The sequence below is a fragment of the Loxodonta africana genome, chromosome 12 (assembly GCF_030014295.1).
Source record: "Loxodonta africana isolate mLoxAfr1 chromosome 12, mLoxAfr1.hap2, whole genome shotgun sequence".
Lineage (NCBI taxonomy): Eukaryota > Metazoa > Chordata > Mammalia > Proboscidea > Elephantidae > Loxodonta > Loxodonta africana.
Window position 1 is genome coordinate 48,691,034 of NC_087353.1, and position 288,358 is coordinate 48,979,391.

At 38.2% G+C, this 288,358-nt stretch overlaps 1 protein-coding gene across 16 annotated transcripts; it reads right to left on the reverse strand.

Annotated features, from left to right (window-relative positions):
- Positions 1–633: 633 nt before the first annotated feature.
- On the reverse strand, positions 634–229,053 carry DMXL2 (Dmx like 2). Of its 16 annotated transcripts, XM_064295211.1 has the most exons (46): positions 228,581–228,625; positions 201,339–201,376; positions 162,345–162,470; positions 160,595–160,666; positions 157,656–157,734; positions 156,718–156,853; positions 155,900–155,966; positions 139,102–139,280; positions 136,814–136,997; positions 134,379–134,553; positions 129,838–130,077; positions 117,620–117,891; positions 116,319–117,003; positions 115,875–115,996; positions 113,193–113,312; positions 109,318–109,435; positions 100,956–101,075; positions 97,995–98,222; positions 94,592–96,268; positions 91,551–91,661; positions 86,096–86,265; positions 83,653–83,859; positions 62,762–62,859; positions 62,176–62,341; positions 60,633–60,897; positions 57,958–59,045; positions 57,352–57,543; positions 55,424–55,500; positions 51,229–51,359; positions 26,162–26,410; positions 22,706–22,884; positions 18,503–18,633; positions 16,744–16,829; positions 16,115–16,316; positions 15,241–15,358; positions 10,636–10,698; positions 9,546–9,632; positions 9,343–9,464; positions 7,987–8,125; positions 7,271–7,331; positions 7,014–7,141; positions 6,387–6,464; positions 4,816–4,907; positions 4,049–4,101; positions 2,858–3,075; positions 634–2,080 (listed from the first exon to the last, which is right to left on the reverse strand). In XM_064295211.1, the coding sequence occupies exons 2-46, from the start codon at positions 201,345–201,347 to the stop codon at positions 1,871–1,873; spliced, it is 9,330 nt and encodes a 3,109-aa protein (XP_064151281.1). In that variant the 5' UTR covers positions 201,348–201,376; positions 228,581–228,625; the 3' UTR covers positions 634–1,870. The 16 variants fall into 16 exon arrangements, 15 of the variants coding, with proteins under 15 accessions (XP_064151281.1, XP_064151279.1, XP_064151278.1 ...); XM_064295209.1 differs by lacking the exon at positions 201,339–201,376 and having other exon boundaries at positions 113,223–113,312; positions 228,581–229,053; XM_064295208.1 differs by lacking the exon at positions 201,339–201,376 and having other exon boundaries at positions 51,229–51,356; positions 228,581–229,053.
- Positions 229,054–288,358: the final 59,305 nt, after the last annotated feature.

A 288,358-nucleotide genomic window follows, 5' to 3' on the forward strand; every position in this document is an offset into this window, starting at 1 on the left:
CACACAAAGTAGTGTGATACATGGTAGATGACTGCAGAGCAAGAGCAGCTACCATAAAGACAGTCGATGAATTTCAGAACCTGCGAGAGAATTTTATGATCTCACAAATTCTTACTGAATCAGTGTTATTTCAGTATAACATATACAGATAAACAGAACGTAACATATGCAGGGTGCTCTTGACTAAACTGTGGTAAGTGTAGGTACATGTCTGCAATTTTTGACAAATCCGTGTACTTATGTATTTGGACATCCTCCCTCTTTCTCTTCCATTGCCACTCCACATAAGCACTATTCCCAGCTTAGCTCCTATACCATGTCAGCACCAAAAACAGCACTTCATTCAATAAACTTTAAATGTGTCAGGAGAAGACACAGTAAGGTTAGTGCTTACCCATCTAAATCTCAGCACTGAGTGCCTTCTTTGTCTTGGTCACTGTTGTATCCCCATTTCCTAAAATAGCTTCTGGCATACAGGATACGCAGTAAATATTTGTGGATGAGTAAACTGTCAAATAGCTAAAAAAAAAATCTCAAACAGTTAACGGTTTATCAAATTGGAAATAATCTCAACCATTAAAAAAAAGAATCAAAAAATGCCAGACCAATCTATTTAAACAGACCAAACTAAGGTAAAACTCTAACAAATAACATTTATTTTTCTTTTACATATGTATTTCACAGCCCGAACATCACGCCCCTTCAGAGAAAGGTATTTTTATGCCATCATACTTAACTACTACACAGGCATTAAACATTCTCATTAACATGATGAGACAATTTGCTGGTAAACATTTAAACACATGGGCATTGGTTTCAGTATTTCAAGAACATATTTTTGGTCAAAACCAAGAAATACATCAAAATATGACAACACTGGCTAATATTTTACAAGCAAATAATATTTAACTCTGCATAGTTTATACAATAGGCTGTGGTAATAAATAATAGCGCCAATCTCATCGTCTATTAACTGGCCACAAAAAGCCTAGTGTTCGCTTTAGTTATGATATGAGATGCCATATTGGTATAGTTTCAACACAGTCTTAAAATATCGTGGGTGTTTAATTGAATACATGAAAAGAAAAAGTACTAAACTGGACTAAGAAGGTATGTTTTTGTTACCTACAAATATGCATGTTCATGAATTACATTCCTAACATGAAGGCAAATATCTAAATAGAAAAACTAGCAGTCCAAAAAATGTGAATGTGCAAATCGTGAGGAAAACATTGCATTTAAATCTGCATTCATTTGCAAGCTACAGTATTAGCTCAGTAGAAACATTAACAGGAAAAATATTCAGCAGGAAAGAATGGAAATGACCTCTCAGAGCAGAAGGTTGGTCACTGTGCAGGGCTCCATAACTAAGAAGTTTCTCTGGTGGTCTAGACCTTGTAACACCTTATGACTATCCTTCATTCAACAAAGAAGGAAACTGCAGGCATGCTTCCATCAGTGGTACGAACAGAAAGAAAAACCTGAATCAGCAACATTTTCTTCCTTAATTTGATACAAAGTTCCCTCTTATTACCATAACTTACTAAAATGCTAGCCGCTAAACTCAAATGTTTTCTGAATGGGGTTTGCTAAATGCTGTAAAGAATAGCTAACCTCCATACAATACCTAGGTTTGACTTTAGAGTATGTCAGCATTATAACAAGGTACATGCACATTCTACCAACCTGTATAAGCAATGCTCAGCGTAACACTACTGCTTGGATCAGATTCAAATCTACACAGATTTGTATTGTTTTCAATGTGTTAACCGCATGGAAAGCAGAACTGGTTTTCTTCTTCAATGCCTAGTAATTACCGCAGTGTTTTTAAATTGCAATGTGTACGAAAATAAAGCCCCAATCTTTAAGGCTACAGAATGTCAAGAATTCTATTAGGGATGTTAAAAGCATTTGGTAAAACCCTTGTTTTGAGCGTGCCATCTGCACCACAGGAGAAGATCCGATTGCCCTGGATGATATCAATCTGCATGACTCCAGCCCCAATGTTTCTGAATATGGACTGTTTCGCATGTTCATTTTTAAATGAGTGAATCAGGCCATGGCCTGTCAATCTCCAAACCTAGTTTAAAAAAAAAACAGAGTGAAAACAAAAATTGTAAATCATTAAAAAAGAGAGACCCAAAGGAAAAACATGGCCCTCACTTTGGTTCCCTTGGCCCAGCAGATCTCATTAAATCCCAACTTTCCCATCCACTGCATCTGTCCTAACCACTCGTCTACTTGGGGAGTAACAATACCTTCCAGATGATTCAGTTTACTGTACTTATGCTTCACTGTCCTTCTTTCAAATTCTCCCTTCACTCCCTCTTCTAATTTCATACTAACCATATATACCCTATCTCGAATCCAATTATTCAATTAAATATGTTCCTAATACTAGCTAGGCCCTGTGGCAGCATAAAGAAGCCCAGTACTATCTTGCTATCTGGAAATCTCTCCTCAGCTATTCAAAACAGGGTCAAATACCAGGGGTGGGGGTTGGGGGAGAAGGTTCTGAGGAGCCAAACTGATGTCACCAGAAAACCCATGTATTAATTCAACTCGTGTACTTTACTCAACACAGAGTTCTTTAAGACTTTTTAACAACCGGAGAGTCTAATGAGCTTGATTATCTGGTTTTCTAGATGACAGCAGTTTAGAAGGAGCCACACACAGAAATAGGGGGTGGGGTAGGGGCAGGGTGTCAAGAGATGTTCAATATCTTCACAAAGCTCTGCTTCATGCTCTCATTTTAAAGAATGGGGTTTTTGTTGTGTTAGTTTTTTTTTTTTTTAACTCAGTATTGGCAGCACGTAAGATATTATTTAGCACATTCCAACCTCTTGTGCTGACTTACCTTTATGTTACCTTCTGCTGAACCTGTAGTAAAATACTCTTCACAGGGATCCAGAGCGAGGGCCTTAATAGCTGAGTCATGTGCCTGGAATGTGTGAATTAGCTGTCTCTGCCTGATGTCAAAAATGCAGACATAGCCTTTTCTGCCTCCAGAGACAAGGAGTTGCTGCTTTGGTGCATACTGAAGCACCGTGGCGCCATGATCATGGCATGTGAAACCTGAAGAAGAAAAACACCAAGTCTTTCTCAAAACAATTTCTTCCTTGGTAGTTCTGATAATGTTTAATCCACATTTAAATAATAAGTACTGAGCCATCTTTTTTATTTCTAAGGTACACTATTTTTTAAAGCCACTGAATTTCTGTAGCCACATAATTAAAAGATAAAGATGCTAAACAATGCCAGAAAAAAAAATTTTTATCCATAATCTCAAACTGAATACACACACACACAGACACACAGACACACACACACACACACAGAAAAAGGATGTTTAAACTTTAAGTTCAAGCGAAACTGTTCTGCCTTATAAGAAGCACAAGGAAGCAGACAAGCAGAGAAGACCATACTTCTCTATGACATATTCAGCCATCTCATTAACACCCACCAATGACTAGTATTTATTTTTTTTAGTACTGTCCCATACATATACCCTCATCAAAAGTACTTCTCAAGTAAGTATCTGACCCTCAACTACACTATGTGAAAATGGCCAGTTATAGTGTAAGCATCAAACACTTTTTTGGTAGCATTATGTGGAAGAGAGATCTTCAGGACACCAATGTGGCAAATAATTCTTCAGCAAAAGGAATAATACTTAAATGGTATTGTTCCTATTTCTAGCTCTTATTATAAGGCAAATCTTTGTTTTAGTTTATGGTTATGTTTAATTTTTAAAAAATACTATCTAACTTCTTGAGCTTGATGAATATCTTCCAACTAATTTCTTAAACACCCTTGTCAGTAGCACCACTCTCCACAACATAAAGGCTAGGTGGGTATCTATGACCGCACATATTTACCTCAGCAAGGGAGGCAGATATTCTAATTAACCTTTAGAATTTTCAGTCATTCATTCTAAATATTCCTCCATTTTCGACCCATGAATGAACACCTACTGGATTCACCAATTAAAATAAAACCAGGAAAGCATTCTTCCATATAGTACTAGAAATCACCGACTGGAACTCACCATGTATGAGGCTGTTTCCAGGTGATAGCAATGTGTCCCAGAGGCATACATTCCTTATAAAGGAAGAAATAATGGCAAAAATATACCATAAACAGCTGTTCTAAGTTACCACTAGGAGCAAATTTTGTATTCAAGTATTTTTATTTATTGAATGTTATCTTTTTTGTCCACTCACATTTACAGAGCAGTGATTCTTAATTTCTAGAAACTTGTCCTTTTCAAACTATATAGTTCTGTCTCACATGGTCCTGCCTGTCTCTCTATCCCCTACCCCCCGCCCCCCATCTCCTCCATTAGGACTCCGGGAAACTGTGATAGGATTTCCAGAGTAGAAGGGATGTTTCTGTGCTCTCTGGTGGTAACTACTGCAGGGAAATGAGAGGTGTTACTCAGGGCATGTGTTGCCCATAAAAACAGTGTAAATCAAAGAAATGCTGAGAATGATGGCTACAGAGTGTCAAAATGCTTACTATTCCTCAAGTATCTGATGGTAGTCACAGCAATTAAAAAAATGACTAAGCAGCTTTGAGATAAAAAAGTATATGTGCTACTGACAGACTACTTTAGACTCTAATAATTTTTGGCTTTGCTTTTTTTTTTTTTTGGTAAGGAAAACAACTCTGAGATAAGAACTATGTGCCAAAGCAAGTTTTTGTATTTCTGGAGGGTAGGAGGACCCCTACCACATAGAAATCCATACTTTCTGGCAAGAATACCTTTCCACCTAAAATTTTCTTGTTTCTTATTTTGCTTTTCTGTCAACCTACCTATTGTCATTGGACTGTCCAGATGTGGCAACTATACTTGAAGAGGTAATAAATGCAAAGTCACTCGCAGCTTTACTGTGGCATTGCCAACTCTATGGAAAACAAAATGCACCTGACATTATCTAAAAATCCAATAAGCTTAGGTACAGTACAAACACACAATTCTGCTAATAATACACTATAGGTATAAGCTAAGAACAATGCTTAAAAATTCAATCTAGAATAAAGAATTAATGATATTAAGATGACCAGATGTTATCTGCATATCATTTGGCTAATATCCAATAATTTTTTTTAAATGCAGAATTGGTAAAAACATGGAATGAAAGGTTTTTTTTTTTTTTTTAGATTATGTAAGAAATAGGACACCAAAGTACCTGAACTCACCCAAGCCATTTAATTACATTAAGAGCCCAATCACTCAAAGACATGTAATAAACTCTAAATGATACTATAAATCATAATGAACAATGACAACCCGAGGGGAAAAACTCTTACATGTTCATTTGATCTTAGGCTGTAGCGTGAATGATTTAAGTCAAAATAACTTCGTAACCTAAATATCAACATCTACTTTCCTCACCACCTCTGTGCTCCCTGCCCCAGCCAGAAGTGAAGAGCTACAGCAGTAATAGTCAAGTGTGACCTCCAAATAATCCACAGGTCCCAGTCTGCCCAAAATGGCTCCTGAGGATGTTCCAGCTGCAAGGGAAACCATCTGCTGAGCCAGGCACACCTTTCTTGCTGGAATAGGTGGATGAATAGAAATTGGGAGGCAAGAGCCTAGCAGGAAGATGTCAGGGTATTTTAAAATAAAATGGGAAATTTTTTTTTTTTTCTGTCTGAAACTATGCTATTGATCTGACTGAAGGCAAAAGAATAGATTCAAGGTCACTTCCATTTCTCAAAAGGCTCTATGATATAGTCCATAATACACTAATTTAAGAGAAATATCTTGTCTCATATATATCTAGATAATTAAGAACATGTATTTATATAGTCTAGAAAAGGAAGTAAGTCTAGAAAAGTATTTGGGTAATCTAGATCCTGAAGGTTCAGGATTTTCTGTGAAATTAAAATATATGAAGCCAGAGGCTCCACCCAGACAGCACCCCATCACCACCAAGTGAAAACATGTTTGTCAGCATCACCAAGTATGATTTGGATTAATGAGTGAAGTGGTTTATTGGGATTGGTGACTTTATAATCTAGTAAGTAAAATTTTTGAGCAAACTGGAATAGGTGGAACTTGATTCTTAAAAAAAAAAAAAAAACCAGAAATAAATCATTACAAAATTTCAGCACCTGGAATGAGTTAAAGAATTTTCAATATGGATGAAAGTGTAATAAAAATATATCCTAAGTAAGACCACACACAGGAAAGCCTTAGAAAATTTCCAGATATAACAGTCACCTGTCAAGCAATGAAAACTAAAGTTTTTTTAAGGTAAAAAACTAGGGAAAGTATGGGTGCCATGCTGCTGGGCATAGCTGCTGGACAGGATTTTTCTTTTCCAACAGGACCAACGAGATTCATGGTATGTGCCCTCGGAACACGGAGTGATACTTACCATGTAAGGTTTGGGATTTGATGCAGTTTGGTTTACTTGCCAGATACTCAGAAAACCCTCTCCATCTGCAACGCCACACTGGAAGAATGGCATAAAAATTAAACACAGCTTGTCAGTATTCCCATTAAAAGGTAAAAACATTTATGTATAGGAGATTCACTCAGACTCAATCAACATTTCCACTACAGCTACGTTTCCATTGCTATAGTTTCCAAGAAAATCTAAGTACAATAAATTCCCTATCATCTTTTAACTGCTTTTCTACACCCAGTTCATTGTTTTCCTCTAGCCTTCTGTAGTGGAATTTACGGAGACACCGGGAGGTTTCTCTCCAGGGCTGACAGCCTGTAGACACCACCAGCACACAAGATGGAGCAGAGTTCTTCACACTCACAGAGTATTCCAGTATCTTTAAGTGGCTGATTAATTAATCCACACTCAATTTTGTGGATTTATGCTTCTATTGAGAGAAATGGTGGTATATAAACAGAGATACCAACAAACTGCCTGCTTAGCTTAAATCCAGGGTTATCAAATTTGTTTTTAGATGTAGTTTTACTAATCATTTACTCATAAATACCCATAGTTATTTTCAGATGGATTTAGCACTATCCCCCCAGAACTAACCTTGTTGCCTTGTGAATTAAAATATAATCTGGTAACTCTCGCATTGCCTGCTTGGCGGAAGCATACAAGCTGCTGAGGCCGGGTCCATTCAAACATCCGTACACTGCCATCCTGAGCTCCTGTAAGATCTGAAATGCGAAAGGAGAGGAGAAAATAATAAATTAATATGCTAAAGAAAGAGCTCCAATATTTTCTACTGTATAAATCAAGAAGTCAGAAGCTACTTACTGCCTTTGGATCCTAAATAAAATACTTACAGTATTGATGGACTGGGTGTGAAGTCATTCTCTTAACATTGTGTAGATTCCTTTTCATAAGCTTTAAAAGAAGATAATAAAGAAGAGATGAGGAAGGATATGTTTCAGGTCAACTCTATTTATATACATTTATTCTCTTACAACTTGATTATTACTGAAGTAAACCCTGTTATGGATTTTCTGAACAACTTCATGTCAAACACTTGTCTGACAGGCTGAGGAAGCACAATCACTTACTGGTGCTGCCCTAGCCTGTGTGAACTGTGAAGTTACCAAGCAGCTTCCTCTACTGGTAAAGGGAACTCTCCTCCAAGTGCCCCTCCTCGGGGACAATCAGGAGTATCTCCAGATTCTTCAGAGCAGAGTATGAGAATGTACTCCTTCAACTATATTGACTATCAAGAATGTTACTGATGTACTTTTCAAACACTTGTAATAAACATGAATTCTTCTTTGACTTTGCTTTACCATTTTGTGTCTTAGTTTGCTCATCTATAGAATGGGAGATAACAGTAGCACCTACTATCTAGGGTTGTTGTGAGATAAAGCACATGCCTGGCACAAAGAAACTCACAATAAATGTTAGCAAGTGTTATCAGGGTGTATTCACTTGTCATTGCCCCTGATCTGTAGGATCATTCCTATGTCAGAGTGATTTCAACTCATTTTTAAGGGAGTCCACTCCCAGAAAGCATACCTAACAGTAAAGAACATACCACACTAGCTCCAGTGCTAGTCTGCCCACTGCCCAGCCATGGCAGAGATGACGGTGGATGCACCTGAGTTGCTGAATAGGATGTTGCACTGGGTTGGTAAAGGGTTGTAGTGGAACCGCGGTAATCAACATCATCTGAGCTGTGGGAAACATTGGTGTGTTACTGTGAAAGGCCCACAGTTTTCTAACACAAATTCCAGTTACAAAGCTTCTTTCCAGACTACCCATAAAAAAAACCCATAGGACATTCTTTATTTAAAAAACTGAATAACTACCCACGAGAAAAACATCTGTGCAGGTCCTAATCACAGATGATTTTAATGTTGCTTTCTAGGCCCATAGCTTTTTCCCTGTAGGCAAATTATAAATTTAGCCTAATGTTGCTCAGGGACAACTTTATTAATGTACAAGTTGGAACAAATTATTTTGTTGAAGTATGTATTATAGATTATATGAGTCAGGATTGACTTGACGGCACTGGGTTTTTTTATGGGTTTAATATAAATTTTCTTTTGATCCTATACAGGAAAAGATTATATGCTCTCTTCAAGTACAGATAACCCATGCACCAAATTAATATATTTTACAGAAATTCATGTTTAAAGATTCTTTAGAATAGAGTACTAATTAATATGCCATCACATAAAAATGTAAAAGTAATTTTTATAATGTAATATATCATATTACATGGTTACATCTACCCTGAAGCGTAATTTTGAAGCCTCATTGTATTAGATGCAAACAAAAAGGAGAATTCAATAATCTAAGAAGCTATCATGGCACTTTCCCAGGCACACAAAATTTCAAAAGAGTCTGGAGAAAAGCAAGAGGGAGGGCAAACATGGAGGAGAAACCCCCAAATATGAAAGTACTGCAAAGGACTCTTGGTGTACTGCCCATAGCTTTACTGAGAAGAAAAGAAGTATATACATTGTTATCTGTAAAAAAGATATGCTTATGAGCTGATAAGCAAGAGGAAACACTGTAAAATTACTCAACAAATGTGACTCACCTATCAGTTTAATTAATCTGTTTATATATACTACTTTTTGCTTTAATTATCTAGATGAGCTGAATTTACTGAATATTGTGTAATTCCTGACATTTCTTTGAGTCAAAGTAGCAGTTGTTAGCATTAGGCTTTGGTGTCGGGGATTATTCTGACTCAAACATAGTTCAGAGTCTAATGGGAGAAGAGTGAGTAATTTGTTCACCAATTATTTTTGTCTCCTACCCAGATGAAGGGAAAGAAATACATACATACTTCTCAAGATAATCTAATTTATGTGCATAACTATTTAATTGGTTCTTTTTTGAGAAAACTACATTTAAAATTGACTATATAAGAAAAACAAACCTTTTGGATTCTCTGTCATATTCTTCTCCAATCCATATATATGACTGACAGGCCAACAGAGAAGTAATGTCAAGTTCTTGAATATCATGTGTTGAAGCCAAGACAACTTCATTAGAGTTTGCCTGTAAAGCAAAGATAGAACCAACAATTTAACCAATTTCGCCAAAAAGAACAACATTCTTTATAATAACTAAAGCTTTTACCTTATTAACTGAAAATGCCATGATCATATCCGATTCCTTATGAATGATTTTTGCCTTTCCACCTGGATAGCCCAGGTCAGCTTCAACCTACAAAACATTTGTCAGAAGTTTTAGCTGCTGCAGTGTACCTCTATAAAGAAATATGCAATCCCACAAAATTTAAAATAACGTTAAGAAGAAAAAGTAGCAGCAACAGCAGCAAGAAAAAAGGTGCCAGTAAGTTTAGTGGGTTGAAAATTAGCTTTTGAAAATCTGTTTAAATTTTCTGATGCCATGTAAGCACCAAAAATCACAAGATTTCAAATTCTGATTAAAGGATAGCGATTACCACAAAAGACAGCTACAGTAGTTTTCATTAGTAATTTATAACAGCAATATGTCTCTTTTACTTCTTCCAAAAGTTAGCAAAGATACCGCAATAAGAATGTGTGTATACTAAAAGGCGCAGAGTGGAGCAAAACGATATAACCAAAAAGACAAAGGAGTCACACAAGAGATGAAACAAATTTAAATAAAGATGATACAATAAGGAATAAAGGAGAGGTTGGAAAGAAAAATAGTTAGAAAAGACTGAGAGAAACAGATGAGAGAAAGGTGCAATGACTTGGGACAGATGGGAAGGGAAAAGGAAGAATTAAGAAGGAGGGAAGATGAAACAACCATGTTTAAGAACAAACGGAAAAAATGAGAGTGAAGAGGAAACAAAAGAAAACAAACCGAACCCAATGCCATCGAGTTGATTCCGATTCATAGTGGCCCTATAGGACAGAGTAGAACTGCCCCATAGAGTTTCCAAGGAGCACCTGGTGGATTTGAACTGCCAACCTGTTGCTTAGCAGCAGTATCACTTAACCACTATGCTACCAGGGTTTCCAGAAGAGGGAACAAGGAGCAAGAAAAAGAGGAACAATAGCAAGAAGAGTGAGCCAGGCACAAGGGAGAATCTCCTACTCTGGCCACTGAGGTGCACGGGAGCAATGAGTACTCTGATCAGCCAGCCAGTGGGCAGGTCACAGTTAGTATTAGAGACGAGGGGGTTAGCTCCTTGAACTTTAAAGAATGAGCTAAACACAAGGTCTTGGTATACTACCTTGATGTGGGAATCTTCAGCTATGCAGATTTGTTTGACCTGCTCCACATGTTCTTCTACAGACTAAATAACACCACACAGTCACAAACACAAAACACATGCTTGAAATGAAATTATAAAGAAAATGGAAAATTTCAAGCTAAAATAGTCATGCTATCACTTAAAGATGGTACAAATTAATTTGTAAGCTTTCCTCTGAAAAGCATAAAATCAAAAAAGAAATTAAACTGAGTAATATGTAATGTCATTGATAAATACAACACAAATTGAAAAGGGCAAAATTAAAGTTGTGACGACTATTACATACAAAAACATAAAAGCTATTTCAAAATAAAATCAGTTATTTGTATGCTGGTTATATAACTTCAAGTTCTAACTTAAACTGTAATCTCTAAAATTAAAACCCTTTTGTATGAAGAGACACATTTCATACTACATATATTCCTGTCCTACAGGGACATATTTCAAATACAAATTAAAACTACCTATTTCTGAACATAGATTCAAAGAACTGATAATTATTTTACACTTGTATTCATAAAGAATATAATCCATGAAGAGAGTGTGTCAAGGATTAGAATTCATGTCAACCATTTACTATAATCATGTGATTATTACAGATAAATGACAGAATTAGGCATGGGGAAGAAATTATACAAATAACTTGTACCTGGTTGATAACAGGGTCATAAGGGGTGGCTACTGTCAGAATACAGTGAGAGAATGGTTAATGTACCAAATGGCTAATTAACAAAAGCCAAACTGCTGAAGAATCTATTTTCTTTAATCAATTAGCTAAGTCTGTCAATTTTATCAATCTCGCAAAATCTTGTTTTGTGAAGTATCCGTCAATATACTCAATGAGTAAAAATATCTTCTTATGAACAGATCCAGAATTTCAGCATTTCCCAGGGGAATTTTTTAAAAGTAATTTTTTAAAAACTAACCAACATTTTAGCATTTTAAGTATTCTTTTACCAATTAATCAATTCACAAAATTTACCAAATTTATTGATTACCAAATTTGTTTAACAATTCATAAAGATAAAGCACTATTATTGGATGGGGTAGTTTTAATTAATGCATTTTACATATTTACAAGCTTAGTGACCAGTTTTTATTTTGTCTTCACAGCTTTAAATATTTTTTTATAATTAATTTTTTCGTCTTAATGAAAACAATTTTTTTTTTTTTAACATATCAGCACGGTTCAATACAGTAGCTATTAACTATATGTGGCTATTTAAATTTAGGCTAATTAAATTTTTTTTTAATGAAAAATTCAGTTCCTCAGTCAGAACTAGCCACATTTCAACTGTTCACTTGCTTTATGTGGCTAGTGGGTACTGTACTGGGCAGCACAGGTACAGATTTACAGCATCACAGAAAGTTCTACTGGATAACACTGAACAAGAGAATAAACTCATTGAGCAATTAAAAATTCAGAAAGTACAAAAGGGTAAATGATAAAAATTCTTCCTATCTCAACCCCCAGCCATGTACTTCCCCTCCCTGGAGCCAACCAATACTTATATAGTATTTTAAGAAATGTTCAATTTATCTCCATATTCATGGAGACCCTCTGCTGGAAGAAAACAGAAGAGACTATACATCCTGAGCTACTAATCCCAAGGCACAGAGACTGAGGGGCATAAAGATGGGGATACTAAGCGGCAAAAGGAGGGAGAGATTGAGTTAAGGAAGAGAAGGGGAAACTAGAGAGGAGAGAGAAGATTCTGAAGGTCAAGACAAGAGTGTGAGGGCCTGAAGTACCTCCACACCCGGCTTCCCACAGCACTCTAAGGCTCCGACAGTACGACCAATGCAAACTGCTAAAAAATTTATTAATAGCTATTACATTTTTGATAAATCATTAAGTTTAATAATTTGAAGAACTAAACACTCAGCCTTCAAGGAACTGGCTTTCTATGAATAAATAAAGCCCTAACTGAGAAATATCTTTCATTTTAAGTACACTTCTTAGATTCCTATACCTTATCTCATGGAATTTGGACTCAGCTATCACCTTCAACATAAAGAAAAATATCCTCACAACTGGACCAATAAGTAATATCATGATAAACACAAAATATTAAAGTTGTCAAGTATTTAATTTTACTTGGATCCACAATCAACGCCCATGCAAGCAGAAGTTAATAAATCAAACGATGTATTGCATTGGGCGAATCTGCTGCAAAAGACTTCTTTAAAGTATTAAAGAGCAAAGATGTCACTTTAAGGACTAAGGGTGTGCCTGACCCAAGCCATGGTATTATCAATCACCTCATATGCATGCAAAAGCTGGACAATAAGACCGAAGAAGAACTGATGCCTTTGAATTATGGTGTTGGTGAAGAATACTGACTATACTATGGACTGCCAGAAGAACAAACAAATCTGTCTTGGAAGAAGTACAGCCAGAATGCTCCTTAGAAGCAAGGATGGCTAGACTTCGTCTCATGTTCTTTGAACATATTATCAGGAGGGACCAGTCCCTGGAAAAGGACATCATGCTTGGTAAAGTAGAAGGTCATTGAAAAAGAGGAAGACCCTCAACAAGATGGAATAACACAGCGGCTACAAAGATGGGCTCAAAAGCAGCAACGATTGTGAGGATGGAGCAAGACCAGGCAGTTTTGTTCTGTTGTACTTAGGGGTCGCTATGAGTTGGAACCAACTCGACAGCACCTACCAGTAACATTGCTATAGAAAATGCTGTAAACAGTTGCTTAAATGAAAGAGGAAAAGAATTTGGCTGGCCTATGATTTCCATAACGACTCCTACATCAATAATTTCAATACCATTGGGTCTTTTGTTTTTTACCAAAAAAGCTTATAATATAGGACACAAAAGAAGTTAGTCCATTCTCCTGCTTCCTCATTTAAGTATATAGTTTTTAAACCTATAGAGAAAATAAGTGATTGTTCATAGGGGTTGGCCACAATATCACGTTAAGTGGGTGACTAATGAAAAGACTGAGTATGATAGATTCTACTGCCCTAAAACAAACCCATTGCCATTGAGTTGATTCTGACTCACAGGAACCCCACCCATATGCCCTAGGTATGGGAAAAAACTGAGAAGCAGTTTTACAATTTTACCTTGGGAAATTGAGCCATAGGGATTATTCCTCCTAGTTTTCACTTCTCTAAGTGAAATAAAATTTATTTTTCTTTTCTCATTGATTTTGTTTGACAAATCTTTAATCGCATCTGATGCTCTCCTCTGTATGCTCTCTAAACTGCCCACTACTTAATTAAATGGCACCCAATGGACTGTAATTCTCACGCAAATCTGTGCAGCCCTCCTTTACACAAGAGACATCATTTTAAGTATCTAAAGTGCCTTCTCCCAAATTCCCAATTCTTCTCAAACCATGTGTGGCATTATATTTCTAATTTATATTCAGTGTAAAAATAACCATGCCATGTAGACCTTCTGCCTCCCTTTGTACAAACAAGCTTCTTTCATTTTATATTTGGTATTTCTGTAATTTATTCTCTCTCAAAAATTTATCCTGAATTTGTTGTTTCTAACATTTATCTTGTTCATTTCTAAATGCTAAATAAGTAAAATACTTTTAAAGGGCAATGTTGTATTTTTGATTAAATAGTACTCAGAGAATCATATTGTAGAGTACATTCATTCATACCTTAAAAATTCCCCAAACTACATCTAAGATGCATCAATTGGTCTCAACCCACCTGGAGCAAAGGAGAATGAAGAACACCAAGGCCACACGACAACTAAGAGCCCAAGAGACAGACAGGGCCACATGAACCAGAGACCTACATCATCCTGAGACCAGAAGAACTAGTTGGTGCCCGACCACAATCGATGACTGCCCTGACAGGGAGCACAACAGAGAACCCCTGAGGGAGGAGGAGATCAGTGGGATGCAGACCCCAAATTCTCATAAAAAGACCATACTTAATGGTCTGACTGAGACTAGAGGAATCCCAGCAGTCATGGTCCCCAAACCTTCTGTTGGCACAGGACAGGAACCATCCCCAAAGACAACTCATCAGACATGAAAGGGACTGGACAGTGGGTAGGAGAGAGATGCTGATGAAGAGTGAGCTAACTGTATCAGGTGGACACTTGAGACTGTGTTGGCATCTCATGTCTGGAGGGGGATGGGAGGATAGAGAGAGTTGGAAGCTGGCAAAATTGTCACGAAAGGAGAGACTGGAAGGGCTGACTCATTAGGGGGAGAGCAAGTGGGAGTATGGAGTAAGATGTATATAAACTTATATATGACAGACTGACTTGATTTGTAAACGTTCACTTGAAGCTCAATAAAAAAAAAAAAATTCCCCAAACTATCCATCACAATGTTTATTTAAATATTATAAAGTACTAACTTTCACTTGAGTATACATGATTTACCAAGTAACCTATGTTGTTTCATTACTATGAACTGAAAACTATAAGATTTTATCTCAAAAGAAGTTCACCGTTGCTCAGTAAACTCTATTACTCATCATGTATGAAAGATAGTAAGTTCCAAACAAAAAGGATATTACAAAATAAGTCAAGCAGTCACTTCATTAGAAATGTTAAAACTAAACAAAAATTACACTAAAATATTTTTCTCAGAATACCTCACTCTGCTTTCTTTTCTTAGTGAAAATGTATCTAATAAATGTATCTTGAAGGACTTCTTGTTTAACAAGGAAATGCCATAGTCGTTTGACCGGCAGTGCAGAAGAATCCCGGGATCTATTGAAAAAAAAATCACACTGTTTTAGTCTATAGAAAATGTGCTTCATATTTGCAGATACTTTTCTTTAAACCTTATATAATCTATTGCAGAGAAGATAAAGCATTAATAAGTGCAACAAAATTTTACAATTTATTTCATTTTTACTTTCTAGCTCTCCTAAAAATTCTTTCAACTAGCAATTAATTTTCTAATAACAGGCTCTCTGTTAATAATTGGTTAAGCCGAGAGTCAAATCTTATTATTCTCTTCTTAAATTATACCGTAGGTTGGCTCTGTTGGTTACAGAATATCACCAATGACTATAAATCATACATTTAATTTCTAAACAGTCTAAAAAGCCTTACTCTTTCAAGTTTATGAGCAATATTCTTAACCATGGCCACTGTCTCAAAAAAGGGGCTTAAATTTTAAAAACCTCAAAGTGTTTACTGCTAAGTTACTGACAAAAGGTCAGTAGCACCTTGTTTGCATATGTAGATTATCAAAAATAAAATCGGTAAGAGTTTTTAAAATAATAACAATACAGAAGTTAATAACAATAAAAGGGTGTTTTTTCCTGATTATAGGCAATACTGGGAAAAATAATTTTCAATCCATATTTCTGATGTTTTCCTCAGAGTATACTGCTAGAAAGAGTACCGTAGGTTCAAAAGTTATTAACGTTTTGAAGACTATCGACATTTTTGCCAAACTGCTTTCCATAAAGATTAAACTAAGCCACACTTTCATCAGCATTTTAAGAGTTTTCTTACTTAAATGGAGTATTTTCAGGTTCTAGCATTGCTTTATTTCGAAGAATAGCTGGTCCAGCTCCTACTGAAAGGTCAGTGGGATATGTATTGATGTAGTTAGGGGGTGGACCTTCAAATTGATCCATTTTCTCTTGTAGGATCTGTTCCCAGTTCTCCAAGTTTTTAACCACAGCAATACCTAATGGTGACGTTACAGGCAGCTCTAAAAGGTGATAAAATATATCATTTTATTTTGATTAAAAAATATTGATCATCATCCATATATTTACAAAAATCCAAAATCTGAGAGCCAAGACTTCTGAAAATACAAATAAACCTAAAAATGTTAATTTAGTACCATTTGGATTCTTAATGCTTTCAACAAACAGAAAGCTAGCTCTTTAAAGTGAGCTGAGAAAACGTCTAGGTTCCCCAGTCTAATTTCCTGCTCTTCCAACCTTGTAGGTAGACAGCGATTCCTGCTATAAATTAAAACCCCGGACTAAAGTCTAAAATGAACAAGACCTCATAAAATCTCCAAGGCAGTATTTTCTTGGTACCAAATGTCTTTTATATAAATTCTGTAAAGGGAAACTTGATGGTGATTCATTATATTTAAATAACATTAATTTTTCGAATTCCATACTCACCAGAAAATTCCAATCCAGCAATAGGAAAGAAATTCTTGAGATTGTGAAGTGCTAGCTTAACCAGTGTCAAATGTAGAAGAGCCCAGCTGTTCAGTAGGAACCAAAAAAAAAAATCTTTAATTGAAAAATAATGTTTTTTATTTATTCTTTAAAGAAGATGAAAGATAGAAATATTGTACTGAGAACAATAAAATTACCACGGAGCTAAACAAAAACCAGATGCTACAAACATATATTACATTCCATTGATACGGGTTATTTGCACTGTGCAAATCCAACTCTTTCCAGAGATATACCAAGTCTAAGGAAAGGAAGATGGATGTTGTAGAACAACAAAACACTGACTCTATCTACAATTCCTGAATGATTAACTATGGGAGAACAGGGAAGGAAAAAGGCCCAACCTAGAGGAAAAGGAAGTATCTACATATTATTATCCAAATGAATTGCTACACAAGAATCTGTGAGGGAGAAAATTTTAAGCAGAAGCATAGCAATGTTTCCCGTCAATTGTTTAAACCCATCTCCAATCCAGGAAAAAGCTGTTATTGATATTTCCTGTACAAAAAATGGCTCCTTTGTAGTTTATGAAAGAAAAGATATGCAATCATAGATCATACTTGCAATATCTGAAAATTACCTAGTGGAAAAATATTTACCACATAGTCACATGGAATCTAGTTAAGTTCTAATAGCTCATCAATAAATTATATATATATATAAAATTGTACTTTAGATGAAGGCTTACAGAGCAAACTAGCTTCTCATTAAACAATTAGTATACATATTGTTTTGTGATGCTGGTTACCAAACCCACAACATGTCAACACTCTCCCTTCTTGACCTTGGGTTCCCTATTACCAGCTTTCCTAACCCCTCCCGCCTTCTAGTCCTTGTCTCTGGGCTGGTGTGCCCCTTTAGTCTCCTTTTGTTTCATGGGCTTATCTAATCTTTGGCTGAAGGGTGAAACTGGGGAGTAACTTCATAACGGAGCTAAAAGGGTATCCAGGGGCCATACTCTCAGGGTTTCTCCAGTCTCTGTCAGGCCAGTAAGTCTGGTCTTTTTTTGTGAGATAGAATTTTGTTCTACATTTTTCTCCAGCTCTGTCCAGGACCCTCTATTGTGACCCTGTCAGAGCGGTCGGTGGTGGTAGCCAGGCACCATCTAGTTGTGCTGGACTCAGTCTGGTGGAGGCTCTGGTACCTGTAGTTCATTAGTCCTTTGGGCTAATCTTTCCCTTGTGTCTTTGGTTTTCTTCATTCTCCCTTGCTCCCAATGGGATGAGACCAGTGGAGTATCTTAGATGGCTGCCACAAGCTTTTAAGACCCCAGACTCTACTTACCAAAGTAGAATGTAGAACATTTTCTTTATAAACTATGTTATGCCAATTGAGCTAGATGTTCCCCGAGACCATGGTCCCCCTCCACAGCCTTCACCCCAGTAACTTGGTCCCTCAGGGTCTGTGGAGCTTCCATGACCTTGCCTTGGACAAGCTGGGCTGGCTTCCCCAGTTCATCAATAAATTATGTATTTTTTCTCTTTAAAAATGTTTTGTTTGCCCTTTGCATGAAAGCTATTCTTTGAAACTAGATGTGAAGGAAATACTCTACCCTCTAAAGATTTACCTGGAAGGTACAGCATTCCTGACCTGAAAACATAAGTTAGTTCTTGTATAAATTCATGTTAATAATGCTACTTAAAATTAATAGCAGTAGTATTTTCTAAAAAAACAGGGAAAAAAAAAAAGCCTTATTTACCTATAGGAATTTGGATCTTGGTGCTCTTGGATTTGTGTATCTGAAAAAAAAGCATCATCTTCTTCTTCATCACTATGAATGCTTTCATCTGAATCATATATAACACCACTCTCAGACAAAGGGAGAAATGGCTACAATAAAAGGTAAAGTCATTTTAAAAAAATATATAATTGGCTTATTTTGTCTTAATTCAAAATTAAACATTTTAAATAGTATCAATCTATGTAAAATTTTTCTTTCACAGATGATATTACAAGCATAGACAGATTAAAAAAAAAAAGCTAAAACTTAGATTCAATAAAATAACTCAGTACCTAGAAACAACATACTTTCTTAAAAGTTAATAGTTATCTTCTTACCTATCAGCAACAACCAGTTAGAAAGGTCTAAAAAGAAAAGACACAATGAAAAACATAAAATAGCAAAAGGAAAAACCTTATGAGAACTGTGAGAGCTAGGTGGGGCAAATGGCTCATGTGTTTGCTGCTAACTGAAAGGCTGGAGGTTTGAGTCCACCCAGAGGCACCTTGAAAGAATGGCCTGGCGATCTACTTCTGAAAAATCAGCCACTGAAAATCCTACAGAGCACAATTCTACTCTGACACACTTGGGGTTGCCAGGAGTCAGAATCAACTCACAGCAACTGGTTTGGTTTTTGGTTTTTGTGAGAGAGCTATAAAAACACTAGAAAAACCAAACCCACAGCCGTGGAGTCAATTCCGACTCATAGCGACCCTATAGGACAGAGTAGAACCACCCCATTGAGTACCTGGTAGATTCAAACTGCTGACCTCTTGATTAGCAGCCATAGTACTTAACCACTATGCCACTAGGGCTTCTGAGAGCTATAGTGAAGGAAATTGCAAACTTTTCTAAAATCTATATAAAAAGACTAAATGTGTAGAAACTGTAATTATTTACAAGTTAATTTATAGGTTTTAAATAATGGTAATTTTAAAAATCCCTGTGGGAACTTCTTTTTTTTTTTTGGAACTTAACTATTCTAAACTTCATAGGGAAAAAAAAATAGATGAGACTAGCTGAGAAATCTTTTTTTAAAAATGAAAGATAGCACTTCTGAGTGAATATTTGAAAACACATAATTAAAAGAAGAGTGGTCTAGCAACTGATAAATGGAAAAAGGAAGTCCAAAAATAAGATTGTATAAGAAATAATCTATGACACAGTTAACATCATAAATCAGTAGGTAGAAAGAACTATTTAATGAATGATGCTAGAACAACTAATTAGCTATTTGTGGGGACAGAAGATAAAGAGGGAAATGAAGTCTGACTTTTATTCTAGAAAAAGGAGGGAGTTTAGAGTTAAAAAAAAAAGGAGGAGGAGGAAAAGGAGAATAAAATAGTAAAAGTAAACATATTTATTAATGGAAAGGGCATTCTCTGCTTAAAAATAATATAATAAATCACAAAGAAAAGTCTGGATAGATATGATTAAATAAACAAAAACTTACATCAAAAAAATCATAAACGAAATTAAAAAGCAAATAATCTAGACAGAGTCACAAATAAGTTGATAATATCCTTAATAAAGGGTCTATAAAAGAAAGAAAAAACACTATAATCCCAATAGATAAATCAGTTAAGAACTTAACAGTCAATTCCTCAAAGTGGAAAATCAAATGGCAATAAACTTTTTAAAATTTCTGATGTCACTAATAGGAAATAAAAATTACCTAATCTATCAAACCAGCAAATATGAAAAAGGGATATTTAATGCTACTGAGGGTGGAGCCAAACGTGCACTGTCACAATTCTAAAGAGAGTATAAATTGGTAATCTGAAAAGTATTCTGTCAGTATGTATCAAAGCCTTATTTAGGTTTTTACCCTTTGACACCCCCCCCCCAAAAAAAACCAAACCCATTGCCATCGAGTCAATTCTGACTCATAGCGACCCTACAGGACAGAGCAGAACTGCCCCACAGGGTTTCCAAGGAGCCCCTGGTGGATTCGAACTGCTACCTTTTCGGTTAGCAGCTGTAGCACTTAACCACTACACCACCAGGGTTTCCCTCCCTTTGACCCAGTACTTATTAATGAAGTAATCAAAACATGAACCAGGTTTATCTAAAAATATATTAATCTCAGCAATATTTATAATAGTGAAAAAATAGATACTGTAGTCTCTGATAGGCATTAAGTAAACTATCATACATTCATCAAAATGAACAGTCATTAGAAATGATGCTTATCTAGAAACAATAACCAACCCAGTAACAACGATCACCACCAGCATCTGACTGCTGTTCCTAAATACAGTTTCCCACAAAAAGGAACCATATTCTTTTAAGAAGTGGTTGTATCCAGTCTAGGGCAGGAAATATGCAAGTTAGCCTGGCATAACTCATCATACTAGAAAGCAAAGAAACTATCAAAGACTACTGAAATAGTCTCAAAAAGACTCATGAACTTCAAGAGACTCTCACTGGCCCAAAATGGGATAACCTTCCTAAGTATAATAACTGCAACAGATAAAGACAAATATGTTTAAATAAAAAAGATCATAACAAAATGAAAACAAAACAAAATTCACTGGCCTTCTCTGTAGGATGCTAGAGAATCAACTCATCATTTTGGAAACTAGTACATAAAAGCAAAGAATCAAGCATTTACCCTGACTTTCCCATTCAAAATCTACTTCAGGGTAACCAAATCATTGATGAATGGAAGTATTCCAGGCAAACAAATGACGAATGAATGACAGGATTACAGTGTCATAATTTTAAAAGTCCCACTGAAATACAGTCATCAATTAACTTCACAAACGAGAGACCACCAGACATTATGTGCTTCCGGACTGAAATCACAGAACCACTTATGAAACAGTTCTGCATTCTCCCTCCCCAGCTGGATCAGATAAAGATGAAAAACCTAATAAAGCTTCTAGATTAACTTCCCTGTGCAGAAAATATAGGATTCAGACGAACACATTCAGAGGAACAAAATACGGAGGTGCCATCAGCAAGATCCATCAAGAAATTCTGCAAGACAAATTCTTACACTCTCCCCATAGGGTTTCCCAAAAGGGGGAAAGTTAAAAAAAAAAAAAAAAAGATGGAGGTAGAACCTGTAAATTAAAAGAGATTTAAGAACATATCAACTGCAATGTAAATTTTATTTTGAATCATAATCTGAACAAGGAAACCCTGGTGGTGTAGTGGTTAAGTGCTACGGCTGCTAACCAAAGGGTCAGCAGTTTGAATCCGCCAGGGGCTCCTTGGGAACTCTATGGGGCAGTTCTACTATGTCCTATAGGGTCACTATGAGTTGGGAATCAACTTGACGGCACTGGGTTTGGTGTGTTTAATATGAACAAACGAGCTGTACAAAAGTACTTAAGAGACAATCAGGAAAATGTGAGCACTGGATACTTGATGATAGTAAGGTTTGTTATTGTTGTTTCACATGATAAAGCTATTGTGGTTCTGTTCAAAATCCTTCTTTTCAAAAAACATATACTAAAATATTAATGAATAAAATTTTATGATGTCTGGGATTTGTTCCACGAACTCTAAAATGAGATATAATAAAAATTACAAAATAGGAGGAGGCCCAGTAGGAAATGTGTTCCCTTACATGCACAGGAATGTGACAGCAATGTCGACACAAGCAAAGAGAAAAGCATTTCAATAGAGGCAGTTTGATGATCTCAAACAAGTACAGAGAAGTGAATATTAGAATATATCCAGCTTGGTACAAAATGGGGTTATAATGGACCTAGTCACCATGAGTATTCTGATATCCAGAGAAGTTTTCTCTGCTTTAGGGAAACAAGAGATAAGTTATTAGACCTCACCATGGCCTGATAAAATCCCCAAATGTCCATCTACCCTCTTTTGCTCTAATTCCATGATGACCAATCTCCTGACAGTCAAAAGAGGGGTGCAAAGATGGTACACACAAGTATTCCAGTCACTAGAAAAGGATGACCCTAATGATATGTTAATAAACTGACTTCTGATTTATACATAAGTCCTACATGATTTTAATTTGCTTTATCCATCATCAAGTATCTGATTATCCCTGCATTTACCATGATGGTTCATTTTCTGGACGCGAGAGATTAAATGTCTAAATTGTGGTGTTTCAATCCAGAAGCAGCCCCATCATTGCCAGGTGATACATATACAAGAGTTAGTAAAACAGACATACTTAAAGCTTGCATTCCCCACACCCCTTACCTTTGCAACAAAATAATCCCACATACTAAGTTCTGGAGGAATGAATTTTTCTTTGTAAGATGGTCTTTCTGCAGGCACCGGTGGTGGGGTAGCATCCTTTACAGGCCTTCCAGGGACGAGCATTCGCATGTTAAATCGCCTACGATGTTTATCTATGTCTTCGGAAGGAACAGGTGGTGCTAAATAAAGACAGAAGAAAAAAATCAGCATTTATTTTCCCTTAATAATTCAAAAATTAACCTTTCCTTTCATTCTACTCTAAACCCAAACCAAACCCACTGCCATCAAGTTGATTCTGACTCTTAGAGACCCTATAGGACAGAAAGAACTGCCCTATAAGGTTCCAAGGCTGTTAATCTTTACAGAAGCAGACTGCCCCATCTTTCTCCTGCAGAGCAGGTGGTGTATTTGAACCACCAACCTTTCGGTTAGCAGTCGAATGCTTGACCCTGAGTCACCAGGGCTCCTTATCCTACTCTAGCTATGTTGTAGTTGAGACAAAATTACCTACACAGGTGCTTCTACACTTTTCTAGTTATAGAGTCAGTTTCCTAGCAGCCATGGCAGAGCTGCAGGTGAGGACAGAGCATAAAAGGATTATCTTGCCATGAGGCAGCCTATGTGCTAAACACAATAAGGATTAAAGTAATTCTATGTACAATGTACTGAATAAATGGCATATTCAGTAAGTATTAAAACCAAAACCATTGTACTGAATAAATGGCATATTCAGTAAGTATTAAAACCCAAACCATTGCCATCATAGCTACCCTATAGGACAGAGTAGAACTGCCCCATAGGGTTTCCAAGGAGCAGCTGGTGGATTCAAACTGCCGACCTGTTGGTTAGCAGCTGAACTCTTAACTACTGTGCTACCATGGCTCCAAATAAGTATTAAAGAGAGCGATTATTTCTAGTTATGTTGTTCAAGAAAGTTTTGTGAAATATGTAGGATGTAAAGCATGTCTTAAAGGAAGGGCAAAAACTCAATGGGAAAAGAGGAAGGAACAACAGAAACAAACGATCAAAAGATGCTTGAGTACATGAGGGAGGAGTAAGCTACTTGGCTAGACAGGAGCCAGGGAGAGGACTAATGATAATGACAAAGTCTAGAGGTAGCCTAGGACTAGCCAGGTGATAGGAAGCTGAGAGCTTATCCTACTAGCAATTCTCACGAAAGCTTCTTGAGCCAGTCACATGATGAGGTATACCCACTGCCGTGGATTTGATTCCAACTCATAGCAACCCTATAGGACAGAGTAGAACCGCCCCATACAGTTTCCAAGGAGCACCTGGTGGATTTGAACTGCCAACCTTTTGGTTAGCACCCGTAGCACTTAACCACTATGCCACCAAGGTTTCCCGATGAGGTATAGTTCGATGAAACACAGAGGAAGATTTATGAACATGACATAGAAGGTCCTCAGCTAGTACGGTGATGATAAAAACTGAGAGGAAGGATTAGATACTGTTTTGATCATCTAGTGCTGCTGTAACAGAAATATCAAAAGTGCATGGCTTTAACAAAGACAAGTTTAATCTGTCACAGTCCAGTATGCTAGAAGTCCCAATAGAGGGCGCCGGCTCCAGGGGAAGGCTTTCTCCCTCTGTCGGCTCTAGAGGAAGGTCCTTGTGATGCATCAGTCTTCCCTTGGTCGGGGAGCGTCTCAGCGCAGGAACCTCAGGTCCAAAGGACACGCTCTGCTCCCGGCACTGCTTTCTTGGTGGTATGAAGTCCCCCTGTCTCTCTGCTCGCTTCTCTCTTTTATATCTCAAAGGAGATTGGCTTAAGACACTATCTAGTCTTGTAGAGCTCATCAATACAACTGCCACTAATCCGTCCCATTACATCATAGTGATAGGATTTGCAACACATAGGGAAATCACATGCAATGACAAAATGGTAGACAATCATACAAACTGGGAATCATGACCTAGCCAAGTTGACAGATAATTTTGGGGGACACAATTCAATCCATGACAGATTAAAAAAAACACAAAGGAAATACCAAAAGAATTCAGAAACTAATTGGATATGGGAGGACCAGAAAGCAGACATGAACCTGCCCCTCTCCGAAATCTCCCCATCACAGAAAATAATTCTATCTCTACTCCTCTCTTTCTTATACCCCACACACAATTCATCAGAAAATACCATCAGCTATATCCTAAATTATATCCAGAATATGATCATTTTTCACTCTGTCCGTGACTACCAACCTCGTCTAAATGATCATAATCTTTTCATCTTTTTTTTTTTCAATCGAGGTGAAATTCAGATGACATAAAGTTAACCATTTTAAAGTGTACAACTCAGTGGAATATATTCAAAATGTTGTGTGTTTACCATGTCTACCAAGTTCCAAAGTATTTTCATCACTTCAATGGAAAACCCTGTACCCATTAAGCAGTCACTCCCCGTTCCCTCCTCCTGCAGTCCCTGGCAACCACCAATCTGTTCTCTCTCTCTATGGATTTACCTATCATGGGCTTTTCATATCAATGAATCACACAATATGTGGCCTTTTGAACCTGACTTCTTTCACGTAGCATAATGTTTTGAGGTTCATCCACATTGTAGCATTACTGGTACTTCTTTTCATGGCTAAGTAATATTCCATTGTATATATATATCACATTTTGTTTACAATCAGGTTGGAGGATAAAGATGAGTCATTCACATACGATGAAAGTGGAAGCAATGGAAGTTGGTTGGATCATCTCCTTTACTTTGACTTACACAGGAACTTAAGCATTGAGTTCACTGTGGGCAGTAAGGACACAGGTTAGAACCTGTGTCATGTAAACTCTGTGCAACTGATTGACTGCACATCTCTAATCTGACCATTTCTAAGGATGAATTAAGATGGTTTCTAAGATTTCAACACCAAGATGAAAAACTCTCCTGTGTCATCAATCTATACCCTACTATATCCTAACTTATTAAAAAGTGGGATGAAAAATATATTCTGGTCCATAGGGAAGAAAACATACACACACACAAAATGAAATAATTAAAAAAAAAAAAAAAAGCATGATTGAAATAGCTATCTTGTACGTGACCATAAATTAATCTGAAGTCAACTGCTGGCATACTCTGTAAAGATTTATTTAAATTTTCCTTCTCTAATTAAGAACTGTCCTTTCTCCATGGCCTCATTCCTTTACATTGTCTCTTCACTTATTTTTATTTCTCTATTTCTTTTAACCTCAAATATGTCCTAGTTTATCAACCTCAAAAATGTTACTTCTATAAAAACAAGTAACTGAAACTGTATTTTTCATTCTAACTTGGGTTTCATTATTTACTATCCTAGCAAATTGCATGAGACCACCAAAAAAATTAACTTTCCAGATAAAAAATTCTTAAAACATTAAAAAATATATTTTTATCTTAATATTAGAAATTATTTATGTTTACATACAAATCTGTTATTGGTATCAAACTCAGCTTACCTGAAATATTTTCTGATTGTCTTTGAGGCTTCACAACAAGTTTCGCACCCCCTCCAAAAACAGCAGCCCACATTCGATTATTTAGTGGGTGGGCTGCAAGTCGAAACAATTCATTGGAGGAATTTGTGGCAAGAGCATGTATCAATAAACTTAAGTAAACAGCAACAACAGCTTCACATAACAAAATGTTCAATTTTGGCTGATCTTCATCTTGGACTGAACTCAACAGATTAATAAGTGAGCTCACACCTGTAAAGGTATATAACATCATATGAAGTATATGAGCATAAAGCACCAAAAGGTAAAAAATCCAAATTTAAAATTTACCCAAAATGTATGAACCTATAATATACAAGATACGTATTTCTATAATTTGACCAACAAAACAAAAAATGATAGAAATGGGTTATAACTGATAGAGTAAAACAAGAATCCATTAGTCTATACTGACATGGTAAATGAGTGAAAAAACAAAAAGAGAACAGAAAGCTCTTTCTTATATTAAAATTTCAACTGACAAGTAGAAGGAATGATAGAAGTAGAAAACACCATCAAGTAACCCCCACAGTAATATCTGATTCAGGTAAGAATCATTAACGAATGTTAAAAGTATTGTTAAAATATTAAATTTCATTAAGTATACTGTAGTTATGTAACAGAATATCTGTTTTTAGGAAATGAATGCTGAAAAATCTGACTGTAAAACGGCATCACGTCTTAAACATGACTCACTCTTCAACATTTCAGAAAAAAAATCACACACACACACATATATATACACACACTACATACTTATATACACTTATATGCATATACACTAAGAGAGACAGAAAGAATGAACGATATAGCAAGCATGGTAAAATGTTAACATTTAGGGAATTTGAGATAAAACTATACAAAAATTCTTGTCAGTATTTTTGCAACTTTTTTCTAAGTCTTAATTATTTCAAAATAAAAACTTATATTATATATGGTATATTTCTAGAAACCTATACATAAATCAATTTTAACTACACACTGAGTTTGCTTCTTCTTTCTACTGCCACGCCATTTACATTTAAACTTTTGACTCAAAGAGTTATTAAGCAAGTATGGGAGAGTTCACTGACAGACAACGTAAGAAAGGGTATTGAGGAGAGTGGAAAAGCTTTGAATTGATGTGGAGAATGAGAAAGAGAGCTAACCAGAGGACAGAAGGATTGGCCAACCGTATGGAATAAAAAAAAAAAAAAAAAATTTTTTTTTTTTTTTTTTTTTGAATACGTGCTATAAAATGGTCCCCCCATCCTAAAATACGAATTTATACTTCTGGAATAACTGTACTTTCTCTGATGTATCTGTGAAATTATGTTTGTGTCACTGGTCTCTGGGACCCTAGATCAGAATTTCTAAGAATAAGAAAGATGGTGTGCTCACCATTATGAAGAATGTTAAGACCTTGCTTTTTTATGCTGGGCTACACTGCTGTGTGTGTTTGTTTTAAATTTTATTGTGCTTCTGGTGAAAGTTTACAGTGCAAACTAGTCTCTTATTCAAAAATTTACATACAAATTGTTTTGTGACATTGACTGCGATCCCCGCAATGTGCCAACACTCTCCCCTTTTCCATCCTGGGTTCTCCCTGTGCATTTGTCCAGTTTTCCTGTCCCTTCCTGCCTTCTCACTTCTGCTTTTAGGCAGGTGTTGCCCATTTGGTCTTGTAAACTTGACTAAACTAAGCAGTAAGTTCCTCACGTGTGTTTTATAGGTCTGTCTAATCTTTGGCTGAAAGGCAGACTTTGGGCTTGGCTTCAGTTCTGAGTGTCTGGGTGTCTGGGAGCCATAGTCTTGGAGGCTCCTCCAGTCTCTGTCAGACCAGTTAGTCTCGTCTTCTTTTGTGAATCTGAATTTTGTTCTACATTTTTCTCTAGCTCTCTCCTGGACTCTCTATTGTGACTCCTATCAGAGTGGTCAGTGGCGGTAGCCGGGCACCATCCAGGTCTTCAGGGTTCAGGGTGGTGGAGGCTGTGGGTCATGTGGTCCACTAGCCCTTTGGACTAATATTTTCCTTGTGTCTTTGGTTTCTTTAAATCTCGTTTGCTCTGGACAGGATGGGACCAATAAATGCATTTTAGATGGCCACTCGCAAGCTTTAAGGCCACAGACACTACTTACCTAAGTAAGATGTAGAACATTTTCTTTATGAACTATGTTATGCCAATTGACCTAGATGTCCCCGAAACTATGGTCCCCAGCCCCTCAGCCTCAGTAACTCGATCCCTCAAGGTAACTGGATGTGTCTAAGAAGCTTCTGTGACTTTGCCTGGTTCACGTTGTGCTGATTTCCCTAAACTGTGTGTTGTCTTTCCCTTTAGCAAAGTTAATACTCATCTATTATCTAGTCAGTGATTTCCCTTCCCACCCCTCCCCTCCATACTAGCAAAGGTTTTTTTTTCTGTGTGTAAAATTTTCTTCAGTTTTTTTAATAGTGGTCTCATAAAATATTTGTCCTTTTGTGATTGCCTTACCTCACTCAGCATAATGCCCTCCAGATTCATCCTTGTTGTGAGATGTTTTCCATATTCATCATTGTTCTTTATTGTTGCATATACCACTTTTTGTATATACCATAATTTGCTTATCTATTCATCTATTAAGGGGTACTTAAGTTGTTTCCATATTTTTGCTGTTGTGAATAATATTGCAGTGAACATGGGTATGCAAATGTCTGTTAGTTTGACGGCTCTTATTTCTCTAGGATATATTCTCAGGAATGGGATTGCTTGATCATATGGTATTTCCATTTTTAGCTTTTTAATGAGATGCCATATGGTTGTATCATTTTACATTTCCACCAACAGTGCATAAGAGTTCTAATCTCCCTGCAGCCTCTCCAACATTTGTTGTATTCTGTTTCTTTGATTCATGCCAACAGTGTTGGGGTGAGATGGTATCTCATTGTAGTTTTGATTTGCATTTCTGTAATGGCTAGTGAATGCGAGCATTTTCTCATGTGTCTGCAAGCCGCTTGAATGTCTTCTTTGGTGAAGTGTCTGTTCATATCCTTTGAACATTTTTTAATTCGGTTATTTGTCTTTTTGTTATTAAGGTGTTAAGTATTCTACAGGTTTTAGAGATTAAACCATTGCCAGATACATCATATTCAAAATTTTCTTCCCGGTCTGTAGCTTCTCTTTTTACTCTTTTGGTGAAGTCTTTTGATGAACATAAGTGTTTAATTTTTCAGAGCTCCCAGTTACCTAGTTTATCTTGTGTTTGTGCACTATTCGTTATGGTTTGAATTCTATTTATGCCATGTATTAGGGCCTAACATATCCCTATTTTTTATTTTCAATGATGTCTACCATTTTTGGCTTCGTATTTACGTCACCAACCATTTTGAGTTAGTTTTTTGTATGATGTGAGGTATGGGTTCTCTTTAATTTTTTTACAAACAGCATCCAGTTTTCCCAGCACCATTTGTTAAAAATGCTGTCTTTTCTTCATTTAATGGACTTTGGTGTTTTATCAAAGATCAGCTGGGAGGCGGAGCCAAGATGCCAGAATAGACAGACACTTCCAGTGAGCCCTCTTTACAACAAAGACCCGAAAAAAACAAGTGAAACGAGTATATTTGTGACAAGCTGGGAGCCTGAGCATCAACGGCAAGCTTAGACAACAAACTGAGGGGCAGGGGGAGGAAGAGACCATTCAGAAGTGGAGAGAAGTTACCGGATCTAAATCGCGGGGAGCGCTCAGGCACCATTCCCAGTGGGGTGGCAGCGGCTGTGGGCTGGTACCAGCGTTCAGCCGCAGTTTCCTCAGGGAGAAGCAGCCAGCTTCACAGCCTACTCATACTTCCGGAACGTGAGAAGAACGGCACTCTCAACAAAAGCTAAGTACTTGCATGTATTTTACCGCGCCTCCAGACCCTAATGCCAGCTTCAGCAGGTGAATCCCTGGGCCTGAGATAAGCCCTGTTCAGCACCTAGAGCCATCATCCCAGCCTTGGAGAAGGAAAAAATTTGCAAATGGGGGAAAAGATAATTTGCTAGCTCCATTAACCAGTGGAGCTCAGGACAAAAGTGGCTTCTGTCCAGAAATAAACTATCCGTGGACCTTGAGCACCTTTCCCTTCTGCATGGACCTGTGTGGGCCTATTTTGGGAGAATAGGCCCTTGTTGGCAAACTCCAACCATCTCAGTTGTGCAGTGGAGAGGTGGGTGTTTGACGTTTGACATTGCTTTGCCTATTAAACAAAGTCCTCACCTACCCAGAACAGGGACCTACGGACTGGTAGCTCCACTCAGGTAACCCAGCAACCCGCAACAGAGGTCCAAAAATAACTGATACCTCCCAGTCCTTACAACCAAAAACATTTGGTGCCCACGGTCTGTCTGCAGAAGCCACCCACCAGCACATTCTAGGGAACAGGGACACATTTTCTTCAGAGACATTTGGGGGTTGGTTCTCAGCCCCCTGCCTTGTTCAGAGCGTAACCCCCTGCTGCAATCAGATACGGGTATATACGCCAATCACCCCTGCCCCTCTAAGGCTGTAGAACAGAGCCTGTACCACACACTTGATGATCAGCTACCTGGAAACCTGAGCTGAAATCATACAAAAAACTGAATGGACTCCTAGACTAATATACCTGATAACAACGCTACACAGCTGGGGACAGGACATCAGAGCTCCAAAGGTGAAAATAATCAAACCAGCTCACTCAAGCAACCCATGGGGTATACCAAAACAAAACAAAGCAAGCAGCTACGACACAGTAAGCAAGCATAAACTAATACAATAGCTTCTAGATGGCTCAGAGACAAGAGTCAATATCAAGTCACATAAAGAAACAAACCTTGATCACCTCAACAGGCTCTCAAAACAAAAAATCCAGGGATCTTCCAGATGAAAGTGCATACCTGGAATTACCAGATGCAGAATACAAAAGTTTAATACACAGAACCCTTCAAGACATCAGGAAGGAAATGAGGCAATATGCAGGAACAAGCCAAGGAACACACAGATAAAGCAATTGAAGAAATTAGAAAGATTATTCAGGAACATAATGACAAGTTAAATAAGCTGGAAAAATTCATAGACAGACAGGCATCAGAAATTCAGAAGATTAACAATAAAGTCAGAGGAGCAGACTTGACCAAGTAGAAGCCAGAATTACTGAACTCGAAGATAAATCACTTGGCACTAATATATTTGAACAAAAATCAGATAAAAGAATTAAAAAAAATGAAGAAACCTTAAGAATCATGTGGGACTCTATCAAGAGAAATAACCTATGAGTGATTGGAGTACCAGAACAGGGAGGGATAAAAAAAAATACAGAGAAAATTGTTGAAGATTTGTTGCCAGGAAACTTCCCTCATATTGTAAAAGATGAGAAGATACCTATCTAAGAAGCTCATTGAACTCCACAGAAGGTATATTTTAAAAGAAAGTCACCAAAGCATATTATAATCAAACTTGCCAAAACCAAAGATAAAGAAAGAATTATAAGAGCAGCGAGGGATAAATAAAAAGTCATTTACAAAGGAGAGCCAATAAGAATAAACTCAGACTACTCGGCAGAAACCATGCAGGCAAGAAGGCAATGGGATGACATACTTAAAAAACTGAAGGAAAAAAATTGCCTGCCAAGAATAATGTATCCAGCAAAACTGTCTCTTAAAAATGAAGGTGAAATTAAGATATTTCCAGATAAACTCAACTTTAGGGAATTCATAAAAACCAAACCAAAACTATAAGAAATACTAAAGGGAGCTCTTTGGTTAGAAAACCAATAATATCAGGTATCAACCCAAGACTAGAACACTGGGCAGAGCAACCAGAAGTCAACCCAGATAGGAAAATCCAAAAACACAAAGCAAGACTATAACAACAACAAAAAGCCCAAAACAGGGTAACAGCGATGTTATTATATAAAAGAAGACAACATTAAAATAACAAAAAGGAAGTAAGAAATGTAATCATACACCTTCCATATGGAGAGGAAGATACAGCAATACGAAAGAAATAAATGTTAGTTTTAAATTTAGAAAAATAGGGGTAAATACTAAGGTAGCCACAAAGGAGGCAAACTATCCTACTCATCAAAATGAAATACAAGTGAAAAATACACACTCAGCAGAAACAATATCAACAACAACAAATATGAGGAAAGGACAATATCTAAAGAAAATCTACTCACCACATAAAATTAAGTGGGAAAAAGAAACTGTCAACAACACACAAAAAAAGACATCAAAATGACAGCACTAAATTCATACCTATCCATAATTACCCTGAATGTAAATGGACTAAATGTGCCAATAAAGAGACAGAGAGTTGCAGAATGAATTAAAAAACAAGATCTGTCTATATGTTGCCTACAAGAGACACACCTTAGAGACACAAACTAAAACTCAAAGGATGGAAAAAAATATATCAAGCAAACAACAATCAAAAAACAGCAGGAGTGGCAATATAAATTTCTGACAAAATAGACTTTAAAGTGAAATCTATCATAAAGGACAAGGAAGGACACTATATAATGATTAAAGGGACAGTACACCAAGAAGATATATCCATATTAAATATTTATGTACCCAATGACAGGGCTGCAAGATACATAAAACAAACTCTATCAGCATTGAAAAGTGAGATAGACAGCTTCACAATAATAGTAGGAGACTTCAACACACCACTTTCGGTGAAGGGCAGAACATCCAGAAACAAGCTCAATAAAGATATGGGAAGATCTAAATGCCACAATCAACCAACTTGATCTCACAGACATACACAGAACACTCCACCCAACAGCAGCCAAGTATACTTTCTTTTCTAGTGCACATGGAATATTCTCTAGAATAGACCACATATTAGGTCATAAAGCAAGCCTTAGCAGAATCCAAAACACTGAACTATTACAAAGCATCTTCTCTGACCATAAGGCCATAAAAGTGGAAATCAATAACAGAAAAAGCAGGGAAAAGAAATCAAACACTTGGAAACTGAACAATACCCTGCTCAAAAAAGACTGGATTCTGGAAGACATTAAGGATGGAATAAAGAAATTAAGAGAATCCAATGAGAATGAAAACACTTCCTATCAGAACCTTTGGGACACAGCAAAAGTGGTGCTCAGAGGCCAATTTATATCCATAAATGCACACATCCAAAAAGAAGAAAGGGCCAAATCAAAGAATTATCCATACAACTTGAACAAATAGAAAGAGAGACACAAAAGAAACCCACAGGCACCAGAAGAAAACAAACAATAAAAATTAGAGCTGAACTAAATGAAATAGAAAACAGAAAAACAACTGAAAGAACTAACAAGACCCAAAGCCATTCTTTTTTTTAAAAAATCAACAAAACTGATAAACCACTGCCCAAACTGACAAAAGAAAACCAGGAGAGGAAGCAAATAACCTGAATAAGAAGTGAGATGGGCGATATTACAACAGATGCAATTGAAATTAAAAGAATATAAGATTACTATGAAAAACTGTACTGTAACAAATTTGAAAACCTACAAGAAATGGATGAATTCCTAGAAACACACTACCTACCTAAACTAACACAAACAGAGGTAGAACAACTAAATAGACCCATAACAGAAGAAGAGATTGAAAACGTAATCAAACAACTCCCAACAAAAAAATAGCCCTGGCCAGGACAGCTTCACTGCAGAGTTCTACCAAACTTTCAGAGAAGAGTCAAAACCGCTACTACTAAAGGTATTTCAAAGCATAGAAAAGGACTGAATACTACTAAACTCATTCTATGAAGCCACCATATCCCTGATATCAAAACCAGGTAAAGACACCACAAGAAAAGAAAATTACAGACCTATATCCCTCATGAACATAGATGAAAAAATCCTCAACAAAATTCTAGCCAATAGAATTCAACAACATATCAAAAAAATAATTCACCATGACCAAGTGGGATTCGTACCCGGTGTGGAGGGATGGTTCAAAATTAGAAAAACAATTAATGTAACCTACCACATAAATAAAACAAAAGACAAGAATCACATGATTTTATCAACTGATGCAGAAAAGGCACTTGACAAATTTCAACACTCATTCATGACAAAAACTCTCAGCAAAATAGGAATAGAAGGACAACTCCTCAACATAATAAAGGGCATTTATACAAAGCCAACAGCCAACATCACCCGAAATGGAGAGAGCCTGAAAGCATTCCCACTGAGATCGGGAACCGACAACAAAGCCCTTTATCACCACTCTTATTCAACATTGTGCTGGAGGTCCTAGCCAGGGCAGTTAGCCTAGACAAAGAAATAAAGAGCATCCATATTGGAAAGGAAGAAGTCAAAGTATCTCTATTTGCAGATGACATGAACTTACACACAGAAAACCCTAAGAAATCCTCAAGGAAACTAATGAAACTAATAGAAGAGTTCAGCAGAGTATCGGGATATAAGATAAACATACAAAAATCAGTTAGATTCCTCTACACCAACAAAAAAAACATGAAAGAGGAGATCACCAAATCAATGTCATTTACAGTAGCCCCCAAGAAGATAAAATACTTAGGAATAAATCTTACCAAAGATGTAAAAGACTTATACAAAGAAAACTATAGTACACTTCTGCAAGAAACCAAAAAAGACTTACATAAGTGGAAAAACATACCTTGCTCCTGTGTAGGAAGAATTAACATAAAAATGTCTATGCTACCAAAAGCGATCAATACATTTAATGCAATTCCGATCCAAATCCCAATGACATTCTTTAATGAGATGGAGAAACAAATCACCAACTTCATATAGAAGGGAAAGAGGCCCCAGATAAATAAGGCATTACTGAAAAAGAACAACGAAGTCGGAAGCCTACTTTACCTGATTTTAGAACCTATCATACTGCCACAGTAGTCAAAACAGCCTGGTACTGGTACAACAACAAATACATGGACCAATGGAACAGAATTGAGAATCCAGACATAAATCTATCCATATACGAGCAGTTGATATTTGACAAGGGCTCCAAAACAGTTAAATGGGGAAAAGACAGCCTTTTTAACAAATGCTGCTGGCATAACTGGATATTCACCTGCAAAAAAAATGAAACAAGACCCATAACTCACTCCATGCACAAAAACAAGCTCAAAATGGATCAAAGACCTAAATATAAAATCTGAAACGATAAAGATCATGGAAGAAAAAATAGGGACAACATTAGGAGCCCTAATACATGGCATGAACAGTATACAAAACATTATTAACAATGCAGAAGAAAAACTAGATAACAGGGAGCTCCTAAAAATTGAACATCTATGCTCATGCAAGACTTCACCAAAAGAGTAAAAAGACTACCTACAGACTGGGAAAAAGTTTTTAGCTATGACATTTGCAATCAGCGCCTGATCTCTAAAATCTACGTGATACTGCAAAAACTCAACTACAAAAAGACAACCCAATTAAAAAATGGGAAAAAAAGATATGAATAGACACTTCACTAAAGAAGACACTCAGGTAGCTAACAGATATATGAGGAAACGTTCACGATCATTAGCCATTAGAGAAATGCAGATCAAAACTACAGTGAGATTTCATCTCACTCCAACAAGGCTGGCATTACTCCAAAAAACACAAAATAATAAATGTTGGAGAGGCTGTGGAGAGATTGGAACACTTCTACATTGCTGGTGGGAATGTCAAATGGTACAACCAGTTTGGAAATCAATTTGGTGCTTCCTTAAAAAGCTAGATATAAAACTACCATACGATCCAGCAATCCCACTCCTTGGAATATATCCTAGAGAAATAAGAGCCTTTACATGAACAGATATATGCACACCCATGTTTATTGCAGCACTGTTTAAAATAGCAAAAAGATGGAAGCAACCAAGGTGCCCATCAACGGGTGAGTGGATAAATAAATTACGGTATAGTCACACAATGGACTACTACGCATCGATAAAGAACAGTGAGGAATCTGTGAAACATTTCATAACATGGAGGAACCTGGAAGGCATTAGGCTGAGTGAAATTAGTCAGTTGCAAAAGGACAAATATTGTATAAGAACACTATTCTAAGAATTTGAGAAATAATTTAAACTGAGAAGAAAACATTCTTTTGTGGTTACAAAAGTGGAGGGGGAGGTAGGGTGGGAGGGGGCATTCACTAATTAGATAGTAGATAACTACTTTAGGTGAAGGGAAAGAGAGCACGCAATACAGGGGAGGTCAGCACAACTGGACTAAACCAAAAGCAAAGAAGTTTCCTGAATAAACTGAATGCTTTGAAGGCCAGCATAGCAGGGGCAGGGGTCTGGGGACCATGGTTTCAGGGGACATCTCAGTCAACTGGAATAATAAAATCTATTAAGAAAACATTCTGCATCCCACTTTGAAGAGTAGCGTCTGGGGTCTTAAACGCTAGCAAGCAGCCATCTAAGATGCATCAATTGGTCTCAACCCACCTGCAGCAAAGGAGAATGAAGAACACCAAGGACACAAGGTAATTACGAGCCCAAGAGACAGAAAGGGCCACATGAACCAGAGACTACATCAGCCTGAGACCAAAAGAACTAGATGGTGCCTGGCTACAACCGATGACTGCCCTGACAGGGAACACACCAGAGAACCCCTGAGGGAGCAGGAGAGCAGTGCGATGAAGACCCCAAATTCTCATAAGACCAGACTTAATGGTCTGACTGAGACTAGAAGAACCCTGGTGGTCGTGGCCCCCAGAACATCTGTTGTCCCAGGACAGGAACCATTCCCAAAGCCATCTCTTCAGACGTGAATTGGACTGGACAATGGGTTGGAGAGGGATGCTGGTGAGGAGTGAGCTTCTTGGATCAGGTGGACACTTGAGGCTATGTTGGCATCTCGTCTGGAGGAGAGATGAGAGGGTGGAGGGGGTTAGAAGCTGGTGAAATGGACAGGAAAAGAGAGAGTGGAGGGAGAGAGCGGGCCGTCTCATTAGGGGAAAGTAATTTTTTACCAAGGTGTATTTGTTTTTTTTTTTTACCAAGGTGTATATGGGTTTTTGTGTGAGAGACTGACTTGATTTGTAAACTTTCACTTAAAGCACAATAAAAAAAAAAAAAAAAATCAGCTGATCACAGGCGATGGATTTACATCTGAGTTCTGAATTCTATTCCACTGGTCAATGTATCTATCACCGTATCAGTACCAGGTTGTTTTGACTACTGTAGCTCTGACTACCGTTTCTGAGATCAGGCAGTGTAAGGCCTCCTACTTTGTTCTTTTTCTTCAGTAAGGCTTTGCTTACCCAGGGCCTCTTTCCTTCCGTATAAAACTGATGATCAGTTTCTCCACCTTGATAAAGAATACTGCTGGTATTTGGATCAGGGCTGCATTATATCTGTAGATTGCTTTGGGCAGAATTGACATTTTCACAATGTTGAGTTTTCCTATCTAAAAGCAAGGTGTTTTTCCATTTATGTAGGTCTGTTTCTTGCAGTTGTGTTTTGTAGTTTTCTTTGTATAGGTCTTTTATGTCCCATGTTAGATTTATTCCTAAGTATTTTATCTTTTTAGGGGCTATTATAAATGGTATTGTCCTGAATTCCTTTTCAAAGTTCTCTTTGTTGGTATATAGGAACCCAAATGATTTTTGTATGTTGATCTTGTATCCTGGTACTCTGCTGAAACTTTCTATTAGTTCCAGTAGTCTTCTAGTGAAATCTTTGGGGTTCTCTATGTATAGGACCCTATTATCTGTGATTAGGGATAGTTTTACTTCTTTTTTTTTCCAATTTGGATGCCCTTTATTTCTTTTTCTTACCTTATTGCAGTAGCTAGGGCTTCAAGCACAATGTTAAACAGGAGTGGTGATAAAGGACATCCTTTTCTTGTTTTCAGAGGGAATGCTTTCAGCCTCTCTCCTTCGAAAATGATGTTGGCTATTGGTTTTGCATAGATGCTCTTTATTATGTTGAATTTCCCTTCTATTCCTGTTTTATTGAGAGTTTTTATCAGGAATGGGTACTGGGCTTTATCAAACGATCATGTGATTCTTTCCTTTTGTCCTATTCAAGTGGTGGATTACGCTGATCGATTTCCTAATGTTGTATCATCCTTGCATTCCTGGTATGAATCCCACTTGGTCATGGTGTTTTATTTTATGAAATGATGCTGAATTCTATGGAAACCCTGGTGACGTAGTGGTTAAGTGCTACGGCTGCTAACCAAAGGGTCAGCAGTTCGAATCCACCAGGCACTCCTTGGAAATTCTGTGGGGCAGTTCTACTCTGTCCTATAGGGTTGCTATGAGTTGGAATCGACTCGATGGCATTGGGTTTGGTTTTTGGTTTTTGGCTGAATTCTATTGCTTAAAATTCTGTTGAGAATTGGGTTGCTATGAGTCAGAATCGACCTGATGGCAATGGGTATGGGTTATTCATGAGAGATATTGGTCTGTAATTTATTTTTTTATTGTGTCTTTACTTGGTTTTGGTATCAGAATTATGCTTGCTTCAAAGAATGGGTCTGGGAGTATTCCTTCCTTTTCTATGTTCTGAAATAGCTCGAGGAGTACTGGTGAGAGCTGTTCTCTGAATGTTTGGTAGAATTCACCAGTGAAGCTATTTGGGCTAGTTTTTATATTACTTCTTCAATCTTCTCTTTTTATGGGTCTGTTTAGATTTTCTCTCTCAGTTTGTGTTAGTTTAGGTAGATAGTGTGTTTCTAGAAACTTTCTATTTCCTCTAGGTTTTCAATTTTGTTGGAGTACAATTTTTCATAGTATTTTGTTAAGACATTTTTTATTTCAATTGAGTCTGTTGTAATGTCTTCCTTCTTTTTTGGGTTATTTGCTTCCTCCTCTGTTTTTCTGCCTTTTTTTTTTTTTTTTCAGTTTGGCCACTGGTTTGTCGATTTTATTGATCTTTTCAAAGAACCCACTTTTGGCCTTATTGATGCTTTCCATTGTTTTTCTGTTATTTATTTAATTACATCTGCCATAATTTTTATTATTTCCTTTCTTCTGCTGCCTGTGGGCTTCTTTTGCAGTTGTCTTTCTATTTGTTCGAGTTGTAAGGCTAAAATTTTGATTTTGGCCCATTCTTTTTTGATGAGTGTACTTATTGTTATAATTGACCTCTGAGCACTGCCTCTGCTATGTCCCAAAGGTTTTGGTATAATGTGTTTTCATTCTCATTTGATTGTAGGAATTTATTTTTATTCCCTTTTTTTTTTTTTATTCAGTTGTTTTTAAGCAAGTTGTTATTCACTTTCCACATATAGTATTTGATTTTTTTCCTTGCCGTTCCTGTTATTGATTTTTACTTTTATAGTGCTATGATCAGAGATATTATTTTGATGTTTTGGATTTTATTGAGGGTTCTTTTGTGGCCTAAAATGTGGTCTATTCTGGAGAATGTTCCATGTACATTGGAAAAGAATGTATATTTGCTGTCGTTGGGTTAAGTTCTATATATGTCTATGAGGTCAAGTTGGTTGATTCTGGCCTTTAGATCTTCTGTATATTTACTGAGTTTCTTTCTAGATGTTCTGTCCTTTACTAAGGGTGATGTGTTGAAGTCTCCTACTATTATTGTGGAGATGTCTAATTCTCTTTTCAGTGCAGTTAGAGTTTGTTTTATGTATTTTGGAGCCCTGTCTTTGGATGTATAGATATTTATTAAGGTTATGTCTTCTTGGTGGACTGCCCCTTTAACCACTATAAAATATCTTACCTTGTCTTTTACGGTATAGTTTGTCTTAAAGTCTGTTTTATTTGACATTAGAATTGCCACTCTTTCTCTTTTTTGGTTACGGTTTGCCTGATATATTTTTTCCATCCTTTGATTTTTAATATATTTATGTCTTTGTATCTAAACTGTGTCTCTTCTAGACAGCATATTGATGGGTGTGGTTTTATTTTTTTCATCCATTCCACCACTCTCTGTCTCTTTACAGCTGCATTTAAGCCATTTACATTCAGCATAATTATCAATAAGTATGAGTTCATTGCTGTCATATTGGTGTGGCTTTCTTTGTGTTGCTGACATTTTCTTTGTTCCTCTCACTTTCTCAGGCTGAGTTCCTTTTGTTTGTGGATTTTCTTTACATTTCTTTCATTATTATGAATTTTGTGTTTAAAAAAAACCCAGTGCAAGAGGGCGGAGCCAAGATGGCGGACTAGGCAGACGCTACCTCGGATCCCTCTTACAACAAAGACACAGAAAAACAAGTGAATCGATCACATACATAACAATCTATGAACCCTGAACAACAAACACAGATTTAGAGATGGAGAACGAACTAATACGGGGAAGCAGCAATTGTTTCCAGAGCCTGGAGCCAGCATACCAGTCAGGTATGGCACAAGCACAGAGACCTGCTCCACCCTCCTGAACTAACCCCGGGAGGGGGACCAGCCGGTTCCACGGGCGGCGTGGGACGCAGCTGGTAGGAGAAGTCCCTGGGAGGCAGTGACTGGTCTTGGAGCAGAAAGAGCAGCATCCGAGCCGGGGAACCGTCCCGCAGGGATTTGGACTGGACGCAGGTACACCATAAACACGGAGAGTTGCTCCACCCCCCTGAACTAACCCCGGGAAGGGGACCAGCCGGGTCGCGCGGGCGGCGTGGGACGCAGCCGGTAGGAGAAGTACCCGGGAGGCAGCGACTGGTATTGGAGCGGGGAGAACAGCGTCCCAGCCGGGACACTCGGTCACGGCACAAGCACGGGGACCTGCTCCACCCATCTGAACTAACCCCGGGAGGAGGCCCAACTGGTTCTCAGAGGCGGCACGGCCACGCGGATGGAGGGACGAGAAGTCCCCGGGAGGCAGCGACTGATTTTGGAGTCGAGAGTGCACCGTCCCAGTAGGGGAGCCTTGACACTGGGCGTGGGGCTGGAAGCGAAGGATCTGACCTTGACTCCAGTGGGCCAGACCCGCCGGGGGCAATCTCCACACAGCCAGCATACATAGGTGACGCGCCCCACGGGAATCTCAGGTATAATAGTCATTCCAAGCAAGACAAGCAACTCTGGCTATATTCTGAGGTGCTACTCTCCTATCTCTCTGTTCCCTCCCCCACCCTCCCCAGGCGGCTTCATTAACATCTGAATAGCCTGAGCCAGACGGAGAACTCTGATAGGGGTCTGACTGCATTTTTTTTTTTAGCGGATTTTCTGGAAAAACTAGTTTCCCAGTGATGGCTCGGAGACAACAATCCATATCAAACCACTTAAAGAAGCAGACCGTGACAGCTTCTCCAACCCCCCAAACAAAAGAATCAAAACCTTTCCCAAATGAAGATACAATCTTGGAATTATCAGATACAGAATATAAAAAACTAATTTACAGAATGCTTAATGATATCACAAATGAAATTAGGATAACTGCAGAAAAAGCCAAGGAACACACTGATAAAACTGTTGAAGAACTCAAAGAGATTATTCAAGAACATAGTGGAAAAATTAATAAGTTGCAAGAATCCATAGAGAGACAGCATGTAGAAATCCAAAAGATTAACAATAAAATAACAGAATTAGACAATGCACTAGGAAGTCAGAGGAGCAGACTCAAGCAATTAGAATGCAGACTGGGACATCTGGAGGACCAGGGAATCAACACCAACATAGCTGAAAAAAAATCAGATAAAAGAATTTAAAAAAATGAAGAAACCCTAAGAATTATGTGGGACTCTATAAAGAAGGATAACCTGCGGGTGATTGGAGTCCCAGAACAGGGAGGGGGGACAGAAAACACAGTGAAAATAGTTGAAGAACTCCTGACAGAAAACTTCCCTGACATCATGAAAGACGAAAGGATAGCTATCCAAGATGCTCATCGAACCCCATTTAAGATTGATACAAAAAGAAAAACACCAAGACATATTATCATCAAACTCGACAAAACCAAAGATAAACAGAAAATTTTAAAAGCAGCCAGGGAGAAAAGAAAGGTTTCCTTCAAGGGAGAAATCAATAAAAATATGTTCTGACTACTCAGCAGAAACCATGCAGGCAAGAAGGGAATGGGACGACATATACAGAACACTGAAGGAGAAAAACTGCCAGCCAAGGATCATATATCCAACAAAACTCTCTCTGAAATATGAAGGCGAAATTAAGATATTTACAGACAAACACAAGTTTAGAGAATTTGCAAAAACCAAACCAAAGCTACAAGAAATACTAAAGGATATTGTTTGGTCAGAGAACCAATAATATCAGATATCAGCACAACACAAGGTCACAAAACAGAACGTCCTGATATCAACTCAAATAGGGAAATCACAAAAACAAACAAATTAAGATTAATTAAAAAAAAAAATAAAAATACACATAACAGGGAATCATGGAAGTCAATAGGTAAAAGATCACAATAATCAAAAAGAGGGACTAAATACAGGAGACATTGAACTGCCATATGGAGAGTGATACAAGGCGATATAGAACAATACAAGTTAGGTTTTTACTTAGAAAAATAGGGGTAAATAATAAGGTAACCACAAAAAGGTATAACAACTCTATAACTCAAGATAAAAACCAAGAAAAACGTAACGACTCAACTAACATAAAGTCAAGCACTATGAAAATGAGGATCTCACAATTTACTAAGAAAAACGTCTCAGCACAAAAAAGTATGCGGAAAAATGAAATTGTCAACAACACACAAAAAAGGGCATCAAAATGACAGCACTAAAAACTTATTTATCTATAATTACCCTGAATGTAAATGGACTAAATGCACCAATAAAGAGACAGAGAGTCACAGACTGGATAAAGAAACACGATCCATCTATATGCTGTCTACAAGAGACACACCTTAGACTTAGAGACACAAACAAACTAAAACTCAAAGGATGGAAAAAAGTATATCAAGCAAACAATAAGCAAAAAAGAAGAGGAGTAGCAACATTAATTTCTGACAAAATAGACTTTAGACTTAAATCCACCACAAAGGATAAAGAAGCACACTATATAATGATAAAAGGGACAATTGATCAGGAAGACATAACCATATTAAATATTTACGCACCCAATGACAGGGCTGCAAGATACATAAATCAAATTTTAACAGAATTGAAAAGCGAGATAGATACCTCCACAATTATAGTAGGAGACTTCAACACACCACTTTCGGAGAAGGACAGGACATCCAGTAAGAAGCTCAACAGAGACACGGAAGATCTAATTACAACAATCAACCAACTTGACCTCATTGACTTATACAGACTCTCCACCCAACTGCTACAACATATACTTTTTTTTCTAGCGCACATGGAACATTCTCTAGAATAGACCACATATTAGGTCATAAAACAAACCTTTGCAGAGTCCAAAACATCGAAATATTACAAAGCATCTTCTCAGACCACAAGGCAATAAAACGAGAGATCAATAACAGAAAAACTAGGGAAAAGAAATCAAATACTTGGAAAATGAACAATACCCTCCTGAAAAAAGACTGGGTTATAGAAGACATCAAGGAGGGAATAAGGAAATTCATAGAAAGCAATGAGGATGAAAATACTTCCTATCAAAACCTCTGGGACACAGCAAAAGCAGTGCTCAGAGGCCAATTTATATCAATAAATGCACACATACAAAAAGAAGAAAGAGCCAAAATCAGAGAACTGTCCCTACAACTTGAACAAATAGAAAGTGAGCAACAAAAGAATCCATCAGGCACCAGAAGAAAAGAAATCATAAAAATTAGAGCTGAACTAAATGAATTAGAGAACAGAAAAACAATCGAAAGAATTAACAAAGCCAAAAGCTGGTTCTTTGAAAAAATTAACAAAATTGATAAACCATTGGCTAGACTGACTAAAGAAATACAGGAAAGGAAACAAATAACCCAAATAAGAAATGAGAAGGACCACATCACAACAGAACCAAATGAAATTAAAAGAATCATTTCAGATTATTATGAAAAATTGTACTCTAACAAATTTGAAAACCTAGAAGAAATGGATGAAGTCCTGAAAAAACACTACCTACCTAAACTAACACATTCAGAAGTAGAACAACTAAATAGACCCATAACAAAAAAAGAGATTGAAACGGTAATCAAAAAACTCCCAACAAAAAAAAGCCCTGGCCCGGACAGCTTCACTGCAGAGTTCTACCAAACTTTCAGAGAAGAGTTAACACCACTACTACTAAAGGTATTCCAAAGCATAGAAAATGATGGAATACTACCCAACTCATTCTATGAAGCCACCATCTCCCTGATACCAAAACCAGGTAAAGACATTACAAAAAAAGAAAATTATAGACCTATATCCCTCATGAACATTGATGCAAAAATCCTCAACAAAATTCTAGCCAATAGAATCCAACAACACATCAAAAAAATAATTCACCCTGATCAAGTGGGATTTATACCAGCTATGCAAGGCTGGTTTAATATCAGAAAAACCATTAATGTAATCCATCACATAAATAAAACAAAAGACAAAAACCACATGATCTTATCAATTGATGCAGAAAAGGCATTTGACAAAGTCCAACACCCATTCATGATAAAAACTCTTACCAAAATAGGAATTGAAGGAAAATTCCTCAGCATAATAAAGGGCATCTATGCAAAGCCAACAGCCAATATCACTCTAAATGGAGAGATCCTGAAAGCATTTCCCTTGAGAACGGGAACCAGACAAGGATGCCCTTTATCACCACTCTTATTCAACATCGTGTTGGAAGTCTTAGCCAGGGCAATTAGGCTAGACAAAGAAATAAAAGGTATCTGGATTGGAAAGGAAGAAGTAAAGTTATCACTATTTGCAGATGACATGATTATATACACAGAAAACCCTAAGGAATCCTCCAGAAAACTACTGAAACTAATAGAAGAGTTTGGCAGAGTCTCAGGTTATAAAATAAACATACAAAAATCACTTGGATTCCTCTACATCAACAAAAAGAACACCGAAGAGGAAATAACCAAATCAATACCATTCACAGTAGCCCCCAAGAAGATAAGATACTTAGGAATAAATCTTACCAAAGATGTAAAAGACCTATACAAAGAAAACTACAAAGCTCTACTACAAGAAATTCAAAAGGACATACTTAAGTGGAAAAACATACCTTGCTCATGGATAGGAAGACTTAACATAGTAAAAATGTCTATTCTACCAAAAGCCATCTATACATTTAACGCACTTCCGATCCAAATTCCAATGTCATATTTTAAGGGGATAGAGAAACAAATCACCAATTTCATATGGAAGGGAAAGAAGCCCCGGATAAGCAAAGCACTACTGAAAAAGAAGAAGAAAGTGGGAGACCTCACCTTACCTGACTTCAGAACCTATTATACAGCCACAGTAGTCAAAACAGCCTGGTATTGGTACAACAACAGACACATAGACCAATGGAACAGAATTGAGAACCCAGATATAGATCCATCCACGTATGAGCAGCTGATATTTGACAAAGGACCAGTGTCAATTAACTGGGGAAAAGATAGCCTTTTTAACAAATGGTGCTGGCATAACTGGATATCCATTTGCAAAAAAATGAAACAGGACCCATACCTCACACCATGCACAAAAACTAACTCCAAGTGGATCAAAGACCTAAACATAAAGACCAAAACGATAAAGATCATGGAAGAAAAAATTAGGACAACCCTAGGAGCCCTAATACAAGGTATAAACAGAACACAAAACATTACCAAAAATGATGAAGAGAAACCCGATAACTGGGAGCTCCTAAAAATCAAACACCTATGCTCATCTAAAGACTTCACCAAAAGAGTAAAAAGACCACCTACAGATTGGGAAAGAATTTTCAGCTATGACATCTCCGACCAGCGCCTGATCTCTAAAATCTACATGATTCTGTCAAAACTCAACCACAAAAAGACAAACAACCCAATCAAGAAGTGGGCAAAGGATATGAACACACATTTCACTAAAGAAGATATTCAGGCAGCCAACAGATACATGAGAAAATGCTCTCGATCATTAGCCATTAGAGAAATGCAAATTAAAACTACGATGAGATTCCATCTCACTCCAACAAGGCTGGCATTAATCCAAAAAACACAAAATAATAAATGTTGGAGAGGCTGCGGAGAGATTGGAACTCTCATACACTGCTGGTGGGAATGTAAAATGGTACAACCACTTTGGAAATCTATCTGGCGTTATCTTAAACAGTTAGAAATAGAACTACCATACAACCCAGAAATCCCACTCCTAGGAATATACCCTAGAGATACAAGAGCCTTCATACAAACAGATATATGCACACCCATGTTTATTGCAGCTCTGTTTACAAGAGCAAAAAGCTGGAAGCAACCAAGGTGTCCATCAACGGATGAATGGGTAAATAAATTGTGGTATATTCACACAATGGAATACTACGCATCGATAAAGAACAGTGACGAATCTCTGAGACATTTCATAACATGGAGGAACCTGGAAGGCATTATGCTGAGCGAAATTAGTCAGAGGCAAAAGGACAAATATTGTATAAGACCACTATTATAAGATCTTGAGAAATAGTAAACCTGAGAAGAACACATACTTTTGTGGTTATGAGGGGGGGGAGGGAGGGAGGGTGGGAAAGGGTTTTTTATTGATTAATTAGTAGATAAGAACTGCTTTAGGTGAAGGGAAAGACAACACTCAATACATGGAAGGTCAGCTCAATTGGACTGGACCAGAAGCAAAGAAGTTTCCGGGATAAAATGAATGCTTCAAAGGTCAGCGGAGCAAGCGTGGGGGTCTGGGGAACATGGTTAGCGGGGACTTCTAAGTCAATTGGCAAAATAATTCTATTATGAAATCATTCTGCATCCCACTTTGAAATGTGGCGTCTGGGGTCTTAAATGCTAACAAGCGACCATCTAAGATGCAGCAATTGGTCTCAACCCACCTGGAGCAAAGGAAAATGAAGAACACCAAGGCCACATGACAACTAAGAGCCCAAGAGACAGAAAGGGCCACATGAACCAGAGACCTACATCATCCTGAGACCAGAAGAACTAGTTGGTGCCCGGCCACAATCGATGACTGCCCTGACAGGGAGCACAGTAGAGGACCCCTGAGGGAGCAGGAGATCAGTGGGATGCAGACCCCAAATTCTCATAAAAAGACCAAACTTAATGGTCTGACTGAGACTGGAGGAATCCCGGCGGCCATGCTCCCCAGACCTTCTGTTGACACAGGACAGGAACCATCCCCGAAGACAACTCATCAGACATGAAAGGGACTGGTCAGCGGGTGGGAGAGAGATGCTGATGAAGAGTGAGCTAATTATATCAGGTGGACACTTGAGATTGTGTTGGCAACTCTTGTCTGGAGGGGGGATGGGAGGATAGAGAGAGAGGGAAGCAGGCAAAATTGTCAAGAAAGGAGAGACTGAAAGGGCTGACTCAAGAGGGGGAGAGTAAGTGGGAGTAGGGAGTGAGATGTATGTAAACTTATATGTGACAGACTGATTGGATTTGTAAACGTTCACTTGAAGTTTAATAAAAGTTATTAAAAAAAAAAAAAAAAACCCAGTGCTTACTCAGCCTGTATGTTTTTCTTATTTTTTATTCCGATGAGCAGGTTTGTTAACTTTCTTTGCGGTTACCTTGACGTCTACCCTTATCTTCCTGATTGTGAACCAGTCTTTTATTACTTGATAATCGCCTGGACTTCCTCTCCATTTGAAAGTTCTATACTTACACCATTTATTCCCCCTTTTATCATTTTGACATTGTTTTTTACATACTGACATCTCTGTTTCCCTGTTTTAAGTCTTTTAGCTTTGTTTTATTACTGAGAATTCTTTACCTAGGTTGCTATCTGGATGATGCTGTCCTGTGTCCTAGACTCTGGTTGTTGTTTGATGTTGTTTGTTCTCTAACTGAAGGGCTCCCTTTAATATTTCTTGTAAGTTTGGTTTGGTTTTTACAAATTCCCTTAATTTCTGTTTATCTGGAAATGTTCTAATTTTGTCATTTTTTTTTATTTGAGAGAGATTTACAGAATATACTATTCTTGGTTGACAGTTTTTTTCTTTCAAGGCTTTATAGATATGTCATCTCATTGCTTTCTTCCCTGCATAGTTTACACTGAGTAATCAGAGATTTGTGTTATTGTTCCCCTTTGTGACTTTTCGTTTTTCTCGAGCTGCTCTCAGGATTCTCTCTTTGTCTTTGTTTTTGGCAAATGTGACTTTCATAGGTCTTGGTGACTTTCTTTTGGGGTCTATCCTATAAGGGGTTCACTGAGCTTCTTGGATGGTCAGCTTTTGATCTTTCATGATATTTGGGAAGTTTTCTGACAGCAAATCTTCAACAATCTTCTCTGTGTTTTCCATTTTTTCCTGCTCTGGAATTCCAGTCATGCACAAGTTTTTGCTCTTGATTGTTTCCCAGATAATTCTTCATTTTTCACTCTGTTCTGATTTTTCCTCAAATGGCCTCCATTGATTTGTCTTCAATGTCACTGATTCTGTCTTCCATTGTCTCAAATTTGCTCCTAAGGCTTTCTATTGTGTTGTCTATTTCTGAAATTTTGTTGTTTACCTTTTGGGTTTCTAGTTGCTGTTTTTGTATGATTTTTAATGGTTTGTTTATTTTGACATTTGCTCTTGTATTTTTCCTGAATTTTTCTATGGCTTTATCTGTGTTTTCCTTGATTTTGGCCATGTTTTCATTGTGTTTGTTTGTGTTTTCCATGATTTCGTCTATTTTTTCCTTGGTTTTATCTGCATTTTCCCTGATTTCCTTCCTAATATCTTGGAGAACCCTAAACATTAGTCTTTTGAATCCCACGTCACATAGTTCCAGTGCTTTTTCTTCTGCTGCAAGGCTATCTGATTCTTTATCTTGGTCACTTGCTGTAGCCATCTTGTCCTGCTGTTTCCTATGCTCTGATATTGTCTGCTGTCTCCAAAACATTAAGGCATTACTTTCTTTATTCATTGATTGTATATTCATTTGTTTCATTCTGCTTTTTTGTTTTGTTTTGATATATAAGGGCTTGTGGGCTGGACGTGCTTTGCTGCTTGCTCATCTATGGGCATGATAGCTCTCATCACCTTACCTGGGTTGGCAGGGCAGCAGCAGGCAGGGCAAGCCTGCTTCACTGTATGTTGGTTTGGTGAGGTGGCTAAGGGTGGACTGAGTGGGCGCCGTCTGCTTCCTGATGTTGGTCCTGCAATGTGGGAGCATTCATAGCCCCTCACCAGATGGGCAGGGGTGTCAGATGGCGAGTAATACAGGCTCACTTCCCACCATTTAGCCACCATTCAAGTGGCTGGAGGGGAGGGTCAATGTAGGCTCAGTGTGGCGGCGGCCCTGAGTGCCAGGGTACTCAAGTTGTGGCCGCATGGCATAGGCAAGCAGAAAGTGGGGCGGGAGGGAGGAGGAGGTAGCATACAGGGTTAGGTGGGAGAAAGAAAAGAGAGAGAGAGAGACGGAAAAAAGGAAAAAAAGTGGTAGCACGGTGGGAGTCAGCAGGTGGTGGGGTAGACCTGTGGGCCTGTGGGAAACGAGGAGAGGTGGCATACGGGGCTAGGTAACAGGGTTAAAGAAAAGAAGAAAAAAGAAAGAAAAGGAAAAATAAATGCAGTGCATTGGGGGCTGGCAGGTAGAGACAGGGAGACCGGGGGTAGTGGCAGGACAGTGCTCCAGTGGCACTCCATCCTTGGCAGTGCTGCCGGGTTGGTGGGAAGGGGGGAAAGGTAGTATATGGGGCTAGGAGTGAGAAAGGAAAAAAATGGTAACACCATGAGGGTTGGTGAGTGAGGGCAGGACTGACCCATGGGCTGGTGGGAAGGGATGGGAGGTGGCTTATAGGGTTTGGTGGGAGGAATAAAGAAAAGAAAGACATAAAAAGAAAAAAAAAGGTGGCGCAGTGGGAGCCAGTAGGTGTAAGTGGGGCGAGGCAGGGATGGTGGAAGCCCAATGGGTCTCTAGCCACAGTGGTGAAGTAGGGCCAGCAGGAAAGGGGTGAGATCGTGTACAGGGCTAGGCATGAGATTAGAAAGGGAAAAAAGAAAAAAGAATTGGTGGTGAAATGGGGGCAGGGTGGACCCGGGGGCCAATGGTGAGAGGGAGAAGGAAAAGAAAAATAGCAGTGCTGTGGGGGCCAGCGGGTGGGTACAGGGTAGACCAGGGGTGGTGGAAGGCAAGTGGCTTTCTAGCCTCAGCAGCACAGCAGGGGCCTGGGGAAAGTGGCATATGAGACTAGATGGGAGGGACAAAGAAAAGGAAGAAAAAAAAATTGGGGGATGGTTGAAGCCAGCAAGTGAGGGCAGCATGGGCCCAGAGGCCGGTAGGGAGGGGAGGTGGCATATTGGGCAGGAAGAGAGAAAAGGGAAAAAGAAAGAAAAAAAAAAAGGTGGGGGGAAAAAAGCCACTAAAGCAGGCTTCTGTTGTGGACCCCGGCAGTGGAGGCAGCTGGGATGGGGCGGTTCTTGCTAATACTCACCAGAAGAGTGAGGGGTGGGAAAGCGTGTTTCTCTGGTTACCAGGTGCTCTGTCTCCTCTTGGGAGCTCCGTAAAGTTGCCTTCCCATAGTCCCTATCCAGGGTCGTTGGTGGCTATGTTTCAAGATGGTGATGCTGTGCCATATTAGTTGGCAGGGGACCTCCACACCGTATCTCTTCTTACTCTCTGTTTTCTGTCAGCTTCTTCTTCCGTTCGGTGTTTGTAGTAATTCTTTATCTCTTCATTTGATGCTCAGGTTTCCAGGACTGATGACTGTATCTGTTTTACTTAGTTTTTCAGGTTTTTGCTGCAGAGGAATAGCCTGGAGTATCTGTCTAGGGCGCCATGTTGGCTCTGCCTAACACAGCTCGTTTTTGAAGCCTTAACTTTCTGAGTCTTCAGAGAAAAACCAAACCCGTTGCCATCAATTTTGACTTGTAGCCAACCTATGGGCAGAGTAGAACTGTGCCATAGGGTTTCTAAGGTGCGGCTGGTGGATTTGAACTGCCAACTATTTGGTTAGCAGCCAGACAACATTATAGTACTTAAGAATTCCTAATCCACACCAGAAGACATCATCAAAAACAAACAAAAAACAAACACTATTCACCAAATCCACAAACAGTGACAATCCAGAAACTAAGTAGCTTTAAAAAAAGGAACTGTGAAAAAATATTTTAAATTCTTACCAGGCCATTGAGCAGGAGATGAATTCGGTGTTGCATGTTCTTCAATGCTTTCTGTTCTTAATCTTCGACGGTCACTTAAAAGAAGTCCTTGGTAAGCCATTCCTGTAAACTGATTTCCTTCAGTTTGACTGCTGAAACAAGTATGTTCTGTTATTTATTATCCTCATGGAAGTAGTAATTCACATGACATGCATCATTTATTTTAGATGATTTAGTAAAAAAAAGTTCTTAAAACTAAGTTCACTCTTCTAATGAGAATTTATTTTAGAAAGTTCTTGAAATGAGTTATAAATATTTATTAATAGTTTTATAAAACAAAATACCAAGATGATATGAATTTTATTTACTATGTTGGGCAGATGACATTTAGTTTTTTAAAGTCTTTTCCAGGGGCTACTTACTACTTTAAAATGTTTTCAGTTTTCTAAATGCTCCCATTTTTTTTTTAAATAATTTTATTGTGCTTTAAGTGAAAGTTTACAAATCAAGTCAGTCTGTCACATATAAGCTTAAGTACACCTTACTCCATACTCCCACTTACTCTCCCCCTGCGTCAGCCCGCTCCCTCCTTCCAGTCTCTCCTTTCGTGATGATTTTGCCAGTTTCTAACCCTCTCTACCCTCCTATCTCCCCTCCAGACAGGACATGCCATCACAGTCTCAAGTGTCCACCTGATACAAGTAGCTCACTCTTCATCACCATCTCTCTCCTACCCACTGTCCAGTCCCTTCCTTGTCTGATGAGTTGTCTTCAGGAATGGTTCCTGTCCTGGGCCAACAGAAGGTTTGGGGACACTGACTGCAGGGATTCTTCTAGTCTCAGTCAGACCATTAAGTCTGGTCTTTTTATGAGAATTTGGGGTCTGCATCCCACTGTTCTCCTGTTCCCTCAGGGGTTCTCTGTTGTACTCCCTGTCAGGGCAGTCATCGGTTGTGGCTGGGCACCATCTTGTTCTTCTGGTCTCAGGATGATCTAAGTCTCTGGTTCATGGGGCCCTTTCTGTCTCTTGGGCTCATAATTATCATGTGACCTTGGTATTCTTCATTCTCCTTTGATCCAGGTGGGTTGAGACCAATTGATGCATCTTAGATGACTGCTTGTTAACATTTAAGACCCCAGATGCCACACTTCAAAGTGGGATGCAGAATGTTTTCATAATAGAATTATTTTGCCAATTGACTTAGAAGTCCCCTTAAGCCATAGTCCCCAAACCCCCGCCCTTGCTCCGCTGACCTTTAAAGCATTCAGTTTATCCCGGAAACTTCTTTGCTTTTGGGCCAGTCCAGTTGAGCTGACCTTCCGTGTATTGAGTATTGTTCTTCCCTTCACCTAAAGTAGTTCTTATCTATTAACTAATCAGTAAATAACCCTCTACCACCCTCCCTCCCTCCACCCCTCTTAACCACAAAAGTATGTGTTCTCAGTTTATACTATTTCTCAAGGTCTTATACAATATTCGTCCTTTTGCATCTGACTAATTTCACTCAGCATAATACCTTCCAGGTTCCTCCATGTTATGAAATGTTTCACAGATTTGTCACTGCTCTTTATCGATGTGTAGTATTCCATTGTGTGAATATACCACAATTTATTTAACCATTCATCCGTTGATGGACACCTTGGTTGCTTCCAGCTTTTTGCTATTGTAAACAGTGCTGCAATAAACATGGGTGTGCATATATCTGTTCGTGTGAAGGCTCTTATTCCTCTAGGGTATATTCTGAGGAGTGGGATTTCTGGGCTGTATTGTAGTTCTACTTCTAACTTGTAAAGAAAACGCCAGATAGATTTCCAAAGTGGTTGTACCATTTTACATTCCCACCAGCAGTGTGTAAGAGTTCCAATCTCTCCGCAGCCTCTCCAACATTTATTATTTTGTGTTTTTTGGATTAACGCTGGCCTTGTTGGAGTGAGATAGAATCTCATCGTAGTTTTAATTTGCATTTCTCTAATGCCTAATGATCGAGAGCATTTTCTCATGTAGCTAAAACAATTCAGTCAGATCCCTTTGCATTATAATAGCCACCACGTTCCCTGTAGGGATGAAAGCCCAAGACAGTGGATCTCATATGCTTTGCTGGAGCTGGTTCTGTATTTTTAGTCCAATTAGGGAAGGATTTTTGGTCCCTGGGTTTTTTGTAGCTGCTTCTCTCAGGCCAGGAGAATAGATCAGGAAAAGACGAAAAAAAAAAAAAAAAGGAAAACCGCAGAGCACTTCACTCTCTGGCTCAGGAAATTCCAAGGTTAATGAAGCCGCCTGGGATGGGCAGGGGAGGGATCAGATAAATAGGAGAGAGTAGCACCCTGGAATATAGACAAAGCTACTTATCTTGTTTGGTGATGACTGTTTTATCTGAGATTCCCGAGGGGTGTGTAGCCTGTGTGTGTTGGCTGGGTCGAGATTGCCCCCGAGGGTCAGGCCCATGTCCTGTGCTTGTGCTGCCTCAGAAGCCTTGGTCAGTTCCTCCGCTCCCAGTCCAAAGCCCAGCACCAAGGCTTCCTGGCTGGGACGCCGTACTCCAGGCTCCAAAATCAGTCACTGCCTCCCGGTGACTTCTTGTCCTGTCAGCCGTGTCGCTGCGCTGCCTGAGTACACTGGCTGGGCTTCCCCCGAGGTCACTTCTGTGGGCTAGGGCTGCGACCCCTGTTTGCACTGTTTCAGGATGCCGTGCTCAGCTCCCCTGCGCACAGTCCAAAGCCCAGTGCCAAGGTTTTCTGACTGGGACGCTGGCTCCAAGCTCTGAAAGTAGTCGCTGCTTCCCCGTGGTTGTTCGTTCTCAGTCTCTGTCACTCAGGTCAACACTTTAGAACTGTGTTTGATGGTCAGGGTTCGTAGATTGTCACGTATGTGATCGATTCACTTGTTTTTCCGAGTCTTTGTTGCAAGAGGGATCCGAGGTAGCTTCTGCCTAGTCAGCCATCTTGGCCCCCTCCCCTCCCATTTTTATTAAAAAAAAAAAAAGTCAGAGATAACAAGACTACTGTTGGTATAAGCACATCTTAGGTAAAAAGTTTCAGGGTACTACTCTTTTGCATTTTTTACTCTGTGAAGTTGTGTAAGCTTAATCCTGAATTAAAATCTAATACGTCCTTGAGAACTATATTTTAGAAATACCTAATCCTAAAGCCAAATACCTAATCCTAAAGCCAAATGTGTCTCTAAATATTTACTTCCCTTTTCATAATGACTATTTTTGTGAAGCTGGGGAAAATACAAAAAAAAGAAAGTAAAGATGACTCATTGAGAGTCAATCATAGACTAAAGACTGGGAAATGCACATTTTTTTTTTTAAATATCCTTGGATTCTCAATTGGCACCATTTTAACCAGTGACAGTATCAAACAGCAAGTTGTTTTAGATTATTAAGATGACCACAGTCAACTGAATCAACTTTTTTAAACTTTAGATATCTAAATCTTTGAAGTTATTTATACCTGGCCTGATTGGAATCAAAACGCATACCATTTTGAGAGCGTAATTCTTCACATAGTATCAAATGTTCCAAAAAAGGCTGTTAAATTTACCAAAAAAAACCTAGACATATGTCTAATATATATTTAACATGTATCTATTTATAAACTTTTCATTTATTATCGTAAACAATTTAAACTGGATTATCTTTTGAAGTGATCAATTTCTTAGTCCTTTAATTGTCATTAAGATGCAAATTATACAATGATGAAAGCAATCTGTCATTTAGAGAAATTCAAACCATTACTTCTAACTGATATCATTTCCAAAGACTTTTACGTCATACATAAATGGATAAGTAAAATTGATTTTAATAATTCCATTTTAGGAATATACTTTCTCATATTTTACAAAGCATTTCCTCCTTCAATTGAAAATCAGTTAAACAAACAGAAGTTAATCCAATGGTAAAAAATAATTCCTAAGGGGGAAAAATTTAGAAAACTTCATATCATAAATTATTTTGGACAACGAACACCTTTTCTTGAGGAAAAAAAAAGATGGTGATGATGTTAATTTCCATTTGCTATCTATTATTTTCTATATTCCCTGTTGTTACTAGGTGACAACTAAATTAATATTATTCTTGTCTCTCTTCCTAAAGTACACATAGCAGTCATATTTGGGGATTTTTCAGTCCACAAGAAATAAAACCTTAATATAACTCTAGAACAGTTTATTGTTGTCACTATATTAGGACAGTTTCGGGTGATTTTTTCTTACCTGTAGCTGTGACTGTCACATAGCGCTTGGTAAATCGATGCAGAAAGTGATGCTGCTAGTGAATGAAGTGTGTGCACCTAAAACCAAAACAGCCAGAATTACATTTTATACTAACATTTTTACCCAACAATTACATCTTAAAAATTAGAAAACATTCATGAAATCACCAACGACCCGGACTGTACAAGATTACCACCTACTTTCAAACTTCTAAGATAACACTCACCCACCTTTATGTACATCCCTGCAAAAAAAGCCCACTGAGACACATCCACATCTTGATTGAATATTTACTTACTGTGAGTCTTTGATTTACCAGGCCGAGAATGAAATGCCAATGATCATACTAGTGGGACTTATTCTAGCCTACTGAAGATTAGCTTAAATAGTAATATTCCAAAAACACCAGAGTCAGAGTATGCATAGAATAGTCAGCACTTTTATTTAAGCTTGTCTTAGGAAACGCCTCTGGATAAATTTACTTGTTCTTTTCAAGAAGAATGAATTAAATCTGTTTAGTAAATACATCAATCACTGTGTGAAATGGCTGGTTTTCCAGAAAGCAAGTAACTTACTTAGTACTCATGAATGGGACATAGTCTTAGAATCTTAAATTTAGAAAATTTAAAAATTATCAATATAACATAAAAACCACATCCTAAAATGCCATACTGAATCAACACTGGACTCAGAAAATCTTAAAATCTGAAGAGAACTTAGAAACAGTTTCATACTCTGGAAGCCTTATCCAAATTTCTAAGAATTGGAAAAGTCTAATTAGAATTTATATGTATTTTATGCCTTCTCTATGTGCCCATATCCATTTGACAAATAATTTAAGTATTCTCCACTAAAATACTGATATAAATTAATTCGTGCTATAGTCTCTAATAGGTTAATATAATCAGTAAGTCTTGGGGTCTTCAGGAAAAACGTACTACCAGAGATTGAATGTGCCATTCAAACAAAAGAAATAAAAATTAAAATGTTAGGGCACCTGAGATAACATCAACAACTGGAGTTGGAAAACGCACAGCACAAGTAAGCTAGGCTATCACAGTGGAAGTCTGAACAACTCCCCAGGTCCTGCCTGCTCCCTGGTGTTCCTTGGAATGCATCAGTTTTTAAGTTCTCAGAGCAGAGCATAAGGTTTAATTTTGGGTACTAACCCTATCAAAACTCCAACTGCCCCTAACAATTACATACAAAAACCCAAAAAGAATTGTTGCCATTGAGTCAATTCCGACTCATAGCGACCCTATAGGATGGAGAAGAACTGCCCCCACAGGGTTTCCAAGGTTGAAAATCTTTATGCAAGCAGACTGCCACATCTTTCTGCCACAGAGCAGCTGGTGGGTTTGAACTGCCAACCTTTCAGTTAGCTGCCAAGCACTTAACCACTGCGCCACCAGGGCTCCTATTACATAAAAAAAAAAAAAAAAAAAATTACATAGCCCCCCAATAAATATAGTCACCAGGGAAACTATAACGAAGATACTCTGGGACCGTTTTTGATCACTCACGGTTCTCTCCCAGGTTCTCTCCCAACTTACATTTTTACAACATCTTGGCATATAAGCAAATAGGTATGTATATTTCTAACTTAATGGCTCATTTAAGGAAAATGGAGGATCAAAAGAAATACTGTGGCTAGGACACAGTCTAGAAAATGAGTTTTATTATGAAAAAGGATTTGCCTGTCTTAAAGGAAGGCAATAACTTTTCCAGAAGTAAGAAGAATGCTTACTTTTAAATTACATTTATTGGACAAATAATCTTGAATTAATAAAAAAAAATTAATAGGGAGAGAGAAATTAGCCCATAAAACCACTCTAAAATATTTCCTCTAAGTTCAAATTACAAGAAAAGTATAACATATTTATCTTCTCAGTGTGTATGATATCAAATGATCATAAACTTTACATTACCTTCACATCTTCAATATTGGGATGAGGTGGTGTTTTCATCTGAACGATGGTATAAAGTATATCATGGATGTGATTATTTAAGTACAATACAGGATTAGCTATGACTGTTTTTGTTGAAGCAATACTTGCTGAAAGCAGAGGGAGGGTAGTAGGCAATGGTAGTGGAGACTGGAGCTGCTTTACTGTAGTTTCCTAGGGAAGACAGTGGATTTTTTTTCAAAGTGGTTAAAATTAAGAAGAAAAAAAATTAATAATTATCTGATAAATACTGGTGATAAACATTTGAATAAAAGCAATATGTTCACTTACTTATTCATTCATCCCACCAGAATTTATTGAGTATCTGGTATGTACCAGGCACTATGCTAGATGTCAAAAGTACAAAGATGCATATAACATGTTGTGCTCTCAAGTTTCGAAGGCTACTCCTAATTACCCAATTTTAGTCTAAAAAGACCCATGGAGAGAGCAAATATCTGCCTCCTACAGACAGAGGAGCTAAACATATTTAGATTAGCTAGTGAAAGGAGCTTTATAGCTATAAATGGAAAAGCTAGTGAAATTATTAAAAATACACAAGATCGAAAATAAAAATGATGTTCATACCTGCTGGGATTCTTGTAGCAAAAATTTGAGTTCCATCCTTACTGAGGCCAGACCCCCACCTTGGGCCCCATGAAGGCTACAGTAACTAAGAAACACCCTTAGGAGATCTTGATTTTTCTGCAACCATAACTTCCGTCGTTCTGCATGCTCTCGTTTAGCCTGTAATCGTCGTCTTTCTATTTGGTGGCGCTCATAGGAACCAATATCTGGTTTGTCCACCATTTCTCCCTGATCCAGAAGATCACTTTCTTCTTTAGAATATGTTTTACCAGAATATTCTTTAATAACTGATTCATGATTACATATCTCATGCAAGGCAGCAATTTCCTTTTCAAGCCAGTTATAAAGTTGAAATCTGAGTTTCCCTCCATCTACTTCATAACCTGTAGCCAATGTTCTTAGTTCAGTCATGAGAATCTTTAAACAGGCTCTGAATTTTAGTTGTTCAGCAATCACATCAACTTCAGTGTCACCTTTAAGAGAATCCTCTTCCTGAGGAGTCAATAACATACTAGGGTCTGGGACTTTCTGATCTTCTTGTCTATCTTTTTCCCTGTCATCTGTACTTTTCATTACTAAACCAATGCCATCTTCTTCCTCTACTTCTAAGGCACTATCATTATCATGCTCTTCCCCCCAATCAAGATTAAGAGGTTCCTCATCAGCTTTTACTATTGGCTGACTCCAGTCAATCTGTGATGAAGCTGTATTTGACCAATCAGTACCAGAACTTCCATTGACATCTCTCAGAGTTTGTGATTCTGAAGGTATATCACCCATCTTCTTAGGAACGAAGTCAGGCTGATCGTTTTTTGCAGGTAAGGTAGATATTTTGGTTACTTTTGGAATTTTGGAGAGTACTTCCAAGGCTAAAACAGGGCATCCAACTTTAAAATGAGCATTTGCAGTGGTAAAGAATAATTTTCTTTCTATGAGGTTAATTTTATCAACAAAGTTTTTCTCAGTTTTGAGTCCTAAAGTTGCCAAAGTTCCTTCAGGGGAGGCAAGGTTTCTTCGAATAAGCAAAGGATGAGTTCGAAGATAGTTGTAAAAACTAAACACCATTGGGTTACAAGATTTGATGATAACTATAGAAACCAAACAGACACAACCACAAGGTATTATGTTAATCTGTACTTATATTTTAAAAGAATACAATTTGTCATCATTTATTCAAAATGGAAGACCCTTAAATATTAACCTAGGATAAGTTAAACTATGGTACATCCACACAATGTAGAACTATGCAATTAAAACAAAGAATCTCCTTATATGCTGCTATGGAGTGACACGAGGAGCTCTGGTGTTGTGGTGGTTAAGCACTCAGCTCCAAACCAAAAGGCCAGTGGTTCAAACCCACCAACCACCAACCACTCAGAAGAGATGACAGTCTGCTTCCATAAAGATTACAGCCTTGGAAACCCTATGGGGCAGTTCTACTCTGTCCTATAGGGTCGCCATGAGTCAGAATTGACTTGATGGCAGAGTTATTTATGGTGCGATGTCCAGGATATGCTAAGTAAAAGAAGCTATAGAAAAGTGTGTATAGTAAACTCCTTTTATATAACAAAGGGAAGAGGGAATATAAACACACACACACACTTGCTTGAAATTTCTAAACAGAAGCAAAAACAAATTTTAAAGATTGTTCCCATAAAAAGAAAGGGGGAAACAGAGTAGAGGGAGAAACAGAAGAAGAGGGGATGGGGAAAGATGCTAGATTTCTCTGAAAACATCTTGGTTTTATGTATTTATTTAACTGTTCTTCTGTTGGAAACCCTGGTGGCGTAGCGGTTAAGAGTTCGGCTGCTAACTAAAAATGATAGGCAGTTCAAATCCACCAGGTGCTCCTTGTAAACTCTATGGGGCAATTCTACTCTGTCCTACAGGGTCGTTATGAGTTGGAAATCACTGGACAGCCCCAGGTTTGGTTTTTGGTTTGTTCTTCTATTGATGACTCCTTAGAATGTTCCATTGTTTTGTTGTTGTTGTTATTGCAAACAATGCTGATAAATATTCTTCTGATGCTTTAAAAAAAACTCAATTATCTGGGCAACTAAGAGTAAAGGAAATTTACCACACAAGGACAAAGTTTTTTCAGGCTCATGCACTGAACTAACATGCGTAACTGCCCAGATTCCTACTTTCTTTTTAAAAGTTGGATATATGACCATGTGGAAAAAGCTGTATAACACGGTAAACAATCTGTAAGCTTCAGCTTAATATACGTGAAATTAGAATAACATGATATTCTTATCTTATGTATTTAATATATGGCTTTGACTGTAAAAATGTGTGTGGTCTTAACCAAAATCCAAACCAAACCCAGTGCTGTCAAGTCGACTCCGACTCATAGCAACCCTATAGGACAGAGTAGAACTGCCCTATGGAGTTTCCAAGGAGCACCTGGCAGATTCAAACTGCCAACCCTTTGGTTAGCAGCCGTAGCACTTAACCACTAAGCCACCAGGGTTTCCTGTGATGTCTTAGTACTACTTAAATTAGAACAACATGATAGATTCAATTATAAGTAGTAAGTGACTAATCCTTTAGCCACACAAAGTTTGATTTTTTTAATTGAAAAGTAAATCTGCTAATGACTGTTCTATATATCTGAGTACCAGTTCAGAAACTATCTTCCTTAAAAATATAGAGAAACTCACAAAATATCTTACCTTGAGGTTCATCCTCCTCCTTTGGTGTTTGTTCTAGTAATGTGTCCAAAGCTCGGGTGTAATCTTTCATTATCCAATAGGCAAGACTACGCAGAAAAGGATCAGGATGTAATCTTTTGCAATTGAATCCTGAGCCATCCTTCTGGCAACCCAAAATCTTCTGATTTAAGATGGCTATATAAGTTGATGAAGTCTCAAATTCAGATTCATACAAACGTGCAATAACCATGGCTAGCTGAATATCTTCCATTTTTTCAAGACATACCTGTAAGTTTAAATATTTAGAAAAACTTATTTAGAGAAACAAACTATTTCACCTATATCCTGAAATTTATCTACTATTTATATTCTCATGGTATGAGGGGGGGGCCCAGTGGTTGAGACAGTGAAAAGTAGTTAAATGACTGATAGGAGATTAAGAACAGCAACGATAAGAGACTAGAACTTAGTAGCTTTCAAACTAGAGAGATCATTAACGATAAGCATAAAACAAGGTATATCAACGTCATCTCCAAGTTAGGTCAATTTAAATTAATTACATTAGTTTTTAAATTAACTATCACTGTGACATTTGAATTTATGTACCAGTTCTTCTAAATTTTCAAAAATATTTTCATATCAAAATAATTATTACTATTTTAAAGGACCTTCTGTTTATACAGCAAATAGATATGCAACTTATAGAATAAAGCCACATATTCTATTCCTTCTCTCTGGGAGAGTATATTCTAATAAAATTTCTGACCTTGAGAATTTGAGGTCATTCAGGCAATATGAGGATTTCTCAATCAATCAATAGTTCTCTTCTTTGCCTGAGCATCTTCTAGGCTAAAACTCCCGTTTAAAAATTATAAGCATTTGTTGTTTTTAAAATCATATGCCTCAAATAGTTTTGAAAATTTAACTAATTCTAAATATAAAGTACTGACTTTATTGAATATTTAATATTTCTTCTATCATGTATTATTTCTATTCCTCTTTTTCCTTCACCTACTTGCATTGTTTATAGTGAGTGTACGTATACTATGAGGAAAACATAATAAACTGAAATGTGTAATTACTCTCATAATCAGCTGTCAGAATTATATATCAAAAAAAAAAAATGCTAGAGTTTTACCTCCTAACATTTTTCTTTTCCAATATCTAGGACAACTGTATTACAAGACAGTACAAATTACAATTTCAGGTCTTTATCTATGATATATTTCACTTGGAAGAAAAAGGTATTTGCCTTTCTGTAGCAGATAAAAAGGTTGTAGCCTATGAAGTTACATAGTTTGGAGTGACACGATGAACAAGAAGACAACATTCATAAACCATATTTTGCCATTTCTCATACATTTTACACATTGTCTGGAAATGTTTTCATTTCTGTTTATCCCTTGAGTTTCTTTACAGTTTTATTTACCACAGCACCACTGTTTAAGTTCAGCAGCCTCTGTAATTAGTCTCTGACCTTACAAATATATGACCAAAAAAAAATGACTTTTTTAGGTTTTCAATTTCTTAACAAGTATTTCAAAGCATGTTTTCTTATTTGTACCTCTATGGCATCTTTCAATGAACCAGCTAACAAGAAAAAAGCAGCAGATTGTTCAAAGCGCTGTTTTCCAAGTAAAGAAAAAGCATTTTTCAAAGCGGCTTTACGCCACCTATCTTCATTAAAGTTGTGGCTGAAAAATGTTGTCATTTTTTCATCATGCTGTGACCTGGGAATCAGAGCATAAAGATCAGTGGTTAAGCCAAATTTAAAATAAAATTACTCAAATATCCATCTAAAAGAAAAACAATAACTTCAGTGATAGGTATTCAACATCAAGCTTCTTTTCACTTCTTCCAATAAGGAAAGCTAGCATAACAATGCCCTACTGATACATAAATAGGAAGCATGAGCATTTTTTAGTTTACAAACTGCTTTCATCAACTTTTTTTCTACCCCACCCTTTAGGTTAAATTGAAAAGATATTTTGCTCATTTTTTACAGATAAAGCAACCAAGGCACAAAGAATTAAGCTGTTTTTTTTTTTTTTTTTACCAAGCTCATCTAACTAGTTTCAAAAGCACTAAGTTTCTAATTCTCAGCACAATCTTCACTTCATTAAACTGTGTTACGCGTTGATGCAGCTTACCTAAACAAACCCCATACTACTGCTTTCTTCTTCATTGAAAGATAGAACAATGCAGCATCCAAGGCATCATTGTTCCTTTGAAAAGAAGCTTTAGCAACCTAAACGGTAAATAAAATGTTACAGAAAATTAACTATTTGATATTACAATCAATTAATCAACAATTAATGATTTTCTGCTACTCCCAAGGCTGAAGGAAACTATGGAGATGGGAAAAAGTTGGTTCTATTCCACAACGTCTGCTATCTTACAATACATGGTCCTAGAGACAACCATTTGCATACTGGTAATTATAAAAAAAGTAATAGCAGCTAACATTTACTGACTACTTAATATGCACCAGACACCAGTCTAAGCACTTTTCACATTATCTTACTGAATCACTACACCCCATGAGGCACTAATATTAACCCTGTTTTACAGATGAGGAGAGTAAGACAGAGAGGAGTTAATTGCCTAAGGTCCCGAAGCAAGGGCTGAGAAGGGGTTGGAGCCCAGGTAGTAATAAGTCTAACACAGGAAATCATATGGAAGACAGAATATTCAATAGATGTCATCTTTTTTCTCAAAAATTAAACATATTACATTTCTTAATGTTTTCTAAAAGGTTAAAATGCTAATTTCTATCATATAAATGATTTTACAATTTAAGATTCTCAACTAATATTGATACAGATATCTGTGAATAGATTTCAATTACATACAGGTTTTTTTTTTTTTTAAAGAAGCACAGACAAAAATAAATGTTTTTTTTTTTTTTTGCTTATTTTTTCTTTCTTTAAAACTGTACTTTAGATGAGGGTTTACAGAACTACTTTCTCATCAAACAGTACACACATTGTTGTAGGACACTGGTTAACAACCCCGTAACATGCCATCACTCTCCCTTCTCAACCCTGAGTTCCCTATTACCAGCTTTCCTGTTGCCTCCTGCCTTCTAGTCCCTGCCCCAGAGCTGGTGTGCCCCTTTAGTCTTGTTTTGTTCCATAGGCCTGTTCAATCTTTGGCTGAAGGGTGACCCTCAAGAGGGACCTCATTACTGAGCTGAAAGGGTATCTGGGGGCCATACTTTCGGGGTTTCTCCGGTCTCTTTCAGGCCAGCAAGTCTGGTCTTTCTTTTTCAGTCACAATTTTGTTCTACATTTTTCTCCAGCTTTGTCCAGGACCTTCTATCATGACCCTGTCAGAGTAGTCAGTGTTCATAGACAGGTACCAACTAGTTTTACTGGACTCAGTCTGGTGGAGGCCATAGTAGATGTGGTCCATTAGTCCTTTGGGCTAATCTTTCCCTATATCTTCAGTTTTCTTCATTTTTCCTTGCATCCGAAGGGGTGAGACCAGTGTAATATCCTAGATGGCCGTTCACCGGCTTTTAAGACCCCACACGCTACTCACCAGAGTAGTTGTTGTTGTTAGTTGCCGTTGAGTCAGTCCCGAGTCATAGCGACCCTATGCAGAACAGAACGAAACACTGCCTGGTCCTGCACCATCTTTACAATCGTTGTTATGCTTGAGCTCATTGTTGCAGCCACTGTGTCAATCCACCTCGTTGAGGGTCTTCCTCTTTTCCACTGACCCTGTACTCTGCCAAGCATGATGTCCTTCTCCAGGGACTGATCCCTCCTGACAACATGTCCAAAGTATGTAAGATGCAGTCTCATCATCCTTGCTTCTAAGGAGCATTCTGGTCATAACTTCTTCCAAGACAGATTTGTTCGTTCTTTTCCCAGTCTATGGTATATTCAATATTCTTCACCAACACAATTCAATTCTTCTTCAGTCTTCCTTATTCATTGCCCAGCTTTCACATGCACATGATGCGATTGAAAATACCATGACTTGGGTCAGGCTCACCTTAGTCTTCAAGGTGACATCTTTGCTTTTCAACACTTTAAAAAGCGGTCCTTTGCAGATTTACCCAATGCAATGCATAGTTTGATTTCTTGACTGCTGCTTCCATGGCTGTTGATTGTGGATCCAAGTAAAATGAAATCCTTGACAACTTCAATCTTTTCTCCATTTATCATGATGTTGTTCATTGGTCCAGTTGTGAGGATTTTTGTTTTCTTTATGTTGAGGTGCAATCCAGACTGAAGGCTGTGGTCTTTGATTTTCATTAGTAAGTGCTTCAAGTCCTTTTCACTTTCAGCAAGCAAGATTGTGTCTACGTAACACAGGGTGTTAATGAGTCTTCTTCCAATTCTGCTACATTGTTCTTCTTCATATGGTCTGGCTTCTCAGATTATTTGCTCAGCATACAGATCCAATAGGTATGATGAAAGGATACAACCCTGAGGCACACCTTTCCTGACTTTAAATCAAACAGTATCCCCTTGCTCTGTCCAAACAAATTCCACTTGATCTACGTAAAGGTTCCTCATGAGCACAATTAAATGTTCTGGAATTCTCATTCTTCACAATGTTATCCACAATTTGTTATGATCCACACAGTTGAATGACTTTGCATATTCAATACAACACAGGTAAACACTCTTCTGGTATTCTCTGCTTTCAGCCAAGATCCATCTGACATCAGCAATGATATTCCTGGTTCCACAGCCTCTTCTGAAATGGGCCTGAATTTCTGGCAGTTCCCTGTCGATACACCGCTGCAGCCGTTTTTGAATGATCTTCAGCAAAATTTTGCTTGCGTATGATATTAGTGATATTGTTCTATAATTTCCACATTTGGTTGGATCACCTTTCTTGGGAATAGGCATAAATATGGATCTCTTCCAGTCAGTTGGCCAGGTAGCTGTCTTCCGTATTTCTTGGCATAGACAAGTGAGCACCTCCAGCACACTGCATCCATTTGTTGAAACATCTCAACTGATATTCCATCAATTCCTGGAGGCTTGTTTTTTGACAATGCCTTCAGAGCAGTTTGGAATTCTTCCTTCAGTACCATCAGTTCCTGATCATATGCTACCTTTTGAAATGGCTGAACATCGACTAATTCTTTTTGGTATAATGACTCTGTGTATTCCTTCCATCTTCTTTTGATGCTTCCTGAGTCATTTAATATTTTCCCCCATATAATCCTTCATTATTGCAACTCGAGGCTTGAATTTTTTCTTCAGTTCTTTCAGCTTGAGAAAGGCTGTGTGTTCTTCCCTTTTGGTTTTCTATCTCTAGCTCTTTGCACATGTCATTATAATTCTTTGTCTTTTCAAGCTGCCCTTTGAAATCTTCTGTTCAGTTCTTTTCCTTCATCATTTCTTCCTTTTGCTTTAGCTGCTTGACATTCATGAGCAAGTTTCAGAGTCTCCTGTGACATCCATCTTTGTCTTTTCTTTCTTTCCTTTCTTGAAAAGATGCCAGAGTAGAATGTAGAACAAATTCTTTATGAACTATATTATGCCAATTGAGCTAGATGTTCCCAGCGACCATGGTCCCCAAAGCCTTCGGCACAGCAATTCGGTCCCTCAGGGAGTTTGGATGTGTCTATGGAGCTACCATGACCTTGCCTTGTACAGGTTTGTGCTGGCTTCCCCAGTACTGTGTACAGCCTACACTTCACCAAAGTTTCCACTTATCGTCTATTAAGTGTTTTTCCATCCCCTTCCTCGTAACCAACAAAGATTGTTTCTTTTTGTACATAAACCTTTTCATGACTTTTTACAGTAGTGGTCTCATCCAATATTTATCATTTTGTGATTGACTTATTTCACTCAGCATAATGCCCTCTAGATTCATCCATGTTAGGAGTTGCTTCACAGATTCTTTATCATTACATAATACTCCACCGTGTGTAGGTACCACAGTTTATCCATTCATCTGTCAATGGACATCTAGGTTGTTTCCAACTTTTTTTTTTCTATTAGCATTTAGTGAACAAAAAATTTGTTGGACCAATGAAGACCCTCCTGACTGTTAAGAAAGGCAAGTGTAAATGTAGGATCACAGCTTCTAGCCAATCTGTGAAAAGGTGAAGCTTTCAATGGTCTTGCCCATTTCATAATGTTAATATACACTGATGATTCTGTAATGTCCTTTGGACTCAGGCAGACGTGGCTGTGGCAGCATGCTTGTCCGTTTTCCCATTATTGCTTATTCTGTAGTTTCCTTGGATTCAGACAGTCGTAGCTCTAGCAGCATGCTGGTCTGTTTGCCCACTTTCATCTGTTCTGTAGCATTTCCTCACATTCTGGTAGACATTAGCTCTGGCACCTTGCTTGTTTGCTTCCCACTTTTGTCTTTTTGAATATATGCTGAATAAAACTTTCTTTTTGCTTTACTAAACTTTGTGAATTTTTTTTTAACTCTGCAACAAGTGGTTAAGTGGTCCCTAGCTAAGTTTGATCTTTGCTCAACCATTGTCTGGCTGTGTAACTTTGAGCAAGTGTCATGGATTGAATTATATCCCCCCAAAAATGTGTGTATCAACTTAGTTAGGCCATGATTCCCAATATTCTGTGATTGTCCTCCATTTCATGATTGTAATTTTATGTTAAAGAGAATTAGGGTGGGATTGTAACTCCTGTATCGGGTCACACCCCAGATCCAAGGTAAAGGGATTTCCCTGGGGTATGGCCTACATCACCTTTTATCTCTCAAGAGATAAAAGGGAAGCTAGCAGAGAGAGGGATCTCATATGTTTCCAACTTTTTGCTATTGTGAACAATGTTGCAAAGAACATGGGTTGTGCCTGTGTCTGTGTGATGACTCTTATCTCTCTAGGATATAATCATACAAGTGGGAATGCTAGATCATATGGTATTTCTATTTCAAGCTTTCCAAGGAAGTGCCATATCATTTTCCAAAAAGGTTGTATCATTTTGCATTCCCACCATCAATGCATAAGAGCTCTCATCTCCCTGTAGCCCCTCCAATATTTGTTATTTCCTCTTATTGATTCATGCTGGTAATGCCGGGGTAAGATGGTATCTTGTTGTGGTTTGAATTTGCATTTCTCTAATGTCTAGAGATCATGAGCATTTTCTCATGTGTCTGTTGGCCACTTGAGTGTCTTCTTTGGTGAAGTATCTGTTCATTTCCTTTGCCCATCTTTCAACTGGATTGTCTTTTTGTTGTAGAAGTGTTGGATTTTCTTGTACATTTTAGAGATTAGACTTTCGTCTGATTTGTAATAGCCCAAAATTTTTTCCCAGTCTGCAGGTTCTCTTTTTACTCCTTTGGTGAAGTTTTTTGATGAGCATAACTGCTTAATTTTTAGAAGATCCCATTTATCTAGCTTATCCTCTAGAGCTTGTGTATTGTTGGCTGTGGTTTCTATCCTGTTAATGCTGTGTATTAGGGCCTCTTGCATTGATCTTATTTTTTCTTCTATGAACTTAATAGTTTTGGGCTTTATATTTATGTCTCTGATCCATTTTGATCTAGCTTTTGTATATGGTGTGAGGTATGGGTCCTTTTTCATTTTTTTTTTTGCAGATAAACAACCAGTTTTGCCAGCACCATTCGTTAAAAAGGTTCTTTTCTCCATTTGATAGACATTGGGCCCTTGTCGAAGATCAGGTGACCATAGGTGGATAGATGTAAATCTGCGTCCTCAATTCTGTTCCATTGGTCAGTGTATCTGCACTGTGCCAGTACCAACCTGTTTTGACAACTGTAGCTGTATAGGAGGTTCTGAGCTCTTGTAGTGTGAGTCCTCCTACTTTATTCTTCTTCAATATCACTTTACTTATGCAGGGCTTCTGCCATTTCCATATGAAGTTAATGATAAGTTTTTCCTTATTTTTAAAGAATGCTGTTGGTATTTAGATTGGTATTGCACTGTATTTGTAAATCGCTTTGAGGGGAATCGTCATTTTCAAAATATTGACTCTATCCAGCCATAAGCATGGTATGTTTTTCCATTTATATAGAACTCTTTTGGTTTCCTGCAGTAGAGTTTTGTAGTTTTCTTTGTATAGGTCTTTTACATCCCTGGCCAGATTTATTCCCAAGTATTTTACTATTTTAGGAGTTATTATAAATGGTATTGTTTTCCTGATTTCCTCTTCATTGTTCTCATTATCGGTATATAGGAATCCAACTGATTTTTCTATGTTTCTCTTATATCCTGCTATTCTGCTGAATGTTTTTTTTTTTATAATTTTCATTGTGCTTTAAGTGAAAGTTTACAAATCAAATCAGTCTCAAACACAAAAACTTATACACACCTTGCTACATATTCCCAATTATACTCTCCCTAATGAGACAGCCCACTCTCTCCCTCCACTCTCTTTTTGTGTCCACATCGCCAGCTTCTAACCCCCTCTACCCTCTCATCTCCCATCCAGCCAGGAGATGCCGACATAGTCTCAAGTGTCCACTTGATCCAAGAAGCTCACACTTCAACAGCATGCCTCTCCAATCCACTGTCCAGTCTAATCCACGTCTGAAGAGTTGGCTTCAGGAATGGTTCCTGCCCTGGGCCAACAGGTGGTCTGGGGGCGATGACCACAGGGGTCCTTCTACTCTTAGTTACACCATTAAGTCTAGTCTTTTTATGAGAATTTGGGGTTTGCATCCCACTGCTCTCCTGCTCCCTCAGGGGTTCTCTGTTGTGTTCCCTGTCAGGGCAGTCATCGGTTGTAGCCGGGCACCATCTAGTTCTTCTGGTCTCAGGATGATGTAGTCTCTGGTTCATGTGGCCCTTTCTGTCTCTTGGGCTCGTAATTACCTTGTATCCTCAGTGTTCTTCATTCTCCTTTGATCCAAGTGGGTTGAGACCAATTGATGCATCTTAGATGGCTCCTTTTTAGTGTTTAAGACCCCAGACGCCACTCTTCACAGTGGGACGCAGCATGTTTTCTAATAAATTTTATTATGCAAATTGACTTAGATGTCCCCTGAAACCATGGTCCCCAAACCCCTGCCCCTGCTACACTAGCCTTCAAAGCATTCAGTTTATTCAGGAAATTTTCATGCTTTTGGTTTAGTCCAGTTGTGCTAACCTCTCCTGTATCGTGTGTTGCCTTTCAGTTCACCTAAAGTAGTTCTTATCTACTATCTAATTAGTGAATGCCCCTCTTCGATCCTCCCTCCTTCCCCACCTCGTAACCACAAAGGAATGTTTTCTTCTCAGTTTAAAGTATTTCTCAAGTTCTTATAATAGTGGTCTTATACAATACTTGTCCTTTTGCAACTAATTTCACTCAGCATAATGCCTTCCAGGTTCCTCCATGTTATGAAATGTTTTACAGACTCCTCACTGTGAATATACCATAATTTATTTATCCATTCATCCATTGATGGGCACCTTGGTTCCTTCCATCTTTTTGCTATTGTACACAGTGCTGCAATAAACATGGATGTGCGTATATCTGTTCGTGTAAAGGCTCTTATTTCTCTAGGGTATATTCCAAGGAGTGGGATTGCTGGATCCTATGGTAGTTCTATTTCTAGCTTTTTAAGGAAGTGCCAAATCAATTTCCAAAGTGGTTGTACCATTTGACATTCCCACCAGCAGTGTATAAGTGTTCCAATCTCTCCACAGCCTCTCCAACATTTATTATTTTGTGTTTTTTGGATTAATGCCAGCCTTTTTGGAGTGAGATGACATCTCATTGTACTTTTGATCTTCAATTCTCTAATGGCTAATGATCGTGAACATTTCCTCATGTATCTCTTAGCTACCTGAATGTCTTCTTTAGTGATTTGTCTATTCATATCTTTTGCCATTTTTTAATTGGGTTGTCTTTTTCTAGTTGAATTTTTGCAGTATCACGTAGAATTTAGAGATCAGGCACTGATCAGAAATGTCATAGCTAAAAAATTTTCCCCGTCTGTAGGTAGTCTTTTTACTCTTTTGGTGAAGTCTTTGGATGAGCATAGATATTTGATTTTGAGGAACTCCCAGTTATCTAGTTTTTCTTCTGCATTCTTAATAATGTTTTGTATAATGTTTATGCTGTGTATTAGGGCTCCTAACGTTGTCCCTATTTTTTCTTCCATGATCTTTATCGTTTTAGACCTTATATTTAGGTCTTTGATCCATTTTGAGTTAGTTTTTGTGCATGGAGTAAGGTATGGGTCTTGTTTCATTTTTTTTGCAGATGGATATCCAGTTATGCCAGCACCATTTGTTAAAAAGACTGTCTTTTCCCCCATTTAACTGTTTTGGGACCTTTGTCAAACATCAACTGTTCATATGTGGATGGATTTATGTCTGAATTCTCAATTCTGTTCCATTGGTCCATGTATCTGTTGTTCTACCAGAACCAGGCTGTTTTGACTACTGTGGCAGTATAATCCGTTCTCAAATTAGGTAAAGTAAACCCTCCAACTTTGTTCTTTTTCAGTAATACTTTATTTATCTGGGGCCTCATTCCCTTCCATATGAAGTCGGTGATTTGTTTCTCCATCGCATTAAGGAATGTTGTTGGAATTTGGATGGAAATTGCATTAAATGTATTGATCGCTTTTGGTAGAATAGATATTTTTATGATGTTAAGTCTTCCTACCCATGAGCAAGGATGTTTTTCGACTTATGTAAGTCTCTTTTCGTTTCTTGCGAAAGTGTACTGTAGTTTTCTTTGCATAAGTCTTTTACATCTCTGATAAGATTTATTCCTAAGTATTTTAGTTTCTCATGGGCCACTGTAAATGGCATTGATTGGGTGATTTCCTCTTTGATGTTCTTGTTGCTGGTATAGAGGAATCCAACTGATTTTTGTATGTTTATCTTGTAACCTGATACTCTGCTGAACTCTTCTATTAGTTTCAGTAGTTTTCTTAAGGATTCCTTAGAGTTTTCCGTGCATAAGACCATGTCATCTGCAGACAGAGATACTTTGACTTCTTCCTTGCCAATCTGGATGCCCTTTATTTCTTTATCTAGCCTAATTGCTCTGGCTAGGACATCCAGCACAGCGTTGGATAACAGCGGTGATAAAGGGCATCCTTGTCTGGTTCCCGATCTCAAGGGGAATGCTTTCAGGCTCTCTCCATTTAGCATGAAGTTGGCTGTTGGCTTTGTATTAATGCCCTTTATTATGCTGAGGAATTTTCCCACTATTCCTTTTTGCTGAGAGTTTTTATCATGAAGGAGTGTTGACCTTTGTCAAATGCCTTTTTTGCATCAATTGATAAAATCATGTGATTCTTGCCTTTTGTTTTATTTATGTGGTGGATTACATTAATTGTTTTTCTAATACTAAACCATCCCTGCATACCTGGTATGAATCCCACTTGGTCATGGTGAAGTTTTTTTTTTTTTTTTTTTTTATGTGTTGCTGAATTCTATTGCCTAGAATTTTGTTGAGGATTTTTACGTCTGTTCAGGAGGGATCTCGGTCTATAATTTTTTTTCTTGTGGTGTCTTTACCTGGTTTCGGTATCAGGGATATGGCAGCTTTATAGAATGAGTTTGGTAGTACTCAGTTCTTTTCTATGCTCTGATATGCCTTTAGTAGTAGTGGTGTTAACTCTTCTCTGAAAGTTTGGTAGAACTCTGCAGTGAAGCCGTCTGGACCACGGCTTTTTTTTGTTGTTGTTGGGAATTTTTTGATTACCTTTTCAATCTCTTTTTTTGTTATGGGTCTATTTAACTGTTCTACCTCTGTCTTTGTTAGTTTAGGTAGGTAGTGTGTTTGTAGGAATTCATCCATTTCTTCTAGGTTTTCAAATTTCTTAGAGTACAAGTTCTCATAGTTATCTGATATGATTCTTTTAATTTCAGTTGGGTCTGTTGTAATATTGCCCATCTCATTTCTTATTCAGGTTATTTGCTTCCTTTCCTGTTTTTCTTTGGTCAGTTTGACCAGTGGTTTAACAATTTTGTTGGTTTTTTCAGAAAACCAGCTTTTGGTCTTGTTAACTCTTTCAATTGTTTTTCTGTTTTCTATTTCATGTAGTCCAGATCTAATTTTTATCCTTTTTCTTCTGGTGTCTGTGGGTTTCTTTTGTAGGTCTCCTTCTATTTGATCAACTTGTAGGGATAATTCTTTGATTCTGGCCCTTCCTTTTTTTTTGGATGTGTGCATTTATGGATATAAATTGGCCTCTCAGCACCACTTTTGCTGTGTCTCAAAGGTTCTGATAGGAAGTGTTTTCATTCTCACTGGATTCTATGAATTTCTTTATTCCATCCTTAATGTCTTCTATAATCCAGTCATTTTTGAGCAGAGTATTCTTCAGTTTCCAAGTGTTTGATTTCTTTTCCCTGCTTTTTCTGTTACTGATTTCTACTTTTATGTCCTTGTGGTCAGCGAAGATGCTTTGTAATATTTCAATGTTTTGGATTCTGCTAAGGCTTGCTTTATGACCTAATACGTGGTCTATTCTACAGAATGTTCCATGTGCACTAGAAAAGAAAGTATACTTGGCTGCTGATGGGTGGAGTGTTCTGTACATGTCTATGAGGTCAAGTTGGTTGACTGTGGCATTTAGATCTTCCCGTGTCTTTATTGAGCTTCTTTCTGGGTATCCTGCCCCTCACCAACAGTGGTGTGTTGAGGTCTCCTACTATTATTGTGGAGCTGTCTATCTCACTTTTCAATGCTGATTGTTTTATGTATCTTGCAGCCCTGTCATTTGGTGCATTAATATTTAATATGGTTATACCTTCTTGGTGTATTGTCCCTTTGATCATTACATAGTGTCCTTCCTTATCCTTTATGATAGATTTCACTCTGAAGTCTATTTTGTCAGAAATTAATATTGCCACTCCTGCTCTTCTTTTGATTTTTGTTTGCTTCATATATTTTTTTCCATCCTTTGAGTTTTAGTTTGTTTGTGTCTCTAAGTCTAAGGTGTGTCTCTTGTAGGCAGCATAAAGACGGATCTTGGTTTTTAATCTATTCTGCCACTCTCTGTCTCTTTATTGGTGCATTTAGTCAATTTACATTCAGGGTAATTATGGACAGGAATGAATTTAGTGCTATCATTTTGATGTCTTTTTTTGTGTGTTGACAGTGTCTTTTTCCCACTTGATTTTATGTGCTGAGTAGATTATATATTGTCCTTTCCTCATATTTGGTGTTGTTTTTGTTTCTGCTTAGTCTTTTTTTTTTTTTTTTTTTTTTTGATGAGTAGGATAGTTTGTCTCCTTTGCGCTTACTTTATTATTTATCCCTATTTTTCTAAATTTAAATGTAACTTTTATTTTTTTGTACTGCTGTATTTTCTTCTCCATATGGAATGTGAATGATTACATTTCTTAGTCCCTCTTGATTATTTTCATGTTGTGTTCTTTTATATAATAACATCGCTGTTACCCTGTTTTGAGCTTTAAAAAAATTTTTTTTCAATAATCTTGTTTGTTTCTTTGGATTTCCCTTTCTGGGTTAACTTCTGTTTGCTCTGCCCAGTGTTCTAGTCTTGGGTTGATACCTGATATTATTGATTTTCTAACCAAAGAACTCCCTTTAGTATTTCTTGTACTTTTGGTTTGGTTTTTATGAATTCCCTAAACTTTTGTTTATCTGGAAATGTCTTAATATCATCTTCATATTTAAGAGACAGTTTTGATGGATATAAGATTCTTGGCAGGCAATTTTTTTCCTTCAATTTTTTAAATATGTCATTCCATTGCCTTCTTGCATGCATGGTTTCTGCCAAGTAGTCCAAGCTTATTTTCCTTGACTGCCTTTTGTAGGTGACTTTTCATTTATCCCTCACTGCTCTTATAATTCTCTCTTTATCTTTGGTTTTGGCAAGTTTGACTATAATATGTCTTGGTGACTTTCTTTTAACATCTACCTTACATAGTGTTTGACGAGCATCTTGGATAGGTATCTTCTCATCTGTCACAATATCAGGGAAGTTTTCTGCCAACAAATCTTCAACAATTCTCTCTGTATTTTCTGTTACCCTTCCCTGTTCTGATACTCCAATCACTTGTAGGTTACTTCTCTTGATAGAGTCCCACATAATTCTTGAGTTTTCTTCTTTTTTTTTTAATTCTCTTATCTGATTTAAAATATATTACTGCCAAGTGATTTATCTTTGAGTACAGAAATTCTAGCTTCTATTTGCTCAATTCTGCTCCTCTGCCTTGCTATTGAGTTGTCTACTTGTGTAATTTTATTATTAATCTTTTGAATTTCTGATTGCTGTCTGTCTATGGATATTCCAGCTTATTAAACTTTTCACTATGTTCATGAATAATCTTTCTAATTTCTTCAATTGCTTTACCTGTGTGTTCTGCATATTGCCTCATTTCCTTCCTGAAGTCTTGAAGGGTTCTGTATATTAAACTTTTGTATTCTGCATCTGGTAATTCCAGGAATGCACTTTCATCTGGAAAATTCCTGGATTCTTTGTTTTGAGAGCTTGTTGAGGTGATCACGGTCTGTTTCTTTACGTGACTTGATATTGACTGTTGTCTTCGAGCCATCTATAAGTTGTTGTATTAGTTTATGCTTGCTTACTGTGTCACAGCTGCTTGCTTTGTTTTATTTTGGTATATCCCTATGGTTTGCTTGAGTGAGCTAACTTGATTATTTTCACCTTTGGAGCTCTGACGTCCTGTCCCCAAATGGGTAGAGCTGTTATAAGATATATCAGACTAGGAGTCGATTCAGTTTTCTTGTATGAATTCAGCTCAGGTTTCCAGGTAGCTGATCATCAAGTGTGTGGTACAGGCTTTGTCTTACAGTCTGAAGGGGGCAGGGGTGGTTGGCGTATATACCGGTATCTGGTTGCAGCAGGGGGTCATGCTCTTAACAAGACAGGGGGCTGAGAACCGACCCCCAAGTGTCTCTGAGGAAAGCACGTCGCTATTCCCTAGAGCGTGCAGGTGGGTGGGTTCTATAGACAGACCATGGGCACCCAAAGTTTTTGGTTGTAAGGACTGGGAGGTACTAGTTATCTTTGGACCCCTGTCACAGGTGGCTGGGTGACCTGAGTGGAGCTACCAGTCCTTAGGTCCCTGATGTGGGTAGGTAAGTACCTTGTTTAATAGGCAAAGCAATGTCAAACGTCAAACATCCATCTCTCTACTGCACAGCTGAAATGGTTGGAGTTTGCCAACAAGGGCCTGTTCTCCTGAAATAGGCCCACTCAGGTCCATGTAGAAGGGAAAGGTGCTCAAAGTCCACAGTTTATTCCTGGACAGGAGCTGCTTCTGTCCTGAGCACCCCTGGTTAGTGGAGCTAGCAAATTGTCTTTTTCCCCAATTGCAATTTTTTTCCTTTCCCAAGGCCAGGAGGATGGCTCTATGTGCTCAACAATGCCTATTTCAGGCCCAGAGAATTCAGCCACTGAAGCCAGCTTGGGGGTGGGGGGATGCAGTAAAATACACACAAGTACTTAGCTTTTGCCGAGAGTGCCGTTCTTCTCAGGTTCCAGAGGTGTGAATAGGCTGTGTGGCTGGCTGCTTCTCCCTGAGGAAACTGCAGTCGAACGCTAGTACCAGCCTGCCACTGCTGCCGCTCCGGGAATGGTGCCTGAGGGCTCCCTGTGATTCAGGTCCAGTAACTCCTCTCTGCTTCTGAATGGTCTCTTCCTCCCCGTGCTCCTCAGTTCATTTTCTAAGCTTGTCTTTGAAGCCCAGGGCTCTCAGCTTGTCACAAATATACTCATTTCACTTATTTTTTGGGGTCTTTTTTGTAAAGAGAGCTCACCGGAATCCTCTGTCTATTCCCCCATCTTGGCTCCGCCTCTTCCTGCTGAATCTATGAGTTCCAGTAGTTTTCTTGTGGAGTCTATTGGGTTTTCTATGTATAGTATCATATCATCCACAAATAGCGGCAGCTTAACTTCTTCGTTACCTATTTGGATGCCCTTTATTTTTGTTTCTTGCCTTACTGCTCTAGCTAGGACGTCCAACACAATGTTAAATAGGAGTGGTAATAAAGGGCATCCTTTTCTTGTTTCTGTTCTCAAGGGGAATGTTTTCAGGCTCTCTCCATTAAGAATGATGTTAGCTGTTGGTTTTGCATGTATGCTCTTTATTATGTTGAGAAAATTTCCTTCTATACCTATTTTGAGAGTTTTTATCAGGAATGGGTGTTGGACTATGTCGAATGCCTTTTCTGCATAGATTGATCTTTCCTTTTCTGTGGTGGATTATATTGACTGATTTTCTAATGTTGAACCACCCTGGTATGAATCCTGTTTGGTCATGGTGTATTATCTTTTTGATATGATGCTAAACTTTATTGGCTAGAATTTTTTTGAGAATTTTTGCATCTATATCCATGAGAGATATTGGCCTGTAATTTTCTTCTTTTGTGGTGTTTTTGCCTGGCTTTGGTATTAGGGTTATGCTGGCTTCATAGAATGAATTCGGAAGTATCGCCTCCTTTTCTACGTTCTGAAATAGTTTGAGTACTACTAGTGTAAGCTCTTCTCTGAACGTTTGGTTGAATTCTCCAGTAAAGCAATCTGGGCCAGGGCTTTTTCTGTTGTTGTTGTTGGGAGTTTTTTTTTACTACCTTTTGAATCTCTTCTCTTGTTTTGGGTCTGTTCAGATTTTCAATATCATTTCGTGTTAGTTTGGGTAGGGAGTGTGTTTCTAGAAATATGTCCATTTACTCTAGTTTTTCAAATTTGTTGGAGTACAGTTTTTCTTAATACTCTGTTATGATCTTTTTTATTTCAGTTGGGTCTGTTGTAATGTCCCTCATTTCATTTCTTATTTAGGTTATTTCCATTCTCTCCTGTTTTTCTTTTGTCAGTTTGGCCAGTGATTTGTCTATTTTGTTGATCCTTTCAAAGAACCAACTTTTGGCTTTGTTGATTCAATTGTTTTCCTATAATCTTTTTCAGTTTTTTCTGCTCTGATCTTTATTATTTCCTTTCTTCTGGTGGCTGTGGGCTTCTTTTGCTGTTCTCTGTATATTTGTTCAAGCTGTGTAGCGAATGTTTTGATTCTGTCCCCTTCTTCCTTTTGCTGCAAATTGACCTCTGAGGACTGCCTTTGCTATGTCCCAAAGGTTTTGATATGATGTGTTTTCATTCTCATTTGATTCTAGGACTTTTCTGATTCCATCTCTGATTTCTTCTATTGCCCAGTGGTTTTTAAGCAGGGTGTTATTCAGTTTCCATGTAATTGATTTTTTTTTTTCCTTACTCTTCCTCTTGTTAATTTCTACTTTGATGGCATTGTGGTCAGAGAAATACTTTGTATTATCTCAATGTTTTGGATTTTGTTGAGGGTTGCTCGGTGGCCTAAGATGTGGTCTTTTCTGGAGAATGTTCCATGTGCATTGGAAAAGAATGTGTACTTTGCAGCTCTTGGGTGGAGTGTTCTATACATGTCTATGAGGTCTAGTTGACTGATTGTGCTCTTTAACTCTTCTGTATCTTTGCTGAATTTCTTTCTAGATATTCTGTCCTTTACCAAGAGTGGTGTGTTGAAGTCTCCTACTACTACTGGGGGACTGTCAATTTGTTTTCAGTGCTGTTAGAGTTTGTTTTATGTATTTTGGAGCCCTGCCACTTGGTGTGTAGATGTTTATTAAGGTTAAGTCTTCGTGATGGGTCATCTCTTTAATCATTATGCAGCGCCCTTCTTTGTCTTTAATGGTGGGTTTTGTTTTAAAGTCTATTTTATCTGAGATTAGTATCACCATTTCTGCTCTTTTTTTGGTAGTTATTTGCTTGATATATTTTTTCCATCCTTTGATTTTTAATAAATTTACATCTTTGTTTCTAAGGTGTGTCTCTTGTAGAGAGCATAATGATGGATCTTGTTTTTTTTATTCATTCTGTCACTGTCTCTTGATGGGTGCGTTTAGTCCATTTACATTCAGTGCAAGTATTGATAGGTGTAAGTTTACTGCTATCATTTTGTAGTGATTTTTTTTTTTTTTTTTATGGTGCTAACATTTTATTTGTTCCTCTTAGTCTCCTGTGCTGAGTTCCTTTTGTTTGTGGATTTCTTTTTCATTTCTTTTTTTTTTTGTTGAGACTTTGTTTTTCTTCTTTATTTTGATGAGTGGGTTTGTTAATTTTCTATGTGGTTACTTTGAAATTTACCCTTATCTTCCTAGGTTTGAACCAGTCTATTATTACTTGGTATTGCCTTGCCTTCCTCTCCATTAGAAAGTTCTATGCCTATACTGTTTATTCCCCTCTTTTACTGTTCTCATTCTGTTGTCACTTACAGATTAACCTGTCTGGTTCCCTGTTGCAATTTCTTTTCTTTTTTTTTTTTTTTTTGAATAGTCCTTTAGAGTTTTTTTTTCCTAGGTTGGTATCTGGCTGGTACAATGTTGCATCCTACATTTAGGCTGTGGTCTGATGTTGTTTGTTCTCATATCGAAGGACTCCCTTTTAAAATTCTTGCAAGTCTGGTTTTTACATATTCCCTTAATTTCTGTTTATCTGGAAATGTTCTGATTTCAGCATCATATTTGAATGAAAGTTTTGCAGGATATATTATTCGTGGCTAGCAATTTTTTTTTCTTTCAAGGTTTTATATATGTCATTCCATTGCCTTCTTGCTTGCATGGTTTCTGCTGAATAATCAGAGCTTTATCTTATTGTTTCTCCTCTATTGTGTGACTTTTTGTTTTTTCGAGCTGCGCCCAGGATTTTTTCTTTGTCTTTGGTTTTAGCAAGTGTAATTATTATATGCCTTGGTGTTTTTCTTTTGGGGTCTATCCTATATGGAATTCGTTGAGCTTCTTGGATGGTCAGCTTTTCATTATTCATGATATAAGAGAAGTTTTCTGTCAGCAATTCTTCAATTATCTTCTCTGTGTTTTCCATTTTCTGTGTTCTGGAACACTGATCACTTGCAAAGTTTTGCTTTTGATTGTATCCCACATAATTCTCAGGGTTTCCTCATTTTTCTTCATTATTTTTTCTGATTTTTCCTCCAACAAAGTTGTACCCAAGTGTTTGTCTTCAATTTCACTGATCCTGTCTTCTGCCATATCAAACCTGCTCTTCAGCCCTTCTATGACACTATGCATTTCTGAAGTCTTGTTTATCTTTTGGATTTCTAACTGTTGTTTTTGTATAACTTCTAGTTGTGAATTTATTTTGGCACTTTGTTCCTAATTATTTTCCTGAAATCTTGCATTTTTTTGTCTGTATTTTCCATGAATTTGTCTGCCTTTTCCATAAATTTGTCAATTTTTTTGTCTGTTTTTTTTCCTTCAACTCTTGGATTGCTCTGAATATTAGAGATTTGAATTCCCTGTCAGGTAATTCTAGTGCCTTTTCTTCTACTGAAAAGTCATCTGGTGTTTTATTTTGGATGCCTACTGGAACCATCCTGTCCTGTTTTTTTATATGTTTTGATATTGTCTGCTACCTTCGGAACATTCAGTAGTTGTTTTCTTCATTTCTTGATTGTAGATTTCTTTGTTTCATCCTGCTTTTTTGTTTTATTTGGTTATGTCTGAGTAGGCAGGCTCTACGTTCTTTGTTGTTTGCTCGTCTGTAGTGATACTTTCCACCTCCTTGTCCAATGGGCGGGGCCGGTCACTCAGCTATGGTGCATCAGGAAAGTCCAATTGAAGGGGAGGGGCTGGGATGGGTTGTGGCATGCAGTAGGGCTGACGGGGTGGGCCAGGAATCAGTGCTGGGCAGGTTCTGGAAGGTTGTGCCTGTGCTGCTCGGGGGTGTAATGTTTAGCGCTCAGCGCAGGTAGGCAGGAAAGGGGGGGAGATTGTGATGTGTGGAGCTAATATGGTTATGGGAAAGAAGAGAGAGAAACAAGAGCCAAAAACAAACAAAGGAAGAAAACAAAAGAGTGCTAAGTAAGCTTGCCAGTGGAGTGGAGAGATGAGAAACCAAGAAATGGAGAAAAGCAAAAAGGAAAAAACAAAAAAGTGAGATAAAAATTTTGGGGAAAAAAAAGCCCCAGGGGTCCCACTGGTGCAGCCATGAAGACTGAGGAAGTGGCTCCCAGGCTGTACATTACAGCCTGGCTACAGGAGGCACAGACGTCACACAGCACCAGTTAACCAGGAGACAGGAAAAGAATTAAGTACAGACAGACGAAAACTAAGAACTGAAGGAAAACAGAAAGGGAAGAAAGAAAGAAAATAGCTCCAGAGATCCCACCTATGCAGTTGAGCAGATTGGGGGAGTAGCTCCTAAGCCATGCAGTGCAGCCTGGGTAGAAGGGCCTCCCAAGTGCAAAAAGTGAAAGAAAACAAACAAAATGAAACAGAACAAAGCAAGCAGGAAAAAAATCCCCAGGGATCCCACTAGCGTGGTGTTGCAGGCCAGGGGAGTGGTTCCCCAGTCGAGTGGCTTCATAGCCTTTCAAAAAGAAGCAAAGATGGCATACGGAACCAGGTGTTCAAGAGAAAGGAGGGGGAGGTGGTGGGAGGCATGGAAGAAACCAAAAGAAATGGAAAGTGGCAACACCAGCTCAGGGACCCAGCCAGTGTGGGCAGGCCGAATTCAAGCAGCCTGGGGTGGAAGCAGTTGCCTCCCAGCCAAGAGACTGCGGCTGGTGGGAAGCAGAGGAGGTCAAGGAGGGTCGGGGGGGAGGGGAGAAGAGTGGGGAATTGGGAAAGCGTATATCCCTCATTACAGGTTGCTCTGTCTCCTGCTGGGAACTTCGTGAAGCTGCTTTCCCGTGCTTCCTGTCCGAGGATCTGTGATGTGGGTGGGAAAAATCCAAGTAGGGCAGACACTGCACTTCCCAGCTGGCCGAGCTACTGCAGCCAGCCAGGAACCTTGGTGGTACAGCAGCGGAGAGAGGATGGGGGGTGGGAAAGCATGTATTACTGGTTACTGGGTGCTCCGCCTCCTGCTGGGTGCTCCATGAAGCTGCTTTCCTGTGTTCCCTGTCCACCGATCCCCGACAGGAGTCCAAGACAGCAAATCCGTGCTATGTTAGCTAATAAGGGATCTCCGCACTTATCTCTCCTCGCTCTCTGTCTTCTGTCAGTTTCTTAGTCCATTCAGTATTTGGCTGAATTCTTTATCTCTTCATTTGACACTTCGGATCCCAGGAATGACATCTGTCCCTGTTTTGTTTAGTTTTTTGGGTCTGTGCTGTGGAGGGGCACGTGGTGCTTCTGTCTATAGCGCCATGTTAGCCAGAAGTTCCCGGTATTTTTTTAAACATAATTTCTTTAATCATTCTTTTCTGGTACTTTTCAATCCACTTTTTACAATTCTGAAAGATTGACACATTCTTTCTGGCATGTAGTTAAAACACAGAAGACTGGATCTCCTTTATTTTGAAGTACTTAACAAATTTTAGGTCTCAAAAGCTGCATGAGAAAAAGTTTTAATGCACACATAGCTCTCCACGTATTATAACTGGAACATCCTTTCAGCCATGTAATCAAAATCGCTGAACTTGTGTAAATTTATATAAATTTTGTATAGAACCAATCAACTCAGTATGAGTTTAAAAATTATTAATTAGTAACATTATTGTATGTAATTGTATTGTTTTGAACAGAATATCATGCACACCATATCTTATTTCTTAAAGATGTTGAGATAGCCTCTACAAATCACTAAGTTGTCAGCCATACCAATTAAAAAAAAAAATGGACATTTTACTAGCTCATATTGAGTGATGGTGAAGCTAGAAGCTACAGAGGCATGGGAGACATGAGTAAGGACCCCTAAAATTGCATCAAAAAATAAAATTTGCCCTTTTGGACTTTAGTCTCAATTCACTTTTATCTCCCTTCCCCTCTGTTTCATATTTCTGGCCTCCATCATTTAACTTCACGCTCATGCTTAAGTACGTTCAGTTTCAGAGAAATTTTTATTCATAGTCAGCTAAGGACTTATAATACTTATAAATATTCACATATCCTTTTGGTTTGATTTTAAGAAACAAATTACCTGTGAAAATAAGTAATCTTTGACTAGAAATTAAGGAGATCTTCGTAAGAAAATATCTGGTATTTTGGGATATAAAAAATTTAATGTAGACACTATATTATTTACATGTTATAAAAATTAACTTTCTTTGCTTACCAGAAACTCTATTTCTTGGCTGGTGTTAAAACAAGTTCTTTCTTAGGCCTGTGCCCATTTTGAGACTAGAAATGCTTGTATCTAGTTGGCTGCCTTACGTGTAGCAGGAAATGACAATTTCATACTCACATTTCAAAGAGATCTGGGGGCCACATACACCAGAATTGCAGGATGCCAATTTAGGATGAAGATGCCAAAGCCCTAGTCCAGACCTAACAGATTAGAATCACTGGGAGTGAGACTGGAGGTTTGTTGTTGTTAGGGGCTGTCGAGTTGGTTCCGACTCACAGCAACCCTGTATACAACAGAATGAAACACTGGCTGGTCCTGCGCCATCCTTACAATCGTTGTTATGATTGAGCCCATTGTTGCAGCCACTGTGTTAATCCATCTTGTTCAGAGCTGTCATGGATTGAATTTTGTCCCCAAAAAACAGGTGTCAACTTGGTTAAGCCATGATTCCCAGTATTGTGTGGCTGTCCTCCATTTTACGATTGATATAATTTTCCTATATGTTGTAAATCCTAATCTCTCCGTGTGGTTAATAAGGCAAGGCTGGATTATGTTGAAGTTAGGATTAGGGTGGGATATAACATCCCTGGCTCAGGTCACATCACTGATCCAATGAAAAGGGAGTTTCCCTGGGATGTGGCCTGCACCACCTTTTATCTTACAAGAGATAAAAGGAAAGAGAAGCAAGAAAAGAGGGAGGACCTCCTACCACCAAGAAAGTAGTACCAGGAGTAGAGTGTACCCTTTGGACCTGAGGTTCCTGTACAGAGAAGCTCCTAGGCCAAGGGAAAATTCATGACAAAGACCTTCCTCCAGAACTAACAAAGAGAGAAAGCGTTCCCCTGGAGCTGGCACACTGAATTCAGACTTATAGCCTACCGGACTGTGAGAGAATAAACTTCTCTTTGGTAAGGACATCCACTTGTGGTATTTTGATTACAGCAGCACTAGATAACTAAGACAAGAAGGGTCTTCCTCTTTTTCGCTGACCCTCTGCTTTGCCAAGCATGATATCCTTTTCCAGGGACTGATTCTTCCTGACAACATGTCTAAAGTATGTGAGAAGCAGTCTCACCATCCTTGCTTCTAGGGAGCATTCCAGTTGTACTTCTTCCAAGACAGATTTATTCATTCTTTTGGCAGTCCACGATATATTCAATATCTTTGACCAAGACCACAATTCAAAGGCATCAAATCTTCTTCTGTCTTCCTTATTTATCATCCAGCTTTTGCACGCATATGAGGCAACTGAAAACACCATGCATGGGTCAGGCACACCTGCCTGGAGGGTACACATGCTAAATAAATTTGCCAGGTACTACTTCTGACACTAAAATTTGGGAACTACTCATTATTCTAGAGGAAGGAAATAGGGAAGGGTCTCTGCATCTGTGGGAGAAATAAATTCATATTTTACAAATGTAGTACCACTGACTCCATTTCACATAACTTCAATGGACTCCTAAAAGTAAAATATAAATGAGAATTCCACTTTCTTAACCCTTGTAGAGTGGAAAGGGCACAGACTACAGCTGTGGCATTTGGGCTGGTTACCCAACCTCCCTCAGTCTTCGTTCCTTCTGAAAATGGAGACAGCAACATGGAGTTGATGAGATTACATGAAATAATTTATGAAAAGCAACTAGCACCAAACCTGGTACACAGCAGGTGCTCAATAAATGTTAATTTCTGCAACACCAAAGGAACTTTCAGCTTCCACTGACAAAAAAATTGATTTTTTTTCTTAAAAGGAATCTTTATCAAGTAAAAACTACCAAAAACTGGTTCTGAAAAACTGTCTTAAAAAATAGCATGTTTTACCAAAAGAACTAGATGGTGCCCGGCTACCACCAAGGACCACCCTGGCAGGGAACACAACAAAAGTCCCTGACGGAGCAGGAGAAAAGTGGGATGCAGAACTCAAATTCTAGTAAAAATACCAAACTTAATGGTCTGAGACTGGAGGGACCCCAGAAGACATGGCCACCAGACTCTCTGTTAGCCCAAACCTAAAACCATTCCTGAAGTCAACTCTTCAGACAAAGATTAGACTGGACTGTAAGACAGAAATGATGCTCATGAGGAGTGAGCTTCTTAGCTCAAGTAGATACATAAGACTAAATGGGCAACTCCTGTCTAAAGGGGAGATAAGGCAAAAAGGCACAGGAGCTGGTTGAATGGACATGGGAAATCCAGAGTGGAAAGGAGGAGTGTGCTGTCACATTATAGGGAGAGCAACTAGGGTCAAATAACAATGTGTGTATACATTTTTGTATGAGAAACTAATATGAACTGTAAACTTTCACTTAAAGCATAACAAAAAAGAAGAAAAAAAAACTCTAGAAAAATTGGAAATGAATCCAAAAAAAGAAGTAGACTTGGGATACAGGAAATGGAACCAGTAATCCAAATATGTGATTGCAAGAAATCCTAGCCAGAAAGCCTATACTTACTTAAAATTAAACAGTAGGACAAAGAGCTTGGTGAAAAACATCTTCAGCAACAAAGAGGACAACATGACCAAACTGAATAATTAAGAATCAAGAAGTACACTACAGCATGCTGCGTAACTGCTGAGGATTTAAGTTTCTTCAAGTCAACCAGAGAAGAGAAAGACAATTAGAAACTCCAGATAAATATGCATAAAGGAAAATTATGGCCTAAATATGAAACAAACTAAAATACAGTATGGATTTAAACAATTAGTGGAATATAAAAAACACTAGTATCCGAAGTAAGCTTTACTAACTGAAAATAACTTGCAAATTTAGAAGTCACTAAGAAACAACTAATTTTTTAAAAATGTTCATCCCTAATCTCTTAACGTTTGAGTGATTTCCAATTTTTAATTGGAAATTTAATTTAGTTAGAAATCAATAATGCTTGCATTGCAGAAAACAGTTATCTGAAGTTCAAATTCTTTAGTTTCATTTCAAAGGTTTTTCTTCTGTTGAAGTAAAATGTACTTTTTAATTTTACAATATTAATAAAGGTTATCTCTAGGCAGTTAAAAAAATAGCATGTTTTATGTGCTGCCACAGGTATGTTCTTAAAGTGCACATAAATCAAAACTGTTTTTATTGAATGATATTTTAAGAGTGCTATTTATTAAATATTTATTAAAAATTTTTTATTTATTAAATAACCATGCAGAGAACGCTTCCTATAAAAATAATGATCTTTCTATGTAATGTAAATAACTGACATGAACTTGTTTATTTTCTAAATTTAGATTTTCATATTTTCTTAAACTAGGACACACCTCAACTGATTGCAAAAAACACTGCTGTTCCATAGGCATATATAGCAAAAGACAACTGCCATCAAACTGCATAGATGTTTCATAAAGGTCAAGTTTTTGGAATCTCTAAAAAATTTTATTTAAAAAATTCTCACAGTCTCAAGATACACAAACCAACTCCCCACTACAAGTATTTATTCTCCTTTTCTAGAAGATAATTTTTTTTCCTTTAAGAAAATGCTTTTTTTAACTTCATAATTCAATAAAGTCAAGTTACCTTTTCAATGCATCTTCGAAGAGTGTTAATATTCCTGACCCACCAACCTATTCCCATAGCTCTTAACTCAGGCCACTGAGGGTCCCCTCTCTGAATTGCAGGAATCATATTAATCAGTTCTTCCTCAGCCTCAGAATGAAAAGCCCAGGCGAAATGGCATGTAGACACACCTACATTGGAAATACGAAATAATAACCTTCAGAACAGTATCAAAAAACAGTTTTTCACAGTCATATATTTATTCATTCTGCAAAGAATTTTCAAGTAGAAAGAAAGAATAAAAGGAAATCTGCTATTATTCAGAATTTTAAACCACAAGCTTCTGAATACAAGAGCACAAAACCAAAACATCTTCTGCCCAAATGTATGTGCTTTTTTCCTACAAAAATAGAGACGCTAAAACTTAACCACTGGAAAAAAAAATATTTCAATATTGAACTGTTTAATACATTTACATCTAAGTACACCAAACTCATCAACAGCAAAAGCCTGGGTCAAATCAAAAGCACTTGGGCCACGTACCTTGGTGCTTTTTCAGCTTCACTTCCTTGAGGACCACATCCTTTAGTACTGAAGACTGAAAACTGTTCCATTCAAACCCTCTAGCCACGGAGCTAAATATCACATCAAAGAAAGCTCTAAACTTCACAAAAGTTGCAGGGACTATCAGAGGTAAGTCACAGTCACAAGGCCGTTAGTACCCTGGGCTAAAAGTTTAGCTGTTTAGCGTTGTCGTCTGTTGCCGCTGAGTTCATTCTGACTCATGGTAACCCCGTATGTGTAGAGTACAACTGCTCCATTGGGTTTTCAAGGGTGTGACCTTCCAGAAGCACACTGTCAGGCCATACTTCCAAGGCACCTCTAGACGGGTTTGAATCGTCAACCTTTCAGTTGGTAGTCTAGCGTTTAACCATTTGTGCCACCCGGGGACTCCTTAGCTGCCTAATACTGATGCTATATGGCAAATTCTTTTTTGCCCTAGTGGAATACTGACAGATGGATCTAAGCTGTACTGTTGTTGATAGGTGCTGTTGAGTCAGTTCCAACTCATAGCGACCCTATAGGACAGAGCAGAACTGCCCCATAGGGTTTCCAAGGAACAGCTGGTAGATTTGAACTGCTGACCTTTTCGTTAGCAGCCGAGCTCTTAACCACTAAGCCACCAGGGCTAGAGACAGTAAATGGGCTTAGTTATACCATCAGACTTGCAAGTACAAGTAGGTTTTTATCAATAGTTTAGCTACTGATAACAGATCAGGTGAAGAAGAACCATGAGGGAAGGGAACAACACAGAATGGGAACAAATAGTAGGAATGCTGGGAGAAATTCAGGGAGCCTTGGAAAGAAGTGAGACTAGTCCAAGTAGCCATATATACAAATCCATTTTAGAAGGAGAAATTTCCGAGGTCAGTGACAGTCATAACACAGGCCTCTCAATACTATAAGGCCATCAATATCACTGCATGTAATTTTTTTCAGAAACCACTATTACATAGATTTCACATGTACTTTTAAACTTTCCTAATAATTGCTGCTTCATAATAATTCCTTTTGAAATTATAAAAGGAAAAACTATTATGACCATTTTCAATATTAAATCTTTTAAATTTCCTATTGCTACCAACTATAGGTAACTGCTAGAAATTCAAGCTGGATTCAGAAGGGGACATGGAATGAGGAATATCATTACTGATGTCAGACAGATTTTGACTGAAGGCAAGGACTATGAGAAAGATGTTTACCTGTGTTTTATTGACTATGCAACAGAGAAGAATGAGAATCCCAGAACATTTAATTGTGCTCATGCAGAATCCGTACACAGACCAAGAGAGAGTCGTTCAAACAGAACAAGGGGATACTGCGTGGTTTAAAATCAGGAAAGGTGTGTGTCAGGCTCATATTCTTTCACCATACTTATTCAGTCTGTTTGCTGAGCAGATAATCCGAGAAGAAGAAGAATGCGGCATCAGGATTGGAGGAAAACTCATTAACAACCTGCGATATGCCGATGACACAACCTTGCTGTGGCAAGTGAAGAGGGCTTAAAGCACTTATTGATGAAGGTCAAAGACCACAGCCCTCAGTATGGATTACGCCTCGACATAAAGAAAACAAAAGTCTTCGTAACTGGACCGATAAGCAACATCATGATAAATGGTGAAAATAACGTTGCCATGGATTTCATTTTACTTGGATCCACGATCAACACCCATGGAAGCAGCAGTCAAGAAATAAACCAACATTTGATTTGCATTGGGCAAATCTGCTGCAAAAGACCTCTTAAAAGTGTTAAAAAGCAAAGATCTCACTTTGAGGACTAAGGTAAGCCTGACCCAAGCCATGCTATTTTCAATCGCCTCATATGCATACAAAAGCTGGACAATGAATAAGAAAGACTGAAGGAGAATTGATGCCTTTGAGTCATGGTGATGGTGAAGAATGCTGAATATGCCACGGACTGCCAGAAGAACAAACAAATCTGCCTTCAAATGAGTACAGCCAGAATGCTCCTTGGAAGTGAAGATGGCAAGACTACGTCTCACATACTTTGGACATGTTATCAGGAGGGACTAGTCCCTGGAGAAGGACATTATACCTGATAAAGTAGAGGGTCATTGAAAAAGAAGAAGACCCTCAATGAGATGGATTAACACAATGGCTACAACAATGGGCTCAAACCTAGCAACGATTGTGAGGATGGTACAGGACTGGGCAGTGTTTCATCCTTGTTGTATAACGGGTCGCTACGAGTCGGAACCGACTGGACGGCACTTAGTAACAACATTTATCGATAACTGTATTTGATATCATATCATAAAACTAATGAAACAAGCCTTGGCTGCCACTACAAATTCAGGGGAAAAGAATGGGAAAAATTTGATAGCATTAATTTGTGGTTTTTCAGAACTAAAAGACATTAATTTTCTCACTATTTAAATCTTAGTAAGGCTTAATAAATAATCATGCATCAAATAACTGACAATGTTCCAGAAACTTACTACGTGGCAATGCAAAATGCATACTTTTGCTGACTAAAATTTATAATTCAAAAGATTAACATAAAATATATTACATTCTATACCCTTAAATAAAATTTAATTAATTAAATTTTTGAAGAGTATGATTAAGAGAAAACAAAAATGTATAGAGGCATGTCAGAGGAATCAGGTTCAGAAAGCAAGATTAAGAGAGCAGTGAATGTATTTGGAAACCTAACTATTACAGGTGGAAAAAGTATCAACAAGAAAAGAAGAGGAATACCAGCAAGTACTTATTTTTACCTATCAATGGCAGGCCATTCTCTGCACTTCTTAGTTTTTTTTTTTTTAATCTATATACTGGCTACTTAACTTTTTCCCTGAAAAATGCTCCCAGGACCATCACCTACAACCTCTATCAGGTCTCATCTCTACTGCTTTAACTGTAGTCAAAGGGAAAACAGAACTTGACAAAGCTTTAGAAATTTAATGTTAGAATCACTCTAGGCAATGTACACAATTGTCATTTAACAATTCAGTACCATCTGACTACCACTTAAAACTAAAATGTAAAAGAATATTGAGATATCACTTTCCACACCTATCTAAATGGCATATGAAGGAGCACTGGTGATGCAGTGATTAAGACTCCAGCTATTAACTGAAAGATCGGTCATTGGAACCCACCAGCTGCTCTGTGGGAGAAAAATGTGCAGTCTGCTTCTGTAAAGATTACAGCCTTGGAAGCCCTACAGGGCAGTACTACTTTGTCCTGTAGAATCCCTATGAGTTGGGTTTGGGTTTTTTTGTTTAAAATGGTATATATTGTTTAAATGATAGTTATCAAATATTGGTTACCACCTACTCATCTGTCAGTCTGTCATACTGTAGTGGTTTACACGTTGCTGTGATGCTAGAAGCCATGACACCATTATTTCAAATACCAACAGGGTCACCTACAGTGGACAACTTTCAGCAGAATTTCCAGACTAAGACAGACTAGGAAGAAAGGCCTGGTGATCTATTTCCAAGAATTAATCAATGAAAATCTTATGGATCACAACAAAATACTGTCCGACTTGCTTGCTTTGGACACATCATCAGGAGGGGTCAATCGCTGGAGGCAGATACAATGTTTGGTGAAGAAGAGGGTCAGCAAGGGCAAGGGAGACCCCTCAGTGAAATGGACTGGCACAATAGCCTCAATGATGGACTTGAACATGCCAGTAATTGTGAGGATAACACAGGACTAGGCACCAGTTCATTCTGTTGTACATAAGATCACCATGTGTTGACTCAATTCAACGGCAGCTATTTATCTATCCGTCCATCCATTCATCCATCCATCCATCTATCTGTCCACTGAATGTTGGCAAACATTGAGTTTGGCATCATCAAACATCGCTTCTGGGAATGTAAATGAGCACAGTCTTTCTGAAGGGCATTTTGGTAATATTTATCAAGAGTTAAGAATTTTCACATACTTTGATTTAGCAATTTCATTCCTAAAAGACTAACATGAGAAAACAATCAGAAATATACACACATATTTTAAAGTCATTCAGTGTAGTGATAATTCAAATAGGAGGAAAAAAAAAAACCAGCAAAGTTGAAATGTTTCAAGAATAAAGGATTGAATAGATGAAATATAGTTTAGGCACATGACAGAATGCTAGACAACTGTTTAAAATGTTCAAAGAACATTTGCTGAGGGCAAGGTGTAAGTGCCATGTAAGAATAATAGTCTATTAAGCCTGGTATTCTAGGTCCTACAATACTAACGTATATTTTATGGAACTGTGTCCAAAATGTTGGTTTCTAAAGGGATATAATCTAATGAAAAGAGCACTGGATTGGGATTCTAATTCCAACCCCTCTAATAAATACCCCTATAACCTGGGTAGGCGACTTTAAGCTCTATATTCATTTTTTTAATCTATAAGTAAGAGGGCTGATACAAATCCTTGTCTCTAATCAAGGTGTATGGCTCTGTGCTGAAAGAATGCAAATCCACTGCAATAATATGGGAGATCTTACTGAAACATCAGCTTTACTTACTGGCAGATAAGGTAGAACATAATGCTTATATTAAAATAAACACAAATAATAACAAGTAGAGCAAAATTTACATAAATTTTAAAGATAAAACATTAGACACCGGAGAAATTCAGGGCCATTTTGTAAAGAGCCACTGTGGGTTACAACCTGACATGCCATATTTTCTCCCTAAGCTACTACGTATTTTTTTAGCAAGCAAAGTCTGAGAAATATTCAGCTAGATGAGCAAAAGTCACAGACTAGAGCTGCAGGACGTATAGGACAATGGTAAATGGCTACTCTGTGACCAGGAAGATCTTAAGGCCAGTGACAGATACGCATATAAGGATTTATCTTATGCTTATACACAAATACGAATACACCCATCACTCCAATACTAAATAAAAGTTGTGCAAAGTTTCAAACGAGAAGGGGAATACCTTGATGAAGTAGCTGCACTCGGTATAAAGGAGGGAGCGAAGTTAAAAGGCACGTGTGCAAGCGCATAGCTAACAAGTATCTCAACCCGCACTCGTCCAATGTGTCTCTGCCTGTGATTTAAACAGAAAATATTTAAGGAAAAAGGAATGCAACAGACCACAAACCTATGTAAGTTAGAAAATAAACTTAGCAATGATAATTTATCTCAAAATATAGGGATAATTTTTAGTGTACTCCTTTGTAAACCTTCAGTGTCTTTTCCCAAAAAACGTGAATTACAAGAATTCCTAAATGAAAAATGATTGGAGAAAATATAATTAACTCATTACAGATAATAGCATTTATACTTATAAGAAATGAAATCTTGAAATCTAATAAAAAACACATTGACAAGTTTTAAAATGTCTCCTACATGAATTCAGATGAGATTTAAAGACAGAAATTATGTAACTAAAGTGAAACATTTGTTATATAATTAAAAAGGTAACATTTTCTAGGCTGCTTAGCTCAACTGAAATGATACTACCAAAGGTTTGAGATTTTATTTTCCCAGGCTAGTCAGCATTACAAGGTTAAAGATACAACTTTGTATAACCTTGGCTCCACAATTGTACTTTTAGTCAAAAGCTGAACGAACATATATACAAGTGGGACACATTTAATGAAAACTTTAGCGATCGCTATGAGTCGGAATAGACTCGACGGCAGCAGGTTTTTTGGTTTCTATAGCCATTGCTGGATAGAAGCAGTGCAAAAGCATTGACAGCACCTAGACCAGCAAGAGCCACATAAAAAAAAAAAAAAAAAGTGTTGAATCAAATAATATTTTCTACAAGAAAATATTTTTAAATTTCCAAAGTTCAAGTCCCAACTTTGCTTTTTATTACCTACATATACCTATTTTTTTTTTTTATACCTATACGTTCAACAAATTAAGCATCTACTACATGGAAGGCACATTTTAGGTACAGGAAAAAGGGCAGTGAATAAGGAAAAACCCCCAGTCCATGGAGCTTACATTTTAGGAGGCAGAGACAAACAATAAACCAACATATAGTATATCTACTGGAAATTAATGCTATGGAGAGAAGTAAATCAGGATTAGGAGACAGGTTGTGCTGGAGTAGGAGGGTTCTATTTTATATAGGGTGGCCAGGGGAGAACTCTCCCATAAGGTAACATTTCAGAAGCAATCTGAGGAGGTATAAATGTGGAAGAAGAGGGAACTGTGAGTGTACAATTCTGAAGACAGGAGTGTGCTTAGTATGTTTGTGGGACAGCAAGGAGGCCAAAATAGTAGATCAGGAATGAGTACAGATCATGTAGGGTCTTATAAGGATTTTGGCTTTTATTCTACAGTGAGATAGAAGGTCCCCGGTGCATGTTGAGCAGAGGAAAGACTTAATATCATTTTGTTCTAAAAGGATCACTGGCTACTAGGCAAAGGACAGACTAGGGTAGCAAGAACAGAAGCAGTTAGGGGAAAGACGATAAATTAGGCAGCAGGTAACAATGACTTGGACTAGAGTAGTAGCAGCAGAAGTGATGAGAAATGACTGGACTCTGGATATAGTAGAACTGACAGCATTTGCCAATGGACTGGATATGTGGTGTAAGAGAAAGCAGAGTCAAGAATGTCTCCAAGCTGTCTCACCTGAACAACAGGAAGACTTCATTTTCTGAGATGTACAACTCACTTTATATTTGAGCTTCAATTTCCTGCCGTATCTACCTCATGAATGTCCACTGTGACCAGGATAAGCTATCTTTATATTACCTGGTCAATTACATAATTTTGTATCAGCATGTTTAACCCATTTTTCAGAAATTTTGTCATGCCTACTTTTTTTAATGACCCAGAGGAAAAAATTCTAATACATATTAACTATGCAACAAAGGTTTAAGGCTATTTTGGGGAGGATCCTGCTCTATTACGTACAACTTCACAATGATTAGGTTTTTTTTTTTTTTAATTAAGCTATTAGATCAGAGGCAAAACCCTCTAAGACCTCTAGTTATTTTAATCTACAGAAGAGAAAGCTTTGGGGATACAGCATAAGGGTGTAGACCTATAAGAAGATATACAATCCAGCTGGCTTTAAGGAACAGCCTTTTTTCCCAATTTGGAAATCTTGTGAAACAGTTAAAAGAGTACAAGCTTGAAGGCAAGGATTTGTCCACATACAAATCCCAGCTCTACCACTTGATACCTGTGTGATCTTAGATGAGGCACTTAAACTAAGGCTCAGTGTCTTCATCTATAAAGTTAGACATAATAATAGTTACCTACTTGTTGTGATAATTAAATATGATAAAGTACATGAAATGCCTGGCGCATAGCAATTTTTCCCTCCTCCACAATATTTATTGAATGAATGAATGATCAATAATTTTTGGTTTCCTTTGCTAATGCCATCCTTTATAATGAGCACCATTAACTTCAACTATCTGCATAAAAAAGAATGGAATCTAGTTATAGAAGGAAGCCAAAAATTTTCTGGTTACAGGATGAATTAGGCAAGACACATATTACATTAAAATGTATGAAAACCTCTTTCCCAAGAGACTTTTTAGAGAAAATTGGTTAACTGTAAAAAACAATTTATACCTAGAAATAGAAAGATGAACAAGTTGCGCCCATGAGGTCCCTGCGAGCCTCATGACTCTACACTAAAATTAATAAAAGAGGCCATCATTATTACTAAAAGGAAAAAACACACATACACACATAGAAATACGTCTGTTTGGGAAACAAGGGACTGTCTACCCAAAATCACACAAAGGTTTCAGTATAAAAACTCATGTGAGAATGCACACGATCATCACAAATTCATGAAGTTATATGCACAAGTCACAGCCTGCCCCAATTGCCTTTTCTTTTGCAACTAAGCATATTATGTAATAGTAATTGTCTATTAAGGAGGTCTTTTCCTCCCAACATTTGAAAGAAAGGCTGTAATTCAACATTTGAGTCATTATATAGACAATACAAATATTTCTTCTAATGATAACTTTACACATTTTTAGTGAGGATACTTACCTGAGTAACTCTTATCTCCATTTTCATCAAGCTCAGTACTGGTGGTTGCCACCGTATCAGCCAAAGCTACAAGGAACATCTGTTCTAAACGAGTAAGGCCCGGTAGACTTGAGTGCATAAGGTGACTTGAAAGTACCCTAGCATGCTCTTGGCCAAAGTAAGCTGGTCCATATTGGGAAAAATTTATTACTTTTGATTTGTTTTCTCTCTTTTCTGGCTCTAAATCAATATCATCTGTTGTTATATCCTGGATTTGGAAGAGCTCCGAATACTGATCCTCTGGTTGACTTTTGGTATGATCTTTGTAGCTCTGTGGTATTTTTGTACTTTCTTCTGAAATTCTGTAGGTTGCATCTTGATCTGCAGCAAGCAGTGCATGTAGTGGTAGTGGAGGAATAGAGTCTATCTCGGTATAATCTCGAGTACCATCTTTTCCTATGGTGACTGTATCCTTTGCTGTACTGCCACTCACACTGATGGTTCGAGAGAGATGTCGCTTAGTTCCTTCTCCAGCATCAGCATCTCTAACTATTGCAACTTCACCTGCAATACATTTTACTAAATGAGAGAGAATGGCTTTAGCCCTTCGAACTTTCCCTAAATCCATCAATTCTAACAGTTGAGTTGGATGATACTGTGGAAGAGTGGGGGAAAGTACATGTGCAGCCTCAAATAAGCCACCATCTTGAACTACAGTTGGTGAAAAACAAACATCATCAGCCACAGCTGTTCCTTCAACAATACTTTTTCTTGCCAACATATTAGACTTAAAGGCAGAATGATCTCGTATTGCTGTCTCTTCTGCATCAGGACTATCAGTTTCAACGTCTCCAAATTTGACAGCATGCTTCCACTGTGCATAGACATGCATCTCACAGTCCATTCCCACTACCAATATCCCATCTCTTACCCAAGAGAGAGAAACAGGCAGTGAAGGTGTACCATCAACGGAAGATACCAAGTCTATAGATCTAAGAAGAACCCATCTCGACTTAACTCCTTGCTTGATACTACCACCTAGTGGTAAAGTAATGACAGCTACTCCATCCTTATTGTTGGTTTGCTCAGTCACAATTCCTGAAAGCCGCCCATACATGAATATATTAGCACCAACCCCCACTGTGAGAATGTGGGAACCATCTTCTTTTGAGACCCAGTCCAAATGTACTAAATGCTTTATATTTGGAATAAGGTATCTATCCTTGCTCAAAAATGCATCTGATTTGCTATATACAAACAGGTTGCTGTCAACACTGACCCTTGAATCAAGTACACTCCCAACCTTAACCAAATCATCAAGATGAATTGTTTGTTCTAAAACCCATTCTGACCCTCCTGTAGATTCACATTCAAATATACAAACATGCATGGAAAATTCTCTAGAAACAAAACCATTGTGGTGGATAGGTTGTTTGTAAGCCACAGCAAGGCGACCTGTGTATGAACAGCTAACAGCAACTGGTCTTCCCACAATGCTCACTGTACTACTATTATCTTCTTCTTCATCATTCAACAAGGGCCATCTCCTCCAATGATAGGTTTCTTTCTCATCACTGAAACATTGTGAGTTGGTTTCCATGCAACATTTCCAGAAGCGTACTTTATTGTCAGAACAAGTTGTAACCACCAGATAAGGAGCAAGACACACTGGATAAATTGAAGAAGAACTCAGATGGCCTTAAAAAAGATAAAGCAGATAGTCATAAAAATGGAACCACAAAATAATATGATAAGCAATTCTCAGAATGTGATAAATTCAAGGCCGCTATCAGCTTCTCCAGGATAACTCTGCAATGCCCTCCTAGCTAGTGTCCCGCCATTTTTCCTGCATTAAACATCCATTGGCCAAGGCAGCTATAGAAGTCTTGAACAGCCCTTTGGTGAAATCAAAATACGCAGTAACAATACTGTAACTTGTTTTTAGGTAATTAAATTTAAATGAGGCAAACATTTAATTAAAATAAAATTCAAAAGCAATGAAACAATTCACCCTTAATCTGTTACCTGCCATAAATATATATGACTTCACCAGAACTGCCCCATGGTGTTTCCAACAGCGGCTAATAGATTTGAGCTGCCAGCTTTTTGGTTTGCAGCCCATCTCTTAACCACTGCACCACCAGGGCTCCTTACCACAACATGTTCACTGGATTTTCATTGTCTATTTTTATCACTTTCATCATAAAGGCTTAAGTAGTCATTTCAATGTGTCCTTCAAACACCCCTAACCTCTCCTTGAAAAATCCAGACCCCAGATCTACTCCTACCATCAAACTGTTTTCAGACAGCTAAACAGGCTATTAGAGCTCACCCATTTTGCAGAGTTTAATTTATTCTCCCTTCACACTGAAGAAGAACCCCCATATTTATTCCTGCCTGCCAAAGACTAACACTATTCTCCACTATAAAATGAGGGATAATGACGATTAAGGTTTGGGATCAGAACGTCTGGGCTCAAGTTCCAGTCCATCAATTCCTTCATAACAGGTATTGTTAGGTCACTTAAACATCTACAACTATTTTTCCAAATAATAGGGATCATGTTCCCATTTCCTTTGGAGTGTTACTAGAGTGTTTTTATAAAGTCCTATACAAAATATAATTTATTATTATCAGCTCCAATAAACTTATCTGAGTATCCCCCAAACTTCAAAATATTCTGAAAGATTAAAAAATTAGCCTACATCTGCACCTGGTACAAAAGCCCTGAGTAAATGCTTCTCAATGTGATCCTTCCAACTCTGAATTCAAACCTGTCTTGGGGATGAAAAGAGAATTTCCATACTCAAGACCATTCACTAAAAATTAGAATGGTCTTGAATTCCCAATTTTGGTTCCCCAAAAAAACTATTCTATGATCCCCAATGAGAATTCTACAAGTGACAGATCATTTAAAATACTGCCGCCAGTCCCTCCAAACTATCTTATCTACCTTGCTGAACTCAGCATCATTCCAGGTGAGCCAAGCTACCAGTATACTCTTTTATATTTTTCCCCAAAATATGTCAACCCTTGCAACACTTGTTCAAACACACTAAATGAAAGTGAGACATAATTAGCACAATGTTGATAAAAAGGCTTAATTTTAAAAAAGGTTCCATGATTCAAAGATAAGTATATTTGTTCTTTGCAATATTACCATCATAGTATTCCTATTTATAGGAAATGGAAGTTCAGGGAAGAAACCTCACATTAAAATATTTATACTATCTTCTGTCAAGATGACAGCATTTACCACAAGAAATTATTTCTAACAAAGAAATCTGTTTCTAAACAGATATATCATTGCTAGAAAATAAACCTTTATTTCAATGTCAACACAGTGCATATTTCAGAAGAGCTTGTCCACTTGATACACTGAAGATCACTGTCAGCTACAACTGGCTACTCTTAGTTACCTTACCTGCTGAAGGTGTTGCTCTTATTACTTCAACTCCTTCTGGGAGGTCAAGGGGCTGGCTATATACCACTCTAGAGTTCAGAATAAGTTTACTAGCAGTTTGAAGATTGGCAATTGATGAGGAATGTGGCATGTGGCTCACACTAGGAGAGGTTTCTGGAGAGAAGTCTACATCCTGCTGTCCAGGGACTGAAAGCAGACTGTCTGACGAAACACCTTCTGCAGTTTTGGCTTTGAAAATCAATTGTGAAATGTATTATTATAATCACTATACACATCAGCTAAATTATTTTATACATGGTCTCTTAAAAGTATTTTGGAGACAAAGTCAACCTTCAGACTTTCGCCTAGTTACCCTGATATACTTTTTTTTTTTTTTTTTAAGCTATTTTACTCTTTCTTAGCATCATCAACGCTGTCACAGGAATACTGTCAGAAAAAAACCACAATATACAACAGCTGGCAAAACCTTAAGTTATCTAGCCCAGTGTTCTCAATCTTGAGAAACTTGTTAACTAACATGCAGATCCCTGGGCCTAACCACAGAGATGCTGATTTAGCTGATTTGGGGTGGATCCCAGATATCTGTATTTTTTTAAAGTAGTACAGGTGATTCTGTAATAGATGGGTCATGAATCAAACTTTGAGAAATAACAATTTACTGCATCACTTAACAGGTGAAAAATTTTAAACTTGGAGACCTTCATGACTTCCCTAAAGTCATATAATTAGCTAGTGGCAGAGAAGACACTAGAATACCAGCCTCTTAACCATCAAATACTCAAAAAAGACAATGAACACAAAAAATAAAAGTTCCAAACAAATTATAGTATTAATTGACTGGCTTTGTAAGGCATATTGACTTTCATCTTCTTCCAACGAGTTACCAGCTTTCATATAAGAGTGTAATCTCTAAACAGATTCACTAATCTATGCTTCTGTGACACCTGAAAGATACACTGCATTAAATTTGTGTACTATCTCCCTCCATTAAACTACAAATTCATCAAGGCCATGGAGGATGTCTTACTGCTTTGTTCATCCTCACAGAACAACAGAATGCCTGAGAGGTGATAAAATATTGACCCCTTTTTGCTTCTGGTGAATGTCAGTCTATCATATAAATGGCAGCCCACTCGGTAAGAAACATGACAACATTTTTTTGTAAAATGGAATAACACTACAAACTTGAATCAGTGGTCAGAAGACAGCGATCCTAATCCTGGCACTGTCACTAACTAGGTGTGTTTCCTAAAGCAAGGCACGTCACTTATTTTCTCATCTGCAAAATAAGGTTGAGCTACATAATTTGTCTTCTTATAAACCAAGCAATTTTCTCATACATATCCCATCTTAAAAAGAAAACAAGAGCGAAAAAAGAAGTAAAGACCTTAAAGTCAGAAGACCTGAATGTGAAACTTGTTCCTGTGACAAACTAGTTGGGGACTTGGTCACGTTACTTAAATTTATTCCATTAGTAAAATGGAGATAATATCTATCTCACATGTATAGCACCTTTTTTAGGCATCAAGGAGGTAATGAACATGTATTAAGTTTCCTTCCCCATCTAAATTTAAGCCTATCATTTCATCCTCCACCAGGATATCCAACACAGTGACAAATTCATGTGTTCTTGGCTGTGTATGCTAGAATCAAAAGATACATGCTTTCTGTCATAGCTGAAGAGAGTATAAATTACATGTTTGCCTCTACTATAATCATGCTGTTTGTGGCCTTTACTGATGTCACAAACAGGGTAACCAAGCAACTCTATACTAGCCCTGCCTTTAGGGAAACAGCAGTAGGACACTTACCTTACAAGCAGTAGGGACAGAAGGTGTTGCCCCAGGGACCTGTTGCTACCTCTATAAATTTCTCCAGAGCCATTCCTGGCTCTGTGTCCAACTCTAGAAAATATTCTCTAGTGGTCTAAGCGTTCTCTTCCTGAAGTGCTAGTTTTAGATCCCTCTTCTCTCATACTGCTGTGAAACAATACATAACTCCAAGAATCACCCCAAAGACATTGAAAGAATTTTGGGATTCCTGTTCCTCAAGATTAGGCTCAACTAGGCATAGATAAAGTTTCTATCAGATCATTTGCCTTTTCTAATGCCAGTTCAAGGCCAAGTTAGAACTTCAGTTACTTACACAGTTAAGTAACAATGTGGATGGGATCCAAAGGAAACAGAAAAAATATTATTTGTTCACAATATTAAATGTTTAATGTGTATAAACTCTAACTACATAATTACCCAAAATAATAAAATCATTTTATAAATCTGTTAAACATTTTATGAATTAACTCGTTTAAACTAGATTCAGTTAGAGATGGCTATCTGTGCAATTCTTCATTTTGATAATTATCTCTTAAAAGTAAAATTTTGCTTAAAAAAAATCCATTATCAATTTCTTTACTTCATACAACAAATGTTCTAATTTACTAAGAGATTAATCTGAATGTGCAAAGCAAAAGTATGGCTAAAATCATTTTTGTCACTATTACATTTCTGAATGTTTTACAAAAAGAGTTGAGCTTATAAGCTTCAGATGCTCAATCCTATTTTACTGAACAGCAAATCAACTTCTCTTACTGGTGCTAAGGCTGATATACACTATTATCAACAGTATGTGTTAATCAACAGAAAATTACAATATTAATTCTATGGACTAACCTGATTTATACACCCACATCTAGAAGAGAGCCATGATAGGCAATCTATAAATATTAACTGAAAAAAGAAATCAATCAAACTTAAATATTTTTTCAAAATGCCTAATGTGCTCATACTGGTTTGTTTTTAGGATAAGCCTGTTTCATTAATGATTTGTGACCTAGTATTAAAAGTACAACATATACATATTTCACTGGATCTTCATTCTAAACAATTAACCAACCTAAAGCATATTCAGTGAAACAAATTTATTTCCTATCATTTAAGTGTAAATTGAAATATAATCACTTACCTAAACATGCCCGCACAGATTTAAGATGAAGGTGCCACATATGGAGAGTAGAGTAATTATTGCTGTCCTTTTCAATTACTACTAGAAAGAACTTTTCTGAAAATGGTGGTGGGCGATATCCTATTATTCAAAGGAAAAGGATGTTTAAGTTAATACGCTTCTATAGGGCTAAAAATGCTTTTTAAAAGCTAAAACGACCTTGTGATATGCATATAAATTAGAAGGAAGAAGGGAGCAAGAGACTGTTAGGAACACTTTCATACAATTTGTGCGCCAAAAATTAGGTAGCTATCAAAGACTAATAGAGCTATGTCAAAAGGACATGAAGAAATGTGTACTAGTTAAAGATGGGACAATTCATCAAAGAATAAAATTTATTAAAACACATACACTATATTAAAAAACAAGCACTTTATAAACATACCAAAAGACAAGAGACACACAAGAAAGAAAGGAAAAGGAACAGAAGAGAAAGAAGCAATGGAAAGAGAAAGAAGAGAGAGAGAGAGAACCTCATTACATACACATGAAAATGACTGGGACACTAAATGGGTATTTGGAAAACTGACTACAAAAGGAAAGAATGAAATAAACATTATCCTTTCTGCTTTTTCTGCATGAAAAGGGCATTAAAAATAAAATAAAATAGGGGGCGGGGCCAAGATGGCAGAATGGACAGATGCTTCCAGCAAGCCCGCATATGAAAAAGACCTGAAAAAACAATTGAAACAAGTATATTTATGACAATCTAGGAGCCCTGAACATCAAAGGCAAGGTTAGAAAACGAACTGAGGGGGAGGAAGAGACAGTTCAGAGGAAAAGAGGAGTTACCAGACCTGAATCGCTGGGAGCCTTCAGGCATCATTCCAGGTAGCGGCTGCAGCAGGTTGATACTAGCATTTGGCCGCAGTTTCCTCAGGGAGAAGCAGCCACCCACAAAGCCTACTCACACCTCCGAAACCAGAGAAGAACGGCACTCTCAGCAAAAGCTAAGTACTTGTGTATATTTTACTGTCCTCCCCCCAAGCCAACTTCAGCAGCTGATTTTCCTAGGCCTGAGATAGGCCCTGCTGATCGCCTAGAGCCGTCCTCCCGGCCTGGGAGAAGGAATAAATTTGCAACTGGGGGAAAAGATAATTTGCCAGTTCCACTAAACGGGGGAGCTCAAGACAGAAGCAGCCTCTGTTCAGGCATAAAAGGTCCACGGACTTTGAGTACCTTTCCCCTCTGCACAGACCTGTGTGGGCCTATTTCAGGAGAATAGGCCCTTGTTGGCAGACTACAACTGTTTAAGCTGTACGGTGGAGAGGTGGCTGTTTGATGTTTGACATTGCTTTGCCTATTAAACAGGGTCCTCACCTACCCACATCAGGAGCCTAAGGACTGGTGGCTCCACTCAGGTCACCCAGCCACCCACGACAGGGGTCCAAGGATAACTGGTACCTCCCAGTCCTTACAACCAAAAACACTGGATGCCCATGGTCTGTCTGCAGAACCCACCCACCTGTATGCTCTAGGGAACAGGGACACACTTTCCTCAGAGAAACTTGGCGGACAATTCTCAGCCCTCTGCCTTGTTCAGACCATGACACCCTGCTGCAACCAGATACCACTACCTACGCCAATCACCTCTGCACCTCTAAAACTGTAGGACAGAGCCTGTACCACACACTCCATGGTCAGCTACTTGAACACCTGAGCTGAATTCATACAAGAAAATGAAAGGACTCCTACACTGATATATGTGATAACACTCTAGCCATCTGGGGACAGGACGCCAGAGCTCCAAAGGAGAAAATAATCAAGCTAGCTCACTAAAGCAACCTATTTGGGCATATCAGAACAAAACAAAGGCAGAAGCTATGGCATACTAAGCAAACATAAAATAAATTAATACCATAACTTATAAATGACTCAGAGACAACAGTCAATATCAAGTCACATAAAGAAACAGACCATGATCGCCTCAATAACCTCTCAAAACAAAGACTAAAGGGACCTTCTAAATGAAAGTGCCTTCCTGGAATTACTGGAGTCAGAATACAAAAGATTAATATACAGAAACCTTCAAGACATCAGGGAGGAAATGAGGCAATACACAGAACAAGCCAAAAAACGCACAGATGAAGCAGTTGAAGAAATTAAAAAGATTATTGAGGAATGTAATGAAAAATTTAATAAACTGGAAAAATCCATAGACAGACCCAGTAAAAACCCAGCAATCAGAAATTCAGAACATTAACAATAAAATCACAGAAGTGGACAACTCAATAGGAAGTCAGAGGAGCAGAACTGAACAAGTGGAAGGCAGGATTTCTGAACTTGGAGATAAAAAAGTTGTCACCAATATATTTCAAGAAAAATCAGAAAAAAGAATTAAAAAAAATGAAGAAACCTTAAGAATCATGTGGGACTCTATCAAAAGAAATAACCTACAAGTGATTGGAGTACCAGAACACAGAGGGGTAAAAGAAAATACAGAGAGAGTGCTTGAAGATTTCCTGGCAGAAACCTTCCCAGATATCATGAAAGATGAGAAGATATCTATCCAAGATGCTCATCGAACTTCATATAAGGTAGACATTAAAAGAAAGTCACAAAGACATATTATATTCAAAATTGCCAAAACCAAAGATAAAGAATTTTAAGACCAGACAGGGATAAACAAAAAGTCACCTACAAAGGACACTCAAGAAGAATAAGCTCGGACTACTCAGCAGAAACCATGCATGCAAGAAGGCAATGGGATGACTTATATAAAGCACTGAAGGAAAAAAAAATTGCCAGCCAAGAATCATATATCCAGCAAAACTGTCTCTTGAATATGAAGGTGAAATTAGGACATTTCCAGATAAACAGAAATTTAGGGAATTCATAAAAACCAAAGCAAAACTACAAGAAATACTGAAGGGACTTCTCTGGTTAGAAAATCAATAATGTCAGGTATCAACCCAAGACTAGAACACTGGGCAGAGCAATCAGAAGTCAACCCAGACAGGGAAATCACAAGAATAAATCAAGATAAAAAAACGCTCAAAACAGGGAAACAGCGATGTTATCATGTAAAAGAAGACAACATTAAAACAATAAGGAGGAATCAAGAAATGTAGTCATAGATCTCGCACATGGAGAGGAAGACAAGGCGAGATAAAGAAATAAAAGTTAGGTTTAAATTTACAAAAATACGGGTAAATAATAAGGTAACCACAAAGGACACAAACTATCCTACACATAAAAAGAAAATACAAGAAAAAAATAGAAACTCAGCAGAAACAAATTGACAACAAAGAATATGAGGAAAGGACAATATATAAAGATAATCTAAGCACATAAAATTAAGTGGGAAAAGGAAATGGTCAACACACAAAAAAAGACATCAAAGTGATAGCACTAAATTCACACCTATCCATAATTATGGTGAATGTAAATGGACTAAATGCACCAATAAATAGACAAAGAGTGGCAGAATGCATTAAAAAACACAATCTGTCTATATGCCGCCTACAAGAAACACACTTTAGACTCAGAGACACAAAGAAACTATAAAACTCAAAGGATGGAAAAAAATGTATCAAGCAAACAAGAATCAAAAAGAGCAGGAGTGGCAATATTAATTTCTGACAAAATAGACTTTAAAGTTAAATCCATCAGAAAGGATAAGGAAGGACACTATTTAATGATCAAAGGGACAACATATTAGGAGGACATAACCGTATTAAATATTTATGCACCCAATGACAGGGCTGCAAGATACATAAAACAAACTTTAACAGCACTGAAAAGTGAGATAGAAAGCTCCACAATAATACTAGGAGACTTCAACACAGCATTTTTGGTGAAGGACAGGACATCCAGAAAGAGGCTCAATAAAGACATGGAAGATCTAAATGCCACAATCAACCAACTTGACCTCATAGACATATACAGAACACTATATCTTCTTTTATACAGCACATGGAACATGCTCTAGACTAAACCACATACTAAGTTATAAAGCAAGCCTTAGTAGAATACAACACATACAAATATTACAAAGCATCTTCTCTGACCATAAGGCCATAAAAGGAAAATCAATAACAGAAAAAGCAGGGAAAAGAAATCCAACACTTGGAAACTAAACAATACCCTGCTCAAAAAAGACTGGATTATAGAAGACATTAACGATGGAATAAATAAAATTCAGAGAATCCAATGAGAATGAAAACACCTCTTATCAGAACCTTGGGATACAGTTTGAAAGCAGTGCTCAGAGGTCAATTTATATAAATAAACGCACACATAGAAAAAGAAGAAAAGGCCAAAATCAACGAATTATCCTTACAACTTGGACAAATAGTAAGAGCAACAAAAGAAACCCTCAGGCACCAGAAGAAAACAAATACTAAAAATGAGAGCAGAACTAAAAAAAAAAAGAAAATAGAAAAACCACTGAAAGAATTAACAAGACCAAAAGCTGGTGCTTTGAAAAAACCAACAAAATTGATAAACCATTGGCCAAACTGACAAAAGAAAAACAGACGAGGATGCAAATAACACAAATAAGAAGTGAGATGGGTGATATTACAACACACCCAACTGAAATTAAAAGAATCATATCAGATTACTCTGAAAAATTATACTGTAACAAATTTGAAAACCTAGAAGAAATGGATGAATTCCTAGAAACACACTACCTACCTACACTAACACATACAGAGGTAGAACAAATAAATATACCCATAACAAAAAAAAGACATAAAACTCCCAACAAAAAAAAGTCCTGGCCCAGACAGCTTCACTGCAGAGTTCTATCGAACTTGCAGAGAAGAGTTAACACCACTACTACTAAGGGTATTTCAGAACACAGAAAAGGACAGAATACTCCCAAACCCATTCTATGAAGCCAGCATATCCCTGATACCAAAACCAGGTAAACACAATATAAAAAAAGAAAATTACAGACCTGTATCCCTCATGAATGTAGATGCAAAAATCCTCAACAAAATTCTAGCCAATACAATTCAACATATCAAAAAAGTAATTCACCATGACCAAATGGGATTCATACCAGTCATGCAGGGATGGTTCAACATTAGAAAAACAATTAATGTAATCCATCATATATAAAAAAAAAAAAAAAAAGACAAGAATCACATGATTTTATCAACTGACGCAGAAAAGGCATTTGACAAAGTTCAACACCGATTCATGATAAAAACTCTCAGCAAAATAGGAATAGAAGGAAAATTCCTCAACATAATAGAGGGCGTTTATACAAAGCCAACAGCCAACATCATTCTAAATGGAGAGAGCCTGAAAGCATTCCCCTTGAGAACGCGAACCGCACAAGTATGCCCTTTATCACCACTCTTATTCAACATTGTGCTACAGGTCCTAACCAGAGCAATTAGGCTAGATAAAGAAATAAAGAGCATCCAGATTGGCAAGGAACAAGTAAAAGTATCTCTATTTGGAGATGATAGGATCCTATACATAGAAAACCCTAAGGAATCCTCCAGAAAACTAGTGAAAGTAGTAGAAGAGTTCAGTAGAGTATCAGGATACAAGATGAACATTAAAAAAAAAATCAGTTGGATTCCTCTACATCAACAAAAACAACATCAAAGAGGAAATCACCAAATCAATACCATTTACATTAGCCCTCAAGTAGTTAAAATACTTAGGAATAAATCTTACCAGAGATGTAAAAGACTTATACAAAGAAAACTACAAAACACTTCTGCAAGAAACCAAAAGAGATCTACATAAGTCGAAAAACATACCTTGCTCCTGGATAGGAAGACTTAACCTTATAAAAATGTCTATTCTACCAAAAGCGATCTATACATTTATGCAATTCCGATCCAATTCCAATGACATTTTTTAACGAGACGGAGAAACAAATCACCAACTTGGCAGGCAAGCGAAAGAGGCCTCGGATAAGTAAACCACTACTGAAAAAGAAGAACAAAGTGGGAGGCCTCACTCTACCTGATTTAAGAACCTATTACACCACAGAAGTCAAAACAGCCTGGTACTGGTACAACAACAGATACATGGCCCAATGAAACAGAATTGAGAATCCAGACATAAATCCATCCACATACGAGCAGCTGATATTTCACAAAGGCCTAAAGTCAGTTAAATGGGGAAAAGACAGTCTTTTTAACAAATGGTGCTGGCATAACTGGATATTCATCTTCAAAAAAATGAAACAAGACCTATACCTCACTCCATGCACAAAAACTAACTCAAAATGGATCAAAGACCTAAATATAAAATCTAAAATGATAAAGATCATGGAAGAAAAAATAGGGACAATGTTAGGAGCCCTAATACATGGCATAAACAGTATAGTAAACATTATAAAGAATGTAGAAGAAAAACTAGATAACTGGGAGCTCCTAAAAATCAAACACCTATGCTCAGCCAAAGACTTCACCAAAAGAGTAAAAAGATTACCTACAGACTGGGAAAAAGTTTTCAGCTATGACACTTCTGATCAGCGCCTGATCTCTAAAATCTACACGATACTGCAAAAACTCAACTGCAAAAAGACAAATAACCCAATTAAAAAACGAGCAAAAGATATGAATAGACACTTCACTAAAGAAGACATTCAGGTAGCTAAGAGATACATGAGGAAATGTTCAGGATCATTAGCCATTAGAGAAATGCAGATCAAAACTATAGTGAGATTTCATCTCACTCTTACAAGGCTGGCATTAATCCAAAAAACACAAAATAATAAATGTCGGAGAGGTTGTGGAGAGATTGAACACTTCTACATTGCTGGTGGGAATGTCAAATGGCACAACCACTTTGGAAATCTATTTGGCGCTTCCTTAAAAAGCTAGAAATAGAACTACCATAGGATCCAGCAATCCCACTCCTTGGAATATATCCTAGAGAAATAAGAGCCTTTACACGAACAGATATATGCACACCCATGTTTCCTGCAGCACTGTTTACAATAGCAAAAAGATGGAAGCAACCAAGGTGCCCATCAATGGATGAATGGATAAATAAATTATGGTATATTCACACAATGGAATACTACACATCAATAAAGAACAGTGAGGAACCTTTGAAATATTTCATAACATGGAGGAACCTGGAAGGCATTATGCTGAGTGAAATGAGTCAGTTGCAAAAGGACAAATATTGCATAAGACCACTATTATAAGAACTTGAGAAATGGTTTAAACTGAGAAAAAAAAAACCTTCTTTTGTGGTTATAAGAGGGGGGAGGGAGGGAGGGTGGAAGAGGGGCATTCACTAATTAGACAGTAGATAAGAACTACTTTAGGTGAAGGGAAAGACAGCACACAATACAGGGGAGGTCAGCACAATTGGACTAAACCAAAAGCAAAGAAGTTTCCTGAATAAACTGAATGCTTCGAAGGCCAGCGTAGCAGGGGCAGGGGTCTGGGGACCATGGTTTCAGGGGACATCTAAGTCAACTGGAATAATAAAATCTATTAAGAAAACATTCTGCATCCCACTTTGAAGAGTGGCGTCTGGGGTCTTAAATGCTAGCAAGCAGCCATCTAAGATGCATCAACTGGTCTCAACCCACCTGGATCAAAGAAGAATGAAGAACACCAAGGACACAAGGTGATTATGAGCCCAAGAGACAGAAAGGGCCACATGAACCAGCAACTACATCATCTTGAGACCAGAAGAACTAGAGGGTGCCCAGCTATAACCAATGACTGCCCTGACAGGGAACAGAACAGAGAACCCCTGAGGGAGCAGGAAAGCAGTGGGATGCAGACCCCAAATTCTCATAAGACCAGACATAATGGTCTGACTGAGACTAGAAGGACCTCAGTGGTCATGGCCCCCAGACCTTCTGTTGGCCCAGGACAGGAGCCATTCCCGAAGCCAACTCTTCAGACATGGATTGGACTGGACAATGGGTTGGAGAGGGATGCTGGTGAGCAGTGAGCTTCTTGGATCAGGTAGGCACTTGAGACTATGTTGGCATCTCCTGCCTGGAGGGGAGATGAGAGGGTGGAGGGGGTTAGAAGCTGGCGAAATGGACACAAAAAGAGAGAGTGGAGGGAGAGAGCAGGCTGTTTCATTAGGCGGAGAGTAATTGGGAGTGTGTAGCAAGGTGTATACAGGTTTTTGTGTGCGAGACTGACTTGATTTGTAAACTTTCACTTAAAGCACAATAAAAATGATTTAAAAAAAAAACAAAATGTAATTTGCACCCAAATGCCTTCATCTACAAACAAGCAGTTCTGACAGAACTAGTGTGTCTGCCAAAAATTATGAAGGTAATGACTTATAAAAATCCATACTCAGTGAAAGTTTGGAGTTTTTTTTTTTTTTTTAAGATTAAGGTAAGCAAACTCAGACTGCTTTTTGAAAGTACCTTGTGATGGCTGAAAAAATATTTCTGTTTCCTTTTTCTCCAAATCTTCCTCATGTGGTTTATATCCTATAATGAAGTCTTCTTGAAACACATGAAGCAACTGTGTATTTGAGCCACACTACAAATATTAAAAAATGAAGAGTTTTTACTTTCGAAATCCCCTATCTCCTACCACTCACCTCCCCAAAAAAACAAATCTTTTGGAGCAATTTCTATCCTATATTAATTAATTATAAAGGAAAAACGAACAGAAAAAATTAAAGTTGTGAAAATAATTTTTTAATAAAAAATTATTAAAATTACCTTCAAAGATGCCACACTCAATAGCAGAACTGAGGCAATCTAGTAAAAGCAAACCAACAGGTTTACTTCTCCCAAAAAAGCTACAAAACATAGTTAAATGACCTACACCACTTTGAGCCCAAAAAGCATAACTGTCTGGGGAGAGCTATCCCAAAATAGCTAACTATGTAAGGCACATTAGTGCAAGATTCCTTTAACTTTTACAATTCCAGTTGAGAACCAAAAAAAGAAAGAAAGGTGCTCAAAGTACCCCAATGGGTCTATCTAGTGGGAACTGTGAGGAATTCTGTAATAGCCAGTGGGGTAACACATCCCTGGAGAAATGCATTTACAAGTAAGTAACTACAATTTCTAGGAAGATAGATGAACCATCACTGTCAGCTGCTATGCTACATGATCATGTCACTGGACCACACAGAGAAAAATAAAGACAACCACAAATGGCTACTGAAAACCACAAGGTTGAACTGAAATTCAAAGAAGGGCTAGATGAAAATAAAAGCTTATTATGGAAGGGCGTAAAGACAATTAGATGGGTACCCACAAGGTTTCAAGAAAGAGAAGCAGCTATGATTATCTCGGCACTGGACAGTGTGTGTCTGTGTTTCCCTCTGTATGTGTGTGTGTAACATCTTAGAGGATAAAGGAAAACCAGCCTCTTTACATAGTAGGAGAAAATATAAGAAGACTGTAATATTAGGTTGAACCATGGAATTTTTGTGAAAGTTATAGGGGATTTTTAAGTCTCCAGGTAGAAAAATAAAAAAATCTCTTCACATTCATAGTATATAAAGCCACCTCTTAAAGGGAAAAAGAATACATAAATGAACAAGGAAGGGTGACGTCTTAGTGGATACAGAAATCATACAATACCCAGAGAACAAACTAACGAGTGTTAAACTTTGTCCTTGGTAAGTCTAAGTCACTTATCAGTACTTGAAGTTTGCCAGCCCTGTGTTAAAGACAGCCACAAATGCTGTTGCTGTTATGTGCCCTCGAGTCAGTTCCAATTCATAGCAGCCCTATATACAACAGAATGAAACAATGCCATCCTAATGATCAGTGTTATACTGAGCCCATTGTTGCAGCCACTGTGCCAATCATCTTGTTGAAGGTCTTCCTCTTTTTCACTGACCCTCTACTCTATCAAGCATGATGTCTCCTTTGCATATTTCATGATAATACTTTACTCTGTCTTCTCAAGCCGCCCCATGAAATCTTCTGTTCAGCTCTTTTACTTCATCATTTCCTTTTGCTTTAGCTACTGTACATTCAAGAGCAAGCTTCAGAGTCTCTTCTGATATCCATGTTGGTCTTTTCATTCTTTCCTGTATTTTTAATGACCGCTTGCTTTCTTCATGTATGATGTCCTTGATGTCATTCCACAACTCGTCTGGTCTTCAGTCGTTAGTATTCAACGCATCAAATCTATTCTTGTGACAGTCTCTAAATTCAGGTGGGATATACTCAAGGTCATACTTTGGTTCTCGTTGCCTTGTTCTAATTTTCCTCCACTTCAACTTGCATATGAGCAATTGATGGTCCGTTCCACAGTCAGCAGCAGCCTTGTTCTGACCGATGATACTGAGCTTTTCCATCTTCTCTTTCCACAGATGTAGTCAATTTGATTCTTGTGTATTCCATCTGATGAGGTCCACATGTATAGTCACCATTTACGTTGGTGAAAAAGGTATTCCCAACGAAGAAGTAGTTGATCTTGCAAATTCTATCATGCAATCTCTGGCATCGTTTCTATCACCAAGGCCATATTTTCCAGTTACTGTTCCTTCTTCTTTGTTTCCAACTTTCACATTCCAATCACCAGTAATTATCAATGCATCTTGATTACATGTTTGATCAATTTCAGACTGTAGAAGTTGGTAATAATCTTCAATTTCTTCATCTTTGGCCTTACTGGCTGGTGTATAAATGTGAATAATAGTCTGTCAGTTTTTTGTACTGTGGGTGCTTTTGTGTTGCTGTGATGCTGGGAGCGATACCATTGGTATTCAAATACCAGCAGGTTCACCTATGGTGGACAGGTTTCAGCTGAGCTTCCAGATTTAGACGGATTAGGAAGAAGAAACTGGCAGTCTACTTCTGAAAAAATTAGCCAGTGAAAACCTTACCAACAGCAGTGGAACATTGTCTGATATAGAGCTGGAAGATGAGCCCCTTAGGTTGGAAGGCACTCAAAAGACAACTGGGGAAGAGCTGCCTCCTCAAGGTACAGCCAACCTTAATGACATCAAAGGAGGTAAGCTTTCAGGACTTTCACTTGTTGATGTGGCGTGATTCAAAATTAGAAGAAACAGCTGCAAACATCTGTTAATAATTGGAAGATGAAATGTACGAAGTATGAATCCAGAAAAATTGGAAGTTATCAAAAAAGAAATGGGATGGATAATTCCATTTGCCTACAGTAATAGGATAATATCCATATGCCTACAAGAAAGACCAGTCACAACTAGAGGGAAAAAATTCTTCAGCAAGTATGAAATAAAAAAAGAATGCTAGGTGAGAGTGGACAATATTAATATTTAATGGCAAAGAATAAAGAAAAGGCTAAATTGGAGGGGGTGAATTTAAAATTCAGTCCATTAAAAATTAAGATTGACCTATGGCAGAGATGGCAACCCACCCTTCTTATCATTTGGAGTAGAAAATGAAAATCATAGATTGAATCTGAAGCAAAGCCACGATGCTTAGGGATAAGAAAATTAAGGATTTCTCAGGAGGCATTAAAATTTGATAGAATTGTAAAAATTGGCAGGCCCAATTCTGTTGCCAAGAGCTGATGTGGTAATTTCTTCATATCAGTGAAAATGATTACATTTTCTCCAAAAGAATGTGTGAGGCACCATGGAAAAACTATAAGACATAATGCTACACTTGTTTTTAAATATGATTGACACTTTCTTCATTTCCTTGTTGAAAAATATTGGTAACTTCCTCACCAAGCTAATGTTTTGTTTTATGTTTTTTTTAATACCTGAATAAATCCATAATTCTAACCTGCAGCCCATAAACACTGTCCTGAAAAACAAATATTCTGGGGGCTAGAATGAGTTTTACAAGTTACCTGGAGGAAGGGTTCGCCTCCTTTCCCAGGCAGTAGCTAGGGAGGGATACCAACTATATAAAAGACCTGTGATGAGTAAGTAAACGTATACTTTGATCCTAACTTCATGTGCATTGTAACAGATCTATAAAAACACCTAATATGCAGAATAACAAGGCAAATACTCTAAGCCAAGGTCACCCTCTACTGAGTTGAGATGAGTAGTAATATAAAAAGAGAAACCACAACTGGAGCCTCTATGCAGCTGTACTGCATTTTCCTTCAGCAATTCAAGATCAGGGTCATGGCTTTCCTGATTGAATCAAACTTCCTTTAAACAAAAAATAAAGCTTATAGATATAGTTCAACTGGAGAAGAATAATTCCTAAATCATTAGAAGATTTTCACTATAGGAATCAACGTAAGTTGGCTGTATTTAGTAGCAAACAAGAGGATTATTCTGAGAATGAAATACATATATGTATATAAAGCACCCTGGGATAAAGCATACTAATGTCACCAATTCACAAGCGTGCTTTACTTGGTTGGTTATCGCATCAAGTTCAATAATGCAGCCAGGTCGAGCAGTAGACTGCTGGCTCACAATGTTAAACACCTCTCCAATAAGTTTCTGTAAATAAAAAACACAAAAGGTTAATGAACAACAATTTACGAATCTTTTTTTTTTCTGTCAATATGATATAGTATCTTAGACATTAAATCCCTTCTTTAAACATACCCTGATTAGCAAGAGCATTTAATACATTCCAAGAAATTTTCAACTTTCTACACTTATTTTTTTTTCCAGCATTTTTTTTTAAATTGTGCTTTAGATAAAAGTTTACAGAGTAAATTAGTTTCTCATTAAACAATACACATATTCTTTTGTGACACTGGTTGCCAACCCTGCAACATGCCACCACTCTCCCCATCTCGACCTTGGGTTCTCCATTTCCATTCATCCAGCCTTCTTGTCCTTGCTCCTGGACTGGTGTGCCCATTTAGTCTCATGCACATGGTTGAGCTACACGTATTATTGTTTGTTTTATGGGCCTGTCTGATCTTTGGCTGAAGGGTCAACCTCAGGAGTGACTTGAACACTGAGTTAAAAGTGTACCCAGGGGACATACTGTCAGGGTTTCTCTAGTCTCTGTCAGACCAGTAAGTCTGGTCTTTTTTTGTAAGCTTGAATTTTGTTCTACATTTTTCTCCAGCTCTGTCCAGGACCCTCTATTGTGATCCCTGTCAGAGCAGTCAGTGGTGGTAGCCGGGCACCATCTAGTTGTGCTGGATTCAGTCTAGCAGAGGCTATGGTAGCTGTGGTCCATTACTCCTTTGGACTAATCTTTCCCTTGTGTCTTTGATTTTCTTCATTCTCCCTTGTTATACTCATTCCAAGGAGCACTGGTGGCACAGTGCTTAAGTGCTCTGCTGCTAACCAAAAGGTTGGCAGTTCAAACCTACCAGCCACTCCACAGGAGAAAGATGTGGCAGTCTGCTTCCTTAAAGATTTATGACCTTGGAAACCCTATGGGGCAGTTCTACTCTGTCCTACAGGGTCGCTATGAGTCGGAATTGACGCAATGGCAGCGGGTTTTACGCTCATTCTAATTCTTATTTTTAAAATTAACTAGGCAGTTAGAAAAATCTACAGTGTCTACACAAGGACCATATAACTTCAATGCATCTAGTTCTTTTAACATGTCTTCTTCATTTTTACAAATTTCATAATAAACAAAGATAAGGAGCCATGGCAGGATTTGAGCAGATATCGAAACTGCTTGGTTTCTACTTTTTTCAGTGAGGGAGCCTTCAAGGTCTTTCCATGACCTCTGGAGACAGAAAAATGGGTTGCTTTTTTATGTACTAGGTGGAAACCCGGGTGGCATAGTGGATAAGTGCTGCGGCTGCAAACCAAAGGGTCAGCAGTTCAAATCCACCAGGCGCTCCTTGGAAACTCTATGGGGCAGTTCTAATCTGTCCTATAGAGTCGCTATGAGTCGGAATCAACTCAACGGCACTGGGTTTGGTTTTTTGGTTACGTACTAGGTATGTAATCCTGAGTGCATCACCTGACTTTCTGGAAATAGGGATAATACTATCAGCTGGAAAAAGGGATAATACTGTCATCACCAAAATTAAATTAAGTGACTTATAAGAAAGCGGTTGGCCATGGTGGTACTTCCTTACTTTCCTGAATTATTAAACATTCTTGTGCCATCTTTTTGGCAATTAATTACCACCCTCAAATACCTCTTCTTCTGTCTTAAATTGTTATTTAATTTTTTACTAATAATTTTTCTCAACTAAATTAGAAGTTCTTTAAAGGCAGAAGCTGAAATTTATACTTTGTATCTTCTACATCACTAACTAGAGGCATTATAGTAGACACTCAAAAATATTCTTTGGTTTCAATACTGAAAACATTTTTGTTAGCTGTTTTATGGAGTCATGTCATATTTTTATAGGTATATAAATGGAAAATTCAAATCTGTTCAAATTTAGATATTAACTAAAGTACATGATTTCTAATTCAGACGCAGAACCATCAGAATGAGGTACTGCCACCCACTGATAGCATATTCTAACAACAGTTGTATTTTAAATGGTGAATCAAACTCTGAAAAGTTCAAATTTTCCAACTTAAATATACAGTTTAGTAAAGTTGCCTTAAAATCTTTTTTGAACAATATAAGATTAAGAGATCTGAACTAGAGAGTGAAAAATGTCAAGAAAAAATTATGATATCTTGGGAAAAAAATATATTTCTTCGTATATAAAATGTATTAATGTGTGATATGTAAACTGCATTTTTAATTCATGTACCTTGGAACACAAATTAAGAAAAAATAAATTTGTTATAGGTATCCTAACTTCACACATATAACACACATTACATGTTTTTTTTTTCGCCAACTGCTTCCCCCCTCCCAGGTATTTTCGTAAGTTCACTGTTCTAAGGGTGCTATAGCATGCTTACAAAAATACCTCGTGGGGGGAGGGCACAGTTGGCAAAAAAAAAAAAAAAAAGTATAACATGTACGTTATTTGCATAAAAATACAGTATGTCCTATAGAGTGCAGAGTATATGCTCTTTTCCTAAATACCAACTAACAAATAAATATCCTAGACAATGTAAAAAGAGAATTCTTTAACAGCTTGGATATGTTAATAAAGATTAGTAAATACATACCGAAGACTCTGGGTCTGACAGCTCATCTAATAATTTCCTTGCATCTACCACAGCCTGATAGAGTCTCAGATTTTTGCCATCAGAAGCAACAAAGCAAGCACTTGCAGAATTGCAATATGTACCTGAGAAAGCAAAATAAAGGTTTTGCACTAAAATGGGTAGTTTATTATTAGTGGCTGAAACAAATATTCATACTTTTGTTTTTAGCTCATGGTCCAGTATCATAATTAAAACAGATAAAATTGATGTATATAAACTAATAAAAAATTCAACAGAAAAATAGATTGAGAGGGAAAGAATTAAGAACCAAGTTCTAAAAATTAGTGTCTACATTCTGAATACTTATTAAAAACCCTCATAATAATGACAAATGTAAACCATTTCACATGTAACAAATTTACTTTAAAAGTTTTTATTAATTTCACAATTAAAATGAACACTTACCAAGACAGTAGCTAGGAATAAGAGTCGGAAGCCAAGCCACATTAGAGAAAGCTGAGGTATGCAAAGAGTTAATTCGAGCCAATTCTGAAACTCCTCCAGTGTATGACAAAGGTCCTATTGGGTCTACACGCCACAGGATAAGTTCACTGTAGATTGCATTTGGGTCATGAAATGTACGCGTTGCTGCATTTCTGAGAGGTTGCTTCAATGAACCTTTTACATGTTTTATAGGATCCATTAATCTACTTAATTTATTCTCTGAATCTGATTCAGGAGTCAACAGAGCATTATGATGAGATGACGTCAATAACAGGGGTAAAACTGAGTGGCATGCCAAATCATTGAGATGAAATCGATGACCACAGTATCTGAATTTGTGAGATACAGTTAGAACAGTGGTGAAGGCAGACTTATCAGCAAAAGTGACTGCCCACTGATTTAAAGAACCATCTATGTGTTTAGAGATCATCATTACTGTCGGAGCTAAAATGTTCATATTTGGACTGTGTGCTCTAGAGTGTGGCTGTGACATGTGAGGGCTGCCTACAGCCATCATCTCTTGGTATAGCAGAGTGTGGTGAGAATCCTTCGTAGCATTTATGCAGGCATACATCATAATATTTTTACTAAGAGAGCTTGCATCACCAGAGGGAAATGCAACAGGAATCCGAGAAGAAAAGGAAACCTGAAAAAAACAGAATTACATGATTCAGTATAAGTAGCCTGCCTCCTCTCAAAAATACTTTTCCAAAACACTTCCATTTTCAAAATGTCAAATATCAGCTTCCTAGCAAAAGAAATCATTTTCAATCTCTTCAGGTCTAATTCCTCTATTCATGTAACATCATGTCTCTACTTATGGCCTTGCAGAAGACTAATGGGAAAAATTTTCAAGTGCCTTGCTTATATATCAAAATACACAGTTGTAGACAGAAATAAAGTTGAGAAAGATAAAGAAAGGCACCCTGATTAAGGTAATAAAACCAGGATATGGTAAGCTCTTTCTAAGTCACATTTTCAGGATGCTTTCTTATTTTCATTCATAAAATTGTGAATTCCCTTAAAAGTCAACACACACATACTTAAACATTCAGTATTACATTTCAAAGCCAAACGAGTTTTCTTTTAATTAACCAGGATTATAAAATTTATTGTCATTGATCTCCTATGTTAGCAAGTATTTTTTCTCAGTTGCCTATAAAAAACAAGTAACTTTAGTAATTCTGAAAACTGCCAAATTACATACATTAACATCTATTTTTTTTAAGAAATGTAATAACGGCTTCACCAATAATAGATACCTGAACTTGTCTAAATATTCCGGGATTGTATTCATCCAAATACTTTACATGCCACACTAGAAAGGTACCATCTACAGGGTGTATTGTAAAGAGCATGTCAGGATTCTTATTCCATTCAGCTAGCAGCATTTCAATCTTCCGATCAAGCAGGATCGTAGGCAGTGGCACTGGTATACTAGGTCGTGAGTAGGTTCTAGGACTCCCCTCTCTTTCTCCATCTTCATGGTCTGATGATCCTGTACCTCCCTCAGATTCTCTATCCAGGGATAATTCTGAATCAGAAAATAAACTTATCAACACATACTTAACAGTACTACACAATTTCATATATATTAGTAGTAGTAGACTACAATAAATGGCATAAAATACCTTTAGAAACAATAAATTCCTTTTCCCATTTATAGTAAAAAAAAAAAATAAGATAGAGGCAGAGCCAACATGGCACCCTAGAAAGACACACCACACTGACCCCTGCAGCAAAGACCTGACAACTAAATAAAACAGATACCATCATCAATCCTGGAAACTTGAGCATCAAATGAAGACATAAAGAACTATATCAAAGTGATGGAAAGATATGGATTGGAGGTCCCTTGCCAACTAACACAGCACAGCATCACCATGTTTGAACACAGCCAGCAATATCCCCAGACACGGAATATGGGAAGGCAACTTCATGGAGCTCCCAACAGTAAACAGAGCACCTGGTAATCAGAGAAAACATGCTTTTGCACCTGTCATCCTTTTGGTGAGTAGATCCAAGAACCCCCTCATCCCAGCAGCCCCCACCACCAGCATCTGCAATATGAGCCCTGCCTTGGGCCCGCCTTGTCCCCTCTCCTGCCACCCAGCTTTTTTGTCCTTTTTAAAATTTCTTTCTTCCTTTTCTTTCTCCCTCCCACCCAGCCCAATATGCCACACCTCCCTCCCTTCCTGCTGGCTCCCACAGTTCTGCCATATTTTTTCTTTCATTTTATCTTCTTTCTTTTCCTTCTCCCTCACACCTACCCAAGTATGCACCTCCCCACCCCATAGCCCCTCGGTCTGCTCCACCCTCATATGTCAGTCCCCACCATGCTATTATTTTCTCTTTTTTCCTTCCTTACTTTTATTTCTCCCTCCAACCCAGCCCTTATGCACCACCTCCATCCCCATCCCACCAGACCCTGCAGTGCCGCCACAGATAAAGTACCACCATTGCACTGGCCCACTGCTGCCCCGGGTCTGCCCTGCCCCCACCTGCCAGCCCCCAACATGCCACCATTTATTCTTTTTTTCCTCTTTCTTTTTTTTTTTTTTCTCTTTCTTTCCTTCTTTTCTTTATCCCTCTCACCTAGCCCTGTATACCACCTCCTCCCCCAGCCGGCACCCACCACCTCACCGTGGCTAGAGTGTCCCAGACTAGACACTTCACTGCACTGGACCTGCACTGACCCTCCCCTCCCACCACTCAACCAGCTGCTGAACGGTGGAAAACAAGCCCATACTACTCCTTGTCCGATACTCCTGCCCACCTGGGGAGGAACTGTGAACGCTCCCACACTGCTGGACCAACATCGAAAGGCAGACAATGCCTGCCCAGTCTGCCCTCAGCCACCTCATCAACACAGTTAGAGCAAAGGGAGTTCACCCTCCCTGCTGCTGCCCTGCCCACCCGGATAAGGTGGTGAGAGATATCGTGCCCATAGACAAGCAAGCAGCAAAGCATGCCCAGCTCGCCCATGCTGATATGCCAAAAAAAAAAAAAGCAGGACGAAATAAATGAACATAAACCAAAACCGAAAACCAAACCAGTGCTGTCGAATTGATTCTGACTCATAGCGACCCTATAGGACAGAGTACAAGTCCCCCACAGAATTTCCAAGGAGCACCTGGCGGATTCAAACTACCAACCCTTTGGTTAGCAGCCGTAGCACTTAACCACTATGCCACCAGGGTTTCCACAAATGAAGATACAATCAATAAATAAAGAAAATAATACATTAATACATACAAAAAAGGGAGACAAGATGGCTCCAGCAAGCGACCAAAATAAAGAATCAGACAACCTTCCAGAAAAAGAAAAGGCATTGGAACTACCTGATATGGAATTCAAAAGACTAATATTTAGGGCTCTCCAGATATTAGGAGAGAGATCAAGGAAAACACAGACAAAACCAAGAAAAAAATAGACAAAATCATGGAAAATATAGACCAAAAAGGAAAACACAGACAAAGCAATAGAAGAATTTAGGAAAACAATGCAACAACAAAGCATGAAAATAAATAAACAAATAGAAATCATACAAAAATAGCAATGAGAAATCCAAAAGATAAACAACAAATTTCAGAAATGAACAACTCAAAATAAAGTTTTAGGAGCAAATTTGAAACAATGGAAGACAGAATCATCGAGATTGAAGACAAATCCATAGCTGCCACTTTGAGGAAAAATCAGAGAAAAGAATGAAGAAAACCTAAGAATTATGTGGAACACAATCAAGAGCAAAAACTTGTGCATGGTCAGAGATCCAGAACAGAGAAAGAAAACGGAAAACAGAGGAAATTGTTGCACATATGCTGGCAGACAACTTCCCAAATATCATGAAAGATAAAAAGCTGACCATCAAAGAAGCTAAATGAACCGCACATAGAATAGACCCCAAAAGAAAGTCACCAAGACGTATCATAACCATACTCACCAAAACCAAAGACAAAGAAAGAATCTTGAAAGCAGCTCAGAAAAAAACAAAAAGTTACTGACAACAGACAAACAGTAAGACTAAACTCCAACTACTTGGCAGAAATTATGTGGGCAAGAAGGCAATGGTATGACATACCTAAAACCTTGGAAGAGAAAACTGCCAACCAAGAATAACATATCCTGTAAAACACTCTCTCAAATATGATGGCAAAATTGGGTCATTTCCAGATAAACAGAAATTAAGGGAATCTGTAAAAACCAAACCAAATTACAAGAAACGTTAAAGGAAATTCTTCGGCTAGAGAATCAACAACATTGGACAACAACCAGAGTCTAGGACATAGGACAGCATCAGCCAGACACCAACCTAGGTAAAAAATTCTCAATAATAAAACAACGCTAAAAGCCTTAAAACAGGTGAACAGAGATATCAATCTGTAATCGGCGACAATATCAAAACAGTAAAAGGTGGAATACACACTGTACATAAAGAACTGTCAAATGAAGAGGAAGTCAAGGCGATATCAAGTAATAAAAGACTGGTTCAAACTCAGGAAGATCAGGGTAGGTTTCAAGGTAAAACACAAAGAAAGTTAACAAACCTAATTGTTAAAATTAAAAAGTAAGGCTCAGTAAACACAAAATCTACAATAACAAAAAGAAATGTAAAAATCCACAAATGAAAGAACTCACCACAAGAAAATGAGAGGAACAAAGAAAATGTCAGCACCACAAAAAAAAAAAAAAAAAAAACAGAGGCGGAGCCAAGATGGCAGAATAAACAGACACTTCCGGTGGGCACTCTTTACAACAAAAACCCGAAAAAACAAGTGAAACAAGTATATTTGTGACAAGCTAGGAGCCTGCTCATTCAAAAGCAAGCTTAGAAAACGAACTGAGGGGCACGGGGAGGAAGAGAACATTTAGAAGGGAAGAGGAGTTACTGAACCTGAATGGCAGGGAGCCCTCAGGCGCCATTCCCGGAGCGGTGGTGGCAGGCTGCTACCACCATTCAGCCGCAGTTTCCTCAGAGAGAAGCAGCCAGCCACGCAGCCTACTCACACCTCAGGAACCTGAGGAGAACAGTGCTCTTGGCAAAAGCTAAATACTTGCATATATTTTAACATGTCCCCCCACCCGCAAACCGGCTTCAGCAGCTGAATTCCCTGGGCCTGAGATAGGCACTGTTGAGCACCTAGAGCCATCCTCCCAGTCTCGGCGAAGGAAAAAAATCTGCATTTGGGGGAAAGGATAATTTGCTAGCTCCACTAATTGGGGGAGCTCAGGACAGAAGCAGCTCCTACCCAGGCATAAATCGTCTGTGGACACTGAGCACCCTTTCCTTCCGCATGGCCCTGTGTCGGCCTATTTCAGGAGAATAGGCCCTTACTGGCAGACTCCAACCATTTCAGCTGTGCAGTGGAGAGGTGGGTGTTTGACGTTTGACATTGCTTTGCCTATTAAACAAGGTCCTCAACTAGCCACATCAGGGGCCTAATGACTGGTGGCTCCACCCAAGTCACCCAGCCATCAGCGACAAGGGTCCAAAGATAACTGGTACCTCCCAGACCTTATAATCAAAAACACTGGGTGCCCATGGACCATCTGCAAAACCCACTCACCTGCACGCTCTAGGGAACAGGGACGTGCTTTTCCTCAGAGACACTTGGGGATCGGTTCTCAGCCCTCTGCCTTGTTCAGAGCATGACCCCCTGCTGCAATCAGATACCGGTATATATGCCAACCACCCCTGCCCCTCTAAAACTGTAGGGCAGGGCCTGTACCACACACTTGATATCACCTACCTGGAAACATGAGCTGAATTCATACAAGAAAACTGAATGCACTCCTAGACTGATATACCTGATAACAGCTCTAGCCACGCGGACGGGACATCAGAGCTCCAAAGGCGAAAATAATCAGCTAGTTCCCTCAAGCAACCCATACGGGTATACCAAAACAATACCAAGCAAGAAGGTACGACACAGTAAGCAATCATAAACTAATATGATAACTTATAGATGGCTTGGAGACTACGGTCAATATCAAGTCACTTAAAGAAACAGACCATGATCACCTCAACAAGCTCTCAAAACAAAGAATCTAGGGATCTTCTAGATGAAAGTGCATTCCTGGAATTACCAGATGCAGAACACACAAGTTTAATATACAGAACCCTTCAAGACATCAGGAAGGAAATGAGACGATACACAGAACAAGCCAAGGAACACACAGATAAAGCAACTGAAGAAATTCAAAAGATTATGCAGGAACATAATGAAAAGTTTAATAAGACAGAAAAATCCACAGACAGAGAGCAATCAGAAATTCAGAAGATTAACAATAAAATTACAGAAGTAGACAACTCAATAGAAAGTCAGAGGAACAGAATGGAGCAAGTAGAACCTAGAATTTCTGAACTAGAACATAAATCACTTAGTACTAATATATTTCCAGAAAAATCAGATGAAAGAACTGAAAAAAATGAACAAACCTTAAAAATCATGTGGGACTCTATCAAGAGAAATAATCTAAGAGTGATTGGAGTACCAGAACAGGGAGGGATAACAGAAAATACAGACAGAATTGTTGAAGATTTGTTGGCAGAAAACTTCCCTGATACTGTGAAAGATGAGAAGATATCTATCCAAGATGCTCATCGAAGTCCACATAAGGTAGATCTTAAAAGAAAGTCACCAAGACATATTATCACCAAACTTACCAAAACCAAAAGTAAGAAGAGAATTATCAGAACAGCTAGAGATAAACGAAAAGTCACCTACAAAGGAAAGCCAATAAGAATAAGCTTGGACTACTCTGCAGAAACCATGAGGGCAAGAAGGCAATGGGATGACATATTTAAAAAATTAAAGGTAAAAAACTGCCTGCCAAAAATCATATATCCAGCAAAACTGTCTCTTAAAGATGAAGGTGAAATTAAGACATTTCCAGATAAACACATGTTTAGAGAATTCATAAAAACCAAACCGAAACTACAAGAAATACTAAAGGGAGTTCTTTGGTTAGAAAAGCAATAATATCTGGTATCAGCCCAAGACTAGAACACTGGGCAGAGCAACCAGAAGTCAACCCAGACAGCAAAATCAAAAAAAAAAAAAAAAAAGCTCAAAACAGGGTAACAGCAATGTTATTATTTAAAGAAGACAACATTAGAATAATAAACAGGGACTAAGAAATGTAATCATACACCTGCCATATGTAGAGGAAGATACGGCAATACAAAGAAATAAAAGTTACGTTTAAATTTAGGAAAACAAGGGTAAATAATAAGGTAGCCACAAAAGAGACAAACTATCCTACTCATCAAAACAAAATACAAGAAAGAGACTCAGCAGAAACAAACAACAAATATGAGGAACAACAACAATTACGAGGAAAGGACAATATATAATCTACACAGCACATAAAATCAAGTGGGAAAAAGAAACTGTCAAGAACACATAAAAAAAGACTTCAAAATGATAGCACTAAATTCATAAAAAAATTCACTAAATACACCAATAAAGAGACACAAAGTGGCAGAATGGATTAAAAACCAAGATCCGTCTGTATGCTGCCCACGAGAGACACACCTTAGACTTAGAGACACAAACAAACTAAAACTCAAAGGATGGAAAAAAATTTATCTAGCAAACAACAATCAAAAAGAGCAGGAGTGGCAATATTAATTTCTGACAAAATAGACTTTAAAGTGAAATCTATCATAAAGGATAAGGAAGGAGACTATATTACGATTAAAGGGACAATACACCAAGAAGATATAACCATATTAAATATTTATACACCCAATGAGAGGGCTGCAAGATATTAAAACCAACTCTATCAGCATTGAAAAGTGAGATAGACAGCTCGACAATAATACTAGGAGACTTCAACACACCACTTTCAGTGAAGGACAGGACATCCAGAAAGAAGCTCAATAAAGACACGGAAGATCTAAATGCCACAATCAACCAACTTGACCTCATAGACATATACAGCAACTCCACCCAACAGCTGCAAAGTATACTTTTTTTTCTAGTGCATATGGAACATTCTCTAGAATAGACCACATATTAGGTCATAAAGCAAGCCTTAGCAGAATCCAAAACACTGAAATATTGCCAACCATCTTCTCTGACTGTAAGGCCACAAAAGGGGAAATGAGTAACAGGAAAAGCAGGGAAAAGAAATCAAACACTTGAAAACTGAACAAAACCCTGCTCAAAAAAGACTGCATTATAGAAGACATTAAGGATGGAACAAAGAAATTCATAGAATCCAGTGAGAATGAAAACACTTCCTATCAGAACCTTCAGGACACAGCAAAAACGGTGCTCAGAGGCCAATTTATATCAATAAATACACACATCCAAAAAGAAGAAAGGGCCAAAACCGAAGAGTTATCCCTACAACTTGAACAAATAGAAAGAGAGCAAGAAAAGCAACCCATGGGCAGCAGAAGGAAACAAATATAAAGTAGAGCTGAACTAAATGAAATACAAAACAGAAAAACAATTGAAAGAATTAACAAGACCAAAGCTGGTTTTCTGAAAAAATCAACAAAACTGATAAACCACTGGCCAAACTGACAAAAGAAAAACAGGAGAAGAAGCAAATAACACAAATAAGAAATGAGATGGGTGATATTACAACACACACAAATGAAATTAAAAGAATCATATCAGATAACTGAGAAATTGTATTCTAACAAATTTGAAAACATAGAAGAAACGGATGAACTCCTAGAAACACACTACCTACCTAAACTAACACAAACAGAGGTAGAACAACTAAATAGACCCATAACAAAAGAAGAGATTGAAAAGGTAATCAAAAAACTCCCAACAAAAAAAAGCCCTGGTCCTGACGGCTTCACTGCAGAGTTCTACCAAACTTTCAGAGAAGAGTTAACACCACTACTACTAAAGGTATTTCAGAGCACAGAAAAGGACAGAATACTACCAAACTCATTCTATGAAGCCACTATATCCCTGATACCAAAACCAGGTAAAGACACCACAAGAAAACAAAATTATAGACCTATATCCCTCATGAACATCGATGCAAAAATCCTCAACAAAATTCTAGCCAATAGAATCCAACAACATATCAAAAAAAATAATTCACCATGACCAAGTGGGGTTCATACCAGGTATGCAGGGATGGTTCAACATTAGAAAAACAATTAATGTAATCCACCACATAAATAAAGCAAAAGACAAGAATCGTATGATTTTATCAATTAACACAGAGAAGGCATTTGACAAAGTTCAAATAGGAACAGAAGGAAAATTCCTCAACATAACAAAGGGCGTTTATACAAAGCCAACAGCCAACATCACCCTAAATGCAGAGAGTCTGAAAGCATTCCACTGAGATTGGGAACCAGAGGAGGGTGCCCTTTATTACCACTCTCATTCAACATTGTGTTGGAAGTCCTAGTCAGAGCAATTAGGCTAGAAAAAGACATAAAGGGCATTCAAGTTCGTAAGGAAGAAGTAAAAGTATCTCTATTTGCAGATGACATGATCTTATAGACAGAATACCCTAAGGAATCCTCCAGAAAACTACTGAAACTAATAGAAGAGCTCAGCAGAGTATCGCGGTACAAGATAAACATACAAAAATCAGTTGGATTCCTCTACACCAACAAAAAGAACATCGAAGAGGAAATCACCCAATCAACGCCATTTACGGTAGCCCCCAAGAAGATAAAATACTTAGGAATAAATCTTACCAGAGATGTAAAAGACTTATTCAAAGAAAACTACAGTACACTTCTGCAAGAAACCAAAAGAGACCTACGTAAGTGGAAAAACATACCTTGCTCATGGACAGGAAGACTTAACCTTATAAAAATCTCTATTCTACCAAAAGCGATCTATACATTTAATGCAATTCCGATTCAAATCCCAACGACATTCTTTAATGAGATGGAGAAACAAATCAGCAACTTCATATGGAAGGGAAAGAGGCCCCGGATTAATAAGACATTACTGAAAAAGAAGAACAAAATTGGAGGCCTTACTTTACCTGATTTTAGAACCTATCATACTGCCACAGTAGTCAAAACAGCCTGGTACTGGTATAACAACAGATACATGGACCAATGGAACAGAATTGAGAATCCAGACATAAATCCATCCACATATGAACAGTTTATATTTCACAAAGGCCCGAAGTCAGTTAAATGGGGAAAAGACAGTCTTTTTAACAGATGGTGCTGGCATAACTGGATATCCACCTGCAAAAAAATGAAACAAGACCCATACCTCACTCCATGTACAAAAACTAACTCAAAATGAATCAAAGACCTAAATATAAAATCTATAACAATAAACATCATGGAAGAAAAAACAGGGGCAATGTTAGGAGCCCTAATACATGGCGTAAACAGTATATAAAACATTACTAACAATGCAGAAGAAAAACTAGATAACTGGGAGCTCCTAAAAATCAAACACCTATGCTCAGCCAAAGACTTCACCAAAAGAGTAAAAAGACTACCTACAGACTGGGAAAAAGTTTTTAGCTCTGACATTTTTGATCAACACCTGATCTCTAAAATCTATATGATACTGCAAAAACTCAAATACAAAAAGAGAAATAACCCAATTAAAAAATGGGCAAAAGATATGAATAGACACTTCACTAAAGAAGACATTCAGGTAGCTAAGAGATACATGAGGAAATGTTCAGGATCATTAGCCATTAAAGAAATGCAGATCAAAACTACAATGAGATTTCATCTCACTCCAACAAGGCTGGCACTAATCCAAAAAACACAAAATAATAAACATTGGAGAGGCTGTGGAGAGATTGGAACACTTCTACACTGCTGATGGGAATGCCAGATGGCACAACCACTTTGGAAATCGATTTGGCCCTTCCTTAAAAAGCTAGAAATAGAACTACCATATGATCCCACCATCCCACTCCTCAGAATATATCCTAGAGAAATAAGAGCCTTTACATGAACAGACATATGCACACCCATGTTTCCTGCAGCACTGTTTACAAGAGCAAAAAGATGGAAGCAACCAAGGTGCCCACCAACAGATGAATGGATAAATAAATTATGGTATATTCACACAACGGAATATTATGCATTGATAAAGAACAGTGAGGAATCTGTGAAACGTTTCATAACACGGAGGAACCTGGAAGGCATTATGCTGAGTGAAATTAGTCAGTTGCAAAAGGACAAATATTGTATAAGACCACTATTAAAAGAACTTGAGAAATAGTTTAAACTGGGAAAAAAACATTATCTTGTGGTTACAAGAGCAGGGAGGGTGGGAGAGGGATATTCACTAATTAGATAGTAGATAAGAACTACTTTAGGTGAAGGGAAAGACAACACACAACACAGGGGAGGTCAGCACAACTGGACTAAACCAAAAGCAAAGAAGTTTCCTGAATAAACTGAATGCTTCGAAGGCCAGTGTAGCGCGGGCAGGGGTTTGGGGATCATGATTTCAGGGGACATCTAAGTCAACTGGAATAATAAAATCTATTAAGAAAACATTCTGTATCCCATGTTGAAGAGTGGCGTCTGAGGTCTTAAACGCTAGCAAGTAGCCATCCAAGATACATCAATTGGTCTCAACCCACCTGGAGGAAAGAATGAAGAATACCATAGACACAAGGTAATTACAAGCCCAAGAGACAGAAAGGGCTACACGAACCAGAGACTATATCATCCCGAGACCAGAAGAACTAGATGGTGCCCAGCCACATCTGATGACTGCCCTGACAGGGAACACAACAGAGAACCCCTGAGGGAGCAGGAGAGCAGTGGGATGCAGACCCCAAATTCTCATAATAAGACCAGACATAATGGTCTGACTGAGACTGGAAGGACCCCGGTGGTCATGGCCCCCAGACCTTCTGTTGGCCCAGGACAGGAACCATTCCTGAAGCCAACTCTTCAGACATGGATTGGACTGGACAATGGGTTGGAGAGGGATGCTGGTGAGGAGTGAACTTCTTGGATCAGGTGGACACTTGAGACTATGTTGGCAACTCCTGCCTGGAGGGTAGATGAGAGGGTAGAGGGGGTTAGAAGGTGGTGAAATGGACACGAAAAGAGAGAGTGGTGGGAGAGAGCAGGCTGTCTCATTAGGGGGAGAGTAACTGGGAGTATGTAGCAAGGTGTATATAAGTTTTTGTGTGAGAGACTGACTTGATTTGTAAACTTTCACTTAAAGCACAACAAAAATTCTTTTAAAAAAAAAAGGGCACAACAATATGACACCAATAAACTCATACCTTTCGATAATCACACTCAATGTAAACGGTTTAAAATGCACCCATAAAGAGACAGAGGGGCAGAATGGATTACAAAAAAAACAACCCATGAATATACTGTCTACAAGAGACACACTTCAGATACAAAGACATAAATACGTTAAAAATCAAAGGATGGAAAAAATATATCAAGCAAGCAGGAACCAAAAAAGAGGAGTGGCAATAGTAATCTCAGATAAGACAGACTTTAGGACAAAATCCACCACGAAAGACAAGGAAAGACATTATATGATTAAAGCGACAATCCACCAAGGAGACATAACCTTTATAAGTATCTGTGCGCCAAACAGCAGGGCTCCAAAATACATAAAACAAACTCTTAACAGCACTGAAAAGAGAAACAGTTCCACAATAATAGTAGGACACTTCAACACACCACTCTAGGTAAAGGTCAGAAGATCTAGAAAGAAACTCAACAAAGATATAGAAGATCTAAAGGCCACAACTGACCTCACAGACATATACAGAACACTCCACCCAACAGTAGCAAAATATATATCCTTTTCCAGCATACATGGAACGTTCTCCAGAACAGACCACATTTTAGGCCACGAAGCAACCCTCAAAAAAATCCAAAACATCTAAATAATCTCTCTGGTCACAACACCAGAAAAGTAGAAATCAATGACAAGAAGAGCAAGGAAAGAAAAATCAAATACATAGACATGCTGCTAACTCAAAAATGAAGCCACTCCTGAAGTCCACCTTTCAGCGAAAGATTAAACAGGCTTGTAAACCAAACAATAACACAAATGAGGACGTGCTTCTTAGCGCAATCAAGTACACAAGACAAAATGGGAAACTCCTGCCCAAACGCAAGATGAGAAGGGACAAGAAAACTGGACAAATTGACATGGGGAATCCAGGGTAGAAAGGAGGAGAGTGCTAATTCATTGTGGGGATTGCAACCAATGTCACAAAACAATTTGTGTATACATTTTTGAGTGAGAAACTAATTTGTACTGCTCCTCAAGAAAGCTTATGACTTCCAAAGTAAAACTTTATAGGAAAACAGTATGTTACAAGAAAACACATAGATTTAGATGATGTTTTCAGGACCTAGCAAAGTCCTTGGGTCCATGGTAGATTATCAGTAAATATTTGTGGAATGAATGGAAGAGTGAAATGGCAGGAGAGCAGGAGGAAAGGAGTCCAACCTAAAATGGTACCACAAAAAATTGTTAACATTAAATAAAGAAAACTCTAAGCATGGGATACTAACCATGGTCTAGTTTCATATGTAAACCCCTCTCTTTTTCTTCCAGTAAATGTTCCTCATCCTCTCGGTTGACATCATCACTTTCATGATCTGCCTGCTTTTCAGAGAGTTTTCGTAATTGCTGCATAAATATTTCAGTAGATGATGTAAAATGAAATTCTTTGTTGTTTAGCCAATGAACTACAAAGCCCCCGTTTCCATCATCAACATCAAATGTAGTGCCAGCCAAGATATTTGGAATATCTGTGGAAATAAAAATATAAAATTTCAACAGAAATGTTTAATTTCTTTAAAAATACTTTAAATGCTTGTAATGACTAATTCTACATTTACATAAAGTACTAAATAAGTCAATATAATTCTAGCAGAAGTTATTAAAAACCTTTATTAAATTTAATGGTAAATGTAAATATTAAGAATTAGTGGTATAAGACTTACATGAAATTACTCATTTTAAAACCAAATACACCAAATGCAATGCACAGATCTTTATTGAATCCTATTGGGGGAGGCGGCAGAAAGATAAAGTGGAAAAACAGCTATAAAAAAAATTTTTGAGATAACTGTAGAAAATTAAATATGGACTAGATATTAGATACTATAGAATTACTTCTACTTTACAGTTTTGAGAATGATACTGTGATTATCATTCTCATAACTCAGAATTTCCTTATTCATGGAAGACACTTCTTAAAGTATGTAACAGTGAAGTGTCATGATACCTGCAACTTACTTTGAAAAGTAAGTTGTTTATAGAGAGAGAGAGTAAAGTAACTGTGGCAAAATGTTAACAACAGTTGAATCAAAGTGGAGCAGGTAAGAGTGTTTACTGTATTATTCTTCCAACTTTTTTGAATGTTTGAAATGTCCCTAATTAAAAAGTATAGGGAAAACAATGCCAAGAAGGCAGGCAGGCTGGCAAACTTGTAAATATAGCAGAATTTCTCCATTTGGGGTAACTGAAATTAATAATGTAATTAGTTCATAAAAAATAATTCAATAAATTAATCTCCTAATCCCAATCCATATTACAAATAATTAATTCAACAGAAAGAATAACAAAACAGTGTCTGCTGCAAAAAAAGAAGTGAGATAAAATACACAAGGCATTCTAGCAGTTTTCTATTTAATATATAGTGAAGCTAGATCAAGCTCTAAATTTTCCTTCTATCCAATTCCTGAATGATAGTCCTGGCTTTTTGTTAAAAATAAAACAAATTCTCTAAAATTGGATTTGTAAATTAACAATCTTATAAAACACTACACTGCCTATATAGTATTCTTGCTAAAGATATTCAATCTCAATCTAATCATGAACATTTAGACTTCAAGACAGTCTAAAACACAACTGAGAAACAAAAAAAGACAGAGGGACTGTTCTAGATGTGAGGAGACTAAAGAGAAATGATAATCAAATGTGAAGTTTGATCTTTGACTGGATCCTGGATCCATTAAGAAAAATCTATATTTGAATATGAACTATATATTAGACGATATTATTGCATCAATGCTAAGTTCCTTGCATGTGATAATGGTTGTGGCTAGTTAGGCAAATCTTCTTTATCTTATATTCTGAAATATTTAGGGGTTAAGAGTACTGTCATCAACTAACCTGAGACCAGAAGAACTAGATGCTTCCTGGCTACCACTACTACACATTGTGATCAGGATCACAATACACAGATCCTGATAGAAAGGGGAAAAAATGTGGAATGGAACTTAAAATTCTCAAAAAATCCAGACTTACTGGACTCACTAAGACAGGAGGAATCCCAGAGACACATTTTTGGGGGATGCAATTCAACCCATAACCTTCCACCCTTTGGCACCCAAAAATTCATGTCCTTGCCACATATAAAACACATTCACCCCTTCATATCACCCCAAAAGTCTTGAATCAACTCCAAGTGCAAATTCCATCCCAGGACAAAATTGTTCTTCATCTCTGTAATCTATAACACAAGTTATCTGCTTCCAAAGTACAATGGCACAAGGTAGACATTTCCATTACTAATGGGAGAAACTGGAGGGAAAGAAGGAACAACGGGCACAAAGCATGTCAAAAACCCAGCAGAACAATTTACTTTAGCTCTCGAGGCTTGGAAATAATCCTCTCTTCTCTGAGACCATCTAGGCAGTGGCCCTGCCCTCCATTCTGGGAGTTGGCTGCCCCCTCTAGATTCTAGGTGGAGGACTCCCAGCCCTGGGCTTCTGTTTTGTCTTCCAGGCCCACTGAAATGGCAACTCTGCTCCCTCAGCTTTGGGCAGCCCCATACTCCTAGTCCATCTGAGTGGCAACCCCACACCCTTTGCCCCAGGAGTCCCCATTCTTCTGCCCCTTGGGCATGGCAGCCCCACCCCCTCAACTTTGGGCAGTGGATCTGGCCCCATAACCCTCCACTCATGAACGGCAGCACCACTCCAGGACTGAGCTGGTGAAGATCTGACTCTGAAATGTAGGAGGCCATGTCCTGACCCTTTGAAACCCCAGAGGCCATGGCTCCACCCTTTGAGACTTCAGAAATTGTGGTCCTACCCTTCCAGACTGAGGAAGGTCTGCTTCCCGCTCTTCTTGTTCTTCAGCTTCTGCTTTCTGGTTCCTTGGCACCTCGGTCCCTTGGCCCTCTTGGGCCTGCCCAGCCCGGCCTCTGCCTTGCTTGGACAAGTGTTACAAGGCCCTTTAGCTCTACCGATAAGTGCCTGGAGGAACCCCACTCCAGTAACTCTCCTGTCTACAGGCACTCAGCTCTCTCGCTCCATGGTTCGGCAATCCTAGCTCCGTCGACAAGTACCCAGAGGCACCCCACTCTGCCAGGAAGCCTCCTGCCTGAAGGTACTCAGCTCTCTCGCTCAGTGGGTCAGCTCCCATGCCATCTCACACCAGACTCCTGGTTCTGCTGCCACCACTTCTCTGCTGCTGCTTCTCACTGTCTGTGCCATCTCCAGTGTTACAGCTCACCTCATTTCCTTCTGAGCCATCACTAGAATTGCCTTTGACATCTGTAATTCCACCAACAATCTCTTCAAGCAATCTAGACTTTTATTATTAGGCACCTTTAAGCCTCTACCCACCACCCAATTCCAATCACTTCCACATTTTAGGTATCTGTTAGAGCAACATCCTACCCCTGGTACCAAATTGTGTTGTAGTTATCTAGTGCTGCTATAATAGAACTACCATAAGTGGATGGCTTTAACAATTTATTCTCTCACAGTTCAGGAGGCTAGAAGTCCAAATTCAGGGCACCAGCTCTAGGGGAAGCCTTCATTTCTCTGTCAGCCTGGGGAAGGTCCTTGTCTCTTTTCAACATCTGTGGGCCCAGCACTCTTTGGAGATCTCCACGTGTCTTGGCATCAGTCTTCCCCTGGGTCTAGGAGGTTCTCAGCTCAGGGATCCTGGGTCCAAAGGACACGTTCCACTCCTGGCTCTTCTTTTTTGATGGTAATGAGGTCCCTCCTCTCTATTCGTTTCTCCTTTTATCCCTTGTAAGATAAAAGGTGATGCAGACCACACCCCAGGGAACCTCCCCTTAAACTGGATCAGTGCTGTGACCTGAGTAAGAGTGGTGATTTAAGTGAGGGTGATGCATCTCACCCTAATCCTGTCTTATTAACAAACATAACCTAATCCCCTTTAACATAACCTATACCTGCCGCTTTAATGACAAGCAGAGGTTAGGGTTTAGACCACATCACAAAATGGAGGATAATTATATCAGATCACAAAATGGAGGATGTCTTAGTCATCTAGTGCTGCTATAACAGAAATACCACAAGTGGATGGCTTTAACAAAGAGAAATTTATTTTCTCACAGACTAGTAGGCTAGAAGTCCAAATTCAGGCAGTAAGTTCCAGGGGAAGGCTTTCTCTCTCTGTCGGCTCATGCAGGAAACCTGGGTCCAAAGCATGCTCTCTGCTCCCCGTGCTTCTTTCTTGGTAGTATAAGGTCCCCAACTCTCTGCTTATTTCCCTTTCCTTTTATCTCTTGTAAGATAAAAGGTGGTACAGGCCACACCCCAGGGAAACTCCCTTTACATAGGCTCAGAGATGCGATGTGAGCAAGAGAGTTACATTCCACCCTAATCCTTTTTAAGCACAGGCAGAGATTACGATTTACAACACACAGGTAAATCACAAAATGGAGGACAACCACACAATACTGGGAATCATGGCCTAGCCAAGTTGATACATATTTTGGGAACACACAATTCAAACCATGACAGAGGGGAAGGGAAGCTAGATCAATGGAAACAGAACAAATAGTATGGAAGTAATAAGAATGTAAAAATTGTTACCAATGGACAGAACAACGTGTATAAACATTAAGCAGGAACCTAATTTGCTGTGTAAACTTTCACCTGGAACACAATAAAATATTAAGATAAAAAAAGAGTAATGTTGTCAAAAATCTTCAAATGGCTTGGCCAAAAAATAAGGGAGAAGGGAACAAAGGTACCCACAAAGGGGCTGAGAATGAAAGCATATGTGACAAGATGTTAACCATATATTTATTTATACAAAATAAAATTTTACTATCCTTTACCTGTGGCAGGGTTGATGCTTGCAGCAATGTGAAAATGGCACAGCACGTTCGCATGGTGGGAAATGTGTCTTTGAACTTCATGTGTTCCCGTCTGGTCAGGCATTAGTTCAGTGTGAGTTACAAGAACAGAAGATCTTCTTTGTCCTTTTCTTAAATTTTTCAAATGATGTATTGTCTAAAATAAGACATAATTGCTGAATCCAACTCTATGAGGTCTAATAAATTTTGACCAAAGTACTTTTGATTATTAAGGATTTCAAGATTTTCTTCTCTGTAAAACCTAACCATTTGAAAAGAAACTTTCTTAAATATAGTAGAACAATGCTGGATATAGTCTCCATAGTTCTTGTAAATTATATAATTTAAAGCAAAAAATAGTTGCTCAAAAATACTTAATGTTATCTCCAAAAACCCCTGTCAAGATTAGGAGGTCCCAAGTCTGGTTTTTCTTTTGTTTTGTTTTTTTCAATATCCCCCAGTACTGAGATGCAATTTACTGGTCATAAAAGTTAAGGGGAAAAAACCCTACCAGGAAGAATATTCCTCCCAAAATTCTCATTTGGAACTAAACAGCTAAACAGTCAAAGATATGATCTCTGTTATAAAGAAGAAAACAGGGTATAAAAATACAGAATAATAAGGGGAACCTACTTAGATAAGAGTAGACAGGAAAGAACTCATTAAAGTATTGACCTACAGGATTTGTTTAAATTGAGATACATCTCTGATAAAAGTTCTTCGCTAGCATACCTAATCATCAGGCCTATTCTGGACACTGGACCATGTCACTCTTGGCATGATTCTTTCTCCACATCATAACCCACCTCACGGTATTTCCTGTTCTATAACCTAAGCTACCCTTAGCCCCACACTTTATAATAATTTCCTATTCTTTTCCTTTGTCCTCCACATTCAAATAAAGTATAAGATAGTGCATGGATTGTGCTAACTCTATGAGAGATTCAATTCACCACCAAGTCCGATCAGTTCTTTCTCCATTAAAATAGCACAACCTCTGGTCCTTCCTTTCATTTTCCACAGCCTTATCTCTTTACATATGGAAAACAGTACCAGTTCTTTGATGTGTCCCCTGCCTCTGGCTCCTTGTTGTAAGAGTAGCTCATTTCTTTGATGATAGAGTTAAGAAGGATATTAAAGATGGACTTCTCAACCAAACTCCCACTATATTTCAAACAATAACAAAACAAACTATAACTGTTCCTACTGTTTCTCATTTTATTTATGGTTTGAATGTTGAAAAAGTGTATAAATAGTGCCCAATAACAGACAGTATCAAGCAGGCCTACTTTATACAGAACTCTGAAGGCCATCCTTAGCCTATCATACTCATGAAATGTTTCTGCTTGGTGAAGACAGCAAAGCAGCTTTGGCTATGCAACCATTAAACTGTTAATATAAATCTACAATGTAAAAGAATATTTAGTAGAGAGATGTTTATAACATATTATAAAAAGTTATAAAATAATACTGTATAGTATATCATTTTTGTAAAAAAGAAAAACATACATACATACATGACTAGAATAGATGGATTATAACGCTTTTTCTATTTCCTAATCTAATTTTAGAATAAGCATATATTCCTTGTATAATAAAAATAGTCCTAAAAAAAATTTAAGAAAATTAGTAATCTAAACTCACTATAATAAATTTCTTGTAATTTTTAAAAAATGTCTATACTCATTTTATTCCCTAACTGTAATTAAACACAATAGTATACTATCTATAAATAATCTAATTTTTTAGAAAGCACTGTTATTCATGTATACTATATAGTAAAACTGGAAAAAAAAATTCGCTTTCGTAATATCACACCATGGAAAGTGTAAAGCAATCACATGAGTTGTCTGTGTCTAATATCTCAATAAACAACATCCTTATTTGTAAGGATTAATATAGTCATTTTTAATCAGAACAATAAAAGTAAAACTTAATCCTCAAACAAGTGAATTTTTTTTATTACAACTGATTTTAAGGACTTTTACATGCTTTATTACTCAAAAGTGCTTAAACAAACAAAAAACAAACCCATTGCCATAGAGACTCATGGTGACCCTATAGGATGGAGTAGAATTGCCCCATGGAGTTTCCAAGGAGCACCTGGTGGGTTCGAACTGCTGACCTTTTGGTTAGCAGCCGCAGCTCTTGATCATTATAAATTTTTTTATTTGACATGTAAAATGAGAATTAAAATTACATTATTTACCCAGACTACAAGTCTGAGATAGTTACCACCAGTTTTGGCCTCTCACGGGCATAAAATGATAGTCTTACAAGCCTAAAATAAAGGGAAATTCATTGCTATTAATTTCATCAATACATGACCACGTGTACCACCTGCATCTTTGCTTATGAGTTTCCACCGAGACTCACATATTTTCAAAACTCATTTACCATCCTAAATAATATAGTACCTCGAGAGCATGTTGTATTCTGTCTTTGTGTATCCCAGCATGAGAAAGATTGCTGGCAATGCTGGAAGTGGTCGTCTCACAAATCTGCTCACCCAAAAGACAGTCTTCTGGTAATAAGGTTTCTGCCCAGAGTCGGCAGACACCATCATGGCATGAAGTTAACAGCACGTTACAGACAGAGCCCCTAAAGACAAGGAGAAATAAAGATAACTATAAATATCAATACCATGAATTTTTATAGGCTAGTAATATTTGGTTCTTCATGTATAAAGATGATACTTGTGCAAAATTAGCAGCATGGCCTATGTGTAGTTATTTGCCCCAGAATGGTAAAAGATTTCCATTGATTATTTCACACTGATTTTCCACACTGCTCACACTTTTAAGGTGATATAGGGCTGCAGTCAGTCAGTTACCATAAAACAGAAGCCCTAACCATCTGCGACACTCACCATACTTCATTAAAACCATATCTTAAACAGCTAACCTAAAAAACAATGTAGTATGCTTCCAATTGCTTTGGAAATCATACTGCACAAGGAAAATGTGGTCAGTCAAAGAGCCTGTGATAATGTGTATCGCTGTGACATCATACAAAACTAGCAATGGTCTTGACAAAGAAATAGAAATTCATGCTATACACATGTGCTGTTTGAAAATTAGGTTCTGTAGGAATATCAATATCATCTAGGCAAAAGAAACAGTAAAAGAAAATTTAATCACTGTAAATTACAGAACAACCATAATGAAGGATCCTTAAGAATTACATCATCTGGCTTAAGGCAGCAGTTGCATCATTTCCTGTCATCCTTCTTATAATCTAAACAGTTACAAATAGGTTTTTAAAATGAGTGTTTTCATAATAAAACTGTAACCCAGTGCCGTCAAGTCGATTCCAACACATAGCGACCCTACAGACAGAGTAGAACTGCCCCATAGAGTTTCCAAGGAGCACCTGGCAGATTCAAACTGCTGACCCTTTGGGTTAGCAGCCATAGCACTTAACCACTACGCCACCAGGGTTTCCAATAAAACTGTAAGGAGAATATTATTCCAAACTATAAATCAATTGCCATTAAGTTAAAATAAGGAAAAATGTCACAGCATCAAGCAGTTGAAGTGATTTAACTGCTTATTATAAAAGAACCAAAACAAAAAGCATTCTCCCATCTAAAAAATGCTCACACTGAATCTGACTCCGCCAAAAGTATCCTGCAAATGTTTTCAATAGATGCAAATAACTTAAGCAAATAAACTTTTATTTAGATTCCACAAATGTTCAAACTTCCCATGTTCTCATTTACTGAGTGCCTCTATAATGTGTGCAGTACTTGCAACAAGGTATAAAGAGTTCCTAGACACACTCAGTAAATAAGATAGCCCTTAGGAATAAACACAGATCTCTAAACAATCTCCTTCCCAACAACTTCTTTACAGCTATATTATATTATATATAATACAGGGATCATTTGTATGAGCTATTTGTATTTTATTTAATCTTCTAAATGCCTTTAAGAGATGCCGTGAGGAAAAACTTATAATAATCTTTTGAGAAGGTTCTGTTGATAGCATACCTTTAAGAAAAGCATACCTGGCCACTTTATTTGCTATACACGATATTCTTTATACATCGCCCTCACATCTGACTAATAGCAACCCTATAGGATGGAGTAGAACTCTCCCACAGGATTTCCTGGGCTATAATTTTTACGGAAGCAGACAGCCACATCTTTCTCCCTTGGAGTGGCTGGTGGGTTCAAACCACTGACCCTTCAGTTAGCAGCTAAGTGCTTTAACCACTGCACCACCAGGACTCCTTATGATATGCTTTACCGCCATGTATATTATTGACAGTTTATCACTATGCTTTATTTTCCCTCAATGTGTGCTTTCCTATTACTTCCAAACATTTCTTTCCTAGAAGCTTCAACTACCACTATTACTAACAATAACAAACACCAGCTAACATTTCTTGAGCAGATACTGTATGTAACACACTCACGAATACATTTTACCCTCACAACAACTCTCTGAGGTAGGTATTATTACTACCCTTATTCTACAGAAAGAAAAACTGACACATAGAGAGTTTAAGTTATTTAGTCAAAATCTCATACTGCTATTGACAATAACAGGATTTAAGTTTAGGCAAATTTTTTTATTCCAGAGCCTACACTGTCAATTTACTGTATTGCTACGATGTCAATACAGTAAAAGGACCTTTATTTTCATTATTTTTATAAACATGTAAGCATACAAATTGAAGTTATATGATACATTTGGCTAACCTGGGCATATACTTGCTAGTTTTACGCCATGAAAAACCTGTTACAGCTCGGGGATGTGCCAAATAAACAAAGGAAAATTGAGTACACGCCTGCCTCCTTTTTACTTCATGATGATCCTGAGGTATAATTGAAGACTTCCAACCAGTCATAGAATACCATACTTTCAAAAGACAATCATCCTGCAAAAACACATAAGTCAATATAGAATTAATTTATACATTCACAATTCAAAATGTAAATGCCTTGAAGAAGTTTTAAAAATTAAAATATATATAAAAACTAATATGTGATGTATATCTAGCATAAAACCAAATGGAAAATGATGTTTATTACTTTAAAGAATACAATTTTTGAGAAGTAAATCCACAGTTTGTTCATTATCAATCTTCTCTATGTAACAGGTAATGGAGACTGACGCCAAAGTCCTCCATTAAAATATACATGGCAGAAAAGGCCACATGAACCAGAGACTACATCAGCCTGAGATCAGAAAAATTAGAGATTATCCAGCTACAACTGATGATTGCCCTGATAGGGAACACAACAGAGAAACTCTGAGAGAGCAGGAGAGCAGTGGGAATACAGACCCCAAATTCTCATAAAAAGACCAGACTTAACGGTCTGAGACTAGAGGGACCCCAGTGTTCTGTCGGCCCATGGATTGGACTGGACAATGGGATGGAAAGGGATGCTGGTGAGGAGTGAGCTTCTTGGACCAGGTGGACACTTGAGACTACACTGGCATCTCCTGTCTGGAGGGGAGATGAGAGGGTAGTAGGGGTTAGAAGCTGGCGAAATGGACATGAAAAGAGAGAGGGGAGGGAGGGAGCAGACTGTCTCATTAGGGGGAAAGCAACTGGGAGTATGTAGCAAGGCGTATATAAGTTTTTGTGTGAGAGACTGACTTGATTTGTAAACTTTCACTTAAAGCACAATAAAAATTAAAATATAAATACACACACAGACACACAGACACACACACACGTCACTGTTGAGAAAAGACTTTGAAACCAGATGCCAGCCTCTTGTTGCCAGTGATAAGGATAAGAAAGGTGCCATATTATCAAGTCATCGCTATCATCCTTTCCTAAAGAGGGCTACATGGGTGGAAATCTTTTTAAATATAAAGTGCTTCTAGCTCTAAATGAGGAGTCAGCAAATTTATTAGGCTTTATGTGCAACACAGGTATCTGACACATATTCCTCTTTTTTTTTTTCTTATAACCCTTTAAAAATGTAAAAACCATTCTTAGCACAAGGACCAAATTTTCCTGACCCCTGATCTAAGTGATTAGAAAGTCAGGCACCACCTCTATGACCACTTAAAATATTTACAGTCATAACAATAGGAACTAACTTTATCATTTTACTTAGTTCCAACAATTTTATTAAAGGCCTACATAACTATACCTTATTTAACAGAAAGTATCTACTTTATAGTGCTTATACTTAACAGTGAAAGTGTGTTAAGGAAAATAATGAAATGTTATCACTTATGCAAAAGCCTCAATTTCTAACAAACACTGAAATTATGTATCCCTGAAAAATGTGTATAGGTCCAAATATTTTCATCTGGACTAGACAAACACTTGTTGTTGTTGTTTATTTTCCCATCCTAGTACTCATTCTCAATCTATAATGCATAATGAAACATATGTCTGCATTAATGTCCCACTTTTTTTGGATAATTATACAGTAAATCTTTTTAAGTGCTTACTCTAAGACAACCACTTAACAACGTATTATTTGCTTTCCTTCAAGTACCTTATTCATCTTGGCATCATTTTCACCTAACCAAACTTATCGCATAACATATGGTAGTGGTTTTCAGACTGAGCACCATAAAAACCCTAGAGGTACCTCAGAGCCAGCCCTTCAGGAGTCACAAAGGAAAAGGCAGAGAACCTCCACAAGGTGGCACTCTAGCCCCTTCTCCCATTCCCACCAACCTTCCCCCTCAATTTAAGTGGTGACTCTTTAACCTGTTACTACAAATTAATGCAAATTGAAAACAAGAGGTTTTAATTCTCCATGTTCAAAATAAAACAAGAGGCTCCCCTCCTTCCCTGATCTTTCAGAATTCACTTTACCCAGTACCCAGTAGATAACCTGTAATTGTAAAACCTTTCTCTATCTCTTTGAAAGTATGCAAATCTAAAGTGTTACCTCAAAAACCTGGCAATCACCTCTTTAAAGTGTAACTTCAGGTAATCTTCCCCTACCCTCCATTTTCTGGAGAGGAGATTAGCAAAATGTTAGGTGGCTCAGGCTCCCAAATGCAAATCTACCTATATAAATTTACATAAAGACACTAGAATCACAATTTTATCTTGAAAACATGAATGTAAGGAGTTGTAGCCACTCAGCTCTACAAAAAGTATGATTTCTCTGTCTTTGCAGTCTCTTTAGTGGACTGCCCGTCATGTGTCACATTCTGGTTTAAAGCCTATTCAATAATAAGATTTTTCTTTCTCTTCTATATTTATGGAGAGGTTTTCTGGGTTGGGAGCAGATTTTGTTCTTGATTTTATTTCCCCAAAAGTACCTAAAAAATCTAAAGCCACAATAGAATTAAATTAGAAGTCATTAATGGAAAAATTTGGGTTTTTAACAGAAAGACATCTAGAAAGTCTCCAAATATCTGGAAACTACACACACATTTAAATTGCAAAAGAAATTTTTTAATATTTTTAACTGAATGAAAATGAAAGCTCAACATATCAAAATTTGGGGGATGCTGCTATAGCAGTGCTTAGAAGGAAATTATAGATTTAACTGCTTATATTAGAAAAGAAAACAAAATTCAGTGATTTAAGCTCTACCTTAAAAAAAAAAAAAAACGTTGCTGTCAAGTCAATTCTGGCCCACAGTAACACTATAGGAGACAGTAAGAACTGCCCATAGGGTTTCCAAGTAGCGGGTGGTGGATTTGAACTGCTGACCTTAAGCAGCTAGTAAAAGAAGTGCAAAGTAAACCCAAAGTAAATAGATGTAAGGAACACTGAAAAAAATGAAATAAAATAGAAACAATATAGAGAAATCAATAAACTCAAAAGCTATTTTTAAAGACTAATAATAATCCTCCAGCTAGAACGATCTAGAAATAGAAATCACAAATTACCAATATCAAAAATGAAAGAGGGGACATCACTACAGACCTTATACATATTAAAAGAATGATGAGAGAACGTTATAAATAATTTTGTGCCAATAAATTCAACGATTTAGATACCACTGAGCAACAAAAAAACTACTGATACATAAATCAACATGGATGACTCTCAGAAACATTATGCTATGTCCCAGAAGCCAGACACAAAACAGTATATACTATGCAATTTCATTTATAGGAAACTCTAGGAAAGACAAATCTAATCAACAGTGACAGAAATCAGTGACAGTAATTAGCTGAGACCAGGGATGGGGATGAGAATTAATTGGGAATGGTTCAACGAGAACCTTCTGAGGTGGTAAAAGTGTCTTATGACTTGATAACTTGGTGATTACACGAGTTTATACATTTGTCAAAACTCATCAAATTGTACATTTAAAACGTGCATTTTATTTTATGTAAATTATACCTCAATAAAGTTAATTTAAGAAATGAAAAGACAGGACAAGACTTAAGAGTACAAAGATGCTTATTTTTTTAATACAAATGGTAAGAAAAATTAGACCATTTAATGTCTATTAATAGTTGCCTGGTTAAGTAAATTTCAGTACACTGATTCATGTAATAGAAAATTATGTACCTTTGAAAGGAATACAGATATATATGTATTGACATGGCAATCTATCCATGATACATTAAGTGAAGAAATCAAGTTAAAGAATATGATCCCATTCAAACACGTGTGTATGTGCATGAGTGGTTTACAAAGGTGTCAAAAAGTCTGAAAGGATATATACTAAATAGAAAATATTATTGGCCTTTTAAAATTGAGGGTAGGGCTGTTTGGCAAGGGACTTTCATCTTCTCTGCATGTTTTTATTATAAGTACACATTATGTTTAAATAAAAGTAAAGATATTTCCATGAGGGGGGATGGCTGGTAAATCAATGCATTAAATCCAGAAACAGAGACGCACTCTCAGAACAGGAAAGGCTCTGGGAACGCTCTGTAGCCCTGTCCTCCTTCCCTTCCTGCCATCATCACCCTTCTCAAGCAATCTTTTCACCCTAGCCCCTGTAAAGCCCTGTTTTTCACTCAAATAGGTAATTCTTCTATTAAAGAAAATTGTTTTTTTGAAGAAAACAATATTTTAAACCACTTGTAAACTTTACAAAGGAATCAATTGTTATAAAATGTGTTCAGATATAAACTTCATGAACATAAGCAAATAGAATGTAAGTAAACACCAGGCAAGCAAACTGAGAAAACCAATTCTTGAGCTGAAGATTTAATTGGACATGACTAGTGGAGAAAAAAGAAAAGGCTATCTTTAAAAGGAAGGTTTGGTATTAAGTTAAGATAAAAAGTTATACTCTTAAGCCCAAGAAAAATTCAATTTATCACACTTATAAAAAGTAGATCCTACCAGCAGAAGTGTTCAATGAGCTGTAATATTAGAAATTCTGAAGACAACGGGATCCAAGTCCTACAGCTCCTGAACTGAAACCCTGTCACACGTAACAAAGGTGGCAGAAAGTGCCTTCTAGAGGTAGGTCACACAGCCACCATCTGCCCTATCAAGTCAGAAAAAACCTGGCTTTATTAACAGAAACAGAACAGATCGTGCAAAACAGTCTGCCCAACATTCCAAAGTCAGTTTCTGCTCATTTTATCAAGAAGATAGATATTAATTACATATAGCTTCTCACAAATGTGAGGAAATGAGCTTAAATCCAAGACATTTGTTAACTCCCAAAGAATCCTTACTGGTAAAGCACTCTTTTCCATAAGAATTATGAAACACTTAGCTCTTAGAAGAATGGATATGGCAAATAAAATAATTTTTAAAAGTACTATTATGTATATAAAAATATGTATATATAATATGCATTATATATATAACTGCTAAGGCTATACAAAATTAAAAATTCAAGTAAAAAAATATTAGGTATTACGGGGTATACGAACAGAAGGAAACTGCCTTTGAGGAGTTTAAAATCCTTTGACCCATTTAAGAGGAACTGCTTTTAGCCGATTTATTTGTTTGATGCACAAAGGCATCTTTCAGGTTCACTATGGCTGAGAGTTCAAATATTCAGATGTTCTGACAACGAAAACCGATCATCTTACTTGGGTCATAAATAGTTTTTAAAGTACCTAAGTGACCATGTCAAAAGACCCAAAGCTAAACACACTGCTATCAAGTTAATTCCAACTCATAGTGACCCTATAGGACAGGGGAGAATCGCTCCATAGGGTTTCCAAGGCTGCAAATCTTCACAGAAGCAGACTGCCACATCTTTCTCCTGTGAAGTGGCTGGGGGGTTCGAACTGCCAACCTTTCGGTTAGCAGTCAAGTGTTTAACCACTGCATCACCAGGGCTCCTTTGTCAAAAGACCGTACACCCCAAAACAGTCCCCAAATTAGGCAGTTGTGACACACAGCTGAGGCAAACAAAGGGAGATATGTGGAAACATGATGAATATGAGGAAATGGAGTCAACTACAGAAACAGAAGAACCTAGAAAATAAAACAATACTTACTGTCAGTATTTTAACAGTCCATTTGTTTTTAAGAGAGGGATGGACATTCTGTAATATGTATCAATGTATTTAGTCTTAATCCAATCAAATTACATGTCTGCCAGTATATTTCAAAAGACTCAATTATACTACATTTGGTCATTTCCAGAGAGATTTATTAAAGAGCCAAAATGGCTTTCAGACAATTTCAGACTTAAAAACAAAATCAGTCTGCAAGATGCAAATGTACAATGACATGCTATTAACTTCCTGTACAACCATTATCGAATGGAGTCACCGTGTGAAGTGCTGGGGATATAGCTCAGGAAGGGACGGAGACAGGGACAATAATATGTATTTCCTGACTGCACAGAGCTTTTATTCTAGAAGGGAAGACAAAATTAAATAAGGATATGAATTACTGTTTTAATTACAATTGTGTAGGCGCTATAAATGAGAACTAAGGCATAGGGTACTATGAGAGCTTGACCTTGTATGGGAAATGAGAAATTTCCCTGAGGATGTTAATATTTAAACTAAGAGTTATAAGATACATAGACGATGACTAGGCAAACAACGGGGAAGGATGAACATTCCATAGACAAAGAGACTAGCATGTAAAAAGGCCTGAAAGTACTAGAGAGCCTGGTATATTCAAGGCCCTGAAAGGCCATGAATGTGGTAGGGGTTAAGGTGGGAATGACGGTGGAGAGGTATGCCAGGGCCCATGTTCAGGATTGTGGTCTTCATCCTATGAGTAACAGGAGTCCTTGCACCATAAGCAAGAGAATGGTATGTTCAGGCACCTCTGGCCACTGTGACAAGAGTGGACTAGAGAATGGCTGCAGCGAGCCCAGCTAAGATACTGCTGCAAGGGTCCAGAACCATGAAGATGCTAACCTGGGTAGTGGCAGTAGACTTTACCCCTAAAGACCTCAGCTTCCTTCTATGCTAAGATTACCAAAATCCTAATATTCTAAAACAGTTTCAGTTTATATTTTATGTACAAACATACCCATTCGCAAACTGCTTTCTTCAAACTTAGCTCAGTTGTTTTCCCATGTTTCATATAGGGAACAAATTTATTTATTTATTTATTTTTTAAGATGACTGTACTGGGTTACTGAAATTTTCAGAAGTTTATTTAAAGTATTTTTTTCCAATTTACTTATTTATTTTAGCTTTGTTATTTATTTTCTTTTGGCTTCTTACTTTTCTTTTTTTTAATTTTATTTTAGAAAATCGACATAACAAAAAAATTGCCATTTTAACCATTTTTAAGTATATAATTCAGTGACATTAATTATATTCACTAGGTTGTGTAACCATCACCACTATTTCCAAAAGTTTTTCATCACCCAAAAAAGAAACTCAGTACTCCTTACACAATAACTATTTCCCTCTTCCCCTAGGGCCTGGTAGTCGCTAATAAAATTTTCTATGCATTTGGCTATCCTAGATATTTCATATAAGTGGGATCATAGAATATTTGTCCTTTTGTGTCTGACTTTATTTCTTCAGAATAATGTTTCAGTATAATATTGTAACATGAATCAGAATTTCATTTCTCTTTATGGCTGAATTATATTCCATTTTATACATATAACAGATTTTGTTTATTCATTCATCTGTTGATGGTCACTTGGGCTTTTTCCATATTTTAACTGTTGTGAATGATGCTGTAATGAACATTGGTTTATCTGTTTTGAGTCCCTGCTTTCAAGCCGTCGGAAGTATGAGTCTCTGCTTTAAAGTCTTTTGGGTGTATACCTAGGGTGGACTTGCTGGGTCATATGGTAATTCTATATTTAACTTTCTGAGGAGCCTGGCTCCTTACTTTCTGCCTTGTCAAATTGTTTAGGTAGTTCTATTATTTGTGACTTTTTTTTTTTTTTTTAACTGACACGGTCCTGTTAAATAAAAACATTTTCCTTGGGTTACTGTTTTGGCAACATTCTCAATTTCTTTACCGAGATACGCTTTGTTCTTTTTGTTTGTTTGTTTTTAAATATTTATCTATACTGTTTATAGATCTAGACTTCATGCTGGCCCTGGGTATTTTGTCCCATTTCCACCTAATTCATTCATTTATTCAATATTTACTGAACCCCCTCATATGTGTCAGGTACAGAATTCACAGAAGTGAATGAAACAGACAAAAATCTCTGCCCTGAAGAAGTTTAAGTTCCACTAAAGAAAACAGAAAATAAGCAAATAAATCAACACAGATACAACATGACCCTGTGGTAGACAGAATTCTAAGATGACCCTCATGAACTCCGCACCTCTTGGTATTACATCCTGTATGATCTCCTCCCCTCAGTGTGCTTCTAACGAGTAGAATATGGCAAAGGTGAGGGATGTAACTCCCATGTTTCAGTTACATTATATATTGGTCTCCATCTTGTTAGTAAGGCACTAGAGAGAAAGGGGATTCTCTTTGCTGGCTTGATGAAGTAAGCAGCCATGCTGAGGAGGCCCACATGGCAAGGAAGTACAGGCAGCTTTTGGGACTTTGGGAGTTGAGGGAGACCTCCAGCTGACATCCAACAAAAAGCCAAGCCATCCGTCATACACCTGCAAAGAAACAAATTCTGCCAACAACCTGAGTGAGCTTGGACGTGAATTCCCTAGTCAAGCCCCAGAAGAGAACTCAGATCAGCTAACACCTTTACTGCAGTCTTTACAGTCCATGAGCAGAGGACCCAGCTAAGTTATACCTGGGCTCCTAATCATGGAAACTATGAAATAATAAATATATGTTGTTTTAAGCCACCAAGTTTGTGGTAAATTGTTACACAACAATAGTGTGTTAAATTGTTACACAACAGAAAACTAATACAGATTCGTAGTGAATATACCACAGACTGTCTTGGAAGAACTATAGCCAGAAAGCTCCTCAGAAGCGAGGATGGCGAGACTTCATCTCACATATTTTGGACATGTTATCAGGAGGGATCAATCCCTGGAGGATGACATCATGCTTGGTAAAGCAGAGGGGCAGAAAAAAAGAGAAAGACCTTCAACAAGATGGACTGACACAGTGGCTGCAACAATGGGTTCAATCATAACAACGATTATGAGGATGGTGCAGGACCAGGCAGTGTTTCATTCTATTGTACATAGGGTCACTATGAGTTGGAACAGGCTCGACAGCACTTGACGATAACAGTGATAAGTATTACAAAGTTAAGGCAGGTGAAGGAAAGAGATATTGCAGTGGGAGGTTGGGTACAATTTTAAAAGGGGTGCTTAGGGAGGGTCTCACTGAGGAGGTGACATTTAAGAACAGAAAAAAAGCTGTGCAGGCAGGCCTCGCTGGGAATGGTGCATCAGGTGAAGGCAACAACTGCAGAAGCTCTGAGGTGCGAGCATGCCTAGCCTGTTTAGGAACAACGAGGCCGAACTGGCTGGGGTCAAGTGTGCAAAGTGGAGAATACTAGGAGATAAGGTCAAAGAAGTAATGGGGGACCCTACTGTATAGGGCCTTGCAAGCCATCATAAAGACTTGGGCTTTTACTGAATGAAACGAAACTTTTTGACAGTTTTGAATAGAGGAGTGACATGATCCGACTTACATGTTAAAAAGATCACTCCAGCTGCTGGTTTGGAAGTAGACTGTAGAAGGAGCACAGCAAAAGTCAAGAGCCCAATTAAGAATTTAATATAATAATTCAAGTGATATATATATATATATATATATAACAATGGAGGTGGTAAGAAGTAACAGATTCTGGATATATTCTGAAGTAGGACCAGTAGAATTTCCTAAAGACTGAATACGGAAGGTATGAAAGGAAGAAGAGGAATCAATGAAGACTCCAAAACTTTTGACCTAAAGAACTAGAAGAACAGAACTGCTGTTCACTGAGATGCAAAGTCTGCAAGGGAGTATGCACATTGGTGTAAGGAGTGGTGGTTGGATTGGTGGAGATCAGCGGTTCCATTTTAGGCATGTTTATTAATGTCTTAGTTATATACAAGCCTGGAGGACAGGCTAGAGATATAAATTTGAACACCCTCAGCATATAAACAGCTTCTGAAGCCAGGAGACTAGATGTAATCACCAAGGGAACGAGCCCAGTGAGAGGAAAGTCCCAAGAAATAAGCCCTGAAGTACTCCATCATTTAAAAGTGGGGGAGCTAAGGCGATACCAGCAAGTTATGGTAGGGAAGCCAAAGAGTTAAAAGGGCAATCAAGAGAATGTGCTATGTCCCGGAAGACAAGTGAAAAAACTGTTTCAAGTTGGAAGAAGTAACCAACTGTGTAAAATCATGCTGATAGGTTAAGAAAGAACTAACCACAGGATTCAGTAACAGGAAGGCACTGGAGACAGTTTCTGAGGAGTGGTGGTACTTGTGCTTAACAGAAAATGAGGACAGAAACTTGGAGACAAGCAACTATTATACAGGCAACTCTCCCAAGGTGCTATAAGGGAAGCAGGGAACCGAGGCAGAAGCTGAGAGGGAAGGTCAAGAAAGGGTTTTATTATTGTTGTTGTTCATCTGTTTTACAATGGGTAAGGTTATATCATGTTTGGATGCTAATGGATGCCCCACTGGAGAAGGGAAAACCGAGGAGAGGGGAGACAACTGCAATAGCAACGTACCTGAGAAAACAAGGGCAAATGGGATTTAGCAGACAAGTGAAGGAACTGACCTTATATAAAAACACTGACAGTTCATCCAAGGAAATACAGGGAGGGCAGAACATACAGATGCAGATGTAGGAGGTGAACAGATATCAGCAGGTGGTAGAAGCTTATCAAAGTTCTCTGCTGATTGCATCTAATTTCTCAGGCAGGAATCCATAGTAAACAAAAGGTGAAGTTGGCAACTGGGAATCTACCAATACCCAGGGGCACAGGGCTTTTGTAAAGTGTCTGCACCTGGGCTCTGAGTGGAGGAAAAAGTCTCTCCTGAGAACTTGTAGCCACCACAAAACAGCCCTCATGAGGCCAAGACTCACACTGTGTAGAACAACTCACAAGCTGAGAACTTAGTTTGAGTTGGGAATACCCTCAGCTGCCTGGCAAAAGCTACATAAACCTTTTCTGGAAGAATTCACCCTCAACCTGGCCCAAAGAATCCCGACAAATAACTTGCAATTACATAATCTCTCAGCAAAGCATAAAGCCAGCTCACTATGGTGCTTTGATATCAACACATCTGGGTTAAAATCCCAGCTCTACCTTTTCACCAAGCTTGACATTCTTTAGGAAGTCTTTGAGCAGCAGTTTCCTTTCCTGTAGAGCAAGAAAACTGAAATCTTTACAATATAGTCTTCCATCTACAAATATGGCAAGTTGTTGTTGTGCCATCAAGTCAATTTCGACTCACAGCGACCCTACAGGACAGAGTAGGACTGCCTCCTAGGGTTTCATAGGCTGTGATCTTTACAGGAGCAGGTTGCCAGGTCTTTTCTCCTTCTTAGCAGCTGGTGGGTTCAAACTGCCGACCTTTCAGTTAGCAGCAGAGCACTTATTCATTGTGCCACCAGGACTCCTTTGAACACAGCATAGCTCTTCATTTATTTTACAGCTTTTGTTTTTCTCAGTAACATTTCATAATTTTCTGTATAGAAACAACCTAAACATCTTTTGTTAGAGTCATTCCTAGGTATCTGATATTTTTGATTCTGTTATAAATAGCATCATTATGTAAATTAATTTTCTAATTATCACTGACATATGGAAGAGCAATTAATTTTTGTATATTGGCTTTATATCAAGCAAAAAATAAAAATGAAACTTGACCTCTTCTTCAACGATACCTACAAATTATTCCACATGGGCTTCAGACCTAAATGTAAAAGGCAAAAACTAAAACATCCAGATTCTAGACCAAGGTTTCTTAACCTGAGGTCCTCTGATCCCTTAAGGGGCATGTGCATGGAAACAGAAATCAGGGTATAGAAGATGCTTTTACTATCCCACCCATATCCTCTCATGCCTTCTCATTTTAAACTCAAACTAAGATTCAGAGGTATCATGAATTTGAATGGGGAAAAACAATTACATCTAGTTTTATAACTGCTAATTGAAATAAATGCTAAATTTGAGTTATAAATATAAGCAACAAACCAAACTATTATTAGCAGTACCTGGGACTTTGTCTCCAGAAGAAATCACAGATGTTTTTGTATCACATGACAGTTGCTATAGATATCTCAAAACATTTTTTACTCTCTTCACAACCTCAAAATTATATAAGTTATCAAACCCATTGCCATCTAATTGATTCCAACACACAGCAACCCTGTAAGACAGGCTATAACTGCCCCATAGGGTTTCCAAGGCTGCGATCTTTATGGGAACAGGCTGCCACATCTTCCTCTCACAGAGGGGCTGGTGGGTTAGAACCACTGACCTTTTGGTTAACAGCCATGCACTTTAACCACTGTACCACCAAGGCTCCTTCACTGGTTATGAGACGAGCTCATAAATTGCACATGATTGCAGTCTTCCTGTCTATAATGCTCTTGCAACTATTGAGCAACTAACTCTATGTTTATCAGTAAAGTTGAGTGTTCTTAAACTAGAGATTAACTCAAAAAGCCTTGGTGATTTCTGGCGTTCTTGGGAAAAGTCTACCCTCATCTTGTAAAGCAAGATACAAGAGTTTTAATTCCATATACAACAATCAAACTTTAACTTGCCCATAAATTAAATGTAATTTTCTTGTTACTGAATATATTGTTTTTAAAGTACGTTAATAGCTATTATCACAAATCTTCATATTTTGAAACTGATTTCAAGACTTACTTCCTTTGTGATCTATGCATTTTATTTTATGCACTTAAAAACATTCTGAGAAAAGGGTTGTAGGCTTCACTAAGTTTCCGAAGGGCTCATGGTACAAAAAAGCTTTAGAAACTCTGGTCTAAAAGATTATATAAGATAGGAAAATCTTCACAACCACCAACCCAAAAACCAAACCCACTGCCATCAAGTTGATTCCGACTCATAGCGACCCTATAGGACAGAGTAGAACTGCCCCCATACAGTTTCCCAGGAGTGCCTGGCAGATCTGAACTGCTGACCTCTTGGTTAGCAGCCGCAGCACTTAACCACTAAGCCACCAGGGTTTCCTCACAACCACAGGGGAAGGACTCAGCACAACCGCAATGGCAAAAATTGATAAATTTAACTATATTAAAATTAAGTATCTCTATTCATCAAAAGACACCATTAATAAACTGGAAAAGCAAGCAAAGGAGTGGGAGAAGATTTCTGCCACAATTGACAAGGAGCTCATGTTCAGAATAAGAAAAAAGATCAAGAATGCATTTTTAAAAATGGGCAAGGGAATTGATCAGTTTTTTCTGAAAGTAGTCATTCAAATACCAAATAAACACATGAAAAATCTTATTAATAATCACAGGGAAATACGCTTTAAAACCACTGCAATGAAGTCACACTTAGCATCCACCACATTTATCAAAGTTAAAAAGTCTGACCACATCAGTGCTGGCAAGAAGCAAAAGGAACTATCAGGAACTACCAGTAAGGATGTAAATTAGTACACCCACTTTGGAAAACTAATTGATTTACTAATGGTGATGGTATATGTAACCTAAGACCCAGCAATTCCACTCCTATGGATATACCCAAGAGAAATCTACACACGTGTCCAACAAACACATATAATACTGTTCACATTATTTAGTACATGTCAGAAATGGCATGGCAGATCAGTGGGAGAAGAATGAATGAATGATCCAATAAATCATACTGAAACAATAAAAATCCTCTGGATTAAGAACTTAATTACAAAAGACAAAAACTGTAAACTTTTAGAATAAAGGAGAATAATTTACGACATCATAATAAGGAAGAATTTCTTAAACAAGATAAGAAAAACACAATCCTTATAGGAAAAGATTGATAAATTCAAACTGCCATTAACACATAATATATTATGGATATGTTATCTTTTTAAGTCTTTAACCTTTAAAAATATAAATGTTTATAGGTGAATAACATCAGTGATATGAGTCAAAATAATCCATAATCCAGGTGGGTGAGAGGTGTTATAGCTGAAACACCAGGCTGGTTGTATATAACTGTTGATGCTGGGTGGTGGTACAAAGAGGTTCATTATACTATTCTCTCTGCTTTTGTTTATGTTTGAAAATTAAAAAAAAAAAAAATTAAAGGATCATAAAGAAATGGAAAAGACAAAACACAACTAAAAAAAGATGTGTGCAACACATATAACTGACAAGCAGTATGATCAGAATAGATAAAAGAACTCCCTCAAATTAAAAAGAAAGGAAAAAAGCATCCACAAATAAAAGACACTCATATTGCAATAGTAATGAGGAAAATGCAAATTAAAACCACACCGATACATTATTTTACACCCAACAAATTGGCAAAAATTTAACTTTGACCACACCATTATGAGAATATAATGTCAAAATATAGTGTAATCATAATACTCATGTACTAGTGGTAGGAGTGAAAACTGAAACAAACACTTTGGAAAACAATTTAGAATTATAAAGTTGAAAATACATAATTTACTCTTAAATACATATCCAGACAAATTATTACCAGGTACACAAAGACAGACATATGAATGTTCATTGCAACATTGTTTATGAAAGCAAAACCCTTTTTAAAAAATCCATGTCCATCACCAAGAGAATGGATAAATAAATTGGGGAATATTTATATAATGGAATATTATACACCAGTAAAAATGAATAAACTATAGCATCAACATGGATGAATCTCACAAATATAAATTCAAGAGCAAAATGGAAGTCACAGAACATAAACTGTATGGTATTATTTTTTAAGTTCAAACCTGAAAAGTTAAGCATTATATTATTTGGGATTTATATATATTAAAGTATAAAAAAGAAGCAATGAAATAATAAACACAAAATTCAGGATTCTGGATGCCTGGGATAGATGGGAAAGGAGGTGATCCAAGCAGGAAGAGACCCATTAGTTTTATGTTCTTTGTCTTAAAGATAGGTAGAGGGTATATGCATATTTATTATTTATTAATTACATCTTACATAGAAGTTATATAAATATTCTTTTGTACACATGAAACATTTTATAATTAAAAAAAAAAAGAACATTCAGACAATAAAAAGAAATTAAAAACATGATATAGGAAAAAAAATTTTAAGCTAAAGCTGAAAAATCCTCCAGAAATTAAACAAAAAGATGAAGAGAAGGAAAATGGAAGAAAAGAACAAAGTAAATTAGAAGAGCAGTAAAGAAGGACCTACATCCAAATAAACAATAGAAAGAAAGAGAAGAGAACATGAAGGGAAGAAAACTACACAAAAGAAATAATTCAAAATAATCTCCCAGAACGGAAGGACATGAGTTTCCAGATTGAATAGGTTCACCAAACCGGCAATGCAAAAGGAGTCTTTATCCTTTAGAGATATATTTTAACATATTTACAGACAACTTACCCGTACCATGGACATAATCATAAAATTTCAGAACAGGAATAAGGAAAAAAGCCTTAAAACCTCTACAACTAGGGGCTGAAGGATGTGGGGACAGCGAAGTCATACTAGCACTACACTTCGCAACAGCAACACAGGAAGCCAGAAGGCAACAGAACCATGCCTTATAATTCTAAGGGAAAATGATTTTCAATCCAATTCTATGCCTAGTCAAGTATCAATCAAATATAAGAGCCGAAGAAAAATTTTCAGACATGCAAGGCCTCAAAAATGTTTTCCCCCATTCACCTTCCTAAGGAAACAACTATAGAATCATCTCCCATCAAATAAAGAAAAGAAAATAAATGATGCTGAGAAGCAGGGAATTTAACAAAGCAAAGAGGCAAAAAGAATTTCCAGGGGTTCTCAAATGAAGTGAGTGGCACAAGTGGTTGTGCCACTAAAGGTTGATGGTTCAAACCCACCCAGCAGCACCATGTTAAAAAGCCCTGGCGATCTGCTTCTGTAAAAATTACAGCCAAGAAAACCTTATGGAGCAGTTCTACTCTGTAACACATGGGGTCACCATGAGTTGGAATCAATTCAATGACAAGAGATTTGGTTTGGGGTTTTTTGGTAAAAGAAAATCCCAAGATGACAGCCCTATTTCAGACCTAGAGAGCAACTAAACCAGGCTGGTACACAGAGACCACACATTGCCAGGATACCTCCTGAGTGGGACAGTACTGAGAGAAGACTCAAACTGTCAGAGGCTTTGAGAGCGAATTAGTAAGCATATAGAAAACTAAGCAAACAGTAAAACAAAGCAATTATTAACTCCAAAGTAACCGTTAACTGCAAAGAATATATATAAGTAACAGTAATAATGTGAACAATGAACCTGGATTTAACCAAAAATTCTATTACCTATGTCGGGAAGAGGAAACCCGAGTGGTACGGTGGTTAAAAGCTACAGCTGCTAACCAAAAGGTCGGCAGTTCAAATCCACCAGGCACTCCCTGGAAACCCTATGGGGCAGTTCTACTCTGTCCTATAGGGTCGCTATGAGTCGGAATCGACTCAACGGCAATGGGTTGGGTTGTTTTTTTTTTTTTTTATATCGGGAAAACAGGAGGAAGGGTAGGGAATATTGTGTAGTTAAAAGTGGAGATGGGGATAGACGTATCAATTGGAGAGATAAAGTCTCAGCTTACATAGCAGGAAGGCAACCAATGATATAGAAAACTGAAAAGAAAAAAAAAAAAAAAAGAAACAGGCATAAGCAAGTGATTAGAAACATGGAGGGAAATACCAAAATACACAACTGAACAAATAACTCCAACCAGTATAGGAATTAAGAGTAGAGAAGGATAAGGCAGGGGAGTGCTTCTTTTCATTGTGAATCTAATAATACAATTTTACTTTTTTAAATTATGTATATATGCCTTTTTTAAACATAAAAAAATTTTCAAACACAAATACTAAGGTCAAATAAACCAAAAAAACCCAGTGCCGTCGAGTCGATTCCGACTCATAGCAACCCTACAAGGATTATAAAAATAATAGTTGTTATTTCCCAAGTGCTTAAACCTGTGGGGGACATACCAGTTTTTCACAGACATATCACTACTCCTCATACCAGCTTTGCAGAGCAGGAATATCCCAATTACACAGTTGAGAAAACAAAGTGAGAATGAATAAGGGCATTTTTAACTGTGTTTTGTTGTTGTTGCTTCATCCTTTACCTTTCCAGCGGTAGCAAAATATTCACCATCAGGAGACCATTCCATCAAATGTACAGATACTGAGGTTCTAAAAAAAAATAAAAGCAGTTAAACAGCAACCATTTTTAAAATCTACTACACTGTATACATAAATGGTCAAAATGAGATTTTCATAACAAGGTCACCATCACAGAACAAGAGTGTCAAATGCTTTTGACTCCCTGAAAATATAAGTAAAATATTTCATCTTCCTAAACATTATCGGTTCAGAGATGTAGCTGCTAACGAGCCACTCCTTGGAAGCACTATGGGGCAGTTCTACTCTGTCCAGTGGATCGCTATGAGTTGGAATCGACCTGATGGCAATGGGTTTAGTTTTTGGTGTTAAATATTATTAATTAGTTAAGACAGAAATTCTAAGTTCACTATGGTAACCAAAGAAGAACGCAAGTAATGTGCATACAGGATATCACCACCTTCATGTCCCACTATCACCCTAAAAATAACATGTTAAAAACTGAACTCATCAACTTCCCTGGCTAACTGGTCCTGTCTGCATAGTACACATTAATGTCAATGGTAGAGCCACCCTTCCACTTGAGAGTGACTGGCAACTTCCACCACCCCATCTTCCCCTTGCCAGCCCCATTCGTAGTTCTGATGGCCCATTCGTAGTTCTGATGGAAGGAAGACACACTAATGGGTTTCAGTAAGGAAAAGTCTACCTTCTAGCCTTCTAAATGCAATGATACCACCAAAAAATAAAGACCAAGTAAAAGGGAACATATTTAGGAAGAATTTTTAAATCAACGAACATAACAATTGAGTCAGACACTAACTTGCACTGCCAGATGCATCTCCAGTCATTTAAGAGAGGAGGAATGCTGTTACCAGTTTCTTCCTCCTCTTCTAGAACATCACCTCCTGGAGGAGCCCACAACTGAACAGACTCAGTTGCTGTCAACAATCTGTTATCTGAAAATTAAAGAATGTCTTGATGAATAAGCAAGGATTATCTAGGGAAAGAAATGCACAATGTGAGCTTCTATTTAGGTCCATGAACTGTAACAAATAAACAACATTGTCTATGAAAAACACTTGGCATGTATCTAAGAATCTGCTAGATAAAAAAGAGTAGTTCTCAGGGAAGATTTGAGAACAAAAGAGAGAAGCTTACTTAGGAAGAACTGTTATGTATCAGAAAAGTCTTTAAAAAATAACACAGAAGTAAAAAAACAAAACAACCCCCCCCCAAACTCATATATACAATATATAAATATGTTCTCAGGCTTTAAGACATAACTACAAATTAGTGAAATCGTTTTTCTACATGAAATATAAAAATTGCCCTCCTTAACTATGAATGTAAAAAGGGACAACATACATTATCATTAGAAGTTTCTAATCTTTCAAAATTAAAGATAATACTTTCCTGAAGTACAAATGATAACAAAACAAGGTGGGGGGGTGGCCCTACTTTATTTCTGATTTTATGTCTTAGTAAGTACAATAAGAATAAAACACAGCACATGTTAACTAAGGAACAAATCATCACTGTTTCTTGGGATAAAACATTCTGCAGGGGGGAAGCATAGAATAGTTATGTACCGTATACACAGCAGTGTATAACATGAAGGAAAAAAGTACATTCATTTATTAGCAAAAAGAAAACATACTACTGATCATTTTCTTATTAAGGAAGATTATATTACATTGTAATCATACATTTAAAACAAATATTTAATTTTTATAGTTTCTAAAAATAATCGCTAAATACCTTGAGGATCCCATGCCAAGTTGTACGTCACAGTACTCAAAAAAAACTGCCCAGTTTTAAGCCACTGACACTTGAGTTGCTGAAACATGAAGGAGGAAAAAAAGGAAAAAGATATGCTTTTAAAATAATATCCACGAGCACATGTGAGGAACGTGCTTCTTAGTTCAATCAAGTATACAAGACCAAATGGGAAACTCCTACCCAAAAAGCAAAGATGAGAAGGCAGGACGGGAGAATGGACACTGAGAACACAGGGTGAAAAGGGAAAGGGGGAGAGTGCTGACACATTGCACAGATTGCAACTAATGTCACCAAATGATTTGTGTATAAAAATTTTGAATGAGAAACTAATTTGCGCTATAAACTTTCACCTAAAACACAATAAAGGTTTTAAAATAATAGTACATATGAATGCTATCATTTTCTTAAACTAGAGATCTTATGATCTGAAACAAAGACACAAATATTTTACTCCCCAAGCCCACCCCCAGTGCCATCAAAACAACGTTTTAAAAATGACTTCTAATAAAAAAAAAAAAAAAAAAAGACTTCTAATACTTACTATTTATCCTACCATATTGAGCTGCTTGTCATGCCCAAACAAAGCATGTTCTCTTAGGTTTCCTTCCATGTCTACACCAGGTACCATCGAGTCAGCTCCAACTCATGGTGACCCCACATGTGTCACAATGGCTGATTTTTCAGAAGATCACCAGGCCTTTCTTCCAAGGCACTTCTGGGTGGACTCGAAGTGCCAACTTTTTGGTTAGCAGCCAAGCGTTAACTGTTTGCACTATCCAGAAACTCCCTCCATGTCTATAAATACATTCTTATGCCTAAGATGTCTTTCCCTCTCTATATCTGCAATCCTACGTTTCCACCAAGAAGTAGCTAAATCATCACCTCCTCTGTGAAGCCTTTTCTGACATCCTGGCAACACCAACAGCAGTTTTTACATTCTACTATCATAACTCTGATCATACTGCATTGCTATTTGTATGTCTGGCTCTCCTATTGCAACTCGTCAAGAGGAGGTTCTATGTCATAATAACCTTTGTACCTTTACAGCTTGTAATGGCTGGTACACAGATGCACGATAAATGTTTATTAAAACTAAATAAATACACATTAGAAATGCAAATTAGCATAATCCTATAGACTCGACACCTAAAAGAAAATCGAAATCACCTCCCAAAAATTCAACAGATAATAACCCACAACTTTAAACTACACTGTATTTATCTGAATAATTTCCACCCTTTTTTTTTTTTTTTTTAATTTTCATTCTAAAAGGTGGAAAGAAGATTCAAATTTTAAAAGTCAAAGACCTTCGTCTTTAAATACTGTAAGTAAATAAAATTTAGGTATTTCTTTATAGTGCATAAACATAAAATGCCCTCTCATGAAAGTATAATACAATATAAAGTTGTGTAACCTTAGACAAGTTGTACATTAATCTCTTGGCAAGTAATGGTAATTTAATAAACGGCAATTATCTTTAAGATATTTGTACAAATATTTGACAGTTAAATTATTCAAGGTGTCATCCCTACTTAAAGGTAGGATTTAAAAATAAAACTGTAAAACCTGCATTTATCTGTAAAAGTAATCTTAACCAAGGGTGAAAAAATGTTATTTTAAACCCTACCACTGCTGACCAAACTATAGCAATATTTTAAGTATTGCTCAATAAATCTATTCAATAGTAATATTAGTCATTCCTAAAATTATAACATCTCTAATATTCTTTCCATTAGTGTTTCTCAGAGTGTAATATACAGACATAGCAGAAATTTGGAGGGTGAGACCTGGGACTCTGCATTTTTAATATGGGTTCCAGGTGCCTCTTCAGTATTCTAAAATTTGATATCCCTTTCATGATATTCTTACACAGAAAAGACTAATATTTTAACTTACACTATTTTGTTGGAAATGTAAAAAGAAATACTCAAATATACACATATAATAAAAACTATCAAAACTACTTGTTTTAATGTACACATTCAAGTATATACACTTTTTAAATTAATAAATACATTTGCAGTTTTGACTATTTGTGAGTGAGAGTGGAGTTCCAATGCATGTAGTAATTTTTAATGGGATTAATAACTCTAACGAGATAGGATTTGCTCAATATTAAGTAAGATTACATATAATACAGCACCCAGTATGAATCTGAATGGTTCTCAGACAAGAAACAGGAGTAGTTCAGTCTAGGGTGAACCTCAATTAGCAGGGTAAATCTCAATTAGCAAACCACAGCCTCATCTGGCCTGAGGCCAAAACAACTAGATGGTGCCCCACAACCACTACCGACAATAGAAGATCCCAGATAGAATTGGTGAAAAATGGAGAACAAAAGCCAAATTCCTAAAATTGGTCAGACTTATTGGATCAATAGAGATTAGACGAACCCCTGAGACTATCGTCGTAACATGCCCTATGAACTTGGAAATGAAGGTCACCTTTCAGCCAAATAACAGACTAGCTTATAAAATAAATAGTATTACCCAGGAGTACTGTGCTCCTTTAAATAAGCAACTATATGAGACCAAAAGGTCAACAGTTACCATAAAAGCAAAGAAGAGAAGGTAAGGAGGGGCAGGGAAGCTATGTTGATGGAAATAGAACAATGGAAATAATGAGAATGCTGACACATTGTAAAAAATGTAACCAACGCCACAGAAAAATTCAAATAAAAATTGTTAAATGAGAGCCAAATTTGCTGTGTAAACATTTTACCTAAAACATAATATTCTTTTTACAAAAACCTCAATTAGCAATACTCTAGAGACTCAGGATTCTAAAAGACCTAAGGATATGTCCCTAGGGAATGTCAAAGATCTTACCATACAGTTCAAAGGAGCTCTTTATTGTCATCGACTGGATTCTAAAGTCAATTAGATTCTAAAAATATTCTACTATGATTTAATACTTACACAATTTCTCTTATGAGAATTTATGCCCAAGGGCTCAAAAATACAAACAGCATTACCATATGAAGCTGCAATCTAAAAAAGAATGAACAAAACATTAATGCTTAGGAAAAAGTACAATAAAGATAACCTTTTCATAATTATATATAAGTATATATAATTATATATAAACTAATTGTATCTAAATAATCCCAATACCATATTGAATGTGAATGAAAAGATTATAACCAGCTAACACAAAGTCACAAATGTAAACATTATCAGCACAAGGACTAAAGCTAAAGGGACTAACAGAGACTATAAATTACAGATTTCACAATTTTGCCTTCTACCTTCAACCAGGTAAGAAAAAGAAACACAGGTGCTCTGCTTCCCATGGTTATGAACACCACTGTCTGACATTTTAAAAAATTGTGCTCGTAGAGAATTTGTTCATTGAGGTTATCACCAGCACATAAATAATTAAAATTCATCTCTGATAACTATCATACAAGCTTGCCTGGCCTTGAAGAAGAGCAATGAAAAATTAATGAGTGAAATCTGACACTCTCAGTGTTTTGCAAAATAAGCCGAAGCAATGCTTAAGGAAAAAAAACTGAAAAAAATTAGAAAAACAAGAAATAAGTACCTGAAAACACCAAGAAATTCAGTGTTTCAATATTAGGTTAACCATATCACTGGATTGTCAAATAGTGAACATTTACACAAATATTAAGGAGTGGTGCAAGCAATAAGGAGGAGCAGTAGTAACAGTATAACAAAGCAATCATAATTTATCATTCAATATAAATTTGCATGATTACTACTTATCATCATGAATAGACTAATTTAATATATTCTTGATAAAATTTGTTAATCCTAGGAAGAACAATTTCTAGAACAATAAGATTTAAATTATTATAGGTAAAAATCTAATTTTTTATATCTGGTAGAGATATTCTTCTCTGCTACAAATATTTATGCTATACTTACAATAAACCCAATACTCATGACCAAAATTTGATGTATATTATGTATGAAAATGTGGGGGAAAGGTACATAAGATGAAATTTTAACTATTTAAAAATAAACCCTCTGTTTTAAACTCTGAATAAACTGTGAGATTCTTCTTGCAACAAATAAACTTTCATTAAATTAGCAGAGACTCTACAAAGCACCAGCTATATGACTGGTAGTATATTAAACCCAAACCCACCCTGGTGGTATAGCGCTTAAGTACTACAGCTGCTAACCAAAGTGTTGGCAGTTCAAATCCACAGGTGCTCCTTGGAAACTCTATGGGGGAGTTCTACTCTGTCCTATAGGGTTGCTATGAGTTGGAATTGACTCAACCGTAACGGGCTTTTTTTTTTTTTTTTTAATATTAGACATTAACAACTTGTTAAATTCCTTGATAAAATTTTGATGTTATTATGATTTGGAGGCTATAAGGGGTACTAGGTAGAGATGAGAACAGTACACTTCTCTACTCGACGGCTGCTGGAATTATGGAATATCACAGTACACATAGGATTGTGAGAGTTACAAATATTTCGAGACAGTATACAACTGTCGAATTATTACCAGATTATCAGCTTCATGGCACATTACAATCTATATATAACCTGTCACTTTATAGCTGCTATCAATAACCATATAAGCAAGTCACATTAATAAAAAATTGTAGCAAGCCTTGTATGAAAAGGTAAGAAATATTCTGAGATGATAAAATATGTTAAAGGGTGACATTTAATAAAGTAATTAAATTCCTTACTCTTCCATGTTGGTTAGAACACTCCACACAGCTGATTTGGATATTTCCATGCTTAGCACCAGGAATGATCTGCACACATTCAAAATCATCTGCCAAAATAACAATATCACAGCCGGATCCATATGCCTAAAATAAAAGTTTTACAATATGTAAGATTTGTAATTTTTGTATTGTTATTATTGTATGGGGTCGCTATGATTTGGAATCGACTCAACGGCAGTGGGTTTGATTTTTTTTTATTTATTATTATATAATAGTTCATCTTAGATTTTGTTTCCATTATAAAGTATACTTTTACAAAATAGTTAATATAAGAATATCAATTTCCAATAAAAACATTAAAAGTCACATCAAAAAATAAACTGATGGCCCCTGTGAATTACCATTCAACAACTACTACTAATAAGAAAAGGGTTCTCCCAGTTTGTAAACACTACAGTCTCTGTCCCTGCAGGTCACAAGTCATTCTGTTTCGAGTCTGTGTCCAGAGCTCATCTCAATAAACCCTAAAGAATAAAACCTCCATCCAAAATTAATAAGGCACTGAAGGCTACAACTATGTTCCCAGGGTTCAAATCAGACTTGAGAAAGATCGTGACAGAAATCAGACATGCATTTTCCAACACAATTCCACATGACTTAAAGAACTGGTTAAATAGACATGAACACCCAAAACAGAATTACACACATTAGCAACGGTTAAACTTATCAAGGGCCCTCATGAATTCATGGTGCTCCACCCTCTCTACAACCTCACCAGGCATGGGGGAGAAAGCAAGCCCACCCAAAGTGAAGGAAGGAGTTCATAAAAAAAGCAAAGAAAAAAACAAACTTATTCACATTAACAACTCCTTTAAATGTTGGACAACTATAACTATGTGACCTAGAACCAAATTACAGCAAGTAATTAAATTCCTGGAAAATTCTCCCCTTCAACATTAACAGTAATGAGTAAAACCACGTATTTCTTCCTATTGCCACACTTCCTGGTATATGCTATTCCTGTTTTGCAACTTTGTGAATTTTATGATGACATAAGGAACGGAAGGTAGGGACATTTTTCTTTTTCTTCCAAACTCTACTTATTAAATACTCAAAACAACCTAACAACTTAATTCTCAAACTAAAAATCTTCATTAGAAGTGACATAAATATAAAATTTATAAGGTGGTACTTTTTTTTTTCCACTAATTCCACACCCTTAAGCAATGTGGCCATGTCCTACAAAACATCCAATAGTCAGGGCTGACATGTGATAACTCTAAGTCAGTAACCTAAGCCCAGGTAAGGCCCATAAAAGGCTCCTAATGAAAGAGGAGATGGAAGATAAAGGCCAGATATTTCTACTGGTTACTAAAACCCCCAAAGTTACCAAAACCCTGCTGTAACTACAATAAGCCATCTTCAGCTCATACATTTATGAATACCAAAAAAGTTTATCTGAAGAAAAGCACGGATAAATGCAGGCCAGGGAGAAAATCACTCACAGGAGGAAATAATCACTTTAGTTCTTATAGACAAGGCAGGGGTACTGTAGCATGTGTTCCAGGAGGCTAAACTGAAAGGGAACAGTGAACACAGGCAGAAGAAATGTTTCTGTCATCATGCTAACCCTTACACTTACGTTATTAAAATTATAAAAATAATCTTACCCTTAAACAATATTTTACAATTGCCAAAGTGCTTTCATATCCATTACCTCAGCAACATGGATTAATGGACAAATAACAGGCTTTAGTTTGGTATCACACCTGCAGGGTTTCCAATCTTAGTTCTGCTGTATGTACTATGTAATCTTAAACAAGTTTTTTAACCTCTCTGAGCATCTTCTTCCTCACAGCAAAACAGAAAAAATTAATACCTCTTAGGATAGTTGTGAAAGGTAAAACATAAAATCTATTTGCACAATGCTTTGCACTCAACATTTATTTAAGAAACAGGAACAACGTACCCTGTCCCAGGCCCGGGCTAGGGACTGGGAATACAAAAACACGAGATGTGGTCCCTGCCAGTCTAATGAAGAGACGACCAGATGAATCACCAATCACAACTAAATGAGAAACTCCCATGACAGAGGTATCCACAAAATACTACCAGAGGCCAGAAGAGGTACTCAGTAAGTGTTAGCTCACTCGCCTTTAATTGTCATAAAAAATCTGGAAGTAGATATTATAATTATCACTGTACAAAGAAAGATTCAAGTTTATTAATAAAAACAGGATTACACAGTTAGTAAGCAGAAGAAGCAAAAACTCAAAGCCTTACAATTCTTACATTCTTTTTCCTAAATTATAAGTCAAAGAAACATAAAATATTCAAGGTTAAGTATCAATACACTGGCTTGTCTAAAGAAGGGCCATCCACACCATTCCCAGGAGCAACTACAGCGGGCTGGTGGTAGCATTCAGCCACAGTTTCCTCAAGGAGAAACAGCCAGCCGCACACCCAACTCACACCTCCGGAACCAGAGAATAACGGCGTTCTCAGCAAAAGCTAAATACTTGTGTATATATTACCATGCCACAAGCTCCTGAGCCAGCTTCAGTGGCTGTTGATTTTCCTAAGCCTGAGATAGGCCCTGCTGAGCATTCTGAGCCATTCTCCCAGCCTTGGAGAAAGATTACATTCACAACTGGGGGAAAAGATAATCTGCCAGCTCCACTAACCTGGGGAGCTCAGGGCAGAAGTGGCTGCTGTTCAGACATAAACAATCTGTGGACTTTGAATACTATTCCCCCCTACACGGACCTCTGTGGGCCTATTTCAGGAGAAAAGCCCCTTTTTGGCAGACTGAAACTGTTTCAACTGTGTGGTGGTGAGGTGAGTGTTTGATGTTTGACACTGTTTTGCCTCTTAAATAGGGTCCTCACCCACCCACCTCAGGGGCCCAACAACTGGTGGCTCCACTCAGGTCACCCAGTCAACCACGACAGGGGTCCAAGGATAATTGTTACCTCCCAGTCCTTACAACCAAAAGCACTGGGTGCCCATGGTCCATCTGCAGAACTCACTCACCTGTGCACTCTAGAGAAAAGGGACATGCTTCCCTCACAGACACTCGGGAGACAACTGTCAGCTTCCTGCCTTGTTCACAGCGTGACCCCTTGCTGCAAGCAGACACCGGTACCTACACCAAACACTCCTGCTCCTCTAAGACTGTAGGACAGAGCCTGTACCACACACTTGATGACCAGCTACCTGGACACCTGAGCAGAATCCATACAAAAAAAGTGAATGGATTCCTAGGCTCATATACCTGATAATAGCTCTAGCTACCTGGTGACAGGACATTAGAGTTTTCAAAGGTGAAAATAATCAAGTAGCTCACTCAAGCAACCTATTTGGGCATATCAAAACAAAACAAAGCAAAAAGCTACCATACAGCGAGCAAACATAAACTAATACACTAACTATAGATGGCTCAGAGAAAACAGTCAATATTAAATCACACAAAGAAGCAGACCATGATCGCTTCAACAAGCTCTCAAAAAAAGAACCAAGAGATCTTCTGGATGAAAGTGCTTTCCAGAAATTACCAGAGGAAGAATACAAACCTCTTCAAGAAATCAGGAACAAGGTCAGGAAGGAGATCGGGCAATATGCAGAACGAGCCAAGGAACACACAGAAAAAGCAGCTGAAGAAATTAAAAAGATTATTCAAGAACATAATGAAAAATTTAATAAGTTACAATAATCTACAGAGGATAGAACAATCAGAAATTCAAAAGATTAACAATAAAATTACAGAATTAGACAACTCAATAGAAAGTCAGAGGAGAATTCAGCAAGTAGAAGACAGAATTGGTGTAAGAATAAAGATAAAGCACTTGGCACCAATACATCTGAAGAAAAATCAGATAAAAGAATTTTCTAAAAATGAAGAAACCCTAAGAATCACGTGGACTCTACCAAAGAAATAACCTATGAGTAATGACGGTGCCAGAACAGGGAGGGATAACAGAAAATACAGCCAGAATCGTTGAAGATTTGTTGGCAGAAAACTTCCCTGATACCGTAAAAGATGAGAAGATACCTATCCAAGTTGCTCATGGAACTCCACATAAAGCAGATCTCAAAAAAAAGTCACCAACGCATATTATAATCAAACTTGATAAAAGCCAAAGATAAACAGAGAATTTTAAGAGCACCTAGGGATAAAAGAAAAGTCACCTACAAGGGAGAACGAATAAGGATAAACTTGGATTACTTGGCAGAAACCATGAAGGCAAGAAAGCAATTGGATGACTTATATAAAGCACTGAAGGAAAAAAAATGCCAGCCAAGAATCATATATCCAGTAAAACTGTCTCTCAAATATAAAGGCAAATTAGGACATTTCCAAATAAAAAGAAGTTTAGGGAATTCATAAAAACCAAAACAAAAGTACAAAAAACACTACAGAAATTTCTCTGGTTAGAAAATCAATAATATCAGATATCAACCCAAGACTAGAACAATGGACAGAGCATTCAGATGTCAACCCAGATATGGAAATCACAAAAAACAATCAAGATTTAAAAAATGCTCAAAACGGTAACAGTGCTGTCATTATGTAAAAGAAGACAATACTAAAACAATAAAGAGGGACTAAGAAATGTAGTCATGGATCTTTCATATGAAGAGGAAGACAAGGCAATATAATTAAATAAAAGTTAGGTTGAAACTTTAAAAAATAGGGGTAAATATTAAGGTAACCACAAAGGAGACTAACAATCCTACTCATCAAAATAAAATACAAGAAAAAAATAGAGACACAGCAGAAACAAAATCAACAACAATGAATATGAGGAAAGGACAACATAAAAACTACTCAGCACAAAAAATTAAGTGGGAAAAAGAAACTGCAAACAACACAAAAAAAAGACATCAAAATGATACTGCTAAATTCATACCTATCCATAATTATGATGAATGAACTAAATGCACAAATAAAGAGACAGAGAGTGGCACAATGGATTAAAAAACATGACCCGTCTATATGCTGCCTACAAGAGACACTCCTTAGACATAGAGACACAAACTAAAAGGATGGAAAAAAAATTATCAAGCAAACAACAATCAAAAAAGAGAAGTGGCAATATTAATTTCTGAAAAATAGACTTCAAAGTTAAATCTACCACAAAGGACAAGGAAGAACACTATACAGTGATTAAAGGGACAATATACCAGAAAGATGTAACAATATTAAATATTTATGCACCCAACGACAGGGCTACAAGATACATAAAACAAATTCTAACGGCACTGAAAAATGAGATAGACACCTCCACAATTATAGTAGGAAACTTCAACACACCACTTTCGGTGAAGGACAGGACATCCAGAAAGAAGTACAATAAAGACACGGAAGATCTAAATGCCACAGTCAACTAACTTGACCTCATAACATATACAGAACACTCCACCCAACAGCAGCCAAGTATACTTTCTTTTCTAGTGCACATGGAACATTCTCTAGAATAGAGCATGTATTAGGTCATAAAGCAAGCCTTAGCAGAATCCAAAACATTGAAATATTACAAAGCATCTTCTCTGACCATAAGGCCATGAAAGTAGAGATCAATAACAGAAAAAGCAGGGAAAGGAAATCAAACTCTTAGAGATTGAACAATACCCTATTCATATATCACTAGGTTATACAACACATGAAGGACGGAATAAAGAAATTCATAGAATCCAATAAGAATGAAAACACTTCCTATCAGAACCTTTGGGACACAGCTAAAGCAGTGCTCAGAGGTCAATTTGTATCAATAAATACACACACATACCAAAAGAAGAAAGAGCCAAAATAAAAGAATGATTACTACATTTTGAACAAATACAAAGAGAGCAACAAAAGAAACCTTCAGGCACTAGAAGAAAGGAAGTAATAAAAATAAGAGCAGCACTAAATGAAATAGAAAACAGAAGAACAATTGAAAGAATTAACAAGGCCAAAAGCTGGTTCTACGAAAAAATTAACAAAAGCGATAAACCACTGGCCAAACTGACAAAAGAAAAACAAGACAGGAAGAAAATAACCCAAATAAGAAATAAGATGGGCGATACTAAAACAGACCCAATTGAAATTAAAAGAATCATATCAGATTACCATGAAAAATTGTACTCTAACAAATTTGAAAAGCCAGAAGGAATGGATGAATTTCTAGAAACACACCACCTGCATAAACTAACACAAAGAGAGGTAGAACAACTAAATAAAACCATAATAAAAGAAGATATTGAAAAGGTAATCACAAAACTCCCAACAAAAAAAGCACTGACCCAGACAGCTTCACTGCAGAGTCCTACAAAACTTTCAGAGAAAAGTTAACACCACTACTACTAAAGTTATTTCAGAGCATAGAAAAGGACAGAATACACATTATATAAAGGCAGCATATCCCTGATAACAAAACCAGGTAAAGACACTACAGAAAAGAAAATTACAAACCTATAACCTCAACAATATTCTAGCCAATACACTTTAACAACATATCAAAACACTAATTCACCATGACCAAGTGGGATTCATACCAGGTATGCAGGGATGGTTCAACATTAGAAAAACAAATAATGTAATCAATCATATAAATTAAAAAAAAAAAGACAAGAACCACATAATCTTATTAATTGATGGAGAAAAGGCATTTCACAAAGTTCAACAACATTCATGATAAACACTCTCATTAAAATAGTAAGAGAAGAAAAATTCCTCAAGATTATAAAGGGCATTTATACAAAGATAATGCCAACATCATCATAAATGGAGAGATTCTGAAAGAATTCCCCTTAAGATCAGGAACCAAATGAGGATGCCCTTTATCACCACTCTTATTCAACATTGTGCTGGAGATCCTAGCCAGGGCAAGTAGGATACATAATGAAATAAAGGGCATAAGATGGCACGATCTTATACACAGAAAACACTAAAGAATCCTCAAGAAAACTACTGAAACTAATAGAAGAGTTCAGCAGAGCATCAGGATAAAAGATAAACATACAAAAATCAGTTGGATTCCTCTACACCAACAAAAAGAACTTCGAAGAGGAAATCACCAAATCAACACCGTTTACAGTAGCCCCAAGAAAATACAATACTTAGGAATAAATCTTGCCAAAGATGTAAAAGACCTATACAAAGAAAACTACAAGACACTACTGCAACAAACCAAGAGACCTACATAAGTGGAAAAACATACCTTGCTCATGGATAGAAAGACTTAACATTGTAAAAATGTCTATTCTACCAAAAGCCATCTATAGATACAATGCAATTCCGATCCAAATTCCAACTACATTTTTTAATGAGATGGAGAAACAAATCACCAACATCATGTGTAAGAGAAAAAGTCCCCGGATAAGTAAAGCATTACTGAAAAACAAGGACAAAGTCGGAGGCCTCGCTCTACCTGATTTTAGAACTTATTATACAGCCACTGGAACAGAATTGAGAATCCAGACGTAAATCCATCCATATATGAGCAGCTGATATTTGACAAAGGCCCAAAGTCAGTTAAATGGGGAAAAGAAAGTCTCTTTAACAAACAGTGCTGGCATAACTGGCTATCCAACTGCAAAAAAATGAAAGAAGACCAATACCAAACACCATGCACAAAAATGAACTACAAATGCATCAAAGACCTAAATATAAAATTTAAAACGATAAAGATCTTGGAAGAAAAAATTGGGAAAATGGTACGAGCCCTAATACATGGCATAAACAGTATACAAAATATTACTAACAATGCAGGAAAGAATCTAGGTAAGTGGGAACTCCTAAAAATCAAACACCTATGCTCATCCAAAGACTTCACCGAAAGAGTAAAAAGATTACCTAGAGACGGGGAAAAAGTTTTTAGCTATAACACTTCTAATCAGCTTCTGATCTCTAAAGTCTACATGGTACTGTAAAAACTCAACTACAAAAAGATAAATAACCCAAATAAAAAATGGGCAAAGGATATGAACAGGCACGTCACTAAAGAAGACATTCAGGTAGCTAACAGATACATGAGGAAATGCTCACAAGCATTAGCCATATGCAAATGCAAATCAAAACTACAATGACCTTCCATCTCACTCGAACAAGGCAGGCATTAATCCAAAAAAAACAAAATAATATATGTTGGAGAGGTTGTGGAAAGACTGGAACACTTAGACACTGCTGGTGAGAATGTAAAATGGTACAACTACTTTGGAAATCATTTGGCGCTTCCTTAAAAAAGAAGCTAGAAATAGGAGCTAGGGCGGCGGAAGAGACAGACACTTCCTGCGATCCCTCTTTACAACAAAGACCCAAAAACACAAGTGAAACGAGTATACTTCTGATAAGCTGGGAGCCCTGAGCTTCAAAGGAAAACTTAGAAACGGAACTGAGGGGCAGGGGAGAAATAGACCATTCAGAAGCGGAGAGGAGTTACAGGACCTGAATCACGGAGAGCCCTCAGGAACCATTCCCAGAGCGGCGGCAGTAGTGGGCTGGTACCGGTGTTCAGCCATAGTTTCCTCAAGGAAAGGCAGCCAGACACACAGCCTACTCACACCTCCAGAACTTGAGAAGAGCGGCGCTCTTGGCAAAAACTAAGTACTTGCATATATTTTACCATGTCCCAACCCCCGCCACCAAGCCAGCATCAGAGGCTGAATTCTCTGGGCCTGAGACAGGCACTGTTGAGCACCTAGAGCCATCCTCCCAGCCTTGGGGAAGGAAAAAGTCTGCAATTGGGGGAAAAGATAATTTGCTAGCTCCACTAACCAGGGGAGCTCAGGAAAGAAGCAGTTGCTCTCCAGGCATAAGCGGTCCATGGACATTGAGCATCCATCCCTTCTGCATGGACCTGTGTGGGCCTATTTCAGGAGAATAAGCCCTTGTTGGCAGACTCCAACCATTTCAGCTCTGCGGTGGAGAGGTGGGTGTTTGATGTTTGACATTGCTTTGTCTATTAAACAAGGTCCTCACCTGCCCACGTCAGGGACCTAAGGACTGGTAGCTCCACTCAGGTCACCCAGCCACCCGCGACAGGGGTCCAAAGATAACTGGTACCTCCCAGTCCTTACAACCAAAAACTTTGGGTGCACATGGTCCCTCTGCAGAACCCACCCACCAGCACACTCTAGGGAACAGAGACATGTTTTCCTCAGAGACACTTGGGGGTCGGTTCTCAGCCCCCTGCCTTGTTCAGAGCGTGACCCCCTGATGCAATCAGATACCGGTATATATGCCAATCACTCTTACCCCTCTCAGACTGTAGGACAGAGCCTGTACCACACACCTGATGATCAGCTACCTGGAAACCTGAGCTGAATTCAAACAACAAAACTAAATGGACACCTATACTAATATACCAGAAAATAGCTCTAGCCATCTGGGGACAGGACATCAGAGCTCTAAAGGTGAAAATAATCAAGCTATCTCATTCAAGCAGCCCACAGGGGTATACCAAAACAAAACAGAGCAAGAAGCAATGACACAGTAAGCAAGCATAAACTAACACAATACCTTAGGCTGGGAGAAAACACTCAATAGCAAGTCACATAAAGAAACAGACCATGATCATCTCAACAGACTCTCAAAACAAAGAACCCAAGGATCTTCTAGATGAAAGTGCATTCCTGGAATAACCAAAGGCAGAATACCAAAGTTTTATATAGAGAACCATTCAAGACATCAGGAAGGAAATGAGGCAATACACAGAACAAGCCAAGGAACACACAGATAAAGCACTTGAAGAAATTGGAAAGATTATTAAGGAACATTATGAAAAGTTTAATAACCTAGAAAAATCCATAGACAGACAGCAATCAGAAATTCAGAACATTAACAATAAAATCACAGAAGTAGACAACTCAATAGAGAGTCAAAGCAGCAGAATTGAGCAAGCAGAAGCCAGAATTTCTGAACTCGAAGATAAGTCACTTGGCACTAATATATTTGAAGAAAAACCAGATAAAAGAATTTCAAAAAATGAAGAAATCTTAAGAATCATGTGGGACTCTATCAAGAGAAATAACCTATGAGTGACTGAAGTACCAGAACAAGGAGGGATAATAGAAAATACAGAAAGAACTGTTGAAGATTTGCTGGCAAAAAACTTCCCTGATATCATGAAAGATGAGAAGATAACTACCCAAGATGTTCATCGAACTACACATAAGGTAGATCTGAAAAGAAAACGACCAAGACATATTATCATCAAACTTGCCAAAATCAAAATAAGAGCAGCGAGGGATAAATGAAAAGTCACCTACAAAGGAGAGCCAATAACAATAAACTCAGACTACTCAGCAGAACCATGAAGTCAAGAAGGCAATGGGATGACATATTGAAAAAATCAAAGGAAAAAAAATTGCCTGACAAGAATAATATATCCAGCAAAACTGTCTCTTAAATATGAAAGTGAAATTGAGACATTTCCAGAGAAAAACAAGTTTAGGGAATTTGTAAAAACCAAACCAAAAGTACAAGAAATACTAAAGGGGGCTCTCTGGTTAGAAAATCAGTAATATCAGGTATCAACCCAAGACTAGAACGCTGGGCAAAGCAACCAAAAGTCAACCCAGAAAAGGAAATCCAGAAAAACAAAGCAAACCTTAAAAAAAAAAAAAAGCTAAAACAGGCAAACAGCAATGTTATTATATAAAAGAAAACAATATTAAAATAATAAAGAGGGACTAAGAAATGTAATCATACACGTTCCATTTGGAAAGCAAGATACTGCAATACAAAGAAATAAAAGTTAGGTTTCAACTTAGAAAAACAGGGGTAAATAATAACGTAATCAGAAAGGAGACAAACTATCCTACTCATTCAAATAAAATACATGAAAAAAAAAATAAAGACTCAGCAGAAACAAAATCAACAACAGCAAATATGAGGAAAGAACAATATAAAAGAAAATCTATTCAGCACATAAAATTAAGTGGGAAAAAGAAACTGTCAACAACACACAAAAAAAGACATCAAAATGATAGTGCTAAATTCATACCTATTTACAACTACGCTGAATGTAAATGGACTAAATGCACCAATAAAGAGATAGAGAGTGGCACAATGGATTAAAATACAAGATCCGTCTAGATGCTGCCTACAAGAGTCACACCTTAGACTTAGAGACACAAACTAAAACTCAAAGGATGGGAAAAGATACATCAGGCAAAGAACAATCAAAAAAGAGCAGGACTGGTGATATTAATTTCTAACTAAATAGACTTTAAAGTTAAATCCAACATAAAGGATAAGGAAGGACACTAGATAATGATCAAATGGACAATGCACAAAAAAGATAAAACCATATTAAATATTTATGCACCCAAAGACATGGCTGCAAGATACATAAAACAAACTCTGTCAGCATTGGAAAGTGAGAGACAACTCAACAATAACAGAAAGAGTCTATAACACACCACTTTCAGTGAAGGACAGAACATCCAGAAAGAAGCTCAGTTAAGACATGGAAGATCTAAATGCCACAATCAACGAACTTGACCTCATAGACATATACAGAACACTCCACCCAACAGAAACCAAGTATACTTTCTTTTCTAGTGCACATGGGACATTCTCTAGAATAGAATACATATTAGGTCATAAAGCAAGCCTTAGCAGAATCCAAAACATTGACATATTACAAAGCCCTTCTCTAACCATAATGCCATAAAAGTGGAACTCAATAACAGGAAAAGAAATCAAACACTTGGAAGCAGAACAATACCCTGCTCAAAAAGGACTGGATTATAGAAGACATTAAGGATGGAATAAAGAAATTCAGAGAATCCAATGAGAATGAAAACACTTCCTATCAGAACCTTTGGGACACACCAAAAGCGGTGCTCAGAGGCCAATTTATATCAATAAATGCACACAGCCAAAAAGAAGAAAGGGCCAAATCAAAGGATTACCTCTATAGCTTGAACAAATAGAAAGAGAGCAACAAAAAAAAAACCCACAGGCACCAAAAGAAAACGAATAATAAAAATTAGAGCTGAACTAAATGAAATAGAAAACAGAAAAACAATTGGAAGAATTAACAAGACCAAAAGTTGGTTCTTTGAAAAAAATCAAAAAAATTGATAAACCACTGGCCAAACTGATTAAAGAAAACAGGAGAGTAAGCAAATGACTCAAATAAGAAATGGGATGGGCAACATTACGACAGACCCAACTGAAATCAAAAGAATCATATCAGGTTACGATGAGAAACTGTACTCTAACAAATATGAAAACCTAGAAGAAATGGATGAATTCCTAGAAACACACTACCAACAGAAACTAACACAAACATAGGTAGAACAAATAAATAGATTCATAACAAAAGAAGAGATTGAAAAGGTAATCAAAAAAAAAAGCCCTGGTCCGGACGGCTTCACCACAGAGTTTTACCAAACTTTCAGTGAAGAGTTAACACCACTACTACTAACGGTATTTCAGAGCACAGAAAAGACAAAATAGTACGAAACTCATTTTATGAAGCCCCCATATCCCTGGTACCAAAACCAGGTGAAGACACCAAAAGAAAAGAAAATTATAAACCTATATCCCTCATGACCATAGACGCAAAAATCCTCAACAAATTTCTAGCCAATAGAATTCAACAACATATCAAAAAAATAATTCACCGTAACCAAGTGGGATTCATACCAGGTATGCAGGAATGGTTCAACATTAGAGAAACAATTAATGTAATCTACCACATAAATAAAACAAAAGACAAGAATCACATGATTTTATCAACTTATGCAGAAAAGGCATCTGACAAAGATCAACACTCCTTCACGATAAAAACTCTCAGCAAAATAGGAATAGAAGGAAAATTCCACAACATAATAAAGGGCATTTATACAAAAAGCCAACAGCCAACATCACTCTACATGGAGAGAGCCTGAAAACATTCCCACTGAGATCGGGAAACAGACAAGGATGCCCTTTATCATCAGTCTTATTCAAAATTGTGTTGGAGGTCCTAGCCAGAGTAACTGGCATAGATAAAGAAATAACGGGCATCCAGATTGTCAAGGAAGAAGTCAAGGTACCTCTATTTGCAGATGCCATGATCTTATACACAGGAAACCCTAAAGGATCCTCAAGAAAACTACTGAAACTGATAGAAGAGTTCAGCAGATTATCGGGATACAAGATAAACATACAAAAATCAGTTGGATTCCTCTATACCAACAAAAAGAACATCGAAGAGGAAATTACCAAATCAATGCCACTTGCAGTAGCCCCCAAGAAGATATAATACTTAGGAATAAATCTTACCAGAGATGTAAAAGACTTATACAAAGAAAGCTACAGTACGCTTCTGCAAGAAACCAAGAGAGACTTACATAAGTGGAAAAACACACCTTCCGCGTGGAAAGGAAGACTTAACCTTATAAAAATGTCTATTCTGAGGGAGGCGGGGCCAAGATGGCGGACTAGGTGGACGCTACCGCGGATCCCTCTTGAAACAATGACTCGGAAAAACAAGTGAATCGATCACATACATAACAATCTACGAACTCTGAACAACAAACACAGACTTAGAGACGGAGAACAAACAAATACGGGCAGACAGCGATCGTTTTCAGAACCAGGAGCCAGCGTACCAGCTGATTACCTGGAAAAACTAGTTTCCCAGTGATGGCTCGGAGACAGCAGTCCATACCTAACCACATAAAGAAACAGACCATGACACCTTCTCCAATCCCCCAAACAAAAGAATCAAAATCTTTCCCAAATGAAGATACTATCCTGGAATTATCAGATACAGAATATAAAAAACTAATTTACAAAATGCTTAAGGACATCACAAATGAAATAAGGCAAACTGCAGAAAAAGCCAAGGAACACACTGATAAAACTGTTGAAGAACTCAAAAAGATTATTCAAGAACATACTGGAAAAATTAATGAGTTGCCAAGAATCCATAGAGAGACAACATGTAGAAATCCAAAAGATTAACAATAAAATTACAGAATTAGACAACGCAATAGGAAGTCAGAGGAGCAGACTCGAGCAATTAGAATGTAGACTGGGACATCTGGAGGACCAGGGAATCAACACCAACATAGCTGAAAAAAAATCAGATAAAAGAATTAAAAAAAATGAAGAAACCCTAAGAATCATGTGGGACTCTATCAAGAAGGATAACCTGAGGGTGATTGGAGTCCCAGAACAGGGAGGGGAGACAGAAAACACAGAGAAAATAGCTGAAGAACTCCTGACACAAAACTGCCCTGACATCATGAAAGACGAAAGGATATCTATCCAAGATGCTCATCGAACCCCATTTAAGATTGATCCAAAAAGAAAAACACCAAGACATATTATCATCAAACTTGCCAAAACCAAAGATAAAGAGAAAATTTTAAAAGCAGCCAGGGAGAAAAGAAAGGTTTCCTTCAAGGGAGAATCAATAAGAATAAGTTCAGACTACTCAGCAGAAACCATGCAGGCAAGAAGGGAATCGGACGACATATACAGAGCACTGAAGGAGAAAAACTGCCAACCAAGGATCATATATCCAGCAAAACTCTCTCTGAAATATGAAGGCAAAATTAAGATACTTACGGATAAACACAAGTTTAGAGAATTTGCAAAAACTAAACCAAGACTGCAAGAAATGCTAAAGGAGATTGTTTGGCCTGATGACCAATAATATCAGGTACCAGCACAATACAAGGTCACAAAACAGAACGTCCTGATATCAACGCAACTCAAATAGGGAAAGCACAAAAACAAACAAATTAAGATTAATTCTAAAAAATAAATGAATAAACAAAATAATACACATAACAGGGAATCATGGAAATCAATAGATAAACGATCACAATAATCAAAAAGAGGGACTAAATACAGGAGGCATTGAACTGCCAGATAGAGTGATACAAGTCAATATAGAACGATACAAGTTAGGTTTTTACTTAGAAAAATAGGGGTAAATATTAAAGTAACCACAAAAAGGAATATCAATTCCATAACTCAAGAAAAAAGCCAAGAAAAACGTAACGACTCAATTAGCATAAAGTTAAACATTATGAAAATGAGGATCTCACAATCTACTAAGAAAAACGTCTCAGCACCAAAAAGTATGTGGAAAAATGAAATGGCCAACAACACACATGAAAAGGCATCAAAATGACAGCACTAAAAACTTATTTATCTATAATTACGCTGAATGTAAATGGACTAAATGCACCAATAAAGAGACAGAGAGTCACGGACTGGATAAAGAAACACGATCCATCTATATGCTGCCTACAAGAGACACACCTTAGACTTAGAGACACAAACAAACTAAAACTCAAAGGATGGAAAAAAATATGTCAAGCAGACAATAAGCAAAAAAGAAAAGGAGTAGCAATATTAATTTCTGACAGAATAGACTTTAGACTTAAATCCACCACAAAGGATAAAGAAGGACACTATATAATGATAAAAGGGACAACTGACCACGAAGACATAACCATATTAAATATTTATGCACCCAATGACAGGACTGCAAGATACATAAATCAAATTTTAACAGAATTGAAAACTGACATAGACACCTCCACATTTATAGAAGGAGACTTCAACACACCACTTTCGGAGAAGGACAGGACATCCAGTAAGAAGCTCAATAGAGACACGGAAGACCTACTTACAACAATCAACCAACTTGACCTCATTGACTTATACAGAACTCTACACCCAACTGCTGCAAAATATACTTTTTTTTCTAGTGTACATGGAACATTCTCTAGAATAGACCACATATTAGGTCATAAAACAAATATTTGCAGAATCCAAAAGATCGAAATATTACAAAGCATCTTCTCAGACCACAAGGCAATGAAACTAGAAATCAATAACAGAAAAACTAGGGAAAAGAAAACAAATACTTGGAAAATGAACAATACCCTCCTGAAAAAAGACTGGGTTATAGAAGACATCAAGGAGAGAATAAGGAAATTCTTAGAAAGCAACGAGAATGAAAATAATTCCTATCAAAACCTCTGGGACACAGAGAAGCAGTGCTCAGAGGCCAATTTATATCGATAAATGCACACATACAAAAAGAAGAAAGAGCCAAAATCAGAGAACTGTCCCTACAACTTGAACAAATAGAAAGTGAGCAACAAAAGAATCCATCAGGCACCAGAAGAAAACAAATCATAAAAATTAGAGCTGAACTAAATGAATTAGAGAACAGAAAAACAATTGAAAGAATTAACAAAGCCAAAAGCTGGTTCTTTGAAAAAATTAACAAAATTGATAAACCATTGGCTAGGCTGAGTAAAGAAATACAGGAAAGGAAACAAATAACCTGAATAAGAACCGAGAAGGACCACATCACAACAGAGCCAAATGAAATTAAAAGAATCATTTCAGATTACTACGAAAAATTGTACTCTAACGAATTTGAAAACCTAGAAGAAAGGGATAAATTCTTGGAAAAACACTACCTACCTAAACTAACACATTCAGAAGTAGAACAACTAAATAGACCCATAACAAAAAAAGAGATTGAAACGGTAATCAAAAAACTCCCAACAAAAAAAAGTCCTGGCCCGGACAGCTTCACTGCAGAGTTCTACCAAACCTTCAGAGAAGACGTAACACCACTACTACTGAAGGTATTTCAAAGCATAGAAAAAGATGGAATACTACCCAACTCATTCTATGAAGCCACCATCTCCCTGATACCAAAACCAGGTAAAGACATTACAAAAAAAGAAAATTATAGACCTATATCCCTCATGAACATACATGCAAAAATCCTCAACAAAATTCTAGCCAATAGAATCCAACAACACATCAAAAAAATAATTCACCCTGATCAAGTGGGATTTATACCAGCTATGCAAGGCTGGTTTAATATCAGAAAAACCATTAATGTAATCCATCACATAAATAAAACAAAAGATAAAAACCACATGATCTTATCAATAGATGCAGAAAAGGCATTTGACAAAGTTCAACACCCATTTATGATAAAAACTCTTACCAAAATAGGAATTGAAGGAAAATTCCTCAACATAATAAAGGGCATCTATGCAAAGCCAACAGCCAATATCACTCTAAATGGAGAGAACCTGAAAGCATTTCCCTTGAGAACGGGAACCAGACAAGGATGCCCTTTATCACCGCTCTTACTCAACATCGTACTTGAAGTCCTAGCCAGGGCAATTAGGCTAGACAAAGAAATAAAGGGTACCCAGATTGGCAAGGAGGAAGTAAAGCTATCACTATTTGCAGATGACATGATCGTATACATGGAAAACCCTAAGGAATCCTCCAGAAAACTACTGAAACTAATAGAAGAGTTTGGAAGAGTCTCAGGTTATAAAATAAACATACAAAAATCACTTGGATTCCTCTACATCAACAAAAAGAACACTGAAGAGGAAATAACCAAATCAATACCATTCACAGTAGCCCCCAAGAAGATAAAATCCTCAGGAATAAATCTTACCAAGGATGTAAAAGACCTATACAAAGAAAACTATAAAGCTCTGCTACAAGAAATTCAAAAGGACATATTTAAGTGGAAAAACATACCCTGCTCATGGATAGAAAGACTTAACATAGTAAAAATGTCTATTCTACCAAAAGCCATCTATACATATAACGCACTTCCAATGCAAATACCAATGTCATATTTCAAGGGGATAGAGAAACAAATCACCAACTTCATATGGAAGGGAAAGAACCCCCGGATAAGCAAAGCATTACTGAAAAAGAAGAAGAAAGTGGGAGGCCTCACTCTACCTGATTTCAGAACCTATTATACAGCTACAGTAGCCAAAACAGCCTGGTACTGGTACAACAACAGGCACATAGACCAATGGAACAGAATTGAGAACCCAGATATAAATCCATCCATGTATGAGCTGCTGATATTTGACAAAGGACCAGGGTCAGTCAATTGGGGAAATGATAGTCTTTTTAACAAATGGTGCTGGCATAACTGGATATCCATTTGCAAAAGAATGAAACCGGACCCATACCTCACACCATGCACAAAAACTAACTCCAAGTGGATCAAAGACCTAAACATAAAGACTAAAACGATAAAGATCATGGAAGAAAAAATAGGGACAACCCTAGGAGCCCTAATACAGGGCATAAACAGAATACAAAACATTACCAAAAATGACGAAGAGAAACCAGATAACTGGGAGCTCCTAAAAATCAAACACCTATGCTCATCTAAAGACTTCACCAAAAGAGTAAAAAGACCACCTACAGATTGGGAAAGAATTTTCAGCTATGACATCTCCGACCAGCGCCTGATCTCTAAAATCTACATGATTCTGTCAAAACTCAACCACAAAAAGACAAACAACCCAATCAAGAAGTGGGCAAAGAATATGAACACACATTTCACTAAAGAAGATATTCAGGCAGCTAACAGATACATGAGAAAATGCTCTCGATCATTAGCCATTAGAGAAATGCAAATTAAAACTACGATGAGATTCCATCTCACACCAACTAGACTGGCATTAATCCAAAAAACACAAAATAATAAATGTTGGAGAGGCTGCAGAGAGATTGGAACTCTCATACACTGCTGGTGGGATTGTAAAATGGTACAAACACTTTGGAAATCCATCTGGCATTATCTTAAACAGTTAGAAATAGAACTACCATACAACCCAGAAATCCCACTCCTCGGAATATACCCTAGAGATACAAGAGCCTTCATACAAACAGATATATGCACACCCATGTTTACTGCAGCTCTGTTTACAATAGCAAAAAGATGGAAGCAACCAAGATGTCCATCAACGGATGAATGGGTAAATAAATTGTGGTATATTCACACAATGGAATACTACGCATCGATAAAGAACAGTGACGAATCACTGAAACATTTCATAACATGGAGGAACCTGGAAGGCATTATGCTGAGCGAAATTAGTCAGAGGCAAAAGGACAAATATTGTATAAGACCACTATTATAAGATCTTGAGAAATAGTAAAAACTGAGAAGAACACATACTTTTGTGGTTACGAGGGGGGGAGGGAGGGAGGGAGGGAGAGGGTTTTTTTATTGATTAATCAGTAGATAAGAACTGCTTTAGGTGAAGGGAAAGACAACACTCAATACATGGAAGTTCAGCTCAATTGGTCTGGACCAAAAGCAAAGAAGTTTCCGGGATATAATGAATGCTTCAAAGGTCAGCGGAGCAAGGGTGGGGGTCTGGGGACCATGGTTTGAGGGGACTTCTAAGTCAATTGGCAAAATAATTCCATTATGAAAACATTCTGCATCCCACTTTGAAATGTGGCGTCTGGGGTCGTAAATGCTAACAAGCGGCCATCTAAGATGCATCAATTGGTCTCGACCCACCTGGAGCAAAGGAAAATGAAGAACACCAAGGTCACACAACAACTAAGAGCCCAAAAGACAGAAAGGGCCACATGAACCAGAGACCTACATCATCCTGAGACCAGAAGAACTAGTTGGTGCCCGGCCACAATCGATGACTGCCCTGACAGGGAGCACAACAGAGAACTCCTGAGGGAACAGGAGATCAGTGGGATGCAGACCCCAAATTCTCATAAAAAGACCATACTTAATGGTCTGACTGAGACTAGAGGAATCCCAGCGGCCATGGTCCCCAGACCTTCTGTTGGCACAGGACAAGAACCATCCCCGAAGACAACTCATCAGACATGAAAGGGACTGGTCAGTGGATGGGAGAGAGATGCTGATGAAGAGTGAGCTAATCAGGTGGACACTTGAGATTGTGTTGGCATCTCTTGTCTGGAGGGGGGATGGGAGGATAGAGAGAGAGGGAAGACGGCAAAATTGTCACGAAAGGAGAGACTGAAAGGGTTGACTCCATAGGGGAAGAGCAAGTGGAAGTACGGAGTAAGATGTATGTAAACTTATATGTGACAGACTGATTGGATTTGTAAACGTTCACTTGAAGCTTAATAAAAGTTAATAAAAAAAAAAAAAAACCCACATGCATTCTATAACTGAGGGGTCAGGAGATTTTAATGATTTAAATAAATCTGTGTTTAACGCCTGAAAGGTCCATCAGATCAAGGACCTTGTCCTTGTTTATCATTGCAGTCCTAGCACCTAGCACATAAGCAGCCCTTAGTAAATACCTACGTAATAAATAAATGGTTTAAAGTCTTTCTAACATAATTTCTAAAAGTCTAAATATCTGGAAACTTGGCTTAAGAACATGGAGTTGAGACAGCTGACATAACCTTATTGCTAGTAATTTGGCCAAGTTTATGAGGGTAGTTGGGCCAAGAAAAGAGATGGAGAGATTTTGACTAATTTTCCACTGTAACAGTAACACGGGTGTAGAAGATCTACCAGAAGGGAATCTACCAAAGCCTTCCTTATAAATCGCGACTTACTCAGTATCTATTATGAACAGGCGGTATGCTAGATTCTTTACAAACATTCCCATTATCTTCACAGACCCCCTTTTAAAGATGAAGAAACTGAGGTCAGGAAGGATAAACAATTTGCCCAAGTTCACAGAGTCTGGATCTGTTTGCCTAATAACAAAGCTCCTACTCTCATTGCATCAGCCAGTCTCTATTACGGTGTCTTAGTGCTAGAAGGCCTGTACTCATCTTTGTAAGCCCAGTAATTTACACAGCACCCAGCACAGAGAGGCAGTGGGTTAGCGCAAGGAATTGAGAAGGTTTCTACAAAATCTGAAATTACTCAGAGATAGCCATTCTCGCAACTACAGGAAGGTCAAACGCAATTTTGCTCCACTCATCTCTTTTAGAATCCAGGGTTTCACCAGAGGAAGAATTCACAGTGCAGGAGGAAAAGAAGGTGCTCACAGGAACTACAAGCAAATACTAAAATAACCCCAGAGGGCACAGTGTGGGATCCTTTGTACCAGAGAAGTAAAATATCTCTGACTTTGCTGAGTATAAACTGACTCCTACACATGTAGAGATGAGCCACGGTATCATTTCAGGGAGGCAGGAAAAAGGCAGCAAGCACTTTGTGGAGCAAATGGAATCCTCTGACCAGGTTCTTCCATCCTTGGGTTCTTGTAGAACCAACCCTGTGCCATAGCAGCATACACCAGTGCCCTGCACTTTTAACAGTAAACGAAACCAAACCCATTGCCATCGAGTCAATTCTGACTCATATTTGACCCTACAGAGCAAAGTAGAACCACCCCATAGGGTTTCCTAGGCTGTAAAACTTTACAAAAGCAGACTGCCACGTCTTTCTCCCACAAAGCTGCTGGTGGGTTTGAACTTCTGACCTTTCAGTTAGCAGCTGAGCGCTTAACCACCGTACCACCAGACCTCTTTCTTTTAACAGTACTAATCTATAAAATGTTTATCTCAAAGTCAAGTATATGGTTTGGCCCCTACATCACACAAAGCCCAAGAAAAAAGGAAAGTATTAGGAAAACACCACTTCCTGCCATTCATGTGGGAGGGCTTCTTTATGGAAGGAGTGGACTGTCCTTATGATGATAAAGAATAACTAACCCCACTGATGTCGAGTTGATTCCAACTCTTAGCAGCCCTACAGGACAGAGTAGAACAGCCTCACAGGGTTTCAAAGGCTGTAATCTTTACAGAAGCAGGCTACCACATCTTTCTCCCAAGGAGCAGCTGGTGAGTTCAAACAACCCACCTTTCGGTTAGCAGTCGAGCGTTTTAACCACTGCACCACCAGGGCTCCTTAAGGAACTTAACTAGTTGATGTTAATAATAATTTGTAACTAACAGATAATACTTCCACAGCAGAAGCTCTTGAGTCAAGGAAAAGCTTTAAAAATATTAACCCTCATTTGTTTTAATCTTATAGAGACCAAATCTGTTCTATTAAGATAGAGAAAAGTAGTCTCTGCTTTGGGCATTGGAACTAAGAGTTTCAACCCGCAGTCTAATGAGCCTAGTCACAGGTGGTCTCTGAAGGTCTCCGAACTCCTGGTAATTATATCCAAAGTTGTGTGAATGTGCTTTTTGTCCCTGGGTTCATAGTGTTCACTAGTTTTTCTAAGAGAATCACTTCTTTAGACAATGTGCATGGTGTGCCATATTATCCCATGATAATTACATAGGAATTAAAAACTGGATTTGTTATTAGCAAGATTGTTTTCTGCATTTCTTAGTTGTGATACTCAAAACGTCATTAAAAAGTCTGGCCAACTGGTTGAGGCTGAAAAACAAAGTGACCTTCTTCTTTCACCTTAATAAAATGCTACAAACACTTGAAAATTTTTAAATATCATTTTCTAAAATGATGGAAACCCTGGTGGTGTAGTGGTTAAGTGCTACGGTTGCTAATCAAAAGGTCGACAGTTTGAATCCACCAGGTGCTCCTTGGAAACTCTATGGGGCAGTTCTATCTGTCCCATAGGGTCACTATGAGTGGGAATCAACTGGATGGCAACGGGTTGGTTTGTTTGTTTTTTCCTAAAGTCATAAAGTGCTTGGAATTAGCATCCTGTCATTACCATAATAAAGATATTGCTGCTTCCCTAATGGGTTTAAAGCCATGTGATCCATAATCCTAATTGCATCTGAAGAGACGCAGTAACTATACTCCCTTCAGTCTTCTCTAACTTCAGTGTTTATTTATAATGTCCTTGGCTATACTATTTCCAAAAATGTCAACAAGTAATACTCATATCCCACAAATAGTGAAATTACCATTTCTCCAATTTCCTTTGTCTTGGGTAAATTAAAGTGAAAAGTAAAAAAATAAAGTTTTTAAAGTCTTACACAAACATGACCTTTCACACAACAACATAGAATACGAACAGATGTATATTAGCATTTTCTTTGGAGCACATGGGTGCTTTAACATCCTGGAAGTTACAGGGTCAAAATTTAAGATCATTTACAACAATTTAGACAAATATACCTATATTGTAAAGGAAAGAAAAGCACTGACAAATCAAGGAATATTAAACACATTGAGAAGTTTGTCTAACTTAACAAAGTGCGTATAGTCTTACCAAGAACATAAAGAATTTTATTGTTAAACTCCCACTTCTCTGAAACGGTGTTTTGACTGATGTAAATATAGGCTTCACTCTTTCACAACTGAAGGCAGCTGCTATTAAGAGTTAAAAAAATAATTATAAGTTGATGTTGCTGTTGTAGTTAAGTGCCATCAGGTTGGTTCTGACTCATAACAACCCTATGTACAATAGAACAAAACACTGCCCAGTCCTGTGCCATCCTCACAGTCATTGCTGTGCTTGAGCCCATCCTTGCAGCCACTGTGTCAATCCATCTCATTGAGGATCTTCCTCTTTTTCACTGACCCTCTACTTTACCAAGCATGACATCCTTCTCCAGGGACCGGTGACTCCTGATATAACATGTCTGAAGTATGTGAGATGAAGTCTAGCCATCCTCGTTTCTAAGGAGCATTCTGGCTATACTTCCAAGACAGATTTCTTTGTTCTTCTGGCAGTCCATGGTATATTCAACCATAATTCAAAGGCATCAATTCTTCTTTGGTCTTCCTTATTCATTGTCCAGCTTTTGCGTGCATATGAGGCGAATGAAAATACCATCGCTCGGGTCAGGCGCACCTTAGTTCTCAAAATGACATATCTCCTTTTTAACATTTTAAAGAGATCTTTTGCAGCAGATTTGCTCAATGCAATATGTCATTTGATGTTTTGACTGCTGCTTCCATGGGCATTGATTGTGGATCCAAGTAAAAAGAAATCCTTGACAACTTCAATCTTTTCTCCTTTTATCATGATGTGGCTTATTGGTCCAGTTGCTTTTTTTTTTTTTATGTTAAGGTATAATCCATACTGAAGGCTGCAGTCTTTGATCTGCTTCAAGTTCTCTTTACTTTCAGCAAGCAAGGCTGTGTCATCTGCACATCGCAGGTTGTTAATGAGTCTTCCTTCAATCCTGATGCTGCATTCTTCTTCATAGAGTCCAGCTTATCTGCTCAGCATAGAGATTGAATAAGTATGGTGAAAGGATATAATCCTGATGCACACTTTTTCCTGATTTTAAACCATACAGTATCCTCTTGTTCTGTTCAAATGACTGCCTCTTGGTCTAAGTACAGGTTCCTTATGAGCACAATTAAGTGTTCTGGAATTCCCATTCTTCACAATGTTATCCATAATTTGTTATGATCCACATAGTTGCATGCCTTTGCATAGTCAAAAAACAGAGATAAACATCTTTCTGGTATTCTTTGCTTTCATCCAAGATCCATCTGACATCAGCAATGATATTCCTCGTTCCATGTCCTCTTCTGAATCCAGCTTGAATTTCTAGCAGTTCCCTATCAATGTACCGCTGCAACCATAAAAATAACTATAAGGGGTACCATTTATTGGAGATATAGTGAGTGACAGGTACTGTACTATGCATTCTACATGCCTAGGCTTTCTTTCAAGCTGGTTATTAATCCTACTTTTAGATAAGGAAATGGAAGTTCACATGATTTAAGCAACTTCCTAAGGTCATACGGTAAAGACATGGCATGGATTCAAATTCATGCCTCTTTGCACTGTTTCTTCATCTTCACTAATAACCATCTTCTATCATTTTGTTTCTACTGCTCAAGTTTTTATTCTCCTTATTGGGTAATTACATAAATCCATTTAAATTCATTTTTGTGGTGATCTTTGCTCTATAAACAAACAAGAAGCTAAAGAGGTAGCTGGGCTTTGATGGTTACTTGGTTGTTTCAAGTTTATCTACTGAAAATAGTCTTAAGAGGCTAATGTTGACCATTAAAAATCTTACAACCAAGAAGACAAATCACAGACATGGCACAGGATTAACAGAAATTTCCCAAGAAAATGTCCTTTCCCTCTGTTCACTGTAGACAATTGCATGAATTTCTGAGGGCTGCCAAAACAAAATACCACAAGTTGGGTGATTTATAAGAATAAAAATTCACTGTCTCACAGCTCTAGAGGCTTGAAATCCAAATCAGGGTATCAGAGATGTTGATTCTTTCTGAGGACTCGGGAGGAAACTGTTCTATGCCTCTCACCTACCTTCCAGTACCTCCAGAAGTGCCCTCACTTGCAGCTTCAGGATCACATGGTTCCCTTCCTCTGCTCTCTGCCTCCGTGTATATTTTCCCCTTTTATAAAGCCATCTTGCTTGCTGAAAGCGAAGAAGACTTGAAGCACTTGCTGATGAATCAAACACTATGGCCTTCAGTATGGATTACACCTCAACGTAAAGAAAACAAAAATCCTTACAACTGGACCAATAAACAACATCATACTAACTGGAGAAAAGACTGAAGTTGTCAAGGATTTCTTTTTACTTGGATCCACAATCAATGCCCATGGAAGCAGCAGTCAAAACATCAAATGACATATTGCTTCATGCAAATCTGCTGCAAAAGGCCTCTTTAAAGTGTTAAAAAGCAAATATGTCACTTTGAGAACTAAGGTGTGCCTGACCCAAGCCATGGTATTTTCAGTCACCTCATATGCATGCGAAGGCTGGGCAGTGAATAAGGAAGACCAAAGAAGAACTGATGCCTTTGAATTACAGTGCTGAATATACCATGGACTGTCAGAAGAATGAACCAATCTGTCTTAGAAGAAGTACAGCCTGAGTGCTCCTTGGAAGTGAAGATGACAAGGCTTCATCTCAAGTACTTTGAATATATTATCAGGAGGGACCAGTCCCTGGAGAAGGACATCATGCTTGGTAAGAGGAAGGGTCAGTGAAAAAGAGGAAGACACTCTTCTTAAATGCTGGCAAGCAGCCATCTAAGATGCATCAATTGGTCTCAACACACCTGAAACAAAGGAGAATGAAGAACACCAAAGACACAAGGTATGCATGAACCCAGGAGACAGAAAGGGTCACATAAACCAGAAACTACATCAGCCTGAGACGAGAAGAACTAGATGGTGCCTGGCTACAACCGATGACTGCCCTGAAAGGGAACACAACAGAGAACCCCTTAGGGAGCAGGAGGGCAGTGGGATGCAGACCTCAAATTCTCGTAAAAAGACCAGACTTAATGGTCTGACTGAGACTAACTAGACGGAGGTCATGGTCCCCAGGCCTTCTGCTAGCCCAAGACAGGAACCATTCCCAAAGCCAACTCTTCAGACAGGGATTGTACTGGACTATAGTATAGAAAATGATACTGGTGAGGACTGAGCTTCTTAGATCAAGTACACACATGAGACTATGTGGGTAGCTCCTGTCTAGAGGGGAGATGAGAGAGCAGAGGGGATCAGAAACTGGCCAAATGGACACAAAAATAGACGGTGGAGAGGAGTGTGCTCATTAAATGTATATAGCAAGGTATATATAAATTTTTGTATGAGAGACTGGCTTGATTTGTAAACTTTCACTTAAAGCACAATAAAAATTAAAAAAAAAAAAAAGAGGAAGACCCTCAATGACATGGATTGACACAGTGGCTGCAACACTGGTCTCAAGCGTAGCAACAATTGTGAAGATGGTACAGGACTGGGCAATATTTCATTCTGTAGCACACAGGGTCTCTATGAGTCAGAACTGACTCAACAGTACCTAACAACAACAAGGGCACCAGTCATATCAGATCAGAACTCATTCTACTCCAGGGTAGCCTCACATCAACCTGATAACATCTTCAAAGATCCTATTTTCAAACAAGGTCATGTTCACAGGTACAGGTAATTAGGTCTTCGACATATCTTTTTGGGAGATACAATTCAATTCCTAATACCTAGTTAAAAATCCTGACTCCTTATGATACTCTTAGAATTAAAAATTAATTTTTAAAAAGGTTTAATATGTTTCCTTACTGAATGGGTTTCTAATTAAGGTAGAACTTTCATATATCACTTACCCATTAAAGGCAACTACAAACTTAATAAGTAGGTTAAAGTATTTAATTTTAATATTTTCAGTAACATTTTCTTTTTTATAGAAAAAAATCACACACATGCACTGAATAACAAAATTACATAGGAAAAGTCAGTCACCTTCTCACTCTAGAAAACCCCTCTCCACTCCCCCGGAGCAATAATTTAACAGTTACCTATGAACCCTTCCTGAAATGTTCGGTATATATATAACTGTATGTGTGTTGAAATCTTTTTTTTAGTGTAAGTATGCTCATGCTATACAGAATTCTGCAACTTTTTTCCAGTTAATTAACAATATATCATGAAGAACTTTCCGTATCAACACAGAAAGAATTATATCATTCTTTTTAATAGTTAAGGAACCCTGGTGGCACAGTGGTTAAGCGCTCCGCTGCTAACCAAAAGGTCATCGGTTCGAACCCAACAGCCACCCCACACGAGAAAGATGTGGCAGTCTGCTTCCATAAAGATTACAGACTTGGAAACTCTGGGGGGCAGTTCTACTCTGTCCTATAGGGTGTTTATGTGTCGGAATCAACTGGATGGCAATGGGTTTTGTTTTTTAATAGTTGCATAGTATTGCCATATTTAATTTAGGTTGTTGCCAGTCTTTTGCTACTACAAACAATGGTTCAATGAGCATCTATATATACATAAACTGTTACGCATATGTGTGCAAGTATACCCACAGGATAAATTCTAAGACATGAACTGTTGAGTCCATGATTAAAATAACTACTGCCAAACTGTCTTCTAGAAAGGACATACTCTCCATGTGTATAAAAGTACCTGTTTTGCCACTTCCTCACTAACCCTCATCATTATCAAATATTTTAATCTTTCCAATCTGACAAAACCTGGTATACCCCTATTGTTTTAATTTGTTTTTATTACTTTAATAAGGAGAGAAATTGAACATCTTGTTATTTATCAGCCATTTGTATTATTTTCTCTGCAAACTGACTTTTCATGTTATTGGTCCATTTTTTGACTGGGTGTTTAGTGTCTAAGTGATTTATAAGAGCTCTTTACAGATTAAGGAAATTCATCCTTTGTCATGTGTGGCTAATATATCCTTATTTTTTAAACAATATGTGAAGGTATATTAAGACCCAAAAGAAAAGGATAATTCATTATTTTTAAAAAATTGAGATAATATATTTATACAATATATTATTCCAATTTGAAAGTTTATAAATAGATTACAATAGGCCATGGGCCTATTATTAGAAATTCTTTATGTATTTATTTATAAAAATTACAAATAGTTGATTTAATGAGACTTCTCAAAATGAAACACGTAAGTCTACAAAGGGTGTTTATCAGCAATACATGAAAATGAGTTAACCAACTTAATAAGCCTATTTGTCTTTCTACAAGTTTATACACCCAAAGTCAAACTGTTACCATTTTCAACTTCTGCTCCCTTATTTGTCATTTAGATATAAATCCATACCACGATAAGAGTAAATGGGCAGGGAGGTGTATCTAAATAAGAAACTCTTCTTTCCACATGACTAAGAACACACTTCACTGCTATGATTTGGTCACTTTAGCAGGCTACAGTCCACTCTAGAGTGCTGAATAAGTAAAATAAACAAATGAGAAAGAAACTATATAGTATGCCAAAAGTTTAGAGCAAAAACAGTTTAAATTATGATGAGTGAAGCAATGCTGGAAATAATGACCGCTTGTGTGGTAACCAACTGACATCAGATAATGCAAAAATAATGTAATACAAGTAGCAGTAGAAAAAAAGAAAGCAAAGCTGTGAGTGGGATGCTGAGTGAAAGATAAGACAAAGCTTGAATACAAATACATAAAACAAAGATCAATAGCCAGAAAAAAAGAACAGAAGAAAATGCAACAAAGCATCAGAAGTGTTAAAGTGCAGTGGTAAGACACAAAACAATCTTTTGTTTTATTTCCAACAACATCGAAGACCTAGAGTCAACTGATCTAAGGGAAAAGTAGAAGAAAGTTAATTCACCAACAACGAAGTCAACAGAATTAGGGTAAAAACTATTTTTAATATTAGTCAAAAATTAGTCAATTCTGATAACTTACGAACAAAATAATAAAAAAAAAAAAAAAACCCTGTTGCCGTCGTGTCAATTCCAACTCATAGCAACCCTACAGGACAGAGCAGAACTGCCCCATACAAACAAAATACCACCAAAAAAACAAACAAACAAACAAAATAGATGGCACTAAAACAAACTTCGAAACACTAAGCTAAAATGAAACACAGAGCTTGAAGTTCAAACTAAGCCCATTTCTATACCCCCGAACAAAATATAAAAGCACGGTTGTTTTCATTACTGGCGCCAGTAACATCTGAAAGGAAAATCAGACTATGAAAACAGGAAAATGCAATTATTAATTAATTTGCTCTAGTTAACCATTACAAACCAAATCTATCTCTAGCTTGCCCACATTCTCGTTAAAAGGTAGGTCTAGAACTAGAAACCAGAAATCACCCTTTTCATAAACAGTTATTTTACATGTCAGCACTAACAACAAACCACTCAAAGTGTTATCAAAATTTTCAAAAGGAAATCACAGTAATACTGTGAAACATTAGCCTCATGGACTGGCTAGCAGGTATGAAGATCTAGAGTCATCTTTCTGCCTCAAACTTGTTCTTTAAAACTTGGAGGATATAACAATTTACCTCCCTAAGAATAATCAAGTAAAATTCTACTCTTTCAAAATAGTTACTTCTAAAAAAAACAGAAGTGAACATTCTTTAAACATTAAATTATTATAAACAGAGAAAATACTTTAAATGGCTCAATATTTTGTTAATTTGTTCTTAACACTTTTACATTTGAAAGACTTTAATAGTATATTCTGTAACATGTAATAGCAATATGTAATGTAATATGCAATAGTATATTCAGTAATATATAATAGTGATATGTAATGTAATACGTAATAGTATATTTTATAACATGTAGGAAATCCTGGTGGCATAATGGTTAAGCATTTGGCTGCTAACCAAAAGGTCGGCAGTTCAAATCCACCAGACACTCCTTGGAAACCCTACGGGGCAATTCTACTCTGTCCTGTAGGGTTGCTATGAGTCAGAATCGGCTCAATAGCCATGTTTTTTTGTTTTTTGTTTTTTTTCTGTAATACGTAGCAATACCAATATGTAATATTTATGACAACTTTAAATTATTTTGCAACTACTGGAAATTTTCAGAAAACCACTTAACCTAAATGTTGATGTTTTGAGAGAGACTATTGCAAAAGTGTTCCAAAAAAAGTTCTGCCCCCCAGGAACCACAGCCTCCACTAGCCTGTGACCAGAAGAATTAGATGGTGCGTGGCTACCACTACCAACTTCTCTGGTCAGGATCACAATAGAAACTCCTGGTTAGAGTGGAGAAAAAAATGTAGAACAAAATTCAAATTCATAAAAAAAAAAAGACCAGATTTACTGGTTTGAGAAAGACTGGAGGAACCCCCGAGGCTATGGCCCTTAGACACCCTTCTAACTTGGAAATGAAGCCATTTCCGGAGATCATCTTTCAGCCAAATAACAGGCCTATAAAATAAATAACACCCATGAGGAATGTGCTCCTTAGAACAATCATCTACATGAGACCAAAACAGCAACATCTGCCCAATAGCAAAGATAAGAAGGCAAGAAGGGGTAGGAAAACCAGATGAATGACAATGGGGAACTCAGGGTAGTGTGCTGACACATCACAGGGATTGTAACCAATGTCACAGAGCAATCTGTGTATAAACTATTGAGTGGGAAACTAATTTGCTCTGTAAACCTTCACCTAAAGCCCAAAGAAGCAAAAAAGAACGCCACAGTCACCAAAGAAATATGAGCAATTTAATGCAGCTACTAAAAATTCATAACCTATGTTTTTTAATTAAATACTATTCAAAAGCAAAAAAAAAAAAAAAAGTATTTTCCAAATAATATGATTAAACTACTGAATGGTAATTGGTTAAATGTCCAATAATTTCAGTATGAGAGAAAGAGCACTTACCTGAGAATCTGGTCATGCTAACACCGACTCTCTAACAACTCTCTAAAGATGTTTGCTTCATCAAGTAAGATTGTGACTAGATCACTTCTGAGACCCCTTTCAACTTTTAAGCTATCATTTTATAAGTGTGTAAAAATTTGTTTCAATAAACCCTAATAAAAAAAATTAAAATCTAAATTATGCCCCAACTAAGTAGGCATAATTATATTCTTTATCTTATGACTCATTCCCCTACTCACAGCTGATGGGATTAAGGATGATCTAGAATAATGACCAGTGGCTAAGAGCCTGCTGGAAAAGATGAGCTGAGCCAATCAAACTTCAATCTGGTGAAATTAAACCAAAAGACCCAGAGTTAGCTGGAAGATTTTAACTGAAAGTCATACACATGCAGGGCTGAGGCAGCCATTATAAATCATGTGCAATGTGAAGCTCAAGCCACCAGTTTGAGAAACAAATGGACCAGGTTATGCATTTTTGGCAGGAACATCGCAATAACACCATGCTCTTCTCATTGCATTCTATCAAGGAACACATTTGTCAGTTTGTCCTGTCTCTGGTGATACCCATGTTTATCAGTTGGTGAAGATGGTATCTGCCAGGTTTCTCCTCTATAAAATTACTGTTTTTCCTTTGTAATTATTAACTATCTTATAGAAAGATATTTAAGACACTGTAAACATCCTGTTACTTATCAAACTTTCCCCCACTAATTTTTAGTAACCATTGGTGATTTTTGCCTGCATCAATTATTACAATGATGGTTGCCAAATGATCTTTCTAATTCTATCATTTTGTCATTTATTATTTGGCTTCCCTCTGTAAAGAAAAGCTTTCCTTATCTGTTTATTTATATCAGTAAAGACTTAGGAATTCTTATCTTATTCAAATTACTGTCATTTGCTGTGATACTCAAATTGTCCCAAAACTGGCCAGCTGGCAACCCTTCAAGTTAGAACCTGTGTCCTTTTGATCCACAGCCATTGTTCTTTGAGCACTTCCTTACTTTCTGGCACAATTAGATATTTCAGGTCCATCTTGTATTTTCCCCACCCCAGCCTAGAATCTGCTATTTCTCCAAGGTATTTAGAAACCAAGAGCGAAATGCCATTTGTGCTCATTGCAACTAGGGTACAAGCCTCGAGTTGCAATAGTGAAGGATTCTATGGGGAAAATATTAAACAACACAGGAAGCATCAAAAGAAGATGGAAGGAATACGCAGTGTCACTATACCAAAAAGAATTAGCCAATGTTCAACCATTTCAAGAGGTAGCATATGATCAGGAACCGATGGTACTGAAGGAAGAAGTCCAAGCTGCTCTGGAGGCATTGACGAAAAACAAGGCTCCAGGAATTGATGGAATATCAATTGAGATGTTTCAACAAACAGATATAGTGCTGGAGGTGCTCACTCATCTATGCCAAGAAATATGGAAGACAGCTTCCTGGCCAACTGACTGGAAGAGATCCATATTTATGCCTATTTCCAAGAAAGGTGATCGATCCAAATGTGGAAATTATAGAACAATATCATTAATATCACATGCAAGCAAAATTTTGCTGAAGATCATTCAAAAACGGCTGCAGCAGTGTATCGACAGGGAACTGCCAGAAATTCAGGCTGGTTTCAAAAGAGGACATGGAACCAGGGATATCACTGCTGATGTCAGATGGATCCTGCCTGAAAGCAGAGAATACCAGAAGGATGTTTACCTGTGTTTTATTCGACTGTGTGGATCATAACAAATTATGGATAACATTGGGAAGAATGGGAATTCCAGAACACTTCGTTGTGCTCATGAGGAACCTTTACATAGGTCAAGAGGCAGTTGTTCGGACAGAACAAGGGGATACTGATTGGTTTAAAGTCAGGAAAGGTGTGCATCAGGGTTGTATTCTTTCACCATACCTCCCCAATCTGTATGCTGGGCAAATAATCCAAGAAAGATGGGGCATCAAGATTGGAGGAAGGCTCATTAACAACCTGCATTACGCAGATGACGCAACCTTTCTTGCTGAAAGTGAAGAGGACTTGAAGCACTTACTAATGAAGATCAAAGACCACAGCCTTCAGTATGGATTGCACCTCAACATAAACAAAACAAAAATCCTCACAACTGGACCAGTGAGCAACATCATGATAAACAGAGAAAAGGCTGACATTGTCAAGGATTTCATTTTACTTGGATCCACAATCAATAGCCATGGAAGCAGCAGTCAAGAAATCAAAAGACGCATTGCATGGGGTAAAACTGCTGCAAAGGACCTCTTCAAATTGTTGAAGAGCAAAGATGTCTTCTTGAAGACTAAGGTACCCCTGACCCAAGCCATGGTATTTTCAATCGCATCATATGCATGTGAAAGCTGGACAATGAATAAGGAAGACTGAAGAAGAATTGATGCCTTTGAATTGTGGTGTTGGTGGAGAATATTGAATATACCACAGACTGCCAAAAGAGCAAACAAATCTGTCTTAGAAGTACAACCAGAATGCTCCTCAGAGGCAAGGATGGCGAGACTGCGTCTTACATACTTTGGACATGTTGTCAGGAGGAATCAGTCCCTGGAATAGGACATCATGCTTGGCAGAGTACAGGGTCAGCGGAAAAGAGGAAGACCCTCAGTGAGATGGATTGACACAGTGGCTGCAACGACGAACTCAAGCATAACAACGATTGTAAGGATGGCTCAGGACTGGGCAGTGTTTCGTTCTGTTGTGCATACAGTCGCTATGAGTCGGAACCGACTCAATGGCACGTAACAACAACAGCACATACATACCTGCCCACCATATCTATATCTATACATCACTACTCCTATACACCATTTCTCTCTCTCTAAATATAACACACACACACACATACACACACCCTTAAGTTCATACTGATGCCTTGAATACAATTACATGTACCACAGGCTTCATTCTAGCCTTCCCACTTTCTATATTTGTAACTCCCTTCTTCAACCGTGAGAATGTGGCTCTCATCCAAAATACATTTATCTGAAATTGTGGTCTATTTAGTGCTTTAAGAAATATTTTGTAACCTCGAGGTCAAGAATAAATTTTCCTATATTGCCTTTTAAAGTCTTTACTCTTTTGTCTTTCACATCTAGATCTATAACCTACCTGGAGTTAATTTTTGTATATAGGGTAAGATAGAACATGACTGATTAAAAAGACCAACCATTCTGCACTACTCTACCATGTCACCTTTTATATAAATCAAGCTTTAAAATATGTGTTGGTCTGTTTTTGGTGCTCTATTCTGTTACTTTTGTCTGTGTGTCCTTAGACCAACACCACATTATTTTAATAAACCAAAACCAAACCCAGTGCTGTCGAGTCAATTCCGACCATAGCGACCCTATAGGACAGAGTAGAACTGCCCCATAGAATTTCCAAGGAGCGCCTGGCGGATGTGAACTGCTGACCTTTTGGTTAGCAGCTGTGGCACTTAACCACTACGCCGCCAGGGTTTCCCATTATCTTAATAATAGGGTGTAATTCCTGATCTTGTAGAATAAGCCCTCTCACTTTATTCTTCTTCAAGATTGCCTTAACTATTCTTGACCCTATTTCCATACAAATTTTAACATCATTTTATCAAATTCTACAAAATCTTCTTAAAATTTTTATTGGGAATGATCAAATATATAAATCAGCTTGGGGAGAATTGATATTTTATAGTAATGAATCTTCCAAACCATGAACACAGTATTTATTTCACTTTAGTTAGGTCTCTCAATAAAGTTTTCTTAATTTTGCCCATACAAGAATTGTATATGCACCATTAGGTTTATTTCTAGGTCCTTGATATTTTTTGATAGTTTGAAAAATGGTATCATGATAATATGAAAAAAGGTTTCATTTCCACGTAAGACAGAGTGAGCACAATCAACGATATCTCTCTCACTGAATGCAGCCATAAAACTTGGGCAGAAATGCTACTCCTAGGAATAGATCCTACAGAAATAAGAACTGCACACTCATGTTCACTGCAGCATTATTTACAACAGCAAAAAGATGGACACAACCTAAGTGCCCATCAATAGATGAATGGATAAAAAAACTATGCTACATACACACAATGAAATACAACACAACAATAAAGAACAATGATGAATCTGTGAAACATGTCACAACATGGATGATCTGGGGGCATTATGCTGAATAAAATAAGTCAATCACAAAAGGACAAATATTGTATGAGACCACTATTATAAAAACTCAAGGAAAGATTTACACAGAGGAAAAAAACAATCCTGGATGGTTACAACGAAGGGGAAGGATGAAGAAGGGAAATCACTAACTAGATAGTAGACAAATGTCAACTTTGGTGAAGGGAAAGACAACACACAATATAGGAGAAGTCAGTACAATTTGACCAAGATGAAGTCATAGAAGCTTCCCAGACACATTCAAACACCTTGAAGGGACCAAGATGTTAAAGCTGAGCACTTGGGTCCATTGTCCTGAAGACATCTAGGTCAACTGGCATAACATAGTTCATAAAGAAAATGTTCTACATCTTACTTTGGTGAGCAGCACCTGGGGTCTTAAAAGCTTGTGAAAGGCCATATGAGATACACCTACTGGTCCCATCCTATTGGCAGCAATGGAGAATGAAGAAAACCAAAGACACAAGGAAAATAATTAGCCCAAAGGACTGAAGGACCACATGAACCACTGCTTCTACCAGCCTGAAACCACGAAAACTAGATGGTGCCTGGCTACCGTTACCAACTGCTCTGACAGGGATCACAATAGAGAGTCCCAAACAGAGCTGAAGAAAAACTTAGAACAAAATTCTAACTCACAAAAAAAGACCAGACTTACTGGCCTGACAGAGACTGGAGAAACTCCAAGGGTATGGCCACCAGACACCCTTTTAGCTCAGTAATGAAGTCACTCCTGAGGTTCCACCCTTCACTCAAAGATTAGACAGGTCCATAAAACAAAATGAGACTAAAGCGGCATGAAATGGGCAGCCTCCAGATGGCAGCCAAGCGGCCATTTTTCCTCTGTCACGGCCCCAGTGCAACTATGCCAAGCCAATGATGTCAGCATCATCACAGGAGCTGTCCACCAATCCTGTTAGACCAAGCTCCTGAACACACCCTGCAGAAGAGCCCACCCCTACTCTGTTTCGTCCCCATATATAAGCCCCTGTGCCTACCGATAGAGAAGCCATCTTGGCGATGCAGGTCCCGGTGTGCTCCTTTGTTTGGCCAACCAAATAAAGTTTTCTTCTTTCGCTTTTACCTGACTTGTGCCTCACAGTGTCACACGAAGTGAGAGCTGGAGCACCGGTTACATGCACACCAGCCCAGGGGCAAAGACTAGAAGGCAGGAGGGGACAGGAAAGCTGGTAACAGGGAACCCAAGGTCAAGAAGGCAGAGTGTTGACATATCACGGCATTGGTAAACAACGTTACAGAACAACACCTGTACTAATTATTTAATGAGAAACTAGGCACTGGGTTTTTTGTTTTTTTTTTAGTTTGTTCTCTAAGCCTTCATCTAAAGTACCATAATAAAAAAGACAGTGAGGTGAACCTCCGATGCTTTCTTCCTCTCTCTGCCCTCCAGCCACTTGGCAGTGAACACAGGTACAGTTACAGAAGTGTAAAGCAGAGGGGCAACTAAAGTCTCAGCTTTCTGGACAGAGAACCAAAAAGGTGAGCTCCAGGAAACCAGAAAGTGCCAGTGAGATCAGAGAAAGAGAAGAGCTCCAAAAAGTAACCCAATAAACTTGTTTATAAGCTCCTGGACTCGTCCCAGGCTGTGCCGATCACAACCTAAACTGCACAGCAAAGACCCTGAACACTGAATTTCAGAACCAAACACTGCCAGGTTCCACAGTGACCACTAGGTGGCATACACACAAAAACCAAAACCAAGCCCATTGCCATGAGTCAATCCGAACTCATGGTGGCCCTATGTGTTACAAAGTAGAATTGCTCCATAGGGTGTTTATGGCTGTCATCTTTATGGAAGCAGATCACCAGGCCTTTCTTCCACAGCATCACCGGGTGGGTTCAAACTGCTTTTAGGTTAGTAGTCAAACGCAAATCATTCGCGCTACTCAGGGACCTACACACACGTAGGATATATCCATATAGCACTGCAAAGGCTTTGAAAACTATAACCCATAGAAGCCTAGTCAGAAATTGCAGCCTGAGCCCAAACAAGTCAACTGCTTGCTAAAACAAAAATATCAATGTTCTCCACAATATTTATACAAGACCCAGAGGCTCATGACATAAAAAATATCTAGGATATCATCCAAAATTACTCAACATACAAAGAACTCAGAAAGCATCAACCCACATGGAAAAAGACAATCAACAAAGATGTTGAAAGTATCAGGCTAACAGATTCAAGTGCCTCGTAGAAAAATGCTCAAAGAATAGGTAAATACTCTCAAATCAATAATCTAAGTTCCATCTTAACCAATTGGAAAAGAAAGAGCAAAATAAACCCAAAGCAAGCAAAAGGCAGGAAATAATAAAGAGCATAAATCAATAAAACTACAAACAGAAAAACAATAGAGAAAAATCAATGGAATCAAAATCTGTTTCTTCAAGAAGATCAATAAAACATATAAACCTCAAGCAACACAAAGAAAACTTGAGAAGACACAAATTATCAATATCAAGAATAAAAAAGGGAATATCACTACTGACCCTGCAAACATTAAAAGGATAATAATGAAATACTCCAAACAGCTCTACACATGTAAATTTGACAATGAGATTGATGAAACAAACCAATACCTCTAAAATCAGAAACTATAAGAATACACCTGTCATGGATTGATTTGTGGCCCAAATTTGAATTGAATTGTGACACAAAAATATGTGTCAACTTGGCTAGTACATGATTCTCAGTGTCGTGTGGTTGTCCTCCATTTTGTGACCTGACCTAATTATCCTATGTGTTATAAATCCTAACCTCTATCATATTAATGAGGCAGGACACAATCTACAAGATTAGGTTGTATCCTGAGTCACTTTCTTCTGATACATAAAAGAGAGAAGCAAGCAGAGAAGAGAGGGCCATCATTACCACTAAGCAAGAAGAACCAGAAGTGGAACACATCCATTGGACCCAGGGTCCCTGTGCTGAGAAGCTCCTAGACTAGGGGAAGATTGATGACAAGGACCTTCGCCCAGAGCCAACAGAGTGAGAAAGCCTTCACCTGGAATTGGTGCCCTGAATTTGAACTTCTAGCCTCCTAAACTATGAGACAATAAGTTTCTGTTTGCTAAAACCATCCACTTGTGTTATTTCTGTTATAGCAGCAATAGATAACTAAAACAACAGCCAAGATGAAATACATAACCTGAATAGTCCTATAAATATTAAAGAAATCAAATTTGTAGTTTAAAACCTTCTAAAAAAGAAAACCCCACGCCCAGATTTTTTCACTGGCAAATTCTACCAACATGTAAAGAAGAAATAATGCCAATTTGACATGATCCTGACATAATATAGAAAAAGAAGGAATACTTCCCAGCTCATTTTCTCAAACCAGCATTATAATAAGACCAAAACCAGACAAAAATAGTGTAAGTGCAGGAAAACTACAGACCAATATCCCTAACGAACACAGATACAGAAACACTCAGTAAAATGCTAGCAAATCAAATCCAGTAATATATAAATAAAAAGAGTAATAAACCACAGCTAACTGAAGTTTGGAAACCCTGGTGTCGTACTGGTTCAGTGTTACGGCTGCGAACCAAAGGGTCGGCAGTTCAAATCCACCAGGTGCTCCTTGGAAACTCTATGGGGCAGTTCTACTCTGTCCTATAGGGTCACTATGAGTAGGAATTGGCTCGATGGCACTGGGTTTGGTTTTGAGTTTTTAATTGAAGTTTATATTGGTAATACAAAAGTTGGTTCCATACTCAAAAATCAGTCAATATAATCTACCAAATTATAGTCTAAAGAAGAAAAACCAGATGACCATATCAATTGATGCAGAAAAAAGCATCTGACAACATTCAAAATCCTTTCATGATAAAAAAATTTCCACAAACTAGGAATACAAGGGAATAGTCTCAACCTTATAAAGAGCACCTATCAAAAAATAAACAAACACTAGAACTGGAAGTACTAGCCAATGTAACTAGGCAAGAAAAATAGAATGCATACAGATTAAAAAGGGAAAAATAAAATTGTCTACTCACAGATGACATGATTGTCTACACAGAAAATCCCCAGCAATCTACAAAAACAAAAAAATATTTTTTTTTCCAAACTAACGGGGTTACTGGATGCAAAATCGACACACAAAAACCAATGGCATTTCAATATAGTAATCATAAACAAGCAGAAACTGATTTTTTTAAATACACCATTTACCATAGCTCTAAAAATTTAAATACTCAGGTATAAACTTAACAAAGCATGTACAGGATCTATATGAACAAAATGTTGATGGAAGACTTTATTTGACTTTACATCATCTGGATGGTTCAAAAAAACCCAAGTCTTCAGCTTCAATTAATGTCATCCCAAACTAGTACAGTCCCCAAGGCATGAGACTGAAGTAAATAAAAAACCCCTTTCAAGGAAAATACCATTATCCTATCCTGGGCCTTAAATTATTACTAAAAGTCATTTCCAAATATACATAGTCAACAATACCTAGTCACACAAGGAAATAAGATCATATGAGAGAAACAGCATAATAACCAAAGCTAAGAATTTAATGAATGGGATTAACAGCAAATTACACATGGTTGAAGAAAAAATTGGGGACTTGTGCTGTGATGCTGAAAGTGATGCCACCAGTATTCAAATACCGACAGGTTGATCCATGGTGCACGGGTTTCAGCTGAGCTTCCAGACTACAACAGACCAGGAAGAAGGATCTGGTAGTCTACTTCTGAAAAGAATTAGCCACTGAAAACCTTATGAATAGCAGTGGAACACTGCCTGATACAGTGCCGGAAGATGAGCCCCTTAGGTTGGATGGCATTGAAAAGACAACTGGGAAACAGCAGCATCCTCAAGGTAGAGTCAACCTTATTGATGCAGATGAAGTCAAGCTTTTAGAACCTTCATTTGCTGATGTGATATGACTCAAAATGAGAAGAAACAGCTGCAAACATCCATGAATAACAGGAAAGTGAAAGCATGAAGAATGAATCTAGAAAAACTGGAAATTGTCAAAAATGAAATGAAACACATAAACATTGATATCCTGGGCATTAGCAAGCTAAAATGGACTGGTACTGGCCATTTTGAATCAGACAATCACATAGTCTACTATGCTGGAAATGACAAATTGCATTGCATTCATCATCTGAAGTACAACGCTGTCAGTGATAGAATAATATCCATACGCCTACAAGGAAGATCAGTTAGTATGACTATTACTCAAATTTATGCACCAACCCCTGAGGCCATAATCAAGAAACTGAAGATTTTTACCAACTTCTGCAGTCTGAAATTGATCAAACATGCAATCAAGATGTGCTGATAATTACTGGTGATCAGAAAGCGGAAGTTAGAAACAAAGAAGGATTGGCAGTTGGAAAATATGGCCTCGGTGATAGAAACGATGCTGGAGATCCCATGACAGAATTTTGCAACACCAACAACACCTTCATTGTAAATACCTTTTTTAACAATATAAACGGCAACTATACATGTTGACCTCACCGGATGGAATACACAGGAATCAAATCGGCTATATCTGTGGAAAGAGACAATGGAAATGGTCAATATCATCAGTGAGAACAAGGCCGGGGCTGACTGCAGAAGAGAATATTAATTGTTCATCTGCAAGTTCAAGTGGAAACTGCAGAAAATTAGAACAAGTCCATGAGCACCAAAGTACAACCTTGAGTATATCCCACCTGAATTTAGAGACCACTTCGAGAACAGATTTGACTCATTGCACACTAAAGACCAAAGACGAGGTGAATTGTGGGATGACATCAAGGACATCACATATGAAGAAAGCAGGTCAATAAAAAGTCAGGAAAGAAAGAAATACCAAAATGGGTGTCAGAGCAGACTCTGAAAATTGCTCTTGAACATGGAGTAGCTAAAGTGAAAGAAAAAAATGATGACGTAAAAGAGCTGAATAGAAGATTTCAAAGGGTGGATAGAGAAGACAAAGTAAAGTATTAATGACATGTGCAAAGACCTGGAGTTAGAAAAGCAAAAAAGAAAAAAATAGCTTGGCATTTCTCAAGCTGAAAGAATTGAAGAAAAAATTCAAGCCACAAGTTACAATAGTGAATGATTCTATGGGCAAAACATTGAATGATGAAGGAAGCACCAAAAGAAGATGGAAGGAATACACTGAGTCACTGTACCAAAAAGAATTGGTCAACATTCAATCATTTCAGGAGATAGTATATGATCAAGAATACATGCTATGAAGGAAGAAGTCCAAGCTACACTGAAGACAATGGTGAAAAACAAGAATCCAGAAATTGACAGAATACCAATTGAGATATTTCAACAAAAGGATGCAGCACTGGAAGTGTTCATTCATCTGTGACAAGAAATTTGGAAGACAGCTACCTGGCCAACTGATTGGAAGAGATCCATATTTATGCCTATTCCCAAGAAAGGTGATCCAACAGAATATGGAAATTATCAAAAAGTATCATTATCACACACAAGTAAAATTTTGCTAAAGATCATTCAAAGGTGGTTCCAGCAGTACATAAAAGGGAACTGCCAGAAATCCAAGCCAGATTCAGAAGAGGACATGGAATGAGGGACATCACTGCTGATGTCAGATGGATCCTAGCTGAAAGCAGAGAATATCAAAAGGACGTTCACCACTGTTTTATTGACAACAAAAACGCATCCAACTGTGTGGTTCATAACAAATTACCGCTAGCATTGCGAAGAATGGGAAGTCCAGAACACTTAATTTTGCTCATGCAGAACCTGTACATAGACAAAGAGGCAGTCATTCGAACAGAATGAGGGGATACGGCATGGTTTAAAATCAAGAAAGGTGTGTGTCAGGGTTGTATCCTTTCACCATGCTTATTTTATCTGTATGATGACCAAATAATCTGAGAAGCTAGTCTATATGAAGAAGAACAAAGCATCAGGATTGGAGAAAGGCTCATTAACAATCTGCCATATGCAGATGGCATGACCTTGCTTGCTGAAAGTGAAGAGGACATGAAGCACTTACTGATGAAGATCAAAGACTACAGCCTTCAATATAGATTATACCTCAACAGAAAACAAAAATCCTCACAACTGGACGAATAAGCAACATAATGACAAATAGAGAAAAGATTGAAGTTGTCAAGGATTTCATTTTACTTGGATCCACAAACCACATGAAAGCAGCAGTCAAGTCAAACAAGACCCAACATCATTCTTAAGAGAGAGAGGCTGAAAACATTTTCCCTTAGAATAGGAACAGGACAAGGATACCCTTTATCACCACTCCTATTTAATATTGTGCTGGAAGTCCTAGCTACAGCAATAAGGCAAGAAAAAGAAAAGGCTGAACTGGTAAGGAAGAAGTAAAACTATCCTATTCGTGGATGATATGATACTGTACATAGAGAACCCAAAGGACTCCACAAGAAAACTAATGGAACTAATAGATTTAGCAGAGTAGAAGTATACAAAAATTAGTTGGATTCCTTCCTACACAGCAATAAAGAGAACTACGAAAAGGAAATCAGGAAAACAATATCACTTATAATAACACCCCCAAAAATAAAATGCTTAGGAATACATCTAACCAGGGACATAAAAGGGCTATCCAAAGAAAACTACAAAAAAAATTACTGCAAGAAACCAAATGAGACCTACATAAATGGAAAAACATAGCATGCTCATGGACAGGTAGATTCAACATAGTGAAAACATCAGTTCTACCCAAAGTAATCCACAAATACAATCCTGAGCCAAAATCCCAACAGCATTCTTTAACAAGATGGAAAAACTAATCATTAATTTTATATGGAAAGAGGACAGGATAAGTACAGCATTACTGAAGAAAAATAATAAAGTAGGAGGACTCGCACTACCTGACCTCAGAACCTACTATTCAGCTATGGTAGTCAAAACAGCCTGCTACTGGTACAACAGACACATGGAACAGACTCAAGAACCCAGATGGAAATCCATCCACCTACAGCCACCTGATCTTCGACAAAGACCCTAAGTCCATTAAATGAGGAAAAGGCAGTCTTTTCAACAAATGGTGCTGGGAAAACTGGATGTCCACCTGTAAAAAAAAAAAAAAAAGAAACAGGACCCATACCTCACACCATACACAAAAACTAAGTCAACATGGACCAAAGACCTAAATATAAAACCAAAAACTATAAAGATCATAGAAGAAAATATAACAGAGTCAACACTAAAGGCCCCAATACATGGCATAAATATGATACAAACCATAACTAACAATACACAAACACCAGAAGATAAGCTAGATAACTGGGATCTTCTAAAAATTAAACACTTATGCTCATCAAAGGACTTCACCAAAGGAGTAAAAAGAGAACCTACAGACTGGGAAAATTTTTTTGGCTATGACATATCAGAAAAAGATCTAATCTCTAAAATCTATAGGAAAATCCAACACCTCTACAACAAAATACAAATAATCCAGTTACAAAATGGGAAAAAGGGTATGAACAAACACTTCACCAAAGAGGACATTCAGGAAGCTAACACTTGAGGAAATGCTCACGAACACGAGCCATTAGAGAAACGCAAGTCAAAACTACAATGAGATACCACCTCACCCCAACATTACTGGCTCAAATCAAAAAAACAGAAAATAACAAACGACAGAAAGGCTGCAGGGAGCTTAGAACTCTTATGAACTGTTGGTGGGAATGTAAAGTAGTACAACCATTCTGAAAAACAATATGGTGCTTCCTCAAAAAGTTAGAAATAAAAATACCATATGATCCAGCAACCCCACTCCTAGGAATATATCCCAGAGAAATAAAGGTTGTCAAACAAATAGACATATGCACACCCATGTTGAATGCGGCATTATTCACAATAGCAAAAAGACGGAAACAACCTAAGTGCTCATCAACAGATGAATGTATAAACAAACTATGGTAAAAAACATATAATGGAATACTTCGCAACAATACAGAACAATGATGAATCTGCAAAACATCTAACAACATGGATGAATCTGGAGGGCATTATGCTGAGTGAAACAAGTTAATCAAAAAAGGGCAAATACTGTATGAGATCACTATTATAAAAACTCATGAAAAGGTACAGGAAGAAACAATCTATGATGGTTACTAGAGAGGGGAGGGGTAAGATGGAAAAACACTAACTAGATAATAGATAAGTAGTAGCTTTGGTGAAGGGTAAGACAGTACACAATACTGGGAAAGTCAGCAAAACTTGACCCAGGCAAGATCATGGAAGCTTCATAGACACATCCAAACTCCCTGAAGGACTGAATTACTGGGCAAGGGCTGGGGGCCATGACCTCAGGGGACATCCACCTTAACTGGCAAAACATAGTTTATAAAGAAAATGTTCTCCATTCTACTTTGGTAAGTAGCATCTAGGGTCTTAAAAGATTGTGAGCAGTCATCTGAGATAGTCCACTGGTCTCACCCTGTCAGGAGCAAGGGGGAATGAAGAAAACCAAAGACACAAGGGAAAGGATAGTCTAAAGGACTAATGGGCCACAACTACCACAGCTTCCATCAGACTGAGTCCAGCACAACTAGATGCTGCCCAGCTACCCCCATCGACTACTCAGACAGGGGTCACAAAAGAGGGTCCTGGACACAGCTGGAGAAAAACGTAGAACAGAATTCTAACTCGCACACACACACAAAAAAAAAACACCAGACTTACCGGTCTGACAGAGACTGAAGAAACCCCAAGAATATGGTCCCTGGGCACCCTTATAGCTCAGTAATAAAGTCATTCCTGAGGTTCACCCTTCAGCCAAAGATCAGATAGGCCCATAAAACAAAACAAGACTAAATGGGCACACCAGCCCAGGGGCACAGTTGAGAAGGCAGGGGGTCAGCGTGGTGACATGTCGTGGGCTGGCAACCAATGTCATAAAAACATTCTGTGTATTAATTGATTAATGACAAACTAGTTTGCTCTATAAACCTTCATCTAAAGTACAAAAAAAGAAAAAAAAAAAAGACCAGACTCACTGGTCTCACAGAGACTAGAGAAACCCCGAGAGCATGGCCACTGGACACCTTTTTAACTCAGTACTGAAGACACTCCTTACATTCACCCTTCGGCCAAAGATTAGGCAGCCCCATAAAACAAAACAAGACTACATGGACACACCAGTCCAGAAAAAAGGACGAGAAGGCAGAAGAGGACAGGAAAGCTGCTAATGGGGAACCTAAGGTCTTGAAGTGCAGAGTGTGGACATGTTTTGGGGTTGCAATCAATTTCACAAAACAGTACGTAGATTAATTCTTCAATGAGAAACTAATTTTCTCTGTACACCTTCATCTAAAATACAATTTTTTAAAAAATCCTAAATAAGGAGGCAGAGCCAAAATGGCGGAATAGATGCTTCCAGCGAGCCCTCTTTACAACAAAGACCCGAAAAAACAAGTGAAACGAGTATATCTGTGACAAGATGGGAGCCCAGAGCATGAAGGGCAAGCATAGACAACAAACTTAGGGGCAGGGGGAGGAAGAGACCGTTCAGAAGTGGAGAGGAGTTACTGGACCTGACTCACGGGGCGCCCTCAGGCAACATTCCCGGAGCAGCGGCGGCAGCAGCAGCAGTCTGGTACTCGCATTTGACCGCAGTTTCCTCAGGGAGAAGCAGACAGCCACACAGCCCACTCACACCTCTGGAACCTGAGGAGAATGGCACTCTCGGCAAAAGCTAACTACTCGCGTGTATTTTACTGCGCCCTCCCACCCCCAAACCGGCTTATGCAGCTGAATCCCTAGGCCTGAGATAAACCCCAATGAGCACGTAGGGCCATTCTCCCAGCCTTGGGGAAGGAAAAAATTTGGAATTGGGGAGAAAAGATAATTTGCTAGCTCCATTAAACAGGGGAGCTCATGACAAAAGTGGTTCCTGTCCAGGAATAAGGCATCCGTGGACCTTGAGCACCTTTCCCTTCTACATTGACCTGTGTACGCCTATATCGGGAGAATAGGCCCTTGTTGGCAAACTCCAACGATTTCAGCTGTGTGGTGGAGAGGTGGGCGTTTGACGTTTAACATTGCTTGCCTATTAAACAAGCTCCACACCTACCCACATCAGGGACCTAAGGACTGGTAGCTCCACTCAAGTCACCCAGCCACCCGCGACAGGGGTCCAGAGATAACTGATACCTCCCAGTCCTTACAAAAAAAAACGTTGGGTGCACATGGTACCTCTGCAGAACCCATCCACCAGCACACTCTAGGGAACAGAGACACATTTTCCTCAGAGACACGTGGGGGTCGGTTCTCAGCCCCCTGCCTTGTTCAGAGCGTGACCCCCGATGCAATCAGATACTGGTATATACGCCAATCACCCCTGCCCCTCTAAGACTGTAGGACAGAGCCTGTACCACACACTTGATGATTAGCTACCTGGAAACCTGAGCTGAATTCATACAAGAAAACTGAATGGAATCCTAGACTGATACACCTGATAACAGCTCTAGCCAGCTGGGGACAGGACACCAGAGCTCCAAAGGAGAAAATAATCAAGCTAGCTCACTCAAACAACCCATGGAGTATACCAAAACAAGCAGCTATGACACAGTAAGCAAGCATAAACTAATACAATAACTTATAGATGGCTCAGAAACAACAGTCAGTATCAAGTCACATAAAGAAACAGGCCGTGATCACCTCAACAGGATCTCAAAACAAAGAATCTAGGGATCTTCTAGATGAAAGTGCATTCCTGGAATTACCAGATGCAAAATACAAAAGTTTAATGTACAGAACCCTTCAAGACATCAGGAAGGAAATGAGGCAATATGCAGAACAAGCCAAGGGACACACAGATAAAGCAACTGAAGAAATCAGAAAGATTATTCAGGAACATAATGAAAAGTTTAATAAGCAGGAAAAATCCATAGATAGACAGCAATCAGAAATTCAGAAGATTAACAATAAAATTACAGAAGTAGACAACTCAATGGAAAGTCAGAGGAGCAGAATGGAGCAAGAAGCAGCTAGAATTTCTGAACTTGAAGACAAATCACTTTGCACTAAAATATTTGAAAAAATGAGATTAAAAAATTTTAAGAAATTAAGAAACCTTAAGAATCATGTGGGACTTCTATCAAGAGAAATAACCTATGAGTGACTGGAGTACCAGAACAGGGAGGGATAACAGAAAATACAGAGAAAATTGTTGAAGATTTGTTGGCAGAAAACTTCCCTGATACTGTGAAAGATGAGAAGATATCTATCCAAGATCCTCACTGAACTCCACATAAGGTAGATCATAAGAGAAAGTCACCAAGACACATTTTAATCAAACCTGCCAAAATCAAAGATAAAGAGAGAAATATAAGAGCAGTGACAGATAAACGAAAAGTCACCTACAAAGGAGAGCCAATAAGAATAAGCTCAGACTACTTGGCAGAAACCATGCAGGCAAGAAGGCAACAGGATGACATACTTAAACAACTGAAGGAAAAAACTGCCTGCCAAGAATCATATACCCAGCAAAACTGTCTCTTAAATATGAACGTAAAATTAAGACATTTCCAAATAAACACAAGTTGAGGGAATTCGTAAAAACCAAACGGAAACTACAAGAAATACTAAAGGGAATTCTTTGGTTAGAAAATCGATAATATCAGGTATCATCCCAAGACTAGAACGCTGAGCAGAGCAACCAGAAGTCAACTCAGACAAGGAAATCCAAAAAAAAAAAAAACAGAAAAATTGTTTAAAAAAAAAAAAAAAGCCCAAAACAGGGTAACAGCGATGTTATCATATAAAAGACAGCAGTAAAATAATAAAGAGGGACTAAGAAATGTAAAAAAAAAAAAAAAAAAATTTTTTTTTTTTTAAGAAATGTAAACTTACACCTTCCATATGGAGACGAAGATATGGTGATACAAAGACATAAAAGTTAGTTTTAAATTTAGAAAAATAGGGGTAAATAATAAGGTAACCACAAAGTAGACAAACTATCCTACTCATCAAAATAAAATACAAGGGAAAAATACAGACTCAGCAGAAACAAAATCAACAACAACAAATATAAGGAAAGGACAATATACAATCTACTCAGCACACAAAATCGAGAGGGAAAAAGAAACTGTCGACACACAAAAAAAAGACATCAAAATGATACCACTAAATTCATACCTAACCATAATTACCCTGAATGGAAATGGACTAAATGCACGAATAAAAAGACAGAGAGTGGCAGAATGGATTAAAAAACAAGATCCATCTACATGCTTCCTACAAGAGACACACCTTAGACTTAGAGACACAAACAAACTAAAACTCAAAGGATGGAAAAAAAATATATGAAGCAAACAACAATCAAAAAAGAACAGGAATGGCAATATTAATTTCTGACAAAATAGACTTTAAAGTTAAATCCGTCATAAAGGAAGGACACTATATAATGATTAAAGGGACAATATACCAAGAAGATATAACCATATTAAATATTTATGCACCCAACAACAGGGTTGCAAGATACATAAAACAAACTCTATCAGCATTGAAAAGTAAGACAGATCTACAATAATAGTAGGAGACTTCAACACACCACCTTCAGTGAAGGACAGGACATCCAGAAAGAAGCTCAATAAAGACACGTAACATCTAAATGTCACAATCAACCAATATGACCTCATAGGCATGTACAGAACACTCCATACAACAGCAATCAAGTATACTCTCTTTTCTAGTGCACATGGAATATTCTCTAGAACAGACCACATATTAGGTCATAAAGCAAGCCTTAGCAGAATCCAAAACACTGACATATTACAAAGCATCTTCTCTGACCATAAGGCCATAAAATTAGAAATCAATAACAGAAAAAGCAGGGAAAAGAAATCAAACACTTGGAAACAGAACAATGCCCTGCTCAAAAAAGACTGGATTATACAAGACATTAAAAATGGAATAAAGAAATTAAGAGAATCCAATGAGAATGAAAACACTTCCTATTAGAACCTTTGGGACACAGCAAAAGTGGTGCTCAGAGGCCAATTTATATCAATCAATGCACACATCCAAAAAGAAGAAAGAGCCAAAATCAAAGAATTATCCCTACAACTTGAACAAATACAAAGAGGGCAACAAAAGAAACCCACAGGCGCCAGAAGAAAACAAATAATAAAAATCAGAGCTGAACTAAATGAAACAGAAAACAGAAAAACAATTGAAAGAATTAACAAGACCAAAAGTTGGTTTTTTTAAAAAAACTCAAAAAAATTGATAAACCACTGGCCAAACTCACAAAAGAAAAACAGGAGAGGAAGCAAACAACACAAATAAGAAATGAAATAGGCGATATTACAACAGACTCAACTGAAATTAAAAGAATATCAGATTACTATGAAAAACAATACTCAAACAAATTTGAAAAGCTAGAAGAAATGAATGAATTCCTAGAAACACACTACCTACCTAAACTAACACAAACAGAAGTAGAACAAGTAAGTAGATCCATAACAAAAGAAAAGATTGAAAAGGTAATCAAAAAACTCCCCCCCAAAAAAGCCCTGGTCCGGACTGCTTCACTGCAGAGTTCTACCAAACTTTCAGTGAAGAGTTAACACCACTACTAAAGGTATTTCAGAACATAGAAAAGGACAGAATACTACCAAACTCATTCTATGAAGCCAACATATCCCTGATACCAAAACCAGGTAAAGACACCACAAGAAAACAAAATTACAGACCTATATTCCTCATGAATGTAGATGCAAAAATCCTCAACAAAATTCTAGCCAACAGAATTCAACAACATATCAAAAAAATAATTCACCATGACCAAGTGGGATTCATACCAGGTATGCAGGGATGATTCAACATTAGAAAAACAATTAATGTAATCAACCACATAAATAAAACAAAAGACAAGATCACATGATTTTATCAATTGACGCAGAAAAGGCATTTGACAAAGTTCAACACTCCTTCATGATAAAAACTCTCAGCAAAATAGGAATAGAAGGAAACTTCCTCAACATAATAAAGGGCATTTATACAAAGCCAACAGCCAACATCACCCTACAAGGAGAGAGCCTGAAAACATTCCCACTGAGATCGGGAACCAGACAAGGATGCCCTTTATCACCACTCTAACTCAACATTCTGCTGGAAGTCCTAGCCAGAGCAATTAGGCTAGATAAAGAAATAAAGGGCATCCAGATTGGCAAGGAAGAAGTCAAAGTATCTCCATTTGCAGATGACATGATCTTACACACAGAAAACCCTAATGAATCCTCCAGAACACTACTGAAACTAATAGAAGAGCTCAGCAGAGTATCAGGATACAAGATAAACATATATAAAACAGTTGGATTCCTCTACGCCAACAAAAAGAACATCAAAGAGGAAATCACCAAATCAATGCCATTTACAGTGGCCCCCAAGAAGATAAAATACTTAGGAATAAATCTTACCAGAGATGTAAAAGACTTATACAAAGAAAACTACAGTACACTTCTGCAAGAAATCAAGAGACTTACATAAGTGGAAGAACATGCCTTGCTCGTGGATAGGAAGACATAACATTATAGAAATGTTTATGCTACCAAAAGCGATCTATACATTTATTTCAATTCCGATCCAAATCCCAAGTACATTCTCTAATGAGATGGAGAAACAAATCACCAACTTCATATGGAAGGGAAAGAGGCCCCAGATAAATGAGGCATTACTGAAAAAGAAGAACAAAGTCGGAGACCTTACTTTACCTGATTTTAGAACCTATTATACCGCCACAATAGTCAAAACAGCCTGGTACTGGTACAACAACAGATACATGGACCAATGGAACAGAATTGAGAATCCAGACATAAATCCATCCACATATGAGCAGCTGATATTTGACAAAGGCCTCAAAAACAGTTAAATGGGGAAAAGACAGTCTTTTTAACAAAGAGTGCTGGCATAACTGGATATCCACCTGCAAAAAAATGAAACAAGACCCATACCTCACTCCATGCACAAAAGCTAACTCAAAATGGATCAAAGACCTAAATATAAAAGTTAAAACAATAAAGACCATGGAAGACAAAATAGGGACAACGTTAAGAGCCCTAATACATGGCATAAACAGTATAGAAAACATTATAAAGAATGTAGAAGAAAAACTAGATAATTGGAAGCTCCTAAAAATCAAACACCTATGCTCAGCCAAAGACTTCACCAAAAGAGTAAAAAGAGTACCTACAGACTGGGAAAAAGTTTTTAGCTATGAGATTTCTGATCAGCACCTGATCTCTAAAATCCACATGATACTACAAAAACTCAACTGCAAAAAGACAAATAACCCAATTAAAAAATGGGCAAAAGATATGAATAGACACTTCACTAAAGAAGACATTCAGGTAGCTAACAGATATATGAGGAAATGTTCATGATCATCAGCCATTAGAGAAATGCAGATCGAAACTACAATGAGATTTCATCTCACTCCAACGAGGCTGGAATTAATCCCAAAAAAACAAAACAATAAATGCTGGAGAGGCTGTGGAGAGACTGGAACACTTATAGACTGCTGGTGGGAATGTAAAGTGGTACAACCACTTTGGAAATCAATTTGGTGCTTCCTTAAAAAGCTTTTTTTTTTTTTTTAAAGCTAGAAATAGAACTACCATACAATTCAGCAATCCCACTCCTTGGAATATATCCTAGAGAAGTAAGAGCCTTTATATGAACAGATATATGTACACCCATGTTTACTGCAGCACTGTTTACAATAGCAAAAAGATGGAAACAACCAAGTTGCCCATGAACGGATGAATGGATAAATTATGGTATATTCACACAATGGAATACTACACATCGATAAAGAACAGTGAGGAATGTGTGAAACATTTCATAACATGGAGGAACCTGGAAGGCATTATGCTGAGTGAAATTAGTCAGTTGCAAAAGGACAAATATTGTATAAGACCACTATTATAAGAACTTGAGAAAGAGTCTAAACTGAGAAGAAAACATTCCTTTGTGGTTAGGAGATGGGGGAGGGAGGGAGGGCAGGAGAGGGGCATTCACTAATTAGATAATAGATAAGAACTACTTTAGGTGAAGGGAAAGACAACACACAATATAGGGGAGGACTAAACCAAAAGCAAAGAAGTTTCCTGAATAAACTGAATGCTTCGAAGGCCAACGTAGCAGGGGCAGGGGTCTGGAGACCATGGTTTCAGGGGACATCTAAGTCAATTGGCATAACAAAATCTATTATGAAAACATTCTGCATCCCACTTTGAAGAGTGGCGTCTGGGGTCTTAAACGCTAGCAAGCAGCCATCTAAGATGCATCAATTGGTCTCAACCCACCTGGATCAAAGGAGAATGAAGAACACCAAGGACACATGGCAATTATGAGCCCAAGAGACAGAAAGGGCCACATGAAGCAACTACATCATCCTGAGACCAGAAGAGCTAGATGGTGCCTGGCTACAACCGATGACTGCCCTGACAGGGAACACAACAGAGAACCCCTGAGGAAGCAGGAGAGCAGTGGGATGCAGACCCCAAATTCTCATAAGACCAGACTTGATGGTCTGACTGAGACTGGAAAGAGCCTGGTGGTCATGGCCCCCAGACCTTCTGCTGTCCCAGGACAGGAACCATTCCTGAAGCCAACCCTTCAGACACGATTGGACTGGACAATGGGTTGGAGAGGGATGCTGGTGAGGAGCGAGCTTCTTAGATCAGGTGGACACTTGAGACTATGTTAGCATCTCCTGCCTGGAGCGGAGATGAGAGGCTGGAGTGGCTTAGAAACTGGGGAAATGGACACAAAAAGAGGAAGCAGAGGGATAGAGCGGGCTGTCTTATTACAAAAAAATTAGGGGGAGAGTAATTGGGAGTGTGTAGTCGACACGACGGCAGTGGGTGGGTTGGAGCAAGGTATATACAGGTTTTTGTGTGAGAGACTGACTCGATTTGTAAACTTTCACTTAAAGCACAATAAAAATTATTTTAAAAAATCCCAAATGAAAATAAAATTATCAAAAAATTTAAAAAAAAGGAAATCAAGCAACACAGTGCATTTGGCAAATCTGCCACAAAACACCTCTTTAAAGTGTTAGAAATCAAAGATGTCACTTTAAGGACTGTCATGGATTGAATTCTGTCTTCAGAAATGACTGTCAACTTGGATAGTCCATGATTTCCAGGACTGTGTGACTGTCCACCATTTTGTCATCTGATGTGATTTTCCTGTGTGTTATAAATCCTATGTCTAAGATGCTGATGAGGTGCAATTAGCAGCAGTTACGTTAATGAGGCAGGACTCAATCTGTAAGATTGGGTTATGTCTTAAGCCAATCTCTTTTGAAATATAAAAGAAAGAAGTGAGCAGAGAAATGGAGACCTCATAACACCAAGAAACAAGAGCCAGGAGAATAGCACATCCTTTGAAGCCGGAGTCCTTGCACTGAGAAGCTCTTCAACGAAGAAAGATTGATGACAAGACTTTTCCCCAGAGCCAACAAAGAGAGAAAGCCTTACCCTGGAGCTGGTAGGTTTCTAGCCTCCTAGACTGTGAGACAATAAATTTCTGTTTGTTAAACCATCCACTTGTGGTATTTCTGTTATAGTGGCACTAGATAACTAAGACAAGGACTAAGGTACACCTGATTGAAGCCATGTGTTCTCAATCGCCTCATAAGCATGCAAAAACTGGGCAATGAATAAGGAAGACCAAAGAAGAACTGATGCCTTTGAATTATGGCACTGACGAAGAATATTGAATACACCATGAACTGTCAAAAGAGAACAAATCTGTTTTGGAGGAAGTACAGCCAGAATGCTCCTTAGGAGCAAGGATGGCGAGACTTCGTCTCACATACTTTGGACATGCTATCAGGAGGGGCCAGTCCCCAGAGAAGGGCGCCATGCTTGGTAGAGGGTCAGCAAGGAAGAGGACGACTCTCAATGAGACGGACTGACGCAGCGACTGTAGCAGTGGGCTCAAGCTTAACGATTGTGAGCATGGCATAGGATCAGGCAGTGTTTCACTCTGTTGTACGTAAGGTCGATATGAGTCAGAACCATCTTGATGGCACTAACAACGGAAAACATTACCAGAGATTTTTTTTTTTTAAGAGTATTACCTGTACAATGAAGATATAGTAAACACATATTTGAATCTGTAAACACAAATAGATAAAGCAAAACTACAAGGAGACAGGAATAAATCCACGTCAGTAGATTTTAACACGTCTCTCAGAAAGAAAATAAATAAGCAGACAGAAAAGCAGTAAAGTTTCAGAAGATATGAACAACACTATTAATAAAATTGACCTAAAGAACATATATAGACTACGATACCTAACAGTATCTAACAATTGCAGAATATAAACTCTCTTCAAGCACATGTGGAATAAATATTAAAAAATAACCAACTGAAATTTCAACTTTAAAAGATTGGAATTACATGATGCATGTTTGGCACAACACACCTAGACTACAATGAGTAATTATAATTATAACTACAAAAGTCCCACATCTGGACATTTAGAAATAAATTTATAAATTACTTATGGCCTAGGAATAAAAAATTACAGGTTACCATGGGAAACACAGAAAGTAGGTCTAGAGGAAAATTTATATTCTTAAATGCATATTTTAGAAAGAAAGACTGAAATGAGCTACGCATTTATCTCAAGGAGTTTGAAGGGGAAAAAAAAAAACAGCAAAGCGAATCCTCATAATATAGAAAGAAGGAACTAACAAATTACAAATAAGAGTTAATGAAATAGTAAATAAATATATAATGTTATTGTTAGCTGCCGTTGAGTCTGCTCTGACTCATGGCAACCTTATATATAACGGAATGAAACGTTGTCCTGTCCTGCACCATCTCCATGATCTTTGATGTTTGTGCCCACTGTTGAGTCTACAGTGTCAATCCATCTCACTAAGAGTATTCCTCATTTTCACTGACCCTCTACTTCATCAAAATATATAATAGAGAGAACAAAGCTAGCAATGGGTTGTTTAAAAAGATTAATAAAGTCGATAAGCTTCTGTTGAAGAAAAAGAGAAGGCACAAATAACTAATGGCAGGAATGAGAAAAGAGGCAGAACTATAGATGCTACAGGCCTTAAAAAGATAATAAGGTTACTGTGAACAACTTTACCATACATTCTTAGAAATATAACTATCCACAAAAAAATAACTACACATAAAAACGGAATAAACTCTTTGAAAAATAACTACCCAAAACCCACTCAAGAAAAAGAAGTACTGGTGAAAGCTCTCAAATCAATAATCTAGGTTTCTTTGCTAAGGCCTGAGTCCAATTTAGCAAAATGTTGACAGGTTATCTCTGGATTATACCATTACAAGTGATTTTATCTTTCTTCTTTCTCCTGCATTTTCAAGTTATCTACAAGAACATATAATACTTTCTAAATTTTAACAGGAAAAAAAAAGGACTAGAAAACTTGGATTTATCAAAATTCAGCCACACATCTTGCTGTGCAACCTTGATTAAATCATTTGGTTTCAATGGTATTAGTTTCCTCATCTATAAAATGAAGGTACTGGACTAGATGTCAATTTTAAACTCATTTAATCTCATGTACCAATTTAACGTGTTGTTGTTGTTCGCCATCGAGTCAACCTCAACTGACAGTCAACCCCATGTGACAGAGCAGAACTGCCCCATAGTATTTCCTGGGCCGTAATCTTTACAAGAGCAGACTGCCAGGTCTTTTCTCCCTTAGAGCTGCTGGGTGGGTTTGAACTACCAATCTTCCGGTTAGCAGACTAGCACTTAACCATTTACACCACCAGGACTCCTTCCAATTTAACATAAAAAAAATAATAATTTTTTTTTTTTTTACAAGGTAGAAATTAATCCTACCACTTCAAAAAAAATTGCTTAGTTTTGGTAATTCAGCCCAATTATTCTATAGCCAAAGAAATGACCCCCTATTTAACTACCCAGAAAAACCCAGTGCCCTATTTAACTAGTTAATAGTTAATAGCACCACACACCAAGTCATCTTGTACAATAGTGTGCTTTTCATAACTATTTTACCTTGGAGGGTAAGCACAGTGCCTGGCATATCCTAGGCACTCAAGTATCATTTGAATAAAAGGTACGCAGGAAGTTATACCAATTAAGTTCTACTGGAAAATGGAATCTTTCATTTTTACTTTCTATATTTAAACAGTGTTTGAATTATGATTTTTTTATAATGCAGATAATACATTAATAATTTTTAAAACAAAAATTATCTAAGTCCTTTATGGCTTTTGTTTGCTTTTTGTTTTTAATGGCCTAGTTTAGCTTCTAATTATAACACTTTTCCAGCATAAAGTTACCAGAGTCATGTTTGAATCCCCATTTTCTGTATATTAGCACACTCTTAAAATTACTTTCTAAAGAGAATCTTGCTTCTATCCAAGGGCATTCCTTGGTTGAGTTCAGTTTACCACCAAGTAGGGTAGCCACCTCAGCCACAGTCTTTATCAGGCTCCTCAATTTTCAATCTCAAACTCAGCTCCGTTGATTATTAAAACATATAACTTTTAAACTCTTATAATACAGTGTTGCTACACTAAGTATTTGTCAGGTTATAAATCTCCAATTTGTTATGCATTAAAGCCTTTTAAAACCATCAATGAGGAAAACTATCTAAAAACTGCCCATAGAGCATATAGGCTGTCAGTTGCTCTTGACATATTAATATACATCCCTGGATTAAACCAGAATGGCAAAGCTTCACACCTACATTGTATTATATCAGCTCTCCTTGACCCGATCCTATAAAAATTGATCTAAAAATGGCCTAACGTCACTGACCTCTATCAAGAGGTGCTATAAAAAGTAGCCTAACAAAAGTAGTCACTCTGCTTACTGTAAGAATGCATGTATTACACTACAGTTTGTTTTTTGTTTTTTTTTTAATAAATTTACTGAGCACTTATTTTGCATGAGGTTCTGTTCTAGGTGCTAAAGAATCAGCAGTGAAGGGATCTGAAGGCACTCAAGTTTTACTTGAAGTAAAAATGGAAGCCATTTGAGAGTTTTGAACTAAAGACTAGCAAACTTTGATTTATGTTTTGAGAGGATCATTCTGGCTACTATGTTGAGAATAAACTGAAAGTTCATAGGCTAATGGCAGATAAGGCAGAGAGACCAGTCAGCAGCTTTTCTCCATAATCCAGAAGACACATGACGGTTTATAGGACCAAGATTTAGCAGTAGAAATGGTGAAGATTGGTCAGATTCTTGCGTGCATTTTGAAGTTACAGCAAACAGAATTTGCTAACATTAGACATGGGAAATCAAAGAGAAGAAATAAAGATTCAAAGATTTTCTGGCCTAGAGGGAAAAAAATTGAGTTGCCATTTACTGATTTAGGCTGGATGAGGAGAATATTATGAAAAGACCAAAAAAAAACAAACCAAACCCACCGCCATCCAGTCGATTCCGACTCACAGCGACCCTATAGGATAGAATAGAACTGCCTGATAGAGTTTCCAAACAGTGCCTGGCGGATTCGAACTGCCGACCTCTTGGTTAGCAGCCATAGTATTTAACCACTACGCCACTAGGGTTTCCTACGAAAAGACAGTTTTGATAAAGCTATTAGACGCTCCAAAGAAAGACGTCAAAGAAACAGCTGGATATATCAATCTGGAATCAGGCTGAGAAGAAACAGTTGAGAGGCAGAGGAAAAAAGCCAGGAGAGCCAAATTAAGAAAGTATTTAAGTAGAGAAGAAAAAGCAATTTTGCAGGGGAGAAAACTGCTAGAGCAATGGCCTTGAGTAGATAAGAGGGACTGGGAACTAGGATATAAGGGTTCCTCACTTGGCATTACTGACATTTTGCACTGGGTAATTGTTCACTGAGGAGGGCTGTCCTGTGCTTTGTAAGATGTTCAGCAGCATCCCTGGCTTCTCCCCAGTAGATGCCAGGTATACAGCACCCCAACCCTACCTCCCTCTCCCAGTCATGACAATCAAAATGTCTCTAGACACTGCCAAATGTCAAGAAGCAGCGGGGCCGGGGAGCGGGACACAAGATTGTCCCCCCCTCCCCCGCTGATAATCACTGGTGTAAATGGAGGAACCAGCCTTTGCTGGAAACACTATCCACATAAAGGAATGATGGCAGACGCTGAGTAGAGTTCAAACCCGCTGCCAGAGTCGATTCCGACTCATAGCAACCCTATAGGACAGAGTAAGACTGCCCCATAGGGTTTCCAAGGAGGGGCTGGTGGTTTGAACTGCCAACCTTTGAGTTAGCAGCCAAGCTCTTAACCACTGCACCATCAGGGCTCCATGAGAAGAGTACATGATAATAATTTGAATGCCTTCTGCTTAGATTCTGTTAAATGTAAAAAAAAAAAAAAAAAAAAAGTTACCGTTGAGTTGATTCCAACTCATAGCAACACTACAGGATAGAGCAGAACTGCCCCATAAGGTTTCCAAGCAGCCGCTGGTAGATTCAAGCTGCTAACCTTTTGGTTAGCAACGAGCTCTTAACCACTGTGCCACCAGGGCTTCCTGTTAAGTGTAGACACAGTCAATTGAGGCCAGAGAAGAGCTAAGCAAGTCGCTAGCACATCAAAAACTAAAGTTATTACCCCTAAGAAAATGCTCGGCATTTTGTTCTTGGACTACCACATGAGCTACATTTACCTTTAAAATGAGTCTAAGACAAAACTTTTTTGTGTTTTTTGTGTCCCTCTATCGACTCGACGGCAGTGGGTTTTATGCCCACTGGAGCCCTGGTGGCCCAGTGGTTAAGAGCAACAGCTGCTAACCGAAGGATCAGCAGTTGGAATCTACCAGCCGCTCCCTGGAAATCCTATGGGGCAGTCCTACTCTGTCCTATAGGGTTGCTATAAGTCGGAATGTACTCAGGAACGGGCTTTCCACGCCCACTTGCGAATTGCCCTTATGTTCTCAGGCTTCCTGGGTTTCTTCTAAAATCAAAAGAGGAAAACATCACTAATGATTTAGTATGAATTAACTTAAACGTTACTACTCTCAAGGGGCCTCTATTTTTAAAAGAAGTGAAGAAAATGGACTTACAGGAATAAATCTCCAGTGACAACCTATCTAAAAGGATATTATTTATGCCTCTTAAATCACCACACCAAGTTATCATGCACAGTGTTTACAGGAGCCTAAAAGTCTCTATCACAGGGATATGAGATAACCATTGTATCTATTAGGTGTTCAGGATTTGCGGGCTGGGGCATCAAAGGGGCATTAAAGGAGCCCTCAGCAATCATGAAATGAGTAAGTTTGAGAATAAAAAGCATAGGCGATTGGTTTTATGTATGTACACGAAATCATGGAGTTACATGCACTCTCTCTAAGAAAAAGAAAATGTAGTCACAGCATTGTTGTGAGTTGCACCTGCTCCCTCAGTAACAGGTCTTATCCTGTAACATCCTGAATTAGGGTTGTAGAGCAAAAATACAACGCAGAAGGATTCTACAAACTCAATAATACTGAAAACCCTAAAATCTCTATTAAAATATTTGGCTTCTGAACTTGTTTCTAAAAATGACCCACAAACTAGAAAAGTCTCACTGAATGAGAAGTGCAGCTATTCTCTGTTGTTATTCCCTTTTAAATACTGCTTTGCTTTCTATCATGGAAGGAAATTAAACTGGTCAGAAATAACTTATTTTTCCACTATGCCATTACAGTTGTTACCCAACATCCTGTGCTTTTTGATGATTAAATAGCGAGACTCTGATTTCTTCTAAAAAATCTCCCAAGATCCAAGTCAAGATTACTCGATTATAATTTTTCATCTGAACTGCCAACCTTGCAATTAGCAACTGAGTGCTTAACCACTGCACCACCGGGCCTCCCTATGTAATACTAGAGTTAAAATATATCTAAATGCCAAAAAAAGAAGTCACATAGTGCTATCTTCTAATTTCTAAATGAATAGTTTTTTATTAATTACCAACTTTCTAGTGGTACTTTAAGAAAAAAACAAAATCAGCAACAACAAAACTCAAGAAATGTTAGCATATCATGTACGTTTTTCTAAAAAGGTAATATTTGCAAATTATATTTTTCAACATTCCAAGGGTGTTTGCTATTTAATAAGGAAGTCCCGTCGTTAAAAAAAACAAACTTTTGTGAAGAGACTGTTGTTGTTATGTGCAGTTGAGTCAATTCCAACTCATAACAACCCTACAGGACAGAGCAGAACTGCCCCATAGAGTTTCCTAGGCTATGATCTTTATGGGAGCAGATCACCAAGTCTTTTCTCCTGAGGAGCCACTGGGTGGGTTCAAACCATCGACCTTTCAGTCAGCAGTCGAGCGCTTAACCACTGCACCCCCAGGGCTCCTACTGAAGAGACTAGTCACCGAACAGTTTACTCTTTGTATCATACCATTGCTTGGCTTAGCTTGTTCTCGCTGTCTGGAAAGCACCGACACCTCTGTCTTTTCAAATGCCAGTCTTCTGTGTAACCTTTACTTGGCTTCCAAATTACATGTGATCTCTTCCATCTGCCTTACTTTATAATAATCTACATCGTTTTTAATCTCTGCCAATATATTATGAACTCCCTAACAGTGGAGATGGCTTACCAATTTCTGTAAACTCTAATCAACGTGATGAATTCACGACAGATGGAGTAACATCAACTGCCCCCAAACACCTGAAAATAGAGACTGCACTCTTTAAGGCCAAGTGATGAAAATTAAGTTACATTAATAATCATCAGGTACCATCACTACTTCAGTGAGATTTTAATGTTTACAGACAGAAAGGTTAAAAACAAACAAACAAAAACAAAAAATCCTAAAGACTATATTTCAGGAAAGTCATAGGCAACAAATAATGAGAAATGTACAATATCTGCTGCATAAAGCCTCAAAACATTCACTTATCTACAATAGGGTAGTTGGAAATGTCTTAAAGGCAAAATAAGGCACAATAACGCATATACATGGTAGAAGATCATCTCCTTGGAATGCCCAGAACCTGGCTTGTTGCATAATAACAATATTTCCAGAGCTCAGATCTAATGATGAAAACAACAGAATGATCAAAAAGTGATGTTTTAAAATGTGATATATGCAATATTAACAATATCACAATTGTTTGAAAAAAACTGCTGTTAACTGTCAAAACACAAATGAAAACCACCGCAGCTCTCATGTTGCCACTAAAACCATACAACATTACTTTGACTGTCTACTATGACCTGCACCATGTCAATACAACACAGATTGGGTCATCCGGACATCTCAAAGCAGTCATTCACAGCCCAGCCAATCACACCATCGCCCACCCACTGCCCAATACTTCAATTATTACAATTTCATGAACACTTCAAAATTCGTTTCAAACACTCTATAAAAATTTTCCATTTATAGACTCCAAAATAAACAAAACCACCCTATTTTGAAAAGTCTCCAGGTTCTGAAACACACCATTGGCTAAGAACAACAGGCTAGCTGTAAGACTCCTATACTGGCCATGTCTAGTAGGCCTTCCACAAACATCTCTTCCCTTCAGAGCAGGAACTCTGCTAGAAAGGAAGCATACTACAAAGAAAAGTCCACCACATAAGAAGTCACAAGATCTCCATTCCAGTACAGGCTGGTTCCCTCTTTATTCATCTGACCCAAAACATCAGTTTTTTTCATCTTTAGTATAAGGACCAAATGCTATGCTCTAAGTAAAGCAGCTTTATTTATTGTAAACCACCATACAAACAAAACGGAGCCCTGATGGCAGAGTGGTTAAGCGCCTGGCTGCTAACCACAAGGTCGGCGTTTCAAGCCCATGAGCCACTCTGCGACAGAAACATGTGGCAGTCTGTTTCCATAAAGGTTACAGCCTTGGAAACCATATCAGGCAGCTCTACTCTGTCCTACATGATCACTATGAATTGGAATTGAATCCAGTAACAACTATATATATATTCTTGTCAGAACAAGGCCAGGGACCAACCACGGAACAGATCGATAATTGCTCACATACAAGTTGAAGCTGAAGAAAATTAAAACAAGTCTATGAGAACCAAAATATAACCCTGAGTATAACCCAAACCAAAGTAAACCCAGTGCCATCGAGTCGATTCCGACTCATAGCAACCCTACAGGACAGAGCAGAACTGCCCCATAGAGTTTCCAAGGAGCACCTGGCGGATTTGAACTGCCAACCCTTTGGTTTGCAGCTGTAGCACTTAACCACTATGCCACCAGGGTTTCCTTCAGTATATGCTACCTGAATTTGGAGACTATCCCAAGAATAGATTTGACACACTCAACATTAGTGACTGAACACCAAACAAGTTGTGGAATGACATCACATGTGAAGAAAGCAAAAGGTCATTAAAAAGGCAGAAAAGATCAAAATGAGTGTCAGAAGAGACTCTGAAACTTACTCATAAATGTAGATTAGCTAAAGCAAGTGGAAGAAACGATGAAGTAAAAGAAGTGGACAGATGATTTCAAAGGGTGACTTAAGAAGACAATGTAAAGTATTATGACATGTGCAAAGACCTGGAGTTAGAAAGCCAAAAGGGAAAAACGCACTCAGCATTTGTCAAGCTGAAAGAACTGAAGAAAAAACGCAAACCTTCAGTTGCAATTTTGAAGGACTCTATGGGCAAAATATTGGACGAGGCAGGAAGCATCAAAAGAAGATGGAAGGAACACATAAGAGTCACTGTACGAAAAAGAATTGGTCAAGGTGCAATCATTTCAGGAGGAAGCATATAATCAGGAACTGATGGTACTGAAGGAAGAAGTCCAAGCTGCACTGAAGGCACTGGTGAAAAACAAGGCTCCAGGAATGATGGAATATCAATTGAGATGTTTCAACAAATGGATGCAGCACTGGAGGCACTCATTTGTCTATGCCGAGAGATTTGGAAGACAGCTACCTGGCCAACCAACTCGAAGAGATCCATATTTGTGCCCATTCCAAAGAAAGGTGATATAACAGAATGTGGAAATTATTGAACAATATCATTAATATCACACACAAGTAAAATTTTGGTGAAAATAATTCAAAAATGGTTTTGACAGGGAACCACCAAAATTCAAGCCGGATTCAGAAGAAGACAGAACAAGCGATATCATGGCTGATCTCAGGAGAATCTTGGATGAAAGCACAGAATATCAGAAAGACGTTTACCTCATTTTATTGACTATGCATTTGACTGTGTGGATCATAACAAATTATGGATAATATTGTGAAGAATGGTAATTCCAGAACACTTACTTGTGCTCATCTGGAACCTGCAGTCACTTGAACAGAACAAGGGGATACTGCTTGGTTTAAAATCAGGGAAAATCAGGGTTGTATCCTTTCACCATACTTATTCAATCTGTATGCTGAGCAAACAATCTGAGAAGCTGGACTACATGAAGAAGAACGGGCATCAGGATTAGAGAAAGACTCATTAACAACCTGCGTTATCCGGATGACACCAGCTTGCTTGCTGAAAGTTAAAAGGACTTAAAGCACTTACTGATGAAGACTAAAGACTACAGCCTTTGGTATGGATTACACCTCAACATAAAGAAAAATCCTCACAACTGGACCAATAATCAACATCATGATAAATGGTGAAAAGACAGAAGTTGTCAAGAATTTCATTTTACTTGGATCCACAATCAACACTCTCAGAAGCAGCAGTCAAGAAATCAAACATTATTACATTGGGCAAATCTGCTGCAAAAGACCTCTATAAAGTGTTGAAAAGCAAAGATGTCATTTTGAGGACTAAGGTATGCCTGATCCAAGCCATGGTGTTTCAGTTGCCTCATAGGCACGCGAAAGCTGGACAATGAATAAGGAAGACGGAAGAAGAATTGATGCCTTTGAATTGTGGTCTTGATGCAGAATACTGAGTAGACCATGGACTACCAGAAGAATGAACAAGTCTTTTTGGAAGAGGTACAGCCAGAGTCCTCCTTGGAAGCAAGGACGGTGAGGCTTCATCTCAGGTACTTCGGACATGTTATCAGTAGGGATCAATCCCTGGAGAAGGACATAATGCTTGGTGAAGTAGAGGGTCAGCAAAAAAGATCCTCAACGAGATGGACAGACACAATGGCTGCAACAATGGGCTCAAGCATAGCAACAATTGTGAGGATAGCGCAAGGCCAGGTAGTAGTTTTATTCTGTTGTACATAGGGTTGCTACAAGTCAGAATCAACTCAATGGCACCTAACAATGACAGTGTATATTCTCGAGCTAATAGCGATACGGTAAAAATTGTATTAGAAGAAAATTATCCTAGGAGCTCTGTGGAGGATGAACTGATCAGATATGAGTGTCAGGAAAAGCAAGCATAAGATTTTATATTTAAATAACAGCACAAATAAGACTCTGCAATAAAGTACTAAGGACCAAGCAATGTTTCATTCTGTTGTACACAGGGTCGCTATGAGTTGGAACCAACTCGATGGCACCTAACAACAAGGACATGAAAAGGGGAAAATGTGATAGACACCGCAGAGAATCAGCTAAACATGGTGATATGTTGAAAGAGAAAGGTGAAAAAGATTTGAAAATGATCCCAAGATGGTTGGTCCATAGCACAACCACAGTAGCACTAACCGTTCTTCCACTAGCTTTTCCAGACTGCACCTGAATCTGTTTAGCTCTATATACCAAGCACGAAGTGAGAACACTGCTCCATTTTAGATGGAAGCAGTCAACCACCATCACCATGCTGGTAAGAAATTATCCTATAACCCAAGGTTCCAGTCAAGATTTGATTCTGAAGAAAACCTGCTCTTCTAAATCTATGGAACTTCCTCCCCACCTACACAACTGGGGAATAGGAAAATTTCTTCTCCCTATTTCCCAACAATTCCGGACACCTTTGAAGCCCAAGCTCAATTCTAATTGGATCAATTAAGTCACATGTAAACAAAACACAGATGTCTCCACTGATAATGACAGGTTTAACAATATAAACCAGGCAAATCCTATTTTTTAAAAAGAAGCATCCTGAACTGGAACAAAGCCAAGTTGTTTACATTTAAAAGATTTAAAATGGCCATAAAGCAATCTTGTGGGGGTATTTTGAATGCATCACAGACCATTAAAGATGAGTTAAGTCTGTACCAGAATGCACTGTGCTACATAATGATTCTGCAGTTTTGCTGGAGCATTTTAATTTCTGCTGTTTTAAAAACATGCTGTTGGAAAGCAGACATCAGATCAAAGTATTTCCCCTTGTCTAAAATGCATACCATTATGCTATTTCCAATTTTATCAAGCTAAATGGTTATCAATAACAAAGTGTATTTAATAAAGATCTTGCTGTCTATAGTTCCTTCTAAGAAGGACCATGTACAAAATTTAATGCAAAAAGGAACTCATGTCAACCCACAGCAGTGTATCTACAGGTAAAAAAAGCTCTGAGGTTTGGCTTGAATTAGCTCTGGTAAAAGCATCACATTCTCAAAAAGGATTATCTGTACAACCTCGTTGAAAAACATGTCTATTTCTTGTAGATTTTAAAGAGATTTCAAAATGTTATTTACATACACTTTACCCGCACAAACAAAAAAAAACACTGGCATAAAAATTTCACTGCCTTGGTTTAAAAAAAAAAAAAAAAAAAAGCAAGCCTACCTTTCAAACAGGTTAAATTATTACCTAGAAAGGCTACCAAATTCACCCAAAACCCAGTGCCTACGATCTCATTATAAACAAGATAGCTCTTGAGGCCACTGTCACTGTAAACCCTTCCATTTTAAATTTTTCAGGTGCAGAGGATGAATTTTTCTATTTTCTTGTTGGAAATAAGATTCTGAATACCAGGAGATACAGAAGGTCAGGTTTAAAGCCACAGAATCGAGCAGCTCCTCGCCGCCCTGGTACAACGTCAAAGGCAAGCCAGAGCCAGGCACAACATCGCCTCCAAGCTCCGAGGCGAAACCCGAGCATCATCTCCTCCACTCCGAGAGCAGGTGCCAAACTGACGCTCAGGGGTTTCGGCGGCTGCAACCACCTCCCTCCATTGTGGACCCAGGGGCCTCCCTAGCGAGGAACCTTCTAGTTCAGTCACCCGGGAGCCCATTTGCTGGCGGACAGCGCGGTGGATTCCTAATCTTTTCCACCTGATCGGTTTATTTCTCACAGCAGCCGCAGGACACACAGTCCGACGGCCCCGAGGGAAAACTAAACCTCAAGGCTGCGAGTGGGGCCCACCAACCCCTCGCAGCCCCCGGGGAGACGTGGGCACGGGGCGGGTTCTCGGCCCCGGCGCCTGAAGCTCAATCTGTCCCCCTCCAGGTCCCGGCTGCCGCTCACCGTGAAGGGGACATCCCCGACGCTGCCCACGGAGTAGCAGTTGTCTCCAGGGTTGACAGCCCCGGTGAGTACCTGGTGCAGATGCATCTCCGGAGCCCGGGCTAACACGAGAGGGGAGACGAGCCCCGCGCCCGGCCCTTCTCCAGCCGGGAGAGCGGCTTTTCCCCCCGCCTCCCTGGGGACCCACCCCGGGGCAGCTCCGGCTTAACGCTTCTCCCTTCTCTCGCCTCCCCCACGCCTCCTCCCTGTTACGGGAGCTACTCAACCGCCGCTACCGTCCGGATCGCCGCTCGGCTGCGGAAATGCCCGGATGCTCCCACTGCCTGCTGCAGCGGCGCACAAAAGCGGGAGGAGGTCAACTGTGTGTGAGAGGCGGGGAGGGCGGCAAGGGGAGCGCGCAAGGCAGGCGCGCGCTAGAAGGGCCGCTCCGCGGAGGGAGACGGGCGACGCACGCGCCCACCCGCCAGGGAGCGACGGTCTAATACCAGGATAAACCCCTCCTACTTTGCTAAGCTCTCCGCCCTTTCCTTCTCCCCGCCTCCTCCCGCTCTGTGTTTGCGCGTGCGCGCGCAGTGGTTTCCAAGGCAATTGCGCGCGCCGGGCGGGCACTCCGTCCCGGTAATGCGCGCGCAGACTGCGGGAGTTTTTTTGGAGCCCCTGGGTCTGCGGCCGCTGGACAGTGGAGGCAGCTGGGGAGGGACGGAGTCCGGCGAGGAGAGGGAGCGAACAGGGGCGGAAGGGGGAGAAAGGACGGGGGAGGGTGCCGGAGTGGGGGGAGTGCGGGGGCGGGGGGCCGATGGGGTCGGGGAAGGGCGGAGTGGGAGGGAGTGGGGGAGAGTCCAGGGGAGAGGGGGCGCCCGTAGAGAGGGAGGACGGAGGCTGGGGGAGCAGGCGGCCGGAGGCCAGTCGGGACCACACCACGAGTCTTTTCTGTGTTTAATCCAGTACTGAGTACACTATGTACTGGCCAGTGCAGTTGACCTCAGAAGAAAGACCTTCACTGGGAAACCCTCCTCGGGAAATCTTAGAGCCCTTAGATATGGCTAAAGTACAGTGCATAAGGTCGTTTATTTTACATAAACTGTAAAGGCATCTTGCAACTGTTCAGAGACGCTGTACTCCTCTGAGAGCAAATTATTTTGCTCCCACCTTTTGTCACAATTGTTCTAGACAGAAAAAGGGCCCCCTAGAGACGGGTGACTCATACAGACTCATTTTTTCGTGGGTGATGTCGCGGATTCTCAGAATCGCCTGATTTTCTAGTCTGTCTGCTAAACTTTGAGTCTTTGGGACAGGGCTTAGATCGCTGCTCCAGGTTAATTTATTAAAAAAAAAAAAAAATTTTAACCCATGCTGTGTATAAGTCACTGCGGCAAGGAAGTAGACGGGATACCAAGGCGCAAATATCTATAAAACCAGGTAGAATGCGGAGAGTGTTATGATTGAGATACAACGGTCTACGACCCACAGTAGAGAAAGAATAATTTTGATTAAGGAGACATTATGAAGAAGCTGACATACCTGCTGGGTAGAATTTTGGCAGACTGAGATGGACAAAAAACTCTGCTTTGAAATAATAGCATGAGCTGAGGTTTAGAGGTGTGAAATGAGAGGATCTGTTAAAGGAACAGAGATTAGCTTGATGGGTGGGAAAAGGAAATTATGATTACCGAGAGATAAAGATATCTAAGAGGTAGCTTGTGGCCTGCCTGAACATAGAGTCTTAAATGCTCTAAGACGCAGCTTAGATTTCATTCTGATGCAGTGGGGGGGGGGGGGGGTCAATCAAATGTGAGCAGAACTTTATATAATCAGAGCTGCTTTAGGAAGATGACTTTGGTTGCACTATGAAGAATAATTTGAAACCCTGGTGGCCTAGTGGTTAAGTGCTAGGGCTGCTAACCAAAGGTCAGCAGTTGGAATCCACCAGCAGCTCCTTGGAAACCCTATGGGGCAGTTCTACCCTGTCCTATAGGGTAGCTATGAGTCCAGTCGACTCCTAAGCAATGGGTTTTGTTTGTTTGTTTTAATGAAGAATAATTAGAAGGGCCAGAAAGATCAGAGGCAAGGATTTGGCAGAAATTGGTAATCTGTTCAATGAAAAGAAGGAGGGGTCAAAGATAATTCCTCAAAACACATAGCATTTTCCTTTTTCTTTCTTTTGGTGGTTTGAGAGCAAGTTTGGCTTCTTCCTCTCTCTATGCCAGTATCTCTCTCTTTCCCCCGTTTAACGGTCCCCTTTTGTGATCTCTAATTCATGCCCACTCATCATCTCCACTGCCATTTACCTTCATTACACATTTAAAATTACCGTAATAGCTTCCTGACTGGTTTAATAGCCTTCTGCTCTGCTCTCCAATCCATCCTCTGCCCTGCAGCCAGAGGAACATTAAGGGGAAAATTCCTCTGCTTAGAATCCTGTAGCAGCTCTTGACTTCCTTTAGGTTAAAGTTTTATTAGCTTGGCTGACAAAACCATTCAATCTGGCTTCTGCCTAATCATCCTGTTTTAGCTCAGGCTGTTCTCTACACCCACAGGGCTCCAGCCCCACTGAGCTATTTGCTGCTTCCAGAGCATGTTCTTTTATGCTTTCTTGCCTTTCTTCACTCTCTACTCTGCCTGGAATGCCCTTCCTCCCCTTGTTGAGCAGCAAACCACAGTTTAGCTCAAGAGTCACCTATTTAGTGAAGCCTTCCTTGACGACCCCAAACATCTTGAGGTTTCCTCCTTTGTGAAACACATACTGAGTATCACATATCACACAGAAATGTAAGTATTCGTTTATGTCTGTTTCTTCCGTTAGAGATTTTTGAAGTCCAGATCAATATCTTATTTTCTCTGTTCCCCAGTGCCTGAATCATAGTACTTGTTAAAAAAAATGTCCCATACCTCCATTTAAACTTAACTCTTAACCCTTCACAGAAACTAAAAACTCATGATAGAAACCAAAAAAAAACCAGTTGCCACTGACTGGATTCTGACTCATAGCGACCCTCTAGGACAGGGTAGAACTGCCCTGCACAGTTTCTAAGGAGCACCTGAACTGCTGACCTTTTGGTTAGCAGCTGTAGCTCTTAACCACTATGCCACCAGGATTTCCATGATAAAGACAGTTCTGGGAAAATTAAATAAGCCACAGGTAGCCTATAGAATGCACACATAAAAACTTAACAAACTGATCCAAGCTGTATCCTGCGAACTAAGTGAATAGCAACCAATCATTTTAAATTTCCCTCATGGGAAATCTAATAACAGCCTGCACCGTGTATAAGTTGATCAAAACTGTAACGCGATGAGCCCTGTTCTCCATAGTTTTTCTGCCCAGTAAAATCTTTTAACCGTAACTGAGTTATTGATCAGATTTTTTTTCTTTCGACATGCTTTATTTGCTGACATAAGATATGAATGTGAATAAGAGCACCCAGTTTTTCAAGAAAAATTTATGGGGAAAAGGTACTTTTCATTATAAATGCACTCAATTGTATTCATAAAAGTATTTAAATGGTTTTATGCTGGTTTTGTAGAGAAGTTTTATATGTTCACATAAATACTATATAAAGTATACTGCGTTCTAGGAAAATACAGGTACTGCTTATTTAATTATACGTAGCCTTGGTGGCACAGTGGTTAAGAGCTCGGCTGCTAACTATACGTTGGCAGGTCGAATCTACCAGCCGCTTCTTGGAAACCCCGTGAGGCAGTTCTACTCTGTCCTATAGGGTTGCTGTAAGTCCGAATTGACTTGACGGCAATAGGTTTTTTAACCATTAGTAAAGGCACTAAGCCACATAACTAAAAAGAAATATACTGATAACATTTAAAATATAGCAGACAACAAAACACACACACAAAAAATGATCAGCAAATGAAGCTCCATGCTGTGCATTACCATGGAAGCAAATACTGTTGCTGTATCTTGGTACTAAAAACTAAAAAACATGCCACAGTATCAAATGAATTTGAGAGAGTTCCTATACAGTACATGTAGACACAGTGTATATCAGTAAAAATTGAAATAAAGCAAGCAGTTAATACAATAAATTGAAATAAATTCCTTTGCAGGAAGCTATAATACATACAGACAAATATATCAGTAAAAACTGGAACAAAACAGCAAGATAGTACATTTGAAGAAACTCTGTTCGTGCATTGAGTAAAGGCAAACATTTTAATAAATATCAATGCACATCCAGCAACAGGAGGAAAATTGCATGATTATAGAAGCTAGTGTTTCAGTGGATAATGGACATGTAATGAGAAGCAAAGACTTTTTAAGTGTCATAAAGGTTTTGATCTTCACCTTCAAAACTTACAGAAATATTTGCAAAGCCTGAAAAACATTGCTTCTACTGGATTCTAAATGAGTCTCTTGGTCCTCCACCTTCACTGTATTAGAAACTGAATCAAAACCATCTTCAAATAATAAATCATACTTGGGGTTCCAAGAGCATTACTAATTTCATATTATTTAAACCATTTCACAATTAGCTCTTGTTTTACAACATTCCATGAAGTTTTGACTCATTCATACGCTTGTGAAATTGTGAGCTTCTTCCTTCTTTTTTGTATCAACTCAAAATCTGAAGCCTGCTTTCCACTCTTCCCTCATGAATCCTTTAAAATGGCTTCTTGATAGGGGCATCTCAAGGTTGGATTGGCTAGTTAAGTCTCCTGGAATTACAGCTGAGTCTTTCATTATACAGTCTGATGAACCAAAATTCATCCCAGACTAACACGGCAAGGATTCCTGGACCACATTTTGGCTGTCCACAATTTCATTTCTCCCTTGTTCATTCAACCTTTTGCATGAACGTAAAAATACATTGGGAATTCTTTCTTCTTAACTGGAAATAGGTTTCTTTTAAAAATTAGAAAAAGTACCAGTTGCAGCAGTTTTGTGCCATTAACAAAACATGGTAATACAACTGTGAGGTATAATTTCTTATGTCCACAAGTTTTACTAGTAACAAATGTTATACCTTTGTGGTTGAGTCGAATGGCACATTGAATGTTAGAGGGACTTAGTTTCCTAGCAGTAATCACATACTCATGTATATTAGTTGTCTATTACTATGTAACAAACTGCGCCAAAACCCAATGACTGAAAGCAACAATAAACATTATCTCACAGTTCCTGTAGGTCAGGGATTTGGTAGTGGCTTAGCTGGGAGATTCTGGTTGGGACCTCTTATGAGGTTGCAGTAAAAATGTCAGGTAGAATCTAAATAAAAGAAGCTAGACATAAAATACCACATATTGTATAATTCTGTTTATATGAAATTTCAAAAAAGGCAAATCTGTAGAAACAGGAAATAGATTAGTCATTGCCTGGGGCTGGAAGTGGAACTGGGGGTAACTGACTGCAAACGAGCACAAGATTTTTGGACTTGATAGAAATATTCTAAAATTAGATTGTGGTTGTGGTTGCACAACTCTGTAAATTTACTAGAAATAATTTAATTTAACACTTGAAATAAATGCATTTTATGTTAAATAAAATAAATTATAACTTTATAAAATTTATAAAATAAATTATAACTTCAATGAAGCTGTTTTTTAAAAAAGGTCAGCCAGGGTTGCAGTCATCTGAAGGCTTGACTGGGACTGAAGGATATGCTTTCAAGATGGCACGCGCTCATGGCTGGCAAGTTGATCCTGACTCTTGGCAGTAGGCCTCAGTTCCTCATATGGCTGTATGAGTGTCCTCAAGACATGGCAGCTGGCTTCTCTGACAGCTTGTGATCCAAGAGAGAAACCAAGGTGGAAACTTTTATAACCTAGCAGTCTCAAACCTAGTCTTGAAGGTCACATGGAGTCATTTCTACCACTTCCCTTGGTCAAAACAAGTTACAGGGCCAGCATCAATTCAAGGACTAGCGAAATAAATTTCACCTCTTGATAGGAGCAGAAAAGTCACGTTGCAAAGGGGTATAGGAGGAATTATTGTAGCCATCTTTGCAAACAATCTCTGTCATGGACCTAAATTCTACCTCTGATAAGCCCCATGGCTTTTATACTTTTAATTTTTTGCTTTATATTAGTGAAGAATATTACTGATATGATGGAAAAACTTGTATCTTTGCAATGATGTCTTTCTCCACTAGAAGCAGCATCACACTATTGTTAGTGACTATAGTTCAAACAAAACTAACTCACACCTTAAGCCTTTGGCTTTTTATCTCTCATGTGGAATGCACTGGATGCAGGATAATTTTTAAATACTTATTTCTGGAAAATGGATGAATCTTTATGAATCTTAAAAGCAGGTGAATATGGTGTCTTGATCTAGGTATGTTCTTTGTTGTTAGGATCTGAGAAGTCTGATCCTCTTAGAGGAATTGCAGGGAAGCATGACTCGTATCTTTATAGGCACCTATGCAAAGGTTAAGCATTTGGCTGCTAGCCAAAAGCTAGGTGGTTCAAACCCACCAGCCACTTCAGGGGAGAAAAGACCTGGTGATCTGCTCCATGTAGATTATAGCTGAGGAAACCCTATGAAGCAGTTCTACTCCATCATATAGGGCTGTTGCAAGTTGGACTTGACAGCACACAGCAACAACAATTTATGAATATACTATGAAAAGTAAGGTGTTCTACGAATATAATTAATTTCCTTAAAGATTACTCTTTAATGATTTCATAAACTCATTTAAGTAAGAACTTGTTGTTGTTAGGTGCTGTCGAGTCAGTTCTGACTCCTTATGTACAACAGAATGAAATGCTGTCCAGTCCTGTACCATCCTCATAATCGTGCAATGCTTGAGCCCATTGTTGCAGCCACTGTGTCCATCTATCTTGTTCAGAACCTTCCTCTTTTTCTCTGACCCTCTACTTTACCAAGCATGATGTCCTTCTCTAGGGACTGGTCCCTCCTGATAACATATCCAAAGTACTTGAGATAAAGTCTCATCACTCTAGCTTCTAAGGAGCATTTTGGCTGTACTTCTGCCGAAACAGGTTTGTTTGTTCTTCTGGATGTCCATGGTATATTCAATATTCTTTGTATTCAATAATCATGAATTCCCTGCGTATTCAATATTTTTAAGTGAGACATTAAGTGGGAACTATTTTTTTTAAATCTTTTGTCATTTGAATAATTATTATGTAAAGTAGACCAGAAGTGACATGAACTGACCCGTTTATCTTTCCAACCTCATCTTTTGACATTTGTGACCTCTAAATATATGTTCCAGCCATACTACAGTACTAGGAATTCTCTTGCTCTCTCAAGCCTCTGCAAACCTGCTACTTCCCCTATCTAGAAACTCCCTCACCCCCATTACCACCACTGCCACACCCTTTGCCTGACTAACTTCTTCCTTAAAAATTCATTTCAGAAGCCACCATCTCAGGAAAACTCTGCCCACTGCGAATTAGATGCCTTTGCTATGCATCTATAGTGTTCCCTTCACTTACTTGTCTAGAGGACAGGTGTCTTGATGTAACGATGACTCCCCGTTCTTTTCTCCATTATCTGTTTTATCCCTATTAAAAGCAGTTGCTGTTGAGTCAATCCCAACTCATGGTGACCCCATGTATTTTATAGCAGAACGATGCTCCATAAAGTTTTCAGTAATTGATTTTTTTGTAAGTAGGTCACCAGGCCTTTCTTCCAAGGAGCTCTGGGTAGACCCAAACCTCCAACCTTTCAGTTAGTATCTGAGAGCATTAACCACTTAATGCCCTTAAGAACTTTTATCTCCCTATTAGAACTCTCAGTTTTTGTTGTTCCCATCAAGTCAATTCTGGCTCCTGATGGCTGCAAGTATGCAGAGTACAACTGCTCCATAGGGTTTTCAAGGCTATGACCTTTCAGAAGCAAATCACCAGGCCTTTCTTCTGAGGCATGTCTGGGTGGGTTCAAACTGCCAAACTTTCAGCTAGTAGTTAAGCACTTAATCATTTATGCCACTCAGGCTAACTTCCCCAGTTTTTAGCTGAGTACATAGATGCCTGGGCATAGACTACATTTCCCAGCCTACCTTGCTGCTATTTAGTCATGTGACTAAATTCTGACCAGTGAGAAGTTAGCTGAAGCAGAATCAGCAGCTTCTGGAAATTTTCCTTAAAAGGTAACTATCATACCCTTTATTCCTTCATTTTTCCTTTCTCTATCCTGTTTTCCTAATATGTAGATGTAATGACTGGATCTTCATCTGGAACCATGAGAATGAGGGCCCAACTGTAGGGATAGCAAAGTAGAAGCAGCTTGAGTCCCAGACAATTGTGGAGCCCTGTTCCCAGCCCTGTACTGTTACATCTGAATTTTACAAGATAGAAATGACCTTCCATCTTGTTTAAGTCACTATTTTTTGTGTCTCTGTTACAATTGGCCGTATCCTACATCATACTCTTCGCCAAACCTGGAGAAGTGCCTAGAACACAGTAGGAGCTCAAGAAATATTAAGACATGTAGTTATTAACTGTATTGGGAGCATATTATGTAAATTGAGTTAGTGAAAATGTCACAAATATTTTAGAACTCACATACTTTCCCAAAGCCTCAGGAAATAAAATGCTATATCTTTGGGGAGGAGATAGGGTTCTCCAATCTAAGGCAAAAATAAGAACAATATTGACAGTGTAGAATATCTAGTATATGCAGAGTAAGGTTGCCAACTCTTCTTTGAAAAGATGATCCTTAGTTTTCAAATTGTTTTCTTCCAAATTGGGGGGAGGGATGTAAAATACCTCTGCTTTATAGAAATAAAGATTATATTAAGGAATGTGATTTTTTATGTATATATTTCTACTGAGAAAAATAAAAAATTTGACAAACCTATTTTTATTCCTTCCCCCACTCCTCCTTTTTTCTCTAATGATCTCTGAAATCTAAAAATCTAGAAACCACTGCATCAGACAGTAAGATCCAGAGGCGTTTGAGAGCTCAAGAACACTGTCGTATTCATCTATTTTTAATCCTCCAAACCTCAGAAAGCTAGATGATACATACAGAGATAGATGCCGTTGAGTCACCTCTGACTCATCAAAACTTTTTGTAAAACAGAATGAAATGTTGCCCAGTCTCGTGTCATCCTCACATTCACCAGCATGTTTGAGTCTATTGTTGTAGCTATTGTGACAATCTATCTCATCTTGCTGGTCCTCTACTTCACCAAGCATGACGTCTTCCTCTAGCGATTGATCTTTCCTGATGACATGTCCAAAGCAAGCAATTCAGTCAATATTCTGTAGTAGGCCATAAGGTTTTCATTGGCTAATTTTTGGAAGTAGATTTCCAGGCCTTTCTTCCTAGCCTAACTCTGGCAGCTCGGCTGAAACCCATCCACTATGAATGACACTGCTGGTGAAACCTACACCAAGACTTCCCCCTAGTCCACCATAGTCCTCCCCCACCTTGCAGCCCACCAAGCCACAGCTTCTAATTGCAGTTTGGCCCGACCACACCATGCCCGTAACCCTAGCTGCAGTTTGAATTTGGTGCCAGAATCCCACACATGTGTGAACCAAGATTTTGGAGCATGTGCAGGACCTAAAGAGCCGTGTCCTCAATCTGTCCTTGCACCTGAACATCACTGACATGATTCAACATCCGGACCTCCAAATATGAACACGGGAGGGGCTAAGGGCAGAGAATTCCAGGCACCAAACCCAACCCCCAGAGGCCATTGGAAATAAAAAGCTCCCCAACCCCCTCAGAGAGCAAGCACATGGCCATATGGTTGCTAGACCTCGAGTTGCTCCTTGTCTGCACAGACAACGAGTTTCTACTTTCTGTCTCCCTTGCAACTGGTGGTGTGGCATCCATCTTATTTCAATCGGCTAATAGGACAGGAATCCACTCGAGGGCACTGGGTTTTAATAGGACAGGAAAAGAACCCTCATTAGGTTACATATTTTGGTGACTGTGGCCAGGAATTGTGGACTCAGAAATCTGGGCAGTGAGTATCCAGACCCCCACTACCCCTTAAAGTGTGCCCTGACCCCATTTGGTTAGTAAGGGGTTTCAGGTGGCCACCATGATCCCTGCCCCATGATGAGGTCTGCCGGTCCCCACCTCAGCTCGGAAAGAGAAACAGGAAGCTGGATGGGAAAGGCCTCTGAATGTGTGGAACCAGATTGTTCCACTGGTCATCTGAGGGGGCTTAAAGTTCCCCCCGAGAGAGGTTACAGTCCCCTCTGGGGAGCTAGGCAAAGAAGAGGGTGGCAATAGCGCAGTCCTAAGACCCGACCCCAAGGATTGTAAAACAAGGGAAGCGGGGGTCGTAGCCCCTGGGACCCATCTTCAGCCTAGCTAGGGTCCCTTGCCCCATCTAAGACCAAGTATATAAGGTCACCCTGCCATTGGCGGTGATCTTTATCAATCTGTGATCACCCAAAGTTAATCAGTAGTTGATTGAGGGTATTTAAGTCCCTCAGAGTTTGCCCTGCCAAAGTGACAGTCTTTCTTTCAGAACACTCTTTTCCTCTTTCCCTTTCCTTCTCTCTGTCTCTGCTCTCTAATAGCAGAAAATGGGTAATTTAATTTATGGTCACTGATTTTGGTTAAGTCCTGGTTTTGATTTTGCTTTTTGTTCAGGTTTTGGTTTTTGATTTAAGAGATGTCCTTTTTGAGGGACCCCAGTGGTCATGGCCCCCAGACCTTCTGTTGGCCCAGGACAGGAACCATTCCCGAAACCAACTCTTCAGACATGGACTGGACTGGACAATGGGTTGGAGAGGGATGCTGGTGAGGAGTGAGCTTCTTGGATCACGTGGACACTTGAGACTATGTTGGCATCTCCTGCCTGGAGGGGAGATGAGAGGATGGAGGGGGTTAAAACCTGGAGAAATGGACACGAAAAGAGGCAGTGGAGGGAGAGAGCGGGCTGTCCCATTAGGGGGAGAGTAATTGGGTGTGTGTAGCAAGGTGTATATGGGTTTTTGTGTGAGAGACTGACTTGATTTGTAAACTTTCACTTAAAGCACAATAAAAATTATTTTAAAAAAAGATCCTTTTTGCATTAATATTCTTTGTCTGCCTGTCTAGTGGACAATTCTCTAGGTTGGGAGGGGAGCGTCCTTCTGTCTGAATGCATTTAAGATGTTCTTTGTCTGTGTGTCTTCGTGCGAGTGTGTAGGTGTAGGAACAGGGTTAATCCTAAAAACATTCCAAAGCATTCACCCTTAAGGTGTACTTCAGAGAACTGAGATAAATTTGGTTATAATCATGAGAAAAAGAGGAAGTCCACCATGCCGCCAGAGTTAGTGATAAACAGCCCTTCAACTCCAGCAGCGCTCGCAGCTCGCCTTCTGGAACCTGTGCTAGGGCGAGGGGTGGGGAGGGGTGGCGGACAGCGTGGAGAATTAACCAGGGAAGGCAGTTGAAATGTCCTGGGAATTTTCCCTTGCTATCTCCCCATACAAGCAGAGGGGACACCCTACTGAGGGACAAATGTGGCCCTGGGTGCCGCAAAGCTAGAACAGAGCCAACAGGGAGGGCTAGCCCTCGGCCAGTATCCCTTCCACCAAACAACTCCACTAGCAAATAGGGGCCAGGTTCCCCTTCGTACAGCGGACCTGATTAACTGGAAGAATAATACCTCAGGATGTCAAGAGAAACCAAGGATATTGTATGAACTGTTTACTGCCATCTTTAACTCTTTTGATTCCAGCTGGGCAGGCTGTCAATCTCTCTTAAGCACCTTCCTCCCCTCAACCCTGAAAGTGAGGAAGATAGTCCTAGACAAGGCCAGAGGAGAAGCCCAGAGGCAACAAGATGCTTGATGGACCAGAGATGCATTCCATGACATCTTCCCCCTTCAAGACCCCAGTGGGACCACATCGCACAGTGGAATTCCGTAAGCTCACCCAGTATTGGACTGTCCTTTAGTGGGCTTTAGATGTGGAGTGCCCAAGCTCTTAGATTGAAACAACCCTGCAGCCTTCCTCGAAAAAGTTAATAAAGCCTTTAGACAATATACTGATCAGGATTCAGAGGACCCAGCAAATGCTCACATGGTCAATAGTATTTTTATAAGACAATGTGCCCCAGATATTGGAAACAAATTTTGCAAAACAGAGGAGTAACTATGGGTATCAAACACCTAGCTGAGTTGGCTTTCAAGGTCTATAACAACAGGGAAGAAGACAAATGCAGGAAGTGCCAGGTTGCCCTACCGGCAACAGCAGCAACAGTACAGAAACAGTATAGGTCACCTAAGAAGAAAAGACCCCCAGAGCCAAGTGAGGCCCGGCCCTGATCCCCGCTGGGAGACAACCAGTGTGCATATTGTGAGTAAGAGGGCCACAGGGAAAGAGATTGTCCCAAGAGAAAGAGTGAGTACCAAGTAACTCAGTATCAGACCGCCCTGGTTGGTAATCCCGGAGCATAGGTCCAATCTGTTGCAGCTCCAGATCTGGCCACCCCTCCTCCCACTCTGTCCCTGGGAGATTCTGTCCACTGTGACTGTGTCCAGACTATGGGCCTGGTCCATGCCAGCAGACCCACAAAATCAACCTCTAGCAGATGCCAGTATAGAGATCTTCATAGGTGGGAATAGCTTCATCAAGGGTGGCCAACAGAGTGGGCTACGCAGTTGTCAGCCACACCAAGGTCCTCGAGGCAAATGCTCTCCCAAATGGAACCTCAGCCCAAAAAGCTGAGCTGTTCGCAGTGATCCAGGCCTTGCAGCTGGCCAAGTCTAAGCGAGTGACCATTTATATAGATTTTGGGTACATGTTGTCAGTTTTACATGTATATGGGACTTTGTGGAAGCAAAGAGAGCTTTTAAATTGGGTGGGTAAAGAAATCAAACACAGCCAAAAGATTTTACAACTCCTTGAGGCGATGTCACTCCCTGCCACTCTGGCTGTGGTACACTGTAAAGAACATCAACAGAAAGATACAGAAGTGGCCCAAGGCTGACTTAGTGGCCAAGTGGGCAGCTAGAACCATGACCCCAGTAGCAGTGACTGGTTCTAGCTCACCACAAGCTACAGAAAGTAGCTGCAAAAATAGGGGCTGGACAGGGAGGAAACAACTGATGAAGTCTGGAAGAGTAAGAGGATAGAGAACATAAGAATGAAAAGAAAACAGAAAGGGAGAGAAAAGAAGTGGAATAGCTAGAGAAGGAAAAACAGAGAGAAAGGAAAAAGAATAAGGAAGTGAAAGAAAGGTGAGAAGGCAGTAGAAAGACAGGGAAAAAAGGGAGGGATGGCTCCAAACTGGACTGTCCTGGGTTTCCAGGAAAAACCTAAATGTAAATATATTGATTTATTCTGCTACTGGATCAGGTTTTAGAGTCTTGTGAGCAGCTGGCTCTGCACCACTTGTCACTCTGTATGGTCCCTCTCAGTATTAAAGACCACTACTTACCAAAAAAAAAGAGAGGCAACAAGATCTTCTTGGCAGCGTAAAAAGAGACTAAGCACCAGGAATATGTTCTGGAAGAAGATTACAGGAAAAAGGTAAATTAAACTATTGAAGCCCACCAGGTCAAACCTTGCAAGAAGACCTAATTAACATGGGCTAAGACCCTTCCCTTGGCTCTGCTCAGCACTAGGGTTGCACCTCAAACCAAACTTAAGGTAAGTGTTTTTGAGCTTATGTATGGGCGTCCCCTCCTTTGTAACTTGTGGGAGGGCTTGATTACTCTGGGTCCTGAAGCTAGAGACACGCACAAAGCTAGCTCGCTATTAAACAATATTTGTATTCTGTGGCAGGAACGCTTGACTCTATTTACAGGTACATGACACGACAGATTCTTGCATAACCTGAAGTCTCTCCATGTCAAGACCTGGAGCACTACAGACCCGGCAGGAGAACAAACCCCCGGCTCTGCAATCAAGATCACCAAAAAGGGAGCGTGGATCCACCACTCTCACATCAAGCCAGCTCCTACTCACGATACCAACCAACAAGCCCTGCAGAACAGTAAGAATTGGCAGGACAGTAATAACTGAGACACTCAGGCTTCAGAGGATTTAAAGTGATAGACAATTGTGTCAGTTTATTGTCATCCCTTGGCGATTGTGCAGGTTGGTATTCATGACTCTGTTCAAGTTTACTACCTATATGAGGCCTTATATCCTGGTTATTTATTTCCGGTGTGTTTCCAGAAGAAAAACAGGGCCCCCAGAATGGCAGGATAATTATCTCATAAACACCTCAATCGCTCTGCACTTAAAAGATCACTGGGTCTGCTTCACCCACCTCCCCCCCCCACCATAACTAAAGACAATGTAGAGGCAGGTGCCCTCACCTATTAAAAACACCACTAGATTCCCCCATATGATGGGGCTCCCCCGGGCCCATCTTTCATTAATTACAATAGAGACTTTGTCCAGCAGACTATCCAGGGTCTCACTGACTGCACTGCTAAAACCCCAGACAATTGAAATGAGACAACTTAACTCCAGGTTAATCTGACCAACCAAGTTTGTTACTTGGGGATACCTACTGATAGAAGATATCCAGGAATTTCCCAAGAACTTTTTATTTGCTCCTTGACTACTGCTTGCCCAACCACATGGGGTCTCCACCCCTGGACACACTCATTTACCTCCAAAACTCATTTACAATGCCACAAAAATGAATAAATAAGTAAATAAATAAAATACCAAAGCCCCACATGCCAACCTGGGCTTTGTGGTCCCCCGGCCCTAAATTTGTGGAGCGACACTTGGCTCAGGTGACCTGGCGCCACCCTCAGTGGTTGTGCCTTACTGAATCCTTTTGTGCCCCCGGTAGATGTGTCTGAGTGTGTGGGTCTGGCTCGTGCCCAGGTAACCCCAGCCAGGCCTGTCATTGTTCTGGCTGTAGATGAACAGCTCCTTTCATTGGCCCTGTCACAACCACTGGTCAATGTTCCCTAAGATTTTTGTTTCTCTCAGGCACCAGGGTCTGCAAGTACTGGGCCTCCAGCCGAGCCTCTGGTTATAAAGAGGATGCTGAGTTTAATCCTAACTGTGGCAGGTGTAGTAACAGGGTTCCTGGCCTCTTGGGGAAGGTTCAAGCCCCTCCATAGTAAATGGCTACACAAGCTCAACCAAGGCCCAACTTCACAGGATATCTGGGATATAGTAAAGACAGTGATCCTGAACTTAAGATGGTGTCTTCCCCTTCTAAGATCCCTGGCCATGGTCGTCCTGCTGCTTGTATTCAGGCCTTGTTTGTTTAACCTTTTAGTAAAGTTTGTGTCTTCCAGGCTTTGGAAGTTCCACCTGCAGATGATGCTGTGGTGGGGATATCACCCTTCTCCCCTGAGCAGGATCCAGCTGGAGCCCAGTTCTATGCCAGTGCCCCTAGCCAGCAAGAAGAAACCTCAAGGAGAGACCTTAGGCCCCAAACCCCTTTTAAGATTAAAAGAAACCTGTTAGAGAGGGTATTGAAGCCTCTGCCGAGACTTCCTCTCACTCTGCCGCAGTCCACCCACCCTTCGCAGCCCGCCAAGCCACGGCTTCTAACTGCAGTTTGGCCTGACCACACTGTGGCCCTAACCCTAACGCAGTTCGAATTTGGTGCCAGAATTCCATGCACGCGCAAACCAAGATTTTGGAGCATGCGCACGACCTAAAGAGCTGTGTCCTCAATCTGTCCTTGGACCTGAATATCACCAACATGATTGAACATTCAGACCTCCAAATGTGGACATGGGATGGCTAAGGGCAGAGAGTTCTGGGCACCAAACCCAACCCCCAGACACCATTGGAAATAAAAAGCTCCCCGACCCCCTCAGAGAGCAGCACATGGCCTTATGGTCGCTAGACCCTGCATTGCTCCTTGTCTGTGCAGACAATAATTTCCACTTTCTGTTTCCCTCGCAACTGGTGGTGTGGAATCTGTCTTATTTCAAATGGCTAATAGGACAGAAGAAGAACCTTCGTTCAGTTACCGTGGTATCTGAAACACTGATGGCATAACTTCAGCATCACAGTAACATGCAAGCCACCACAGTACAACAAACTGACAGACAGGTGGCAGTCTTACATAAAAACAAAACAAAAACCCACTGCCGTCGAGTCGATTCTGACTCATAGCGACCCTATAGAGGGTATGTTATATGTAAGTGTAATATACCTTAAGACCTCTCTGAATTTGAACCTGGTCATTTTAATCACCGTGATGATTGTTCCGAAACCTCCAAAAGCAAATCAGATCTTAGCCTATCCCATAATCTTATCCAATAATTTGTTTCTCTTATTAAATTATTTCTCTTATCAAATCTTGTCTAGCTGACACTTCATTTTTCTATGACTGAAAACTTAGATGTTGAAGAACAAAGGAACTAAAAAATAGGGTGGGGGCAGAGCCAACACGTGCCCTAGAAAGACATACCACACCATCCCTCTGCAACAAATACCCGAAAAAGTAAGTAAAACAGATACATATGTCAGTACTGAAACCCTAGGCACCAAATGAAGGGATAAAGAACTAGATCAAACACTGAACGGAAGAAGAAACTGAAGGAAAACAGAGGATGAGGAGAGATACAGAGTGAAGGTCCCCTGACAACTAACATGACACAGTGTCACCGTCTTGGAACACCGGTGGGCGATGAATTACTTAATATGGCCCTTCTAGCCATGGTCTTTGTGACTCACACACAATGATTGGGTGGGACTACGCAAATAAGGTATATGAAACCTGTGATGGTGACTTGTCTTAAGCCAATTCCTAGTATTGATGTGTTGTAAATCCTAACCTCTACGTGTTAATGAGGCAGGGTTGGTGTGGGATGTATCTTGAGTCACAGCCTTGAAGGAGGGTGTGACTTAAGTACCACCCTTACTCAAGTTATGCCATTTTCTGGGGGTGTGGCCTGCATACAAGTTATATATGTGGGTACACTGATGGGGCTTTCTCTCCCTCCATCTGGATTCCACATCCAGTTCATCATCATCTAACCTCCAGTTCTTGGGACCTGGGCCAGAGACCTGCCATCTGAACTGCTGATTCTGGGATTCACCAGCCTCTATAGCCCTGTAGGCTGGCAGCCTATCATTTGACATGATTTGCCAGTTTGCACAGTCGTGTGAGAAAGCAGCTTGTGATATGACCTGTCAATTTGGGTTCGTCAGCCCCTGCAGCCACGTGGGTTAGGAGAATCCTATGCCTGATCCATGGATCTGGGACTTGCCAGCCTCCACAGCCATGTGAGCCATTTCCTTGATACAGTTCACGAGTTCTGTAAGACGCTGCAGAAAATTATGAAAGAAAGAAAGGAGAGAGAGTACTGAGGGGAGCGGAAATAGTTGATGTTAGGTGATGGAGTGGTACAGCAATTTGTAAAAGCTGGACATTTGCAACATCTTTAACCTCCGCCTCATGTGAACCAGATTTGTGCTGATCCTTATTTTAAAAATTATTCATTTAACAGACAACAATGACCCCAGACAGGGAGTATGAGAAGGCAACTTTATGGAGCTCCCAAAAAGAGACAGAACTCCCACCCCATACAACATCACCCCTTCCAGCTGGCCCTTGCCATGCCACCACAGCTAGGGTCTCCCCAGCTCAGACCCACTGTCACACTGGGCCTGCACTGCCCCTCCTCTCCTGCCACTCAACTAGCTGCTGAACAGTGGGAAGCGAGCCCATACCACTCTCCAACCAACACCTCATCTATGTGGTAAGGGGTTCTGAACACTCCCACATCACTGGACCAACATGAGGAAGCACACAGTGCCCACCCAGTCCTCCCTCAGCCACCTCAACAAGCCAGTGTACAGCGAGGTGGGCTTGCTGTGCCTGCTGCTGCCCTGCCCACCCAGATAAGGTGGTAAGAGCTATCATGCCCACAGATGTGAAAGCAGCAAAGAATGCATGGCCAGCCCACCCTGACATATCAAAACAAAACAAAGAAGCATTATGAAACAAATGAACACACAATCAATAAATATAGGAAATATTACTTAATGTATCAGAGACAGTAGGCAATATCTAAACATAACAAAAAGCAGGACAAAATGACTCCAGCAAGTGACCAAAGTAAAGAATCAGATGACCTTCTGGTGGAAGAAAAAGCAATGGAACTACCTATTGTGGAATTCAAAAGACTAATATTTAGGGATCTCTAAGAGATTTTTTTTTTTAAGAGATTAGGAAAGAGATCAAAGAAAACACAGACAAAACCAAAGAAAAAGTAGAAAAAATTATGGAAAACATATACAAAACCAACAAAAACATAGCCAAAATCAAGGAAAACAGAAAAGCAATAGAAGAATTCAGGAAAATATTACAAGAACAAAACCTCAAATTAAATAAACAATTAGAAATCATACAAAATCACAATTAGATATCCAAAAGATAAACAACAAAATTTCAGAAATGGACAACTCAATACAAGGCTTTAGAAGCAAATTTGAAATAATGGAAGCAGAATCATTCAAATTGAAAAAAAATTCATGGACACCACTTTGAGGAAAAATTAGAGAAACGAATAAAGAAAATCTAAGAATTTTGTGGGACAAAATTAAGAGCAAAAATTTGTTTATGATTGGACTTCCAGAACAGGGGGAGAAAATGGAAAACACTGAGAAGATTGTTGAACATTTGCTGGCAGAAAACTTCCCAAATATCATAAAAGATGAAAAGCTGACCATCAAAGAAGCTCAGTGAACCCCACATAGACCCCAAACGAAAGTCACCAAGACATATTGTAATCACACTTGCCAAAACCAAAGACAAAGAAAGAATCCTGAGAGCACCTAAAAAAGCCCAAAAAGTCACTTACAAAGGAGAAACAGTAAGACAAAGCTCAGATTACTCTGTAGAACCCATAAGCAAATTAGAAGGAAATTGGATGACATATATAAAACCCTGAAAGAAAAAAACCTTCAACTGAGAATAACATAGTCTGCAAAACTCTCTGTCAAATATAATGGCGAAATAGGACATTTCCAGATAAATAGAAATTAAGGAAATTTATAAAAACAAAATGAAACATGCAAGAAATATTAAAGGGATTCCTCTGGTTAGAGAACCAACAACATCAGACAACAACTGGTATCTAGGACACAAGACAGCTTCAGCCAGACACCAACCTAGGCAAAGAACTCTCAATAATAAAACAAAGCTAAAAGGCTTAAAACAGGGGAACACAAACCTCAATTTGTAAATGACAACAACACCAAAGCAATAAAAAGGGGGAATAAAAGGTATAGGTGTAATACATTCAAGTGGAGAGGAAGTTGCGGTGATACCAAGTAATAAAAAACTGGTTCAAATTTAGGAAGGTAAGGGTAAACTTCAAGGTAACTACAAAGAAAGTTAACAAACCTACTCATCAGGAAAAAAAGAACATAAAATCTCACTAATAACAAACTCCAGAATAACAAAAGAAAAGAATATCCACGAAAAAAAGGAACACAGCACAGGAGAGTAGGAGGGACAAAGAAAATGTCAGCACCACAAAAAAAAGCATACCAATATGATGGCATTTAAACTCACACCTACAGAGAATCACACTGAATGTAAAAGGCTTAAATACAATTATAAAGAGACAGAGAGTGGCAGAATGCATAAAAAAGCATGACCCATCAATATGCTGTCTATAAGAGACACACCTTAGACATGAAGGTATAAGTGTATTAAAAATCAAAGAATAGAAAAAAATATCAAACACACAGTAACCAAAAAAGGTCTGGAGTGGCAATACTAAGATAAAATAGACTTTAAGACAAAATCCACCATAAAAGACAAGGAAGGACATTATATAATGATTAAAGGGACGATCTACCAAGAAGACGTAACCTTAACAAATATCTATGCACCCAATGACAGGGCCCAGAAATATATAAAACAAACTCTAACTGCACTGAAAAGAGTAATTAACAGTTCCACAATAATAGTAGGACACTTGAAAATACACCACTCTCAGTAAAGGACAGAACACCTAGAAAGAAATTCAACAAAGATACAGGAGATCGACAGGCCAAAATCAACCAAAGTGACCTCATAGGTATATATAGAGCACTCCACCCAGCAGCAGCAAAGTATACATCCTTTTCCAACACACATGGAACATTCTCCAGAATAGACCACATTTTAGGCCACAAAACAACATTCCGTAAAATCCAACACGTAGAAATAATACAAAGCATTCTCTCTGATCACAGCACCACAAAAGGAGAAATCAGTTAATAGGAAGGGCAAGGAAAACAAATCAAATATACGGAAACTGAATAACACCTTCCTTAAGAACAACTGGGTAAAAGAAGAAATCAATGAGGGAATTAAAAAATTCCTAGAATGAAAACACATCATACCAAAACCTTTGGGACACAACAAAGGTAGTGCTCAGAGCTCAGTTTATAGCAATAAGCATACACATCAAAAAAGAATAAAGGGACAAAACCAAAACATTAGCCCTAAAACTCAAACAGAGAATAGCAAAAGAAGCCCACATCTACCAGAAGAAAGAATATAATAAAGATCAGAGCAGAAATAAATGAAATAGAGAACAGAAAAACAATAGAAAGAATCAATAAGACCAAAAGTTGGTTCTCTGAAAAGATCAACAAAATTGACAATCCATTGACCAAACTGACTAAAGAAAAACAGAGAGAGCAAATAATCCACATATGAAATGAGACAGAGGACATTACAACAGACCTAACTCAAAATAAAAAGGTCATAACAGAATACTATGAAAAATTGTACTCCAGCAAATGTGAGGACCTAGAGGAAATGGAAAAATTTCTGGAAACATACTACCTACCTGTTACGGATTGAATTGTGTCCCCCAAAATGTGTGTCAAATTGACTAGTCCATGATTCCCAAGATTGTGTGACTGTCTGCCATTCTGTCATCTGATGTGACTTTCCTATGTGTTGTAAATTCTACCTCTATGATGTTAATGAGATAGGATTAGTGGCAGTTATGTTAATGAGGCAGGACTCAGTCTACAAGATTAGGTTGTGTTTTAAGTCATTCTCTCTAGAGATATAAAAGAGAGAAGTGAGCAGAGAGATATGGATACCTCATACCACCAAGAAAGAAGCCCTAGGAGCAGAGTGCATCCTTTGGACCCGAGGTGTCTGTTCTGAGAAGCTCTTTGACCCGGGGAAGATTGATGACAAGGACCTTTCCCAGAACCAACAGAGAAAGCCATCCCCTGGAGCTGGTGCCCTGAATTTGAACTTCTAGCCTCCTAAACTATGAAAGAATAAATTTCTCCTAATTAAAGCCATCCACTTTTGATATTTCTGTTATAGTAGCACTAGATATAAGACACTACCTAAAGTAACATAAACTGAGATAGAAAATCTGAACAGATCCGTAACAAGAGAAGAGATTGAAGAAGAAATTAAAAAAAAAAAACAAACAAAAAAACTCCCTCCCACCCCACAGGAAAAAAAAGAAAAGCCCTGGCCTAGACAGCTTCACTGGAGAATTCTACCAAACATTCAGAGAAAAGCTCACACCAATACTCCTCAAATTATTTCAGAACATAGAAAAGGAAAGAATACTTCTGAATTCATTCTATGAAGCTAGCAAAGACACCACAAAGAAAGAAAACTACAGACTAATATCTCTGATGAATATAGAGCCAAAAGTCCTCAACAAAATTCTAGCAAATAGAATTCAGCATCATATCAAAAAAATAACACACCACAACCAAGTGGGATACATAACAAGTATGCAAGGAGAGTTCAACATTAGAAAATCAATCATTGTAATCCACCACATCAATAGAACAAAAGAAAAGAATCACATGACTGTCCCAATACATGCAGAAAAGACATTTGATAAAGCCCAACACCCATTCCTGATTTAAAAAAAAAGAAAAACTCTCAATAAAATAGGAATAGAAGGGAAATTCCTCAATATAATAAAGGACATCTATACAAAACCAGGAAACTCTGGTGGAGTAGTGGTTAACTGCTACAGTTGCTAGCCAAGAGGTCGGCAGTTCGAATCTGCCAGGCGCTCCTTGGAAACTCTATGGGGCAGTTCTACTCTGTCCTATAGGGTCGCTATGAGTCGGAATCGACTCAATGACAGTGGGTTTGGGGTTTTTGATACAAAACCAATAGCCAACATCATTCTCAATGGAAAGAGGCTGAAAACATTCCCCCTGAGAACAGGAATACAAGTGTGCCCTTTATCATCGCTTCTATTTAACACTGTGCTGGAAGTCCTAGCTAGAGCAATAAAAAAAAAAAAAATTGGGCAATATAAGGCAAGAAAAATGAATAAAAGCCATCCAAATTGGAAAGGAAGAAGTAAAACTATCCCTATTTGCAAGTGATATGATCCTATGCATAGTGAACCCCAAAGATTCCACAAGAAAATACTGGAACTAATAAATTCGTCAGAGTAGCGGGATACAAGATCAACATACAAAAACCAGCTGGATTCCTATACACCAACAAAGAGAACTTCAAAAAGAAAATTAGGAGGACAATACCATTTATAACAACCCCTAAAAAGATAAAATTCTTAGGAATAAATCTAACCATGTAGGTAAAAGACCTATACAAAGAAAACTGCAAAACACTATTGCAAGAAACCAAGACAGACCTACATAAATGGAAAAACATACCATGCTCGTGGATAGGAAGACTCAACATTGTGAAAATTTCAATCCTAGCCAAAGGCATCTACATATAATACAAGTCCAGTCCAAATACCAACAGCGGTATTTAACAAGATGGAAAAATTAATCACCAACTTGATGTGGAAAGGAAAGAGGCCCTGGATGAGCAAAGCATTACTGAAGAAAAAGAGCAAAATAGGAGGCCTCACACTACCTGTTCTCAGAACCTACTATACACCCATGGTATTCAAAATAACCTGGTACAGGTACAGCAGACGACATAGACCAATGAAACAGAATGAATAACCCAGACGTAAACCCATCCACCTATGGTCAGCTGAACTTTGACAAAGGACCAAAGTCCATTAAATGGGGAAAAATCACAGTCTTTTTTAACAAATGATGCTGGTAAAGCTGGATGTCCACTTGCAGAAAAAAAAAAAAGAAGAAACATGACTCATGCCTCACATCAGATGCAAAAAAAAAAAAAAAAAACTAATTCAAAATGGATCAAAGACTTAAATATGAAACCTAAAACGATGAAGATCATGGAAGGAAAAATAGCAACAAAGCTAGGGGTCTTAATACGTGGCATAAATTTAATAAAAATCATAACAAACACCAGCAGACAAACTAGATAACTGGGATATCCTAAAAATTAAACACTTATACTCATCAAAAGACCTTACCAAAAGAATAAAAAGAGAACCCACAGGCTGGGAAAAAAAAAGTTGGCTATGACACATCCAAAAAGGGTCTAATCTCTAAAATCTATAGAATACTTCAGCACCTCAAAAGCAAAAACAGAAAAAATCCAATTTAAGAATGGGCAGAGAGATGAACAGACACTTCACCAAAGAAGACATTCAAGCAGCTAACAGACACATAGGAAATACTTGCTATCATTAGCCATTAGAGAAATGCAAATCAAAACAATGACATACCATCTCATCCCGACATTACTGGCACTGATAAAAATAATAATTAAAAAAGCAACAGAGAATAACAAATGTTGCAGAGGTTGTGGGGAGATTGGAACTCTTATCCACTGCTGGTGGGAATTTAAAATGGTACAAGCACTACGGAAAACGATATGGCATCTCCTTAAAAAGCTAGAAATAGAAATACCATATGATCCAGCAATCCTACTCTTAGGAATGTATCCTAGAGAAATAAGAGCTGCCACATGAATAGACATATGCACACCCATGTTCATTGCAGCATTATTCACAATAGCAAAAAGATGGAAACAACCTAAGTGCCCAACAACAGATGAATGAATAAACAAATTATGGTACCTACACACAAAGGAATACTACACAAAGATAAAGAACAATGATGAATCTTCAAAACTTCTCACAACATGGATAACTCAAGGGCATTAATTATGCTGAGTGAAATAAGTCAATCACAAAAAGACAAACACTGTATGAGACCACTATTATAAAAACCCAAGAGAAGGTTTACACACATGTCATGAATTGAATTGTGTCTCCCAAACATATGTGTATCAAATTGACTTGGCCATGATTCCCTGTATTGTGTGATTATCCACCATTTTGTCATCTGATGTGATTTTCCTGTCTGTTGTAAATTCTACCTCTATGATGTTAACAAGGTGGGATAGGCAGCAGTTATGTTAATGAGGCAGGACTCATTCTACAAGTTTGGATTGTGTCTTGAGCCAATCTCTTTTGAGATGTAAAAGAGAGAAGATATCAGAGAGACAGGGGAGCCTCATATCACCAAGAAGGCAGCGCCAGGAGTAGAGCACGACTTTTGAACCCAGGGTTCCTGTGCAGAGAAGTTCCTAGTCCAGGAGAAGATTGCTGACAAGGAATTTCCTCTAGAGCTGACAGAGAAAGCCTTCCCCTGGAGCTGATGCCCTGAATTTGGGCTTCTAGCCCACTAGATTGAGAAAATAAACTTCTGTTTGTTAAAGCCATCCACTTGTGGTATTTTTGTTACAGCAGCGCTAGATCATTAAGATAACAGAGAAAGAAACAACCTTTGATGGCTGTGAGAGATGGGAGAGGTGGGGAAGGAAAAACACTAACTAGATAATAATCAAAAACCAAGCACATTGCTGTCAATTCCCACTCATAGTGACCCTATAGAAGAATAGAACTGCCCCAGTAGGGTTTCCAAGAGCCACTGGGGGATTCAAACTCCGACCTTTGGTTAGAAGCCAAGTTTTAACCATCAGGGTTCCTACTAGATAGTAGACAAGTGTCAACTTTGGTAAAGAAAATGCAATACACAATACAGGGGAAATCAGTGCAACTTGATGAAGGCAAGGTCATAGAAGCTTCCTAGACACATCCAAACACATTGAGGGACCAAGTATCTGGGGTTGAGTGCTTGAGACCATGGTCTCAAGGGACATCTGGATCAATTGGCATAACACACTTCATAAAGAAAATATTCTACACCCTACTTTGGTGAGTAGCACCTTGGGTCCTAAACCTTGAGAGCTGATATCATAAAACACAGGAAGATATCATTCCAAGATGTTCATCGAACTCCACACAAGGTAGATTTGAAAAGAAAGCCACCAAGACATATTATAATCAAATTTGCCGAAATCAAAGATAAAGAGAGAATTTTAAGAGCAGCTAGGGATAAACAAAAAGTCACCTACAAAGGGGAGTCAATAACAATAAACTCGGACTGCTTGGCAGAAAACAGGCAGGCAGGAAGGCAATGGGATGACTTATCTAAAGCACTGAAGGAAAAAAATTGCCAGCCAAGGATCACACCTCCAGCAAAACTGCCTCTCAAATATGAAGGTGAATTTAGGACATTTCCAGATAAACAGAAGCTCTAAAGGGAGTTTTATGGTTAGAAAATCAATAATATCAGATATCAACCCAAGACTAGAACACTAGACAGAACAATCAGATATTAAACCAGACAGGGAAAACACAAAAATAAAGAAAGACTAAAAAAACACTCAAAACACGGAAACAGCGATGTCATTATGTAAAAGAAGACAACTTTAAAATATTAAAGAGGGACTAAGAAGTGTAGTCATAGATCTTTTATATGGAGACGAAGACAAGGCAATATAAAGAAATAATATTTAGGTTTAAACTTAGAAATATAGGGGTAAATTTTAAGGTAACCACAAAAGAGAATAACTCTCCTACTCATCAAAATAAAACACAAGAAAAAAATAAAGACTCAGCAGAAACAAAATCAACAACAGCAAAGAAGAGGAAAAGACAGTATATAAAGATAAACTACTCAGCACAAAAAATTAAGTGAGAAAAGAAACTGTCAACAACACACGAAAAAAAGACATAAAAAAGACAGCACTAAACTCATACCTATACATAATTACCCTGAATGTTAATGGACTAAATGCACCAATAAAGAGACAGAGAGTGGCAGAATGGATTAAAAAACACGATCCATCTATATGCCACCTACAAGAGACACACCTGAGACTTAGAGACACAAACTAAAATTCAAAGGATGGGAAAAAATATATCAACCAAACAACAATCAAAAAAGAGCAGGAGGGGCAATATTAATTCCTGACAAAATAGACTTCAAAGTTAAATCCACCACAAAGGATAAAGAAGGACACTATATAATGATTAAAGGGACAATTAGCTAGGAAGATATAACCATATTAAATATTTATGCACCCAATGACAGGGGTGCAAGATACATTAAAAAAAAAAAACTCTAACAGCACTGAAAAGTGAGATAGCTCTACAATTATAGTAGGAGACATCAACACACCACTTTCAGGGAAGGACAGGACATCCAGAAAGAAGACACTGAAGATTTAAATGCCACAATCAACGAACTCGACCTTATAGACATATACAGAACACTTCACCCAACAGCAAACAAGCATACTTTCTTTTCTAGTGCTCATGGAACATCTGGAACATTCCCTAGAATAGACCACATATTAGGTCATAAAGCAAGCCTTAGCAGAATCCAAAACATTGAAATATTACAAAGCATCTCCTCTGAGCATAAGGCCATAAAAGTAGAAATCAATAACACAAAAAGCAGGGAAAAGAAATCAAACACTTGGAAAATGAACAATACCCTGCTCAAAAATGACTGGGTTATAGAAGACATTAAGGATGGAATAAAGAAATTCATGGAATCCAATGAGAATGAAAACACTTCTTATCAGAACCTTTGGGACACAGCGAAAGCAGTGCTCAGAGGTCAATTTTTATCAATAAATGCACACATACAAAAAGAAGAAAGGGCCAAAATCAAAGAATTAACCCTACAACTTGAACAAATAGAGAGCAACAAAAGAAACCTCCAGGCACTAGAAGAAAGGAAATAATAAATATTAGAGCAGCACTACATGAAATAGAAAACAGAAAAACAATTGAAAGAGTTGAGAAGACCAAAAGGTGGTTCTTTGAAAAATTAACAAAAGTGATAAACCATTGGCCAAACTGACAAATGAAAAACAGGAGAGGAAGCAAATAACCCAAAAAAAGAAATGAGATGGGCGATATTACAACAGACCTAACTGAAATTAAAAGAATCATATCAGATTACTGTGAAAAATTGTACTCTAACAAATTTAAAAACCTAGAAGAAATGGATGAATTCCTAGAAACACAGTACCTACCTAAACTAATACAAATGTAGGTAGAACAAGTAAATAGACCCATAACAAAAAAAGAGACTGAAAAGGTAATCAAAAAACTCCCATCAAAAAAAACCCGTGGTCCGGATGGCTTCAGTGCAGAGTTCTACCAAACTTTCAGAGAAGAGTTAACACCACTACTGCTAAAGGTATTTCAGAGCACAAAAAAGGACAGAATACTACCAAACTCATTCTATGAAGCCAACATATCCCCAATACCAAAACCAGGTAAGGACACCACAAAAAAAGAAAATTACAGACCTATATCCCTCATGAACTTAGATGCGAAAATCCTCCACAGAATTCTCGCCAATAGAGTTCAATAACCTATCAAAAAAATAATCCACCATGACCAAGTAGAATTCATACTAGGTATGCAGGGATGGTTCAACATTAGAGAAACAATTAATGTAATCCATCATATAAATAAAACAAAAGACAAGAACCACATGATTTTATCAATTGATGCAGAAAAGGCATTTGACAAAGTTCAACACCCATTCATAATAAAAACTCTCAGCAAAATAGGAATAGAAGGAAAAGTCCTCAGCATAATAAAGGCCATTTATACAAAGCCAACAACCAACATCACCCTAAATGGAGAGAGCCTGAAAGCATTTCCCTTGAGATCAGGAACCAGACAAGGATGCCATTTATAACCACTCTTATTCAACATTGTGCTGGAAGTCCTAGCCAGAGCAGTTAGGCTAGATAAAGAAATAAAGGGCATCCAGAGTGGTAAAGAAGAAGTAAAAGTATCTCTATTTGCAGATGACATGACATTATACACAGAAAACCCTAAAGAATTCCCAAGAAAACTACTGAAACTAATAGACGAGGTCAGCAGAGCACCCAGATACAAGATAAACATGCAAAAATCAGTTGGAATCCCCTACACCAACAAAAAGAACATCAAAGAGGAAATCACTAAATCAATACCGTTTACAGTAGTCCCAAAAAAGATAAAATACTTACGAATAAATCTTACCAGAGATGTAAAAGACTTGTACAAAGAAAAATACAAAACACTTCTGCAAGAAACCAAAAGAGACCTACATAAGTGGAAAAACATACCTTGCTCATGGATAGGAAGACGTAACATTGTAAAAATTTCTATTCTTCCAAAGGCCATCTATAGATACAAAGCAATTCCGATCCAAGATCCAGCAACATGTTTAATGAGTTGGAGAAACAAATCACCAATTTCATATGGAAGGGAAAGAGGCCCTGGATAAGTAAAACAATACTGAAAAAGAAGAACAAAGTGGGAGGCCTCACTCTACTTGATTTTAGAACCTATTATCCAGCCACAGTAGTCAAAACAGCCTGGTATTGGTACCACGACAGATACATAGACCAATGGAACAGAATTGAGAACCCAGACATAAATCCATCCACATATGAGCAGCTAATATTTGACAAAGGCCGAAAGTCAGCTAAATGGGGAAAAGATAGTCTTCTTAACAAATGGTGCTGGCGTAATTGGATATCCATCTGCAAAAAAGTGAAACAAGACTCATACTTCACACCATGCAGAAAAACTAACTCGAAATGCATCGAAGACCTAACTATAAAATCTATGACATTTCCAATCAGTGTCCAATCTCTAAAATCTACACAATACTGCAAAAACTCAACTACAAAAAGACAAATAACCCAATTAAAAAATGGGCAAAGGGTATGAACAGACACTTCACTAAAGAAGACATTCAGGTAGCTAACAAACAGATACATGAGGAAATGCTCATGAGCATTAGCCATTACAGAAATGCAAATCAAAACTACAATGAGATCCCATCTCACTCCGACAAGGCTAGCATTAATCTAAAAAACAAAATAATAAAAGTTAGGTAGGTTGTGGAGAGACTAGGACACTTTTTGGGGGGGGTTGTGGAGAGACTTGAACACTTACACCCTGCTGGTGGGAATGTAAAATGGTACAACCACTTTGGAAATCGATTTGGTATTTTCTTAAAAAACTAGAAATAGAACTACCATATGATTCTGCAATCACACTCCTTGGAATATACCCTAGAGAAATAAGAGCCTTCACACGAACAGATACATACACACCCATGTTTATTGCAGCACTGTTTACAATAGCAAAAAGACGGAAGCAACCAAGGTGCCCATCAATGGATGAATGGATAAATAAATCATGGTATATTCACACGATGGAATATTACACATCAATGAAGAACAAGGATGAGTCCGTGAAACATTTCATAACATGGAGGAATCTTGAAGGCATTATGCTGAGTGAAATTAGTCAGCTGCAAAAGGACAAATATTTATAAGACCACTGTTACAAGAACTCGGGAAACAGTTAAAAACAGAAGTGGATATTCCTTGATGGTTCCGAAAGGGGAGAGGGAGTGATGAAGGGAGGGAGGAAGGGAGATTTCCATAATTAGACAGTAGATAAGAACTATTTTACATGAAGGGAAAGACAACACACTATACAGGAGCAGTCAGCACTAAACCAAAAGCAAGAAGTTTCCTGAATGAACTGACCTCTTCAAAGGCCAGTGTAGCAGGGGCAGGGATTTGGGGACCATGGTTTCAGAGGACATCTAAGTCAATTGGCATAATAAAATCTATTAAGGGACGTTCTGCATCCCACTTTGGAGAGTGGCGTCTGGGGCCTTAAACTCTAGCAAGCGGTCATCTAAGATCCATCAATTGGTCTCAACCCACCTGGACCAAAGAAGAATGGAGAACACCAAAGACACAAGGTAATTATGAGCCCAAGAGGCAAAGAGGGTCACATAAACCAGAGACCTACATCAGCCTGAGACCAGAAGAGCTAGATGGTGCCTGGCTACAACTGAGGACTGTCCTTACAGGGAACACAACAGAGAACCCCTGAAGGAGCAGGAGAGCAGTGGGATGCAGATCCCAAATTCTCATAAAAAGTCTAGACTTAACAGTCTGACTGAGACTAGAAGGACCCCAGAGGTCCCCAGACCTGTTGTTAGCCCAAGGCAGGAACCATTTCCAAAGCCAACTCTTCAGACAGGGATTGGACTGGACTATGGGATAGACAATGATATTTGGTGAAGAATGAGCTTTTTGGATCAAGTAGACATATGTGACTATGTTGGCATCTCCTGTCTGAAGGGGAGATGAGAGGGTAAAGGGGGTCAGAAGGTGGTTGAATGGACATGAAAAGAAAGAGTGGAGGGAAGGGGTGTGCTGTCTCATTAGGGGGAGAGCATTTAGGAATGTATAGCAAGGTGTATATAAATTTTTGTATGACAGTCCTACTTGATTTGTAAACTTTCACTTAAAGCACAATAAAAATTTTTCCAAAAAAAGCTTGAGAGCAGCCATCTAAGATACACCTATTGGTCCCATCCTGTCAAGAGCAAAGGAGAATGAATAAAACCAAAGACAGAAGGAAAATACTAGATCAGAGGACTAATAGACCACATGAACCACAGCCTCCACCAGCCTGAGTCGAGAAGAACCTAGGCGGTGCCCGGCTACCACTACAAGTGGCTCTGACAGGGATCACAATAGAGTCCCAAACAGAGTGGGAGAAAAATGTAGAACAAAATTCAAATTCACAGAAGACCAGACTTACTGCTGTGACAGAAACTGGAGGAACTCCCAAGACTATGACCCTGGACGCCCTGCTAACTCAGAACAGAAGCCACTCCAAAAGTCCACCTTTCAGCCAAGGATTACCACAGCCCTATAAAACAGGTGCATGCTTCTTATTTCAATCAAATGTATGAGACCAAATGGGCAACACCTGCCCAAAAGCAAAGATAAGAAGGCAGAAAGGGACAAGAAAACTGTATGAATGGACGTGGGAACCTACAGTGAAAGGGTAGAGAGTGCTAACACATAGCGTGGATTGCAACCAATGCCACAAAACAATTTGTGTATAAATTTTTGAATGAGAAACTAATTCGTGCTGTAAATTTTCATCTAAACCACAATAAAAAAAAAATCGGGTGGAACATGTTTTATTAATATAACATTGAAGAAAGAGCACAGGCTTTAGAATCAGAAGAATTTATGTTCAGATAGTGTCTCTGTCATTTACTCACCGTGTAACCGTAAATTAGTTAATTCTCTGATCTTCAGTTTTTTTAACCTGAGTAATGAGAAAAAACTACATTTCTAAAAATGTGATTGTGAGGATTAAATATAATAATATATGTCTATGGCTACTAACTAAAAGGTCAGCAGTTGGAATACACCAGCTCCTCCTTGGAAAGCCTGTGGGGCAGCTCTACTCTGTTCTATAGGGTCGCTGTTAGTCTGAATCAACTCGATGGCAACGGGTTTGGTTTCGGTTTTGTGTTTAAGATCAGAGTCCCTGGATGGCACAGTCAGTTAAGAGTTGTTGTTAGGTGTTGTCAAGTCTGTTCCAACTCATGATGGCCCTATGTACAGCTGAACAATGCACTGCCAGATCCTGAACCATCCTCACAATCATTTTTATGCTTGTGCACGTTGTTGCAGACCCTGTGTCAGTTTGTCTCATTGAGGGCCTTCTTTTGTGCTGATCATCTATTTTATCAAGCATGATGTCCTCCAGGGACTGGTCCTTCCTGATAACATGTCCAATGTATGTGACACCATAATTCGAAGACATCAATTCTTCTTCCGTCTTCCTTATTCATTGTCCAAACACTTTGAGGGACAAAGTATCTGGGGTTGAGTGCTAGGGACTATGGTCTTGAGGGACAACCAGGTCAATTGGCGTAACATAGTTTATAAAGAAAATGTTCTACATCTTACTTTGGTAAGTATCAACTGGCATCTTAAAAGATTGTGAGAGGCCATCAAAGATAGACATAAATGCATGAGGCAATTGAACACACCATGGCTTGGGTCAGGTGTATTTCAGTCCTTAAATTGACACCTTTGCTTTTTAACACTTTAAAGAGGTCTTTTGCAGTAGATTTGCTCAGTGCAATGCATCATTTGATTTCTTGACTGTTGCTTCCATGGGCATTGATTGTGGATCCAAGTAAAGTGAAATTCTTTTCTTTGTTTATCATGATGTTGTTTATTGGTCTAGTTGTGAGGATTTTTGTTTTCTTTATGTTGAGGTGCAATCCATACTGAAGTCTGTAGTCTTTGATCTTCATCAGTAAGTGCTTCAAGTCCTCTTCACTTTCAACAAGCAAAGTTGTGTCATCTGTGTATCGTAGGCTATTAATGAGTCTTCCTCAAATCCTGATGCCCTATTCTTCTTCATATAGTTCAGGTTTTGGGATTATTTGCTCAGCACGTAGACTGAATAAGTATGGTGAAAGGATACAACCGTAATGCACACCTTTCTTGATTTTAAACTACGCAGTATCCTCTTGTTCTGTTTGAATGACTGCCTCTTGGTCTAAGTACAGGTTACTCATGAGCACAATGCAGTGTTCTGGAATTCCTGGTCTTCACAATGTTAGCCATAATTTGTTATGATCCACAAAGTCGAATGCCTTTGCACAGTCAATAAAACACAGGTAAACATCTTTCCGGTATTCTCCGCTTTCAGCCAAGATCCATCTGACATCAGCAATGATATCCCTCATTCTATGTCCTCTTCTGAATCTGGCTTGAATTTCTGTCAGTTCCCTGTTTATGTACTGCTGCAACCACTTTTGAATGATCTTCAGCAAAATTTTACTTGTATGTGATATTTGTGTTTATTGGTCCATAATTTCTGCATTCTGCTGGATCACCTTTCTTTCAAATGGGTATAAATATGGACCTTTTCTAGTCAGTTGACCAGGTAGCTGTCTTCCAAATTTCTTGGCATAGACAAGTGAGCACTTCCAGCACTGCATCTGTTTGTTGAAACATCTCAATTGGTATTCTGTCAATTCCTGGAGCGTTGTTTTTGCCAATGCCTTCAGTGCAGCTTGGACCCCTTCCTTCAGTACCATTGGTTCTTGATCATATGGTACTTCCTGAAATGGTTGAACATCGACCAGTTCTTTCTGCTATAGTGACTTTGTGTGTTCCTTCCATCTTCTTTTGATGCTTCCTGCATCATTTAATATTTTCCCCATAGAATCCTTCAACATTGCAACTTGAGACTTGAATTTTTTCTTCAGTTTCTTCCGCTTGAGAAATGCCGAACATGTTCTTCCCTTTTGGTTTTCTAACTCCAGGTCTTTGCACATTTCATTATAATACTTTGTCTTCTCAAGCTTACCTTTAAAATTTTCTGTTCAGCTCTTTTACTTTATCATTTCTTCCTTTCACTTTAGCTATTTGACGTTCAAGAGCAAGTTTCGGAGTTTTTTCTGACATCCATTTTGGTCTTTTCTTTCTTTCCTGTCCTCTTAATGATCTCTTGCTTTCTTCTTATATGATATCCTTGATGTCATTGCACAACTTATCTGGTCTTCGGTCATTAGTGTGCAATGCATCAAATCTATTCTTGAGAGAGTCTCTAAATTCAGGCGGAATATACTGAAGTTCGTACTTGGCTCTCATGGACTTATTCTAATTTCCTCCGACTTCAATTGAATGTGCATATGAGCAATTGATGGTCTGTTCTACACTTACGTACCTGACTACCAACCAGAAAGGTTGGCATTTCAAAACCACCCAGAGGTACCTCAGAAGAAAGGCATGGCGTTCTGCTTCCAAAAAGTCACAGCCTTGAAAACCCTTTGAAGCACAGTTCTACTCAGCATTCATGGGGCCATCATGAGTTGTAATCTACTCAATGGCAACTTGTTTGGTTTTGATTATGTTTAAGATCCAGCACACAATATTTGCTCAATAAAAATAGCTATTATTATCTACTTATTAAACTACCTTTATAAAGTAGTTAGAACTTTTTCAAAGTAGTTTTATAATATGAATACACAAAGATATTTTGACAAGAAAAATAGTAGCGGTTATATCCTTCTACCACCACTCTTTACCCTTCACCACCTTCTTGTCCAAGTGAAGAGCATGGTACTTCAGAGGTAGTCTTCAGGTAAGAAATTGTTCAGGTTGGTCAAGATGAAGTGTGAATCCTTGAACACAATGACTTAGCCGTGCTAGCCTGAAGATAAAGGCTTCGTCTAAATGAAATAATAAAAATTAACATTAATCAGGATGCCTGAGGAGTTCCAAGAGTATCCAGATTTCAGTCGAACTGGGTGTGGTCTCTGGTGAGTGTGGCTCTATTGGCATGTCTTAGGCTATAACCTAGCTACATGCTTAATGGGGCAAGGGATGTTTCCAGTAGAAGGAACAATGATCCCATATGCATCAAACTACCTTCATAGGTAGCTTGGCTTCCCAATCACATATGGAAGGACAGAATATATTGATGCAGTGTTTTTGTTTGTTTGCTTGCTTTATTTTGTTTTTGTCATTATAAATAAATAAATAGGCAGTGTTATGGATTGAATTGTGTCCCCAAAAAATACGTGTGGTAAATCCTAACCTCTAGGCCTGTGTTTTTAATTCCATTTGGGAATGGGTTGTCTTTGTTATGTTAATGAGGCAGGATTAGTATAGGATGTATCTTGAGTCAATCTCTTTTGAGATATAAAAGAGACTAAACAAGCAAGCTAGGAAGCAGAGATGGGGGAAAAGAGACACCAAGCCACAGAAAGATGCCCCTGGAGCAGAAGCTCAAAGATACAATGACCTTCCTCCAGAGCCAACAGAGAAAGAAAGCTTTCCCCTAGAGCTGTGTCATGTATTGAATTGTGTCCCCCCAAAATATGTGTCAACTTGGTTAGGCCATGATTCCCAGTACTGTGTGGTTGTCCTCCATTTTGTGATTGTAATTTTATGTTAAAGAGGATTAGAGTGGGATTGTAACACCCTTTATAAGGTCACATCCCCTATCCAATCTAAAGGGAGTTTCCCTGGGGTGTGGCCTGCACCACCTTTTATCTTATAAGAGACAAAAAGAAAAGGAAGTGAGCAGAGAGTGGGGGACTTCATACCACCAATAAAGCAGTACTGGAAGCAGAGCCTGTTCTCTGAACCCAGGGTCCCTGCTTCTGAGAAGCTCCTCGACCAGGGGAAGATTGGTGACGAAGACCTTCCTCCAGAGCCCACAGAGAGAGAAAGACTTTCCCTGGAGCTGATGCCCTGAATGTGGACTTGTAGCCTACTAGACTATGAAAGAATAAATTTCTCTTTGTTAAAGTCATTCACTTGTTGTATTTCTGTTGTAGCATCACTAGATGACTAAGACAGGCAGTTTCTTATAAATCTTGTGTATGAGTTGGTGGTACTCTTGAACTTAATCAGCAGTTGGCAGGCAGAATTAAGTTTTTGGCATATTAAGCACTCTATAGTGGTTCTTAGGTATTGCAATGGGAAACCAATTCATGAGGGGCTACCTAACATTCTCATTAACAATGATGATGATGTGCTACGTGCCAAGTGCTGTGTTCAGTGATTTACAAAAATTTTCTCATGTAATCATCATAGCAGTTTCCTTTTACAGATTAGGAAAATGAAGCTGAGAGAGGTTAAGTAACTTGCTTAAGGCAACACATCTAATGAGCTAAGATTCAAACTAGGTCTATCTAATGTGGAAGCAAAAATACTTGATTACTCTTCTTCATATCTTCCATCAAAAAAATGATCTTCTTTGGATCCTTACAGAACTTCTCTAATTCATTTCTCTCTAATTGCATTAAAAATAAACACATTTTATAACTCAGACATGCCTCTTAACAAGAGGTGCCATAGATTTACTTCAGGGGAATGTTATTCTAATTTTCTAAGAGGAATAATGTTGATACCAAAACTACAAACTAGTAAACCTAGAAAAGTCTTTAATAAATAACTAAACATAATTTGTGGCAATTATATATATGTTTTTATTATTATTATTTTTATATTTATTAGGAGCCAACAATGGTTCCCTAAACACAAGTCATGTTAAATTTACTTAAGGTCTGTTTTTTCAATAGCATAACTAGCTTGGTAAATACAATACCCATAACCCATTGCCCACAAGTCAATTCGAACTCATAATGACTCTATAGGACAGAGTAGAACTGCCCCATTAGGCTTCCAAGACTGTAAATCTTTACAGAAGTAACTGCTACATCTTTCTCCTGAGTAGCAGCTGGTAGGTTTGAACTGCTGACCTTTGGGTTAGCAGCTGAGCCCTTAACCACTTAACCAGGGAGCCTCAGTAAATGTCACAGACATTTATTTTATTTCAGTAAGAAATTTGAAAAAAATCTCTGCTGGATTATCACACCAAAATATATGCTGACCAAGGGCCCAAAAGGCCTTTACAAAATGTAGGTCCCTTGGTAAATTCACTATTGTTGAGGCTCTGACCTTCAGCCTTGCCAGCTAGGAAACTCAATCTCTTCATGCTTACAAAACCCATAAGAAACTAATGATTAAAATCCAAATACATTTTATGTCAATGTTGCTATTAGGTGCCATAGAGTAGGTTCTGACTCATAGCAACCCTATAGTAGAACTATCCCATAGGGTTTTCTAGGCTATAAGCTTTATGGAAGAAGATCACTAGGTCTTTTTCTCCCGCGAAGCCACTGGTAGGTTCAAACAGCAGACATTTCAGTTAGCAGCTGAGTGCTTAACCATTGTGCCACCAAACCCATTGCTGTCAAGTCCATTCCAACTCATGGCAACTCTATCAGACAGAGTTGAATTGCTCCATAGGATTCCAAGGAGCAGCTGGCAGATTCAAACTGCCAACATTTTTGGTTCACACCTTGTCTTAGGCTGGGTTCTCTAGAGAAGCAAAACCAATAAAGCATATAAATACATATAGGGAGAGATCTATATCAAAGAAAAACAGCTCATGTGATCCAAGAGGCTGGAACTTCCCAACTTTGTGGATTAGGATAGAGGCTTCTCCCAACTCACATAGCTGCAGGGGCTGGCGAACCCAAGATTGGCAGGTTAGAAAGCAGGGCTCTTGCTCACAGGCTGTGAATATCCACGAATCCCAAGATGGGCAGACAAGACTGCAAGGCTTCTCCTGATTCATGTAGCTGCAGGGGCTAGCAAACTCAAGGTTGGCAGGTTGGAGAGCAGGAAACCATTCACAGGGTGTGAAGATCAAGAATCCCAAGATCGGCAGATAAGCTGATAGCTCAGGTCCCAAGAACCAGAGGTCAGATGGACAAGAGACAGTCTCAGGTTCCAGAGTGGGCAAAGGCAGAACGTCTGATATATTCGGATGCAAGCCATACCCCCAAGGAAACTCCCTTTCAACTGATTGGCTAGTCACAGCAGATCCCATCATGGGAGTGATCACATATAAACACTGAGAATCATGGCCCTGCCAAGCTGACACAGAATGTTAACCATCACACACCTGTAGCAAACATCAGCTCTTAACCAGTGCGCCGCCAGGGCTCCTTTTATGTAAATAATACTGTATTAAAATATATTTTATATACAGAAAAAAAACCCCACAAATCTTAAGTGTAGAGCTTGGTAAATTCTGACAAATGTATACACAGATGTACAGGGGTGTATTAGTCAATAGGCAAGGTAAGCACCGTGCTTACCTTGCTTACCAGATCATTGTAGTTAACAATTCCACATTTTTCACCACATCAAAAAGGCTGCTTCTATGTATGGCTGGCATCTGTCTCTCTCCCAACCCCACAGCACCTTCCTACAGAATCATAGCCTCTTGTTAAATTTCCATCCCTGACAGGGTCGGATTACCCAGTGAGCAAGGTAAGCATGGGCTTACTTCTACTCACTAACCTGTGGTGAACAGTTTCACATGTTTCTCACATGTGAAATTGTTCATTACAAGTAAACCCGTGCTTACCTTGCTTATTGGGTAATCCATTCCTACAGAGGTAACCATCAAGATGTAGATCATTCCCATCATTCCAGAAAATGTCTTCATTACCCTTTCCAGTCAATACCTACACCTCCCAGAGGTAACCACTATTCTCATTTCTACCAACATACATTAATTTTACCTGCTCTTGAGCTTTACATATGTGAAATTATGCTGTATGTACTCTCTTCTGTCTGACTTCTTATGCTCTACATTATGTTTGTGAAATTCAGGTTTTTTGTTCTTGTTTTTTTTAATAACTATGCAGTACTCCTTTGTAAAGGTCCCTGGGCAGCACAAATGATTTGCACTTGACTGCTAACCTAAAGGCTGGTGGTTCAAACTCACCCAGAGTTTCCACAGATGGAAAGGCCTAGTGATCTGTTTCCATTAAGATTACAGGCAAAAAACAAAAAACCTATGGATACATAAACAGAGTGGAATACTACACAGCTATAAAGAAAAATGATGAGTTCTCAAAACATAACATGGTTGAATCTGGAGGACATAATGCTGAATGAAATAAGTCAATCACAGAAAGACAAATATTATACAGCTTCACTTATATATAAAAAGACAAGAGTAGATATACATACAGAAAGCAACATACTTTGGTGGTTACCAGGGACAGTAACAGTCTAGATAGTAGACATTTTTTATTTTTGGTGATGAGAAAGCAATACCAAATATGGGTGAAGTCTGCACAACTTGACCAAGGTAAATGATGACACTAAGAAGTATATTAAAATAAGGGACAATTTTGGTAAATGCTATAATATATACAATTTTGTAACAACGGTAATAACCAAAAAATATGTGTGTGGTTACGTAGGTAGATATGTATGTGTATAAGAAGGTACATGTGAGTATATGGGTGTGCATGTATAGGTGTATCCATAGGCATATGTGTGTGCTGCATATATATTCATATACATATATATAAAATAAAGCACAAAAAACCAACCCATTGCCATTGAGTTGATTCCAACTCAAAGCAACCATATAAGACAGAGTAGAACTGCCCCATATGATTTCCAAGGAGTGCCTGGTAGAATCGAACTGCTGACCTTTTGGTTAGCAGCTGTAGCTCTTAGCCACTACTCCACCAGGGTTTCCAATAAAGCACATGGGAGCACAATTACGGATACTTCCTAGGTATAATCACACACCTCTTGGGATTGGTTTACTTGGTTTGAAGGCTTAGGACCATAGTCTCATGGGATACCTTGGTCAATTGGCATAACATAGTTCACAGAGATAATGTTCTACATCCTAGTTACCAAGTAGTGTCTCAGGTCTTAAAAGCTTGTGAGTGGCCATCTAAGATACAACTTTTGGTCTGCTCATCTGGAGCAAAAGAGAAAGAAGGAAACCAAAGACTCAAAGAAGAAACACTAGTACCAGGACTAATAGCCCACATGAACCACGGCCTCATCAATCCTGAGATCAGAAAAACTATATGGCACCCTGCTATCACTACCAACAATTCTGACCAGGGACACAGTAGATGGTCCCAGATAGAATGGAAGAAACATGCAGAACAAAACTGAAATTCCTAAAAAAGGCCAGACTTATTGGACCAGTAGAGACTAAAAGAATCCCCAACACTATTGCCCTGAGATACACTTTAAACTTAGAGATGAAGCCACTCCCAGAGGTCACCTTTTAGCCAAATAACAAATTGGCTCATAAAATAAGCAATATTAACCATGAGTACTACACTCCTTTATATAATCCTCTGTATGAGACCCAACAGTCAAGATTCACCCTAAAGCAAAGAAGAGAAGGTAAGGGGTGGCAGGGAAGCTAGATTAATAGAAACAGACTAACCAGAAGGGGAATAATGAGAGTGCTGATACATTGTGAAAAATTTAACAAATGTCACTGAACAATAGGTACAGAAATTGTTAAATGGGAACCTAATTTGCTGTGTAATCTTTCACCAAAAACACAATAAAATATTATAATATTTTATTTAAACCCTATGAAGCAGTTCTACCCAGCATACAAGGGGTTGCCATCAGTCAGAATCAACTCAGTAGCAATGAATAACAGCAACTTCTTTGTTTAGATACAGTAGTTCATCTATTTTGTTGATGGGCATTGGGATAGAACATCATAATCAATTTTCAACGAAATTTGCTAGATTTCAAATGTAACATACTGGTGGCCTGAACATTAGGGTCAGTCTGACTAGCCTTTTCTCTCCCCATTGGTTCATTGCATAGGAAGCTGAATTTTCAGAAAGTGTCTGGATAAGTTTGGAGTCAGAGAGAACAAGGAAGTTGGTTACATGATTCGAATCTTCAGCTTTCAACAGGGCTTCTTACATAAGGCTGGATGGATAAGGCCAATATTTGCCTCACAGATTCTCCTTTATATTTGTCTCTCAACAGTTGACTCCACACCCTTGCAATTGACACACCATCTCTTTAGGTACATTCACATTAATCTGAGGCATTTCTCTCTTTAAGGATATACTTTGCATCTTTGCATATCTCTGCTTCTGACTTTTAGTTAAATTATCTGAAGTCCCTCTTTACTCTCAGTTATGGGTGGAAGCTTCACTGTACCTTGGCCTAGTAGATCACCTACAGGATTTATCCCACAAGTGATGGTTAATGCCTCTCTGGCTGCCTGGAGGAGTCACTTGGGAGGCAGTCCCTGCCTCTGCCTGACTCTGCAAAGTTTGGATGTAGACACTAAAAGTGTTATTGTCAAATCTGTAGATAGCCAGGATAGCTGACGCGAGAGCTGACAGAATGAAAATTCAAAATTATTTAAACAGACTGAAAAGTAAAACCAAACCGACAATATGCATATAAAGAATTAGACGTAGGTTCAAAAACATAACCCACAGAACAGTTTGGGAGAAACCTGGTTTGTCAAAATACCAGTTTCAATCCAGAGTTTTGCAAAAACTATTGCTTTAATAGGAACATTGTTTGTTGTACTGCATTGATTCAGACCTTATCTGGGGAATAATTTTCAATTCTACCTGCTACAATTTAATTCTGATAAGTAAATTTGTAGAGAGAGACCAGCACTAATTTATTCACTCAACAAATATTTCGGCAAACACTTTAAGCTCAGCACTAACGTAGTGGTAGGAATATAACAGTGAAGGGAATGACTAAGGCCTGCCTCATGGTGCTTATGTTCTAGAAGGAAAGACAGAAAATAAGTAAATTAAAACAAAATGTGGTAGGTCCAGAGAAGTTCAATAAAGAAAAATAAAACAAGGTAAAGAACAGAGAGAGAAAAGAAGATAGCAGTTATTTGGGATAAAGTGACTAGAGAAGGCTTCTCCAAAGAGGTGACATTAGAATAGACACCTTGAATGATATAAGGTAGGGGTTGGCAAACTGTGGTCCATGGACCACATTTAAACTACCACCTATTTTTGACCTAAGATTGCTCATGAGTGTGGTGGTTGAGGTTGTATGTCAACTTGATGAGGCATGATTCTCAGTGGATTGGCAGTTATGATATAGTTTGGTAGCTATGTAATGATGTAATCACCTCCATAATAAGATAGAATGTCATCACGTCCATTATGAGATCTGTTACAAGCAGCCAGTCAATTGAAAGGGAGTTTCCTTGGGGGTGTGGCCACATCCAACATAGGTAGATTTTCTGGCAAAGCTCGTTGGTTTTGCTTGCTCTGGATCCTGCAGCTCTTTCCTGTCAATCTGACCTCTGGTTCTTGGGACCTGATCTAGCAGCTTACCTGACAATCTTGGGATTCATCAGTCTCCACAGCCTGTGAGCCAGAGGACTTTTGTCTGACCTGCCATTCTTGGGTTCCCAGCCTCTGCAGCTACATGACACAGGAGAAGGCTCCAGCCTGAGCCACAAACTTGGGACTTTCCAGCTTATACAACCACGTGAGCCATTTCCTTGATATAAATCTCTCTATTTTTTATGTAGCTATTTATACACCTCACTGGTTTTGCTTCTCTAGAGAACCCAGCCTAAGACATTTGGTACCAAAAGTGGTTCTAGAGAAATAAAATTGTAACAATGAGTTTTCTAAATTGCTTCTGAACTGTGATTAGTTTTTTTTTTCTACCTTTTTTTTTTAATTAACTTTTATTGAGTTTCAAGTGAACGTTTACAAATCAAGTCAGTCTGTCACATTTAAGTTTACATACATCTTACTCCGTACTCCCATTTGCTCTCCCCCTAATGAGTCAGCCCTTCCAGTCTCTCCTTTCGTGACAATTTTACCAGCTTCCCACTCTCTCTATCCTCCCATCCCCCCTCCAGACATGAGATGCCAACATAATCTCAAGTGTCCACCTGATATAATTAGCTCACTCTTCATCAGCATCTCTCTCCCACCCACTGTCCAGTCCCTTTCATGTCTGATGAGTTGTCTTCGGGGATGGTTCCTCTCCTGTGCCAATAGAAGGTCTGGGGACCATGGCCGCTGGGATTCCTCTAGTCTCAGTCAGACCATTAAGTATGGTCTTTTTATGAGAATTTGGGGTCTGCATCCCACTGATCTCCTGCTCCCTCAGGTGTTCTCTGTTGTGCTCCCTGTCAGGGCAGTCATCAATTGTGGCCGGGCACCAACTAGTTCTTCTGGTCTCAGGATGATGTAGGTCTCTAGTTCATGTGGCCCTTTCTGTCTCTTGGGCTCTTAGTTGTCGTGTGACCTTGGTGTTCTTCATTCTCCTTTGCTCCAGGTGGGTTGAGACCAATTGATGCATCTTAGATGGCCGCTTGTTAGCATTTAAGACCACAGACTCCACATTTCAAAGTGGAATGCAGAATGTTTTCATAATAGAATTATTTTGCCAATTGACTTAAAAGTCCCCTTAAACCATGGTCCCCAAACCCCCGCCCTTGCTCCACTGACCTTTGAAAAAAAAAAAAATTTTTTTTTTTTTAAGCACTCATTTTATCCTGGAAACTTCTTTGCTTTTGGTCCAGTCCAATTGAGCTGACCTTCCATGTATTGAGTGTTGTCTTTCCCTTCACCTAAAGCAGTTCTTATCTACTAATTAATCAATAAAAAACCCTCTCCCTCCCTCCCTCCCACCCCCCTCGTAACCACAAAAGTATGTGTTCTTCTCAGTTTTTACTGTTTCGCAAGATCTTATAATAGTGGTCTTATACAATATTTGTCCTTTTGCCTCTGACTAATTTCACTCAGCATAATGCCTTCCAGGTTCCTCCATGTTATGAAATGTTTCACAGATTCGTCACTGTTCTTTATCGATGCGTAGTATTCCATTGTGTGAATATACCACAATTTATTTACCCATTCATCCATTGATGGACACCTTCGTTGCTTCCAGCTTTTTGCCATTGTAAACAGAGCTGCAATAAACATGGGTGTGCATATATCTGTTTGCGTGAAGGCTCTTGTTTCTCTAGGGTATATTCCGAGGAGTGGGATTTCTGGGTTGTATGGTAGTTCTATTTCTAACTGTTTAAGATAACGCCAGATAGATTTCCAAAGTGGTTGTACCATTTTACATTCCCACCAGCAGTGTATAAGAGTTCCAATCTCTCCGCAGCCTCTCCCAACATTTATTGTTCTGTGTTTTTTAGATTAATGCCAGCCTTGTTGGAGTGAGATGGAATCTCATCGTAGTTTTAATTTGCATTTCTCTAATGGCTAATGATCGAGAGCATTTTCTTATGTATCTGTTAGCTGCCTGAATATCTTCTTTAGTGAAGTGTGTGTTCACATCCTTTGCCCACTTCTTAATTGGGTTGTTTGTCTTTTTGTGGTTGAGTTTTGACAGAATCATGTAGATTTTAGAGATCAGGTGCTGGTCGGAGATGTCATAGCTGAAAATTCTTTCCCAGTCTGTAGGTGGTCTTTTTACTCTTTTGGTGAAGTCTTTAGATGAGCATAGGTGTTTGATTTTTAGGAGCTCCCAGTTATCGGGTTTCTCTTCATCATTTCTGGTAATGTTTTGTATTCTGTTTATGCCTTGTATTAGGGTTCCTAGAGTTGTCCCTATTTTTTCTTCCATGATCTTTATCGTTTTAGTCTTTATGTTTAGGTCTTTGATCCACTTGGAATTAGTTTTTGTGCATGGTGTGAGGTATGGGTCCTGTTTCATTTTCTTGCAAATGGATATCCAGTTATGCCAGCACCATTTGTTAAAAAGGCTATCTTTTCCCCAATTAACTGACACTGGGCCTTTGTCAAATATCAGCTGCTCATATGTGGATGGATTTTTATCTGGGTTATCAATTCTGTTCCATTGGTCTATGTGCCTGTTGTTGTACCAGTACCAGGCTGTTTTGACTACTGTGGCTGTATAATAGCTTCTGAAATCAGGAAGAGTGAGGCCTCCCACTTTCTTCTTCTTTTTCAGTAATGCTTTGCTTATCCGGGGCTTCTTTCCCTTCCATATGAAATTGGTGATTTGTTTCTCTATCACCTTAAAAAATGACATTTGAATTTGAATCAGAAGTGCATTGTATGTACAGATGGCTTTTGGTAGAATAGACATTTTTACTATGTTAAGTCTTCCTATCCATGAGCAAGATAAGTTTTTCCACTTAAGTATGTCCTTTTGAATTTCTTGTAGTAGAGCTTTGTAGTTTTCTTTGTATAGGTCTTTTACATCCTTGGTAAGATTTATTCCTAAGTATTTTATATTCTTGGGGGCTACTGTGAATGGTATTGATTTGGTTATTTCCTCTTCGGTGTTCTTTTTGTTGATGTAGAGGAATCCAAGCGATTTTTGTATGTTTATTTTATAACCTGAGACTCTGCCAAACTCTTCTATTAGTTTCAGTAGTTTTCTGGAGGATTCCTTGGGGTTTTCTGTGTATAAGATCATGTCATCTGCAAATAGAGATAATTTTACTTCCTCCTTGCCAATCCGGATACCTTTTATTTCTTTGTCTAGCCTAATTGCCCTGGCTAGGACTTCCAGCACGATGTTGAATAAGAGCGGTGATAAAGGGCATCCTTGTCTGGTTCCCGTTCTCAAGGGAAATGCTTTCAGGTTCTCTCCATTTAGAGTGATATTGGCTGTTGGCTTTGCATAGATGCCCTTTATTATGTTGAGGAATTTTCCTTCAATTCCTATTTTGGTAAGAGTTTTTATCATGAATGGGTGTTGGACTTTGTCAAATGCCTTTTCTGCATCAATTGATAAGATCATGTGGTTTTTGTCTTTTGTTTTATTTATGTGATGGATTACATTAATGGTTTTTCTAACATGAAACCAGCCTTGCATACCTGGTATAAATCCCACTTGATCGTGGTGAATTATTTTTTTGATATGTTGTTGTATTCTATTGGCTAGAATTTTGTTGAGGATTTTTGCATCTATGTTCATGAGGGATATAGGTCTATAATTTTCTTTTTTTGTAATGTCTTTACCTGGTTTTGGTATCAGGGAGATGGTGGCTTCATAGAATGAGTTGGGTAGTATTCCGTCATTTTCTATGCTTTGGAATACCTTTAGTAGTAGTGGTGTTAACTCTTCTCTGAAAGTTTGGTAGAACTCTGCAGTGAAGCCGTCCGGGCCAGGGCTTTTTTTTGTTGGGAGTTTTTTGATTACCGTTTCAATCTCTTTTTTTGTTATGGGTCTATTTAGTTGTTCTACTTCTGAATGTGTTAGTTTAGGTAGGTAGTGTTTTTCCAGGAATTCATCCATTTCTTCTAGGTTTGCAAATTTGTTAGAGTACAATTTTTCGTAATAATCTGACATGATTCTTTTAATTTCAGTTGGTTCTGTTGTGATGTGGTCCTTTTCGTTTCTTATTCAGGTTATTTGTTTCCTTTCCTGTATTTCTTTAGTCAGCCTAGCCAATGGTTTATCAATTTTGTTAATTTTTTCAAAGAACCAGCTTTTGGCTTTGTTAATTCTTTCAATTGTTTTTCTGTTCTCTAATTCATTTAGTTCAGCTCTAATTTTTATTATTTGTTTTCTTCTGGTGCCTGATGGATTCTTTTGTTGCTCACTTTCTATTTGTTCAAGTTGTAGGGACAGTTCCCTGATTTTGGCTCTTTCTTCTTTTTGTATGTGTGCATTTATTGATATAAATTGGCCTCTGAGCACTGCTTTTGCTGTGTCCCAGAGGTTTTGATAGGAAGTATTTTCATTCTCGTTGCATTCTATGAATTTCCTTATTCCCTCCTTGATGTCTTCTATAACCCAGTCTTTTTTCAGGAGGGTATTGTTCATTTTCCAAGTATTTGATTTCTTTTCCCTAGTTTTTCTGTTATTGATTTCTAGTTTTATTTCCTTGTGGTCTGAGAAGATGCTTTGTAAAATTTCTATGTTTTGGACTCTGCAAAGGTTTGTTTTATGACCCTCTGATTAGTTTTAAAGATGCTAATGACTCTGTTTCCACGGCTTGAAGTGGCAACAGAAATATGCAAAATATCACTACCAATAGATCAGGTATTGAAGAGAGGCAAGGCTCTGTGTGATTTCATGTTTGATACCTTTCTATAATTTTGTCAGAATGAGAAGTATGAGGAAGGTAGTTGGTTAGTCCTATTTTTGCTAGACGAAGTGGGGAAAGAAAGAGATGAGCTCCAGGCTTCAAATTCATAGCTCAAGCACCATATAAATGACCTCAAATTTTCCACTTGTGCCTTGAAAGAAAGCCTTTTTTCTTATAGTAACAGAGGTGATATTGCCAAAAACCCAATCCAGAGTTTTATCATAACAGTGGCTGAGTTACCATACCAATTGAATTCCCAACCTTGAGTGGTGTGTGAGGTTAAAGTGCAGACATTGATTAAGAACTGGGATCATAAAACTTGGGATAAGAACAGATGGGCAGATAATCAGGAAGCTGGGGACGCTGAGCCCCTAAATTCCATTGAATCACTTCTGCCAACAGAGCTAGCCCTCTCACTCCCATCTGAAGAGATTACTCCATCTTAGTCTGATAAGCCACCCTTCCCATTAAAACCATTAACCCCTCCACCCCCATCTGATGAGATTAACCTAGCTGTGACTGAAGAACCTTTGTCTGAGTCATTGCCAGGGGCATTGCCTGAGGTAGTTGCCTTACAAGACATTGCTGAATGTCCTCAGAACACACCCCCACCACCCATTTTTGCTTCTGGACTTATAAATAGACTTAAGTCCCAGTGAGCTCCAAAAGGTGAAGTACAAATTGTTGCACAGGAGGAGGTATACTACAGTCCAAAAGAACTGCTTGACTTCTCTAACATGTACAAACAGAAATCTGAGAAATATGTGTGGGAATGGCTATTAAGGGTGTAGGATAATGGTGCAAGGAACATAAAGTTGAATCAGTCTGAGTTCATTGATATGGGCCCCACTAAGCACCTATTCTCCATACAACGTTTCAGCTCGAGAGGTTAGGAAAGGATGTAATAGTTTATTTGGTTGGTTTGCTGAAGAATGGATAATGTGGTGGCCCACACTAAATCAAGTTGAAGTGCCAGGCCTGCCCTGGTATGCTGTAGAAGAAGGAATTCAAAGGCTTAGGGAAATTGGCATGCTAGAGTGGATTTATTAGGTAATACCGACAGAACCACACATGGAATGCCCAGAGGACACATATTTTACCCCATCAGTGTGGAAGAAATTCTTGAAGGATGCCCCAGCAATCTTGAAGACTGTTGTGATTGCTATTTAACTACAATGGGGCTGATCGGTCTGGGATTTGATTGAGGGGCTGCTACTCTCTATTCTGATGATTCAAGTTAGACTGTCATTCACTTGACCAAAATTCTTCAGCTTCTACAGATCAAGTAAATAGTAGATTTCCTATCTATTTTAGTCCTAGAGACACCATGACTAAGTAGCCAATGCCATAAAAACCCAAAAAAACAAACCCAGTGTGGTCGAGTCGATTCCGACTCATAGCAACCCTATAGGACAGAGTAGAACTGCCCCATAGAGTTTCCAAGGAGCGCCTGGCAGATTTGAACTGCTGACCTTTTGGTTAGCAGCCGTAGCACTTAACCACTATGCTACCAGGGTTTCCATAATGCCAATGCCATAAGTCCATATAAATCAGACTGTTCTAATTACTGCTTTGACTTTGCTGTCCATTACAGTAATCACACCCACCTTGTCTTTGTTGGTAGAGTATGTGGATATGAATGAGCCAAAGAAGTGAAGATATTTGTGTCTCATGTGAATGCTCACCAAAGGGTGACCCTGGCAGAGGAGGATTTTAACAATCAAGTGGATAAGACAATGCATTCTGTGGAAATCAGCCATCCTCTTTCTGCAGCCACTCCCATCATTTCCCAGGGGGCTCATGAACCAAGTCGCCACGGTGGCAGAATGGACTTTATGCATGGGCTCAGCAGAGTGGACTTCCACGCATCGAGGCCAACTTGGCTACAGCTGAGTGCTCAATCTGCCAGTGGCAGAGACCGACCCTGAGTCCCTGATATGGCACCATCATTCCTCGAGGTGATCAGCCAGGAACCTGGTGGCAGGTTGATTACATTGAACCACTTCTATCATGAAAGGGGCAGTGTTTTCCTCTTACTGGGATAGATACTTTTACTTATTCTGGATATGGATTTGCCTTCCCTGAACACAATGCTTCTGCCAAAACTACCATCTATGGACTTATAGAATGCCTTATTCACCATCATGATATCCCTCATAACATTGTCTTGGATCAAGGTACTCAATTCACTTCATGGAATTCATTGGTCTTATCATGTTCCCCCTAGAGACCTGCTGCCTGACCTGTTGATCTTGGGTTCACCAGCCTCTGCAGTTACGTAAGTCAGGAGAAGCCTCCAGCCTGACCCATGTACTTGGGATGTTCCAGCCTCTACAACCACATAAGCTATTTCCTTGATATAAATCTCTCTCTGTATATATTTATACATGTCACTGGTTTTGCTTCTCTAGAGAACCCAGCCTAAGAGTATGAACTAATGTTTTTACATTTATAAATGGTTGAAAAAAATAAAAAGATGAAGAATATTTCATGACACATGAAAACTATATGAAATTCAAATTTCGGTGCCCATAAATAAAGTTTTACTGGATAGCAACCATGTCCATTCATTTATTGTCTATGGCTGCTTTTGCAGTCTAATGGTATTGTTCAGTAGTTGTAACAGAAACCTGATGGCCCAGAAAGCCTAAAGTATGAACTATCTGGCCTTTTACAGAAATTATTTGTCCAACCCTGTTATAAGAGAGCAAGCCCTAGCAATATCTAAGGGAAGAATGTTCTGGCAGAGGGAGTGACAAAAGCAAGATCCTGAGCCAGAACTGTGCTTGGCTTGTGTTCAGAGGATCACAGGGAAGCCAGTGTGGCTGGAGTGCAGGGAGCTAGAGGGAGACTGGTAGGAGATGGCAGGAAAGGAGATCAGGAAGGGAACTGTGGGCCAGATCTCCTTGGGGTGAGAATTTTGAATTTTAAGTGAGATGAAAGCCATTTGAAAGGTTTGAACAAAGGAATGATACCATCTAACAGCTGCCTAGATAATAGACTAGAGGGTAGGCATCCTTAATGTACATCTCAGGGATAGGAAAAAAAATGCATCCTTATTTTCACTAAGCTTTAGCCGACATTTAACATTTTCTTCAATTATGAGTATAGACAACAAAACACAGAAGTATTTAGCAGTGCCTGTGACTTTGTTCCAACAGAAATCATAGATATTATCATATAGTTGTTGCAATTATCTCAAAATATCATTTATGAACTTCCATATATAAAAATTATGAGACCCTCCACTATGTCTTTTTAATGTGTTAGTAAAGAGAGTTAAATGTGTTACTATATCAAAAATTTGTTTTTTAACTACTTTAATAACTGTATTTCAATGTAATCAGTTTCCTAAGTAATGCTATGCATTTTATTTTGTGCATTTAAAAACACCCTTCCGTTGTTTATAGTCTTGATCAGACTGGCAAAGGGGAACACAAGGAAGTTCAGGAATGGATGCAGAGAGAAACATTAGAAGGATTAAATTGAAGAGGACTAGGTGAGTCCAAAATAGCTATTTTAATCTGCCTGATACATAGTAAGCACTGATTATCCAAATAATAATTGGATAATAATGATTGGACATCACTGATTATATCTTAGTTATTATTAGCAATTTTTTGTATACCCTTGTAATTCTTCTCCTGTGAGTGGTATATGCTACTTTATACCCTGAAATTTTCTTTCAAAAATACACCATAAACATCATTTCTTGTCACTATCTATTTTTGAATATGACTTTAATGGTCAAAGAGTAGTTAATTAAAAAAAAAATTACCGAGGAGCCCTGGTTTCACGATCAGCTGCTAACTGAAAGGTCGGCAGCTCAAACCAACCAGTGGCTCCATGGGAGAAAAGACTTGATGATCTAATCCTGTAAAGATCAAAAAAAAAAAAAAATTACAGCCTAGGAAACCCTATGGAGACGTTCTACACTGTCCTACAAGGTCACCAGGAGTCAGAATCAACTCAAAGGCACACAGCAACAACAACCATCATTTATCCAATTAATCCTTAATCATTGGACGCTGACATTCTTGGTTTCTTTGTTGGTGCTGGTGGTGGTGGGGAGGAAAAGCATGATAAACATCAGTGTTAAATCTTTGCAATCCATGATTACTTCCTTAGGATAGATTGTAAAATCGAAATTGTGAAGTTGATCCCAGAAAATTGTACCAATTTATTTTCCTATCAGCTTGCTACTTATTTATTCATCATGCAGTGCTGGGTGAACAATTCTCTCTAGGATTTGTACTTCAGCTTCTCTCATATTTGGAATTTCATCTTTCCTCCTTGGTTCATACGTACATGGGCAACTGTCTGAGTTAACCATCCTGGTTCAGCCCAAGCCTCCAAAGTTTCCTTGGACACGCACACACACACACACACACACACCCCTTGTCTGGTCTATTCTGACTTGCTCTATAGAATCAAGGCAACAAGAAGGCTATATTTAAATGAAGGGACCAAAATTAATTTCCTGACATCCACCTGGTGGCACTATTTCATAATTTTTTAAAAAATAATTTTTATTGTGCTCTAAGTGAAACTTTACAAATCAAGTCAGTCTCTCACACAAAAACTTATATACACCTTCCTACATATTACTCTCCCCCTAATGAGACGGCCCGCTCTCTCCCTCCACTCTCTCTTTTCGTGTCCATTTCGCCAGCTTCTAACCCCCTCTGCCCTCTCATCTGCCCTCCAGGCAGGAGATGCTAACATAGTCTCAAGTGTCCACCTGATCCAAGAAGCTCACTCCTCACCAGCATCCCTCTCCGACCCATTGTCCAATCCAATCCATGTCTGAAGAGTTGGCTTCAGGAATGGTTCCTGTCCTGGGCCAACAGAAGGTCTGGGCCCATGACCACTGGGGTCCTTCTAGTCTCAGCCAGACCATTAAGTCTGGTCTTTTTATGAGAATTTGGGGTCTGCATCAAAAAAAAAAAAATTTTTTTTTTTTTTTTTTAATCCCACTGCTCTCCTGCTCCCTCAGGGGTTCTCTGTAGTGTTCTCTGTCAGGGAGTCATTGGTGGTAGCCGGGCACCCTCTAATTCTTCTGGTATTGGGATGATGTAGTCTCTGGTTCATGTAGCCCTTTCTGTCTCTTGGGCTCATAATTACCTTGTGTCCTCGGTGTTCTTCATTCTCCTTTGCTCCAGGTGGGTTGAGACTAATTGATGCATCTTAGATGGCCACGTGCTAGCATTTAAGAGCCCACATGCCACTCTTCAAAGTGGGATGCAGAATGTTTTCTTAATAGATTCTATTATGCCAATTGACTTAGATGTCCCCTGAAACCATGGTCCCCAAACCCCTGCCCCTGCAACGCTGGTCTTCGAAGCATTCAGTTTATTCAGGAAACTTCTTCGCTTTTGGTTTACTCGAGTTGCGCTGACCTCCCCTCTATTGTGTGTTGTCTTTCCCTTCACCTAAAGTAGTTCTTATCTACTATCTAATTAGTGAATACCCCTCTCCCACCCTCCCTCCCTCCCCCGCTCATAACCACGAAAGAATGTTTTCTTCTCAGTTTAAACTATTTCTCAGGTCCTTGTAATAGTGGTCTTAGGCAATATTTGTTCTTTTGCAACTAATTTCACTCAGCATAATGCCTTCCAGGTTCCTCCATGTTAAGAAATGTTTCACAAATTCCTCACTGTTCTTTATTGATGTGTAGTATTCCATTGTGTGAATATACCACAATTTATTTAACCATTCATCCGTTGATGGACACCTTGGTTGCTTCCAGCTTTTTGCTATTGTAAACAGAGCTGCAATAAACATGGGTGTGCATATATCTGTTCGTGTAAAGGCTCTCATTTCTCTAGGATATATTCCAAGGAGTGGGATTGCTGGATCGTATGGTAGTTCTATTTCTAGCTTTTTAAGGAAGCACCAAATCTTTCCAAAGTGGTTGTGCCATTTGACATTCCCACCAGCAGTGTAGAAGTGTTCCAGTCTCTCCACAGCCTCTCCAACATTTATTATTTTGTGTTTTTTGGATTAATGCCAGCCTTGTTGGAGTGAGATGAAATCTCATTGTAGTTTTGATGTGCATTTCTCTAATGGCTAATGATCGTGAACATTTCCTCATGTATCTGTTAGCTATCTGAATGTCTTCTTTAGTGAAGTGTCTGTTCATGTCTTTTGCCCATTTTTTAGTTGGGTTATTTGTCTTTTTGTAGTTGAGTTTTTGCAGTATCATGTAGATTTTAGAGATCAGGCACTGATTGGAAATGTCATAGCTAAAAGCTTTTTCCCAGTCTGTAGGTAGTGTTTTTACTCTTTTGGTGAAGTCTTTGGATGACCATAGGTATTTGATTTTGAGGAGCTCCCAGTTATCTAGTTTTACTTCTGCATTCCTAATAATGCTTTGTATACTGTTTATGCCATGTATTAGGGCTCTGTCCCTATTTTTTCTTCCATGATCTTTATCATTTTAGATTTTGTATTTAGGTCTTTGATCCATTTTGAGCTTGTTTTTGTGCATGGAGTGAGGTATGGGTCTTGTTTCATTTTTTTGAAGATGAATATCCAGTTATGCCAGCACCATTTGTTAAAAAGACTGTCTTTTCCCCATTTAACTGATTTGGGGCCTTTGTCAAATATCAACTGCTCATATGTGGATGGATTTATATCTGAATTCTCAATTCTGTTCCATTGGCCTAGGTATCTGTTGTTGTACCAGTACCAGGCTGTTTTGACTACTGTGGTGGTATAATAGGTTCTAAAATCAGGTAACATAAGGTCTCCCACATTGTTCTTCTTTTTCAGTAATGCTTTACTTATCCGGGGCCTCTTTCCCTTCCATATGAAGTTGGTGGTTTGTTTCTCCATCTCATTGAAGAACATCGTTGAAATTTGGATTGGAATTACATTAAATCTATAGATTGCTTTTGGTAGAATAGACATTTTTATAATGTTAAGTCTTCCTATCCATGGGCAAGGTATGTTTTTCCACTTATGTAGGTTTCTTTTGGTTTCTTGCAGAAGTGTTTTGTAGTTTTCTTTGTATAAGTCTTTTACATCTCTGGTAAGATTTATTCCTAAGTAGTCTTCTTCTTGGGGATTACTGTAAATGGTAATGATTTGGTGATTTCCTCTTCGATGTTCTTTTTGTTAATGTAGAGGAATCCAACCGATTTTTGTATGTTTTTCTTGTATCCCGATACTCTGCTCAACTACTCTATTAGTTTCAGTAGTTTTCTTGAGGATTCCTGAGGGTTTTCTGTGTATAAGATCATGTCGTCTACAAATAGAGATACTTTTACTTCTTCTTTGCCAGTCTGGATGCCCTTTATTTCTTTGTGTAGCCTAACTGCTCTGGCTAGGACCTCCAGCACAATGTTGAATAACAATCATTGTAAAGGGCGTCCTTGTCTGGTTCCCGTTCTCAGGGTAAATGCTTTCAGGCTCTCTCCATTTAGGATGATGTTGGCTGTTGGCTTTGTATAAGTGCCCTTTATTATGCTGAGGAATTTCCCTTCTTTTCTTATTTTGTTGAGAGTTTTTATCATGAATGGTTGTTGAATTTTGTCAAATGCCTTTTCTGCATCAATTCATAAAATCATGTGATTCTTGTCTTTTATTTATATGATGGATTACATTGTTTTTCTAATGTTTAACCATTCCTGTATATAAAAAACAAAACTAAAAGGACACCCTGGTATCTGGTATGATTCCCACTTGGTCATGGTGAATTATTTTCTTGATATGTTGTTGAATTATATTGGCTAGAATTTTGTTGAGGATTTTTGCTTCTAAGTTCATGAGCAATAATGGTCTGTAATTTTCTTTTTTTTGTGGTGTCTTTACCTGGTTTTGGTATCAGGGCTATTCTGGCTTCATAGAATGAGTTTAGGAGTATTTCGTCCTTTTCTATGCTCTGAAATACCGTCAGTAGTAGTGGTGTTAATTCTTCTCTGCAAATTTGGTAGAACTCTGCAGTGAAGCCGGCAGGGCCAGGGCTTTTTTTTGTTGGAAGTTGTTTTTTTTTTAATTACCTTTTCAATCTCTTCTTTTGTTATGGGTCTATTTAGTTGTTCTACCTCTGTTTGTGTTAGTTTAGGTAGGTAGTGTGTTTCTAGGAATTCATCCATTGCTTTTACGTTTTCACATTTGTTAGAGTACAATTTTTCATAGTAACCTGATATGATTCTTTTAATTTCATTTGGGTGTGTAGTAATATCACCCATTTCATTTCTTTTTTGTGTTATTTGCTTCCTCTCCTGCTTTTTGTCAGTTTGGCCAATGGTTTATCAGTTTTGTTCATTGTTTCAAAGAAACCAGCTTTTGGTCTTGTTAATTCTTTCAATTATTTTTCTGTTTCCTATTTCATTGAGTTCCACTCTAATTTTTATTATTTGTTTTCTTCTGATGCCTGAGGGTTCTTTTGTTGCTCTCTATTTGTTCAAGTTGTAGTGATTATTCTTTGATTTTGGCCCTGTCTTCTTTTTGTATGTGTGCATTTATTGATATAAATTGAGCTCTGAGCACTGCTTTCACTGTGTCCCAAAGGTTCTGATAGGAAGTGTTTTCATTCTCATTGGATTCTATGAGTTTCTTTATTCCATCCTTAATGTCTTGTATAATTCTGTCTTTTTTGAGTGGGTTATTGGGTCAGTTTCCAAGTATTTGATTTCTTTTCCCTACTTTTTCTGTTATTGATTTCCAGTTTTATGGCCTTATGGTCAGAAAAGATGCTTTGTAATATTTCAATGTTTTGTAGCTCTTTTTTGCTGACCTTCTACTTTATCAAGTGTGAAATCCTTCTCCATGGACTGGTCCCTCCTGATAATGTGTACAAAGTATAGCAGATGAGCTGCCACCTTCAGCCCCTAGGGACCCTGGCCTGGACCCCAGCAGCAGCCCTGCTCCAGCCCCCAGCCCAATTCGCACAACAGACAAATCACCCGTCTATGCCCCTTACCTTCCTGCTGTACCTGCCATGCTGCACCATAGCTGAGCTACTAGCCCTACTCACCAGGACAAGGTGGTGAGAATTATCATGCCCACAGATGAGCAAGCAACAAAGCATACCTGGCCCACTCACCCAGACATAACCAAACCAAACAAAAACTGGGATGAAACAGATAAACCTAGAATCAATAAATAAAGAAAATAATACCTCAATGTCTCAGAGACAGCAGACAATATCAAAACATAAAAAAAAAGGGCAAGATGGCTCCAGTAGGAACCAGAATAAGCACCAGTTGACTTTTCAGTGGAAGAAAAGGCACTGGAACTCTCCAAAAGATTAGGAAGAGATCAAGGAAAACACAGACAAAATCATGGAAGACACAGACGAAAACATAGCCAAAAGCAAGGAAAACACAGACAAAGTAATAGAAGAATTCAGTAAAATAATACGAGAACAAAATGTCAAAATAAATAGATAATTAGAATTTTTTATACAAAAACAGCAATTAGAAATCCAAATAGATAAACAATAAAATTTCAGAAATTGACAACTTAGTAGAAGGTTTTAGAGCAAATTTGAAACAATGGAAGACAAAATCAGCAAAATCGAAGACAAATCCATGGATGTTGCTTTGTCTGAGGAAAAATCAGAGTGAAGACAAAAGAAGAAACCCTAACAATTAAGTGGGATAAAATCAAGTACCAAAATTTATCCATGGTCAGAGTTCCAGAACAGGAGGAGGAAATGGAAAACACAGAGAGGATCACTGAAGATTTGATGATAGAAAACTTCCCTAATATTATGAAAGATGAAAAGCTGACCATCCAAGAAACTCAACGAACCACATATAGGATAGACCTCAAAAGAAAGTCACCAGGACATATCGTAATCACACTTACCAAAATCAAAGACAAAGAAAGAATCCTGAGAGTAACTTGAGAAAAAAAAAAAATCACATACAAAGGGGAAACAATAAGACTAAGCTCTGGTTACTCAGCAGAAATCATAGAGGCAAGAAAGCAATGGGAGGATATATACATTAAAAAAATTTTTTAAAACCTATAAAAAAATAGTCAACCAAGAATAACATATCCTGCAAAAAATCTCCCTCACATATGATGGCGAAATTAGGATATTCCCAGATAAAAAGAAACTAAGAGAATTTGTAAACACCAAACCACACTTACAAAAATTATTAAAAGGAGTACTTCAGGTACAGAACCAACAATATCAGACCTGAATCTAGGACACAGGTCACTATCAGCCAAATACAAACCCTGGTAATGAACTCTCAAGGAGAAAACAAAACTGAAAAAAACTCAAAACTGGGAACTAGAAACGTCAAACTGTAAATGACGACAGTGTCAGAACAATAAAAGTGGAAATACAGAGTGTAGATATAGAACTTTCAAGTGGAGAGGAAGTCAAGGCAATAACAAGTAATAAAAGACTGGTTCAAACTTAGGAAGATAAAGGTAAGTTTCAAGGTAGCCACAAAGAAAGTTAACAAACCTACTCAGCAAAATAAAGAAGAAAAACATAAAGTCTCAGTAAACAAAAAATCTACAATAACAAAAGAAATTTCACAAACAAAAGGAACTCAGCACAGGACAGTAAAAGCAACAAAGAAAACCTGAGCACCACCAAAAAAAAGAACTACACAATGACAGCAATGAACTCACACCCATCAATAATCACACTGAATATAAATGGCTTAAATGAACCTGTAAAGAGGCAGAGAGTGACAGAATGCATTTAAAAAAATGACTGAACAATATGCTGTCTGCAAGAGACACGTTTTAGACACAAAAATGTAAATATATTAAAAAACAAAGAATGGAAAAAATATGCCAAGCAAACAGCAACCAAAAAAAAAAAAAAAGCAGTAGTGCCATACTAATCTCACATAAAATACACTTTAAGGCAAAATTCACCATAAAAGACAAACCCAATGGAACCCAGTGCCATTGAGTCGATTCTGACTCACAGCGACCCGATAGGACAGAGTAGAACTGCCCCCATAGAGTTTCCAAGCAGCGCCTGGTGGATTCGAACTGCCGACCCTTTGGTTAGCAGCCATAGCACTTAACCACTATGCCACCAAGGTTTCCATAAAAGACAAGGAAGCATATTATATAATGATTAATAGGGCAGTCAACCATAATGATATAACCATAATAAATACATATCCTCGTAACAAAAGAGCTCCAAAATACATAAAACAAACTCTAACAGCACTGAAAAGAGAAATTGACAGTTCCACAATAATAGAAGGAAACTTCAATACAAGACTTTAGGTAAAGGACAGAACATCTAGAAAGAAACTCAACAAAGATACAGAAGATCTTAAGACTACAATCAACCATCTTGACCTCATAGACATATATAGAACACTGCATCCAACAAAAACAAAGCATACATTCCAACACACATGGAACATTCTCCAGAATAGACCACATCTGAAGCTCCAAAGCAATCCTCAATAAAATCCAAAACACTGAGATAATACAAGGCATCTTCTTTGATCACAACACTATAAAAGTAGAAATTAATAACAGGAAGAACAAGGAAAAAAATCAAATACATGGAAACTGAACAACACTTTTCTTAGAAGCTACTGGGCAATAAAAGAAATCAAAATGGGATTTTAAAAATTCCTAGAATCAAACAAGAATGAAAACACATCATACCAAAACCTGTGAGGCCAGAAAACGCAGTGCTCGGAGGTCAATTAATAGCAATAGATCCACACATCAAAAACAGAAGAAAGGGACAAAATCCAAACATTAGCTATACAACTTGAACAAATAGAAAGAGAACAGCAAAAGAAGCCCACAGCCAACAGAAGAAAGGAAATAATAGATAGCAGAACAGAAATAAATGAAATGGAGAACAGAAAAACAATGGAATCAATAAAACCAAAGTTGGTTCTTTGAAAGGATCGACAAAATCAACAAACCTTTGGCAAAATTGACAAAGGAAAAGCAGAAGAGGAGGGAAATAACCCACATAAAAAATGAAACAAGGGACATCACAACAGACTCGACTTAAAAAAAAAGAGTCATAATAGAGTATCATGAAAAACTGTACTCTGACAAATTTGAAAACCTACAGGAAATGGACAAATTTCTAGAAACACACTACCTACCTAAACTAACACAAACTGCAGTCAAAAATGCGAACGGACCCATAACAAGAGAAGAGAATGAAAAGGTAATTTAAAAAAAAAAAAAAAAAAAAACCTCAACAAAAAAATCCTGGCCCAGATGGCTTCATTCTTTGGTAGAGTGGAGAATTCTACCAAACACCAGTACTATTCAAACTATTTCAGAACATAGAAAAGGAAGGAATACTCCTGAATTCATTCTAAGAATCCAGCAAAAACATCACAAAAAAAAGAAAATTGCAGACCAATATCTCTAATGAATATAGAGGCAAAAATTCCAAACAAAATTCTAGCCAATAGAATTCAGCATCATATAAAAAAATATGTATATAAAAATATATTAAAAAAATACACCACAACCAAGTACGATTCATACCAGGTACGCAAGGAGGGTTCAACATCAGAAAATCAATCATTGTAATCCACCACATAAATAGAACAAAAGAAAAGAACCACATAATCATCTCAATCCACACAGAGAAAACATTTGATAAAGTCCAACACCCTTTCCTTATAAAAACCCTCAATAAAATAGGAATAGAAGGGAAATTCCTCAACATAATAAAGGGCATCTATACAAAACCAACAACCAACATCTTTTTCAACAGAGAGAGGCTGAAAATACTCCCCCTGAGAATGGAAACAAGACAAGGATGCCCTTTATCATAACTCCTACTTAACACTGTGCTGGAGGTCCTACCTAGAGCAACAAGGCAGTAAAAAAGAAATAAAGGGCAGCCAAATTGGTAAGGAAGAAGTAAAACTATCCCTATTCATGGGTGATATGATACTATATACATAGAGAACCTACAAGAAAACTACTGGAACTAATAGATTCAGTAGAGTAGCAGGATATGAAATAAACATGCAAAAATCACTTGGATTCCTATACACCAATACAGAGAACTATGAAAAAGAAATCAGGAAAGCAATAGCATTTATAATAGCGCCTAATAAAATAAAATACTTAGGAATAAATCCAACCAGGGACATAAAAAATCTATACAAAGAAAAGTACAAAACACTACTGCAGGAAACCACAAGGGACCTACATAAATGGAGAAACATACCATGCTCATGGATGGGTAGACTCAACATTGTGAAAAAGTCAGTTTTACCCAAAGCAATCTACAAATACATTGCAATCCCAATCTGAATACCAACAACGTTCTTTAGCGAGATGGAAAAACTAATCATTAACTTTATGTGGAAAGGAAAGAGACCCCAAACACATAAAGCATATTGAAGAAGAACAACGAAGTAGGAGACCTGGTTCTACCTGACCTCAGAACCTACTATACAGCTAGGATAGTTAAAACAGCTTGATACTGGTACAATGACAGACACATTGACCAATGGAAAATAATCAA

What these genes read in the sequence shown, in the direction of transcription:
- DMXL2 (XM_064295207.1), bottom strand. Translation starts at nt 228,667, where the DNA reads ATGCATCTGCACCAGGTACTCACCGGGGCTGTCAACCCTGGAGACAAC. An exon ending in CTTGGCATGGGATCCTCAAG is followed by an intron (nt 156,854 to 157,655) that starts GTATTTAGCGAT and finishes TTTAATTTTCAG; the next exon opens with ATAACAGATTGTTGACAGCA. An exon ending in TGTCAGACCCAGAGTCTTCG is followed by an intron (nt 113,313 to 115,874) that starts GTATGTATTTAC and finishes TTTTATTTACAG; the next exon opens with AAACTTATTGGAGAGGTGTT.